The sequence below is a fragment of the Sorex fumeus genome, unplaced genomic scaffold (genome assembly GCF_029834395.1).
Source record: "Sorex fumeus unplaced genomic scaffold, SorFum_2.1 ptg000125l, whole genome shotgun sequence".
In the NCBI taxonomy this organism is placed as follows: Eukaryota; Metazoa; Chordata; class Mammalia; order Eulipotyphla; family Soricidae; genus Sorex; species Sorex fumeus.
The window spans coordinates 1464878-1747158 of record NW_026606182.1 but is presented as its reverse complement, the minus strand read 5'-3'; the positions used below and the strand labels follow the sequence as shown (position 1 = coordinate 1747158).

Sequence of the window (282281 nt, the reverse complement as noted above, 5' to 3'; positions counted from 1 at the left end):
CTGGAACCACGCAGCCGCATTTGCGGCCATGCAACATCTTATTATGACATCTTATTATCTCACTCCTACTTTGGACAAACTGGCAGGCTACTGAATGTAGCCTGCCCACACGGCAGAGTCTGGCAAACTCCCCGTGGCATACCCAATATGCCAAATATCAGTAGCAATGATGGATCTCATTCTCCTAAAGAGCCTTGAATATAATCTCAGGGCTAGGATGAAGGAGACGTTACTGGGGCCTGCTCGAGGCAATCGACGAATAACAGGATGATTTGTGATTGTGATTTATTTTTGCTTTTTGGGTCACACCCGGCGATGCTCAGGGGTTACTCCTGGCTCTGCACTCAGGAATTACTCCTGGTGGTGCTCAGGGACCGTATGGGATGCTGGGAATCGAACCCGACTCAGCCGTGTGCAAGGCAAATGCCCTACTTTCTGGGCTATCTCTCTGTCCCTACTTTACTTTTTATTTTTGCTTTTTTGGGTCACATCCAGCGACGCACAGGGGTTACTCCTGGCTTTGCACTCAGGAATTACTCCTGGCGGTGCTCGGGGGACCATATGGGATGCTGGGAATCAAACCCAGGTCAGCCGCGTGCAAGGCAAACACCGTACCTGCTGTACTATCGCTCCAGCCCCAGAAATTTTGTTTTAAATCAACCTTCTCTCCTCAAACAGCTCATCCCATGGGATTTTGTCCTTCTGGGGATGATCAGGAGTAGTTGGTGACTGGTTGTGGCAGATGTCACCAGGGAGAAGACGTGGTATCAGGTGGGGAGCAGCAGGCAGCCCTCTATGCTGAACAGAGCTGCACAGAACCCTCAGACCACAGCACCAGAAACTGGGCAAACTCTCTGTCGGGACATGTCCTTGAAGGTGGTGGTTCCAATGTGTGGACTGGTCCTCTGTGGACTATGCGTGTTCAAAGACAGTATCTGACAGGGTGAGTGCAGAAGGCAGGACAGTGAATTGACTGGGAGGCTGGAGAGGGCCTCTCCCAGGAGGGGGACATTGGAGCAATGACCTGGAGGCCAGAAGGGAAAAGAACGTGTGTGCAAAGGCCTTGGGGTTGGGTGGGCATTTGAGAAATAGTGAAGCAACCTGATTCCAGATGGGTTCTGCCTGGCACTGCTTGAGAGCCGGGATTTGCGTGCAGGACCTCGTGGCAGAATCACCAGGAAGGTTAACACAAACATGGGGTGGGGGCGGGGGTGGGGGGGGACACCCCAGGGTGCAGGTGGCTTTGAGTTCATCCTCACCAGGTTCTGCCTGGTGTGAGGGGTCACTGGCTGAGGAAGCCCCAAGGGGAGGCTTCTTCTTCCTCTTGTCCCCCACTTCCTTTCGCTGTTGGGGGTCGGAGGGCACACATGGGCTTGTGGTCCTGCAGGAGATGTGAGGCTTTGTGGCTGGATCGGGAACCCCAAACAGACATCCTGTTTGCTTTTTAAGAGTGACACCCCAGGGAGGGGGAGCGTTGGAGGACCATGTGATGTCTGGGGGGTGTCCAGGATGGACAAGCACCAGCCCCAGGCCTCTGGACCCTGCATCCCAACACACACACACACACACACACACACACACACACACACACACACACACACACACAGAGTCCTTCTGACCTAACGCCTGACTTCCGGCCTCCAGCCCAGCTTCCTGGGGGTGAGGGCGGTTCTGTGCCTTTTGCTTAGTAAGCACTTGCAGAAATAGGGGTTGGGTGAATGTCTCAAAGCGGGTTCTAGGCCAGGCCCGGGCTCACTCCGCCCTGCGGCTGTAAATTTAGCCGAGCAGATGCAGAGGGCGGAGCTCTTGTTAAGGCCCCATTCACGATGAAGCACAAACCATCCCCCCACACACACCCCCGTCCCCAGACGCTCTGCGCTCACCCCCACTCCAAACCCCCACCCAGGAGGGCTTTTCTCTGCCTCCGCCTTCTAAATCCTCACTTCTAAAGCCTCTGAGGCTTCCAGAACATTCCTCCTGTTGTGCCTCCAGCTCTCCAGAGGCTGGGGGAGCCCATGGGGGGGGTCACCTATAGTCAGTCCTGCAGGTTAGTACACGGAGGCCCTCCTGAGATGGGGTGGCGGGAAGGGGGGGTCCCAGGCTCCTCTGGAAATACGTGGGACGTCACCAGCCAGAGTTGTGGGAGCACGGTCACCTTCATTTTGGGGTGCTGGCTGGCGGTTTGGAGCTGGGCCCTCCGGGGGGCGCTCAAAACGAGCCTCGAGATGGAACGGGGAAGAATTCAATTGCGCAGAGACCAGGGACCTGGCCATGTGGGGTCTGGTTCAAGCTGACCTTGGCCGTGCCCTTGGCCTCACACTGGCCAAGGACACTCCATGTCCTACCGGCGAAAGTGAAGACCCGAGCGGCCCATTTGCTGGCCTCTTGGCCTCTGACCCAGGAGAAGATGCGAGGGGCTGAGTCGAGCCGGCCCCCTGGTCTGCTCGGTGAGCATGAGCACTGGCCCAGGAGGAGGGGAGGACAGGCGAGGTGAGGGACAGGAGTGCTCCCGGGGTGCAGGGGACCCCACCTGGGCCATGCGAGACTTCCTATGCTAAACCCAAGCCACTCGATCCCTGGATGGTGGTTTCTTGGAGAGGGGGAGCACTCCCAGCCGTGCTCAGGGCTGACTCCTGGCTCTGTGCTCAGGGATCAGTGCTGGCGAGCTCAGGAGACCAGATGGGCTGCCGGGGATCAAACTCGAGTCAGCCAGGTGCAAGGCAAATGCCCCCTTCTTTTTTACCCTTTTTTTATTAGGGGGGCTTCACTCCCTTTATAACCTGGGACATTTCTTAACCCCCTTTGGGCCTGCCTGCTCGGCTCTGATGCCATGAGCCGAGATCACAGGATTATTGTGAGTATCCAGATGCAAATATTGAATCAATTCTCTCAAGCCCTGGCAAGGAGGCAGGCACAGGGTATGCGCCCCCCGTCCCAGGCCCCAGCGAGGTGCCACAGCAAAGGGGAATGAGGGCCCCTTATCTCCAGGGCCCTCCCGGCCCCAAAGCTCCGGCGATAATGCTGGAGACACACTCACTACTCAGCTGTCACACGGACACCGGAACACAGAGAAGGTGCATGGGGATGGGGGGGGCGCAGATTCACTCTGGGGGTGCTGACCGCCCCTCTGGAAGGATGCAGAGTGTCCCTGAGGGGACTGGCTGGAATCACCAGGGAGGAAGGAGGAAGGAGTGGGTTCAGGGGGACGGCCCTGGCAGAGGAGGAAGTGGGGGGCCAGAGGCGGCCTCAGGGCAATCTCGGGGGTCACCAATGGCCTGGTTAGGGTGACTCCCCCAGGGGCGTGGGAAGGGGTGTGGGGGTACAGGGCATAGGGCAGCCTGCAGGACGAGGCATGAAGACGGGCAGAGACTTTGGCCTGACCAGATGAGGGCAGGTAAGAGGATTGTGTGTGTGTGTGTGTGTGTGTGTGTGTGTGTGTGTATGCGCGTGTGCGTGTCAGGGGGTTGGGGGATTGGGACAGACTCATACGGGGTCTCCTGAGAAGAAAAGGAGGCGAGGGGACGAAGGGGACATGGGCCTGACCCTGGCACAAGGGACGAGACCACGCGAAGACAACTCCAGACAAGGTGAAGCGTTTGCCTCGGGGTCTGGGCAGACGCCTCGCATGAGGCACGTGGGTGCTGGTGTGTGTGTGTGTGGCACGTGTGTATGCGTGTGGCGGGCTGTGCGGTGTTAAGTGGGCACGTGTGTGTGTATAGACAGGGTGCCACCCGTGGGGGCTGTCACACAGGCGGTGTGTGGCAGGGGGTGTCCTGGGAGTGGCGTGTGCTATGTGGAGGGGTCCTGTGTGTGCTGTGCTCTATGTAGCAGTGTGCCATGGTTTGTCCTATGGGTGATGTGTGCCATGTCTGTATGACGGCATGTCACACGGGAGTGGGGGAGGGGGCAGGGTGGTCTGTTAGTGATGTCATTGTGGGGGATCATGTGCACCAACGTGTAGAAGGCGCATGGTGTTGGGGCCTTGTGTGTGTGTGTGTGTGTGTGGTGTGTGTGATGTCTCTGTGCAATGGTGTAGCTTGTGTGGGGTGGTGCGTCATGTGTGGGGTGGTGTGTCACGTGTAGTGTCTGTGGGGTGGTTCATGGTGTGGATGGTGCAGATCATGCGGGCGGTACCGTGCTGTGTGGTTTCAGGATGGTGTGTGTGTGTGTGTGTGTGTGTGTGTGTGTGTGTGTGTGTGTGTATGAGGGCGGTGTCGTGTGTCTCTCGAACCCCTCCTGGCGGGGCTGGGGCAGGTGTCAGGTTCGGAAGGGGGCCGAGGGTGCACTGGGCTACCACGGGGCCGTGGGGGCAAATCTGGGCCCCTCCTTCCGCAGGACCCCCTGGATCCCCCCGGAGGGGCGCCGGAAGCCGGGGTGACTGAGACCCAGGGTCCCTGCCCGCGATGAGGCACCCAGAGGACCCCGCAGCCGGGCCGAGCGCTGGCCCCTATTTTGTCCCCTGCTTTCATCCCTGTCCTCGCCCGGGCTAGAGAGCGCTGGTCCCCAGCATGAGGCTTCTGGCCATCGGGATGCGCTCTGCAGACCCAGCACAGGGGCAGCGGCCAGCGCCCGGGAGACCAGGCCTACCCCGAGCGGCCCCTGCGGCCGGCGCGCCTGGCCACCGCGCAGGCCCAGTAGGGCGAGCGCGCTCCCCCCAAGGGGCGGGGCCAGCGGACCCCCGGCCCTCCCCCAGAAGGGCCCGGCCGGCGTGTGGCCAACCAGAAAGCTGCTTTCCAGCACTGCCCACCGCCTCGCCCAGAAACGCTCGCTCCGACGCCGTCGGGGTGGGTGGGCAGTGAAAATGATTGACAGCTTCCCGCAACGATTCGCCGTGCGGAAAAACTTTGAGGAGCAGCTCCAGAGACGAATGGTGTCCCGAGAAGGGCATGCCAGCCACGCCCCCTATTGTCATTGGCCGCTGAGCGCCTTGAAGGTGGGGCTTTTGGTGGCGCTAGCCAATCACGACGAGCGAGGAGGCGGCGGAGGCGGGGCTGTCAGGGTGACGGTGCCCGGGCGGCGCGTCTGGCACCGTGCTTGGGTTTGCGGGGTCTCGGGGTCCCGCTTGCCGATCCTCGCAGCCGGGGCTTGGGCTTCGGGGCTGGACCTGCGGCGGGAGCCGCGCCGCCACGCTTGTACTTCCCCCGGCTGCTTTCGGAGGCGTGGAGCCTGTGCCACGCCACCCCAGCCCCTAGCGCCGCTGCCCACCCCCAGCCCACCCCGGGGGTCCCCGTGCCCATTCCCCCGTCCCAGGCCCCCCGCTCTTAGCGCCCTCGGCAGGCCCGCCGACGCCCCCGGCCGCAGCCCCGGCCCTCTCGGGTCGGCCGGAGTGGCCGGTTACCATGGTGAAGCTGGCAGCCAAATGCATCCTGGCAGGTGAGTCCAAGCACGCGAGCCTGGAGCGTCCAGAGCTGTTTGTTCGCTTGCATTGGCTCCCCGTTCTTTCCCCTTCTTCCCCCTCTGTCACCCCAAAGCCACTTAATGCCCTTCCCGACCACGTCGCTTCGGCTTGGACGGATTCTCTTTCCAAGCCCCTGGGTGATTCTCTCGGCTTCCCGGGCCAGGCTCTGTCTGCGCACTCCCAGCCCCCCGCGCAAGGGAGAGCTGGACCCCGAAGGCGAAGACTCGTGAAAAAGTTCGTCTGAGCATCCCCCGGATGCTTCAGAAACACCAGTGAAGTTTTTACTGAGCAGGAACACACACACACACACACATCCTTTGCAAATGGTCCCACCAGCATGGGTGGGATAGGGAAGGGGTGACTTCGGACAGACTCCCCCCCCCCCCAGGCTGTGAACATGGATTCCCCCTGAGACAGAATCTCTGATCTGTTGCCTGCAACTATCCCCGGTGTCTGGAGCACAGCGGGTATCTTTTGGGGATTACTAGAACGGATAAGCCGAGGTCTCACCCATGTGGGGCTCCTTTAGCGGCTCAGAATAACGTTTGCCTGGACTCTGGTTGGAACCAGGACTCAGGCCACGCCCCCTCTCCCGCTCCTTTTCTTCCTCTTGTTTTGGGGATCACACCTGGTGGTGTTCAGGCTCTATGCTCCTGGCAGTTCTTGCGGGCATAGGCAGTGCTGGAGTTCAAACCAGGCCAGCCACATGCATGGCCACTCCGGCGCGTGTACCGGTAACATAGTATGTCAGCTTCCTCTTCCCGTATTCCCGGGTCCGAGCAGGCGCGTGGGGCGTGGGGACGGGCATGACAAGCCCCGGTGATGACGGTGGCACCCGCAGAGATGACTGAGGACACATGGGCTGATGCCACATTCAGGACCAAGGGACCCAGGGTTGACCTTGCAAGCCGGGAGGAAAGAGGACATGGGGAATGAATGCATGGGGACAGCTCAGACCCTTGGTGATGTGAGCCAGCCAGTGCTCCGAGGCCGCAGGGCCTGGGACATCCTCCTGGAGGGCTCAGACCAGGCTCGGGAGGGCCGTGGGCCCAGGGCCAACATGCACGGTTGTCGGCGGGGCTGACCAGGCTGAGGAGAGCCGCATCACCCCAGGGGCCCCGTTTTGGGAGGGGTGAGAAATAGCCAAGCACGAGGACTGCATGCAGGGCCAGAGGCACAACAGGAAGGCGCTGGCCTTGCACATTGCCAACCTGGGTTCGATCCCCTTCACCCCATACAGTCCCCTGAGCCCGGCCAGGCGTGAGCCCTGAGCGCAGAGCCCCTTAAATACAAAAACCAGAGGCCTCTGGGAAAATGAAGTTGTTTGGGCCGCTCATCCTCAGGCGGGGGCGTGTGACTGTGGACGTGTTCAGGAGGCCGCTTCCCCACGCACTGAACCCTCCCCGGCCGCCAGGGCTCAGCTTGTGCCGTCTGCATTGGCACTTGGCACCGTGAGGCTCCGCGACTGTGTTTATCCCCGAGGATCCCCCTCCCGACGCTCAGCTTCGACTCAGGCGGCTGCTCTGCTCGGGCGCGTGGGGGGCTGCTGGCTGCCCGTCAGAGGAGCGATCCCTGCAGGATGCCAGCCCTGAGCATGGAATCCCCCCCACACGCAGGAGGGAGAAGCAGCTTCCCGCTGGCTGGGCCCCGAAGCTGTGTGAGAGCCTCAAAGAGGGAGGGGTGTTCGCATGCTGGGAGATAAAGGGGTGCCCGGCTACACTCTAACTCGGGGGAAGCTGCGTGATGAAGGGCTTAAAAAAAAAAAACGGGGGCTGGAGTGATAGCACAGCGGGGAGGGCATTTGCCTTAAACGCGGCCAACCCGGGTTCGATTCCCAGCATCCCATATGGTCCCTTGAGCACTGCCAGGAGTAATTTCTGAGTGCAGAGCCAGGAGGAACCCCTGAGCATCACTGGGTGTGACCCAAAAAGAAAAAAAAATTAAAAGACAGTCACAGTGGGGCCGGAGCGATAGTCCAGCGGGGCAGCCGCTTGCCTTGCACGCGGCTGACCTGGGTTTCATCCCCGGCATCCCCCAGGACCCCCGAGCACTGCAGGAGTGATCCCTGAGTGCAGAGCCAGAAGTAGTCAGCCCTGAGCAACCACCGGGTGTGACCCCCAAACCTAAAATAAAATAAAGGTGGTCACAAGTGCCCTCGGGCCTGATGCAGAGAGGAGCTGGTGTTCTGCTCTCGGTCCCGCTTCTTCGTCTCTTCTGTCGGGTGGTCTCTGTGCAGGGGGAGGGAAGGGGCTGAAGCACTGCACCCACCCCCACTTCCGCCCCAAAGCTGGACAGGTGCTGGGTCTCCAGGGGAAGTCACAACTTGGAAAGAGAGAACTAGCTTCCCGCAAGCCATGGCAGCTAGACGGACATGCCTGGTCCCCAGGAGTGGAGGGACCGCCCCGTCGGATGACAGCAGGGCAAGACTCAGATGGACAAGCTGGGCAGTTAAGAGAAGACCCAGAATGGGGTCAGAGCCCTAGTACAGCAGGCTGGGCACTTGCCTTGCACGTGGCTGACCCAGGCTTGATGCCCGGTATCACAGAGGGTCAGATGGTTCTCCGAGCCATGCCAAGAGTGGTGCTTGAGCACAGAGCCAGGAATCAGCTCTGAGCATCTCTGGGTGTGGACCCAACACACACACACACACACACACACACACACACACACAAGGGAGGTGAGGTGGACTAATTAAGCTTAACTCCTTCTGTGTCCAGCAGAACTAACCCTCTGCCCTGTTTTCCTTCAGGATCCCAAAGTCTAGTGTTCCCCCCTCGCCCACATTGGGGATGTTTCTTGCTGGCAGGTCTCTGGGTTCAGGGTTCAGCACCCTCCTGGCTGCACATTGGGGCACAGATACCCTCTCCTGTCAGTGACCCTCCTGCCGTCCCTGCTGGCCGCTCCCTCTACTCTGGAAAAGCATGGACGGTTGGGGGAGGGTGGTGACGGTTGCTCATCACGCTCGGAGGGGATGATGTCGCCCTCCCCGGACCCCACAGGCGACCCCACTGTGGGCAAGACGGCGCTGGCCCAGATGTTCCGCACAGATGGAGCGCTCTTCCAGAAGAACTACACGCTGGTAAGGGGGGCGCCGGTGCCCCGAGGGGGGACATTTTCTTGAGCGACTCAGGTGGATGCTGCGAGGTACAGAGCTGACCATGATGGAGGTCCTGGGCTGTCTTGGGTGTCATGTGAGGCTCGCTCCCGGGTTGGGAGGTGGATGGACAAGCCCCAAGTGAGGCCCCCTAACCCTAGTACCAGTACTTCAACAGGGAGGGGCTGTGCCCCTGGGGTCTGGGCAGGGGCTTCTGTTCCCCACCCCCCCGCCCCAACTCCAGTGTTCCTGTTTCTCCCTGGCAGACCACGGGGGTGGACTTGGTGGTGAAGACAGTGACTGTTCCAGACACGATGGACAGTGTGGTAAGTGATGCCTGAGCCCCCATCCCGTCCCCGGGGCGGCCTGCCCACTGCTACCCTGGTGGGGGACAGCCTGCAGGGACATGGCCTGAGCTTTTGGGAACGGAACGGTCAACCCCGAAAGCAGTTCTGGAAGGTTCTGAACAGAGAAGCAGGAGGACTGTCTACCGGGTGTGATTAGCCAGGTCCTTCTGGGAAGCCCGGTTCTGCTCCCTGAATTGGCATGTTGCATTCATTTCCCCAAGAGAAGGGGTCAGTATGGCCGAATTGGGGGCCGAGAAGATAGCACCAAGGGCTAGAGCATGTGCTTCCCAGCCGTGACCCCCCCAAACTCCATCTGCAGCTACACATGGTTCCCTGAGTGCCGCCGGGGCGGGGGTCGCCTGGCTGGCTCGGCGCTGGGAACCCCAAGCCCAGCATTGCTGAGGCCAAACAACATCAGCTCGCTGAGTATCACCCTGAGAACGGGGCTCCCCCTCTGGACATTGCTTGGGAGAACCACTTTCCCCATGCGTGCATGCATGCATGCACACACACACACACACACACACACACTCACACACACAGAATAAAGAATTACTAGATTCCCAAAGGCTTCCCTGAGCCCAGTCCAGTTCCAAGTACCCCGCTCCGCAAAGCACATTGTAGCTGCACTGGGGGGTCCGGTGGGGAACCAGGCTGGCGCCATCCAGGAGGAAATCTCGGAGACTTTGTGTCCTGCAATGAGACTGGAGCACTCATGGGCTGACTGCCACGGTCACCCCTCGGGCCTCGGGGAGCAGCAGCTCAGCCTGCCCGACTTCCAGCACCTTCCCCAGCCTCTACACTGGCTGCCTATCGGGTGAATCGCTTCCAGGTTCGAGACGGCACGTGGTTAACACAGTGCCCCGGGACCTCTGGCGAGCAGAGCCCACGATGACCGTGTCTGAGCATTTCCGCCAGGCTGGAAGTCAGCCCTATTCCCAGCATTTTGGGGTTGGGGTGGGTGGGCAGACGCCACCCAGAGCAGATGTTCCAACCTCTCGAACCCCACGGTGGGCCCTTACCCGGCCTCCTCCATGGTGAGCCCAGACAGAAACGTGCAGGGGCCTCTCTCCCCGGGGTCTGGGGGGTGAGGGTTCGAGTGACGGTGCCCTCGGCCTGACCTCCTGGGTCCTATTCCTTGGTGATTCTAGGAATTCTTCATTTTCGACTCGGCCGGCAAGGAGCTGTTTTCTGAGATGCTGGATAAATTGGCAAGTGGCATGCAGCCTTGTCCTGACCCCCCAGCCCGTCCCCACCTCCCATCCCCGAGGGCTGGACCCCACTCAAGCTCTGCTCCCACAAAATCCCCCCGGCCGCCAAGAGAAGTCACAGGGGAGATGTTCATGAAGGGGTGTTCTCATGTCGGTGATGGCCCCCTGCCCCACTGCTGGAATGTCCCTGTTGCAAATGGACCCCGCTCCAGCTCTGTGCTCAGCCCTGGGGCGCCCCACTCTGGGACCCTCTCCTCTGAGTCACCCTCTCTGCCTGAAGACGGCATTTCTTCCTGGTGTGTTATGTCCCGGCCCTGAGATTTTAGCAGCCTCTCCTTACTGGTCTTTCCCAACGCTGCCTTATTGGAGGCTCTTTCAGGGTCAGGGGAATGAGACCCGTTATCGTTACTGTTTTTCACTGGGACAAATGGAAACGTTACTGGCAGCCAAATCCATGAACAACAGGATGACAGTGATACAGATGTCAGTGATACAGTGATACAGTGATGTCAGCCCTGACCTGCAGCCTCCCAGGTGCAAATGCTTCCTTGCCCTCTGGGGGGCGCCCGAGAGCCCTATCATGGGCTTCCCCACTTCCAGGCTCGGTCCCTCACCCCCACACCCCTCCCCTTTTGGGCTTGCTCCCGGACCTGCCTGGTGCCTTCCCGGACTCATGTCCCTCTGGCCGGCCTCTTCACATCCAGCGTCCTGTACTTTTCAAGGTAACCGTTCTGCTAATCTGGGCCAGGCAGCTAATTAGAAGAACCCAGCTCTCTGGAGCCGTCCTCTGCCCTTCCAAGAACAGCTACAATTTAACACTCGCTAGTTTCCTCTGCTCCTCCACCAGAAACAGTAGCAAGTAGCATCCGTACCCAGGGCAGCTGCTTCTGCCGGGGCCTGAGCCAGGTCCTCGGGGTGGCCGTGTCTGGGGCCCAAGCCCATCACCTCACCCCATCCCTCCAGCCAGCCCACAGCCCAGGCTCTCCCAGGTCAAACCTGAGTGGCTTTAGTGAGAGCCCGTGAGTTCCTGTGGGGGGTGAAAAAGTGAGAGGCTTGGGCCAGTCCCTGGAGCCGGCGGCATCACGAGGGGCCTGGAAGGCAGCTGACCCCGAGCTGGCTTTCAAGGACAACTGAGCGGCCGAGATTGCTCCTCGCACCCTACGTGCTTCCTGGCACCCCAGAAATAAGCCAGGTTGCGTGGTGCTTTATGCCTAAGGGCCTTGGCCAAGAGTCCCCCCGGCTCCTCTGTGCATGGTCCAGCAGAGCTGTCCTCTGTCCCCACTAACAGGCAGCAGGACACCCCAGCATGCCAACCAAGGACCCCTGCAAGCAGAGCCCCGTGGGGGGATGGTGGAGGAGTTGGCATCATGGCTGGAGAAAGTGCATTATGGGAAGCAGCGCTCCTGAGAGGGACCAAGGGCCAGCAGCTGGGCAAGAGAGTGGACAGTCCCTTAGCCCCCACACAGCAGAAAGGCACTGTGGCTTGGTGCGTGCGCGTGCATGCGTGCGCGGGTGCGCGCGCGTGCGTGTATGCGTGCGTGGGCCCCCAGTAAGTGGAAGATGCATGAATGCATCGGGCTGCCGGAAGCATTTCTGGGGCAAGAAGGTGATGGGGCAAGCCTGTCACCCTCTCCTGCCCTCCTCCTGGGCGCCAGCCCTCGCCCCCTCTCCCTGCCCAGCCCCGCCCTACGCCGAGCTGGCCCTGCCGTGCCCACCTCTGGCCCCGAAGGACACTGTCTCCTCTTCCCCAGCCGCTTTTCTGGAGGGCCGACTTTGTGCCCTCCCCCCTCCTCATGGCCAGGGCCAGCTCACTCTGTCCTTCTGCGCAGTGGGAGGCCCCCAACTTGCTGTGCCTGGTCTACGACGTGACCAACGAGCAGTCCTTCCAGAGCTGCGCCAAGTGGCTGGAGAAGGCGCGGGCGCACAGCCACGGCGTCTCCCTCCCAGGTAAGGACCCCCAGAACCGGACGTTCCCGCAGCTGCCCTGGCCCTCTGCGCCCTCCAGGGCTGCGGGTTCTGGCCCAGGTGTCTGAGCGGGCCCGAGCGCACCAGGGGCGGTGGGCATGGTGGTCTGGGCTGTCCCGGGAGCTCTGGGACCCCCGAGACCCTCTTGAGCCTGTCAGCCGGGTCCTCCCGCCTGGCTCTGTCCCCAGGGAGGCGCGTGTGCGTCTGGGCTGTGATTTCCAGCCAGCCCCAAGAAAACAGCCCAGCCGCCTGGTTTTCTCCTGTCGCTGGGGTGAAAGTAAACATCCCGGCCCCGGTGCCTTTCCTGAATGCCTCCGATCCGTGGATTTCGCATCCTCTCTGAGAGATCAACAAATCCCGCTCATTACGGACCAGGGAAAGCCATTCCCCAGGGACGGGCTCAGAAATTAGCGGCCGTGGATGCAGCCGGGAACACAGCTCGATTGCCTGACTCCCAGCCCGGTTCTCAGATTAGTATTAATGACCGATTTTGAAGTTTGCTCCATGAGCGAGGAACGAGCGCAAAGGCCCCCCGTCATTTGGCCCCAGGAGAGGGACACAGATGTCCTCCGAGGGAGGGGTGCGGGAGGGGCCCAGCCTGCTGGGGGGGGTCATCTGGGAAGCCCCCCTCCCCCCCACTGGCTACCTCTCTCCTGCCTTGCCACCCCTCCTTCAGCATCCTCGCCCTTCCTCTCCTCCCTCCCTGCCTCCCCCCCACCGTTAACTGAATCCTTATCTCTGAGCTCGTTTGTCTCGAGTAGGTGTGCTGGTCGGAAATAAGACAGACCTGACCGGCCGGAGGACCGTGGATGCGGTGGAGGCCCGGACTTGGGCCCTGGGCCAAGGCCTGGAATATTTTGAAACCTCCGTGGTGAGTCCCCTCCCTCGCCCAGCTTGGAGCAGGGGACCCCCCCGCCCCAAGGCCAAGCACCCTGCCACCACCGGATTGGGGAATCTTTCCGGGGCGGTGGGGGGGAAGCGACTTTCCTCCTGGGCTCGAGATCTCGCCCTAGCAGAACCGGAAATGTCCTCCCTCCTTTCCACCGTGCAGGTTCTGTGTCCGGGCCTGAGCCGTCCGGGTTTTGGGGTGTCTGTCGGTGTTGGTGCTCCCGACCTTTGTCTGACCTCACATGGGCTTTGGTGGTGGAACCCACTTTCCCATGGGGGCCGTGAGGCAGGTGTCTGCATTGGGTGTGGGGGAAGTGACTTCCCTGTGGTCACAGTTCCGCAGATGTGTCTGGACGAGCGGCCCTCGCCTCTGACTCCAGTCAGTGACCTGTTTCTGGCCCCTCCCATACACACGCTTCTGCTCTGGACTGTCCGTTGCTGCTGGACCCCTGAGTCCTCCTTGGGAACGTTGAGGTCCCCACCTTCCCGCAACTCCAGGGTCCAGATGTGGAAGTTCCCTGGAGATATCCTCCTGGATGTGGGTAGAGCTCCCCCTGCAGGTGGGCTCGGAACCTCCAGCTCAGAGCCGGAAGGGCCCGGAGGGGCTGATGGTGCTTCCTCTCCGCAGGCCTGGCCCAGCCCCAGACACTCGGGACTACAGCTCGAACCTCATTCCTGGCCCTGTCCACCTGCCTGGCATCGGCTCCCCACAAGTCAGGGGGTCAGTTCATGAGGATCCTGGGGGCCACTTTTTAATTTTCTTTTTGGGTCACACCCAGCAATGCTCATGGGTTACTCCCGGCTCTGCACTCAGGAATTACCCCTGGCCGTGCTCAGGGGACCATATGGGATGCTGGGAATTGAACCCGGGTCGGCTGTGTGCAAGGCAAACGCCCTACCTGCTGTGCTATCGCTCCAGCCCCCTGGGGGCCACTTTCGACCCAGCTCCAAGGCCACAAACCAGTAGCTCTATGGCTGCATCTGGGAAACGATCCGGATTCTGCTGTTGCAGGGCCAGAGCAATAGCACAGCGGCGAGGGCGTTTGCCTTGCACACGGCCGACCCCGGTTCGATCCCCACCATCCCATAGGGTCCCCCGAGCACCGCCAGGAGTAAACCCTGAGCATCGCCAGGTGTGTCCCCTCCCCACTCACCCCTCAAAAATAAGACAGTACAGCCCAGTGCCCGCTGAGAGATAGTCCCCTGGTATCCTGTAACAGGGGAGAGAAACCCAGTCCCGGAACTGCATGCTGGTGAAAGCTGCAGTGAAAGCCCCCCTCCCCGGTGCCCCAGGACCCCTGTGCCTCCCAGCACCCTCCAGGGACCATCCCAGACCAGTGTCTGGGCTCCGTAACTCCCCCCTGCTGCCAACTTCTCTCAATAGAAAAAATTACATCAGTAAAGGCCTGAAAGATAGAACAGGGATCGAGGCGCCGGCCTCACTCACAGCAGCCCGGGTTACAGCAGCCCGGGTTCCATCCCTGGTGCCATGTATGGTTCCCCGAGCCCCTCCAGGAGTGACCCCTGAGCACAGAGCCGGGAGTTGGCCCTGAGCGCCGCCGGGTGTGGCTCCCTCTCAAAGCAAACCCAAACCAAAATAGACTTGTAGAAACCCCCTGCACACACTGGACAGGTGGCAGCGACTGGGGGCTCCGGGGGTCCTGTTGGTGCCCCTCATGATTGAGCCCAACCCCCACCTGCCCCGTCTCAGGGACCCCCGAACTAAGGTGGTCAGTTCTCCCCCTTAGAGCAAAAAAAATCAAGGGCACATCCCAGCTCTTGTCTGAGCTCACCCAGAGACCCTCTGCCCTCAGGCCCCTCCTGCAGCCTGCAGGCCTGGCCATCCCTTCTGAGCGCCCCTAGTGGACCACGGTCCCTGCTGGCTGGAGGCAGCGCCCCCTGCTGTCTGCTCGCGCTCCGGTCTCAGCTGCTCTTCCCTTCGGGTTGTTTGGCTTCCGGACTCTGTGTGGACCAAGCAAGGGTCCTTCTAGCATCCGGTGATCACACCGCTGCAGAGACTGGCCCCAAGCCCAGCGGCACAGGCCGCCCCACGGAGATGTCTAGAACCCCGCCCCGCCCACGCCTTAGCCCCTACGTGCCTGTTTTCCCTGGGAGTGGGGCCAGGTTGGCGCCCCATGTTGGGGGCCACGATGGGGGGAGGCGTGGGTAGCCCCCAGGGGGAGGCTCACGCAGAGTGGGGGCCAGGGCGTCCCGGAGTCCCCCCCTTAACCTTCCCCGTGTCTCCCCGCAGAAGGAGATGGAGAACTTCGAAGCCCCCTTCCGCTGTCTGGCCAAGCAGTTCCTGCACCTGTACCGGGAGAAGGTGGAGGGCATCTGGGCGCTGGTGTGAGCGGCCGGGGACGCCCCCCACGTGGACAGACCCTCTCGAGACGGAATTAAAAGGAGGCGGGTTGGACCCTGCTGCCCTCTGCTCTCATCTGGGGGACTCACTTGTTCTGCTTCTCTCTCTCCCTCGGCCATTTCCCCAGCTGCCTGTCGGGCTGCATTTGGGGGCCCGGTGCCCCGCCTGAGGCTGGAGTGGGGGCTGCTTCGTGACCTCACCCCCCACCTGGCGGTGCCTGCTGGAACCCGGGGGCTGGGCTCTCCGGGAGCAAACCCACAGTGGGGCAGGGAGTGGCTCAGCCTGGGTGAGTCGGGGTGCTGGGTCCGAGGCCTCCGCGCGTCCTTGATGACCTGTGTGCTTCCTCTGGGTGCCCATGTCCAGTGCGCTGACCGCTCCTTGCCTACTCGACAGCGCCCTCTGCTGGCTGCTCTGCAGCTTGTTGGGGGCGCTACCGCCTTCACCCACCGCTCAGCTTCAGGGGCAGAGCCCAGGGGACAGAGGAGGAGGAGGAGGGATGGGAGAAGGGGGAGGAGGGAGGGGGAGAGATTGGGGGAGGGGTGGGGGAGGAAAAGGAAGGGGAGGGGAAGAGGAGGTGGAAGTAGGGGGAGAGGGAGGAGCTGGAGGAGGAAGAGGGGGAGAGGACTGGGGGAGCGGAGGAGAAGGATGGGGAGGAGGGGAGAGGGAGGAGAAGGAAGAGGAAGGGGAGGAGGAAGAAGAGGAGGAGATAGGAGGGAGGGAGGAGAAAGAGGAAGAAGGGGAGGAGCAGGAGAAGGGGAGGAGGGAGGGGAGGGGACCTGGGGAAGAGGAGGATAGGGAGGAGGGGGAGAGAGAGGAGGAGGAGGGAGGAAGAGGAGGAGGGAGAGGAGAAAGAGGAGGAGGGATGTTAGGGAAGGAGGAGGAGGAGGAGGAAGGGCCCACTTGCCTTTAGTGACCCCCTCCCTGAAGCCTGTGGTCCTGTCCCTGGACCCTGCCCTTCCCCTGAGTTTCCCTCCCCCCACGCCCTGCCCACTCTCCAGGTTAGGGGCCTGCGGGGCTCTGCGCCCAGTGCTCCACCTGCGCGCACCCTTCGGGGAACTGAGGAGGAGTCAGAGACTTCCAGCCCCGCGCAGCTTTGCCCGAACCCCGGTTCCTGGGAGCGGCGGGCGAGAGCGGGTCAGTTGCCTGTCCAGCGGGCCCAGCCCACCCCATCTGTGCCCTAAGGGAACTGCTGCCCCGTGCCCTCGGCCCGCTGTTGTCAATGAGGCCCAGAGACGCGCTGCACCGGGCCGTGGGAAGGGAACCAGCCTCCTGGTCTCAGTGCCCCTGGGCCGCTCAGCCCACCCCCAACTCTGCAGAGTCCTGGCGGGGCGGGGGCGGGGCCTGCGGGGATGTGAGCCTGGGAAAAGGAGGGGGGCTCGCAGCCCCTTCCTCTCCCTCTCAGTGAGGTCTCTACCATCCCCTGAGTTATGCCTGTGGGGGCTCAGCTGTTAGGAAGAGAAAACCCGAAGATCTCCGCAGGCAGGGGTGGGGTGGGGGTGTCAGGACCCAGGGGGCTGCCGAGCAGACGCGAGGCCCCGAGTTTGACCTCCAGCATTGCACGGCCAGATGGAGCAGTCAGCCCCGATCAGGCACCACTGGAGTGACCCCCGAATTCCTGAGTCCCCCACCCCCCCAAAAAAACAAGGGGGCCAGAGCAATAGCACAGCGGGGAGGGCGTTTGCCTTGCACACAGGCGACTGGGTTCAATCCCCAGCATCCCGTAGGGTACCGCAAGCACCGCCAGGAGTGATTCCTGAGTGCAGAGCCAGGAAATCCCCTGAGCATCGCTGGGTGTGACCCAAAAAGAAAAACAAAAAAACAAAAAACACCCAACAAGGGGGAGCCAGAGCCAGGGCACAGAAGGGAGACACTTGCTTTGCACTGGCCAACCCGGGTTCGAGCCCTGGCATCCCAACGCATCCCCAGCACTGCCAGGAGTGATGCCTGAGTGCAGAGCCAGGAGGAACCCGGGTTTGGGGTATGGTCCCCAAACAAAACCAGAACAAGGCACCCACAAATCGCATTGGGGGAACCTTTCCAGTTGTGGGGGCAGTTGCTAAGTTGCCCCCTTTCTGAGAAGGTGGCGGGGGCCTTGGGGTGATGCCCGGGGGTGTAGGCAGAGCCAGCCCAGCCCTCTGCCCCCCACTTCCCGCTACTCATAGGAGGCATCGAGCCGTATGTGTGGGTCATGTCTGCCCGCACCCCAGTGCTCCGAGGGCTGAGTGAGGACCCTGCGCCCCCCAGCAGGCTTGGCCTCCAGACAGCTGGGCCAAGAGGTGCACCTATCCCCACGGGACACCCCAAGGCAGAGGACTGCGGGCTTGCGGGGGCCCTGGACCCAGTTCTCAGAGGCTAGAATATGACGGCTTCTGCCTGTTACTCATAGGGGTGGGGTGTGGAGGACCCCCGTGCCCAGACATCCCCACTGCCTGGCCCTCTGAGTCAGTGAACACAGCACTTGTTAAGGACAGTCTCAGCACTGTTCACAATAGCCCAATCTGGAAACAACCCAAGTGGCCTAGAACAGATGATTGGTTAAAGAAGCTTTGGTACATCTATACAATGGAATACTATGCAGCTGTCAGGAGAGATGAAGTCACGAACTTTGCTTATAAATGGATACACATGGAGAGTATCATGCTGAGTGAAATGAGTCAGAAAGAGAGGGACAGACATAGAAGGACTGCACTCATTTGTGGAGTATAAAAGGACAACATAACATGAGGCTGACACCTAAGGATAGTAGATACATGGGACAGGAAGATTGCGCCATAGCTGGAAGCCTGCCTCGTGAGCAAAGGGGAGAAGGCAACTGGAATGGAGAGGGGATCACTAAGAAAATGATGGCTGGAGGAACCGGTCAGGATGGAAGATGTGTGATGAAAGTACATGATAGACCAAACATGATAACCTCTCAGGGTCTGTATTGCAAACCATAATGGCCCAAAGTAGAGACAGAGTATGGGGAATATTATCTGCCATGGAGGCAGGGGGAGGGTGGGAAAGGGGGGTTATAGCGGGATATTGGTGGTGGGGAATGTGCACTGGTGGAGGGATGGGTGTTTGATCATTGTGTGATTGCAACCCAACCATGAAAGCTTGTAACTATCTCACGGTGATTCAATAAAATTAAAAATAAATAAATAAAAAAGGATCAGCTCAGGCTATGGGTGGCAACCCAGGAGCAGGTTGTGGGGTTCCAGAAGCTCCCTGAGAAGTGACATTGGAGTTGAGGTCTGACGGGTGATGCTAGAGGAGGCTGAGCTAGCCGAGGGGCAAGGCCATGCAAAGGCCCTGGGGCACGTGGGTGAGCAGGGACAACTCCACCGTGGAGACGGTGGATTTTCCTGCAAAGAGACCAGGGAGCCAGGGGACCCTCTTGGCTTCCCATTGTGTGTGTGTGTGTGTGTGTGTGTGTGTGTGTGTGTGTGTGGTGGCGGGGAGGCTCGAGACGGGGGGTGATCACTGCCATCCATGGGCATGAACCCCTGTGGACCCCATCTCAAAGAACAGAGCTGCTCACAGGCGGTATCTGTCCACCCCCAGCCTGCTCACTGCCCACACCCCCGTCTCCCACAGAAGCCGGCTGAGCCCTCCTCCCCCTGCATGACCAGTGATGAGGCTGACTCTCCAGGTCAAGGCCAGGGGCACTCCACCACCACCACCCACAGGGGCCCGGGACCCTGCAGCCGTGGCAGCCAGAACACTGAGTCCAACAGGGACTCTGAGCCTCGGGTCACCAAAGCACCAACTGCAGTCCCACTGTGTGTCAGTGAGGGCAGAGAGGACCCACACACACACCCCGATGCCTCCTCTGAGCAGTGGGAAGTGGGGGAGGGGTGGCAGAAGGCTGGGCTGGCTCTGCCTATACCCCCGGGCGTCATCCCAAGACCCCCACCTGGTGTGACCTTCTCAGAAAGGGGCGGCTTAGCAGCTGTTGCCCACATGCACCTGCACCCACCCAAGAGAAGTCAGCAGGTAGTAAAGACCCTCCAGAGATGGGCTGGAGCTATAGCACAGCAGGGAGGGTGCAAACCACCTTTGCGTGGGGGCTAAAAGGCAGGTTGCATGTGGAATGTGAAAAACAGCACATGCCCTGGTCTCCACTGGGATGGCGGCGAACAGCCTCTGCAGGACCCAGGACAGGGACCGAGAAATACCCTAACCTGTGGGGTGGGCCCCCTGCGCACCCCAGTTCTGGGCTGCACCTTCCCCCCTGGGCACCGGGGTGTGGGCTGGCCCCTGAAGAAACTCAGAAAGATCTTGAATGACCTTGCTAGGGAAATGCCTCAGGGTGACCAGAGTAGGGCACTGCAGACTCAGAGATGGCAGGTGCAAAGGCCCTGAGGCATGAAAGGGAAGGGGACTTTCTGGCAGGGGTGGGTGGGTGGGGGGGACTCTGGCGTGATGTGGGGGTGAGGAGAGATGTGGAGAGACTCCAAGGGCAGGGCGTGAAGATTTTCCTACCTAGAGCACAGAAAGGGGCCATACTAAAGGGTTTTGGCCTTCAGGGGGTGGGAGGATGGGGAGTGACTGAGGCAGGGTGGGCGGGGGATGGGGGGACACAAAGCCCCCTGCCAGGGGTCATGGGCCGAAACTCAGGGGAAACACTTTGGACACCCGACCCGGGGTTCTCCCAGCCCGGCTTTCCCTGAGAGCAGCAGTGGATGTGTTCGCAGGTGCTGGGCCGGGCTCTTTCCTTCTCAGAGAAATCCAGGAGGGCTTCTCAGGGCTGCCAAGGGTCCGCGACGGAGCCAGGATGAAGTGCTGGGCCTCGGGCCTCTGCTTTGCGGGTTTGATGTTCCATAGCACAGCGGGTAGGTGTTTGCCTTGCACGTGGCTGACCCGAGTTCGATTCCTCCGCCCCTCTCGGAGAGCCTGCAATCTACTTAGAGTATCTCACCCGAACAACAAAGCCTGGCAAGCTCCCTGTGGTGTATTCGATATGCCAAGGACAGTCACAACAAAGTCTCACAATGGAGGCGTTACTGGGCCCGCTCGAGCAAATGGATGAACACCGGGAGGACAGTGACAGTGACGGTGACATCCCGCCCACCCGCACTCTCTCCACTCTCCCAGGGAGCCCGGATCTCATGTCCAGCCGTCAAAGGCAAGAACACAGATGAGGCTTGTTATGTCAAACCCGCACCTGTTCTTGGGGGCGCAGGGGGTGCATTTGGCCAGAGCTCTGCTGTAAGGGGTCTAGGAGAAGCTGGGGAGGGGGCCTGTTTAGAGCAGTGCTGGGGGTGGGAGACCGGGGGGAGCAAAGACGGTGCTGGTTCCCAGGGGGGCTGCAGTCGCTTCAGATCCTCCTTGCAAGGGCTCTGACAGCACCCCGGTTTGGGGGGCCGAGGGTTCTGGTTTTGTCTCCAAAGAGTGGGATTCCAATTGCTGTGTGTCTTCAGGCAAGGCGCTGACCCTCTCTGGTGGGCAACTTCCTCATTTACCAACTGGAGAGAGAAACAGCATTGCCCTAACCAAGGACTGTGTGTGCGTTAAGATGCATAAGACCTTGCTTGGGGTGGAGGCCTTGGGAGGTGCCAAGGCTGGAACCTAGAAAAAAAAACAACACATTCCCAGTCCCTCAAAGCCCCTTTTTAACAAAAACCCGGGCTATCGTAAAATCTCGACAGCTCAATGTACAGCAGGTGGTTTCCAAATCATTCCTAGAGACGATCGCTTTCTGCATGGAACAGTAATAGATGCTCATTGCAAGTGTGTGTGTGTGGGGGGGGGGGGGAGGAGGGGGCGCCAGAAATTACTGAAAAGGAGAAAGAAGAAAATGAAAATTACTCTGAGCCTGCCGTCCGGAAATAGCCACAGTTAACAGGCTGTGGCTGACGCCGTTCCTTTTTCTCGCGTTGAAAACCACTGACAATTTTTTTTCTTTTTGGGTCACACCCGGCGATGCACAGGGGTCACTCCTGGCTCTGCGCTCAGAAATTACTCCTGGAGGTGCTCGGGGGTACCCTATGGGATGCTGGGAATCGAACCCGGGTTGGCCACCTGCAAGGCAAGTGCCCTACCTGCTGTGCTATCATTCCAGCCCCGACAATTTTTTTTTTGCTTTTGTGGGGGGGTCACACCCGGCGATGCTCAGGGGTTCCTCCTGGCTCCGCACTCAGGAATCACTCCTGGCGGTGTTCGGGGCACCCTATGGGATGCTGGGAATCGAACCCAGGTTGGCAACGTGCAAGGCAAACTCCCTACCCACTGTGCTATCGCTCCAGCCCCTTCCGACAATTTTTTTTTTAAAGGCGAATAAAACGGGCCGGCCCATCCAGAAGCACCGGCATTTTTCTCATCTTTCACTTAGATACTAGATCCAATCCCCAGGTCCCGAAATGCGCTTGCAGATATTCCCTTTGATTTCTCTTTCCATCAGGAGAAATTTTAAGGTTTCCACCCAAACAGAGAGAGCGTCTCCCCTCCGCTCAGGGACCCCAAAGCGCCAGACGCAGAATCAGAGCCAATTTGTCACCATAGATTTGTCCTCCCTCCCGCCCCCCTCGGGCCATCACTGGACTGTCATCACCACTTAAACCCCAGGCTGGCTCTCCTGCCAGGTGTCGCCAACTCGGTCCCTAGGCCAGGGTCACACCTGATCAAATTAACAGTCACTCCTTGGCCACCTCTCACACCAGCCAAGATGCAGATGTCCCCAATTAGCACCCACTGATCACTTAATCACTTTCATTCTTTTTTTTTGGCTTGGGGGCCACACTCTGGAATGTTCAGGGCTTGAACTCCTGGCTCTGTGCTCCAGGGACCACTCCTGGCGGTGCTCAGGGGACCCCTCTGGGATGCCGGGGAACGAACCCCGGTCAGCCATGTGCAGGGCAAACGCCCTCACTCTCTGTTATCTCTCGGGGCCCCCGTGATCATTTGTAAAGACCCCGCGAGTTTTCAGGTTGTCCCTGGTGAAAAGCCCTTTTACACCCAGGTGCCCGCCCTCGATCCCGTGGCCAATTATTTAGTCACCAAATTCCTAGAAGGGGACTTAGCAGTTCAGAGTCTATGCACCTTTTTTAAGAAAAAAAAAATTCAAGGCTTTTAATAGCATTTGACAAATTGTCCTCTAGAGAAATGGTACCAATTTACACTCCACCAGCAGGGCCGGGCACCCTGATGGCCCTGGGTTGTAACAAGGGAGAAAAGGCAGGTGGAGAGAAAAAAAAAGAAAAGAAAAGGAAATGGGGAGAGAGACTGGGGAGGAGAGGCAGGGGTGGGTGGGCACCCCCTTTCCGCTCCTGTCCCCGACCCCCGGGGTGGGGGAGGGGACCAGCCTGCCCGGTCTACGCCGGTCGCTTAAAGTCGCAGATGAAACCCTAAAGCGACGATTCAGCCCAGCCGGGGGAACAAAGCCAGAGCAAAGACTCTTCGATCCATTCTAATTAGGAGCCGTCTTTCCCGAGGAATTAAGAGCCGCCGGCCAGGGGTTGAGAGTAAAAGCAGGAAAGAAGAGGGGGGAAAAATTGCCACAGCCCAGCTGTGCTTCGAACGTGTTAGTTTAACTAAAATCCCACGGACGTGCTCCCGGCACGCTCCGAATCCCCGGGACCCTGTTCTAAGGGGTAGAGGAGTGGGTTGGGGTGGGGGTGGGGTGGGGGGAAGTTCTCCACTCACCCCCAAAGGTCAAAGGAGCTTCTGGTGTTGGCCTTGCTAAGGGCAGGGGAGGAAGGGCCACGCATTTGGGAAAGACCCGCACTTCTGCTACCTTTTTTTTTTTTTTTTTTTTTTTTTTTTGCTTTTTGGTCACACCCGGCAATGCACAGGGGTTACTCCTGGCTCTTCACTCAGCAATTACTCCTGGCGGTGCTCAGGGGACCCTATGGGATGCTGGGGATCAAACCCGGGTCAACAGCATGCAAGGCAAATGCCCTACCCGCTGTGCTATCGCTCCAGCCCGCACTTACGCTACCATTTACAAAGAAAAAAAAGAAAAAAGAAAAGAAAAGAAAATTTTTTTGCTATAGCTAACATTTATTTTTTTTTTAATTTGTATTAGTGAAACACCGTGAGGTACAGTTGTAGACTTACAAATTTTTGTGCTTGGGTTTCAGTTATACAATGATCGAGTACCCATCCCTCCACCAGTGCCCATTCTCCATTATTTACATTCTTAAAAAAAATTTTAGCTAAATTTTTTATGCCAAACACAGTAACAACAAGTCTCACGATGGAGACGTTACTGGGCCCGCTCAAGCAAATCGATGAACAACGGGAGGACTGTGACCGTTTTAGCTAACATTTATTTTAAGAGGATGCACTGTCACTGTCACTGTCACTGTCACTGTCCTCCTGTTGTTCATCGATTTGCTTGAGCGGGCCCAGTAACATCTTTATTGTGACAATTGTTGCTGTGTTTGGCATATCGAATACGTCATGGGTAGCTTGCCAGGCTTTGTTGTTCGGGTGAGATACTCTCGGTAGCTTGCCGGGCTCTCCGAGAGGGGCGGAGGAATTGAACTCGGGTCGACTGCACAGGCCGCGTGCAAGGCAAACGCCCTACCCGCTGTGGTATCACTCCAGAAAGACATTTAAGATGCATTTGCGGTCCCAGCACCTAGATTCTCTCCCCAAGTGGGGTCTGTGGCTATGTCTCCACCTTTCCAGTCCGAAGACCACAGCCTGTAGAGCCTGTAGGCTGGAGAGGCAGCACAGCCGGGAGGGTGTTTGCCTTGCATGCTGCCGACCTGGGTGCAGTCCCCCGAGTACTGCCAGGAGTACTTCCTGAGTGCAGAGCCAGGAGGAAGTCCTGAGCATCACCAAGTATGGCCTATCCCCACTCCCCCCCCAACAAATATTATAGCCATTGGGTGGAGGCGGTCACTTCTACCAACAGTTTTAACTCACGCATGACGACGGGATGAGTCACTGTCACTGTCACTGTCACTGTCCTCCCGTTGTTCATCGATTTGCTCGAGCGGGCCCAGTAACGTCTCCATTGGAGACTTTGTTGTTACTGTGTCTGGCATATCAAATACGTCACGGGGAGCTTGCCAGGCTCTGCCGTGTGGGCGAGATACTCTTGGTAGCTTGCTGGGCTCTCTGAGATGGGCGGAGGAATCGAACTCGGGTCGGCCAGGTTGGCTGCGTGCAAGGCAAACACCCTGAAGAATCATGACACTCCTTATCTTTGTAAAAGGGGCTTCAAATCAAAACACTCCTCCCCCAGACCCAGCTCCCCGGGAATTCTTACAAGTGGGAAGGGAAATCTTCATTGTTTTTAGGTTTTGGTTTGGGAGGACACAACTGATAGCCCTAAGGGTATCCCCAAATAATTAGTCCAGCCCCCAGCCATCTCTGGTACCAACTTACATCTCTCCATCCAAGTTTGCCTCAGCAGCACGGTGTCATGGTCTCCAAGTCAGCCAGAGCAGTCACTGTCTGCATCAACCTCTGTTATGGCCTGCACATCCATCTCTCCAACACACACACACACACACACACACACACACACACACACACACACACACCACACTCTTGATGATGCTTGTTTCAAAATCCTTTCAGGAACAGGAGAGATACCTCAATGGGCTGACCAAAGGCTTTGCATGCAGGAGCCCGGGGTTCAAACCCATTACCACATGGTCTCTGAGCATAGAGCTGGGATCAGCTCCCAAGTACTGCCCGCTGGAGTGATGGTACAGCAGGTAGGGCGACCACCTTGCAGCAGCTGATCTGGGTTTGATCCCCGGCATTTCATTTAGTCCCCCGAGCACCGCCAGGAGTGATCCCTGAGCACAGAGCCAGGAACAAGCCAGGTGTGGGGACTGCCAAGTGTGCTCAAAACAAATGAACAAACAGACAAACAAAACTGGGGTGGTCCCCCGATCAAAAAATTGATACACAAATGAAATTCTCGCTGATCAGCCCAAATTTTTCATCCCCTTCCTCAGTTTTTCCTCTTTTGGGACCACACCCAGCAGAGGTTGAGGGTGTCTAGGTCAGGGTCCGTGTTCTGGTGATGGGTCCACGGGTTCCCATGGGCAGAGTCTGTGCCCCAGCACCTCAGCCCCCTCCCCACTCTCCGGAGTCCTCAGTTTGTCTGTGTGACTCCTCGTTGGCCATGGGATGTGGAGCAGTCTCAAGGCCCTGTCACCAGGGGGCTACAGAAAGGAAGGACACTTCAGAGTCGCAAGAAACATGAATTTGTATCCTAGATGATGCTGCTTATTTGCAATGGCTCCTTCTAGAACATGAACTTTATTATTATTATTATTTGGCTTTTTGGGTCACACCCAGCGATGCACAGGGGTTCCTCCTGGCTCTGCACTCAGGAATTACTCCTGGTGGTGCTCGGGGGACCCTATGGGGTGCTGGGAATCGAACCCGGGTCAGCCGCGTGCAAGGCAAACGCCAAAAGCTGTATTATCGCTTCAGCCCCTAGAACATGAACTTTATTAAGGACCAAACTCTAAGCGAAACATGAAATCTCTTCGTTAAAGCCTGGATGCTTTTTTCAAAACTTAAAGCCCCACCAGTCACCTTGTGGGGCAAATGTTGGAGGGTCTTCAGTTTTTTGTGATTGTGTAGGAAGCATCATTTGGCTGAGTTATTTATTTATTTATTTTTTTCGCATTTTGGGTCACACCTGGCGATACTCAGGGGTTACTCCTGGCTCTGCACTCAGGAATCACTCCTGGTGGTGCCGGGGGGGTCCTAGGGGATGCCTGGGATTGAACCCAGGTCAGCCGCGTGCAAGGCAAACACCCTCCCTGCTGCATTATAGCTCTGGCCCGTTGGCTGAGGTTTTTTAACCTCCGTTGAATTAAAGCAATTAATATGAAAACTTGTGACCTCCTCCCTGAGGAATCGTTTGTCCAAAAGACATGTGTCCGGGAGGGTGATAGATTCAAACTCTCTTTCGGTGTGTTCCAGAGAGTTTTCAAAAGTAGGTTAGAGAACTTAGATTTTTATTAGGACAGAGTCCCATTTATACAGATTAGGAAATGGTATATAGCAGCTATTGAATTATCCACATATACGTTTATTAATCACGATTGTTCTGGCAGTTTGAAAGGTGAACAAATAATTTTATTAGGGAGGAAATTCAATTGCAAATTGAATCAGTATAAACAAAGTTATGGGCTGAGGTTGTGGTTTCGTGGTAAAGTGGCTGTCTCACATGCATGAGACCTGGGTTTGATCCTCAGCACCGCAAAAAGAAAAAGAGGGGAAAAAAAAGAGGTTGGGTCTATGATTCCAAAAATGAATCTAAACCAAGTTACTAGGCAACCTCATCTTGAAAGAAATATGGAATTTGTTCTGCAAAAAAATAGGTATAAACTTCTCAAGATAGTATTTCATAATTTCCTATGAGGATGAATGTATTATTTTGGCTTGGTGAGGCAAGATAGCTTTTATTGAAACTTATAGAAAAAGATGTGAGGGGAGACCATGATCATGATCATCTTGTTGTTTGTTGATTGCCTCGAGCAGGCACCACCAGTAACGTCTCCTTCGTCCTAGCCCTGAGATTTAAAAAGTGCCATATTCAAGGCTCTCTCAGGGTTAGGAGAATGAGACCCATCATTGTTAATGGTATTTGGCATATTGGGTACACCACGGGGAGTTTGCCAGACTCTGCCGTGTGGGCAGTTTTCATTCGGTAGCCTGCCAGGTCGTCCAAAGCAAGAATGAGATAATAAGATGTTGTGCGGCCACAAATAGGGCCGCACGCTTCTGGGAGCTGGGTTTTATAGTCTCTGGGTCTTGGCCGTTGATGGGATTACCTGGCACCAGGGGGCAGTTGGTGGGTGTGACCCCTGCCCACTGGAAGATGGAGGATCTGGGTGGAGGATGCTCAGTCCTGATCCGAGCATGCTCAGATGCTCGAATCGGGGCTGTGAGGGGAGAGAAGGAGAGAAATCTGAGTTTAAGAGAGAACACAGGCTTCCCCAGAGAGGAAATAAGCAAGCAAAGAAACAGAGAGATTAACCAGCAAGGGTGTGTTCCAGGGAGAACACGGACTTGAAGAGTGAGCCACACCGCATGAAGCTCAGGGGTTACTACTCCTGGCTCTGCACCTAGGAATCCTTCCTGGCAGTGTCTAGGGAAGCCATGGGATGCTGGGGATCAAATCCAGGTTGGCTGCATGCAAGGCCAACGCCCGCCCCACTGTCCTATCGCTCCGAGCCCCAGAGATATTTTTATTTTCAATAGAAATTTGTACATTTTTAAAAAGAGAGAGCAGGGGCTGGAGCGATAGCACAGCGGGAAGGGCATTTGCCTTACATGTGACTGACCCAGGTTCGATTCCCAGCATCCCATATGGTCCCCTGAGCACTGTCAGGGGTAATTCCTGAGTGCAGAGCCAGGAGTGACCCCTGTGCATCGCCAGGTGTGACGCAAAAATAAATAAATAAATAAAAAGAGAGCAACAGCACAAAGTCAAGGGGAGGCTCATTTCCTCCCCAACTACATCTCAAAGACTACATTTCCCAGCATCCCTTGGTGGGTCATGTGAGTGGCTCTCCCAGGTGGGCCACGGAAGGAAGTGATGAGCGTCCCTTTGGACCTGGCCCGTGGAAACCTCCCAAGGACTCAACATTCGATCTTAATAGGCCCAAGGGACCTTCGATGGAGGATCCGCAAACGCTTTCTGTTAAGTCCAGACAGGAAATATTTTAAGTGTCGCTGACCGCGAAGGCTCTCTTGCAGCTGGGGTAGAGCTGAGAGCAGTCTTCCACGAGCTGCAGCCCAGTGGGCCCAGCCTGGTCCTCGGAGAACTACATTTACAAAAACAGATCATAGTGTGGCCACATCTGTCCTTGGGTGGACACAGGGCACAGAATGGTGATGTTAAGTGGCCGCCAGCCTGAGCTCAACTGCCAACCGAGACACCCAGAGACAGGACAGAATTTTCAAGGTTTTATTCACACACACACACACACACACACACACACACACACACACACGGGATTCAGTGCTGAGGGTGTGCAAGCTGGGACCACTCCTTGGGCTTGGAACGTTGAGCATTTAGCACGGAGGATTCTCGAGCCTAAGAGACTTGGAACCCAGATTGCCCCGGAAGCAGTTTATAAGCCCTGTACCCTCCTGCCTATGTGCTTGGGTGCCTGCCTGAGAGCCTGGGTGCCCCCGGCAGGTGCATTCTCCTGGCCTTGAGCAAGCAAGCAGAGGTACAGGAGGAGACAAAGCAGTTAACACACCTTCTTACACTGACTTGAATCAACCTTGTTATCTGTGGTCCGTTGTCCGGGCGTTTATGTCCAGGCCCTTGGGGGTCTGGTATGTATTTTTCCTTAAACTGTAGCACTGTCCTCACATTGTTTGCTTGAGCGGGTACCAGTAACGTCTCATCATGAGACTTCTTGTTACTGTTTTTGGCATAAGGAATACGCCATGGGGAGCTTGCCAGGCTCTGCCATGAGAGCGGGATACTCTCGGTCGCTTGCCAGGCTCTCTGAGAGGGGGGGATGAATCAAACCCCAGTTGGCTGCGTGAAAGGCAAACGCCCTACCCACTGTGCTATCACTCCGGCCCATTTTTTTTTTCTTACTAGGTGGTTAAACTCATGACTCTGAGGCAGGAAATGGAGTCTGGCTTTCTAAACTGGAAGAGTTGCAGTGGTTTGGAAACGGAGCTCTGTGGGATGGAGAGAACGGAGCCCCTGAGTGGGCACAGCTCCGCACACCCCCACAGGCATGAAATGGATCGGGCACTTGGCTCCAAGCCAGAACTTGGCTCTTGTTGTGTGTAAGGGCGAAGCTGACGCCATGACAGGAGGCAGAAATGAGAAAAATCAGGTAGGCCTCAGGTTCAGTTCCTGGAACTGAAACAGATTCCGTTTCCCAGCAGTAAAACAATGCGTAACTAGCCAACCTGAACCCACTTGGGAAAGTTCCCGGGCTCAGCAGGTGGGCTCAATGAATCAATTCTCACAATGCCCCAGAAGTTGCTTTTCGTTAACCCTAAAAGAACGAGAAGTCTGTGTAATCATAAAATTGGTACTGCTACTGGACATTATTGTTTAATTGTTGCCTAACCACTGTTGCCCTAAACACTGGCCAAAACACCTTTGTCTGGTAACGAAGTCAAGATTCTTTTTGAAACAATAAGGCATGGACCGCTTATGGAATCAAACCCTAGATGAACTGCCTGCTGCCTGAAGTCGGGGTCGCTATCAAGAGACCACTCTGTGGGTGAGACAGTTGACCCCAGTCTACTGGATTAAAACTCCTTCTCCTTTTGCATTATTGTGTTCGTGTCTCTTTCCATCTTGCCGCTTGGGAGCCCAGAATCCCGGGCTTAACAGTGCAAAGCCAGGGAGGCATTCGTTGGGAGTTGGATCTGTGGAGGGGTCCCCGAGCCAAGGGGAGGGGGGAGACAAGGAAAGTGATCTCCGGGTAAGCTGAGGCCGGTGGTCTTGGGAGGACAGAAGTACATGAACCACCTGCAGGTAGGCTGGAGAAGGTGCTAGAGAGGTGCGTGTATTTGCTTGGGTGCCCTGAAAGGGGATGCCAGGGCTCTGGGGAGTGTCAGCTGGGACTGTGAAGAACAAGGCGAGGAGGTGTGTGGGGGGGGGGGGGGAGCTGCCTCCCCTTCATGGCGCTTTGACTTCTGTTCCCCTTCTGACATCCCGCGATATCCCTGGAATCTTCTTCCTTCTCCCACCTGCTTGCACTTTGTGTGTGTGTGCGTGTGTGTGTGTGTGTGTGTGTGTGTGTGTGTGTGTGTGTTTTGGCTGTGTTGGGAATCCAAACTATGGTCTCCTGTACCCATGTACGTGTGCCTCTCCTGAGTCACATCACCAACCCTTCCACCCACTTACCACTCCCTCCCTCAGGACTTCCTGTCATCCCTGCACTCACACACACACACACACACACACACACACACACACACACACACGCCCGCACGCATCACATAGCAGAGGGCTAACGGTCTCTGCAAGAATGCCAGCCTTGAGGTGTAAATGCTGCGTCAGTCACTCAAGGAAGCGACGGAGAAATGACGCCATTCAGAGGAGCCGGTACTTGGCGTTGTGGAGGACTTTTCTCATTCCCAGTCTATCCACTTGACAAACAATCTTCAAAAGGAGAAATGGTTTCTAGGCTGAGGCAAGAGGCAGAGCTCTGACTGGAGAAGGGAGTTTAAAGATGACTCCAAGGTACACTATTTTTTTTTTTTAAAAAAGCCTTTTGTTGAGACCTCGGAATATAAGCACTTCAGGGGCCCTCTCCAACTGACGTCGGCCTTGGAAGGCTCTTTAAAAGCATACGCTTTCAACAACAGAGCGTTGGAAATCCTTAAAGGCAGCCGCGCCTGAGTCCAAGGTGGAACGTAGAAGCAAAAGCAAAGGAGATTTATGGGTGAGGTTTCTGTCAAACGGAATGAATTACAAATCAACTCGTGAGAAACCCACAAGACGTCTGTCGGAATTGTTTTGGCAGTGAATGAAAAGAATAGCAAATACCTATTTGAAAAGTGTCTTTTAAGAAAAAAATCCATTAGAAGGTTTAATATTAAACAACTGCAACAGGCCAACCAAGCCGACGCAGATACACTGATCTTTGGGATGAAAACTCTAGGGTACCCTTGGAAGGGGGTCCGGCTGAGTCCCTGCCTTGAGGAAGCACCAGGACCTGCACCCAGCAGCTGCCACCACTCCAGCAGGCCAACTGCATGGCCTCATGACTGGATCTCCGCAGAGACGCCAAGCTGATGAAACTCACAGGCACACCAGTTTTCAGGCTGAAAACTCTGGGGTCTTCTTGGAATGGGGATGGGCTACCTCCCCCACCACCTCCGTGTACCACCAGAAGCCCCAGCGGCGACACCCACACCCCATTGCTGCTGCCATCTAACAAAGGTCCAGGCTTCCCAACCTCACGACCAGTCTCAGAAGAGACAGATGCCAAGTCAAGCCCACGTGGGGCTTCAGACTGCAAACTCCGGGGGGTACCCTCAGGAAGGGGGAGGCCGAAAATTGTCACAGTTCTACAGATCCAGGAGCTTTCGGAGTGCACGGCTGCAGGCATGGGGGTGGGGTGGGAAACTGGGGACAAAGGTGGAGGGAAGGTCACGCTGGTGGCAGGATTGGTGCTGGAACATCGAATGCCTGAAACAACTGTATTACAAACAACTTTGTAAATCATGTATTTAAATGAAGTTTAAAGCCCATAAGGAACTTCCATGATGCACTAGGAAGATAACAGATTATCCAATTTTGAAAAACCAGACAATGGAGCTGAATAGACAATTCTCCAAGGGGTTGGGGGGGTGGGAAGGGGGGCGTCTGGACTGCAGGTACGTGAAAAGGTGCTCACAGGTGCTCACAAAGTTATCAAGGCAAAGCAAATACAGACTGAAACACATCACCTAGTGTCCGTTGGCATGGTTTTTATTTAAACAGAAGGGAAAATAAAGAAAACAAGTGTTGGTGAGGATGTGGGGAAACGGGGTGCCTGGCATGGATTGGCAAGGGGTGGGTGCATTGCTATGGATGGAACCTTCTCCAAGTCCTACAAATAGTAGTTATGGGGGCCTAGGTGGTCGTCCAGTGAGGAGGATATTTGCTAGCACGTGGCCGACCCAGGTTGGATCCCTGGCATCCTGTATGGTCTCCCGAGCACCGCCAGGAGTAATTTCTAAGGGCAGAGCTAGGAGGAACCCCTGAGCATCACTGGGTGCAACTCCCCTCTCCCCGCCAAAAAAATAAATAAAACCAGTATCTTAAAAAAAAAGACTATAAATAGGGCTACAGGATTACCCACTCTCACCATCATTTATTTTTAATTAAGTTGTTATTGAAGAGATTGGAGAGAACCACAGTGCAGGGAGGTCACTTGCCTTGTCTGTGACCAACCCAAGTTCAATCCCCAGAACCAGGGAGGGTCTCCCGAGCACTGTACCAGGAGCAATCCCCGAGCACAGAACATAAGCCAGGTGTGTGTTCAAACAAAACCCAAACCAAACACACACACACACACACAAACGCAGAGGAACCAATAATCTTGTTATTGAACTCTCATCATTTATAACACTATTTTTTTAATTAAAGATTTTCTTTCATTATTTTTAAATGTTATTTTAATGTAACTCTTGATAAAATTCTAGTATTGAAATTGAATAGATAGCAAAGCTCCAATATTAAAATCAATAAGTATATAAAAGGTGATGGTATTATTAAGTTTATAAAGTAAGTTTATAAACTACGTATCAGTATATAAAAATAATACAATATCATTGAAGTCATTGGGATTTGGTTTTTTGTTTTTGACTTTTTTGGGTCACATCCGGTGATGCTCAGGGATTATTGCTCCTGGCTCTGCACTCAGGAATTACTCCTGGCGGTACTTGGGGACCATATGATATGCCTGGGATTGAACCCAGGTCAGCTGCGTGCAAGGCAAACACCCTAACCACTAGGCTCTCTTTCTGGCCCTTGAAGTCATTGTTTTTCAGCTGCAATATGAGGACCTGAGCATCATCGTGAGGTGCAGTTTGAGGTTCAGTGCAAGGGCCCACGGGTACTGCCCAGCCCCTGGGGTGTTCAGGAGCCTTGAGGGCTGCACCCGGCAATGCTTAGGGTGCAGAATCAGACCCACGCCTGCAGCCCCATAACTCTCCTGGACCCTGAAATCATCTTTTCTGTGGGATCTTCCCAGGGGTGCTCGGAGCCCTAGACCGCTCCTGGGGATACGTGACTTGGGGGTGCTGGGGATGAGAGGGTCGGGCTCATGGCCTTACACACTCAAGCATCTCTCCAGCCCCGAAACGCTCCAGTGTTCAGCCGCCTCCACCACCTCCATTTCCTTACCCAGGCGAGAGGGTGGCGCCAAGGCTGCCGAGACAGGAAGGGGGTGAAGGCAGACGTTACACACACTCCCCCTCCCCCGAGGGCGGCAGGCACATAGGAGGTGCTTCATCAGTGTCATCCCCGGAGAAGACCAAGGGCCCCCGAGTCGATGACATATGCCTGCTGTCAGCCACTGACCATGGGTGACGGATGGGACAATCAGCCGGGACACCCAACAGCAGATCTGAACATCAGCCTGGGGTGCTGAGTCCGCTCACTTGGGTGAGTCACCCCCCCCCTCCAATATTCTGGCCATGAGAGTCCAGGAGGAGTGGGAGGCATGTTGTCCGCAGGCCAGGATGTCCCTGCACTGTCCCCTGCACAGCAGAGAACCCTGAGGTCAGGGGCTGCCCCCACTCCCAGCGCCTTGACACCACGCGCTCATCTGACTGTTGGGATCGGCAGGAGGACATCTTTCCTGGGCTCAAGACAGAAAGGGGATGGACCCGAGAGATGGGACAGTGGGCAGGGCGTTTGCCTTGCACACAGCCGACCCGGTTCAATCCCTGGCATCCCATAGGGTCCCCCTGAACACCGCCAGGAGTAATTGCTGAGTGCAGAGCCAGGAGGAACCCCTGAGCATCACTGGGTGTGGCCCAAAAAGAAAAAAAAGAAGAGAAGGCCAAGTGTGAATAAGGCATCCTTGAGGGCCTTGGAGGTGGCTCAGTGGTGGAGTGGTGGAGTGTGTGCTGTGTACGTCTGAGGCCCTGGGCTCCATACTGGAACAAGGAAGGAAGGAAGGATGGGAGGAGGGAGGGAGGGAGGAAGGAAGGAAGGAAGGAAGGAAGGAAGGAAGGAAAGAAGGGAGGGAGGGAGGGAGGGAGGGAGGGAGGGAGGAAGGAAGGAAGGAAAGAAGGAAGGAAGGAAGGGAGGGAGGGAGGGATTTAAGGGAGGGAAGAAGGAAGAAAGCATTTGAAGGAAGGGAGGGAGCATGGGAAGTAAAGTATGGAAGAGAGGAAGGGAAGGTGGGAAGGAAGAAAAGAAGGAGGGGGACCAGAGCAATAGTACAGCAAGTAGGGTGTTGGCCTTGCACACGGCCAACTGGGGTTCGATCTCTCAGGAACCCCTGAGCATCGCTGGGTGTGACCCAAAAACCAAAAGACAACAGAAGGGAAGGGAAGGGGGAAGAAAAGAAGGAAGGAAGAAAGGAAGGAAGGAAGGAGGATGAGAGGGAAGAAGGGAGGGAAAGAAAGAAAGAAAGAAAGAAAGAAAGAAAGAAAGAAAGAAAGAAAGAAAGGAAGGAAGGAAGGAAGGAAGGAAATAAAACAGGAGGAGAGAAAGGGAAGAAAGAAAGGACAGAAGGAAGGATGGAAAGAAGGAAGGAAGAAAGGAATGAAGGAAAGAAGGAAAGAACGAAGGAGGGAAGGAAGGAAAGAACGAAGGAGGGAAGGAAGGAAGGAAGGAAGGGAGGGAGGAAGGGAGGAATGAAGGAAGGGAGGGAGAGAAAGAGAAAAAGGAGGGAGGAGGGAGAAGGGAGAAAGAGGAAGGGAGGGGAAGGGAAGTGTGTGGGAGAGGAAGAAGGGGTGTCTGTTCCCTAAGTCTGCCTTCCCAGGGCGTGATGAGTGGGTGTCTGCAGGGGTCCCTGAGAGCACAAGGAGGCAGGTGGCGTGCTCCCGTCTGGCCAGAGGGCCCAGAGGCGCTTGGAGCAGCCAGGGACTGGTCCCGGAGACCCTCTCCCTGGGGTCAGAGCCATTGGTCAGCTCCCTGGAAGGGCCCAAGAGCTCTTGGCTAAGAGCACGGAGCCCGGAGCACAGATGGCGGGAAGACGCCCCACGTGAGGGGCTGCGCCATAGAGGGTCTGAGGGGGTCCTGCTGGCGGGACAGGCTCAGACCTGTGCGTGTCGGGTCAAGGGGGCAGGGGGCTCTCACACACGCTTCTTCCCTCCGGCTGGCTCTGCTCCTGCTCGGAAAACAGGGTGTAAATAAATGATCGAATAAGAGGGCACGGTTCTCTCACCCGACTGCCCACGGCCTTGGGAAGGTCTTGGGAGCGCGTCGCCCCTCTCCTGGCTCGTACCACAGTCGTTTCACCATCTGCCTCAAGCCAACCTGGCACAGGTCACTGCCCATGCTGTCCCGGCCCCCTCCGGCCGGCGCTGGACTCGGAGCCCGGGCCCTGCACTCGGGAGGCTCACGGCCCTGCTGGGACAATGGACAGAGGAGCGAGCCACCTGAGGCAGGCAGCCTAGGGAGAGCATGGCCGGCACTGCGAGACGGGAAGGGGAAATCTCGGAGGGCTTCCAGGAAGAGCAGCGCCTACCTAGGGCTTTGAGGGATGGTCAGGAGTCCCCTCTATTCCCCTAGCAGAGCGGGGGAAGCTCAGGCCAAGGTCCTGGGGCAGGTCAGAGACAAGTGAGGGATTGGGCAGGGGTGGAGTTATGATGTGAGGAGGAGGTTGAATGAGGGTCCCGGGCGGGGGTTCACTTTGTCTTCCGGGGGTGGGGTGGGGGGGTCTCACCCATTCTCCTCCGACACAGCAGGATGTGCTTACACTCACCTGTGCCCAGGTCGGAGCCTCCCAGGAAAGCCCGCAGGGGTTCACCTGAGAGTGTCTGAGTTCTGGGAGTTTCTAGCCCTTGGGGGAACCCCAGGAGTGGGCGCTGCCCCTCGGTTGAGCCAGGAGTTGGATGGTGAACGGCAGCATCGTTCTTCTGGAGAAACACTTACGGGCTTCTAGAAGCTTCTAGAAGTAGGTAGCTTGGAGGCTTCCTACTCTGGGAGACAGGGTCCTGAGCACAGGGGTGGGGGTGGTGAGGGCTGGTGGCGAGGAGGCCACTTCAGGGTGGCTGAGCTGACAGGGCTGGGGACTGGGACCACAGCGGGGAGGGAGTTTGCCTTGCACAAGGCCAACCTGGGTCCCATCCCCTAGGGTCCCCCGAGCACCGCCAGGAGTGATCCCTGAGTGCAGAGCCAGGAGGAAGCCCTGAGCACCAGTGGGTGTGACCCCCAAACCAAACCAACCAAACCAAATCACAACCACAACCACAACAACAAAAAAAGAGGACCAAATTTTAGGTGCTTATCTGACCAGTTCCTATTCCCACTGTTCACACCTCCAGCTTGGGGTGCCCTGTGACACCCCCAAGTGACCCCCCCCAAGTGCCACCCCCCTGGTTGGCAGGCCTGGTTGGCCTATCTGCACACCCACCCTCATGACCTTCCCCCTCTCTCCCTCTCTCTCCGTCTTGCCCTTTCTTGCTCTCTCTCTTCCTCACTATCCCTCACACTCTCACTCTCTCCTTCCTTTCCTCTCTCCCTCCTCCCTCCCTTACTGTCTCTCCTTTTCTCTCTCTCCCTCCCTCTCTGCTTCTTTTCCTTTTCTTTCCCTCCCTCCCCCTCTCTCTCCCTCTCTCCCTTTCTCTCCTTCTTTCTCTCTCCCTCCCTCTTTCTCTCTCTCCCCTATCCTCTCCATCTCTCTCTCTTTCTCTCTCTCCCTCTCTCTGTCTCACTCTCCCTCTCTCCCTCCCTCTCTCTCCCTCCTCCTCTCTCTCTCCCTTTCTCTCTCTCCCTTTCTCTCCCCCCTCTCTCTCCCTCCTCTCTCCCTCTCTCTCTCTCACTCTCCCTCTCTCCCTCCCTCTCTCTCCCTCCTCCTCTCTCTCACTCTCTCCCTTTCTCTCTCCCTTTCTCTCCCCCCTCTCTCTCCCTCCTCTCTCTCTCTCTCTCTCTCTCTCTCTCTCTCTCTCTCTCTCTCTGAGGAACTCCTTCTACAAGGAAGGACAGCCGCTCAGGCGTTTCCTCGGATTACTGCAGGATGACTCCTCTCCCATTCACGGATCCTCCTGGCCCGCAATCAAAGCTTTTTCTTCTTTTTTTTCCCTCTTCGCTCTGCTCCCAGGACTTGAGTTTCCAATTTCACCATTAGCTCATTGAACAGTGGCTTGCGGCCCAGCCTCATTCAGGAAGGCTCCAGCCGCAGAGGGAGATCCCGAGTGGACCTGGGGGGCCGGGCAGCCCTGTGTCTCTCTGCACCCCCGCAGATGCTCGGTGACCCTCTCCTGCAGTGCTCCACAGGATGTGAGGACTTTGCGGGGCTGTGATGGTGCTGCCGGGTGGGTGCCAAGCGTGACTGGCCTCCAGCCTGGCTTGCACCATCTCTCTGGTCCCTCTTATTCTCCTTTCTTTCAACTTGTGGCTTCTGGGGTGATATTTGAAAAATTATTTACATTTTGGCTTTGGGGCCACACCCAGTGTAGTTCAGGGCTTACTCCTGCGTCTGAACTCAGGAATCACTCAAGGTCGTGCTTAGGGGAGGGCCTAGAAGGGGTAAACCCAGGACCCCCGCATACCATCCAAGCTCTGTACCCACTGTATTTCCTTTCTAGCCCCTACAGGGGGTGATTTCTGAAGACCAAGCAATGGTCTGTGTCCCCATCCTGTCAGTGACTGACACTCCCCAGCACCAGCCAAAAGTCAAGTGGGCACACGGGTCCTCGGCCACCTCATCCACCTTCCCACTCTGTCACAGAAAGTGTGGTTGGTGTGAAAACTTCAGGCCAAAGTGGCACGGGCTACCCACTCCCTCTTCAAGACAGAGGCTAAGTTTCACCGACATTTCACCTACAGAAGCTGTTGAACTTGACATTGGCAGCTACTTCGAATAAATGCAAATGCACAGTGAGAAATAGGAAACACAACATGAACTTGATGGGCCTGTTCCTCCCCCCATACCTCTCCACCCTCCCCCCCAACTTTGAGAATCAACTCTGTGGCTGTAGCTTTGACCATTGGGGCGTTTAGGCTAGAGGCAATTTCTGCTTATTGGGGGGGGGGTCATCGATGCCTGGCCCCAGCTTGCCCCTCAATTTTCTGTCTACACTGACTCTTTGAACTCACTAGCCACTTCATTTCTGCGCTTCCAGTCAATTCGGCCTTTTATAAGCCCCATAGATCAATGGGAAAAGTGAATTATCCCTGGTTAGTGACTAATAATAAGGTAATAATGTTATAACCACCTCCCCCAAAAGTGTGTAGGAGCTGGAGGAAATGTGGCAAAGGGCAGAAAAAATTGAATCAAGTTATGCACACACACACACACACACACACACACACACACATACACACACGCACTCACAATAAGTAAGTAAAAGGCGTGCGACTTTGCAAGCCGGCAAAAGAGCAGTTAATTTGGCTTCAGAATTAAATTATTCCTCTGTTATAGATGAATTTAGCCCCGCACAATGGAGGAAAATGTATTTAAATGATCATTGAGCCAATACATCCAGTAAATCGTGGAGTCTTACTGAGATCTTTTTGTTCTCTCTGTTCCCTTTTTGGACCCCGTCGGGCTCATCAAGGTCAGCTGGGCTCAGTTGCCTCATCCCTGTTCTCAGAACTTCAGTCCCACTCACTTCCCTGTTCCTGCCCCAGCCCTTGTGCCCGGCCAGTCCCTTCCTTCCATTCCTTTCTCAGATCTTCATTTCCATCCCAACACCTGCCAATCTCCTCTTTGCTCATCCTTCCTAGAGGGGGCCCCACACCCTCACTCCCCATCCTCCTCCCCCCAACCTCCCCTCTCTCTCTCTCTTTCCTAATCTCATCTCTATGTCCTCAGCTTTCTCTTGGCCATCACTGTGGATCATTGATGAGTTTCATCATTCTTCATGACATATATGCATCACGAACTCCGGACTCATGTAGGGGTCCAGAGTTCAACCACCCCCCACACCAGTCCAGAGCTACACAGAATCTTTGACTTCCCCCTAAAATGTAATGGCAGTGGACCCATGGTATCTTGAGAAGTTTCAAGACCTCAGCCCCAGGTCCAGCCTTTTCCTACCCCAGGAGATCAAAATCTGGGTTACCTGTGTCTCTTACCCTAGCCTGGGTCTTCTGGGGTCACAGATAATCAACAGTGGATGTCAGCTGGAGCGGTGCTGACTGTGGATCTGATGGGGAGTTAAAAATTGACCTATCGGCTGCACGGGAGCCTTGTGGACAGCAGGTTTGAGCCGGGGGGTGGGGGCGGCAGGGACCTCATGGGAAGGGGGGCGTTCTGGGCCGTCCTTCACGCCCGACCGAGGTCACCAGCTGCCCCCCCACGAGCGGCTCTCCAGCACGGCCACGGCTCCGGAAGCACAAGGACTTAGCACAGAAAGCCACCCGCTTGGAGCAGAAAAGCAAATGGACTATGTGTTAAACCGTGCCAGCATGCCTGCCCGGAGGGGAAAGGGTGTTGCCCCATTCGCCCAATCCTCTCTGGAAAGAAAGATGGCGGCCCGCACGGGAGCCTTGTGGACAGCAGGTTTGAGCCGGGGGTGGGGGGCGGCAGGGACCTCATGGGAAGGGGGGGCGTTCTGAGCCGTCCTTCACTCCCGACCGAGGTCACCAGCTGCCCTCCACGAGCGGCTCTCCGGCACAGCCACAACTCCAGAGCACAGAAACCAATCTCTTAACTATCTAACTTTTAATAGAAATAGTTCCAGGGTTAATAAGTAAAATAGCAGAAATCCAAAACTGCGCGGCCGCTATTGTGGCCGCACGACATCATTTTATTCTTAAACCCAGCTGTAGAAAGCAAATCATTTCACAACGCTGTTTCAGCATGTCTGATTGGGGGGGGGGGGGTCGTAAACTCTAAACAATAATTGTGGATCTTCTATCGAAACAACGTATCTAGTCAAAGTAGACAGAGTATTAACTAGAACTCATCTGCCTCACAGGAATTGGGAGGGGTGGGAAGTGGGGTTCTATTGGGGTTCGCGGTTAAAAATAAGTATTGGTAAAGGAAAATGTGATTGATACTTACATGACTGAGACCTAAACCCGAAAGCTCTGTAACTTTTCCCACAGTGATTCAATAAAGAAATAAATTTTAAAAAATTGACCTATAAGTGGTCCCGTGTGACCTCTGCTATTCAAGGTCAGTTGCATGACATTGCAGTAGATGGTACTGCGTTATATTTTGCTCTGTTGCGTTGTCTCGCACTTGGCAGAAGTAGCTCATTGTTACGTGGGATGAAGTAAACGAGAAGAATAAAAACAAACACAGGATGATCTCACTTATCTGTGGGAGGTAGGATAACTGGATAAGGAAATGTATTGAAGTAAGGGGTGGGGGTGTCCAGATCACCCCTGACCCCAGAGTTTAGAGAGGAGAAGAACAGAGGAGGAAAGAAGTCAAGGAGGGAGGGAAGGAGAAGAGAAAGGGAAGTGATGGGTGAACATGGGTCGGGACTTCAGTTCTGGTGATGTGGGAAAGTGGTACAGCCATGCACCCAAAACACAGACTTGACAACAATGAAGACGTGAGATGGTGCTCAGGGCGGACTCCTTGCTCTGTGCTCAGGGATCACTTATGGAGTGATTGTCTGGGGTCACAGACAAACAGGTGGTACTCCAGTGACCACTGACTATAGGGGATGCTGGGCATCGAACCCAGGTTGTCTGCATGCAAGGCCTTACCTCCCGGGCTATCCCTCTGATTCCTTGTCATTGCTCATTGGGGTGCACAGCCGCGGGGTCAGATGAGACCTAGTCCAAGGGACAGAGCTGTGATTTACTTGCTACAATGCTGGGCAAGTTACTGAACCACCTGTGGCCACCTTTCCTCCTCTGGGACAAGAATACCCACCTCATAGCTCTTATGGGGACTGTATTAGGTACACACACATACACACACAAACACACACACACACTCACACACACCCCAATTCGTGGGTTGCAGCTCTAACTCTCAGGGGGATAGGACCATAAGGGACCCCTTTGCTGAGGGAAGAGAACCACATACCCTCTCTGCCCACCAGGAAGGGGTGGGGGGCTCCCAGAAACCAATTTTGCAGGAACTTGATTCCCGGACTCCCCGACTATGAGAAATACGTGTCTCTAGTCAAAGCCGCCAGGCTGTAATGCTTTGTTACACAAGTGTGAGTTAAGATGGGACTATTTTGAGGATTTGATGAATTAATAGAGAGAAAGAAGGCGATTAGAACAATGCCTGAAACATAATAAGTTCTGTATGCATTAAATTTTTTTTATTATGGACTATTGCAAACAGAGACAAAAAGTGGAGAGAAGAGTTTAATATATCCCTATTAAACCCTCCCTGAGTTTCTCTAATTACCAATTCATGGCCATCTTGTCTCATCTACATTCTCATCCATTTCTCCCAATTCCGAGCTTTAGAACCCAATTCCAGACTTGGGTTCATTTTATCTGTAAATATTGTTTCCTTCTCTATCTCTAAAAGGAAGGGGGGGGGGTCTCTTGGAGACATAACCACTCTGTCAGCCTCACACCGAAAATGAGTTTCAGTGTCACGGTCACACCTTAAAGATGGACGTTGGGGGGCTGGAGAGATAGCACAAACAGGTAGGGCGTTTGCCTTGCACTCAGTCAACCCGGGTTCGATTCCAAGCATCCCATATGGTCCCCTGAGCAACACCAGGACTGATTCCTGAGCACAGAGCCAGGAGGAACCCCTGAGCATCGCTGGGTGTGACCCAATAACCAAAACATACATATAGAGAGAGAGTTTAACAGGGTCTTAGTGGGGCTGGAGCCATAGCACAGCGGGGAGGGCGTTTGCCTTGCACTCAGTCAACCCGGGTTCGATTCCCAGCATCCCATATGGTCCCCCGAGCACTGCCAGGAGTGATTCCTGAGTGCAGATCCAGGAGCAACCCCTGAACATCACCGGGTATGACCCAAAAAAGCAAAAAAAAATGATGGACGTTGGTCAGCTTTGATCACCCCGGGACCCCCAGACCTCAGCAACAGCACTTGCCCTGCATGTGCTTGACCAGGGGTCAATCCCGGCATCCCCTGGGCTCCCTTGGTCATCTCCAGGAGTGATTCCTGTGTGCAGAGTCAGGGCCACAGCTGGCTGGTGCTCAGGGTTTATTTCCTGACTCCTGGTGGAACTTGAGAGATCCTCTGGGATGCCGGGGACTGAAGCTGGGTTGGCCTCATGCAAGGTAAGCGTCCTCCCTGCTGTCCTGTCCTGTGAAGAGAAGCCTCGAGAAATAATCTCCAAGTTGCCTCTTCACAGGCAAATGCCGGAGCCCAGCGTGGGCCTGGGGTACATAAGGGAGCAGGACTGTATCACTGTCATCCCGTTGTTCATCGATTTACTCGAGCGGGCGCCAGTAACATCTCCATTCGTCCCAGCCCTGAGATTTTAGCAGCCTCTCCTTACTTGTCTTTCCCAACGCTGCCATATTGGAGGCTCTTTCAGGATCAGGGGAATGAGACCCGTTATTGATACTGTTTTGGGCATATCGAATACGCCACGGGGAGCTTGTCAGAGCCTGGCGAGGGAGCAGGACATGCTTATTAAATGCTACTAAATGCTGCTGTGTTATAGACACCCCCCATCCCTGCACCCACACCTCTGGTCACCCTCAGATACCAGGACTCTAAGAGGTGTCAGATAGAGGGGCCCCAGGATAGGAGGGTGAGGAGGGCTCTTGCCCTGCACTAGGTCAACCTAGGTTTGATCCCCAGCATCCCATAAAGTCCCTTCATCTCCGCCACAAGTGGTCCCTGAGCACAGAGTCAGGAGCCCATCAGGGACAGTGGGCAGGAGAGTGTGAGGGAAGATTCAGCATCGCGGCAGCAAACCGAGCTCAGAAGGTGCCTGTGGTCACAGCCTGATGCAGGGAGGACATGATGGGAAGGACAGGACTGGGCCAGAGCCGGCAGGAGAACCTGGCGCATGGCAGACAGGACCCGCCAACCCGCCAATCCAGCAGGGAGGCTGGCACAGGACTCATTAGATTTATGTTTGTTTCCATTTGGGGGGTCACACCTGGCAGTGCTCAGGACCTCCTCCTAGCTCCGTGCTCAGGGATCACTCCTGGAGGGGCTCAGGAGGACCATGAGGGGTGTGGATCGAACTCAGGTTGGCTACAGGCAAGGCAAGCACCCTACCCACTGTACTATCTCTCTGGCCCTCAAGAGTCAGTTTTGTTAATAAAACATGTTCAAGTGGCCCTCTATTGTAAGAGAATATAAATTTTTTTTTTTGCGGGGGGTGGCACCAAGTGGTCCCTCCCCCGTGAGTCTCATCAACCAACCCTGTGTTTCAAGGCAAGGGCCCGAGAATGTGGAAATTCTAAGCCTGGCCCTGCAGGGCCAGGGATGACCAGGGATGGCATGGGTCATCCCAACAGTGCTCTGGGGTCACATCTTGCAGTATTCAGGGGCTTCCATGGCCACTCTCTGTGCTGCTTGGGGGAACACGTGGTGCTGGGGATAGAACCAGGGTTGGCTGCATGCAGGGGCTTCTCCCTAACCATTGTACCATCTTTCTGGCCCCTAAATCTCATGTTCAATCATAGACATAAATACCAGATCTCATAACCAAGTCATCCTCATCGTCATTCTCTCAGGAGAAAATATAGACAATGACAAGGGGATACAACCCCATATCCTCTTTTCAAACAAAGACATCTTACCACCCCAAATTACTCTGGTGCCAATAGATGGTCACAGGGTCTGTAGGGGAGCAAGAAATCTGAGTTGCAAGACTTACAACACAGATGCAAAATAACAGGCAAGGACTTATAATCATGCCAAGAGCTTCCAGCAACTGACACAAAAGAGATAAGGTGCCCTGAAGGCCTGGATCAGGGAAGAGCCAGCACAATACAAATGATCAACAAGTGCAACAAGTGTACAAAACAGGGCTGGAGAGATGGTGTGGAAGTCAAGGCACTTGCCTTGCATGCAGCTACAGCTGAAACAATGATTGCAATCATGGCACCCCATATAGTCCCCACCCCCTGATTATAGAGCCAAGAGTGGCCCCTGAGCACCAGCAGGTGTGTTCTCCCCCCCCGCAAAAAAAAAACCCTACAAAGATACACAAGCCCAGTCATTGTAAATGAAACAAATTTTTGTTGGCTTGTTTGGGGGCCATATCCAGTGGTACCCAGTACTTTCTCCTGACTCTGTGCCCAGGGTTCACTTTAGGAGAACTCGGGGCACCATATAGGATGCCAAGGATGGAATCCAGGTAGACCGTATGCAAGGCAAATTCCCCACCCACTGTAATATTGCTCCCCCAGTTTGGACATTTAAGTAACTTCGGATTTCACTTGTTTCTATAAGACTGGCAAAAAATCAAAATAACACAAACACCCATTACTCGCATGGATGCGGGGAAACCGTCGACTCATCAGTTATTGTAGAAAATGTGACAGCATTCAGCACTTTTGGAAAACCATCTGGCAACATTGATTGAAATGAAACATATCCTTCAACTGAGCAACCCCACTCCTGGGGAAATCTACTCCCATGGAAATAAGAGTGGCAGTTGGAAGGATTGATGGAATGTTCTAGAATGTTTATCGCAGTATCGTTTACAGCTGGGAGCTGGAGGCGGAGCGAGGGGGAAGGCGAGCAAGACATGAGATGAATGCCTGTGAACAGAGGACCAGAGTAAAGATAAGACATCCTCTCTCCAAACCAGAATGAACAGAACAGAATGAATCGGAATCGTCGTAGCTGACTCAGTGTCCCCTGAGCACTGGGGCCTGAATCCAAAAACAAGAGCCAGAAAACGCACTTCATCGGGTCCCGTTTGGTTAAACAGTTCATGCGCCACCCACGTGAAGGTGCGTGTGGAAGAAGCCGCCGTGAGTTTATGAGCAAATCTTATCTGGACGCCTTGTTGATTTTTCAAAAATGAATATTTGAGTCTAGAGAAACACAGTTGGTTCATGAGGGGGATTAAAAAAAAGTTGAGAGGAAGGAAGTAGGAAGAGGGAAAAGGAGGAAAAATCGAAAGGGAGTGGGTAGGTGGGGCAGGGAAGAGCAGACGCACGGGGGTCTCTGGCCAAAGCACCAGGAGGCAGAGGAAAGGGAAGCATGTGAAGGAAAGTTAGAGAAGGTTCGAGGCACAGGTGACTTCCATTAAGATGGGGGCACATGGAGAGAGAGAGAGAGAAAGAGAGCCCAGGGGTAAGGAGTTGCCTTGTGGGTGGCTGGCCCTGGTTTGATCCCTGGCACTGTATATGGTCTCCCAAGCACTGCCAGGAGTCCCCCCGATCACAGAGTCAAGAGTCAGTCCTGAGCACCACACCTGGCGTGACCCTCCCCGCCAAAGTGACATGGCAGGGAACAGAGTGATCCTTCAGGGATTAAGGGGCCTCCTCGAATGTGACTGACCCCGGTTCAATCCCCAGCATTGCGTACTCTCCCAAGTACCGCTGGGAGCCAACCCTGAGCACAGAGCCAAGAGTAGCCACCCCCCAGCACCGATGGTGTAGCCCAAACCCTCGCCCCCCCCCCCCCCCATAAAACGACACAACAAAGAAATAGACTCCCAGGCTAGAGCAATACCACAGCAGTTAGGGCATTTGCTGGCCTTGCATGCAGCCGACCTAGGTTCGATTCCCAGCATCCCATATGGTCCCCCAAGCACCGCATGAACCAGGAGTAACTCCTGTGTATCGCCCGGTGTGACCCAAAAAGAAAAAAAAAAAGAAGAAATAATAGACTCTGCCCTAGGACCCTGTGCCTCTTTCTCCCGTTTCCCAGAGGAAGGAGTTGCGGTTCCAAGTGTCCCCACAGAATCTTCCCCTCATTCCAGACTCCACAGTTTCCCTGAGGAGTTGGGTCTCTGCTCCTAAGTCTCATCCCTGTGAGGGCGGAGTGAGGGGACAGACCCCCGTGACGAGGGTGAGAGTGCCTGCAGGGCCCTGCAAAGCTGAGTCCTCCAGCCAAAGGGAGAAGGCATAGGGACTGGGGGGGGGGGTGGTATGGCCCATTCCGGGACGCTGCTGACGTGCTGGCCGGGACTCAGAGACAGGCAGAGTGATGTGCAAATCGTGAATCTACCATTGGCCAGCGGTTTGGGCTGGGCATATTCGGGGCCCCAAGCCTCAGTTTCCTCAAGCTTTCAACAGTACATGGTAGGCAAAAACAGGAGACTCGAGGGACCGGAGAGATAGTACGGTGGAGTGGGCGCTGGCCTTGCATGCGGCTGGTCTGGGTTTGATCCCCATTACCCTATAGGGTCCACGGAGCCCTGCCAGGAGTGATCCCTGAGCACAGAGCCAGGACCCCTGAACGCCCCTCAAAAAAAGTGACTCCTCTGATGCCCGCCCTCCCGTCATGGTGATATGGTGGGTGTCCTTGGGGCATCAGGCCTTGCAGAAGAGGAAGTGGTTTTAGGGCAAGAACCTGACAGCCTGCAGAACCAGCAGAGTCCATTAGGGGGCAGTAGACAAGGTCATGGACCCTCCATTCTATTCCTCAGCTGGCCAGGCCCACTGGGGTGCTGGAGTGTTGGTTTGTTGGGGTGCTGGGTGCTGGATGCTAGGGGGTTGGAGTCCTGGGGTGTTGGAAACTTGGATATTGGGGTGCTAGGTGCTGGGATGCTAGGTGCTAGGGTGCTAGGTCCCCCTCGCAGCTGCTCTGACCCTGACTGTTGCCCCACCCACCTTCTCATTGTTTGGACCATTCCTGTCAGAAGCCTGGTGGGCCACGTGGCCTGGCCTGGCAGTGCTCTCAGAAGTTGTCCCTCGTAAGGAAGATGAGCAGGTGCCCAGGAGGGCACTGGACGCCCATTTTACAGATAAGCCAACAGAGGCAAAATGGAGATGGGCTCATCCTGAGTTTTGGTGGCTTGGGGGGAGGACAGGAGTCACTATTCCTAGAGCACAGAGGTCACTGTTGCCCACCCCACCCTCTCTGTTCCTGTCTCGGGGGGCTGTACCTCACTGCAGGCCTCGCCTCATCAGCGACCTCCCAGGCCTTAGAGAAGGAGCTTGGGCAGTTCATGAGGAGGTGCAGCGTGCTAAAGCCCGGCCAGGGCTGCTCTGGGGGGGGGGGTGGGGGGGCTTCTGGAGACCTGCCCCTTGCCCCCAGCACACCTGTCCGCCTCGCTCCATCCAGAATCCACCTTGCCCCCCGCCAGCAGCCATGCGGGCAGCACTCTCTGAGCACTGATGATGCTCCGGGCATCTCCGAGGCCTTCGGGACCCTGCGGGGAACAAGACAGATGTGGTCTAACATCCCCGCGGAGGTGGGAGGGCAGGGAGCGACTTTGGGAGGGGGAAAAAAAAACCCAAGAGAATGTCAAATCGCAACGAGCAGGATGATGGAAGCCGCCCGGGCCGAGGTCTCTGGTGGGGCTGGGAGACGCTGTGCGGCCAGGAAAGGCGAAAAACCTGAGCGGAGAGGTCAGGATTCACAGGTGAGGGAGGAAAAGCACCTGCAGCCAGTACAAGGGGCTCGTGGGGGGCACCGACTGGACCCCCCACTCCTGCTTTCAGATGGCAATCCTGAGGCTCCAGGGGGAAATCGCAGAGAAGCAACTTACTGCCACAAACTCATTTCCTCATTACCAACACTGTCACCCACTCATCTCCCTCTGCGTTGCCTGTCCCTGGGTATGGGCCGCCCAGACCCCCGGGTGGTCCAGAACCACGGGTGGCCTCCTGGACTCCACCCCAGCCTGCTGGTCTTCCCATGGATCCTGCAAACTTTTTGTACTTCCTTCCACGCCGGGGGCTGCAAACCTCCAGGAGGGCCCCAGGGCTGGTCCTTAGCGAGCAAACGCGCCCCCTCCTCCCCTGTCCCTGTCCTCACCTTCCCACCTGGCTTTGGAGGGTGAGCTTGTCACTAAACCCATGCCCCCAAGACTCGATGCTTCCTGCCCTGGGGGCCCCCAGTGAATGTCTTCATTCATTCATTCATTCATTCATTCATCAGAGATGTCCTGTGTATGTGTCCTAGTATGTGTTCAAAATTAAACAGCAACTGCAGAGGCTGAGGAGATAGTTCAGCGGGTGGGGCACCTGCCTTGCACACAGCTGACCCAGAATCTATCTCCAGTGCCTTTATATAAAACCCCTCCCCAGGGCTGGAGCGATAGCACAGCGGGGAGGGCGTCTGCCTTGCACGTGGCCGACCCGGGCTCAATTCCCAGCATCCCATATGGTCCCCTGAGCACCGCCAGAAGTAATTCCTGAGTGCAAAGCCAGAAGTAACCCCTGTGCATTGCCGGGTGTGACCCAAAAAGAAAACAACAACAACAAAACCCTCCCCAGCCATGTCCGGACTGACCCCTAGGCACAGAGCCAGGAGAAAGCCCTGAGTATGGGCCCTAAATCCAAATTAAAGAAACAAACAAGCAAACAGCAAAACTCCAAAGCCCAGAGCTAGAGAGATGCAAGTGGATTCAGCTCTTCCACTAGAGAATATCAAACACCCCCTCCCCACCGTTCCCTTTCCCCACGCTTCCCTCATTTGCTCGACTCCCATTGGCTATTGATCCTGCCAGTCTCCTTGATTGGCATCATTACTCTTCCCAGCACTTCAATACATCTCAGAGCCCAGGGCAGACCTGCTCTGGGGTTTGCATAGGAGTCAGGTGGCTTGGCTTGCTAGCGCACCTACCAGGCTTAGTCTGGTGCTGAGTGTTGGAAACACCACAAGACCCACCATGCCCCGGAGGCCCGCCCACCCCAAGTATCAGCATACCAGGGTTCGAATGTAACTGCACTACCATCCTGAATAACTTGTGGATGTGTTAAGAAGAGTGGCGAGTGACAAGGCAGAGCCTGGAGCAGTAAGGGATCTGGCTTCATTCATTCAGTCATTCATTCATTCAGGCTTCACTCACTCATTCATTCATTCATTCATTCAGGCTTCATTCATTCATTCATCCCAGTTTCCTATAAGCCCTTCCCAAGTCGCCAACTGCAGGGATCCCTCCGACTGATTCCCTAAGAACTTTCATTCTGCAGAATTCCCACTTCCCCCCCGGACTCCGACACACTCATCCCAACATGCTTCTTCCTCACGGGTCCATTTCCGTAGTGGACACTCATCCACTTCCAGTCCTGGCCACAGCTGAGCATGCTTTGGGTCTAGCCAGAGCTGCCTCGTGGCCCCACCATGCCCCTGGGCTTGGCCCTGACTCCCCCTCTCCCATCACCACTCCAGGCTGTTTCTCAGGCGTCACCTCCTTTCAACAGGCTCTGGACGCTTGGCCCCAAACGCTTCTGTCTCTGTCTTCCGGTCAGCCCTGCTTAGCACACGGACCCAAACACTGACCTTCCATTTTCTCTTCCCACCTGTGTGTCCTTCTGAACCTCCATATGTGCTGCCTCCTCTCCCTGCAAGGCTCTCCCTGTGCTCAGCTCCCTGCCATCCAACCGCCCCCATTGGGCCCAGAGGGTCTCTCTTATTCCTTGCTTCTAGAGGAGATGCCTCTACCCCCTGCCCCCAGGTGGGGCTGCATCTCTCTGCTCCCAGCTTCTCCTCCCTGTGGTCCTTCCTTACCTGTCCCCTCCTCTTCCTGGTCTTCACGTGTCGGGACGAAAGGACCACACAGCATGATTTCCCCAGCACGTCATGGGTATGTTCCGATTCCAGAGGCCAAGGCAGGGCTCCATGGAGGGGCCGGAAGCTAGCAGATCTGAAGCCGGGAGAACGGTTCCCATCTCCGAAGTTCTACTTTGACTTCTACTGCTCTACGACCTCCCAGAGGTCTTTGGTTTACTCACCTACTGGATAGAGAGCAAGATGTGTTCGTTACCTGCCAGGTGAGAGAGGGATGTGCATTCACTAGCATGAATGGTTGGAAACGGGAGGGTGAAAATGCCAAACACCTAGAAACTTCTGCCCACCCCCCCACCCCAGCTCTCACTTGGGAACCAGGCAGCAGGGTTGAAGCATAGGCCACGTGGGGGCTGGAGTGATAGTACAGCAGGGAGGGCGTTTGCCTTGCACGCAGCAGACCCGGGTTCGATTCCCAGCATCCCATAGGGTCCCCCTGAGCACCGCCAGGAGTAATTCCTGAGTGCAAAGCCAGGAGTAACCCGTGAGCATCGCTGGGTGTGACCCAAAAAGCAAAATAATAATAATAATAATAATAATAATAATAATAATAAACTAAATAAAGCAAAAGCCACAGAACTGTGAGGCTCCTTCTCCCCAGCTCCACCTCTTACTCCTGGGGCCATCTCCCGCAAGTGCTTAAAGCTTGGCGTGACTCACTTGTCCCCTCTGCAGAATGGGAATGACCGTAGTGGCTACTCTGTCGTCCGGGGAGGGATTTGGATCCCAGCAAGCTGTTGGCATTGCTATTCACATGGACGGACGCTGAGGGCCATGCAGAGGGGTTAAGTGACTCTCCAAGGTCAAACAAGGAGGAAATGGCAGCTTGGTGTTTCCGGACCCCCCCCCCCCTAGGCCCCCACCACCTCGCACCCAAATCCCATGTGACTTCCACTCCATCAAAGAAGGAGCTCAAAATAGGCCCGTGGCATTTCAGCTAATTTCCTCTAAGCCCTTACCAAGTCGCCAACTGCAGGGACACCCGGCTGATTCCCTAAGAACTTTCATTCTGCAGCTGCAAAGTACATTGTCCGAGAGGCTCCTAATGGGGTTTGCACCAAGCCAGCTCTAATCAAGAGCCTGGTCTGGCCTGCAGAGGACAGAGGGGGCCAGGGCTGGAGAAGGGCTGGAGGGAACAGCAAGGGAGGGGGAGGGAGAGAAGCTGGAGACGGGGAGCAGGAACGAGAGGGAAGGCATCAAGTCACCTACTGTGTGCAGGGCACAGGAGTAGAGCCACCATCCCTTGGCCATAGGACCAGGCATCTGCCGTGTGTCCAGCCTGACTTTTGGCCTCAAAGATAAAACGACGACGAGCGAGACACAGCCACTGACCTCTAAGGGCCCCTCCAAGTCATTGGGAGGAAAAGCAGAGACACAGAGGAGCACTAGCCACTGCCTAGAGGAGCAGAGGCAGAGGGAACTGCAGGGAGGGTGAGGAAGCAGTCCCGATACACCCATTAACCGCCCAGCAGGACTGAGGCTGCTGGCAGGCACGCAGGTAGCAAAGTCAAGCTGTGCCCCAGGCCTGTTCTGGCCCCGGAACCCTCTGTTCACTCCCTGCTGGCAACCGAGAAGCCTCTCCCTTCCTCCCCAGCCCCCCTTTCTTTTTTCTCAATGATTCTCCAGCCAGAAGATTAATCAGATGCTGCTAAAGCTGCAGTTCCTGTCAGGGGCAGAGATGTTTGCAGTTCCGCGGACTCACAGAAGCTTGTGAGCCTCGGTTACTGATTCCAGTGGGGGTGCTCTGAAAGGGGTGGGTAGGAGGAGGAGAAGGAGGCTCTCTCTGCAGGAAGGGACTTCTCAGGGCAAAGGCAGCCAAAGGATAAGGGGGCATAAGCAGGACCCTGTCTCTGGCTAGCCCCCTGCTCCTCCCCCACGCCCCTCAAAGACACGGACCTTCTCCAAGGCCTGCCCACTTGCTGTGCGCTTGGTGCTCATGGAAAATCCCCCTCTTGGGGGGCTTCTTGATGACGAGTGGGATCAACAGATCAATCGACCACCCCACCCCTCAAGACAGGGTCCACCTGCAATCTGCCCAGGCTAGAAATAAAAGCGGAGGCATGAACCCTCCCTTTGCAAACGCTCTTAACCCGACACATCTCCGGACAGAGTGATGGCTGGGATGTTGGTTTTAGTCTTCAGACACCAAGACCCTCTCCCCAGGGACTGAGCACTTGGACATCACTCCTCATAGGAGTCCTTCCTCTGGGCGAAGGGGCAGAGAAGGAGGGGAGGGAGCATTAAGCAGATGGGACAAACAGGTAGTTTTGCTACATCGCAGTGAACAAACAAGCTGCACCAGCAGAGCGCCCCTGAGCCAAGAGGAAGGAGTGAAGCAAGGCCAGAAAGAGACCGTTTCGCATCCAATCATCCTTCAGACGGTCTGTAACAGGCACCAGATCACTAGACATTTCCGAGCTGATGATCTTAATAAGGGCAAAAACCAACCAACCAACCAGCAAAAACCCTGGGAGAGGCACACAGGAGTGTGGGGTGAACTGAAGGATGGCGTGGAAATCGAAACCCCTGTGACCCATCAGACTCCTACCTCTCCCTGGGCGCTCCCCCCTCCAATTAACCCGGTACCCCCCCCCAGCATGCTTAGTGTGCTATCACTCACTTAACTAGGGGACCGATCAGACGAAAATAAAATCAGTCGCAGCTGGAATGTGATGGGCTTCTTTCTCTGGGGGTCACATCAAGGAAAAGGCGCCCATATAGGAACGAGGAGTGATGCTGTAATTAACCCAGGATGACGATTCTGCTGAGGAGAGGGGGTGGGGAGGGTTCTGATGTGTGTCTGTGTTCACAGCAGCCGAGAATTTTATCGCCTCCCATCCGGTTTATGAATGACATGGGAAACTTACAAGGACTCACATTCCCCCACTTCCCCTGCAAAGGTGTTTATCCTTGAGCTGCAAATCGGCGCCCAAGCCCGCCACACCAACCCCCTCTTCCCCCCGGTTACTGGTGACTCTCACACAGGCTCCCCTGAATAATCTATTCCAAAATGTCTGCTCGTAGCATCGAGCTTCAGAAGACTACACACACACACACACACACACACACACGTGCACTGCACACCCCGGGCTGGCCAGGACGGGATGCAGTTCATGGGCCTAACAAGTCCCCTCTTGCACGTAGTCCCCAACAGCCAAGTGAACACCATGATTCCCACGGACACGCACACACACACACACACACACACACACACACATACACAGACCCATCTTGTAATTACCCCATCCTGGTCCTATTTCCCCCGCTGCCAGGCAGAGAAAACAGCTGGTTGAAGTTTTGTGCCCGTCTGATTGTGCAGCGAGGGTTGTATTTGGAGCTCTGGGCACGGAGAGATGGAATGAGAAGGAGAAGAAGAAGGCTGAGCTGGAAGAAAGACCAAGGCGGGGTGGGGGGGGGGTGAAGAAGGGAGGGAAGGCAGAGAGAGAGAAGAGGGAGAGAGAAGAGGGAGAGAGGGAGAGAGGGAGAGAGGGCTGAGCTATCATCTCCTGCCTCCTCTGCCGAGCTTCGCCCGCCTCTGAGCTCGGGGTGGGGAGAGCCGGGAGGGCGCTCATTTGGGGCGCTGGGCCGCCCCCCACCCTCCCCACGCCGCCCCCAGCCCCGGAGGCCGCCGGCCGGCGGGCGGGCGGGCGGGCGCAGGCGGGAGCTGTCCAGTTCAGCACCACCCGCTAATGCAGTAAGGTGGGAGCGCGCGCGCGGGGCGGGGGGAGGCCGGCCGGCGGGCGGCCCGCGCTGCAGCAAGAGGCCGGTCCCGCGCCGCCAGGAGCGTTGCGGAGAGGGGGAGGGAACCCCGCCTCGCCCGTCGCGGAGAAACCCCCCTCCCTCCCCCACTTGGCCAACACTCCCCCCCGCCACGAACAACAATACCCGCCGCCGCCGCCGCCGCCGCCGCCGCCGCCGCTGCGCCCGCCGCGCCCGCCGCGCCCGCCGCGCCCGCCCCGCCGCTGCCGCCGGGGCGCCACCATGGAAGGCGGGACCCCCGCGGCCGGGCAGCCGACGCCGAGGGCGCCCCGAGGACGGGTGTGAAGCGCGAGCCGCGAGCCCCCCCGCGCGCCCCCCGCCCCGCAGGACGAGCCGCGGCCAGGCCCCGGCGGTGGATGGCGCGGGCCGCAGCGCCCACGGCCCCGACCCGAGGATGCTCCGCGGCGCTCCCCGGCGCTGAGCGACCGTCTCCGTCCGGACCCCGCGGGATGGTGTGAAGGATGCGGCTGCTCCCCGGCCCACTGATCTGGAAACCATCTCCAAATTAGCCATCACATATGGAAACTGGAGACCAGAATTTTAGGAAAAAAGATTAAGGCATCTCACTTGGGGGGGGTGGGGGGTGTCTTTTTATTTATTTTTTTTTTATTGTTTGCTTTCTCTCGCGCGCTCTCGCTCTCTTTCTTTTTTTTTTTCTCTCCCCCCCTCTTTTTTAAAATCACGCCAACCGGAACAGTTTCTGATCTTGAAAAAGGCAAGCCTCCCTTCCCGTGTGATATATTTCTAATTTACACTCTTTTCCGAGAGCTTTCTTATCCCTCCTCCTTTTTTTTTCTTTTTTAAAAAAATCTCTTTCTCTCTAATCCCACATAGATCTATTCTATGAGTAGTGGAAGTCTTTTTTGATTTTTAATTTTTTTTTTTTTGCCTTTGGTAATCGCACCTTCTCTCTCTCTCTCACACACACACACTCTCCCGAGAAACCAGAAGTCGGTTGGGTGTTTATATAATGAAGAATTATGGGGCTGTTTGATCGAGGTGTTCAAATGCTTTTGACCACCGTTGGTGCTTTTGCTGCCTTCAGTCTTATGACCATCGCTGTTGGGACCGACTATTGGCTCTATTCCAGAGGGGTTTGCAAGACCAAGAGTGTCAGCGAGAATGAAACCAGCAAAAAGAACGAGGAAGTTATGACCCATTCTGGATTATGGAGGACCTGCTGTCTAGAAGGTATTCGATTTCCCATCTCCTCCCCCTCCTCACCCCACCCCTCCCTGCCGCACCCCCCTCCCCCCCTCCTCCAAATAAGTCCCCTTCGCATCCCACCATTTTCTTACTTTGCTCCCGTCCACACCACCGCACATCAAGGTTGCTCGGGTTAGTTCTTCAGAGGAAAGAAAAAAATCAATAAGCCGAAACCATACTCAACTCTCTGCCTTCTGCCTCTCCTCCCCACCCCACCCCCCGCCTCCTCCCTCCCTCTCCCTGATTCTCTCCATCGCAATAATCTGGGAGATGATGAAAACAACGAGATATTGTCTTGAAAAGTCAAATGTGCTCTGCTGCTTTGGAATCATTAGCATTTGCCATTTGGTGTAACGTTACCATCTAGGAGGGCTGGTGGGTGGGTGGTGGGGGGGGGGGAGAGAAATAATTGCCTTTCAATGCCGCTACTCTTTCCGTAATGAAGAATCCAAAAATGCTTTTTCTCGTCTTCCCCACCCGCGACCCTCCCTACAAGTCCCAGATGCACCAGCACCTGCCAATCTTTTGTTATTATTTTTTTTTCCCGAATCTGTTGTCTCGGAGAATCCTGATGTGGTGAATCCTAATGATTCCAGGAGCACCGGCTGAGTTCAAGAACATTTCGTAATGTCTCTGGGCCACACATTTTTGTGTCGAGGCCATGGGCTGCACGTGTGGACATGCGTCTGAACGTTGACAAAGTCTAAAAATACATGCGTCTCTCACGGGAAACGGGCGCGAGTTCTAATAAACAGCCATTCGCTGGCAGGGTAGTCTGGGGACCGGAGTACTTCCAGGCCGAGTGACATGTGTGTTATCCAAAAGCCAGTAGTGTCTCAGCACTGCGGCCAGCAGCCGGCTAGAGGCATTGTGCAGAGGGGCCTTGGAGGGAGGCGAAGGCGTGGAGAAGTGAAGGGGGAGTGGGGAACGGGTCCACAGTGGGGCTGGGGTGTCAGCCGATCGCCTTGATTCTGCAGGACACGCGTGCCTGCCTGTGTGTGTGCAGAGTGCAAAGAAGGCCACACGGTAGCCGGGAGACCGTGGTGGCGTGAAACCCTGACCAAGCCTGGGGGGGGGGGGGGGAGAAACTCCGGCAGGTCATACAACCTGCAGGTATAGACAGACTTTCCGTTGGAGGGACTGCGTTCAGATAGCTCAGTCCATACACGTAGACCCCCCTTGGAAAGACGGGCACAGGGGAACGCATGTTTCTGGCCAGGGGGAAAGGTTCGTGTTCCTCGCCCGGGCCCGTCAACAATATCAGAGGCCCTTTGAGGCCGCGGAGGGCAGCGGGGACTGCGGGATTGTTTGTTGAGCTCAGCATGGGATGGTGAGGTGGGGAGTTGGCGCCTGGAAGAGATGAGGCCAAAAACAGAAAAAAGAAAAAAAAAACGGGAGAGAGGAGGCAGGAGCAGCAATGGCCCGGGGTCTAACCCACATGGAGCAAAGGCTCCTCTTGGAAACGGGGATCTGGGGAAAGAGCACCCATCCCCTGCCCACCCCCCCCCCCCCTCGTCGCCACATTCTTGGTGCAAACGCTTGACTGATGGTTGAACATGTTTTGAATAGCTAAGTGACTTCATTGAGCGATGGTCTATTTGACGCATACTGCATTTGGGGCCCTTCTTCAATCCAAACCACTGCCTTGAACCAAGTCTGCAGAGAAGCTGGATGCTGAATTACTATATGCTCTTTTCCAGCTAGGGAATCAATCTCGGGAAATTAATAGGCACTCTTTTAAGCACACACACACACACACACACACACACACACACACACACAAGAGCCCTCCTTTTAAAAAAAAATGAAGAGACGTTCCTGCAGCTTGTCATTAGCCGTGGAAAGGCTTCCATTTAATTAAACATTTATGGAAGACTCTTATTCCGTAAGAGAAGCCAAACCAAGTGAATGAGGGTTGCTTTAGGGAAATGATCTTAGTAACAATTTGCCTTGCTCGGATTTAAGTCAGATGGATGGCGACAGACAGCCAAGAGATTAGAGGAAAGCCGGGGCATTATTGGGGAGAGACAGGGACCCAGAAATTGGTGAGCGAGCTGGCGGTATACTTCCTTCTTTGGGGGCGGGGGTTGGTCACCGGTGTCTGTGACCGGGATCTTTTGCACATGGCCTCATTCCCAGGAGGAAAGGAGCTATACCGGAGACTTTTCACTGTGTCCATAAGATTTCATCTGTTTTGGGGTCTGCATCCCCCCTGTACTCTCCATCCCTTTCACTTTCACTTCAGGACAGGGGCCTGTGTCCCGCCCCCCCGAATCAACCAATGTTGGAATAGCAACCTTTCCCAAAGGCAGTGAGATGGGCCCCCAAGCCACGGCTCTGGCCCAAGCTCCTGCCCGAGAGCCCTGCCGGCATGTGTGTTTCTGTCCACTTGTGGCCAAGGCCCCCGCAGAAAGCACAAGCGTCTCCAGCTCCCGTTGGGCCCAGCCTTCCATTTCCGAAGCTTCGGGCATTGGAGGACCACCCCGCTCCCTGGGAAAGTGGGTTTTAGCCACTTAGCAATTTGTTAGGAGATTTTAAAGTCACTTCTTTGTGAAGACCCCACGGTTTTCCCCCAGATTATCCATGGACCGGTTTCAGGAGCATGGATGTGTGTGTGTGTCTCTGTGTGTGTATATGTGTGTGTGTTTGCTTTTTCAATTTTTTTCAAAAGCATTCCAAATTAGTCTTCGCCCCAATCAGCATTTCAGGGTCCCTGAGCCTATCATTCTGGTGAGAAAGTGGGCTTCAGGAAGATCCCCCACACAGAGCAGACACCACCTGCTCACCCCTTCTTCGTGGCATTTTCTTGCCCCTACCCAGGAAGGGGTGAATAGGTTTCAAATGATCTCTCCAAGATGCTGCTCACATCTCCGGGTGAAAAAAAAAAAATAACCCTGTTTGCCTCAGCTCTCTGGTTCTCATTAGGACATTTTTTTTTTGCTTCCTAAGATGGCTTTTCTTTTTCATCCACTTCTTGATTAAAACATTAAAAAAATGCTTTGCTTCTAGGGCTGTCTTTCCAATTCTTCTCTCTGTGGAAGATGAAAAAGACACAGGGGCAGCAGAGTAGAGGGGTGGACAGGCAACCAATGACTTCATCGCCGGCCCCTTTTGCAGAGTCGAGAAGAGATGGGTGGTCTCAAGAGCCCGAGGAGGTTGGGGTCCTTCTTGGAGTTCAGGGCGGGTGGGGGATATAGCACTCAGCATATGGATAAGAGGAATCTGGGAAGTTCTTGAACTTTTTAGGAAAGCTGCCTTCAAACCCTCCCAGTGCAGTGCTCAGCGGGAGCTCTCTGAGGAGAGTTCAACAGAATCGACATCAGGGCCCCCGGCCAGTTCCTTCCACCCAAGTTCAAGCATCACTGGGCCATGATGTGATTCGGGATATTCTACCTCCCGCATCACCGATGGCTTCCTGGTCTCCAGAGGGGGCCAGAAACTCACGCTCGGTCTTTCTTTTTCCCTGCTGCCTGTCCCAAGGATTTTAGCTCTGCAGAAGAGCGGCCGGCAGCAGGCTCACCCACCCCCTACCCCATTCTTCCTTTTCTTTCTCCCGTGCTGGCCCCTCTCCTGGTTCCCAGGCAGAGAGGAGAGGGTCTCTGCATTTCTGAGCCCTGCATCCCTCCAGAAGCTGCGGGATCTGCATGGCTTTGCCTTCCGATCTTTTTCCCTGCTCTTTCCCACCAAGACAGGTCTGGGGTTTCTGTATTTTTTTGATTCCTGGATCTTAAAGGCATCACCTCGATCACTGCTCCTGGCCTGGGGTTTCCCCCTCAGGCTTCCGCCGGGTGGGGAGTCTCTTGTTGTGCCCAAGGTTTGATTTCAGGGAGGGCCGCGCCAGGCTGTGGCCCTGGAGTGTGGTTCTGCCGAATAGGGACAGCAGGCGTGGGCCCTCGTGTGGTGGCCCCAAAGGTCTAGGAGCTCCAAGGGGACTGCTTTCCCCTGGAAGTGATTTTGCACAGGGTGAGGAGGCAGAAAAGTGTGTGGCAATGGGTCGATATTAAAATGCTCTAAGTGGGGCTGGAGCGATAGCATAGTGGGGAGGGCGTTTGCCTTGCACGCGGCTGACCCGGGTTCAATTTCCAGCATCCCATAGGGTCCCCTGAGCACCACCAGGGGTAATTCCTGAGAGCAGAGCCAGGAGGAACCCCTGAGCATCGCCGGGTGTGACCCAAAAAAGGGGGGGGGGAATTCTGTGATTGTAATGAGTGCCAATGTCCCAAGGACATGTGACAATAATTAAAGGGGGTTGGAGGTGGGGGTCAGGGTGATCTGTGTGTCCCGCCTGGAACTGCTGCCGAGTGAGTCACAAATTCATTGCTGTAAAAACAGGGGAGATTGGGGCTGGAGAGATAGCACAGCGGGTGGGGCGTTTGCCTTGCACACGGCCAACCTGGGTTGATTCCCAGCATCCCATATGGTCCCCCGCGTACCGTCAGGAGTAACTCCTAAGTGCAGAGCCAGGAGTAACCCCTGTGCATCGCCGGGTGTGACCCAAAAAGCAAAAAAATAAAACCAGGGGGGATTAGAAGGGAGTCTGTTGTCGGGATGCCCTGTGCCTAAGTGGCTAAGGGAAACTGAGGCTCATCCACTTCAGGGAAGGGGAAATAACCAGTAAATGACCGCCACACTTCACTGCTTGGAATATGTACCGAGGTCCAGTCTGATGTGAAGATTCGCCTTTACGGGGGGCTGGAGCGATAGTCCAGTGGGGAGAGTATTTGCCTTGCACGCGGCTGATCCCGCTTGAATCCCCGGCATCCCCTAGGGTCCCCTGAGCACTGCCAGGAGTAATTCCTGAGCACCGCTGGGTGTGGCCCCCAAACAAAAATCAAACAAAAAGGCTCACCCTTGCCAGGGAGCCGGCATTGCTAGCTGAGCCTCATCAACATTTCCAGAAACTTCCATTTTTAAAAAATTTAATTTTGGGGGCTGGAGTGATAGCACAGTGGGTAACGCATTTGCCTTGCACGCGGCCGACCCGGGTTCGATTCCCAGCATCCCATATGTTCCCCCGGGCACCGCCAGGGGTAATTCCTGAGTGCATGAGCCAGGAGGAAACCCTGTGCATTGCCAGGTGTGACCCAAAAAGCAAAAAAAAAAAAAATTTAATTTTAAAAAATGTATGTTTTAAACAATAAACGTTTATTAGTCGAGAGAGGTTTGCCGTGTGTTTCCGGGCCAAACTGATGTGCTCACGGGCTGCTCCCAGCAATGAGGGGTCAACCCAGCAACGCCGGGGTCTGAACCTGGGTTGATCACATGCAAGGCAAGTGCAGGACCCCTGTACTGAATGTCCCAGAACCTTCTCTTCTTTGCCAGCGGTCTCCCCGCAAGGACCCTGACAACCTGTTCCCAGGGCCCGTGTTCTCAGCAGCCTTCCCCCCCGCCCAAGTCCTGCATGCCCAGTTATCCTCACCTAGGAAGGAACCTTGGTCCCCGAACTTCTCACCTGCCTCCCCACGGCCCCTGCCCCAGCCCCCCTTTCCAGGAGGAGACCCTCGAGTGGGCCAGCGCCCACCACCCACTGGGGCCTCGGGGGCAGAGTGGCAGAGCCAGCGCTGGTGTCCGTTCCCCTGGCCAGCACATCAGGGGACAGGGGGCACTCAGACCCCAAACCCAGCCTGTGGTGACCTTGCCCTGCTCTCTGCAAGCGTTGCCTGCAGCCCTGTCCCTCTGCCTAAGGCGCCCAGCCTGGTCTTTCCAGGCTGGGCCCTGCCCCTGGCCCCGGCAGGGTGGGGGATGGGGTGGGGTATTGGGGGGACACACCGCTGTCTTCCAGCCCCTCCAGGCCTAGTTCCCACAGCCCAGGGAAGGCCTCCCGAGCTCATTCTGCTTTGTCGGACCCTTTGCAGTGTGAGAGGTGGCCTCTGTGTCTTGGATTGGAGGAGACAGAGGTTTTCCATTTTAAAAAAACAAAACAAAACAAAACTAGCCGATTTAGGCCCTTTCGAGGCCCCTCCTTCGGGGCAGGGGTGAGGTTTGGGTGAGGTGAGGGGACAGGGGGTGGGTGTCATGGAAGGGATTGTGCACCCATCTAGGCTGTCTTCCAACCCTGCAGCCTGGTGGCGAAAGATGATTATTCAGGGACCGCCTCACCCGCTGCAGCCTCGGTTTCTGAGTCTGTGAAATGGGACTGCAACCCCCTTCTCGCCAGGTGGTCACTGGCTTAGGGGCAGGGAGGACGTCAGCCACCTGCTCCTCACTGACCATCTCGGTAGAAGTTGCCTCCAGCCCCTCCTCCGCTCAGATGTGCGTCTTTCTGTTCCACGTATTTTACAGAGCACCAACCACTTCCTGGTAGACTTGCGCTGTGTGGGTCCACTCGAACCACCCCCTCAAAAAAAAACTTTCAGCTCCCCGGGGTGTGGAGGGGGCGTGTGGGAAGATTGTCCATCTCTGCCCCTTGCTGTGCCCACAGCAGTTGTTATAGGGTGAGACATTGCCCAGGTTTGTGGGCGGGCATGCCCACAGCCACCTGCCACCCGCCGAATGTTGGCATCCCTGGCACTGGGGTCCCTGGCATGACGTCAGGAGGGCACGGAGGGCGCAGTGCTCGGATCCTTGTTTGCTGTCATTGTAATGAACTCAGCACAGAGGGCAGGGAGGGAGGGAGGGGTTCGCTCTAGGAGAAGAAGGAGAAAGATCGTTTCAGAAGGCGCTGGTGAGATCAGAAGGCGGCTCTGGGGGCGGCTTCTCAGCAGACCCTGAAATGTCCTCCCTTGCCATGTCCCCGCTGAGACCCCAGGGAGACCCCCACCCCACCCCCACAGTACAGACCAGACCCCAAGTGTAAAGTCAACGCAGTGAACGGTGCCTTGGAGCCCGGCTGGAGGGGCTCTGGCGGACCCCAGCTCCCCCTGAAACAGGCATTTGAGGGTCCGGGGAGTCCTGAGCCTTCACTCACCTGTTTCCTGGCCACACCCCTGCAGAATGTGGCTTCGGGGCTGGATGTGGGGGTAGTGGGTCAGAAGTTTCTCCCAGTCACTGGACTAGGGGGCATACAGCCCCCGGGGACCAGAATCCTGCCCTTGAGGCTCAGTGCTGGGTTTGCTTGCACCTCTCTATTGTTGCATTCCAGGCATCCGTCCTGGCGGGAGGTGGGGCGCTAGGAGGGAGGTGGCAGGCCCTCTAGAGAGGTGGGGAGCAGCAGAAAGAGAACCTGCAGCTCCCTGCTGGCCTCTTCCCTCCTTCCTGCTTGGGAGGGCTGAACCTGGGGGGCAGGAGGCCTCTAGGGGGCCCGAGGGGGGCAGGTGGTACGGGTGCATGGACTCAGGAGAGAGTGCTCCTTCAGAGGGTGCATGGTGGGGTGTGTGTACACACACTCATACACAGACACACACGCATGCACGCATATGCACACCCCCCATCTCTGTACACAGATTCACACACAGGCACACCACACACACAAGCACACACATGCATGCATGCATATGCACACACACACACACACACACCCTCTTATCTGCACACAGATTCACACACAGGCACACACATGCATACACATGTACTCACATATGTGCACGTACCCCCTCATATCTGTACACAGGTTCACATACAGGCCCACACATACACATACCTGCACACACAGCGTACACCCCCCCACCTCCATACCTACATTCACACACATGTACACACGCACGCCTGTGCACACAAATACAACCTCCTATCTGCATACACATTCACACATACGCACACACACCCCCTCACATCTGTACACACATTCACATGCACACACACGCACACGCACACGCACATGAGCGCACACACACACACTCACACACACACACACATCACAGCTCTCGCTGCGCCCCGGGGACTGTGCATTTGGAACACCGAGCTCTCACCAGGGAAGGTTTTCCTGAGGGGGTAGGTGGGAGGGGGGAGCTGAAGGCTGAGGAGGAGTAAACTGGGTGCAGGGAGGGAGAAAAGAACATTCCAGGTGGGAAGGCATCAAGCGCAGAGATCAGGAGGAAGAGACAAGTGGGGGAGGGGCGGAGGGGGGCGGGAGGGCGCTGGGACAGATGGCAGTCCCCAGCCCCTCAGGGGACACCGGGGAGTGGGAGCGAGGATGGGGGAGGAGCACGGTGCTTCCAGAACCTTCCAGAACCTTCCAGAACCTTCCAGATGACTCCCGGGGTGGGGGGTGCCCTTAAGTGGGGAACCCAGGTGCAGGGTCTGGATGGTGGGATGGAGGGGAGGCGGGGGTCCGGGGAGACAAGACTCTGGGTGGGTCTGGGTATTTGGGGGAGAGAAACCCTGTCACTTCCGGCTTCTGCTGGAATCCGGATGAGTGGGAGCAGGTGGGTGGGTCTCACCTCTAGGCTTCCCGACCTACGGGTGGCTGCTCGCACCCGCCGTGTGGGTCTGGCTCTGCCAGCTGTGCCCAGGTCCTCTTGGGGCACTGTCTTTGGCCCCACCTCTGGGCCCATACAGAACAAGGGGCAAGGGCCACCTCCACTGTACCAAGCAACCTTCCAAAGGCACCGCGGGTCCCTGGATGACGCAGGGCAGGGAGTTCCTGGCTTTCAGGCCCTTCCGATGAGTCCTGGGGGCCCCTGATGCACCGATATCTCCCCGGAGGATTCTGTTTCCTCCCAGACTCTGGCTGGAGGCTGCCCCCTCTTCCCCCCCCCCGCCCCCCAGCTGACACTTCCATTTTGGAACGATCCAGACCGTTGCTTGCAATCGGTTGGGACCCTTGAGGATGTGAGCGGGGTCTGGAGGAGGCTCAGTCAATTCCACCAGACTTTGGAAGCGGGAATGAGAGAGACGGGTGTTCACTGTGACCCCCGAGGGTAAGAAATGCATCTCGGGCTGGAGAGATAGCACAGTGGGGAGGGAGTTTGCCTTGCACGCTGCTGACCCAGGTTCAATTCCCAGCATCTCATAGGGTCTCCTGAGCACCGCCAGGAGTAATTCCTGAATGTATGAGCTAGGAGGAACTCTGTGCATTGCCAAGAGTGACCAAAAAAGAAAAAAAAAAAGAAAGAAAGAAAGAAAAAAGAAAAGCATCTTCTCTTCTCGGTGGCCCTGGGGGGTTGCAGTGGCCTTGCCAGGGCCCTGTACTATCTCCCGGGTAGATGAAGGGCTTGGTTCCCCCCCCCCTCAGCCCCCCCATTATACAGTCCTCCATCCTCAGACTCACCAATTCCGAACCGTGCAGTCCTCAAAGGCTGCACAGCTGTGCTAAAGCCCCCTCTGATTCCAGAAACCCGGAAGTCACAAAGATGCGCCCTAGAAAAATACATTAAAAATAATAATAACCGGGGGGGGGAAGAAATATGTGCCTTAGAATCTGAACTTGAGGGTGTGGATGTGGGTTCTTAGCGGTGAGAAATGCAGGGAGGGTGCGGTGGGTCCCCAGGGAACCCCCCAATATACCACTGGTACCTGCCCTGTGCCTCCGGGGGGGGGGGTAGCGGAGGAGGGAAGGGGTGTGTCTCCCTCCAGCACCTTTCTGGACAAGCCCCTGTTGGCCATCAGCTGGGCTCCCAGCAGGTCTGGGGGTGCAGGGGGAGGGGGAGGGGAGCAAGTCGGAATCTGCTTATCTTCTAGTCTAAGGGAAGAGGCCCGCCTCAACGATGGTGGCATGAAATATCAGGAAGGTGGGAAGAAGTGGGGTGACCTGGGGGGACTGAGGAGGTTCAGGGGGCCCTACAAGGGGCCCGCGGGGGGAGAGGCCCTGGGGACAGCTCTGTGCGGAGAAGTTCCCGTGGGCCAGGCCAGGGTTGCTGAGAGCAGCCACGAGTCTGGGGGAGAAACTGGGAGAGGCCTGCAGAGACCCCCAAATTCAGCACGGAGGGGCAAGTGGAGACAGACTCTGCTCATTCACGGCGGGGGGCGGGGAGGGGAGCTGACTGGACCGGGCGCTTAAAGGCCCTCTGGGGTGGGGTGGGGGATAAGATTAACTGGAAAGGGGGAGTGTGCTGAGGGCGCCCTCACAGGAACCGGGAGACGGGTTGGGCTGGCAGCAGCGAAGGGAGAGTGCAGGGGTGCAGCGGCGGGTCAAGGGGGCATGTGTCCTTGAGACAGACCAGAATCCCTTTCTGGGCGCTCGCTCCTGGGTCAAGCACGTGCTCTGCAGGTGGGAGGCCCCGAGCTGGAGCCCGGCGCTGCCCTGCACGGCCCCTGGTCAGGGACAGCAGCCCCCAGGACCACAGGCGGTTGCCTGCGTGCCAGGCTCGGGGTGGGAGATGCAGAAGACCCCAGGGAGCCTTTCCTTTCAACCCCTGATCCCTTGTTTCTTCCCTTAAACATTTTTAACACGGGCCTTGCTGGTTTCTGTTGGTTTTCTTTCTTTCTTTCTTTCTTTCTTTCTTTCTTTCTTTCTTTCTTTTTCTTTCTTTCTCTTTCTTTCTTTCTTTCTTTCTTTCTTTCTCTCTTTCTTTCCTTCTTTCTTTTTCTTTCTCTTTCTTTCTTTCTTTCTTTCTTTCTTTCTTTCTTTCTTTCTTTCTTTCTGTTTGCTCTTTGGGTCACACCCAGCGGTACACAGGGGTTCCTCCTGGCTCTGCACTCAGGAATTGCTCCTGGCGGTACTCAGGGGACCATATGGGATGCTGGGAATTGAACCCGGGTCAGCCACGTGCAAGGCAAACGCCATCCCAGCTGTGTTATCGCTCCAGCCCCTGGTTTGCTGTGTTATCGCTCCAGCCCCTGGTTTGCTTTCTTGGGGGCTTATTTTCCTCCTTTTTTAATTTACTTTTAGGCCACACCCAGCGGCGCTGAGGGCTCACTCCTGGCGGGGTTCGGGGGCCATAAGGGATGCCAGGGCCTGAACCTGGGTCAGCCACGTGCAAATCAAGTTCCTATCGCTATTCTGTCACTTCAGACCCTGTTGGGTGTTTGGGGCAGTGCTCAGAGGGTGCTCCTGGTTGTGCTGAGCAGTGGGGGGGGGGGACTATGAGTTATGGGTGATCCACTGGGCTCCCCACTGCAGACCTTGAGCCCCAGCACGGACCCACCTGGCTTGGGTCCTCTCTGGTCGCTGCTCTTTCTGCCTCTGAGGCAGGGGCTGTCTCTGGTGGCAGAGGATGCCCTATGCCCCTTGAACCACCACTTAAAGGGGGCGTGGCCTCAAGGAGCACCCCTGGGGGTGTGGGGAGGAGGCGGTGGTCTTGTCACCCAAACCCCAAGCATCGTCTCTGCCAGCTTTTCTCTTCAGCTGAGCCGGACCCCCATTTGGAAGGACACTCAGGGAACTGGAAGGTTGGCCCCTGCACCCTGCAGCCCGGGAGGATCTCCGGGGGCCCCCATCTGGGGCAGAGCTTCAGAAGCTGAAGCCCCATCTTTGGTCCCCATCCAAAGCCTGGTCAGTTACTGCTCGGCTGACCCGGAGCGCCCCTGCCGTCCCGCTGGATACCTTCTGGTTCATTCTGCCCTGAACTCCTTGACCTTCCAGAGCTTTCCAGCTGTAACCAAAATGTTGGGGAGGGGTTGGGGGGAGTGTTCGTGTCTCCTCCTCCTCCTCCTCCTCCTCCTCCTCCTCCTCCTTTTTCTTCTTCTTCATCTTCTTCTTCTTCTTCTTCTTCTTCTTCTTCTTCTTCTTCTTCTTCTTCTTCTTCTTCTTCTTCTTCCATCTTCTCCTCTTCTTCCTCTTCTTCCTCTTCCTCCTCTTCCTCCTCCTCTTCCTCCTCTTCCTCCCTTTCCTCTCCTTCCTCTCCTTCCTCTCTTCCTCCTCCTCCTCCTCCTCCCCCTCCTCTTCCTCTTTTTCTTTCTCTTCCTCTACCTCCACATCCAGCACTGCTCAAGGTTTACTCCTGACTCTGCACTCAAGTATTGCTCCTGATGGTGCTTGGAAGATCATATGGGGTGCCGGGTATCAAACACCCTCCCTGCTGGACTATCGCTCTGACCCCACAATCTTTCCTTTTCTATCCATGTCCCTCACTCCAGCCTGGATCTCTGCCTACTCAACTCTCGTCCTTCTTGAAATTTCCCTCATTCCCTCCCAAGGCGGTTCTGTTTGAGGTACCCTGGTTTATATAATACTGTTGATGAGAGGGGTGTGTGTGTACAACATAAAAACCCACAGCTTCCGCCACTGTCTCGGGGGTCCCCTGCCACCCCCCTACCCCTCGCTCGGGTCCGCTCAGGTCTGTAGAACAGCTCTGGGTTCTGCTGCCTTTGGTCATTGGTTGTTTCCTTACTCAGTTTCTTCATCTCCCACATGGAAGACCGTTTTGTATCTGTCTCTCTCCTACTCACCGACTTCGTCAGCTCCGTCCCCTCCAGCTCCATCCACGTGGTGGCAAACTGCATGATGTTTGTCTTTTCTTATCACTAACTAGTCCTCTGAGTATACGCACCACTGTTCCTTTAGCCACTTAACTGCTCTTGGACACTTGGGTTGTTTCCAGATTTGGGCTATTGTGAATAGCGCTGCAATGAACTCAGGAGTGCAAAATGCCTTTTCAAAATAATGTTTTGAAAAGGGATCCTTGGGGGCATATATCAGGAAGTAGGATTGCCGGGTCATATTCTCAGTGTGTTGAGAAGTGTCTGTACGGTTTTCCAAAGAGACTGAACCAATTGAACATTCCCACCAACAGTGGACAAGGGTCCCCATCCCTGCCAACACTGGCTGTGTTTCTTCTTTTTGATAGGTACCGGTCTCTCTGGTGTGAGGATATCTTATTGTTGGAGAGTTTTTTTCCTTATTGTTGCTTTGATTAGCCTTTTCCTGATGCCAGGTGAACTTCTGATATCTTTTGCAATGGCAACCTGGGAAAAAACCACTTAGGTATCTCTTCCATATGAATAACTAGTAATACTTTAGCACTGCCCCCCCCCCCCCGTTGTTCATCAATTTGCTCGAGTGGGCACCAGTAACGTCTCCATTGTGAGACTTATTACTGTTTTTGCCATGGGGAGCTTGCCAGGCTCTGCCGTGCCGGGTGGGATACTCTCAGTAGCTTGCCGGGCTCTCTGAGAGGGATGGAGGAATCAAACCCAGGTCGGCTGTGTGCAAGGCAAATGCCCTACCCACTGTGCTATCACTCCAGCCCGAATAACTAGTACTAATAGTCATCATGATGATGGTGATGATTGATGATGACTACTCATCCTTGTTCTCCGTGTTCTCCAGACAGGAGTGGGTTCACTTTGCCGGCACATTCAAAGGATCTTGGGTGCCTTCATACCCAAAAACTACACTTGAGGAGGCCCAGAGAAGCTAAGTCACTGGGTTTTAGGTCCCAGAGCTAATGGCAGTGCTGAGATTCTAACCCAAACGCACAGCTTTCTAGTACACTGCATTTTGCTCTCCGTAGGGGTCAACTGAAGTTCCCTTTCCTCACCTCCCTCCCCTGCCCCCAATCCAGGAAGAGGCGTATTTGAGAAGCCAAAAGCAATGCTGAGTAGACACAGCTGTTTGCTCTTCCTTATTGATAAGGTCTTCAAAAGCGAGATGGTACAGCAGGCAGGGTGCTTGCCTGACACATGACTGCCCCATCCAATGCTGGTTTGAGCCCCAATACTGCATCAAGGGTCCCCCCAGCAACACCAAGAATGACCCCTGAGCCCAGAACCAGGAGTGATTCCTCTGTACTGCTGGGTAGGAAAAAGAAAAATAAAACAAGTGTGAAGCTCCATGCATTCCCTTGCTCCAGGATAGAGCATTCGCCTTTCCTGGGACCGAGGAAGTGAGAGGGTTTGGGGAACGCAGTCGGGCCGTGAGATTTTTTCTCCTGGTGTGAAAATGAGGCTGCAGAGTGCCTGGCCAGTCGCTCCGAGCCATCCTCGGAGGAAGAGGGCGTGCCTCTGCTCTCCTTCCTCCTGCCCTCTGCTTGTGGCTTGTTCCCTTCACAGTCCCCCTGTCCGCAGGACTCCCCCAGCACCCCTCACCGCCCACCATGCCCCCACTGGGTTCCACTCCCTGCGTGGACCCTGATGCCCTCCTCCGCCATGCTCCATCTCTGCCCCCGTGGCTAAATGCTTCCCCGTCCATTTCTTCCACCAAAGATGCTCGGTGTCTGCTCCTGCCCGTACCAACTTTGCGCTAGTTCTCCAAGGTGACCAGGTACACGGCCGCTGCCCCCGCCAACAGGCTTTTGCTCTACTGGGTGGGTTCCAGGGATACACCCCAGGTGGAGAGGTTGTTGCAGGAAGAGGGGAGTATATGAGCCATTGGGGGGGGGGTCATGCAGGTTTTTACGGTTGCTGGAGGGAGGATGGGGGCAGGGGCAAACAGCAGGACTAAGAGAGAGGTTGGTGGTGGCCATGCCGTGAAGGGACAGTTGCCGTGTCGGGGAGACACAGAGAATTGTGAAAAGGGGTGACCTAAGGGAAGGTGCATTTTATTTTTTTTTTGTTTTATTCTGGCTTGGGGGCCACACCTGCTGATGCTCAGGGGTTCCTCCTGGCTTTGCACTCAGGGATCACTCCTGGCTGTGCTCGGGGAGACATAGGTGGTGTCAGGAATCGAGCCTGGGTGGGCTGCATGCAAAGCGAGTGTCCTCCCCACTGTACGACTGCTCTGGCCCCATCGGATGGTGCGTTTCAGGAGGGCAACTCAGGAACAGGAAGGAGAGCTGGAAGAAAGAGGGGGTCAAAGCAAGGACTCGAGGGCAGAGATGACTGTGTGGGCCACAAGGTGAAGTGGACAGCTGGCCAGGGCAGGGGACGAGCCCAGGACATCCCCTGGAGCTGGGGACTGTCACTCCTAGGGGGTAGGATGTGACCGCGTCTGAGGCAAACAGATGATGCTGCAGGAGCCTGGGTCATCTTGGAGGAGAGATGTCCTCAGGGCCTGGTACATAATAACTGCTCAGTTAGTGTTTGCAGAATGAATGAATGAATGAATGAGGCAACGGTTTGAAAGCTTCACCGCTGAGGTGATGACTGGGCTTCTTCCCAGCACCGTTGCAGTGAAAGGAAAGGTCGCGTTCTGCTTCAGTCTCCAGGGCTCAAGTCCAAATCCCATGGGATCCCCTAGCAGCTGAATGACCTTGGAAAGGAATTTCACCTTTCAAATCCACGTTCTCACTGTGTGTGTGCGTGTGTGTGTGTGCATGTGGTGTGTGTAGGGGTGTTTGTGGGTGTTTGTGGTATATGTAGGGGTATGTGTCTGGTGTGTTGTAGGGATGTGTGTGTGGTGTATGTAGTGTGTGTAGGGGTGTGTGGTGTGTAGGGGGTGTGGGATGTGTGTAGGGGGGGTGTGTGTGGTGTGTAGGGGTGTATGTGTATGTGGTGCATATAGGGGCGTGTGTGTTGTATGTAGGGGCATTGTTGTGTGTAGGGGTATGTGTGGTGTGTATAGGGCTGTGTGTGTTGTGTAGGGGTATATGTATGTGGTGTATGAAGGTGTGTGTGGTGTGTGTTGGTGTGTGTGATGTGTGCTGGTATGTGTGTGGTGTGTAGGGGTGTGTGTGGTGTGTAGGGTGTGTGTGTGGTGTGTGTGTGGTGTGTAGGGGTGTGTGTGTGGTGTGTGTGGTATCTGTGGTGTGTTGGGATGTGTGTGGTGTGCATGGTGTGTAGGGGTATGTGTTGTGTGTGTGGTGTGTAGAGACATGTGTGTGGTGTGTAGGGGTGTGTGTGGTGTGTAGGGGTGTGTGTGGTGTGTAGGGTGTGTGTGGTGTGTAGGGTGTGTGTGTGGTGTGTAGTGGTGTGTGTGTGGTGTGTGTGGTGTGCGTGGTGTGTAGGGATGTGTGTGGTGTGCATGGTGTGTAGGGGTGTGTAGGGATATGTGTTGTGTGTGTGGTGTGTAGTGTGTGTGTGGTGTGTATGTGTGGTGTGTAGGTGTGTGTGTGTGTGTGGTGTTAGGGGACACTTTCTGGCGCGTTGCTGGTGAGAGTTTGCCTCGCGGCCCCTGTCCGTGACCGGCTGTGCGCTCCCCTTCCTCCTTCTCTCTGCGTCTTGCTGACGCCTGATCCGAGCCGTGCCCCCCCCCCCCCCGTGCCCTGCGGACACCTCATCTCTGACCCCAGTGCTCTGTGAGTCGAGAACTCTCCTAGAAACGTCCCTACGCGGGATGAGGGGTGCCAGGAGGGTGTTGAGGGGGGTTGCTCTCCTCAGAGGCACCGCAGAGTGTGGGAGCCCCGGGCCCTTCCCCTGTGGGGACCCTCAGACGCAGACTGGGGGGTGGTGATGGACAGGCAGCGCCTGGGGCTAGCAGCGCTGAAAGCCTGACCCCCACCAGGCAGGGTGCGTGCCGGGGAGGGGAGTGGACGCCGCTCCACAGTAAATGCACCGTGGCCCATATTCCCCGGCGGGGTGGCTGGGGAGGGGGGGCTGGTGGGCAGCAGACTCGTGTCCACACTATGCAGAGCAGTCCAAGCGCGGGTCGATGGCAGCTTTTAGCGAGAGAGGGCCCAGCTGTGCCCGCCGAGGTTGGCATTTGCTGACCTTGACCCCGGTTCGTGAAGCGCCCCGTGGGGGGCTTTATTCAGTTGCTCCAGGGCAGCTGTTGGGAGCAGGAGGGGGCGCTCTGGGCATGTGTGAGGGGCTGTGGGGTGCGGGGCGCCCCCAGCCTGGTCATTCTCCCTGGACACTGGACATAGAGAGGAGGGGCCGGAGCCATAGGACGGCAGGCAGGGCGCTTGCCTTGCACACGGCAGACCCGGGTTTGATCTCCGGCATCCCATGTGGTCTCCTGAGCCCCATAAGGGGTATTTCCTGAGCACAGAGCTAGGAGTCATCCTGAGCATCATAGCTGGGACCCCAAAACAAAACAAAACAAAACAGATGGTTTGAAGGACACAAGTGGGCCTGAAAGGGCTCAGCTCTGACTACCACAGTCAGCCATGAGCGTTAAGCATAAGTCCGGAGGATGGTGCCCTCAGGGACCCCGCCCCAGCAAGTGTCGCTTGACTGTGTATTTTCATTTTTATTTTGTGGGAAAGGGCATTGAGTCACATGCAGCGGTGCTCGGGGCTGACTCCTGGCTCAGTGCTCAGGAACCCCTCCTGGACTCCTAGTCGTGCTTGCGGGGGCGAGATGCTCTGTGTGGCCAGGGATTGGACTGAGGTCAGCGGAGCGCCAGGCAAGCGCCCTCCCTGCTGTCTAGAACCCTACCTCCTTGATTCTTTTGTCTGTCCCCGATGTCCTGATTCTTGGCCCCTGAGCTAATTTCTCTACACCTGCTTATTTCTCTCCCAGTTGGAATTTCAGTTCTGTAAGACCCGGGTCCTCATCCATCTTACTGACGGTCACAGATTTCGGGACCGAGTGCCACGCTGGGCACGGGGTGGGCGTGAGAGGACGTGCCCTGGGCTGGAGGAGAAGGAGCCGAGAAGGACAGGAATGGGCTGAAACCACGTGGCAGCCAGACGAGAGAGCTACTCTGCTCAGAGAGGTCTGGGAAGGGATCCGAGGAAGGGCGCCCTGCGGAGGGTTTTGCGGGATGAATAGGAGTAGGCAATAGCACAAAGGAGAAAGCAGAGGAAAGGTGTGGCATCCCCAAGACGGCTCCAGGAAGGGTGAGGCCCAGGAGCGTGCAGAACTCAAACGTGTGTGCGGATCTAGTGAGGGGCCAGGTAGGGGCCAGCTCCCCGGGAGAGCTGCTGAGCTGGTCACACAGGGGCAGGCTTGGAGAGTGGCCAGAGGGCGGCCTCCGTGGACGTGGATGCAAAGCCTCCCTCTGCCTCCGCAGGCTGTCCCCGTGTCTCACCTCTGGGATGAGGAGGAGAAGATGCTAGGGGTATGGGGGTGGTGAGGACCCCACCGTCATGACCCTTATCTACCATCTCCCTGTCCTCGGTGCCTGGAACCTTCATTCAAATAGTCCTAGGGGCTGGAGCAGTCGCACAGCGGGGAGGGCGTTTGCCTTGCACGTGGCCAACCCGGGTTCGATTCCCAGCGTCCCATATGGTCCCCTGAGCACCGCCAGGAGTAATTCCTGAGCACAGAGCCAGGAGTAACCCCTATGCATCGCCAGGTGTGACTCAAAAAAGAAAAAAAGAAACAAATAGTCCTAGTGGGACATTTTGAAAGGGGGGAGGTGGGTGGGCGGAGACCTCAGTCACGTACCGTATGTGATATGATTGTGGTTCCTTTCTTCCTGCGTCCTACCTGGCGATTCACCTCCGAGCTCTTCTACCATTTTTGCACCCACCTTCTGGAGGAGGCAGGAGGACTGTTTTGGAGAAACAGCTGCTCAGGGAGAAATAAAAGCCATTCCGTGCGGTGAAAATATGTATCAATCACTATTTCTAAATCAATATTTATCGCCGAGCCCCTACAGGACCAGGCATGCCGGGTGTTAAATAGCAGAGTCACTTTTTCACGGACCAGCAGGAAATTTCTGCAGCCCGGCGCTGGTTCTGGGCCAGAGGCTGAAAATGACAGCATTCAGCTTTATGGACGGCACGGATGGGAAGAGGCTTCTTGAGGGCCAGAAAGTAGCGCGGGGGGCCGGGGGGGGGGGGGGGACTGGAGCAATAGCACAGCGGGTAGGGCGTCTGCCTTGCACGCGGCCAACCCGGGTTCGATTCCCAGCATCCCATAGGGTCCCCTGAGCACCGCCAGGGGTGATTCCTGAGTGCAGAGCCAGGAGTAACCCCTGTGCATTGCCAGGTGTGACCCAAAAAGCAAAAAAAAAAAAAAAAGAAAAGAAAAGAAAGTAGCGCGGGGGGTAAGGCTCTAGCCTTGAGTGCAGTTGAGCACTGCGTATGGTCCTCTGAGCACTGTGTATGGTCCTCTGAGCACTGCATATGGTCCTCTGAGCACTGCATATGGTCCTCCAAGCACTTCCAGCGATCACTCCTCAACACAGATCCCAGGAAGAGTTCTGAAGTGACGAATGAATGAATGAATGAATGATGCAAAGGAGCTGGAGAGATCGTGCTCACCTTGCAAGGGGCTAAACTCGGTTCCATCCCAGCACCGTGTATGGTTCCCCCAGTGATCCCCGAGCTCAGAGGCAGGAGGAGTCAGTCCTGTGCCATGCTGGCCCCCAAACCCAACACACAAGCAGCGTCTGCACGGTGGGGTCGTACCGGCCTCTGCCTGTGCTCCCCAGGGTTCGGAGGCCTCCCACTTTGTTCCTTCCTGAGCACAGTCTCCAGCTTTTATGGTTACCTTGGGCCCAAGGGGTGACAAAGGACGGGGAGGGGACCGTGATTCTCCTGGAGCCTTGGCTCTGCTGGGGGCGTCCAGAGGGGGTGACCGTGTCCTACTTCTCTGCGTCTCCTTCTTCCCCCAGCTCCCTGTCGCAGGCGTCACCCCTGCATTCTCAGCTTGCCAGAAGAGAGTGAGGGAGGCACTGTACTTGTGTGTGTGGTTGCTACCACAGAGGGTCATAAAGATGATGACCTGAAATAGCACAGACCTGGGGTTTCCGTGTTATTCTGGGGGGGGTCTCTCGGGGATGCCAGTGTCCAGACCTTTCCTGGTGTCCAGAGCCTGGTGCAAGCTCTGGCCCTGTGAACCTTTTATTTGTCCTCAAAGCCAGTGGAGTCCGGTGACCCTCACACTGTTCCCTCTCACCTGTCTGTCCCCCCATCTCCAGAAGGGCCTCCTGGATTGTCCAGTAGCTCCCGCCTACCTTCAACTAGACTTAAGTCCCCCCCCATGGCCTTCATTTCCCCATTGCCAGGTGAGGTACCCGGTTCGGAGGTTACAGGAACTGGGGTGTGGACCCCTTGGGCTGTGCTGTGGTCGCACAGGGAGCGATTGCTTGGCGTACCCTTGAGTGGATGTGCTCTGCCAGAGAGCTCCTGTCAGAAAGGGCTCGGTTGGATGACAGAACACAGAAAAAAAATAACATTAATGCTGCTTTCACTAGGATGCAAAGCATATGCAAACCAGGCGAGCCAGGCTGGGGACATGATGTTCAAGTCCAGCCCGGAGGCTCCACAAATGAGCTCTGCAGCCTCCCACACCCCCCAGTTCCTCCATCCCAGCGATGGAAGCCTCTGACTTTATTAGGCTGGCATGGCTGCCAGAGCACCAGCCCTTACCTCCACCTTCCAGACCCCGAGGTGGAGGAGAATTCAAAGCAACCCGGGTCAAGAGAACCCAACACCTGGCTCTTGGTGGTGGTAGGGGGTGGGGTGGGGGGAGGTCCTAAAAGACACTAGTCAACTTTTTTGCCTCGGCCACAGGGGTCCAGACATTTATCACCTGGTCATACACCATATGGAAATCTGAGAGTTTCAAATTTTCAGGGAACCACAGATCTGGGGGCAGGGGAGTTTCTATTGCTCCAGGAACAAGAAAGCTGGAAGGTGGTGAGTGATGTCTCCGGGGGTCCCATTGAGACCCTCCTCACCTTATCACTGAAGAACTGAGACCCAGAGAGGGGTGCCTGGGCCCTGGCACCGGCCTCCAAGTGGCCCCAGACAGGCCCGCCTGCAGCCCTGAGCCTCAGGCACGGGCACGGAGCTGGGCATCAGTGAGGACTCAGTGATGACTGTGGCATGGGAGGGCCTTGCCAGCCCATCAGACACCCACCCAGGCCTGCCCACCCTTCCCCACCTCTCCAGGGAGCGTGGACCCCACCTTGGGGGGGCGGGACCCCTCACTCTCCTGCATCTGCATTTCCCTTTCCTGCCTGCTTCTCTGCCCTGATTGCACCCTTGGGTGTGGCCTGCTTCCCTGTCCCCACAAAGTTGTGTGAAAGGGAACAGGATTTGAGCAAAGAAAGTTCTAGAATAGCCCCTGAGACATAGACTTCCGCCTCCTCCAGACTTGCCCAGGATGAGTCTCTCCTGTTCAGACATGGGATATTCTACCTGCACGGCTCGTGACAAGAAACTTTTCCTTTGGTGAGGGAGTGTTTGGACCCGCCCCCCCCCCCCCCCACACACACACCGTCCGTGTTCAGGGCTTATTCCTCACTCTGTGCTCAGGGATCACTCCTGATTGGGGCTCAGGGGACCCTGTGGGGTGCCAGAAATTTAACAATTTAACCAGAGCTGACCACGTGCATGGCAAGAACCTTACCCTTTATGCTATTTCTCCAACCCGAAATTTCTTTTTTTCTTTTCTTTCTGTTTGTTTTTGAGTCACACCCAGTGATTCTGAAGGGTTACTCCTGGCTCTTCACTCAGGAATTACTCCTGGTGGTACTTGGGGGAACCATATGGGATGCCGGGGATCGAACCCGGATGAGCCGCATACAAGGCAAAAAAAAAAAAAAAAGCCCTACCCGCTGTTCTATCACTCCAGCCCGGAATTTCTTTCTATTCGCTGGGCATCGGCATCGGCAGCGTTAGGTAGGGAAGGAGTGGGAGGGGAGTCATCAAAGCAGAAGTCATAGGTCACGCTTCCCTCTGGCCCCCGGCAGCTGCCAAACTTGCAGGAGCCCCTCGGAGAGGGCGCTGACTGCCCAACATCTCACATCTTGGCAAAGTCCCCGTTTGCAAGTCTCTGATCCTTCCACCCAGACCTTAGCAGGCAGCTGGGGTCAGATTTGCCTCTGCCCAGCAGCCCGGCCCCAGTCTGGGTGCTTTTGACGAGTGACAGTGAGATGCACTGGTGGGTAGAAACACAATTGCTGACACCAGGTCTGTGGGCAGCATGCTTTCATGACGGAAGGGAGAAAAGGTGGAGGAAAGGTGGGATGGCGGGGCGGGGCAATGCAGGGGGGGGTAGACGCGATCAGTCTGAGCTGCAGTGTCTGGAGAACCCAGCAGTGCGGCCAGCAGGATGCCCACCCCACCTTGACCTGCATTCACGGGAGGACTGGAGAAAGTTCCCCTTCAAAGCGCCTTCCCACCCGCCTCGGGACACGGTGTCCAGGCGCTTCCCAGGGAGCTGCGGTTCCTGACAAAGAGCAACCAGGACAGGCCCGTGGCAGGAGGGTGGGGGTGGGGGGCTGCGCAAAGGAACCCTCCCACACACACACATGCACACACACACACACACACACACACACACAAGCACACCCACATACCACTTGCACGTTTAAGTGGGAGACTTTTCGCCCGTGCTTGAGGGTTGGTATATTGAGGTTTGCAGGGGGGAGGAAGGAGACGAGAGAGTATGGGGGGGCAGAAGTGGAGAAAGGGGAGGTCCTCTGGGAGCCGATGGAGCCCAGGAGCTACAGGGGGAGTCGTGGAACAGCTGAGAGCCACCAGGAGAAGCAGCAAGAGGCAGGGAGGGGGAGGACCGGACATTTGCCTTGCATGTGGTTGATCCCCGGCATCCCATGGGGTCCCCCCAGCCTGCCAGGAGTGATCCCTGAGCTCAGAGCCAGGAGTAAGCCTGAACACTTCTGGGGGTGCCCCCTCAAAAAAAGGAATGAGGGTCTGCTCCAGTCTGGGAAATTAAGAGAAGCCAGACAATGAGTCCAAAGGAGGGGGTGACTCCCGGTCTCCCACCCCAAAGCCCAGGATCGCCTCTGTTCAGAGCCCCCAGCCAGGACTCAGGATGACGTGCAGGGATAAGGGCAGCCCTCAGGAAGGATCTGGACCCCGGGTGTTCCCTAGAATTCAGCCAGAGGGTTCTTCTGTGCGATCACCCCCAGTGAGGTCAGCCACAGTCTGGTTTGGGGGCGTCGGCAGTGCTTGGGTTGAAACCCCCCCCCCCAACAGCCTTGCCCCCTCAGGTGGGAGCTGGGAGCAGGTTGGTTCTCCATTTCACAGGCCCGATGTTGGGAAGGCCGCATGCTAGGAGGTTTCAAGCCAGCCTGTGATGGGTTTGCCCCAAATAGGGTCTCAGCAGAGCATTCCTGGTGGACATAAGCCAAGGTGTGCCCCCTCCGTCTTCTGTCCTCCGGGAAGCATCTTCCTCTTCGGTGCCATGTCCCGGCCCCACCCACAGAGCTGTTAGCCCCAGGCTTCTCTTCCAATGCACCCCATCCTCACCACTCCCTCAGCGCTGACATTTGAGGGTGTCACAGGTTGGCCGCACCCACTTAAAACCTTAAGGCATGTGAGAAACGCTCGGCTCCAGTGGGCCAGAAAGGCCTAAAGCACATAAATTCGTCATTGGCACCTCCATGGGGGCCCCCCTCCTCTCTGCCAAAATAAAAAGGCCCGTTCTGGCCAATAAAGGACCTGCAGGGCTTGGAAGAGCCGTGAAGGCGCGGCTGCCTCCCCATCACTCACCGGCGCTGTCCTCCCCGGGATCAAGCGGGCAGTGGGCTTGCGAGTGGAGGGCGGGCAGAGGGCAAGGAGCAGGAATCGCCGCACTCCAAGGCTTGGCCACGGCCTCCCCACTTGCCCTCGGCGCTCAGTTATGATTTGACCCCGTCTACCTTCTAGAAAGAGCGTGGTGAGGGCTGCTGTTCAGGGAACTGGGAAAGGGGAGCGGGAGGCAGATTCCTCCTCTCTCTCTCTCTCTCTCTCTTTCTCCTCTCTCTCCTCTTCTCTCCTCTCCTCTCTCTCTCCTCTCTCTGTCTCTCTCCTCTCTCTCTCCTCTCTCTGACTCTCTCTCCTCTTTCTGTCTCTCTCTCCTCTCTCCTCTCTCTTCTCTCTCTCCTCTTCTCTGTCCCTCTCTCTGTCCCTCTCCTCTCTCTCTCCTCTCTCTCCTCTCTCTGTCTCTCTCTCCTCTCTCCTCTCCTCTCTCTCTCCTCTCTCTCTGTCTCTCTTCTCTCTCTGTCTCTGTCTCTCTCTCTTCTCTCTCTCCTCTCCTCTCTCTCCTCTTCTATCTCCCTCTCTCTGTCCCTCTCCTCTCTCTCCCTCTCTCTCCTCTCTCTGTCTCTCTCTCCTCTCTCCTCTCTCCTCTCTCCTCTCCTCTCTCCTCTCTGTGTCTCTCTTCTCTCTGTGTCTCTCTTCTCTCTGTGTCTCTGTCTCTGTCTGTCTGTCTCTCTCTCTCTCTCTCTCTCTCTCTCTCTCTCTCTCTGACATCCTGGTTTGAGTCGGAGGATTTTCTGTTTTCCTCCCAGGCTCATCATCAGAGATGCATCTTCCAAGGAACACCAGGACTGGAGGAAGCACGGCCTTACCCCCAACCTAAATACCTCCCCAAGTGAAAGAACACCCCCGTGCATTCTGGAACATTCCATTCCAGTCAGTATAGAATGTACCCCAGGGTACAGCGGTTAGGTTGTCTCTCAGCATCCACGGTTTCCTAGGAAGGAGATGCGTTAGCCCACGGGGATAGTAATGAGGCTAGACAGACAGCACAGTGGGTAAGGCACTTGCCTTGCATGTGGCCAACCCCAGTTTGATCCCTGTCACCAGATATGGTCCCCTGAGCTCTGCTCAGGAATCAGTCCTGAGCAGAGAGCTAGAAGTAGCCCCTGAGCACCCCCAAGTGTGGCCAACCTCATCCTTTAAAAAAAGGAATATTTGAGGGGCTGGAGCGATAGCACAGCAGGTAGGGCGTTTGCCTTGTATGCAGCCAACCTGGGTTCGATTCCCAGCCTCCCATATGGTCCCCCAAGTACTGCCAGGAGTAACTGCTGAGTGCAGAGCCAGGAGTAAGCACTAAGCATTGCTGGGTGTGACCCAAAAGAAAAAGAAAGAAAGAAAGAAAGAAAGAAAGAAAGAAAGAAAGAAAGTAAGTTTGCACTTGAGCAATAATTCAATGGGGAAGGCATTTATTTGTCTTGCACGTGGCTGACCCGGGTTTGATTCCCAGCATCCATATGGTCCCCTGAGCACCGCCAGGAGTGATTCCTGAGTGCAGAGCCGGAGTAGCCACTAAGCATCTCTGGGTATGACAAAGAAAGAAAGAAAGAAAGAAAGAAAGAAAGAAAGAAAGAAAGAAAGAAAGAAAGAAGGAAAGAAAGAAAGAAGAAAATTTGAACTGGAACAATAGTACAATGGGGAAGGTACTTATTTGTCTTGCATGCAGCCAACCCAGGTTCGATCCCCAGCATCCTATATGGTCCCCTGAGCACCACCAGGAGTAATTCCTGATTGCAGAGCCAGGAGGAATCCCTGAGCGTCACCGGGTGTGACTGCCCCCACCCCCCAGGAGAAAAAAAAACAAGACTAGTAATGAATGTCTCACATGACAGTAATGCCAGAAAGGATTGGGGGGGGGGGCGGGGAGGAAGGATTTGGACCCATGAGACATTACGCCCAGGAATCCCAAGGGTCAGGAATGGAGGCGGTGCGGGCTGAGGAGAGGGACCCCAGGCTTTCCCGCTCTCCCGTCTGCGATGAGTCCATCACCTCTCACGCTGGACTCTGCCTCCTGGCCCTGGACACTCTGGACCCCCCCACCCCTAGCAGGTTGCTCTCGAAGATCTGCCACTGTCTCGTTAGAGCCGGACCGCTGAGAAGGGCCCACGATTCCTTCGCCAGTTGAATAAATCAACACGTTATTACAGATATAAACTAATTTCAGCGCACTCATCTGGGGCTTTAGAAATGAATCAGAATTTCCGTGGTCAGGAACAGAGAGGCGAGGGGAGTGAAGTGGGGTGAAGGTGGGGGTGGGGTGTCCCAGGGGGAGCTGGCAGGGGCCTGGGGGGAGGGGCAGGAGGATGCTAAGCCTCTAAAGCGAGCCGGCTCCAAGAGCCCCCTTTGGTGTGGCGGGCGTGCGGGAAGGAAGAGTTCTCGCAATGAAGCTGATGGGATTTTAATAGCCAGACAGATGGCCTGAGAAAAAGGGAAGATATTTTTCAAATGAGGAAAAACACAGGGCAGGCTTCCCCCTCAGAGCCAAGTGTGAGCCCTCCCTGATGGGAAGATTTATCACCGTGATTAGGATTGTCAGTGTGGAGGCCTTCGTTTTAATAACGGCGTGATTGAGCATCAATAGCCAACGAGGGGAGCAGTTTCCAAACAAATTAGAGGGTGGAAGTAGCCCCTGACATTCGGCGCAATTATTATTGTTATTATTATTATTATTTGGGCTCCGTCTGATTTCATGCTTTCACAATGATCCCAAATGATGGTGCCGGGGTGGGGGCAAATCAGACCTTCATCATTTCTGGGATTTTCCTCGGGCCAGCCTTCCTCCCGAGGCAAGTTCCCATCCAAGCCCTGCCTGAACAATCCCGGGTTTCTCAAAACTCCGAATGCCAAATTCTGGGCAGCAAAGAAATGGAAAATCGGGGGTTGGAGTGATAGCACAGTGGGGAGGGCGTTCGCCTTGCACGCGGCTGACCTGGGTTCGATTCCCAGCATCCCATAGGGTCCCCCAAGCACTGCTAGGAGCAATGCCTGAGTGCAAAGCCAGGAGTAACCCCTGTGCATCGCCGAGTGTGACCCAAAAAGCAAAGAAAAAAAAAAGAAAGAAAAGAAAACAAGAAAGAAGTGGAAAATCAAGAGAGAAGGGCGGGGAAAGAAGGATCAGCTCAGGAGCCACTGTGTGTGGACCAAAGACTCTCACTGACTCCGAACTACCTGCGGAATCTGTTTTAGGAGCTGCGGGTGGCAGGTAGGAGACAGGTGCTAAGTCAAACCACTGTAAGTCGACTCACACAGCTGCCAGATGCAAAATGGGGATCAAATTCAAGACTCCGTCTTTGTTCCATGGAGAGTGACTCAAGCCATGACTGGCTTCCACCCCCTCCCCAACACGTGCCACCAGCAATATCTCTAGGGATGGTACACCCCCTCCGGCCCCCAGCACTGCCAGGCAACTGCCCTGATCCCCCCTCTTCCCTCCACCGCAGGTCCTGTGGACCCCAGGGCTCCTTCTCTTGAAGTATCGGCCTCGTAATGGGAACCATTCTTGTGTGGGGTTGTGTTCCCTGGGGAAGCCAAGGCGTGGCACCATCACAGAACTTCCTGCCTGACTGTCGCAGCTGCAATAAGCTGTAGCAGCTTCCTCGGGCCCCTCATTCAATGCTCAGTGTCTCCGGAGGGCTGAGATGTGTCAAGATCACTGGTTCCTATGAGCATAAGTTTCACAAATTCTTTTTTTTATTATTTTTTTTGGTTTTTTGCTTTTTGGGTCACACCTGGCGATGCACAGGGGTTACTCCTGGCTCAGGCACTCAGGAACTACTCCGAGCGGTGCTTGGGGAACCCTATGGGATGCTGGGAATCAAACTTGGGTTGGCCACGTGCAAGGCAAATGCCCTACCCGCTGTGCTATTGCTCCAGCCCCAGTTCCACAAGTTCTCTGACTGCAACAGAAGAGGGCGTGGAAATGTAGTTTTTCCTTTAAAAAAAAAAAAAGGCAGGTCCTAGTCACACCTCTGTCTGTCCTGGGAGGAATTCTTTGGGGAGCAATGAGACAAATCTTTTTTTTTTCCCCCTTTATTTTATTTTATTTTATTTTATTTAAAGTTGTAGATTTACAATTTTTTGTGCTTTGGTTTCAATTATACAATGATCAGATACCCATCCCTCCACCAGTGCCCATTTTCCACCACCATGGATAATATCCCTCCCACCCCCATCCCCCCATCCCCCCGTCTCTGTGGCAGGGCAATCCCCTGTGTTCTCTCTCTCCTTTTGGGTGTTGTGGTCTGCAAAAGAGGCATTGAGTGGCAAACATGTTCAGTCCATAGTCTACTTTCGACATGCATCTCCCCTCCTGGGAGGATCCTCCAAACATCCTTTATTTGGTGCTCCCTTCTCTATCTGAATAGCCCTTTCCTCTAGGATACCCGTCTGGCCTCTAAGTTATGGAGTAATCCTCCTGGTGCTGATCTCAGCTATTCTTGGGTATTAATCTCATACTTTGTTACTTTATATCCCCCAGATGAATGCAATCTTTCTATGTCTATCCCTCTCTTTCTGACTCATTTCGCTTAGCATGATACTTTCCATATTGTACCCACTGGCCGAGCAAGTGAAAACAGAGATAGATAAATGGGACTATCTTAAACTAAGAAGCTTCTGCACCTCCAAAGAAACAGTGACCAAAATACAAAGACAGTCTACAGAATGGGAAAGGATATTCACCGAATACACATCTGACAAGGGGTTGATATCCAGGATATACAGAATACTGGTTAAACTCCACAAGAAGAAAACATCCAACCCCATCCAAAAATGGGGCAATGAAATGAACAGAAACTTTCTCAAAGAAGAAATCCGAATGGCAAAAAAGCACATGAGAAAATGCTCTACATCATTAATCATCAGGGAGATGCAGATCAAAACCACAATGAGATACCATCTCACACCTCAGAGACTGGCCCACATCCAAAAGAACAAAAGCAACCGATGCTGGCGTGGATGTGGCGAGAAAGGGACACTCCTTCACTGTTGGTGGGAATGTCCACAGGTTCAGCCCTTCTGGAAAACAGTATGGACGATTCTCAAAAAATTAGAAATTGAGCTCCCATTTGACCCAGCAATACCACTCCTGGGAATATATCCCAGAGAGGCAAAAATGTATAGTCGAAGTGACATCTGCACTTGTTTGTTCATTGCAGCGCTCTTTACAATAGCCAGAAACTGGAAGAAACCTGAATGCCCAAGAACAGATGACTGGTTAAAGAAACTTTGGTACATCTACACAATGGAGTACTATGTAGCTCTTAGAAAAGATGAAGTCATGAAATTTACATACAAGTGGTACAATATGGAAAGTATCATGCTAAGCAATGAGACAAATCTTATCACATCCCCTTTCTTGCAGTGTGTCCCCAAAGGAGCTGATTCCCGAGGTCATCAGAGCTCAAGTTCAGGTTAGTCACAGAGAGAATTGGGGCTTAAGCTTTTGTCCACCCAAAGGAGTCCAAGCACTAATGGTCTTATTCATGTCCATGTGGAGTTTGATAAAAGATGAGCAGACAGAAGACGAGACATGAGGCAAGAGCTGGAGAGGAAAGGGGTGCTCTAGGGGATGGTAGATTTCATTTCGTTCACAGAGGCAGATATTCCAGCAAGTGGTCCCTGGGGGATGGTGACGCTGAGGGTATCGAGGGACTCAGGTGCCAGGTGTCCACCAAAGGAATGTGTCGGCTGACTCTTCCTTCCTAGAAGACTCTGAGTAAAGAGATAGACTCTGCTTGCCACAAAGAGAGAAAATGATTCGGTTGCTGTTTGTCACGCTAATTCCAAATGGCATCAATCTGGACCCTCTTTTAGGGGACTTGGACATGTTCTCTCTAAAGTGCTGTATCAGTCAGTGTTAGACTTTAATCGAAAAGACGAGTGTTAGGGGGTGTGGTTGGATAAAGGAAAGGAAAAAAGAAAAGAGGTATAGAAATATATTCCTGAATGGGGGGAGGGAGGGAAGGAAGGATGGATGGATGGATGGATGGATGGATGGGAGGATGGATGAATTGATGGATGGATTGATGGATGGGTGGGTGAGTGGAAGGATGGACATACAGATACCTAGAGACATGGAGACAAATCTTGAGTCTGTAACTTAATTGTGAAGAAAACCTAAAAATTCTCAGAATAATAAAATATCAGGAGTAATTTTTGACTTTCTATTTTACTTCTTTATACAAGATCCATGCAGAAATAAAGGGATAAGCAGGAGAAGAAAAGAATTGAAGGGGCCAAGAAAAGGACCAGAGTTTCTCCGATGTGGCGACAAGATAATGGGGGAGGAGATGGTGAAGATTTGGGGGTGTGATCATGTAGGTGATCGGACCATGATGAAATGGTTTCTGGTGGGTCTGGTAAAGGTGGTGGTGATGGTGAGAGATGACAATGATGATGGTGGTGGCGATGCTGAAAATGGTAGTGGTGGTGGTGGTGATGACTAGGCAGTAGTCGTGAAGAGGCAGTGGTGGAGGTGATGAACTAGCCATGATGAAGGTGTTGGTACTGATGCTGGTGGTAAAGAGGCAATCACCAAGATGGCTGCGGTGGTGGTGGCAATGGTGACTAAGGAGGCAGTTATGGTGATGGTGGCAATGGTGGTGAGGAAGCCGTCAAAGATGACAGTGGTGGTGGTGAGGAAGTCATGAAGAAGGTGTTGGTACTGATGCTGGTGGTAAGGAGGCAATCACCAAGATGGTGGCAATGGTGACCGGGAGGCAGTTACAGCGATGGTTGATGGTGGTGATGGTAAGGCAGCCAAAGATGGCGGTGGCGGTGGTGACTAATGACTGATGATAACAGGAATTGTCATCATAATCACTAACATCTGGAACTTTCTTCACAACATCCAAAGTCCGTCACTTACCTTATTTCATTTTAGAAAAAAAAGAATTCTGTTCACAACCATGTGTGGAAATTCCCAGAACAACTTAGACTTAATCCCAGTTCTGCCCTCACGGTCACCCTATAGCAGCCACATTCAGAGAAACAGGGTGACTGTGGAGGGTCGGGGGGAAGAATGGGCAGTCACAGACCCGGGGTGAGGGGACAGAGTCTCCCGTCCTCCCTCTGCCAAGCCCCACCCCAGACTTCTGCACCCGAGTCAGTGCCACAGATGGATGGATGGTCCTCACCGCCTTTGTTACCTGACCCCTGTTTAGCAGCCTTGAAATCAAATGCATAAATGCTGGTGATCTGGTTCCTGGCAGATGCAGAAAAATCATTTGTGATCACTGAACCATGCTTACTTTTTAATTAGGGAGCAGCTGAGAGTGAGGGTCCATAGAGACCTAGATCCTCTAACCCCTGAAGTGCGGGGTGGGGGGCTTGCTCCTGACACAGCCCAGAGTGTGTGTGGGGGGGAGGGGGCACAGTGTCCCCCCCCCCCCACTTCACTCTTCATCACATTTTCCTCTCAAGGACTTTAGCCCCTGACTGTCAGCCTGTCACACTCCAGTGGAATTAATCATACATTTTTTTTTAAAAGAAAATTTTAAATGCTGATGGATCAGCTGCCAATGAAAGGGTTCCATTAAGGGAGAAATTTTAAAAAAGCTCATCACGGGCTCAGGTGAAGTCCCCTCCCCCCCACACTCCTCCACCCCCTGCCGCAGCTGTGACACTTGGGCCATGGCAGGTGCCACGGTCACAATGCTGAGTTTCGAACTTGGACTGGGGAGTCAGGCTGTGTGTCCTTGGGAAGGGGCGAGCGCGTTGGGGGGGGGGGGGCGGCGAGGGATGAACCCAGTGGACCGAAGCCGGTGGGAGGAGCGGACGAACCAGGTCAAGCCCCCGGGAGAGGGGGTTGTTGCGGGCAGGGAGCTGTGTCTTCTTCGGTCCCGTGCCCGAAGGAGAAGGTGACTGTTCTGGCTCGCGGGCAGCTGGGCGGGGGGGCCGGGGGAACAGGTGTGATCGAGAGACATGCAGGTGGAAAGGAGGTCAGGTAGGGACAGTGAAGAGCTGCGGGGGGGTGGGAGGGGGGAATGTTATCGCATGTTCAGGGGGAAGGACGGACACAAATTGGGTCACGTCTTTGTGGAAATGAGGAGAGAATTGGGTCAGAACTGTGGGGGAGAAGGCTCGTGAAGTGGGTCGAGGCTGTGCATGGAAGGGGGAATTGGGTCAAATGTGGACGTGTGTGGAACGAGGGGAGGAGAAGGTGACGGTGAGAATGGGCTGGTGCCCGCCAAGCAGAGCGGAGAGGAGCGTTGGCTTGGACCGACACGGGGCCGGAACACAGAGTGGCCGAGTTACGGGTCCGCGCCGCCCCCACGCCATGGAACCCTCAGCTGCCCCATGGGATTCAGCCCAAGGGTCCTAGTTTGTGGATCTTAACTTGGTGCCAGGACACGGTGGGAGTCATGCTTCAGTTCTTTGCTAGCTGACCCAGAGGGACATGGGGTTGGAGATGGTCATGATTCTGAGGACTGTCCTCCCGGGACAGTCCTCTCTGGTGGTTGTCTCAAAACTCCGTCCAACATTGTCTCTTTCTTGTCTGACCACGGGAGCCCCAGAACACACTGAGTTAAGGGGCTGGAGCGATAGCACAGGGGGTAGAGCGTTTGTTTTGCACGCAGTCGACCTGGGTTCGATTCCCAGCATCCCCTAGGGTACCCTCAGCACTGGCAGGAGTAATTCCTGAGTGCAGAGCCAGGAGTAACCCCTGTGTAACACTGGGTGTGATCCAAAAAGGAAAAAAAATAGAAAAGAAAAAAGAACTCGCTGAGTTAAGCACAAGCTTGGGCCATTCCAGGCAGCACCGGGGCTTTGTTCAAATCCATCTGATCCCCCAGGCCACAGAACCACTGTGTGGTGCTTCAAAGGGACGCGCTGGTATTAATGAGCTGAGCTCTGACTAGTGGCTTGGTGGGGGGAATCTCTTCCCCCAGACAAACCAGACACTCCAGTCATAAGTCAGGCTGCTGGGACCCTCTACAGAAAGCACGACATAATCCACAAAAACGCATGAAGTTTGAGCGGAGCCAGAGGGCAGGGGCCTGGCAGTGTCTGTTTCTGTGGTCACTTTAGCTTCATGGGTGCCCAGGGTTGGTGGGGTGGGTGAGACTGTCATCTCAGAGGAAGCTTCTGAGGCCCCCAGCACCTGCTGAGTCCTCGGGAAACCTCTGTGGGAAGTGATGCCAAGTCTGTTTGGAGACATTCTGGTCCATTAAAGCTGTGTCTCAGGGCTGGAGCAATAGCACAGTGGGTAGGGTGTTTGCCTTGCACGCGGCCGACCCGGGTTCGATTCCCAACATCCCACATGGTCCCTCGAGCACTGCCAGGAGTAATTCCTGAGTGCATGAGCCAGGAATAACACCTGAGCATCGCCAGGTGTGACCCAAAAAGAAAAATAAAAGTTGTGTCTCAGCTTCTATGGAGATTTCCTTCTGACTTCCACGGGGCTCAGAGATTTCATGGATGGCACACATTGGTCTTGGGCTTCGTAGCAGAGGGGAAACGGCCCGATCTGTCCCGGAGAGAGCGGGGTGCCCACGGAGGCCACGGCTGTGGTTTCTGTGTGGCAGGGAAACCGCACCACTCCTGGGAGGTCTCCCAGCAATCCCAGTACTCATTAGTGGACTCTTGGGGTGGGGGTGAATAACTAGTTGGCAGACGCTTTTAAGATGAGAAGATTTGACTCTGGTTTTCCTGGACTTTTGGAGTCTCTGAAGGTTAGAGAGATCTCACAGGTTCTGGAAGCCTGCACCAGGAAATGGGGAGAGAGAGAGAGACAGACAGACAGACAGACAGATAGACAGAGAGGAAGAGAGCGAGAAGAGACAGACAGAGACAGAGACACAGAGAGAGAGAAAGAGGGAGAGAAAGAGAGACAGAAACAGAGAGGAAGAGAGAGAAAGAGACAGAGACAGAGACACAGAGAGAGAAAGAGAGGGAGAGAAAGAAAGACAGACAGAGACAGAGACAAAAACAAAGACAGAGACAGAGAGAAAGAAAGAGAGATAAGCAGAGACAGAGAGGAAGAGAGAGAAGAGATAGAGACAGACAAAAACAGAGACAGACAGAGACACAGAGACACACACAGAGAGAGAGAGAGAGAGAGAGAGAGGTGCTATTCCCTCAGCATCTCAAAAGCCAACCCTTCATGTTCTCCGGCAGTTATTTTAAGTCATTCATTATGATTTATCCTCCTAAGCGGAGGCTGTTTGCGCCTGTAAGACGCCTCACCCCAAAGAGAGGAGAGCGGACACTGAAGTATTATTCTTGCAGCAACTTCAGATGCATCTGGCGCTGACAAAAGGTTTTTAAAATACACGCGCACGCACACCCACTTCATATTACCAGAAGCAGGAAGGGAGATGAGTCTTTCCCCAGGCAGCTGTGGGAAAGGGGGCTCCCTGCCGTGTTTCCAGGGCGCTGGTGGAGCCTAGCCCCCTCTCCACGATGTTCCCAGAGAGCGGGGTAGAGGAAATCACTCTGATGTTCAGGCTGAGCATCTGGACAAGCTGCAGGCTAGCTTTGCTGCCCTCGGACCTTGCTCCGGGCTCTGCACCTCTGCACGATTCCTTGTTCCCTACAAAGCAGGAGCTTCACACCCTTGCCTTGTGGTACCCTGACCTGCTCGCAAAGGTCCTTCTGGTGCGGCCCCTGGGTCAGGTTCAATGGTAGCTCCTTGAAGAGGAGTGTAATGGTGCTGTCTCTGAGGCTGAGTTAGGGTGGGTGGGGAGTCACGTGACTCCAAAGTGGGGGTGCAGAACAATAGTACAGTGGGGAGGGCACTTGCCTTGTCCGTGGCCAATGGCGTTTGATCCCCGGCATCCCAGAGGGTCCCCTGAGCCCCACCAGGAGTGATCCTTGAGTGCAGAGCCAGAAGGAAGCCCTGAGCACTGTTGGGTGTGCCCCCCGCCAAAAGATGAAAAGACAAGAAATGTGGGGTGGGGTGGGGAGAAGCCTAGTGATCTAGAATGAATGCCTGGCATGTGGACGCCCTGAGTTTGGTTCTCAGACCCCACGTGTCCCTCCCCCTGCGGCACCATGGGGTGTGGTCCTGGTGGCCCCAGCACCACTGGGCTAGAACAGCACCCCATGGCTGGACGAAGCACCAAACGTCCAGCCCAGGTGGCTGTGAGTGGCCCCATATTCCCTAAGCACTGCTTAGGGACTTAGACCCCTACATACACCCCAAATTCAAAATAAAATCGGAGCCTTCTGGGGGCCTCCCAGGCCTCCTCTTTCTCCTGAACAGATGCAGTCACTGTTCTGACGGGGCCCTGACCTAAGCCTGGAGATGCCCCGGTGGCAGGAGTGACTGTGAGCAATAGGGCCAAAGAGAGGGGGGTTGGGTGGAGAGACAGGACAGGAGGTCAAGGCCTGTGACCAACCCAGGTACAACCCCCAACCTTGTGTAGAGTCCCCCAAGCCACACCACGTGTGACCCTGAGCGCAGAGCCAGGAGTAAGCCCTGGGCACCTTCAGGTGTCGCCCCAAATACAATACAATGGGACTAAGGGGGTCCTAGTGCCAGGCGTGCTCACGCGCCATCACTGAACTTGTGACTGTTGGTCCTAGGGACCTGCTGGTGAAGCAGCAGCTGGGAGAGGGACGGCAGCAGCTGTCCCCCTGCCAGGGCCTCCTGAGTACTGCTCAGAGCTGGCCTGAGCCCTCCCACCCACTCAGCCCTGGCTCCAGCAGCCACAAGTGCTGTGGCCGAACCATCGCCAGCTGCCACCAGCCTTCCCGAGTGGCCACGTCCCCACCAGGGCTGGCAGGGCCCAGCGGGGTCATCGGGAGGCAGCTTGACCGTGAGCAGCCACCCGCTGCCCCGAGCCCCCTGACCCCCAACAATAGCGGCAGCCCCGGCCAAGACCCCTTAGCAGTGAGCTGGGCGCCCTCCCACTCCGCCCCTGCACCCCGCTACTTCCTACGCAGTAAGTGAAGACTCAGTGCTTTGCAGGGTGTGGGGTGCACACAGCTGTGAGGCCGGGACCTCGGAACAGACCCCCTCCACAGTTGTCTGGATCAGAACTCACCCTGAACCCCACACTTCCTAGGGCACACCAGACCAAGCTTCCTTCTTGCTTCTTTTTCTTTCTACTTTCTCTTTTTTTTAATGGCTTTTTAGGCCACACCCGGTGATGCACAGGGGTTCCTCTGTACTCAGAAATTACTCCTAGTGGTGCTTGGGGGACCATATGGGATGCTGGGAATTGAACCCGAATCTGCCACGTGCAAGGCAAACGCCCTCCCCACTGTACTATGGTTCTGACCCTTCTTCTCCTTCTTCTTTTCCTTCTCCTTCTCCTTCCCCTTCCCCTTCTCCTTCCCCTTCTCCTTCTCCTTCTCCTTCTCCTTCCCCTTCCCCTTCTCCTTCTCCTTCTCCTTCTCCTTCTCCTTCTCCTTCTCCTTCTCCTTCTCCTCCTTCTCCTTCTTCTCCTTCTCCTTCTCCTTCTCCTTCTCCTCTTCCTCCTCCCCTCCTTCTCTTCCCCTCCTCCTCCTCCTTCTCGTCTCTTCTTCCTCCTCCTCCTCCTCTTCCTCTTCCTCCTCTTCTTCTTCTTCTTCTTTTCTTCTTCTCCTTCTCCTCCTCCTTCTCCTCCCCTCCTCCTCCTCCTTCTCCTTCCTTCCTCCTTCTCCTCTTCCTCTTCTTCTCCTCCTCCTTCTTCTCCTCCCCTCCTCCTCCTCCTTCTCCTCTATTCTTCCTCCTTCCCTTCCTCCTCCTCCTCCTCCTCCTCCTCCTCTTCTTCTTCTTCTTCTTCTTCTTCTTCTTCTTCTTCTCCTCCTCCTCCTCCTTCTCCTCCCCTCCTCCTCCTCCTTCTCCTCTATTCTTCCTCCTTCCCTTCCTCCTCCTCCTCCTCCTCCTCCTCTTCTTCTTCTTCTTCTTCTTCTTCTTCTCCTCCTCCTCCTCCTCCTTCTCCTCCCCTTCTCCTCCTCCTCTTCCTCCTCCTCCTCCTTCTTCTTCTATTGAGTCACCATGAGATACAGAGTTACAAAGCTCATCAAGAGCAGGTTTCAATCATACAGAGTTCCAACACCTGTCCCTCCACCAATGTATGTTTTCCACCACCAATGTCCTCAGTTTTCCCTCCTGTCCCCCCACCTCCAGCCTATCTCTATGGCAGGAACTCTCCCGCTCTCTGTTTTTGTCTCTCTGTTTCTCACACACCCCCTTTGAGGCAAATGAGCAAACATGATAACCTCTCAGGTATTGCAAACCTTCCTGGCATCTTGTCCAGGCTCTCCAGCCACTCCATGGCCCGGCCAGTGCTCTCTGGGCTTCCTCCCTCTGCTTGGGGGTCCCATGCCTGAAGCATGTCAGGGTTCCCCCGCCGTTGCCCTTGTGGGAGCCCCGAGGTGTGGCTTGTCCCTGGCATTGACTATCCACAGGAAAGTTTTCCCCAGAATGACCCGTGGACTTTCTAGCTTCCCCTGAGCTGGTCGCCTCTCTGATGGAAGGGTCACCTTCCTCTCCTTTCTTGGGACTCCCTCCCAGCCTGTCTCCCTCTGGGGTCTTGGCTTCTGCAGTCATGCTTCATGCAGGCAGCACATGTCACTTATCGCTGCATTGGGGGGGGGCAGGGCCTCAGAGAGTGTCATTGGGTGGACATCGTGCTTTGTCCTCAAAACTTATCAACCCTGGGGCCAGAGAGAGAGAGGACAGTGGATAAGGTGATTCGTTTTGCATGTGGTTGACCAGGGCCCCCTAAGCCTACCAGGAGTAATTCCTGAGCACAGAAACAGGAATAAGCCCTGAGCACTGACAGGTGGGTTCAGGAAAACAAAAAAAAAAAAGGAAGTCTGGTGGGGGATGGAGCTATAGTGCAGTGGGTAGGGCGTTTGTCTTGCATGCGGCTGACCCGGGTTCGATTCCCAGCATCCCATATGGTCCCCCAAACACCTCCAGGAGTAATTCCAGAGTGCAGAACCAGGCGTAAACCCCCTGTGCATCACCAGGTGTGATCCAAAAAGAAAAAAAAAAGGAAGTCTGGGACTGCAAAGACTTTGGGAAGGCATGTGAGCTGGGTCACCCTCCAAAAGTTTGTGTGACCTCTTCTGTGCTTTCCCAAAATGTGGGCTGAAGATGCAGGGGGGAGGGGCTGGTGCGGGACTGCTCTCTGGAACGCTCCAGCCCCTGGTAGCCTGTCAGTCATGGCCCCATCAAGCCAGCGGTCTCCCGGAAGGGAATGAATTATTTAAACCCATCAGCTGTCAATGAGCAGAACGATGATGGGGGTCGCAGCCAAGGGGACTGAGAAGGGTATTTTTTAGCCCGCTTACGGGTTGTCAGATTAATTTTCACTTACTTATTTCTGACCTTATAGAAAATGGATTACCCCAAGGTCAAACCCTCTTTCTTTCTCAAATCTCAGAGCTGTGAATGTCCAGAGACAGACGCAGGGAGTCGAGAATAGAACCCAGAGGAGACAGCACGGAGGTGAGGGGCCAGGACAGTCATACATCTGGCCTGGGTTCACATCCTGACACCGCGTGGTCCCCGACATCACCAGGGGCAGCCCTGGAGGCCCCAAGCACCGCAGAGTTGAGTCAGGAAACCCCGGGCACCACAGGGCTGAGCAGAACCACGTCCTCGGGCCCTTGCCTTGAACCACTGGTCTGGGTGGTCAAGAACCCCCAGCAGAGCCCCCATCAAAATACAAATAGAGCTGGGACCAGGTATCACACTTACGACTGCCCTGCAGGCAGATGATCTACACCCACTGGGCCTCAGTTTTCCCTTCTGAGAAATAGGTATGAATGAAGCTTCTAGGCTCATTCTTTTACGGAAGACCCAACAAGATTGCCAGAGTTAAAAATAGATCCCCCCCAGGGCTAGAGTGATAGTATACAGGGCATGGTGCTGACTGTGCATGCTGATGAGATGACCCAGGTTCAATCCTTGGCACCACCTAGGTCCCCCCAGCCTGCCAGAAGGGGTCTCTGAGCACAGAGACAGGAGTAATCCCTGAGCACCACCAGGTGTGAGCCAAAACCAAAATAATAAAGACATTAAAAATTGGAGCCTTCTAATCCATATGGCAACATTGGTTGGAAATGATCACTCTGGACAAGAACTGAGTATTGAAAGTAGGTAAAGGGATATGTATGATAACCTTTTAGCACCTGTGTTGCAAACCATAATACCCAGAGAGAGAGAGAGAGAGAGAGAGAGAGAGAGAGAGAGAGAGAGAGAGAGAGGTACCTGCCAGAGAGGCAAGCTGGGTGGGCGGTAGTTTGAGGGGATGGAAGGGAAACTGGGACATTGGTGCTGGGAAATTACACCAATAGAGGGATGGGTGTTGGAACATTGTATGACTGAAACCCAATCATGAACAGCTTTGCAATGCTCTATCTCAGGGTGATTCAATAGCACTGCACTGTAGCCCTGTCCTCCCATTGTTCATTGACTTGCTCGAGTGTGCACCAGTAATGTCTTCATTGTGAGTCTTGTTTTTACTGTTTTTGGCATAGCAAATACGCCACAGGGATCTTACCAGGCTCTGCCATGTGGGCAGGATACTCTCAATAGCTTCCTGGACTCTCCGAGAGGGATGGAGGAATCGAACCTGGGTCGGCCGCATGCACGGCAAACGCCCTACCTGCTGTGCTGTCGCTCCAGTCCAACAGTGATTCAATACAATAAGAAATTAATATTAAAAAATTAGAGCCCTTGAAACAAGTCGACTCAACAAACAATGTTGCACTGCCACCTATATTTCTTTTTGAGATAGCACAGGGCTGGAGAGATAGCACAGCGGTAGGGTGTTCGCCTTACAAGCGGCCAACAAGGCCGACCCAGGTTCAATTCCTCCGCCCCTCTCGGAGAGCCCGGCAAGCTACCGAGAGTATTGGATATGCCAGACACAGTAACAACCAAGTCTCCAATGGAGACGTTACTGGGTCCGCTCGAGCAAATCGACGATCAACGGGAGGGCCTTTACTTTACTTTACTTTACTTATCAAAGTGCAGTAATTTACAAAGCTGTCCATTGTTGAGTTTTAGGTACACAAATATCGTGGCACCAATCCCACCAGCAGTGTCAACTTTCCTCCACCAGTGCAAACTTGGCCCCATAGTATTGGGAGGAAAAGGAAAGAAAGAGTGGAGGGAAGGGAGGGAGAAGAGACAGATGAGAAGCACTGGGGTGGGGATGGGAGGGACCGATCAGGGGAGTCGGGTACAAAGAGGGTGTTGAGGAATGATAGAGCCGGATATCCAAACCACAGAATCAACAACACTAAAATCAAGAGACCCAAACTTGAATAACCTAACAGCCCCCCAGAGGGCAGGCTGGAGAGGGGAGAGGTATATGGAAGGGAACCCGAGGACACTGTTGGAGGGAGAGAGCCTGTATTTCTGTCATACTTCTAGGCCATCTGCAACTGGCGGAGAGATTTTGTATGTTAGATCCTAAAGGTGGGATTGGGGAGCTCGGGGACGCCAAAGATGAAGTGGGGGTGATCTGTTGCCTTCTGCCCACCTCCCCATGATTCCTCCCTCCACAGTTGCCTTTTCATCCAGTCACTCAGGGCGGAAGCCGGCACCCGAGGCCAGTCACATTAGCTGGTGTGCTCAATCGATGTTTGCGGTTGAATTTTGCTGGACCGAGTGAGGTCCCAAAGGAGACTCGGAGATCAGGGCTCTGTCGGGCCTGAGAGGCTAGAAGCAGGGAGAATGAGAGAGAGTCTACTCCTGTGTTCAAATGATTTATCTTCTAAGAGAGGAGGGAGGGAGGGCCCAAGAGATTATAAAGGGTTTAACGCACTTTCCTTGCATGTGGCCTTGGTCAACTCCAGTTGGATCCCTGGCCCTGTGTGAGTCCTGAGCACAAAGCCAGGAGCAAGGCTTGACCAGTCAAACCAAAAATAGATACATGAAAGTGGGGGGAGGTTGACGGGAGGGAGGGGAGAGGTCACACAAGCATGCATGCCCCCATGCCTCATGCCTACACAACCTCCAGACAGCCAAACTTCATTAGGAAGTTGACTGGGAATGCTGGAGCAACAGCACAGCAGGTAGGGCATTTGTCTTGCACGTGGCCGACCCGGGTTCAATTCCCAGCATCCCATAGGGTCCCCTGAGCATCACCAGGAGTAATTCCTGAGTGCATAGTCAGGAGTAACCCCTGAGCATCGCCGGGTGTGACCCAAAAAGCAAATAAATAAATAAATAAATAAATAAATAAATAAAAGAAGTTGGCTAGGACTCTGAGTTCCAGGAGAACTTTCTGGGAGGTTGGAGACCAGAGCTAGGCCTCAGCGAATGCCTGGGGGTGGAGTTGGGCTTTCCGGGGTGAGCAGGTAGGAGCCCTGGAGAAGCAGAGAACCCCGAATTAATGAGGAGGAGCGAGGAAGGAGCGTGGGGAGCAGGAGACCGTAACGAGGAAGAGAGGCTGCGAAGGTCACAGGAGCGGTGAAGCCCAGTCCCCGCCCTGGAAAGGGCTCAGAGTATCCCCCAGCTCCTGAAAGGTGCCCGAATTGGAGGAGCCTCCCCCGGGGCCATGTGGCAAGAACAGGCAGGAGGAGCTGGCACGCCTGGCGGGCGGTGGCCGCGGTGAGTCCCACTCCTGCCGATCCTGAGAAGTCCTGCCGTGGATGAACTGTTTTAGGAAGCCAAGCCTGGCAAAGCAAAAAAAAAAAAAAAAAAAAAAAAAAACGCCCAAGATAATTACCAGATATTTAGGCCAGAAGAGAAGTGATTAGCATAGCTCTGTAAGACACACTTAACAACACCCAGTGACCTAATTTCTCAGAGGAGAAAGGCGAACCCTCGCTTTATTCCTCCCTGTTCAGAGGCGACACAGAGGCAGGAGGCAGCGTCCCCTCCTCCCTGCTCCTTGCACCCCACCTCAGGCTGTTCGTCTCCCAGGGGTGCGCACCTGGGAGAGGAACAAGCCCGCCTTTCAAGGTGCCCCTGGGCTTTGCCTGTCCCCAGGGCCCCGTGTGTGCCCACTTCATCACCACACCTGGCCATGGATGGGTTCCCTTCCTGTCTGTTCCTGCTCCTGTCTCAGTTGGCTGCTTCCAGGGTGACTGCCTGAGGCCTGGGGCGGGCCTGAGCAGGCTGAGAATCCAGAATCCAGAGGGCAAGGAACCAAGGACCTAGTGGGGCAGGGGGAAAGGTCACAAGAAGGGCTCAGAGCAATGAAATCATGAGACAGGACGAAATGCAGAGAGGGGTCAGCAAGGACAGAATAGAGGATTCCAGGTTGGACAAAGATCAGAAAGAGGGCTGGAGCAATAGCACAGCGGGTAGAGCGTTTGCCTTGCAAGCTGCCCACCCAGGTTTGATTCCCAATATCTCATAGGGTCCCCTGAGCACTGCCAAGTGTAATTCCTGAGTGCAGAAGCAGGAGTAACCCGTGTGCATTGCCAGGTGTGACCCCCCCCCCCCACACACACACACAAAAGAAAGAAAAAGAAAAGAAATCAGAAAAGGATTCCTGGGCTGGGCTGAGTCCTCACGGGGGTCCCAGTGGGGCATAAAAGCCACATGGAGGGAGGGAGGTTGCAGTCAGAAGGAGGGAGGCACAGAGAGCTCGCCCCGCCCCCGGCCATCCAAAGCTTTCAAGGCTAGGCATGGAGGCATGGGCTCTCCTCCAAGGAATCTCCTCACTGGGGCTGCATGCAGGTCCTCATGCAGGACAGCGCCCTCTTACTGAGTACCCAGGTGGCCGCTAAGTTTCAGGTGGGGTTCTAGGTCTCTGCCCCTATTGCTCTTCGCCTCATCAAGGCCACTGGCCCCGGTCACTCCAACCCTTGCTCAGTGTCAGTGTAGTGGCCACGGGTACCGCAGTGGGTGTTCACAGAGCCACACCCAAGAGTGAGGCTCACTGAGCCAACCCCAAGAGCGGGCCACACCACAGTGGCACGAGCCAGTGTCAATGTGTTAAGGAAGAAGGTGGTTGACCAGCAAGGCTCAGTGACCAGCTCCCTGGTCACATAGCACATGCAGGAGCACATGAAGGCCATGCCCAGGACGCTGTTAGAGCAGGCCGGAGCCTCATGGAGCCTCATAGACAGGCGGTAGAGACTTCCAACAGCTCATCAAATCTTTCCAAACACATAACTCACCTTGGACAGCTCCTCCCTGGAACCAGGTCTCTCCTCTTCCTGGGGGTCCTTCCTGGGGATGTCCCCCTCCCTCTGCTGCTCCCTCGGGGAGCACTGTGGCCCCAGACTTCCTGACACCAGCCCTTCCCTCTTCAGAACTGAACAGGCAAATCTGAAAACGCTTCCTCTGGCTCTGTTCTCCACGAGTTGACCTAGAACAGGAGGCTCTGCTCTCGGGAAAGGCCTCACTGGATGCTGCTTTTTCCTTCTCTAAGCATGAGGGGAGATGTCTGGGAAAACAAACAAACAAACAAACAAAAAACCCTGTTCATTCCCGGGCAGTGCTGCCAGCATCGTCCAGTCAAACGATGCCTGCACCACGCACGGCTCAGCTGCGCTCCCTGCCCTCTGCACTGTGAGCACGGAGTTGAAAAGCAAGAGGCTGGAGTCTGGGATTGGACTCCAGGGTCGGGTCTTGGAGGAGCTGAATGCATGCATGCACCCATGAATGAATGAAGTCGAAACATACTCTCTGTTTCCACGTGTGCGTGCGCGTGTATGTGCACGTATGCTTGTGTGTGCGCTTGCATCAGTGCATGTGTGTGCAAGTGTGTGCGTTGGGCCTGAGTGTGCTCCCATGCATGTCCATGTGTGTGTGTGACCCTCACAAGACTGTCTTGGTTCTTACACCCTTTTTTTTTTCTTGTGTAGTTGTGTTCTTTTATTTTTATTTTAATGAATCACCGTGAGATACAGTTACAGACTTACAAACTTTGATGATTAAGCTTCAGTCATACAGTGATCGAGCACCCATCCCTCCACCAGTGCCCATTCTCTACCATCAGTGTTCCCAGGATCGCTCCAACCACCCCCACCCCTTCCTACCCCCTGCCTCTGTGGCAGGCACATTTCCTCTCTCTCTCTCTCTCTCTCTCTCTCTCTCTCTCTCTCTCTCTCTCTCTCTCTCTCCACTCCCCCCCCCCATTTTGGGTGTTGTAGTTTGCAATACAGGTACTAAATGGCCACCATGTTTGGTCCATAATCTACTTTCAGCATGCATCTTCCATCTCAAGCGAGCCCTCCAAGCATCATTTACTTAGTGGTCCCTTCTCCATCCCAGCTGCCTTTTCCCCAGCTCATCTTATCCCTTTCTGTTCCGCCACTCTCTCCTGCAGCTGTCCTGAAGGCTTGGCATCCTCCGTGGAATTAGGTATGCCTGACAGGAAGTTATAGAATTGGAGTGGGGGTGGGCAGAAGGGAGCAAAGCACAGTCCTTGGAAAGCAGGGAGGCTGGGGAGGAACATTGAACAGGCAGGGGAGGGGGGAGCCGGGCCTGCCGCGCTGGGGTGCTGGGCCTTGAGGGCGCCCCTGAAGAAAGGCGGGGATGACCTCTCTCAGGCGCTGCCACCCGCTGCCCCTCCCTGCACCTCTTTGGGCTTCGGTGCCCTTGGTGAGAAGCCGATCCATGTGACCTAGGCCGGTGTCCTGGATTCCCCTGGTCTGGCTGTCCCTCCGTCCCCGACTCCCCCCAGATGGGAGCGGGCTAGGGTTGCCTTGTTCTCACCCAGGACACAGCGGGTTCCCGTGACGCGGACAGGGCGAGCCTCTGAACAGTACCAGGCTGTCATCAGAGGCGCCCGGGGAGGCCAGGCTGGGCGAGCCAGGCACTCTCTGGCCGTGTGCTGCTCCCCACAGCGTGCGGGAGAGACCCCCCCCCCCCCCCCGAGACGCATTAATAAAGATCAAAGGCCGCTCCTGTCGCTGTGATCCTCGCAGTGTCAAAGGGAAAGCGTCGCTTTCCGCTCTCCCTCTCTCTCTCTCTCTCCAGCATTTATTAATATGACAGGGTTTGGCTCTGCAGAGGAAGTGACGGTACTGGGGGGAGTTGGGTGCGCCGAGCACTGCTGCTTACTGTGGCTTTGCCAGCTCGCTTCCTGCTGGGGGGTGGGGTGCTCACTCCACTGCTCTGGGGGGCCAGGGAGGCAGGACTCTTCCTGCAGAGACCCCTGAGCATGAGCTTTTCTCGCGTTGGATTGAAGGGCTAGCTCTGAGCCAAGGCCTCGCCACCCCCACCCCAGTAGCAGTGTGTCGCGCCCTCCCCTCCCCAGGCTCTGGATTCTCATGAGAATTTGTCCTAAACCCAGAGGATGCAGACCTGGGAGTGTCTTTGTACTCAGGATTCACTCAGCACCTATGGTTTGAATCCCGATGGGGCCACGGGCTTGGGAAAACTGAGGTAAAGCAGCCAGGCTGGGAAGAAGGACAACGGAGCCAACTTCCCCAGGAAGCATCTACCTGAGTTCAAATTCTGGCTTCTTGACCATAAATGGAGAAAAGAACGAATGGGTCAAAGAGCTGGAAGGGCACAAAGAGGGGCTGGGGTACAGAGGAGGAGCACAGTGGCCAGGAAGTGTGGGGTAAGATGGTCCCATTATTATCAGGTTAATGGTGCCTATCTAGGTAGGAGCGGCAGCCGGAAGGCTTCCTGGAGGAGGAGGATTCTGAGCTGAGTCTTGCAGGACACCCATGATGCAGTCAGACAGAGTTGAGGAGAGAGCTGTCTGGGGTGGAAGGTTCTTAAAGGCAGAGAAGCTGAGGGCTCCCACATTCAGTTGGGTTTTGTGTTAGGATTGCTGATGGACAGTGCACCTGGGAAGATTGGAGCACCAGGGCAAGGGGTCTCACAGAACAGCCATGGGCCCAGCTCTCTGAGACTTGCTTGAGTTCTGAGAACAGAACATCTGTCCAGTGGAACCCAGAGCTCACTGCGCAGTGAGTACTGTGGAGTTCTAACCAGCTCCCAACCCACACAACTGCCTCCATGTTCCAGATGAGGAAACAGAGGGCAGAGTCAACCAGCAAGAGAATGGTGATTGCAGCACTGTTCACAATAGCCAGAATCTGGAAACAATCCGAGTGCCCAAGAACAGGCGACTGGTTCTAGAAACTTTGGCACATCTACACAATGGAATACTATGCAGCTATTAGGAAAGATGAAGCCGTGAAATTTGCTAATGAGTAAATGGTCATGGAGACTATCATATTAAGTGAAATGAGTCAGAAAGAGAGGGACAGCCATAGAATGACTGCATTCGTTTGTGGAATATAAAATAACATAATATGAGACAGACACCCAAGGACAGTAGAAACAGGGCCAGGAAGATTGCTCCATAGTTGGAAGTCTACCTCATGAGCTGGGAGAGAAGGCAGTTGGGATAGAGAAAGGGTCACTAAGTCAATGATGATTGGAGGAATAGTTTAGGATGGGAGATGTGTGTTGAAAGTAGATAAAGGACAATCGTGATAGCCTCTCAATATCTATATTGCAAACCATAATGCCCAAAAGTAGAGAGAGAGTATGGGGGAAATTGTCTGCCATACAGGCAGGGGGAAGGGTGGGATGGGGAAGGTTACTGGAGAAATTCGTGGTAGAAAATGTGCACTGGTGGAGGGATGGGTGTTTGATCATTGTATGACTGAAACTCAAACATGAAAGCTTTGCAACTGTAGCTCAGGTTGACTCAATTAAGAGAGAGAGAGAGAGAGAGAGAGAGAGCAATGATAGTCCAGAGGGTAGGGCACTGACCTTGTACACAGCCAGCCTGGGTTCCATCCCCGGCACCCCATAGGGTCCCCTGAACCTCATAGAAGTGACCCCTGAGCACAGAACCAGGAGTCAGCCCTGGGAACCGCAGGTTTTAGCCCCCAGACAAAACATGTGCAAACACATGCAAAGATTAGAAAGGCTGGTCTGCATAGAAAGCCACGGAGGTGGGGAGTGAGAAGGGGCCTGGCTCCAGTGATGGTCCAGGTTTCTCCAACTGAGCCACCCCCCTTCTTTGTCCCTCTCACCATCACCACCCCGGCCCCCACCCCGGGGGTGGCCTTGGAGCCCGGCAGGCAGTCCTGGGCTCTCACACCAGTTGGGTGCCCTCTCGCCTGGGCAAGGCTGGCAGAGGGCAAGGGTCAGCCCTGGTGCTGAAGAGTGAGTGGCAGCAGCCCTGGCTGTGCGGGGAGCCCAGCCCCACGTGTTCCGAGCTGCCGGAATCACGCTGGCAGACAGTCCAGGAGCAGCGCGGCATTTCCTTGTGATTTTCCAAGACAGAAAGTGAGAACGGGCTGGAATAAAACCAGTCATCGAGAGCACCTGCCGGAAGACAATGCCCAGGTGCGGTGTAGGCAGCACAGCTCCTCAGAAGGCTGCCATGAGCACTGCCCGGGCCCGGACGCCCAGTCCTGGTTATGCACAGGGACACAGGCTCCCCGGGGCCAAGGCCAGGAGATTTCACGGTCCATTCAGAAAGGACAGCAACCAATATCCGCCAAGCTGCCTGGGCGCTGTCTTGGGCCAAAGCCTGTGGACGAGCATGACTCACACCTCCCAGTGACACATTCACTGTCCAGTGTCATGCCACCAAGTGGCACAGGGCCAGGCTGGACTCACTGGGGAGGCTGAGGCCTCTGTGGAAAGCAGGGAGTGGGGTCATGATGGATGGTCCCTGTCTGTTCTCCAGAGGGTGCTGGGCAGTCACGCAAGCTGGGAGGTTTGGGGCCACTGGGCCACTGTCCTCCCCACAGCTCCCAGGGCAGGCAGCCAAGGCCAGTGAGTCAGGCTCGGCTGGAAAACTTGCTTGCTTGGGCGGGTGGAGAGGGCGTGGCCCAGGGAAGTTGGGATGTCCAGGCGCTCCTCCTACTGGCTAGATGCCGGGGGCAGCTGCAGGGGGGACTGCAGCCCAGGTCTGCCTGACCGTGAAAACAAAGTTCACACCATAACCCCGAGTCCCTCTGTCCCCACAGTGCCCGTGCTATTAATTCCATCGTCATGACCACCCCACAACCCACCAGGTCCTACTGTTTGGTCTGTCCACCCCCTTTTCCTTGGTCCAGCTCACAAAAGAGTCCTTGAGGAGCTGGAGTGATAATACAGTGGGGAGAACACTTGTCTTGCAGGTGGCCAATCCCGGTTCAATCTCTGGCACGCATTAGGCCCCCTGAGCAACACCTGGTGTGCTCCCCCCCCACCTCAAGAAAAAATCATAAAGAGGCCCTGGGTTTTAACATCAGGATTCGGGCACATCCGTACATCTTTCCGGATGAGGGAGCTTAGACAAGTTCCTTGTCCCCTCTGAGCCTCCATTTGTATGATGGAAATTGGGAGCTTTCACCACAACATCCTGCAGACAAGTCCTGTGACCAGTTCTGCTGCAGGGGGTGGGGGATAAGGGGATGAAGATGCCACCAGAATATCCATGGTGGGATGGGCATCCGCCAGGCGTGCCCCCTGCCCCTCCTCTATCACGGGATCTGTCCCAGGTGCTGCTTGCCCCGTGAGGTGGGAGCTGCATGCTGGGAAGATAGGATGAGACAAGGGGTATGCTTGAGCAGAGAGCGCCCTCCACTTGCCTCCCAGAATCTCTCTGCTACACCCCCAGATACTGCAGCACCTCCTACCCCCACCTTCTGTCCCCTCCACTTCCAAAGGCTTCGTGCTTCCTACCCATGGTTTGGAAGGGTTTCCTCCCTCAATGGTGAGTAGTGTGTTCCAGAGACTCCCCTTCATCGCCTGCTCACCCCATGGTGCCTCTGCAGCCTGGCAGACCCCGCCCAGGTCCTGTGTGGCAGCCAGTCCCCTCCCTCCTTCCCTCCCTGCCAGCAGCATCCACCCTGCTGTGCTCTCCCGAGGAGATCCTAAGTCTCCGTGGGAAACAGACTGCAGAGATTCCCACCTCCAGGCTTCCCCCCATCACACCTTCCGGGTGCCCTGAACCCGTGATGATTCCAGCACTTTGTCAGTCAGAGAGCGAGAACTTCCCTGCTTCCACTACGGGAGGGGAAATGGGAAACAGGTGTCTGGGCCACGGCACACGATGGGAACTGGGAACAAGTGTGTGAAGGGCAGGAGGGGGCTCCAGAGACTGGAGGAAGGAAGGAAGGAAGGAAGGAAGGAAGGAAGGAAGGAAGGAAGGGAGAAAATAAAAGAAAAAGCGGCATCCCAGGTTTTAAAACTTCAGGACAGGAGAGATAGCACAGTGGGTAGGGTGTTTGCCTTGCATGCAGCCAACCCAGGTACTATCCTCAGAATCCCATGATTCCCTGAACCCTAGCAGGAGCGATTCCTGAGTGTGGAACCAGGAGTAAGCTCTGAGCACTGCCAGCTACGTCCCAAAAACCAAAGACATAAAAATAAAATAAAATCTATATAGATCTGAAAAAAATTTACAGGCAGAGACTACACACCCAGGGCTCAAATGCAAAGAATGTGGGAAATGAAATTTTAGAACCATGAGCACCCCCTGTAGTCACATCAACCATGGGGGGGGGGGGGGGCATGGAGTCCCGGGGACTGGAAGGAACCACAGAGGCCTGGTCGAATCCTGGAGCAGCCTCAGCCAGGCCAGGCCTCTGTGTCCCTGACGGTGAGCTCGGAGGGGGGCAGGGCATCCTCCAGAGCTGTGGAGAATGAGTTTTCTACCCATCCCAAGTTTTACCACTAAACCTCACCCCCCTCTGATTTCTCTATGGGACAATTAGGTTCCCTTGGGTTCAGCCATGCCTTCCGCCCAGACCTACCTAAAGAAGTGGAGAGGAAGCTTCTCCCCGCCAGCTAAGTCACTCATTCACCCACATCCACAGTCATCTCTGGCCTGTGTCAGCGGATGCCACGAACCGAGTCACAAGCCACAGGGAGGAGACCACCCAGCCCCCGGAGGGGTCCTCTGCATCCTTCCCACAAACGCTGCTGAGTGCAACAGGACCCACCAGGAAACCCACCTGCATGAACAAACCAAAGTCTACCCCACAGGGGACCATGTCCAGCGGGGGGAGTGGGGGGGACAGTAAAGACATAGACAAGGTCTATCAAAGCTGATGATGGAGTGGAATGTAGGAGAAAGGGCAGGCTGGGGGTTTGGGGTGGGCACCTTGGGAGGAGGAGCTGGGAGAAACAGGGCTGGAGGCCATTGTCCCAGGGACGGGGGAGGCCAGGGAGGTTTAGGCTGTGACTGTGTTTTGTTCTGAGTGTGATGTCACTGGGGGGGTGCGGAGCAAGGCCAGTGGGGATCTGAGGGGTACCTAGGGGCAGGGACAGCCAAGAAAGAATCTAATGTAGTGCCTGAGTCAGGGTGTGGCCAGCATGGGGGGGGGGGGCAGGTGGAAACGAACCCTGTCATGGTCACGTTCTGGCTCAGGGGGAGCCAGGGTCAACTCGTGCTGGAGTCACTGTGGGCAGATGTGTTGTGGGTAGATGCCTTGAGGAGTCTGTCTGGATCTTAGCGCCGCCGCTTCCTCTCCCCGAATCCTTCCTAAGAAAGATGACCCTAATCTCCCAGGCCTGTTTCTTGTGCTGGGCCACCTCCTGACTGAAATCAGCTCCCCAAAGTAATCCATCAGTCTGCGTACCTGACGCCCGTAGCCCAGGCTGCCCCGAGGGTTTCGGGAGCACTTGGCATGAACCAAGTTAAAGGATTTGAGTGTTAAGTAAATTACACCCATGGTCGGCCTCATCCGTTTGTTCAATAAATGCTTACCGAGTGCTGGCATGTGCCAGCCACAGGCTGCAGCTCCACAGAGCAGGAAGCTCTCTCTCGTCCTGACTGTTGAGCCTTATGACCAGGGGAGATAAACACGGAAACTGACCCATTGCTCTGAAAGGATGGGGCGGTCGGGGTGAATACTAGAACAGAACCGTCAGCAAAATGAGGACATTGAGAAATTAGCCAGATGTAGGCGCCAGAGTGATAGTATAGCAGGTAGGATGTTTGCCTTGCATGCAGCTGACCCAAATTCTTTTAAATTTGAGGCGGGGGTCACACTCAGCGGTGCTCAGAGCTTACTCCTGGCTCTGCATTAGTCCTGGCAGTGCTCAGGGTACCTTATGGGTTGCTGGAGATTGAACCCCAGTCGGTCACGTGCAAGGCAAACATCCTCCCCGCTGTACAGTTACTCCTCCGACCCCAACAGCTCACCCAGGTTTGATCCTCAGCATCCACAGGGTGCCCCCAAGCACCTCCAGGAGCAATTCCTGAGTGCAGAGCCAGGAGTTATCCCTGAGCTTCACCAGGTGGGACCCCAAAATTAAAAAAAAAATTTTTAAAGAATTTAGCAGATGCTGGTGGAACTAAGGCAGCTTTCCCTGGTTTGCGTTCGTTACTGAGTCCCACACTTCACCGAGAGCCAAGAGTTTCCTTCCAGCAGCTGTTTCCCATCAAGTCCAGTAGCTGCGACATCTATGACCCTTGCAAATCATGCTGCTACATGTGCCTGGGCTCCGGGAATTCTCATGTGAAGAAGCAAGCCAAGGGTCATTGCTCTGGTGTGGGGATGTGGGGGGCTGGAGGGGCAGGAGCAGGTGCTTGGCCATTCCCTGGGATGATCGGGAGCTACTTCCAAGTCTGTGCTCTGGAATTATATGCAGTGCTGCTGAGGCAAAGCAGAGGCAGCCTTACCTTTAAAGAGTGACTGAAAGGAATTCCAGTCTCCTATTCACCATCCCTAAAGGATATTAAAAAGATCATGGGGGGGGGGCACTGGAGCGATAGCACAGCAGGTAAGGGGTTTGCCTTGCACGCAACCGACCTGGGTTTGATTCCCAGCATCCCATATGGTCCCCTGAGCACCGTCAGGAGTAACTCCTGCGTGTAAAGCCAGAAGTAACCCCTGTGCATCGCCCGGTCTGGCCCCCTCAAAAACAAATAAACAAACATTGGGTCAAAGAGATAGCACAATTGGCAAGGTGCTTGCCTTGCACAAAGCCATCCCCAGCATCCCATATGGTCCCCAAAACCTTGCCAAAAGTGATCCCTGAGCACTGATCCGGGAGTAAGCCCTGTGGGTTTGGCACAAAAACAAAAGCAGAAGACCCATTTCATAAGCTCTGGAATGTGGCTTGCTCCTGCCACTTCCTCTTTCATGGAGATAAACTCGAGGTTCTCACCACCTGCATCCTTCTTTCTCTTCTTTCTGTCGTCTTCTCTGGATGCTGCACCTAGTTTGGCAAGAAAACCTCTGCGGGGGCGGGAGAGAGAGTACACGCAACATGAAGGGCATTTGCCTCTCACGCAACCGACCTAGGTTCAATCCCCGGCACTCCAGAGGGCTCCCTGAGTCCCGCTAAGAGTGACCCCTGAGAACCAGGGTCAGGAGTAAGCTCTGAGGTCCCTGAGCCCTGCTAGGAGTGACCCCTAAGCACAGGGTGAGGATAAACTCTGGGTGCAGTGGGGTGCGACCCCATCCCCTCAAAAGAAAATCTGTTGGTGTAGGACAGAGCAGGACTGTCCATGTGCCATTGTAAGAAGCCTGAGCCCACCCCACCTCCAGCTGGTTTGAACCCAAGGGGGAACTCAGTCACCCCCTGAGAGCCCAGGGCTGCTTCCGAAATTCCCGACAATGAATATCATCCTGGCTCACTAGCAAGTCCCAGTTCCACGGGACCCTGGTCCCAGACATCCGCCCCATTGCCTCCTCATAGACTCTTCCATTTGGCCTCTGACTTTTGACTCCCGAAGGACACAGCTCGCCACGGGCTCTCCACATCTCTGTGTAACCAAGAGCCGTAGCACGACCGGTTTATTGGAAGAGTGAGATTTAGGACTCCGAGAAGAAAAGGGAAAGGAGACCGGAAGCCGGCCTGCGTTTCCTCAGTGCCCACAGGCCGGGAGGAAATGAAAACCATTTATTTCTCAAGGAGAGAGGACGCCTCTCTTTGGGGGAACATCATCCAGAGGAGGCAGGTGTGTGGGGGGCCGGGCGTTTCTGGGAGGAAGACGCTGCATCCCTTTATTGTCCGGGAGCAAATTAAGCCTGACTCTGAACAGCACCTCCCTCCAGCTCACTCCCACCCCCTCTCCCTCACCCTCTCCCAACCCCCTCTTTCTATTCCTCCCCCTCTCTTCTCTCCCTCTCCCCTCCCCCTCTCTCTTCCTCTTTCTCCTTCCCTCTCTCTCCCTCTCTCTTCCCCCCCTCTCTTTTTCTCCCTCCCTCTCTACCCCCCGCCCTCCTTCCCGTCCTCTCCTCCTCTTGTGGGGGCAGAACTACCCACCAAAAAAAATTGGCATCTCTTGTGTTTTTAACAGAGTGCCATGTACACTCTCCTTAAAGCATGTAGATTGGGGATCGGGGTGGGGCACACCTGGCTGTGCTCAGGGCTTACTCCTGTCTCTGATCTGGGATCTACCCTGGCATACCCTGGGGCCCATATGTGGTGCTGGGCATTGTTGAACCAGGATCAGCCAGGTGCAAGGCAAGTGCCTTAACCCTGTACTATCTCTCTGATTTCCTAAGGCCACATGCAAGAGGGATCTTCAAGAAAGGCCTTGTAGTCATTAGGCTGTCTCCCATCTGTGCCCTCCTAGCCAATAAGTGGGTGGCTTGGACAACCTTGAACAGAGGGGACTGTCCCAGGCCAGCAGCCCGTGTCAGGAGCCTTTGGTGGTTTTTTTGGAGGGTCACACCCTGGCTTTGAAGGGTTACTCCTGGCTCTGCGCTTGGGGATTACTCCTGGCAGTGCTCGAGGGACCCTATAGGATGCCAGGAATCAAACCTGGGTCAGTCACGTGCAAGGCAAACACCCTCCCCGCTGTGCTATTGCTCTGGCCCCATCGTGTCAGGAGCCTTTGGAGGAGGTAGATGCCTCTTGCCCATGCGGGATGCATCTCCTGGACCCCTAAGCCAGCTCTGTGGTCACCATGAGCTAAGGTTGGAAGCCTCAGCACCCCGTGCCTGAGAACCAAGCAGAGCCTGTGGCCAGTAGCCGAGCACGGGGTGGTCCCAGGCAGCTCTGTCCAGCTACCGCACTGCAGCCCTGAGGTTTCGATGTCTCCAAATCCAACCAATATTTAGGTGAGACCGCCCAATATTTTCCATGTTGGCAGCTCTCTGAATTTAAAACTTTGCCCATCATGTAGGCCAGCTCTGCTCTGGCCAGAGGAAACAGCTTGGCTCAAAACCTAGGCTCTCTCCAGCCCGGGGCGACTTTGCATCCGGTCACCTCCATGGGGCAGGGGGGGGGGGGCGGGGGGGGGCCGGGGGAGGTGGAGATCCGACCTAAATCCCGCCCTCAATCAGGCAGCCTGTTATGCACCAGAGAAACAGGATAGAACTTCTTGTATTCCTGGGATGGGGTTGCAGGGGAGTCTCACGATACTAAGATCTCATGGGCTGGTCCTTGGGTCCTTGCCCCTCTGACCTCAGGGCCCGGTGCAGAATAAATAGATGGATCAGAACAGATTCCCATGGCAGCTCCGACTGCCCTGAATTCGAAGAGGGAGAGGTCGAGTTCCAGAGTTTAAAGAAAGAGCTGAGATCTGAGAGTGAGCAAGAATGAGAAGGAGTGAAAGTTTGGGGAACAGAAGGGTTTGCATGCAACCAACGAAACGTATTTGTGGGAGCCCGAGTGAGCAGAGAGGAGGTGGGGGAGGCAGGAAGGGGGTGATGGGCAGGGCCTGGAGGTCCTGGGAAGGGCCAGGCTCCCGGGACAGAAGATGGTCTCCATGGGAACAGTTGGATGGGAGCCTCACGGACCATTTAGGCAGCATGGTACTGGGTCAGCTGGTCCAGATAAAAGGAAAGGGCAAGTGTAGACTGGAGGCAACCAGAAAGCACAAAGCAGATGGAACACGAAGATGGGTCCCACTGCTCGGCAATTCCAGCTCTGCCATTCAAGGTCAAGGGCCACTTGATACTATCCATTCCCTGCTTTGCTTCTCTCTGTGCCACAGGTGAGGCCCCTGGTATCTGTTCTCCTTCAGATTCCTTTCACATAACCTGATACCCCCAGTTCAGTCTAAAATGCAGTGAACTAGGGCCAGAACGATAGTCCAGTGGGGAGGGCATTTGCCTTGCATGCAGTTGAACCAAGTTCGATCCCAAGCCTCCCATATGATCCCCCGAGCACCACCAGGAGTATTTCCTGAGTGCAGAGCCAGGAATAACCCCGGAGCATCGCCGGGTGTGACTCAAAAAGCAAATAAAATAAAATAAAATGCAGTGAACTGCATGATTTCTCTCCTGCAACTGGATAACATTCCATTCTGTTTGTAGAGTGTAACCTCTTTACCCATTTATCTGCCATTAGACAGTTGGGGTTGTGTTTGCTTTAGCTCTTTTGTTTGTTTGTTTGTCTGTTTGTTTGTTTGTTTGTGGCCACACCTGGCTGTGAGCAGGGCTTACTTGTGGCTCCGCACTCAGGGATCATTCCTCATGGGCTCAGGGGACCATGGAGGGTGTCAGGATCAAACTTGAGTCTGCTGGGGGCAAGGCCAGCTCCCTACCCGCTGTGCCATCTCTCCAGTCTCTGCCGTGGGTCATCCCCATACCCTCCTGGACTTAGCTCTGCAATGAACATGGGCACGTATTCATGCTTCCAAGCTACTGTTACTGTCTTCTTCGCGGTAAATGTCAAAAAAAAGACATTTTTGTATAGAATTTCTATTCTCAAAATTTTTTGAGAAGTCTCCATACTGCTTTCCAGAGAGACTGAACTAGACCACGTTCCCAGGAACAGTGAGCAAAACTTCCCTTCCCCTAACCCTCACACCCCCAACACTGATTCTTTACAGCCTTCTTGATCTGGGCCACACTCACTGGTGTGAGATGATTTCTCCTATCATTCTAATTTGCATTTCCCAGATTCCTTCTTTCCCCTCCCCAAGTCGCTCTCATACTCGACTGTGGTACTCACTGGACTTAGAATCCGTTAATGGCAGTGCTAGCACACGGGCTGGCCAGAGGTCACGCTCCTTGCTTTCCTGTGGTGTTCGAGCACATTCTGCTGGTTTTCATGTTGGGGTGGGGGACGTCGTGGTGAAGGGGGGAGACTTGGGCTATGGGGTTCACACTATGAGAATCAAACTGGAAATAGGACACGTGACCTCATGCTTGCGTGTCAGCTACAGAGATGTTTCCTGGCACCTGCAGTGTCTCTTGTTTTCAATTGAAATGTATACTATATATTAAGATGCAGAGTACCAAGTCATATGCAAGTCCATAGGAGACACTGTGTGTGTGTTCACATGTGTGTGTGTGAGAGACTGTGAGATGATGCCCTCACAAAGTCATGTACATGGGCTGCAGAGACTAATCTTCAAGACTAATAATAAACATGGGTCAGTGTTTTGATGTTGGTGGGGTTGTGGGGGTCAGGGGGAAGGGAATCTTTGTTCACTGTTGCTGGGAGTGTGGTCTAGTTGGGTCTCTGTGGAAAGTAGTATGGAGACCACTTCCCAAAAAATGAGAATAGAGTTTCTTTATAATTCAGCAATTCCTTTTCTTCTTGACATTTACCCCTGCACAGAGTGGATTGGGAAGGTCCCATTTTAAGAACACCTGAAGGCCAGAAAGGATGAACTCATAACCAGGGGGAAATGAGCACTGGGGAAAGGGGTCCTGGGGAGAAGAGGCAGCCGGTGCAAAAGGCCTGGCGCTGATCAGTGGGACAGTGAGAATGACAGTGTGCCTTGGGCAGAGTGGGCAGGAGGTCAGTGCTGCCTGAATGGAGCGGGAAGGAGGGCATTGTGAGTTTGCATGCTGCTGACCTGTTTCAATCTCCGGCACTGCCATGAGTGACCCCTGAACACACAGCTGGGGAGAGCCCCAGGAACCACTGTGTGTGGCCCTCCACTGGATCTGGGCAGAGTGGGCCGGAGGGCAGTGTGGTCTGGCTGGAGGCGAAGCCAAGGAAGAGATTATCTGAGACAAGACTTGCTGCTGGAAGGGTTGTGACAAGCACGGAGAGAAAAGGAAGGACCGCGGGTGATTCCCAGGGAAGCCCATCTGCCGAGCTACCAAAGGGAAAGTAAGAACATCACAATAAATGTTGGTGGGTTGAGTGTGGCTTGGTCAGGGAGATGCTACATGCATGTTCACCCAGGGGTCTTGGAGACAGAGGCACAGAGAAGAGAGGGAAAGGGGGGAGAGTTTGGGCCATAGGGAACCCTGTGTCCCCCTATGAGCACTTGTAAATGGGGCAAAGAAGTGCTCTAAGGAAGTTAACTGGAATCTTCAATACCAACAGGGCGGAAGGTACTTAAATCCTGTTCCCAAGAGCAATGGGCACCATTAAGGACTGTCCATATAGGACTCCTGGGTTACTAATATCACTGACAAATAATGGTAATTCATGGGTCGGACAGATAGTCCATCAGGTAAGGCACCTGCCTTGCAGGCAACTGACCCGGCTCAATCCCCAGCACTGCATGGTTACCTGAGCACCACCATGAGTGACCCCTGAGCACAGAGCTGGTAAGAGTCTCAAGCACCGCTGGGGGTGGCTCAAACCATCAAGACCCCCTCACCCCCCAAGAAAGAGAATGCTCAGTAGACAATAGTTACTGGCTGCATGGTGTTCCTTATCTCCTACCGTTTGGTTTCCAAAACATGTGCTCTTTTAACTGCATTTCATTAGAGCTCTAACAGGATGGCACATCTCAGGAGGGTTGGCCATGTGCTGTGGTTTTCTCCATTCTCCGCTGGCCCTCGGCTATTGTCTGAGCTGGTCCATGTGGTTCCTCCTGGTGCTCACCTGTTCATGGAAGAGATTTTGAGCCTCTCCACTTCTGCTCTGGCCCTAGCTTTCTTCAACAAAGAGCTTGTTTTTCACCCCCAGAGTTCTCTGTGTATTCATTCATTTAGCAGAACTGTTTAAATCCCTTCTTGGTACAAGAGGAACCTAAATTCTGGGAATAGAGCAAAACAAAACACACACAAAAAAAATTAGACCCAATCCCTGCTCTGATATGATTTATACACTTATACACATTCACACACACACACACACACACAGGCAAACACACACGCACAGGCACACACATGCACGCACAGGCACACTTTCACTCATACATACACATAAAACACACACACACACGCACACTATGTCGTCTTTGTGAAAGAAAGGCACAGGGAGTTAGGAAAAGGTACGACCTTGGGTAGGGAAAGTTTTAAGGGACTGTGTGATACCTAGGGAAAGAAAAGAGTGTTTGTGGAGACAACAATAGCATGTGTCAAGGCCCTGGGGCAGGAGTCAAAAAAGGAGAAGAGGCTGCATCAGGAAAGAAGGCAGAGAGACTGGAGCAGAGAGGAAAGCAAGATTGGTAGAAAGTGGAACCTAGACAGATGTTTTCTTTTTCTCCTTCAAGCTAGAGGAATCCCCAAAGGATCTAGAGAGCCCCAGGAAAGGATGTGTGAGACTTGCATCTTCAATGATCTCTCAGGTTGCAGCTGCCGTACAGATGAATGGATGAGAAGGTGCAGGGGAGGCAGAGGGCAGGAGAAAGGGGTGAGGAGCACCCCTACCACCGACCCAGAGAGGAGAGGAGGTGGCTTCGAGAAGCTGGGTGAGCAGAGACAGGAAGTGGGAGGTTTTGAGAGGCGAATCGATAGAACCACACGCAGCTAAAGTAAGTGGCGGCTTCCATGAGAATTAAAGAATGAACAGAGGCCAGAATCGTTGGGCTTATTGATCATTTGCAATACGGCGATCCCACTCACAGCAAAAGTCATTGCCGCTTAGCGGGGTGGGCTTACAATATCAGGGAGGAGGGATCTTGATTGAGCAGCCTCATGACTTGGAGCTGGTCCCCTGCCGTCACTCAGACCACCACCCAAATAGAAAATAAGGGTCTCCACCCAATACAGTCATAGCCAGCCCATTCATTCATTCTCTCTTTTCTTAGTTTATTATTCTTGGGAGAACCTGATTCCATTTTGCCAGGCTATGAGGGTTCAAAGGGCCCATTCTCTGCAGCTGGGAAGTTTTTTTGGGGGGTGAGGAGGGAGAGCGGGAGGCTGGAAGAACACCCCGGGCGGAATCAAAGAGCATCAAACTAGGAAACCTCGGAGGTGCGTGGTCCGGGGCTCCTAGTCGGAGCTCGAACTACTCACGGGGGAATAAGAACATGGTTGCTATTACAGGTATGGATTTTACATTCTACTCACATTTGCTCCATTTACAGATGAAAATAGGCTTCTTCGATTTTTATGAGATTTTTAAAAAAAACAAATATAACTGATTGCACATCCATTTGGGCCAAGGCGGGAGATGAAAGCCGGCTGCCGAGGAGCTAATCACGGCGATGATGACTTCTGATCTGATTCCGATCCCGTCTGATCAGCTCTTCTCTTCTCCCTCCGGGAAGTGCCACATTTTCCTCCCTGGGAACGCCTTTGGCTGTTTCCTTTTTTGCTTTATTCCCCACCCAGTCTGCCAGGATGTCATTATCTCAAACATGAGTGAGGAAAAAAGAGATTAAACATGAAAGTGGAACGTTTCAGCTATTAGGGATCAACCAGATCTTTTTTAAAAAAAAAAAAAAAGATAGTTCCCCTATAAAATAGGAGAAATTAGGGAAGGAAGATGAAAGAATTATAAAGATAAGCACAAAGAGATAAGCTTATTTATGAGTCATTTCACACCTTATTTATTTATTTATTCACAAAGTCAAGCCAAAATTTTTGATAGCTTTTTTTGTGGGGGTGAAGAAGGAGAAGGGAGACTACACTGGGCTGTGCTCAGGGCTTACTCCTGGCTCTGTGCTCAGGCATCTCTCTTGGCAGTGATCAGGGGACCATAAGTGGAGCGAGGAATTGAACTGGGATATGTCACATGCAAGCACCTTACCCACAGTCCTGAAACAGGACTCCAGCACCCGTTTTTGATGACTTTTCAAGTGGGAGAGGCCAACGCATCATTTTGATTGTCGGAGTTTGTGTCTATCCTTCACTCCCTTTTATTCTGCCTCAAATGTTTATTCTCACCTAATCTTCCCCCAAACTCTAGCATAAATTAGTAGGAGGAAAAATCTGATTGGGGTAGGGGGACAGCGGATATCTCCAAGAGGTGGACCACATGACTTGAATGTACATGTTCCCCCCCCCCCCAGCTACACCAGGGTGACCTGGGTGTTTCTCTCAACACCATCCCACACACACACAGAACCATCCATCCCCCACCCCAGACCAAATATCTCCAGGAGGGACCACTGGTCCCCAGCACTTCTGGAGATAATATCTCCCCCACATCAAATCTGATTCCTCGCAGGAAATTTTCTATAGGAATAATGCCTGGAGGGTGGGGTTCGTGTTTGGCTTCGCATGGCTGTTTCTTATCATTTATTTTTGCATTTGGTTGAGAAATATAAAAAGAAAACAAACAAACAAACAAAAACCTGACATCCAGATGACATGAACTCCACATCAGGAAGAGTTGATGAGGAGGAAGGTGCAAAAGTGAACAGAGAACTGTTCTGCACGCATTTCTCATAATGAAATCCCCGTAGCCCTAGAGATAAGACGTCTCCATAAAGCGATTTAACCTCCATAAATGCCAATTTACAGCGCCTTCTCCACTGCCATCCAGGAAACAAAATATTCTCCCTCTTCCCCTGCCCAATAAGTAAACTTTGAAAACAATTACAAGCACACATAATGAAAAGACAGTGACTTGAATTTCTATAGCAACTTTCACCAAAGGATTTCTCGGTGCTTTGCAAACAGTGATTAATTAGACCCCCCAAACATCCCCGTGAGGGAGCCAAGAGTTGTGGGAGGCATGGAACAATCCCCAACATGTACTTGCCTTCACCTCTGGAGCGAGAGAACAGCTGCCGCTTCAAAAACGGTTGCACAAACAGAAGTCAATGTGAAAAAAAAATAAATAAAAATGATTGGACCCTGGCAAGCTCCCCGTGACGTACTCAATATGCCAAACACAGTAACAACAAGTCTCATGATGGAGACGTTACTGGGCCCGCTCAAGCAAATCGATGAACAACGGGAGGACCGTGATCCGTGATTGGACTTAGTATTCCAGGATGCAGTAGGAAACTGGGTTTGGAGGCGGCGTTTTTGCAGTTGTGAATGTGAGAGAATCCTGAGAGTAAGATCAAGCTTTCCATGTCTGTTACTGCATCCCCTAAGGCTAGATGGCCTAAGGTAGTTCCACCAGGATTACCAGGCTCAGAGATGAGCGCTTGGCCATGTGGCCTCACTTGACTGGGGGCCACACCTGGAGGTGCTCAGAGCTTACTCCTGGCTCTGTACTCTGGAATCGCTCCTGGTGGTATTCAGGGGAGTTATACTGGGGATTCAGTCACAGGCAAGACAGTCACAGCAGCCTTCTCTGCTGTACTCTCTTCCTGGACACAGTTTTTTTAAATAATCACTAATGGGAGAGGGTTGGAGCGATAGCACAGTGAATAGGGCATTTGCTTTGCAAGTGGCCAACCCCGGTTCGATTCCCAGCATCCCACATGATACCCCCAACATCATCAGGAGTAGTTCCTGAGTGCAAAGGCAGGAGTAACCCCTGTGCATGGCCGGGTGTGACCCAAAAAGCCAAAAACGAAATGAAACAAAACAAAAAACACAGACAGGGGACTTACTCTTTGCCAGGCATGGCTCTCGGTGCTGAGTAACTTCATCCACACAGCAACTCGGTGTGGCTGGTGGTAATAATAGTCGTCATAATAGTGATAATGGTGCCATTAGCACTAGTATGGCCATTTCACAAGTGAGAACCTTGAAGCATGAGACACTTAAGAAAAATGCTCCGTTTCTCTCTGCCGGCAAATAGTGGTGCCAGCGACATTTAGTTCCAGTCCGAGCCGGAATCTTTACCCCGCGCTACCTCTCATGGCTTCTGCCATGACTTGTAAACAAACGTGAGCGCATCCCTGCCGGCACATTTTCTCAGCTTGAGAAGACAGGTTGTCTCCTTTGAGGATGTGCGAGCACACTTAGGTGTTACCAGGCGTAGTGACTCAGAGGCAAGAAGTGGCTTCAAAATGAAGGCGGTGTGTGGGGCGGGGGGGGGGAATCAGTGTGACTTACTTCAGCACCTTGCAGAGTGTCTTCTACCTCCTCTTGGTCCCTGAACACAGCTCCATCAAAATGAGCAAGAGAAATGGCTGAAGTGAGGCTCCCGGGATGGTTTTGTACTCCCACCCCCTTCTCCTGAGCCCCCGTCTTCATGACAACATGAAATGGGTTCGAGATTGTCGGACCAAGTCAGCCCAGGGATCCCAAGCCCTACAGAATGGTTTCCTTCCTTCCTTCCTTCCTTCCTTCCTTCCTTCCTTCTTTCCTTCCTTCCTTCCTACTTTCCTCACTCCCTCCTTTCCTTCCATCCTTCCTCACTCCCTCCCTTCCTTCCTCCCTTTATCCCTTCCTCCCTTCCTTCCTTCCTTCCTTCCTTCCTTCCTCCCTCCCTCCCTCCCTCCCTTCCTTCCTTCCTTCCTTCCTTCCTTCTTTTATTCCTTCTTACTTTCCTCACTCCCTCCTTTCCTTCCATCCTTCCTCACTCCATCCCTTCCTTCCTCCCTTTATCCCTTTCTTCCTCCCTCCCTTCCTTCCTTCCTTCCTTCCTTCCTTCCTTCCTACCTTCCTTCCTTCCTACTTTCCTCACTCCCTCCTTTCCTTCCATCCTTCCTCCCTCTTTCCCTCCCTTCCTCCCTCTTTCCCTCCCTCCCTCCCTCTTCCCTCCCTCCCTCCCTCCCTCTCTTCCTTCCTTCCTTCCTTCCTTCTTTCCTTCCTTCCTTCCTTCCTTCCTTCCTTCCTTCCTTCCTTCCTTCCTTCCTTCTTTCTTGATGCTGAGCATTTACTCCTGGTTCTGCATTCAATGATTATTCCTGGTAGATTTTGGGGACCATATTGGGTTCCAGGAATGGAACCCAGGTCAGGCTCAAGCAAGAAAAGTACTTTGCCTGCTGCTATGCTTTCTCTCTGGCCGCATGATTTTCCCATCCTTGTCCTGGTCCCAAAGACTGAAGAATTTCATGCTGAACATAAAACTTATCCTCCACAGAGAGCTGTACCTCACTCTAATCCACTGTCACCCTCCACCCCAATCCCTCACAGGAGACTAACTCCCAGGGCAACTGGGTGTTTGCATAAGGATCGTTGTTATACTTTTTAATTTTTTGCCCTTGCCCTTCATAAGGGCTGGAGCGATAGCACAGCAGGTAGGGCATTTGCCTTGCACGCGGCCAACCTGGCTGACCCCGGTTCGATTCCTCCATCCCTCTCGGAGAGCCCGGCAAGCTACCGAGAGTATCTCACCCACACAGCAAAGCCTGGCAAGCTCCCTGTGACGTATTCGATATGCCGAACACAGTAACAACAAGTCTCACGATGGAGATGTTACTGGGCCCGCTCGAGCAAATCGATGAACAACGGGAGGACAGTGCTACAGTGCTACAGTGCCCTTCAGAAGAGCCCATGAAGAACATAACTAAGAGCACAGACTACCCCTACCACCACCAAAGAAAGCGTAGATGTGGGGCTGGGGCAATGGCTTGGTAGCAGGGGGTACATCTTTGCATGTGCTGGAAACTGAGCTCAAATGCTGGCACTTCCTGGCCCCAAGGCATGGCCAGGGATTACTCTGAAGAACCCTAGAACTTTAGCTGTGGCCCTGGAGACCCCCCCAGGCCAGAGCTCTGCCAGGGCATCTCTGGTGGTCCCTGATGCCTCAGGGTCCAAACAACTCTTTATCCTCATGTCCCATCATTGAACCATCCAACTTAGTTGGCTGATTATCACCAGGAATAATCCCCAGACCCTCTGAGCACTGTTTGAGAGCCCCCCAAAATCCACAAAATTTAAAAATAAATACAAGAGAGTACATTTTGGGGGTATCACGCCCGGCAATGCACAAGGATTACTGCTAGGCTTTGCACTCAGCAATTACTCCTGGCAGTGCTCAGGGAACCATATGGGATGCTGGGGATCAAGCCGGGGTTGGCCGCATGCAGGGCAAATGCCCTCCCCGCTGTACTATCACTCCAGCCTGAGAGTAAATTTTTTTCTTTTTTTTTTTTTTTGTTTTTGGGTCACACCCGGCAATGCACAGGGATTTCTCCTGGCTCTGTACTCAGAAATTACTCCTGGCAGTGCTCGGGGTACCATATGGGATGTTGGGAATCGAACCCTGGTTGACCGCATGCAAGGCAAATGCCCTACCCGTTGTGCTATCACTCCAGTCCCTAAAATTTTTTTAAAGAGCACCATTTCTGAATTTATAGTGCCTGAAAATTCATCTGGCCCCGCCCCTTTCCAGACACAACCTTGGACAAGGTCATTAACTTTTTTTTATTCATTTTTTGGCTTTTTTGGGTCACACCCAGCAATGCACAGGGGTTACTCCTGGCTTGGCACTCAGAAATTACTCCTGGTGGTACTTGGCGAATCTGGGTCAGCCTCATGCAAGGCAAACACCCTACCCACTGTACTATCATTCCAGGCCCAAGGTCATTAATGTTTTAAAGCCCTATTTGTGGATGGGGAAACTGGGGGTAACTGTGTGATGATATTTTACTATCAAAGGGCAGGTTTTGTTAAGAAGAGAAGTAGGAAAAGGAACGACAGTTCCTTCAGAACAATGACTCATGCTTCTTTTTCTCTTTTTTTTTCCAGGGCTGGGGGCGGGGACATTGGGCTACACTAAACTGTATTCAGGACTTACTCCTGACTCTGTGCTCAGGGATCACTCCCGGTGATGCCAGGGATAGAACTAGGTCGACAGCATGGAAGCCAGCGCCTTATTCCCTACACCAGCTCTTCCTGCTTTCCCTGTCTGCTTTGGCCATCAGGAAGCTCTGGGCCAAGGTTCTCACTAACATTAGAAGCAATTTGCTGGGACTTTGTGGGACTGCATCTCTGTCCCTAGCACTCCCTCCCCTTCTGGTGGGCATATTTTTTGTTGTGTTTTCTAAAGTCAATTTTTTTTCTTTTTGGGTCACACCCAACAATGCACAGGGGTTCCTCCTGGCTCTGCACTCAGAAATTACTCCTGGCGGTGTTTGGGCATCCATATGGGATGCTGGGAATCGAACCTGAGCCGGCCCCGTGCAAGGCAAGCGCCCTACCCTCTGTGCTATTACTCCAGCCCCTAAAGTCAATTTTTAACAATAAAGTTTCGCCTCACTTTTTTTTTTCAATTACAGTTTGGGTGACAACATTGTTCAAGTGCCAGTCATTGGTGCACAAAGATACGGCTCACCCCCACCACCAGAGTGCCCATGACCCTCGCCCACCTCTGAGTCACCCGGGTCCAACGTTCCTTCCCTCCCACCCCTGCCCCCATCCGTAGTTTATTTTTTCCTAATGTTTATTTAAACATCATGATTTACAAAGTTGTTCACAATATGATTGTTTCGGGTATTCAATATTCCAACACCAGTCCCACCAACCAGTGCCCTTCCCACAACCGAGGTCCCCAATTTCCCATCCACCCCGCAAGCCGGATGGATCCCTTAGCAGGCACAAAATAACGGACTTTATGTAGCAGCGGGTAGGGCGTTCGCCTTACAAGCGGCCAACATGGCCAACCCGAGTTCGATTCCTCTGCCCCTCTCGGAGAGCCGGGCAAGCTACCGAGAGTATTCGATATGCCAGACACAGTAACAACAAAGTCTCCAATGGAGACGTTACTGGGCCCGCTCGAGCAAATCGACGATCAACGGGAGGGCCTTTACCTTTACCTATGTAGCTTATTTCTACATATATCTCGTAATAGTGTTGCTCAAGTCACGGTGTGAGGATTTACTGGTCTGTGAGGTATGCGCTGGGCCGTCTGTATTACCGTTTTCGCTCATGGAACTTCGTACGCTTCTGCTCATTGTTCCCATCGAATGTTCTTGCTTCTCCTGGGCTGTCGGCTCTGTGAAGTTTGGAGGTGCTGCGCGGCCACATGTGCGGCTGCTTGCTTCAGGGGCTTTGGTGCTGGGGGGATCAGCTGCAGGGGTCTCTCTGGCTTCTCTGAGATCGTCCTGAAGCTGGGCTGATTCTCTAGTAGAGGCAGGAGGTAAATGTGGGTAGGTGGAGAGCTGGGGATTTGGAAGGGGTGGGGAGTTGGGGGGTGGGAAACTCGGTCTGCCTCCATCCTGAGTAGGGTCCAGAGACCTGAGCCTGTTGGTGGCTGGGTCTTTCTGTGATATCTCAGCTTCCGGTGTCTCTCTGAGATCAGCCCTGCAGCTGGGCCATTTCTGTCTATTATTTATTGATTGACATTCACAGCTTGGGTGCCTATTGTTACTCCCCTCCCCACCTCGACTCCGTCCATGTGCTCAAGACCTCCCCGTTATGATCCCAGGTTCCTTCCTGGCAGCCCATTCACTCTTCTCCCTCCCCTCTAACCCAGAACTCCAGGGTCTGTTTTTCCATCTCTGGAGCTTATTATCTATTGACCTTGTTCATACCCTCGATCTGTTTCTCTACCGATCCCAGAGGACCGAGGTTATCCTGTACTTATCCTTCTGCCTCTGGCTTATGATCAACAAGACACCCGTCCAACCCATCTGACTTGGCATATTTCTTGATCCTGATTCTTTTTTGTGATTCTTTGACGATTTGGTGTCATTTCGGGTCATTGCTGGATAAATGGGTGTGGGTGGGTAGAATATGAGCCCCAAGAGATCGAAGAGTACCCCCTGGGGACTTTTTGTTGTTGCTGCTGTTATTGTGGTTGTTATTGGTTGTTGTTCTCTTCTTCACCTCCCTACTCGCCCCCATCGAAGCCTAGGACCGTTCCAAAGCAATCATATCTGTCCCCAAACTCATGCTTAAACTAATCCCTGAGTTGGATTTACTACCACCGCTAACCCAATCGCTCGGCAGCGGTGCGGGCTTAGCTGCCGGCTACGACTTCTCATTATCTCTCATTCCACAAGCCCTTGCCAGACATGCCTCTGCGGGAGATGTTTGGGGATGATGTGGCTGGCGGTGCTGTCTTTCCCATCGCTAAGAACAAAAAAAAAAAAAAAAGGAGGAATCGGAGAGGATGCTGGTTAAGGGAAAATCCCCTGTATTGAGACCACACGCTGGAAGTGTGGTCACCTGGCACAGGTTCCCCCCCCACCCCCCGCCTCTTAAAAAAAAAAAACAGATTTTTACCAGTGCCACAGAAACAAGGGTAGTAAAATTCGTAGCAGGAAAAACATTCTTTTCCCTGACTCAGAGACTCAGCTTGTGGGAGGAGCCATGGCGGGTCTCTGCAGGGGAGATTCCCCTGGGAAGGGCTGACTCTTTCACTGGGACACAAAGGATCCTGGCTGCCACTCTTGGTGACAGATTGCTGGCGATAGGAATGTCCCTGGCTGGGGGATGGGGGGGAGGTTGGGGAGAAGTGACTTAGTGGATGGCTAGAGAGATAGTACAGCAGGTAGGGTACTTCCCTTGCACGTAGCCAACCTAGGTTATATCCTTGGCACCCCCTAGGATCCCCTGAGCCCAGGAGCAATCCCTGAGGACAGAGCCAGGAGTCCACCCTGAGCACTGCTGGGTGTGTAGAATCTTGGGAGAGTCCATTCAGAGCAACAATCATGACTTGTCTATTGAATGAGTCCTGAATTAGGGGCTTAGTAACTAACGTGTCCTCCAAGACCAACCCAGCGGAATTTAATTCTGATGCAACTTAAGTTTCAGAATATTGTGTCCGGGGACTTAGAACCTTACAGCTAGTTTGCAGGTGCTTCATTTTTAAGACAACTGGGAAGGAAAAAAGAGAGGGAGGGTGGGAGGGAGAGAGAGAGAGAGAGAGAGAGAGAGAGAGAGAGAGAGAGAGGTGTGTGTGTGTGTGTGTGTGTGTGTGTGTGTGTGTGTGTGTGTGTGCACTTCCCATTCTCTTCCCTCCACTCAGCCTCCCTCTGCCTGTCATCCTTGGTCTTAAAGATTCTTCACACAACCACAAGATTCCTCACGCCCAGGTTGGATTCCTCTTCTCTTCCGACTTTTGGGAAGAAATCCAATTTACCCTCTTCTCTCTCGCAGCAGGCAGAGTATTCCCAGCAAGCCCCAGCAGGCGGGAAAGTCCTTCCTTTCTCCCCCTCCAGGAAACAGTCCAGATTGGCTCTTGTTCGATGAATCTTGCCTTTGAAGTCTCCCTGGGACTCAATCCCCACTACCCTTCCTCCCTTCCTCTCCTCCCCCACCCCCACCTCCATTTTGATAACTGGCCAGGCTGACATCCAGGAGATTTAAAAAAAAAAAAAAAGCATTTTTGGAGACACGCGCTGCCAACAGCTAGGTGATTTTCCATGGTGATCTGGACACTTTGGGGGGAAATGTAGAGGTTCTCTCAAACGGCGGCCAGGTGTGTGTGGTCGGCCGGCCCGGACTCATTCAATAGACAAGGCATCCTAAGATACCACATCTGAATTCTGTTCGTATGATTAGAAGGAAAAGGATAATGCAATTCAATCGCCTGGAGAGCCCGTCCTCCTTGTACACACAGACATAAACAGAGCTGGCCAGAGGCAAAATTGCTTAGCAAATGAAGTTTGTCTATGGGGCCCCTGGCTGAGCCTCCTTTGCCCTTCCAACTCAGAGCTCCATTGTACAAGAGTCCCAGGTGAATTGAAATCAACCTGCCGCCCCTCCCAAGGGGGCTAGCTTCTTAAAGGTTCTCTCCGGTAGGATAACGAGGGCCTTGAAAATGTTGATCCACCACCCACTATGAAATAGGCACATTATTTCCCCAAGTGATGTTAGTCCTGGTTGCCAACTCCGTAGCGTTCATTTAAACCACAACAAAAATAGAGACCATCTCCACCCAGCCAGGCATGGTACCTGGTACCAGAAACTCAGCCTGAGATCAAAAAGCCAGACCTGGAGTTACAGTGATAGCACAGTGGGAGGATGTTAGCCTTGCCCATGGCACCTCCGGGTTAGATGCCCTGGTATCCCCTATGGTCTCCTGAGCAGTGCTAAGAGTGCAGAGGCAGGAGTAACCCCTGAGCATTGCTGGATGGGGTCCAACCCCCCCTTACCGCCCCCCCTCAAAAAAAAGGTAGACCCTCCCACCATGGGCGCGGGTACTTAATGAGTGGGAGGAAATGAGTGGTAAAATCAAAGTCATAAAGTCTTTGCGGGTGGGAAGCATTGCTACCAGGAAAATAAAGCAGGGTCAGGGGACAGCGAGGGACAGAGAGGGAAATGTTATGTAAGAGAGGGAGGCCGTGGCAACGCTGCCAGGAGAAGGGACAGTTGGTCAGGGCACCGCCCCCACCCCTAAGGAATGAATGGGCAAGCTGGAGGAAGTGCATTCCAGGTCAGGGACCAGCAAGCAGGGAGTAGGAAGGGCCTGGCAGTGAGCCAAGCATTCCCGGGAGGCAGCAGGCGGGGGCAGCGGGGAGGAAAGCGGGGTGAATGGGGCAGGAACAGCGAGTGACCGGAAGTCGAAGCCAAACCAACCGGAAGTGCTTGTAGGCGGTGGTGGTCGCTGAAGTCATTGGAAGGTCTTGGGAAAGGAGTGTCCGGTGTGGACAGGGATTTTCTGCCTGGGGACCAGTTTGCAGGGGGACTGGCGTGGACACAGAGATCCTTTAGAAAACCTGTGATGACCAGGTGGGAAGTGAAGGTGTCAAGGGCAGGAGGAATAGTCAAAGTCTCCTCTGGGAGCTGGAGTGATAGTACAGCGGGTAGGGCGTTTGCCTTGCACGTGATCAACCCAGGTTCAATTCCCAGCATCCCAAATGGTCCCCCGAGTACCGCCAGGAGTAATTCCTGAGTGCAAAGTCAAGAGTAACTTCTGGGAGCAGGAGCGATAGCACAACCGGTAGGGCATTTGCCTTGCACGCGGCCAACCCGGATTTGATCCCTGTCATTCCATATGGTCCCCCGAGCCCGCCAGGAGCAATTCCTGAGTGCAGAGTTAGGAGTAACCCCTGTGCATTGCCAGGTGTGACCCAAAAAGAGAAAAAAAAGTCTTCTCTGACATGGCCCCTTCCTGTGGGTGAGGAAACTGAGGCACTCAGGGCTCCTAATTCCCCACGGCCAGCGGTTGAATCGCTGGACTACAGAGGCTGGTCACTCGCCTCTCCTGTGACCTTCTGTGTTACCATAAACTGAGAGGCAGCTTCTGTGCCCAGAAGAGGGAGTGGAGGAAGGAGGGTTTGAAGAACCAGGGATTTTTCTGGGCCTTCATGGGCAAGTTTCTCAGCCTTGCTCTGAAGGGGTTCCATGGAGAGTGAATATATTACGAGTTCACGCTATCCAGTTTTCCTCAGGACCGTGTTCTAGTGCTTTCCACTTGACAGAACAAGCTCTTCTCCACAGCAGCCCCCATGAGGGACAGGGAGTGACTGAAGTTTTTAGTCCCATTTTACAGGGCTGGACACTGAGGCTGAGGCCTGTGCACTGGGCTGAGGGGGCAGAGTTGGGACAGGAGGCGCCCGTCCTGGTTCCCACTGACCCTGCTCTTGAGCACTGACAGTGTTTTCCCCATGAGGAACAACTTTCTTCTCAGTGGCTTTGTGCAGAGCCAGAGGCCTGGAGATTGAGGTCTGCATGAACGGTTCACATTTAGACAGACCCCCCCTACCCCCTACCACAGCCAGGGGACAAGGGTCTTGGAGAGAGACCCTGAGAGGGAGAGCAATCCCTCCACACAAGCTGTGAGGAGCTCCCCGGCCAGAGTGGGAGTCCAGTGAGGGGCCTTGGGGTCACTGTCCAGCTCTGGGGTGGCCATGATCCCCTCCCTAGTCGTGGGGTACACACCTCCCAGGTGGTGGGAGAGAAGACAAGAGGCATCATTTTTTTCACCCAGATGCCCTCTGCCAGGGTGGAGGGAGGGAGAGGAGACAGAGCTGGGACAAGGCTGGTTCCAAACCACCTCAGACCCTCCCCCAAGAGATCCTCTCTGCTCTCACCCCTCACTCAGCCCAGAAAGCTAAGCCCCCCCCCCTCACCTACCTTCCCTCAAGGGCACTCCCGCATCTCTAAGAAGCACCCTGAGCCTCCCCCACTTCCCGGAGAGTGGACCTCAGCCCTTTCACCCCACTTACTCAGGAATCAACCGTTTCAACCCGTCATAAGCGCCTCCCCCTCCCGGGATCTGCTGCCGTGTTCTTTATTTGGACGTGCTTAGCTAACTCCATTGCAGAGGTGAGGTCACTCACCCAAGGTCATCCAACTGGGTGTCCAGAGGAGGAGCCGAGACACAGACCCAGGAGAAGCCTTACAGTCCCCTGCAAATTTCCACCTCTCCAGTCTCCCACTGGGCCACTAGATTCAGACCCCTGCTCACACCCCGTTTGGCCTCCTGAGTCCCACAGTACTGGATCCATAAGGCTGGGAAGGAGGTCCATGACTTAAGACCATGGAAACCAAGGTCCGGTTGACCAGCTTCTGCCAACATGGGCACAACCACACTTTTGGAGACCGGTTAACTCACTCAACACACACGTGTGTGTGTGTGTGTGTGTGTGTGTGTGTGTGTGTGTGTGTGTGTTAGGGGCATTTTCCAAACGACTAACTTCAGGGGCTGGAGCTATAGTACAGTGGGTAGGGCATTAGCCTTGCACACGGCCAACACTGGTTCAATTTCCAGCATCCCATACGGTCCCCTGAGCACCACCAAAAGTGATTCCTGAGTGCAGAGCCAGGAGGAACGCTTGTGCATCTCTGTGTGTGACCTGAAAAGCCAACCAAAAAAAAATGTACTCCAAATGATTAATCTCAGTGGCATTGTACAGAGTGGCAGAATTCTATGGGGCTGAAGTGACAGTACTCCGGGTCTTGCATGTAGCTGACCTTAGTTCGGTCCCCGGCATCCCAGAAGGTACCAAGCCCACCAGGAGTGATTCCTAAAAGGAGAATCCAGAGTAACCCTGTGAGCGTCCTTGTGTGTGTGGCCCCAAAACAAACAAACAAAAAAAGGGTGAAGAAAGAATTCCTCCCCGTGGTTCCAGACCAGAGAGACAAGCCAGCAGCAAACTCAAAGCCCGCCTGTCACATCCCTGGTCTCATCACTTCCGTGGTGACTCAATGACCAGGCCCTGGGTCCCCCGAGGAACAAAGCTTCCGTCATGCTCCCCATTGTTTTCCTGAGATGCCCAGGACACCCGTCCATTCCTCGGCCCTAGAGAAAGTTGTCCAATGCCTGACAGCCGCTATTGAGCACAAGCTAAGTGCGGCCCGGAGGGCCACCCACGCTGCCACCCAAGACAGAAGTCTGGCCGGCAAATGTGGCGTCCGGCGTCAGCTTCATTCCACAGCTGTTGCTGCCTTGGCCTTGGCCGCGTTGGGGGTGTGGGGGGGGGGGGGAAGAGGGGCCTGGCTTCTGGCCAGCAAGACCCTCTCTCTCTCTCTCTCTCTCTCTCTCTCTCTCTCTCTCTGGTTTCATTACACAGGTCTCTAGGGGTTGCTGGAGGAGGGTTGTGGGGGAAACCCCAGGTTCCGGCTCCAGCTCTGATCACTCTGCATCATAGCTGGGCATTTCCACGATGGGAATGCCAGCACCGCCCCTTCATGGCAAGCGAGACTCAGAAACATCTCACCCTGGAAAATTATACTCAGTGGCAGGAGACCCCCCCTCCCCCGCACCAAATACGAAAGGGCTCTCCCGATAGTCCCCAGGGGCAGGGGGCAGGGGGAGTGTGTGATCCGTAAATGGTCAGCACCACACAGAGCCAGTCACACCGTCGGTATTTATGGCATAAAAACAAGCAGAGATTCTTCCTGTGTGTTGGAACTAGGGGCCATGGTTACCTAAGGGTTAAAGATCCAGGTTGGAGTGATAGAACAGAGGGCAGAGCGCTTGCCTTGCATGCCATCAACCCTGGTTCAATCCCCGGCACTGCATATGGCCTTTATTTTTTTTATTTTTTAAATTTTTTTATTTTATAAGGTAGTTTACAATATTTGATTACATTTATATTCAAGCACCAATCCCACCACCATGACACCCTCCCACCACCAAATTTGGGATGTTTCCATCCCAAGTCCCAAGCCCTGTCCCAAAGCATAACCAAAATAATATATTTTGTATTGTCTGTTATGAAGAACCACTGAAAATGCCTATAAAAATGTATTCATATAGGAAACAGTGTGAAGATTGTTCTATTTTGGCAGGGACCATTAGGACATTCTTTAGGATATCACTAACATGTTGTTAGAGGTTGAATGATGTGAGCTTTCATATATATATATATATATATGTATATATGTATATATATATCACACACATGTATACATATATACATGTATATATATATACATATATGCACTGTAGCACTGTCCTCCCATTGTTCATTGATTTGCTTGAGTGAGCACCAGTAACATCTCCATTGTGAGACTTGTTACTGTTTTTGGCATATCGAATACACCAACAGTGAGCTTACCAGGCTCTGCTGTGCGGGTGGGATACTCTCGGTAGCTTGCCGGGCTCTCCTAGAGGGACAGAGGAATCAAACCTGGGTAGGCCACATGTAAGATAAACACCCTACCCACTGTGCTATCACTCCAGTCCATATATATATATATATATATGAAAAATATGTATCACGATCACAGTCCCCCCATTGTTCATCAGTTTGCTTGAGCTGGCCCAGTAATGTCTCCATCGTGAGACTTGTTGTTACTGTGTTTGGCATATTGAATATGTCATGGGTAGCTTGTCAGGCTTTGCCGTGCGGGCGAGACACTCTTGGTAGCTTGCTGGGCTCTCCTAGAGGGGCGGAGGAATTGAACCCGGCTCAGTTGGGTGGGCTGCGTGCAAGGCAAACGCCCTACCACCATGCTATCATATATCATATATATATATATATCCCTCTATGATTTGTTGCCTACTGTCTGAACCCCATCAAATGTGGTGTGGTACTTATGGAGAATAGGTAGGGAGTGTCTTATGATGTGTCGTGTGGCTGCAAATGTGACCGCGCAGATCACAAATATGTTCACTAATGCGTGAGGCTAAGCTTGAGCATGTGCGGAGCGGCCTTGAGCGTGCGCATAGGGCCTTTAGAGTACTGCCAGGACCTGGAATAAAGGCCTAGCCCCCCAAAAAAAATAATAAATAAAAAATAAAAGAGGGAAAACAGAAGAAGCTGGTCCCCAAGGAAACTGAGTCTAAAGTAGGAACCTGCAGTTCTGCTGAGATGATCAGGTCTGGAGTCAGGCAGGAAATAAGGCTGTGAGGCGCATGTAGGCTGGGGAGACAGTCCAGGTAATGAGGTCTTGGGTGGGCCAGGAGAAGGTACTGATCTAGCAGCTTGATGGAATGTGACTCAGTGGCAGAGCACATGCTTCCATGGGGGATGAGACCATGGGTTTGATCCCTGGTACTAGAAATTATATATATATATATATATATATATATATATATATATATATATGCAGTTGAAAGTCATTGAAGGGTTAGGGGGTGAGAAAGAGCATGACCTGTAGAGATGGGGCTGGTGGCATCCAGGCTTCTCAGAGAAAGGTAATCCTAGGAGCCAAAGTCCAGACGAATAACGTGGCAGCCCAGGCTGAAGAAGTGAGCACAGACTCGTGACCATAGAGATGAGAGATTCAACCCTTCAGGGATTCCTAAGACCCAGTGGGGTGGAGAGTGGGGAGAGGGAGAAGGAGGGCCCAAGAAGGAGCCCCCTGAAATGAGTCTCCCCTAGGGGGTGTTCCCATAGGGGCCTCGGGAGGGCTGGAGCGGGGCGTGAGTGCTGACGCCAGGTTTGGGGACGCAGAGTTTGAGACATCTTCCAAACTGCCAGATGGCCAGACTCACGTAGGCTGGGAGCAGTGGGGGCGGAATGTGCAGAGTTAAAAGTCACCCCTATGGGCAGCATCTTAGGTGGGCAGTCATTTAAGGAGTGGGCATGGCCAGGAGGCTCGAAGGACACAAACCCTAGTGGAACAGGCAGGGGCGGCTTTACGGGCCATCTGGGTGGCATGGCTGTTCTGATCTACTGGACACAACAGATGTCCCGGGGACAGGCGTTCTTGTCCATGTGGACGGTTTTGTCTAGATTCTAGGTCCCCCTCCCAAATAACATGCCCCAAGGGGTCAACTGAGCATCTAAAATGAGACTTTCTCTGGAGACTGTTCTCAACGGCTACCCTAGCCATCCATTGTTCACGTCTAATCTCTGGGTGACTTACTCAGTCTTCTTCACGAACCCCACACAAGGGGTCTTCTGCCTTGGTTTTCGAGGGGCACAGCCAAGAGACACGCCCTATCTCCTTCCTCCCCCTCATCCCATCACCCCAGGCCAGGACCTGGGTTGGAGATTAGTGGAGGAGAGCAAAGGCGTCACAGGCCTGAGAACCTGAGTTTGATCTGTGGGAAGAAAAAATAAATAACAGAGGCCTGGCCTACTTATTTATTATACATAAGTATAGATCCTAAATATACATGTATTTGTGTATATATATGTATACATATATATATATATGGTGGGTGTGACCCCCGCCTACTGGAATTTGGAGGATCTGGGTGGAAGATGCTCGACTCCAATTTGAGTAGGCTTGGAGGTCTCGGCCCCGGAACCCGCGTGGCTTTGTCCCTCTGCCAGTACCTTCAGGTGTGCGGAGAGTGGTCTCACCATGGTGGTGGCTGGTCCTGGAGGTCTTCGGCTGCCGTAGCCCTGGTCGGGGCGGGGAGGAAAGCTCAACCCGCTCCCCTCCAAGGGACTCTGGGAAGGAACACCCAGGCGCGGGGGCAGAGACTCAGGGCCTGGCCCCCTGGCGCCGTGTAATCCCATCAGCGGCCAAGACTCAGAGACTATAAAATCCAGATCCCGGACGAGAACAGTGCAGTCTCTGCCCCCGCGCCTGGGTGTTCCTTCCCGGAGTCCCTTGGAGGGGAGCGGGTTGAGCTTTCCTCCCCGCCCCGACCAGGGCTACGGCAGCCGAAGACCTCCAGGACCAGCCACCACCATGGTGAGACCACTCTCCGCACACATGAAGGTACTGGCAGAGGGACAAAGCCACGCGGGTTCCGGGGCCGAGACCTCCAAGCCTACTCGAATTGAAGTCGAGCATCTTCCACCCAGATCCTCCAAATTCCAGTAGGCGGGGGTCACACCCACCACCTGGCCCCCTGGCGCCGTGTAATCCCATCAGCGGCCAAGACTCAGAGACTATAAAATCCAGATCCCGGAACCATCTTAACAGAACTTTTTTTTATGACATCTTATTGTCTTATTTCTACTTTGGACAAACTTGCAGGCTATCGAATATAGCCTGCCCACAGGGCAGAGTCTGGCAAACTCCCCGTGGCGTACCAAATATGCCAAATACCAGTAACAATGATGGGTCTCACTCTCCTAAATAGCCTTGAATATAATCTCAGGGCTAGGATGAAAGAGACGTTACTGGGGCCTGCTCAAGGCAATCGATGAATAACAGGATGATGAAATGAAATGAAATGAAATATATATATGATAATTGTCTTCACACTGTAAGTACTTGGAAAGAGAACTGGGATTATGTTTTATATTTCTTGATAATCCTTCAGGATCCAGTCAAACCCTCGCAGGAAATGACTAATATAGATTAATGAGGCAAGATGATGAGAAAAAAACATATAGAGGGAGGTCAGAATGATAGTACATGAACTGAGGCTCCTGTCTTGCATGCCGCTGTGGCTGTGATGGTGGTTTGACCCCCAGAACTCCATGCAATCTCCCAGGACCACCAGATGTGGTCCCTGAGCACAGAGCCAGGAGTGGCCCCTGAATATCACCAGTCAGGACCCTAAAACAAAACAAATTAATATATGGGGAACAGAGAGATAGTTCATTGGTTCAGGAGTCCCTAGAAAACCCCCTGGGTACTGCCAGGAATGATTCCCGGGCACAGCCTGCAGTGGACCCCCAAAAATCTTAATATCTATAAGTCCCCTGCTTTGTACAAAAAGTCCACTCACATAGTCCAATTCATCCTTCCAAAACATAGCTGCCCCCATATTATAGAGGTGATTGGGGTCATAGTATCCAAAACATAGCTATCCCCAAATTATAGAGGTAATTGGGGTAATAGTATCAGACATAACATCAAACTTAGACACATACACACACCCCAGGTTCCAGTGGGTGTCAGACAAAAGTTTCTTTCTCAGCCACATTTGTTTCCCACCCACTGAAAGTCCAAAACAGGCTGTTCTGCCCCCGACACTGACTGGGTGACATATGCCTTTCTGTCTTGGGGTTCCACCAAGCTTCGGCACTTGAGGCCCGTGGACAGCAAGCAGCTCGGCCCCGGGAACGGAAGGGGTGAGCACAGGACAGATGGTGTTTGAGTCGTGCCGGCAGGCGAGGCTGCAGAGTACCAAACATCTTGTCCACTGCGTTCCTGCAGGGCGAGCTCTGGCGGGGGGTCAGTCTTCCCGGCGGGGGTCAGGGGGGCTGGGAAGAGAAGCGGAGCCAGGGACTGGACCTCAGGAGAAACAGGTCTGTGTGGTTCCTGTCCGTCTCTGGCATGTGAGAGTGGAAAACCACGCCCCAGGATGAACGGTAACTGGTCTCTCGCCCATGCCACAGCAGAGCAAAGCAACACAGCCCAGCCCGTTTGGCTCCAACGCCCGGGCTTCCTCCCCGCCATCGCCTGAGTGACAGCAGTCCCTTGGGTGCTGCCCTGCTGGGCCCTCTGAAATGCATCCATTTGGATCACCTTGGCAATTGTTTAATTTCCCATGTAACCCAACCTGGGAGTGACAGATGCGTGTGAAAAAACCAAGTTGCCCGCTGGAGGAGTTTTGCAGAGGCTTCCTCCGTTTCTTCCCAGTCCGTTCCCGGTGCACTCCTTGGACAAGTCAATCAACTCCCTGACATGCCCTCACATTAGGGGAGGTGCAGATTCCGGCTTGAGAGTCTCTGCCTCGTAAACTTGACATATTCAGATGCTGCGGCTTTTCGCGTGAGTAAATTAAAGCTCTTAAAATGTCAGAATGTTTTTGTTTCGTTTGACATTCTCACCATAGGTCAAACCACCTCCCAGACAGACATGTCTAAATGGCTGTCTAACCAGATCGCTCCAGAAGGCCTTTTAGGAAGACGAGGGCACCCCAGCGCGTGTGTATCTCCGAGGGCCCGGCGCAGCATTAATTCCATTTGGATCTGTTCCCAGGGATGGGTGTGATTCACCAAGTCTCCCCCAGCGCCACAGATTCTGAGCTTGAACACCTAAACGGGGTCTTGGGAGATCCTTGATGAGGTGTTTGGGAGGGGAGGGGTCCTTGAGATCCTCTTGCTTGGCACCCATGAACGACAGGAGCTAAAAACTGTGATTCAGTAATGATGTTGGTCATAACAGCAGGCACCTTTGATGAGTGCGTTCACCTAAAAGAAATATGTAGGGTGCGCTTTGCATCAAAGAGCACTATAGAAGACATATAATCATGTGGAAGATAAATTTAAAAAAATGATAAAAAACCTTGCCTTGGGGAAGCATGCACTCTCGCGTAGGTCAGGGATGCATCTGGGAGGCACTGAGTGGTGCTAAGTGGTATAGAGAGAGACGAGGGAATTAGACTGATGGGGTTGGTTTACTAGGTTATGTCGGGAGCCCCGGGGAGGGGGCACTTTTCTGCAACGGTGCTATTTGATCAAAGACCTGAAAAGTGAGTCTGTGAGAGAGGATCTGAACAGAGACGCTAGTGAGAGGCTTGGGGGGGGGGGGGGGGAGGAGGAGAATGGATGAGGGGCCAGGTGTTTGGACTCAGGGGTGAGTCTGCCGGAGGAGAGCTTTGAGAATTGAGTCCTGGGGACACTCCATTACCGGGAGGGGGAAGGTCAGGGACATGCTGTGGATAAAGCCGGGAAGGAGAAGATGGGGAGGGGGAGAGCTCAGTGAGGGGGGTGCCCGAGGCAAGGAAAGACAGATCAAGGAGGGAGTGATCAACCAGAACAAATAAGATGAAGACAAAGAACAGACCATCAGATCTGACAAGAGGAGGCTAGCGGTGGAAGTCTGAGGGAGAAGTGGAGAAAGAAGAGATTCTCTCTCTCCTCCCCGCCCCACCCCTACTGCCCCCAATACTATTTTTCTGTTCCCGTGCAGGCTTTTAATGAGTTTCCCAATTTAATTCACAGGACCCTGGGACCGGGAGGGTGGAGTGGGTGGGAACGTAGTTCTGTTTTCTCCAGGGTACAACTGAGGCTCTGGTGTGAAAGCCAGACTGATGCTTAGAAGGTGCCAGACCCCCCAAGCTCCCAAACCCCTTGGTCAGGGCAAGTCAGCATCGCTTGGAGGTCATCTGGGGCAACCAGCATAAAATGATTTCCCATTTAAAAACGAAAAAAAAAAATCTCAGAAAATAGGTCACTCAGCTTCCCTTTGAACAGAGTCTGAATCATTCTAATGATTAGCATCTTTCCTTTAGGTTTTTAATTAAAGAGGCTCCATCATGCACCCCTGTACGGTACCACTTCGCAGTGTGTGCTCTTGAAAGAGGTTCTTCCTCTCATTACTCCACTTCCTTCCTCGTTCTGAAAAATAAAGAAAAGAAAAAAAGGCTTTGGATATTTGGGTAGGAAAACAATTGGCGAGCCAGCAGAGTTCTTTTGCCATCTCAGTCCCTGCCTAGTGAGAAAGCCGTGACCTGTCTTGGATATACCACTAGCTCTCGTCTCTGATTCCACACTTTGAGATATAAGAAAGACAAAAAGCAACTCGAACTGGAAAAGAGTTGCTCACATAACTGGGCATCTCCAGCCTGTGTGCCTTGGTTTCTCATCGTCCTCAGAGTGATGGCAAGACAGCCACCATACTTTGGGGCTCTACATCCTCTGAGGACAACACCCCAAGGGACAGCGAGGGTCACTTCCTGGTGTTTTGGGGTGAAAGCAAGAAATTGATTTCCCAGAAGCCTCCAGGAATCCTTGCCTTCTGTTTCATCGGCTCCAGTTGGTCACATGACGTTTTTCAGAGACTGATCATTGACCAGCCGTGGGCCTGGCCATCAGGGCCCTTCCAGGAGTTGGGGGAAATGTCAGCTTTCTCTACCCTCTAAGGACTCATACTTCTGGGAAGGGACAGGGTGATAAAGGTGCAAACAAGGATTCACTTCAAATCAGTCTAGGGCAGTTCCTCACCCCTTCACCCTTCCCCATACTCTGTGCTGTGTGACTGTGGATGGAAACACCATTCATGAGTGTAGGGAACTCAGAACTAAGACTTTACTCTCTCCCTCAGCTTACTCGTATTATGAGTCACTCTATCCTTGCATCTTCCAACCACTGAAAAGCTTAAAAGGAGCGATAGTACAGTGGGTAGGGCAGGATAGGGCACTTCCTTTGCATGCAGCTGACCCAGCTTTGATCCCCAGATGGTCCTCCAAACCTGTCAGGAGCGATTCCAAAATGCAAAGCCAGGACTAATCTCTAGCACAGCCGGGTGTGGCCCAATAAGCAAACTAACTAGCTTAAAAATCTGCCAACTTCTACCCATTCTACTTTATTCCAGGCTATCACCTGCTCTGCATGGATTATTATAACAGCTGGGCTCTCTGCTTCCCACCACTTCCTTCTAAACAAAAAAAAACGCACTAGTTCATCTCTCTTGAGAAAAATCTAATTATGTGTTCTCCTTTTGTAAAGACCCTCATTGGTAGTGACAGGCTCCAGAGTTGTCTTTCTCACCTGGTCGATAGACTCCTTCAGGATCCCTGACCATTCCTCCTGCCACCGTCCATTTAGCACTGCTCTGTAGCACTGTCCTCCCATTATTCATCGATTTGCTCAAGCGGGCACCAGTAATGTCTCCGTTGTGAGACTTGTTGTTACTGTTTTTGGATATCGAATATGTCACAGGTAGCTTTCCAGGCTTTGCTGTGCGGGTGAGATACTCTCGGTAGCTTGCCAGGCTCCCCAAGAGGGGCGGAAGAATCGAACCCAGGTTGGCAGGGTCGGCCGCATGCAAGGCAAACGCTCTACCCGCTAGGCTATCGCTCCAGCCGATCCATTTACCCTTTTTATAATATTATCTCTTACCATTTTAAGGTTCCCCCCCCACACACACACACCAAATGCTTGCTCTCCCCCAAGTGGAAACAAAATTAAACATTGTCTTCCCCATCTACCTGATGTTCAAGCAAATGTTCTAGTAGTAATTCTTGTTTCCTCTCTTTCATCACATCTCCTCTCTACATGACTAATGTTGAGTTTACCTTAAGAAATATAATAAAAGGTCATCCTCAGTTTGTTTCTGGTGTGGTTACCACAATCCAGAACATCACAGCTTTCTAGTAGGTGGAGTTCTGACTAACTGGTCTACCAACAGAGTTGGCCAACTGGTCTACCTGCACAGTCCAGCTCTTTTAAAAAAAAATCCTAGAATTATAATAAAAGCATGGTCTTTGCTTAAGCTTCTGACTACATTGCCCATTTCCACCACGCCCTCCCTTACTCACTGCCCTTCCTTTTGACCCTTAAAAACACCAAGCTTGTTCCCACCTAAATGTTCTTCAACTTGTTCTTCTCTCCATCTGTAATGTTCTTTCTATGACTCAGTATGCAATCTCGAAGTTCATATCATCAGAGAGATGACCTTCTCTGGTCATCTTTATGTCCACCAAGTCCTTCAATCACATTATACTTCCTTATATTCTTGGCAACAAGCCACTCTTCAGAAATGCCACCAATCTTGAGTGTCCCCCCCAGCATAGCAATTCTCTGAAGATAGGGACATTCTATTTTCTTGGGGCCTCTTCCCCCAACACAGTTCTTGGGGCAGTGTCCAAAGCACTGTCATCCCGTTGTTCATTGATTTGCTCAAGCAGGAACCAGAAACGTCTCCATTGTGAGACTTGTTACAGTTTTTGGCATATCGAATATGCCAACAGGGAGCTTGCCAGGCTCTGCTGTGCAGGCGGGATACTCTTGATAAATGGCCGGACTCTCTGAGAGGGACAGAGGAATCAAACCCGGGTTGGCGGTGTGCAAGGCAAATGCCCTACCCGCTGTGCTATTGCTCCAGCCCAGTGCCCCAGTGGAAGCTCAATATATGTGTTGAAAGAATAAATGAACAAATGACTACTCTGCTTATCAGGCCTGTCTGCTTCTTATCACCAGCCCCTTTACCTGCCTGTCCTTCTAACTTAATTCTTCCAGTTGCCAACACTCTCTTGCTTTGCTCAGTTGCCAACATTCTCTCACAGTCTTTCTCTCTGTCTCTCTTTCTTTTCTCTCTCTCTCTCTCTCTCTCTCTCTCTCTCTCATGCACACACTTGTTATCACTCTACCTCCAACCATAGCCACCAGCCCTTACCTTTGTCACCCCCTGCTTCTGTGGCTTCTCCAACCCATGCTTGGGACTCCCAAGGGAAGATCTTGTCTTCCCATTCCGCAACTCCATCACCCAGCTCACAGCCTGCTCAGAGAAGGCCTTCAGTGACTGCCTCGTACATGAATGAATGAATGAATGAATGAATATATTCTTCTCTTGTCATTCAGGCATCAGTTACTCCTTCAGAGGTAAAACTCGACCTGTGCTCCCCATTTCTCTCAGTCAGTCTCCAGAGCAGGGTTTGGAGCCACCCTCCATCTCCTCCTATTGCCCCCATGAGTCTTTACTCTCGCTGTAACAGGCTAACACTTCTGTGAATTATTTGGAAGCTGGTACTTCCCTCAGTGTTGTATTTCTGAGTGGTTTCTATTTGTTCTGACAGTTGTCAGATTTTTTTTTATTTATACCACGCTCTCTCTAGAGTTTCGCTTACTGGATCCTCTCAATCTAACACCTAGAAAGAAGAGAAAATGACTTACCTATAAATCTTTTTTATTGGAGGTGTACATAAAGCAGACTTTCTTTCACATCTCCGCTCTCCCCTGAGATTTAAGGAGTCTGGGCTTTTATTGTTGTCGTTACCACTCATTTTGAAAGGACAGGGCTTGGGAGGCGGAAAAGGCTAAGCTGTTCCCCGGGAGGGGAGGGGGGAAGGGGGAGCTGGATACCCCGTCCCTGATGGTGGGCCCAAACAGAAGCAGCTTCCAAAGGAGTTGACAGTTTCCTGCCAGAAACACACAATGAGCTGAGGAAATTTACTACCTGACAAACATTCAGAGACCTGAAATATTTCCTCCTGGTCTCCGCCGTGTGATTTTTAGAGATGTACATGGGTAAAATTACCATTTTCCACCAGGAAAGAACACAAACTATAAATTGGGGCTTCTGGGGCTCCTACAAAGACAAACTTTCTTTTGCCTACCTTTTATTATTATTTTGTTGCATTTGTTGAGACTGCTCTTGTTGCAGTCTTAGAGACAGCTTGGTAATGTGGGTCAGTGCTAGGAGTCAAACTCAGGGCCTCAAGTCTAAGCCACATCCCCTGGGCTCTCTCCTATTCATTTTTTAAATTTTCTTTATTTTTAAGTTTTATTTTCCTAAGGTTGTTCACATTAATTGTTTACATTCATTATTTCAAACCAATCCCACCACCATTACACCTTCCCACCACCATTATTTTGAATTTCCCCACACCCCTGCCTGCCACCGGGGTATTCTAGATAATTTTTTTTTTTTGCTTTTTGGGTCACACCTGACGATGCACAGGAGTTACTCCTGGTTCATGTACTCAGGAATTACTCCTGGCGGTGCTCGGGGGACCATATGGGATGCTGGGAATTGAACCCAGGTCTGCCGCGTGCAAGGCAAACGCCCTACCCGCTGTGCTATCGCTCCAGCCCCTAGATAATTTATTTTCTATTGCTTATTACGAATATCATGAGAGGTGGTGCGGCTGCTTTTGTGGCCGCATGCTCCTGAAATTCTAAATATGTAAATTATTGGGGTCCAGAGACAACTCTACAGGGAGCTAATCCATTTTGAGATTCATTTGTGAGACTCTGGATCAAGGTTGGTGGCACGCTTAAACATGGCCTGAAGGCAGTTCAGGGGTGTGACAGTCACGAAGGTGAGGGTGGGCAGATGGGAAGGAACAAACTGTCTCCGTCACCATGTGACCTAGCGTCTTCAGATCCTGTTCCCATGTATCTGAATTTTTCTTCTGAAAGTTTGGGGCCACTGGGGGTTCATCTGGAGTGGGCAGAGAGGGGGCACCCACTCCATCTGAGGAGCTCTGGTGAAATCGGCTCGGCATGAGGTCCAGAGAGATCCCCGGCCAGCTTGCTGTCTTCTGGGATTTATTGCTGCGTCTCTCCCCTATTTATTTTAACTGGGGTTTCCATGCAAGAGAAATGGGGCCGAGTTGAGGCATTTTCTGGAAATGAAAATGTCAGGACGGAAATGAACATGCCTCGTTCCAGTCCCTCCCACCCTCTTTCCAACATCCACTGGGCTTAGAGTCAATAGGAACTTGCATAAGACTCAGTCTCGTTCCCCCAAATGCCCTATCTTCTACGTGCTTGAAAATGTGTCTTTGATGGGCCTGATCCTCCCTTTGTGGGCTGCAAAATTCAGCAGGGGCCAAATGACCTTCTGGAGTGACGATCTGACCGCCCCAAGTGCTGAGGGCAGCAATTCAAAAATCTCTTCCTCCTGGTAACTGCTTGGGGGCGGTCTCCATAGTGACTTACACATAAGAGTGGGGTGAATCTGAGGTAGCACAACCTGGCCCAAGGAGAACCGAGTGAGTCAAGCCTCTCTTTCTGCTACGCGATCACGGGCTGCCGTTTCCACCTCTGATTATTTCTTTCTGTCACCGCCAGAACTTGGGAGCCTGAACACGCCTGTCTCTGGGAATCTGAACGGAATGCTATTTTTTTCACTTTGGGAGCAAATCGCACTCAGCCCTCCTACCTGTCCAGGGACAGCCTCCTCCCCCATCAGGCCTCTCTCTTTCTCGCTCCCTCCCACCCAGGCTTGTGGTGGGAGGTGGGGGGGACTCACCCCATCCCCAGGCACATCCTGCCTGGCTGTCATCCACTCATCTCCAGCCTGCTGCCAGGAAGCACCATGGCTCAGCAGAAAGGCATTGCTCAGCAGAAAGGGGCTGAGTTTTGATGGAGAAGGCGTTGACGTCAGAAACGCTGTCACTTCCTGTCTTCGTGGCCCTGGCCAGATCAGATTGTCTCTCCAAATCCTGGTTTCCTCATCTGTAAAGGGAAGCTAAGCAGAGAATCTGCAGGGATGCCCCATGATGGCAGGTCATCTCCAACAGTATTCAATGCATTCGTCCTGGCTGTCATTGGGGCCATTTACCTGCAAATCCTTGGTCCTTCCTCTGGCCAACACCCGTGAGAGTTTCTGAGCTACACTACCGACTCTTAATCTGTTGGAACTTTTCTGCTTGGACAAAAGGGAGCATTTTCACTTTGGTGCCAAGGATCCCTCCCAAAGGGCTGGGGATCTGGTTTCAGATGCAAAACAATCACTAGACAAGCCCCAAAACATGGCTCGGAGCTTTAAGAACATTTGCTCCTGGTCGATGGGGCTTCTCAGCATGCAGCCCACAAAGATCTCCTGTCAATATTGTCTTCCTTGTTAAAGAAGGAAACAGACCGAGGAAACCCTGACAGTTTCTCATTCTAAATTCTTCATCCAATTAAAAGGGAAAAGAGGAGGGGGAGGGGGGGAGAAAGAGGAAGGAAGGAGAGAAGAGGCTCAAAATGGGTAAGGCTGATAGGAATCAGATCATTCTTTACAAAGAGAGGAGGGAGGGAGGGAGGGTGGGAGCGGGGAGGGAGGAAGGAAGGAAGGGAGGGAGGGAGGGAGGGAGGGAGGGAGTGAGGGAGGGAGGGAGGGAGGGAGGGGAAGGAAAGAAGGAAGGAAGGAAGGAAGGAAGGAAGGGAGGGAGGAAAGGAGGGAGGGAGGGGAGGAAGGAAGGAAGGAAGGAAGGAAGGAAGGAAGGAAGGAAGGGAGGGAGGGAGGGAGGGAGGAAGAAAGAAAGGGAGGGAGGGAGGGAGGAAGAAAGAAAGGGAGGGAGGGAGGGAGGGAGGGAGGGAGGAAGAAAGAAAGGGAGGGAGGGAGGGAGGGAGGGAGGGAGGGAGGGAGGGAGGGAGGGAGGAAGAAAGAAAGGGAGGGAGGGAAGGAGGAGGGAGGGAGGGAGGAAGGGAGGGAGGGAGGGGAGGAAGGGAAGGAGGGAAGGAGGAGGGAAGGAGGGAGGAGGGAGGGAGGAGGGGAGGGAGGGAGGAAGGGAGGGAGGAAGAAAGAGGTTTCAGAGAAGCAAGAAGGACCCATCATTTAAGTGAAATCATTCAGAGGTTAAAATAAGTCCATATACCTGAAATTGGATGGAATTTGGAGCTTTTCATCATTCTGTAGCTGCCACTAATTCACTAATTCAAAAGATGTCAGTGCAGATTTATAGGCAGGTTTTCAGGCAGCTGGCCTTTTTTGCTGAATTGCTCTTGCTTGTGTCTTTAAATTGTTGAGCAATTTTGACTTTTACTGTGTAGTACTTTCTTCTTCTTCTTCTTCTTCTTCTTCTTCTTCTTCTTCTTCTTCTTCTTCTTCTTCCTCTTCCTCTTCTTCTTCCTCTTCCTCCTGCTCCTTCACTTCCTCCTCCTTCACTTCCTCTTCCTTCACTTCCTCCTCCCCCTCCTCCTTCTCCTCCTCCTCCTCCTCCTCCTCCTCCTCTTTCTTCTTGATCTTTTTCCAGAAAATGAACTAGAGGCTGACAAAAAATCATATAGTCAATTACTTTCAGGTTGTACTAGAAAAAAATTTTTAAATTTTTTTTTAAATTTTTATTAGTGAGACACCATGAGGTACAGTTGTAGACTTACGTATTTTGTGCTTGGGTTTCAATTATACAATGATCAAATACCCATCCCTCCACCAGTGCCCATTTTCCACCACCAAGGATCCGAGTATCCCTCCCACCCCCTCCCACCCCCCATCCTCCCCATCCCACCCTGCCTCTGTGGCAGGGCATTCCCTTTTGTTCTTTCTCTCCTTTTGGGTGTTGTGGTTTGCAAAAGAGGCACTGAATGGCAATCATGTTTGGTCTATAGTCTACTTTCAGCATGCTTCTCCCACCCTGGGAGGATCCTCCCAACACCCTTTAATTGGTGCTCCCTTCTCTATCTGAGCTCCCTTTTCCCCTAGCATGTGTGGCTGGCCTCTAAGCCATGGAGCAAACTTCCTGGTACTAATCTCGGCCATTCTTGGGTGTTAGTCTCCTATTTTGTTTCTTTATGTTGCCCAGATGAATGCAATCTTTCTATGTCTATCCCTCTCTTTCTGACTCATTTCGCTTAACATGATACTTTCCATGTAGTACCACTTGTATGTAAATTTCATGACTTCATCTAAAAAAGATTTTTTTAGCTGTAGCTCAAGATAAACGTGATTTCTCTGAAGCTGAGCTATTTTATCAAGCCAGAAAAAAAAATCTCCTCCCAACAGTTTTCTTCTCCAGAACCCAGATTAGCTGCTGTCCTTGGTGAAGATCAGGGCTGGAATCTGTTCCATTTGCAGAGCGGACTGGCCTTCGAGGTCCTGAGAGCACTGAGCACCCCTTGGGAAGTATTCCCACAATGTTCTGGAAAGGTTCTGTCCATACCCTGAGGAGTCCATGCTAATGATGGGGCTCCCAACACCCATCCTAAAAGCCCCCTGCACCAGTCTGAGGCAGCCCCAGACTGCAAAAAGAGGAGATCAGCTCATCCAACCTGGGGAAGGGTTGGGACTGGTTCCTGGGCACCTCCGGGGACAGTGGAGGAGCCTGTCTGAGACTCATCTCTGACTCCCTCCTCTGAACAGAGAACAGACATTTTTCCAGACATGCCTAGGAGGGAGCATCTGGCATCCCGCAGCTCTCAGGGTCTATGTCTGAGATGCAGAAGGATCAGGATCTCCGTCTTAAAGAGATGACGGGCTGGAGTGATGGTACAGTGGCTAGGGCACTTGCCTGGCATGCGGTTCATCCCAAGTTCGATTTCTGGCACTCAGAGGGTCCCCTGAGCCTACTAGAAGTTATCCCTGTGTGAGGAACCAGAAGTAAGGCCTGAGCACTGCCAGGCGTGACAAATAAATAAATAAGCAAATAAATAAAAAATCAACCAAAGAGATAGACAGTAGTGTCTGGAAGAATGGGGAATGGGGGTGTCAATGGAGTGACAGACTGAAAGCATTGAGTGATAAGGGAAGGGGAGAGAGAGGGAGAGAGGGGGGGAAAGGGAGGGAGAGAGGGAGGGAGGGAGGAAAATAGAAAAAACATTTTTCTTAATTTTTTATGGGTTTGTGTGTGTGTGTGTGTGTGTGTGTGTGTGTGTGTGTGTGTTAGGGATTGAACCCAGCCATTAAACTCACCACACATCCCCAGTCATTAAAAAAAAAAAATCTTCTTTTAGAATATAAAGCACTCCATGGGCATTGAGGTAGAATTCATTTCGTTCTTCTGATTTCCCCAGTTTCAAAATTGAGCTGGACAGCCGTACAATGTTTATCTGAGTCATTCAACCAGGCCAGGCTTAAAGCAAAATCACACATCATCTCGGCCCCCCCAATTGCTCCCGTTCCCTAAGAAGCGATGTTTGTGACAGTGAGCACCAGCTGGCTTCCCATCCTTGGGGACCACGTCTGAGATTTGCACACAGACCCCCGGGACGCCTGGCTTGCTGGAGTTCTAGCATTTCATTTCACAGCTCGTGTAGGTCTATCTGCAGGCGGCAACGGCCGAAAAGACAGGGAAATCCGCGTCGTCGGGAGAGTGTTGGGAGCCAAATCCTGCTTGTTGTTCACGGTCTCACCGCTGGCCTCTGGTGGCCCCTCTGAGCTCATTTGTCCTTGCTAATCGCCTGTCCAGGGCACGGCCACCTGCTGACTTGACTCTCTGGTTATTAGTCGCCAGTGTCTGACCGGTGGCCCGTGGTCCCCCTCACACCTCGTTGTCTCGCTGCTTCCCCGTGTGTTTGCAATGTCAGCTTGTCCCGCTGAATGCGTGTACTGTCTGTCCCTCGTCTGCGGAACTGAATCCTTTTCTCTTTGCACACAGTTGACACCGGCTGCTGAGCCTGTAGTGTCCCATGAGTGCCTAGGTTTGTATGTATATGCCCTAAGCCCGCCCTTAGCTATTTCTGCTCTCTGATTGGCCACACCCCCATGGACCGAGATTTAAAATGACCAATGGGACCGCCTCAATCACCTGCCTTCCACTCTCACTCCCTACTTAACAGTGAGATTCCTAAAGAGAAACTCTCAGACCAGGCAACCAGGCTGGAGCTAGGGAGCAAAGCCAGTTATCTGGGGAGGTTGGGGGCAGGGATCGGGGAGAAAACTCTAGGTTTCTGGATGTGGGGAAGGCTTCCCAGGGGAGCACAGCCCAAGTTGACCTTCCGGGAGGGTGAGAACTTGAATAGTCATGAGCCCTTCTTTGTAGAGATCGTACTGGCCTCTGGCCAGATACAAAACGGAAGATGTGGGGTGGAGAGATAGGAGAGTGGATGGGGCATTTGCCTTACACATGGCTAACCCAGGTTCAACTCTGGCACTGTATCCATCCCCCAAGCACCACAAACATCCCCGGGCATAGAGTCAGGAGTAAGGCGCAAGCACTGTGCACTGCTGGATGTAGTTCCAAACACACACACAACACACACACACACACACACACACACACACACTCAAATGATGGACACCCCCCTCATCCATCTGGACTCTGCCACGCTCACCTGTAGCCTTAGAACCAAGAAATGCACAGGGGAGCCAAAAAGACACGTCTTGGGTAGCGATTGTTTACTCAAAGGAAAGCGAAACACCAGCAAGCATCCCTTTTCTCCCTGTGCGTCTGTGGGAGCCCCGTTCTGCCCACGCTGGGAAGTGTGGGCTTTGCACTCACTTTGTAGAGGGTCCTTCAATTGTCTCGCAGAGAATGGCTCGCCTTAAGTCCCCACTGAGAAGGCAGCAGCTTCTCTAAGCCACTTGCCCTCTGCAAACAGATCTGGGAGATGCGTGTTGAAAGGGGAGTATCCAATTACTTCCCTCTGCTGCCTGATCTGAGCAAAGTCTCTGCAGGGAAGGCAAGATTTCCTGGAGGGAACTTCTTCCTAGACTCACAGGCATTGAGTGTGTGTGTGTGTGTGTGTGTGTGTGCGCGCGCGCGCGCGCACGGGTGCCCGTGCGAATGCATGCAGTCGTGCCTGGACAGCCTCCTCTGTGTTTTCCAGTTGATGATAATCTTCGAAAATCCACTTAAGCATAACTGGCTTAGAAGGCCTAGTGGAGGCCCAGGCGCTCTGCAGGGTAAGGCTGGAGCTGGTCTTTGTGCTTGTACAAAACGGTAACCTCTGCCCTCGGAGGGGCCTCTCTGCCCCCAGCCAGCCATAACAGCACTTAACTTTGAACAGGTTAATTAACATGTCCAGCTGCCACTGAAATGGCACCCTGGTCATGTTTACCTGGTCCAATTAAACCAGTGACAACCCTCCGATGAAACCTTTGATGTGATAAAGACCAAGTGGTGGGAGAGTGTGTTTATGGAAGAACGTTGTCACTCCTGGAGTGATGGGATACAGTGAACCTGGGATTGGACATCACGCTGGGCAGATGGGCTGGGCAGGAAATGTGCTGCCTAATGCCGTAGGTGAACGAGAGAACACCAGCCAAAGCAGGTGGCCAGCTCCTGCCTCCCAAATGATGGGATGGTGGTCTCAAAGGAGGAGGGGCTTGAGATAGTTCATTGACAGCATGGGGAGGCAGAAAGGGGCCCCATGGCACAGAGTAGCCAAAGTCTCCTGGACTCAGAAGAGACTCCAGTGACACTGGCTCCGTTCTGGCCTGAAGTCAACGCTGGGCCTTTGAATTCCAGGAGAGATTCGGGCCCTTCTCTTCCTTTTTTGCAATTATATGTGGGGTTTTGTGGTGGAACCTGTGCCTGGGTACCTAGTAGGATGTTTAGACATTGTAAACATCTGCCCAGTGCAGATTCCATTGCTCAGGAGCGCCAAGACACTCAAGAGTCATTCCAGGGGTTGGAGTCATAGCACAGCATGTAGGGCATTTGCCTTGCCTGCAGCCAACACGTGGTTCGATTCCCAGCATCCCATATGGTTCCCTGAGCACCATCAGGAGTAATTCCTGAGTGCATGAGCCAGGAGGAACCCCTGTGCATCGCTGGGTGTGACCCAAATCACAATCACAATCACAACCATCCTGTTATTCGTCGATTGCCTCAAGCAGGCTCCAGCATCCTAGCCCTGAGATTTAAAAAACAAAAAAGTGCCATATTCAAGGCTCTTTCAGAGTTAGGAGAATGAGACCCTTCATTGTTACTGGTATTTGGCATATTGGGTACGCCACGGGGAGTTTGCCAGACTCTGCCGTGTGGGCAGGTTACATTCGGTAGCCTGCCAGTTTGTCCAAAGTAGGAATGAGATGATAAGATGATAAGAGAAACAGCGCAGAGTCTCCTGCCCCCGCGCCTGGCTGTCATCGCCGGGGCCCCTTGGAGGGGAGCAGGTTGAGTTTTCCTCCCCGCCCCGACCAGGGCTCCGGCAGCCGAAGACCTCCAGAACCAGCCACCACCATGCTGAGACCACTCTCCACACGCATGAAGGTACCGGCAGAGGAACAAAGGCATGCGGGTCCCGGGGCTGAGATCTCCAAGCCTACTCGGATTTGGGGCGAACATCCTCCACCCAGATCCTCCAAATTCCAGTAGGCGGGGGTCACACCCACCAACTGGCCCCTTGGCGCCGTGTAATCCCATCAACGGCCAAGACTCAGAAACTATAAAACCCAGCTCCCGTGACCCAAAAAGAAAAAAAAAAAAAGAGTCATTCCACCCTCCTCCACCTTGGCTCCAGCCTTAGAACCCAACTCTGTTGTAGGCAAATGAGCATAGCCTTGGAGGGGTGGGGGGAGTCTACTAATTTGGACTCTTGCCCCTGTCATCGCTATGTGACCTTGAGCACAAGTCAATACCTGGGTACACCTGGAAGTCCCCATCTGGACAGCAGTAAGAACTTGGGGATTGCGGGGGGAGACTGAGACTTGAGGAAACTCTTTGGTGGAAATAGCAGTCAAGGTGAATCTCCCTGTGTGCTTCTGCTCAGGGCTGTAGGCCAAGGCCTTGCTTTTCCAGGCTTTTCCTTCTTTCAAAAGCGGAGCACAGGGACCAGCTTGATAGAGAGCCCAGCAGGAAGGGTGCTTGCCTTGCATGCAGCCAACCCAGGTTCATTCCCTGGCGCCTCATCAGGCCCCTGACCACCCGGAAGTGACCGCTGAGCACAGAGCCAGCAGTAAGCCCTGAGCACTCCAGGGAGTGGGCCCCCAAAATAAAAACAAACAAGCAAGCAAAAAAAAAAAAAACTTAGCATGTGGAGGTCCCAGGCTGCAGCCAGGGCCCACTGCCAGCCGCATTGCTGGCTGGATCACGGCCCTCTTGGTCGTTCTTGGTTTGTCAGGACCAAGCTAGCCCTGGCGGGCAGCAGGAAGGCAGAGAGATGGGGCATGGGACAGCAGGCATTGTGTTCAGCTGCCCCTGTCTTCTCAGGAAGGGGAAAGCTGGCCACTCCGATTGGAGGGTTGGAGCGTTTTGGGGGAGGGGGGTGCTGAATGCAGACCTGGCAGAGAGACGGGGCCGGCTGGGGAGTGCGAGGAACAGCTCCCTCTGCAGGCGCACTTGGCTTCCTTCCTCTGGGTGCCATCAGGGTTCCAGCCCAGCTGAAGACAGGGCCATATGGCCGCGGGCTCCTCTTGGAGGGGGGGGTGGCGGGGGGAGGCTGGTGGAGCCATCCAAGACCCAGGGGAAGCGAGCCTCGGAGGAGAGGCTGACAGCATCCCTCCGTGGAGTCCTGGAGGCCATCGAGAAGCTTCCAGGCGTCACGGGCTCACGAGTCAGAGCCCCCCCCCCCACCCCCCCATTGGCCCCAGCATCTTACAGGCGAGATCCCAGTTTATCCTGTCAGTCCCCTGGCCAGGAGACCCCACACAGCTCTCCCGCCCGCACAAGAAGGGCTTCAAGGATGCAGGTGGGTGGCGCCCAGCTCCCAGGCCTGGGAATGTGGCAGATGTTTGATATCAATCATCCTGGCTCCGCTCGGGAATCCTCAAAAGCAGGCACCATCAGCTCCCCTGCCGGTGACCCGCAGGCTCTGGGAACAGGCTGAGTGCTGGGTTCTGGTCCCAGACATTTGAGGTCTCCAGTGCGACACTGAGGCGCCGCTCTAGGCCGCCTTTGGGATTCGAGAGTGAGAAGAGAGTTTTCTGGGGATTTGGATTTTGTTTGTTTATTTGGGTTTTTTTTTTTTTGGTTGGGCTGCTTGTTTGTTCGGGGACCACACCAGTAGTGTTCAGGACTTACTCCTGGCTCTGCACTCAGGGATCACTCCTGATGGGGCTGTGGGGTGTTGGGAATCCAACCTGAGTTCCTGCATGCAAGGCAAGCACCCCATCTGCTGTATTATTGCTCTAGCTAATGCTTTATGTTTTATTCAACATCTACTAGGTGCCAGGGAGGGACATCTATCTCCTCCTCCTCCTTCTTCTCCTCCTCCTCTTCCTCCTTCTCCTTCTACTCCTTCCCCCTTCTCCTTCCTCTTCCTCTTCCTCTTCCTCTTCTTCTTCTTCTCTCTCTTCTTCTTCCTCCTCCTCCTCCTTCTCCTTTTTTCTTTTGCTTCTGGTGATGCTCAGGGCTTACTTCTAGCTCTCTGCTCAAGAATTACTCCTGGCGGTGCTCACAGAACCATATGGGTTGCCTGGGATCAAACCCAGGTCCGCCATATGCAAGGCAAACTCCCTCCCTGCTGTACAACGGCTCCAGCCTCCTGTCACCTTCATCTTCTTAATAGTGGTCTCTGAGGGAGCTCGGATTGAACATCTTCTTCCAGCCCACCATGGTGCGTGGGGACTCAGATGGATTGGGCAATTGACTCACTAGGAGATGGTGGGTAACTGTTCGCCCCAGGTCTGTCGGCTGGCAAAAGCCCTTGTATTTTCCAAACCCGGGGCCCTCCCCCGAGCAGCTGGCCAGATTATAGTGGTTTCAACATGACCAGATGGCAGTAATTCCACCTACTATTAACTCACTTACCTTGAGCACTGACTTCGCTTCCAGCACTGCCCAAGGACCATCCTGCCTGCTCAACCAGACTTCCAATAGGAAGGCAGAGAACTTGACCCACCCATGCTCACGAGGGCTGGATAGGATGTGTCAGCCTCTGCCGCCATCCTGTCCTCTGCTTCCACTCCAATTACTCAGCAGGGACTGCACTGAACACACAGGCTAGCTAATACCTGGAGAGACAGCCTGAGAGTCCCAGAAATTCTCCTCCCAACACCCAACCGAGGCCCAATTCCTTTGCCGACTGAAACCCCATAAAACAGAGAACTGCTTTCTTAACCTGAAAGGTCAGAGATTTGTTTGTTTGTTTGTTTGGGGAACACACTTGGTGTGAGGACGATGCTTAAGGGTTACTCCCAGTTATAAACAAGGGACCACCTAGGGTGCTGGGGATGGAGCCCAGGCCTGCTCTCAGCCCTGTGAATCATCCCCCTCGCCCAGAAAATTTTTTTGTCTTTTTTTATTATTAATTTTTATTAGTGAAACACCATGAGGTGCAGTTGTAGACTTACAAATTTTTGTGCTTGGGTTTCAGTTATACAATGGTCAAGTACCCATCCCTCCACCAGTGCCCATTTCCCACCATCACGGATCCCAGTATCCCTCCCACCCCCCATTCCCCCATCCCCCCCATCCCACCCTGCCTCTGTGGCAGGGCATTCCCTTTTGTTCTCTCTCTCCTTTTGGGTGTTGTGGTCTGCAAAAGAGGCATTGAGTGGCAATCCTGTTCGGTCCATAGTCTACTTTCAACATGCATCTCCCATCCTGGGAGGATCCTCCCAGCACCCTTTATTTGGGGCTCCCTTCTCTATCTGAGCTGCCTGTCTTTTCCATTCTCTTCCCTCTCCTGCTGCCATTCCCGAGACCAGGGGGCACACACATACTTGGTTGTAGACCTCACACACTCTGTTTTCGGTTGTGTTGCTGGCAGGGAGCTGTGAATCTACATGTGGTGCTCAACACACAGACCTGCAGGATTCATTGTGGCACCCACTGATGTGCTCACTGGGGGACCAGACTCCTAGCTCCAGTGCTCACCCACCAAGGCAATCCTGGTGTTCATATAGGAGGTGGTGCCATTTGAGTTGCATTTCTTGCACCCACCCGGCCACGGGGCCAACAGCCGGAAATCTCTGGCAGCCCCCTACCAGGAATCTCAGTGAGCAGAGCTGCTAGAATCCCACTCAGGACCTCATACCTGCCAAGCACTGGGTCACACCCAGTGATGCTCAGGGGTAACTCCTGGTTTTGCACTCAGGAATTACTCCTGGTCGTGCTCAGGGGACCATATGAGATGCCGGGGATCGAACCTGGATCAGCCGCATGCAAGGCAAATGCCCTACCTGTTGGAGCAATCTCTGAGCCCACCTAGAACTCCTTTGTTTAGCTGCTACCTACGGCGGCATCCTCTCCTTAGAAAGACGAGACCTGGCTCGCCCTTCAAACCCCTGTTCTCCCTTGAACACACATCTTGCTTGCTGGCCTCTGCATCTCTTTACTTGTGGCTTTTTCCACTGTGGAGAAATCCATGTTCTCCCATGGCCGTGGACTTCCTCTCTTTCTTGCCCCTCACATCTTTCGAAGTAAATTTGTTCAACGACAGGGGCTGGAGAGATAGCACCGCTGGTAGGGCGTTTGCCTTGCACGCAGCCGACCTGGGTTTGATTCACAGCATCTCATATGGTCCCCTGAGCACTGTGAGGAGTAACTCCTGAGTGCAGAGCCAGGAGTAACCCCTCTGCATCGCAGGGTGTGACCCAAAAAGCAAAAACAGCAACGACAACAACAACAGCAAAAACTATCTTGCTTTACTTAAGAAAAGAAGTAAAAATGGAGGAAGGAAGCAGAAAGTTGGGGTTAGGGCTGGAGCTCAGGGCTAGTGTGCATAAGATCTGAGGTTCAATCCCTTGCACGTTCACATACACACACACGCATGCACGCACACACACACACACACAAGCACGCACACACACACACAAGCAGGAGGCTAACTCAGAGAAAGGACCACTTGTGAGTTCACTTGAGCACCTGCAGCTTATCGGGCCCCAATGATGTCTGGGGGCTCACGAGCTCTTCCATTCCAGTGGCTCGTCCATTCTCTTGAGGATGAGCAAACACAGGAGCCCCTAAGACATCCCACAGGACCCCAGCTAGAGAGCAGGTGATCAGATGAGAAATCAATCCAAGTAGGGGACAGAGGAGGCCGGGGAGACGATCGGGTAGGTGACTTTGGGAGGGGAAGAGTGGGCCACAGCTGTTGACGCTCAGGGGTTATTCCTGCCTCTGCACTCAGGGATCACTCCTGACAGTGCTCAGGGAACCATATGTGGAGACAGGGACCGAGCCCAGGTCAGCTGTGTGCAAGGCAAGTGCCTTAACCCCTCCACTCTCTCTCCCCTACCCATCAAATAAGTTTTGTTCCGAGAAGGACGAATGAAGTGGAAGGGACAGCTTTGCCCAGGGAGGGGCAGAGCACTGAGACCAGGAGCCTCATTCATGGGTGTGGCTGATGTATTTCAGGACCAACAAGGAAGTCAGTGTGGCTGGGGCAGACAGAACGGGAGCAGCCTGGATTGTCACAGCCCTGTAGTCATGGCAACGATGATCACCCCCCCCCGCCCCCCACAGACACACAGACACACACACACACACACACACACACACACACACACGTATACATGGGCGGCAATTCCTAGTCACCACGGATGAGACCAATCGCCAGGAGCCTTGCGCGCACACTGATCCCTCCCAGCCAATCAGATGAGTCCTTCTATGCGCCCGCGGGCATTTGGCTCCCAGCATCCCTTCCAGGCGCTCATTCCTCCCGGACGGGTCAAGGAGCCCCGGTGTAAGCTGCAAGCTGCGGTCCTTTGCTTCGCAGGAGGGCGGAGCTCATGAATAAAACATAGATCGTCCCTGCTCCCACCCCACCCAGGGCCTCCTCTAGCCAGGGGGGACGGGAGGGAAATAGAGTCACCGCGCCTGGCTGTCAGCCTGGCACGGGCACAGCGAGAGGAGGAACCGAGCTTCCTCCCTCCTGCGCTGCAGGTCCAGGCCGTTGTGACAGCGCTGCCAGCTCCCATCACGGCTGACAACGAGCACATGAATCACAGCGAACCGCGGAAAAGCCCAGATCCTCACTGCAGTTAACAACTACTGCCTGTCTCCCGGGGCACGAGCCATCAGAGCGCCACTTGCCTTGCACGCCGCTGACCCGGGTTCGATCCCCGGCACCCCAGAGGGTCCCCTGAGAGCCGCCAAGAGTGATCTCTGAGTGCAGAGGCAGGAGGAAGCCCTGAGCATCGCCGGGTGTGACCCCCCCCCCTAAAAACACTCCCTCCCCAAAAACGATTGCCATCTCAATCCCTCCACCCCTGCTCTCCCGCAGAGTAGACAGAAGCGGGGTGTCTCCACGTGGCATGGGAATAAATGGGGTACCTACCCGGGACCTGCAGGGAAGAGAAGTGAGTTAGGACATTCTTTAGTTAGGGGTGATGTGGGCAACAGGAAGCAATCCAGGAAGGCTTCCAGGAGGAAACAATGGGCCGCCCGGAGAGGGGAAGAGCCTTGGGGATACTCAAAGCCTTGGAGGGGCGGTCAAGGAAGGCAGCCCAGGAGGCTGGGGGACGGAGAAAGGAAGAGTGAGCCATGGATCCGGCCGGCCAGACTGCTCAGGGAGCCTGCAGGACTCATTTCTGATGCGTGACTAGGCAGCACCTGAGAGCCTAGAGGCAGGGTCAAGGCGTGGAAGGTCTCTGAAGAGAGACTTTAACTTCCTGTCAACCCCAGGGGCAGAACGCCAAGAGTGGAGACAGGCTGGAAGTGGACGAGAGGGAAGGTGGACGCGACTTGCATGAGATTCTGACCCCGCAGGGGGCGACCTAGTGGAGATCTGGGCTCAGGCGTGATGCTGAAAGAATTGATAACGGAGAGGGATAGGAAGTGAGGGGGCCACGGCAGGGGGCACCAGGCTTTGCAGCTTAGGGTACTTGCTGGAGGTAGCCATGGGTCGCGGAGAATGTCGAGGAAGGAGGTCGCTGGATGAACTAGACGCTAACTGAGTCTGTGATATCCCCAGGGCAGGGAAAAGGCAGGTAGGGAAGAATCCTGAGGTCATGGCTAAGGCGACAGAAAAAGCCCCCAGTCAATGTTAAAGAAACTTTGGTACATCTACACAATGGAGTACTATGTAGCTGTTAGAAAAGATCACGGTCACGGTCCTCCCGTTGTTCATCGATTTGCTCGAGTGGGCCCAGTAACGTCTCCATCATGAGACTTGTTACTGTGTTTGGCATATCGAGTACATCACAGGTAGCTTGCCAGGGCAATGTTAGAAAAGATGAAGTCATGACATTTACATACAAGTGGTACTACATAGAAAGTATCATGCTAAGCGAAATGAGTCAGAAATAGGGGGACAGACATAGAAAGATTGCATTCATCTGGGGAACATACACAGTCCTCCCGTTGTTCATCGATTTGCTCAAGCGGGCCCAGTAACTTCTCCATTGTGAGATTTGTTGTTACTGTATTTGGCATATTGAATATATCCAGGTAGCTTGCCAGGCTTTGCCGTGCGGGCGAGATATTCTCGGTAGCTTGCCGGGATCTCCGAGAGGGGCAAAGGAATTGAACTCGGGCATGTAAAGTAACAAAATAGGAGTCTAAAACCCAAGAATAGCTGAGATAAGTCCCAGGAGGTTTACTCCGTGGCTTGGAGGCCAGCCACACACGCTAGGCGAAAAGGCAGCTCAGATAGAGAAGGGAGCACCAAATAAAGGGTGCTGGGAGGATCCTCCCAGGATAAGAGATGCATGCTGAAAGTAGACTACAGATCGAACAAGATTGCCACTCAATGCCTCTTTTGCAAACCACAGCACCCAAAAGGAGAGAGAGAACAAAAGGGAATGCCCTGCCACAGAGGCAGGGTGGGATGGGGGGATGGGGGGTGGGAGGGATACTGAGATCAGTGGTGGTGGGAAATGGGCACTGGTGGAGGGATGGGCGTTTGATCATTGTATAACTGAAACCCAAGCACAAAAATTTGTAAGTCTACAACTGTACCTTATGGTGTTTCACTAATAAAAAAATTTTTTAAAAGCTTTTCCATAAAAAAAAAAAAGCCCCCAGTCGAGATTCTATGAGAAACAAGCTGAGTGGACCGATCAGAGGGTCGAGGGAAGTGCTTCCAGCACCCCAGGGCCCCGACTACATCACCCAAGGAAGGGGGGGTGTGTAAAGGAGAATGAGCAGCAGTGGGTGACAGTGTCCCTGGCCCTAGGGGGACATCAGGAGAACTGGCTGAGCTGGGTCAAAGGATGGCACTAGGGCAGCGCAGAGGTCAGCGCGGGCGGTGGGGCCTCTGGAATGCCTCCCACGCTAGCATTCAAGGAGCGGAAGTGAGGGAAAACCTAGACGACGCCACCACCCTCTGCACTCCGCGCCAGCGCGGGTGTGAAATCCCAGACTCATTTAGTGCAGCGTTTCCCAAAGGAAGAATCACAGAACCTAGTCCCAGGAGACACACACACACACACACAGGCACAATTACACACTCTCACATCCACTCGCACACACATACTCACACTCAGACACCACCACACACTCGTACTACTCACACACACTCATAAACTCACATAAACACATTCACACGCAGGCTCACGTCTCACGTCTACTCCCACCCTCATACACACACTCTCACACTCACACAAACTCACACACACATACGTTCACTCACAGTGAATGTGCGCGATAATAGTGCCACTTGCCTTGCACGCCGCAGGTTCAAACACACTCACATATTCCCACATTCGCACAACCACTCTCACACTCACACACACTCACACACACACTCAGGCTCACATACACTCACTCCTACAGTCATATATATGTTCTTACATCATATTCATACACACATTCATATCCTCACACTTGTACACACAACCTCACACAAGCATTCACTCACATACACTCTCACTCACATACACTCTCACACTCACATATACTTTCACACTCACATACACTCATACACACACTCATGTACTCACATACTCATACACACAACCTCACACAAGCATTCATTCACACACTCACATATACTTACTCACATACACTCCTACACACACATTCACTCAGGTTCCCATACAGTTACATACCCTTACACTCATATACATGCTCTCAAACTCACACTCATACACACACTCATATACTCACACATTCATACACACAATCTCATACAAACATTCACTCACATACACTCTCACACTCACATCCACTCATACACACACTCATATACTCACACGCTCGTACACACAATCTCACAGATATTCACACACACACATCCACTCATACACACACTCATATACTCACATGCTTCTACACACAATCTCACAAATATTCACACGCTCACATACACTCACACACATCCACTTCACACTCACATATACTCACCTACACGCATTCACTCACAAACTCAGATCATCCTCCACACTTACACTCTCACACACTCGTTCACATGCGCACACTCACACTCATGTGCTCACATACACTATCACACACTCACACACATACACACATTCACACACTCATGTACACAAATACACGACATTCATATGCTTCCCTGCAATCTGCAGTGTCTGGAAAGCCCATGGCCTGCGTCCCTACATCCCTTCTGACAATGTCGGCAGCGTGGCTAGAGTTTGGTGAGTCCCATCGCCTTCTCGCCCCCACCAACCGGCACTTCCTTCCCCATCTGACTTGACAACGGAGCCTCACGAAGGCGGGTCCCCCCATGAGCGTTTCTGGGACTGACAACGGCAAGCCCCACCTTGGAGGTCACGTTGTGAGTGGGAAGGGTCTACTGGCCCTGAAATCTCTGCAGTTCCTCCCCGGGCCACCAAGATAGCTCAGGGTACGGAAACTTCTTAAGCCCAGGAGTCATTTTCATCCATCGATTTTGCATTTGGAGATGTCCAGGAAGTGGTGGCATGGGATGGCGTGGTGTTGGTAACAGGAATCAAGGCTGGAGGAGAGCTGGGGAGAGCCTTGTTGGGGTCTGTCCTGGGGGGCACAGATTGGCCTGTGGGAGGGAGGAGCAGTGCCTTGCTTTGAGCAGCTTCACTTCCTTGGAGAAATCCTGAGGTTGGGGCCCTAAAGTTAGAGGGGAAGCCGTGGAGTAAAAAGGCAATGAGGGACATTGGTTTAAGGAACAAATAAAAAAAAAAGTTCTCAGGGACCAGAGTGATAGTACAGTGGGTAGGGGGCTTATCCAGCATGCTATCAACCAGGGTTCAATCCTTGGTACCCCAAATGGTCCCCTGAGCACCGCCGGAAGTAATTCCTGAATACAGAGCCAAGAGTAAGTCCTGAGCACCATTGGGTGTGGCCCAAACAAACAAAAAGCATTCTCAAGGGGCTTGGAGATGCTACCAGCTCCAGGGCATTGTATCTGACCCTTTACATCACTGTCACTGTCACTGTCCTCCCGTTGTTCATCGATTTGCCTGAGCGGGCCCAGTAACGTCTCCATTGTGACAATTGTTACTGTGTTTGGCATATCGAATACATCATGGGTAGCTTGCCAGGCTTTGCCGTGCGGGCGAGATACTCTTGGTAGCTTGCTGGGCTCTCTGTGAGGGGTGGAGGAATCGAACTCGGGTCAGCTGCGTTGGCCGCATGCAAGGCAAACGCCCTACCCACTGTGCTATCGCTCCAGCCCAACCCTTTACATAATGGCAATAATACAGTCTCAATGAATCCATTCAACTCCACTCCTGCCCCTGATACTCTTCTTTTCTCTTCTTTTTTTTTTTAATTGAGTCACCATGAGCTACAGTTACAAAGCTTTCATGTTTGAGTTTCAGTCATACAATGATCAAACACCCATCCCTCTACCAATGCATATTTTCCACCACCAATGTCCCCAGTATCCCCCACAACCCATCCCAACCCTTCCCCTGCCTCTATGGCAGACAATTTCCCTCTTATTCTCTCTTTACTTTTGAACATTATGGTTTGCAATATAGATACTGAGAGGCCATCACATTTGGTCCTTTATCTACTTTGAGCACACATCTCCCATGCCGAAAGATACTCTTCTAAGACTATTAACTCAGCTGTCTTTCCAATCACCCCGTACACATGTGCAATCCCAGTGGCCAGAGGTGAGGAGGAAACGGAGACACCACAAAGTGGCATTTCTTGGCCAGGGTGCCAGGGAAGGGCTTGGAAGCAGTCGGCTTCAGATATGTACAGCATCCCAACTTTCCACTCTTATCCCCTTTCCAACACCCCACTGCTGCTTGAATCCAGTTGCTGAACTGAATCTCAAGTGCTAACCATTAATCCCCAGAACCACCCACACTATTTATGTTCTTCGATCTCCACAACAACGTTTGAGTGTGGGTGTTATTAACCCCATTTACAGAGGCGCCGGGTGAGAATGCTCTGTGGTGAGAATGCTCTGTGGTGAGAATGCTCTGTGTCACCTGAGCTCAGGCTCGCGGAGTTTGCGGGGAGAAAGCGTTGTCTGAGTCTGAACCCCAGACGCTGAGACTCACCAGCCCTGGTCGCCCAGGTGCCTATCACGTTTAAATGCTGGGACCGGGGCGGGGCGGGGGAATCAGAGCCAGCACGGATCCCACCAGCCTGGGGTTCGGGTCACAGGGGACGGGTGCTGTCCAAAGTGCTGAAAGAACCAAGTCTGGCTCCAGCTTGGTTGTGAGTTTTCTCCCTTTCCAGGAAAAGAAATTCATTGCTCTGAGCCCCCCTCCCCACACACACACACACCACACAGAATCAAGCCCGAACAGAAAGCACCCCAATTGCATCTCAGCTACACCCACCTCCAGTATCTCCCACTTTAGGAAACACCTGCTGTCATTTCTTAGGGGTGGAGGTGGAATTGGGGGTGTCTTGGAGATCCTGGAGGAGAGACTGGCATATCCAGGACGATGGAAAGAAGGGTTCATTGGCAGTGCTCACAGATCCACAATGACGGTCAATGCAGCCACATTTGATAGATTCCTGGGGGCATGGCCGCCACGGCTGGGAACAAAAATGAGTTTTTCAACTGCTGACCAGTCTCTCATGGCCTTGATTTTTTTTTTGAAGTAAAAAACAGATTTTATTTGGAGGCTTTTATGAAGGGCTGGAGCGATAGCACAGCGGTAGGGTGTTTGCCTTGCAAGCAGCAAAAATGGCCGACCCAAGTTCGATTCCTTCGCCCCTCTTGGAGAGCGCGGCAAGCTACCGAGAGTATCTTGCCTGCACGGCAAAGCCTGGCAAGCTACCCATGACATATACAATATGCCAAACACAGTAACAACAAGTCTCACAATGGGGACGTTACTGGGCCCGCTCGAGCAAATCAATGAACAACGGGAGGACCGTGACCGTGACCGTGACTTATGAAGGGGAAGGTGGGAGAGAGAGTAGGAGAGAGTGAAGAGTAGCATGCTCAAGAGAGACCCCAGGTTTCCCCAACGGCAGAGCCCCCACACACATCCCAGCATTGCATAAGAAAGTACACACCTCAAGAAAGGAACACAGGGCTGGACTGATAGCACAGCGGGGAGGGCGTTTGCCTTGCACGCAGACGACCCGGTTCGATTCCCAGCATCCCACGTGGTCCCCTGAGCACCGCCAGGAGTAATTCCTGAGTGCAGAGCCAGGAGTAAAACCCTGAGCATCACCAGGGGTAACCCAAAAAAAAAAAGAGGGGAGATGCAGATGACACATGTGCTCAGGTGCCACATGTGCTCGGCCACGTGGGCATTAGCACACGTGGGCTCAGGCAGCATAGGTGTCTGTCCTTGATCTTTAATACTTGAATACCCGATCTTTAGTTCTGGACTCAGAGCCCAGTGAGCCCAAGGACAGTCTCCCCTGTCTAATGCCACCTCTGCCGGGGAGCCTTCCAGCTCTGCAGTCATGACCTAGAACCTCAGATTGATCTGATTTAGTTGCACCATTCCGTGGTCACCTGCTTACAGCCCTGACCCAAGCAAGCGCAGATTTCCAATCACAGACAGGTAGAACTTTCCATCACCTCCCACCCACGCTGCCAAAGACTGTGCCCTCTGAGCCTGAAAGGGTAACAGGAAGGCTTCAGGGTGGGGAGGGACCACCCCTGTGCCTGGCAGCCCCCTGGATGGGGAGCCCCCCTGTCACAGGCCCCTGCAGGAGCTCCAAGCTGCAGGCCGCTGGGGCCATCCGTGCTGGCTCTGATTCGGGCCCGACAGCCTATCAGACAAGATCCTTTCATTCCACATTGATCTGCAGATGCCAGCCTGGCCCCACGCCACGGTGTTTTTAAGTGACAGAAGCGTCAGAGGCGTTTGCCTTCTCAACAGCAAGAGAAGCAGCGCGCTGAGCTCTTAGCAGCCGGCTGCAGCCTGGGCCCACCCAGAGGCTGCTCTTCCTCACTCCAATTCACGGTCCAGCCAGCCGCGCCTCCCTTCCCCGCCACGGGAGGAGAAGCTAAGGCTTCCCGCTGTGACCGTCCTCCTTTCCCACCGGAGACAGTGGTAGAGAGAGTCACACAGCCACCTGACTCTCTCCCCGGCTGGCTCTCCCTGGTCAGTGGACAGCGGCCAGCACCGTAGGCAGCCGGGCCCCTCTCGTCAGGTGCACAGACCTCCCACACGCAGCAGCCTCACCGCCAACAGCTGTTCCTCTGTGCCCCAACCCCGCCTGAGCCCACCTGCAGAACCCACTGTCATCTCCCCAATGATGGCATGAAGTAGATCTGTCTTGGGGTACAGCTCTAACATCTGGACTATGGGCGGGGGCAGGGGAGTAGGAGAACAGAGTTGAGAAGCTGTTGGGAGAATTTTTGAAGTTCAGAAGCCAAATCCTTGTGAGTTCTTAGGACTGGCACATATCAACCCACCAGCCAGGGAGAGACTCACTCCCCGCACCCCTCAGAAACCCCCACCAGATTGGGGACCTCACCCCCATTCCCACAGCGTCCCCACAATCCCTAAAGGGTGCGTGGGATTCGCTTCTCATCAGTAGGCCTCACTCATTCTCCCCATCTTTCTGCTGTTCCATCTTCTCTCGCTTTGCCCTGACTGTAGCCCTCCGGTCACATATGTTCTCAGTAACACACACACACACACACACACACACACACACACACACACCTTTTTGCTTCTGCACAGCCCAACCACAGCTGGCACCGAAGAGTGCCAAAGTTTATACTGAATAAATGACTGTCAGGAACAAAGCGACACCTTTCAATTCATTCAACCCTTCCAGGGCTCTCTGGCGCTGTAGTAAACACCCACAATAGGCCAAGGACTGAGGGTTCAGCAACTGGCCTTCTTAAAAATGTGTCTCATAGGGGCTGGAGTGATAGCACAGTGGGGAGGGCGTTTGCCTTGCACGCGGCCAACCCGAGTTCGATTCCCAGCATCCCATAGGATCCCCTGAGCACCGCCAGGAGTAATTCCTGACTGCATGAGCCAGGAGTAACCTCTGTGTATCACCAGGTGTGACCCAAAATACAACAAAAACAACAAAAATGTGTGTCATATTAAAGAGTATTGCCTCCTGCCTTTTTCCAAAAAAATTATCATAGCTCAAGTCTAAATGACACTTTCCACATGCATGGTTGTGTTCATTGGAACTAGATTTAGCTGCCAGTTTTTGTATAGAATGAAAAGAATAGTTTCTTTCTCTATGGCACAACTCTGAAGATGTCCAGGCGGGCATAGTTCCATAGTGGCCCAGATTTATCACGCAGCTCTCTACTGGCCAGGTTGTTTCATGGTCCAAGACAGCAATGCCTTGGCCATCACGGTCACGGTCACGGTCCTCCCGTTATTCATCGATTTGCTCGAGTGGGCCCAGTAACATCTCCATCGTGAGACTTGTTGTTACTGTGTTTGGCACATCGAATACTTCACGGGTAGCTTGCCAGGCTCTGCCATGCGAGCGAGATACTCTTGGTAGCTTGCCGGGCTCTCTGAGAGGGGCAGAGGAATCGAACTCGGATCGGCCATATTGGCCGCTTGCAAGGCAAACGCCTTACCCACTGTGCTATCACTCCAGCCCTGCCTCGGCCATATTCTATATCAAAGGAAAGGGTGGTAAAGAGGAAGTGCCATCTCCTGAAGGACATTTCCAGGAAGTGCTTCTATCACTTCCACTCCCATCCCATGACTGTCACTGTCACTGTTACTGTCATACTGTTGTTTGTCGATTTGCTCGAGCGGGCTCCAGTAATGTCTCCATTCATCCCATCCCTGAGATTTTAGCAGCCTCTCCTCTCATCCTTCCCAACTGCCATACGGGGGGCTCCTTCAGGGTCAGGGGGATGAGACCCACCATTGTTACTGTTACTATTTTTGGCATATCAAATATGCCACGGGTAGCTTGCCAGGCTCTGCTGTGGGGGCGGAATACTCTTGGTAGCTTGCTGGACTCTCCTAGAGGGTATATATGTATATACCTACATCTGTCTTTCTAAACATTGCTTCTTTTTCTTTTTTTGCTTTTTGGGTCACACCCGGCGATGCTCAGGGGTTACTCCTGGCTCTGCATTCAGGAATGACTCCTGGCGGTGCCCGGGGGACCATATGGGATGCTGGGAATCGAACCTGTGTCGGTCATGTTGGCTGCGTGCAAGGCAAACGCCCTACCCGCTGTGCTATCGCTCCAGCCCTAAACATTCCTCCTTTTTAAATTATTTTTTTGTAGGAAGAAAAAAAGAGTCCTAAAATATAGATATTCCAGTGTTCGCCCATACTTTACATTCAATTAATCTTACCATTAAGAATGTTTTTCACTTACAATTTACGCATTTTTAAAAACTAAATCCCCCAGGGAGCACGCAAGATTTTAACAAAATCTCCATCATCTACTATCCCAATACTTAGACCTTCATCATAATCTTCAAATTCACCACATACAACTTCATCAGACTTGCTGCAGGTATCTTCAAATGACATTGGTCAGAACTTAGTGGCTTTCATTTTATTGGTCAGAATTCAATCACTTTCATCCCATTGGTTTGGGATGTAAGTCATTATTTTCCTATTGGTCAGAACTTAGTCACATGGCCACCTCTCACTAAAAAATGATGAAGGAAACTCAAGTCTACAGTTTGCAAAGTCTCATGTTCAGGCACACGGTGGAAAGGCAGAGAGAATGGGATACTCCCTCTCCTTCCTGCCACTGTGAAGAAGAGGGAATAACAGTGAGGGGTCACCTGTGTCTTCACACCAGCTTCAGAAAAGGAGCACCCCAATACACCACATCAAAGTTCTGACCTTCTCCCTTCTGGTCAACACCTTCTTGACCAGAAAGTGTTTTGTCGTTACTTCGCTTGACTTTATAATTTCACCACCTGCATATGTATTGTGAAAGAACCCTAGTCTAGCTGGATAAGTTCTACCTTCGTGAAAATGGAATCATCCTATATGTCTTCTTTCTCCGCCTCTTGATTTCTTTTACTTCAGCATTATTTTTGTGGCATTCACCTCTGTTGATGTGTGTGGTTTTAATCCACTCACTTGCACTACTGCACCATATCCCTTTATATTAATATATTCCAAGGTGTTATCGCTCTTCTGACAGCAGAGATGTGAGTTATTCTCCGTGTTTTGCTGTCACCAGCAGTGCTGTTAGAAAGTCTCATATACAACAAATCGCTTGTATCTGCAAAAGCTTCTTCAAGAAAAATGTCTTAGACAAACTTTGGCTTGGTTATAGACACACGATTTGATGTATGAGAGCAAATATTTTTAAATATTGACAAATATGCTTTTAATAAGAGAAGTGCGGTGGATTCTGGTGCCCAGGGAGTTTAGTTGTTGGCATAATGTTAAGCTGCTTCAGCGTGTGGTTGTATGTAATGCCCTCCCGTACACACACACACACACACACACACACACACACACACACACTCACACACTGACTCATTCATTAATGTGTCCATTTGCTCAATAAACATTTGTCATGTGGTCATTAGCACTAATTAGAAAGACACGCCATCAATGTAATAATGATTTTTCAGGAGAAAAGAGACACACGGCTGTAAATGAACCCATCAATTATAAGACACGTCCCAATTTCAGAAACATTGAAATGTGTCAGGAAGCATCTTAGAAGCAAAGGCATCAGGGTGTTCAGAGACTCTGTAGAGGAAATTCTGCTGGAATTCTAGAACAAATCCTATCTCTTTGTGAATGACGACACCAGAACACAGACCATCACCCAAGCAAGTGCAAAGTACTTGCTCAAAAGCCTCACCAACCAACTCCAAGTGTCTCCACCAGTGACTCAGTATCATTAATATCACCCTGAGAGCCTGGATGAAATGCAGAGTCATGGGGACCACCCCAGATGGGCTTGGCATGGTCCCTGGGAGGTTGAAAATCCAAGAAGAACAGTGTCAGAGCATCTTTCCAGCTGAGGATATCCAGAAAAAACTTTCTTCAGATAGACCAACGGAATAGAATTGAGAACCCAGAGACAGACCCTCAAGTATGTGGTCACCCAATCTTTGACCAAGGAACTAAGAGTATGTAGTGGAGCGAGGGAAGTCTCTTCAGCAAATGGTACTAGGAAAATTAGCCAGTCACATGTAAAGGTAAAAAGGTAAAGGCCCTCCCGTTGATCGTCGATTTGCTCGAGCGGGCCCAGTAACGTCTCCATTGGAGACTTTGTTGTTACTGTGTCTGGCATATCGAATACTCTCGGTAGCTTGCCGGGCTCTCCGAGAGGGGCGGAGGAATCGAACTCGGGTCGACCATGTTGGCTGCATGAAAGGCAAACGCCCTACCCGCTGTGCTATCGCTCCAGCCCCAGTCACATGTAAAAAATAATAAAATAACTCAGACCTCTGTCTCATACCATACACAAAAGTCAGTTCAGGGCCAAAGTGACAGCACAGCAGTAAGGAGACTTGCCTTACCTGAAGCTGACCCAGGTTTGATCCCCGGCACCCCAGGTGGTCCCCTGAGCCTGTCAGGAGTGATCCATGATCCACAGAGTCAAAAGTTAGCCCTGAGCATCACCAGGTGTGACCCAAAAACCAAAAGTCAATTCAAACTGGATTAAAGACCTCAATATCAGACCTGACTCCACAAATCATATTGAAGAAAACATAGGCAGAACCCTTTGTGACACTGACTCTAAAGGTATCTTCATTGATTCAATGTCCTTGGCCAGGAAAACGGAAGCAAAGGCCAACAAATGGTGCTACATCAAATTGCAAAGCGTTGGCACCACAAAAAAAAAAAATGATGACCAGAATAAAAAGACACCCACAGCCTGGGAAAGAATATTTCCCCACTCCTCTGACCAAAGGTCAATATCTAAGCTATAGAAAGTATTTGTAAAACTTAAATGAAAAAAAAAAAAACTCCATCAAAAAAAGGAGACAAGAGATCAACAGAAACTTCCTCAAAGAAGAATACAGATGGCCAAGAAGTGTATGAAAAACTGTTTTGCATCACTTATCATGAGGGAAATGCAAATCAAAACAATGAGCTATCACCTCACACCAGAGAGACTGGCGCTCATCAAAAAGAACAAAAACAACCAGTGTTGGCAGGGACGTGGGGGGTGGGAAGAACCCTCATCTTTTGCTGGTGAGAATGTCAACTGGCTCCATCTCTTTGGAAAACAATACAGACGCCTCTCAAATAACTGGGGATGGCCCTCCCATATGACCCAGCAATTCTACTTCTTAGCATCTATCTGCCCCAGGGACCCCAAAGCACTATTCACAAAAGGCATTTGCACTCCTAGAGTCATTGCAACACTATTCAGAATTGTCAAAATCTGCAAACAACCCAAGTGTGCAGAGGCAGATGAATGGCTACAGAAATTATGGTGTATATACTCAGCTACAGGAAAAGTCGGAATCATACAATTTAGCGTGACTTGGATGGAACTGGAGGGCATTGTGTTGACTGACGTTTGAGCGGGTGAGACACGGATCTCTCTCATAGGTGGGATATAAAGAAATATGGTAAGGGACGAACAAATGACCAAGGGCAACAGACCGGATGTTCCGGTCTACAGAACTGAATTTACTTCGGCATGAAAATGGTGGGGGGCCGGGAGAGGAGACTTCAAGGGGAGACCCTGAGATAAATGTCGGGGGTCGGGGGAAGCATTGCCTTTGGTGGAGGGCGTGGCGTTGGAACCTTGTATGTAAAGACAGTACCATGAACAGTACAGTAAACCAAGGTGACTGATGTAAAAATTAAAAGGAAAGAAAGGCTCCCTGGAAGAGGCATCATTTGAAGAAGGAGAATGACCTTCATTCACTGAGACCTGCCAGGGGTCAAGAACCAAATTCTAGCGGGAGGGCATTTGCCTCCTATCTGACGACCTGAGTTCGATCCCCGGCATCCCATAGGGTCCCCTGAGCCCCACCAGGAGTGATTCCTGAGTGCAGAGACCAGAGTAAGCCCTGAGCATCACTAGGTGTGGCCCCAAAGCAAAACAAAACCAAAAAGAACCAGAGGTTGCCTGTCTGTTATCTCTTGGAGTTCAGACCGGCCCCTGAGGCAAGGATCAGTTTCCCTCTTTTACAGCTAAGGGAACTGAGGCAGAGAGGAGGCACAAACTTTCTCCAAGCTCTTTCTGAGCCAGGGTTGCCGCTGCCCCGCCCCCACCACCAGGAAGGAACCGAGAAAGCCACTGGGGAGAACAGAGTCGGGCAGTTCCCGCTGACTCACGGGCTCCAGGCACCGGCCTTGCCCCTGGGGCTGTGAGTTCCACACCCCATCTCCTCCGCAGGGACCCAACACAGCCCTCCCCACTGCTGCTAACAGATGGGCATGTGGGAACCCCACACTGCCCCCTTCCCCCCTGGGAACACTCCCACCAGAAGGCTCCTGCGTGTCACAGCCAAAGGAGCATGGCCCGTGGCAGGCACGTGCGTGAGCTGCACAAATAAAGGGTTCCAATCCCCCAGTGAGCACCACAAGCAAGTATGGGAGCACCACTGTGAAGCACGTGCCACCCCCAGTCTTACAACTATAGCAGTCACAAACACACACACATACAGACACACACACACACATACAGACACACACACACACAAAAGCGTGCGCACGCGCGCGCACGTGAGCGCGCACAAGCAAAACGAAAGATCAGGGGAAAGGAAATCAAGAAAAGACAAAGGGGGGGTGGAGACATAGTACAGTGGGTGGGGCGTAGGCACGTGGCAGATCCGAGTTCGATTCCCAGCATCCCATAGGGTCCCCCGAGCACCGCCAGGAGTAATTCCTGAGTGCAGAGCCAGGAGTAACCCCTGTGCATCACCAGGTATGACACAAAAAGCAAAAAAAAAAAAAAAAGGAAGGAAGGAAGGAAGAAAGAAAGAAAGAAAGAAAGAAAGAAAGAAAGAAAGAAAGAAAGAAAGAAAGAAAGAAAAGACAGGGCAAAAAGACCGCCGGAAGTTCTACAAGCCAGGGTCATTGCTGGCCACTGCTGAGGACTTCAGGGAGGACTTCAGGGAGGAATCAGCAAAGAAAGGAGGGCAGGCAGCTAGGAAAGACTTCTTAGCCCCTTCTAACCCTACCCGATGCCAGCACAGAACCTGCCGCGTGCCAATCCATCCCCGGAATGAATGAGGAACAGACGAATAAAGGAACCAGCAAATGAGCAAATGAGCAAACTCAGACACAACCACAGCAAAGCTGTTCGTTACACACACACACACACACACACACACACACACACACACACCCGTGCCTGCTGGAGCCAGCGCTGTGCAGGGGGTCCGGGGGGTTCCAGGAGGCACCAGCCAAGCCTGGCCCAGCCCAGCACAGGTTCCCCGGACCCCTGCCAGGGGGGGCTGGCCCCGCAGTGCTACGGAAAGAGCCTGGAGCAGGGAAGGTTTCTGAAGCACAGAAAGCAAGTCCTCCAAACCCTTTCATTTGCTTCACTTAAAAAATTACTTCGCCGACCTCCTCCCCAGAGGCTGAGGCTGCTCAATCCCCACTCCCCCCCCCCCACGCCTCCCCATCCTTCCTGGCTGCTGCCCTGTTCTTCCAGCTCCTCATGAATATGTGGAAAAATAAAACAGCGTCTGTTCAGCCCCTAATGACCAGGTTTATGAAGAGCTTATTGTAGCGCAAAGAAACGAGACAGCAGTTGGTGCGGTGAGATATTCATGCGCTTGCCGGCGCGTGCTGAAGCCGCCTTTTAAACTATTTAATGCCTGCAAGGTGAAATTGCCCCATCTGAGACGGAACCTGCCAGAAGCCGGGCAGCTAACAAGCCCCCTGCCCTCGGCCTCCCCTCCAGGCACCGCCTGGAGTCCTGGGGGGTGGGCAGGGCCCCCTTGCACTGCTAGAGGGGTGCATTGGAGGGGGAGTCGCAGTGGTGATTTCATGGTCCGTGACCCCCTGGGTAGGCTCATTCTCTGGGTTCACGGGCACTGTAGGGGTTGGTGGCTAGGCCACAGATGGCCCAAGAGTGTTGGCAGAATTCAGAACTCTGTCCCACTTCCTACTCTCTTGCTCACTGACCCTCTAAGGGAGCCCAACCATTTTGTAAGTTGGTTGACGATTGATTGATTGATGATTGATTGATGATTGATTGATGGATTGATTGATAGGGGGCTCCTGCCAAACCAGGGGCTGCTCTCAGCTCCATGCTCATGGGATTGTGCGGGCTAAAGGCGGCGGTCCCATGCTCGGGCTCTCCCAAACGTCTCTGGGGTCCACCCTTGTAAAGTTCCCGTCCCATAGGGCCACCCTCTCTGCTGCAGCCCCTCACCCCGCCCTGCCCTCCTTCTGATCCTGCTGTGTAGCGGAAACCTTGACACTTCAGTCCCCTGGGCCCAGAGAGGGCACCTTGGTTCTTGGAATGTGCTGATTCCCACGGTACCAAGACTCCCAGGGGCCGTTTTGCAGCTCCTGATGTTGAGTTCGGGAAAGACACCCATGGGCTCCTGAAGCCACCATGCCTAGCGCAGCACTGTTCTGGTGACCCAACTCTGCTCCGAGGGACCTTCTCTGTGCCCCCTGTGTCAGCATATCCTAGAAAAATCCCTTCTCGGGGATTGGAGCGATAGCACAGCGGGAAGGGCGTTTGCCTTGCACGTGGCCGACCTGGGTTTGAGTCCCAGGATCCCATATGGTCCCCCGAGCACCACCAGGAGTAATTTTTGAGTGCATGAGCCAGGAGTAACCCCTGTGCATCACCAAAAAAAAAAAATAAAACTTCTCAGTCCTCCCCCCTCACCCCTCCCCGGGTGCCCCAATGCACGGACACTCCCTCCCATGACCACCTTCACCCAGCTGACTCCTTCTCCACCCTCCATGCGACCATTATCAGCACCACACACCTCTGGGTCCCCACCCCCACCCCGCCATGGGATGAGATCCCAGACACGCTTTGCTTTGTCACAACACACTTATCTGCTACCCCCCAACAGCTGCTCGTCTCCCCTCCCACCATAGTCTGTTCCATGGGATCCAGAGGCAGCAAAGGCGGTGGGGGCGGGGGGGGGGGGCGGGGAGGTTTTTCTCTATGTCATCGGCAAGTGGCACCAGGGAGGCATGGTAGACATAAATGTCAGGTGCAGGACTGTGCTCAAGGAAGGCCAGGCCCATCCTTCCAGTAGAGTAGGTGAGACATTGCATCCAAGTGAATATGATGTTCTCTGGCCCTCTGGGTGGACCAGAAGAACTGGGCATGGACGGGGCTCAGCTTAAATCTCTCTCCTCCCATTACCCCAGGCCTGGCACCATCATCTCAGCCAACAGTCTTGACCTTGAAGAGAGAACTGGGGCCGGAGCGATAGCACCGCGGGGAGGGCGTTTGACTTGCACACAGCCAACCCGGGTTCAATCCCCAGCATCCCATATGGTCCCATAAGCACCGCCAGAAGGAATTCCTGAGCGCAGAGCCAGGAGTAAGTGCTGAGCACCACTGGGTGTGACCCAAACACTGAACAAACAAACACTGTCCTCCCGCTGTTCATCGATTTGCTCGAGCGGGCCCAGTAACGTCTCCATTTTTTGAGACTTGTTGTTACTGTGTTTGGCATATCGAATACATCTTGGGTAGCAGGCTTTGCCGTGCAGGCAAGATACTCTCGGTAGCTTGCCAGGCTCTCTGAGAGGGGCAGAGGAATCGAATTCGGCTAGGCTGGGCTGGCTGCGTGCAAGGCAAACGCCCTACCGCTGTGCTATCGTCCCAGCCCCCAAAAAAAGAAAAAAAAATAAAGAGGAGAGAGGCCAAGAATGAAGCCCACAGAGTAGGAAATCGGAAAACAGTGCGTGTGAGCCCAGACTGCTGAGCACCTGGACCCAACCACACCTGAAGCAGCTCCACCCCTGGTGTAATGAGTATTGAAAAATGAGATCACCTGGCTCCTGGCTTCTCCGAACACCCGTTCCCAGGAGGCAGCTGGTCCCCTTCTCCCTGACTTCACTGCACATGAGGCCATCTGTGTGCAGGAGCCCCTGGGTGCTTCCGGCCACACTGGACAGTCGCATCAGAGACCCATCGGCGTCTGAGACAGGGCCCCTCATCCCCGCCTCACAACAGGTCACCTTCCCGGCTCTGTTCGCCCCCTAATCTTACCTCCTCTCCATCCTCCCAAGTCACCCAGTCCTGGCTCCGGGCCCCCCTGGAATCCTGGCAGATGTGACAGTCCTAGCCCTGCCTGACAGCCCAGTCCCCCGCCGGACCCACCGAGGGCAAAGCAGGCAGGGGGAAGGGAGGCTCTGTGGCTGGGTCCCCCACTTCTCCCCCTGCTAGGATGAGTTGTGAGGAGAGCACTGCGCCTCAGTCCTACCAGTCTGTTCCTGTACCCTCCCCCTCCCCTGCACTCCCTCTGAGGTGTCTGGGTTGTTTGGTCTGGTTTGGAGGCACACCCAGCAGTGCTCGGGGATTACTCCGGGTTCTGTGCTCATGAGTCACTCCTGTGGTGCTCAGGGGACCACATGGGATCAAACCTGGGTCAACTGGGCCACGGCAAGGCCCTCCCCATTGTGCTGTCTCCTCTCTCTCTCTCCCTCTCTCACTCTCTCTCTGTCTCTTTCTCTCCCCCTCTCTCTGTGTCTCTGTCTCTGTCTCTGTCTCTTTCTCTCCCCCTCTCTCTGTGTCTCTGTCTCTGTCTCTGTCTCTTTCTCTCTCCCTCTCTCTGTCTCTCTGTCTCTGTCTCTGTCTCTGTCTCTCTGTCTCTGTCTCTTTCTCTCTCCCTCTCTCTGTCTCTCTGTCTCTGTCTCTCTCTCCCTCTCTCTCGCTCCCTCTCTCTGTCTGTCTCTCTCTCTCTCCCTCTCTCTCGCTCCCTCTCTCTGTCTCTGTCTCTCTCTCATTTCTACCCCCTTCCCCTTCCCTCCACCCCCACCTCCCACCCCAGCAAGTACCACTGCAGCCTCCAAGGGCCAGGGAGAGGGGGAGGGGCACTTTTCCTAAAAGACATTCTCCAGGGATGTCTTTGTGCGGAGGCAATCCTGTGCTCCCGGAGAGGAGCTGACCCCAACTCTAACAGGGGCATGACGGCGCGTGGGGTGGGAGCGTGGTCCAGACCGGGCATGGTGGGGAGGTTGTGGGAGCCTCATCACGGGAAGTTCACCGCTGATTTCTCACCGCCAGCCCCAGCAGCTCCGGGCAGGATCATTTGATGAATCACGGGCTCTGCAGCTTCTCCCTCAGTAAGCACTTTCGGGGCATAGACGTGATGGATATAGGAAATAAAAGAGAGCGCGCACTTCTGTCTTCCAGTTTAATTTGTGAGATCGCTGGGGTTGCTGCGAACTTGGAATCTCCTTCCTCATTTGCAACCTTTTTATTACGATTATTATTATTTGGGGCTTGTGGTGGTCAGGGCTCACTCCTGGCTCTGTGCTCCAGAAACCACATAGGGTGCTGGGAATTAAACCTGGTGGGGCTGGAGCGATAGTACAGTGGGGAGGGCATTTGCCTTGCACGTGACTGACCCGGGTTCAATTTCCGGCATCCCATAGGGTCCCCCGAGCACCACCAGGAGTAATTCCTGAGCGCAGAGCCAGGAGGAACCCCTGAGCATCACCGGTGTGAACAAAAAAGATTTTAAAAAATTAATTTAAAGGGGCTGGAGCAATAGTACAGCAGGTAGGGTATTTGCCTTGCACACGGCCGACCCGGGTTCAATTCCCAGCATCCCATAGGGTCCCCTGAGCACCGCCAGAAGTAATTCCTGAGTGCAAATCCAGGAGTAACCCTCATGCATTGCCGGGTGTGACCGAAAAAGCAAAAAATGAATTTAAAATTTTTTTAAAAAGGTAAAAAAAAAAAAAGGTAAAAGGCCCTCCCGTTGATCGTCGATTTGCTCGAGCAGGCCCAGTAACGTCTCCATTGGAGACTTTGTTGTTACTGTGTCTGGCATATCGAATACTCTCGGTAGCTTGCCGGGCTCTCCGAGAGGGGTGGAGGAATCGAACTCGGGTCGGCCATGTTGGCCGCTTGTAAGGCAAACACCCTACCGCTGTGCTATCACTCCAGCCTAAAAAAAAAAAAAAAAAAAAAAAAAAAAAAAAAAGGTAAAGGCCCTCCCGTTGATCGTCGATTTGCTCGAGCGGGCCCAGTAACGTCTCCATTGGAGACCTTGTTGTTACTGTGTCTGGCATATCGAATACTCTCGGTAGCTTGCCGGGCTCTCCGAGAGGGGCGGAGGAATCGAACTCGGGTCGGCCATGTTGGCCGCTTGTAAGGCGAACGAAATTTTAAAAAATACCTGGGTGGGCTGCCCGTGTGGCAAGCACCTTGCCCACAGTCCAATCTTTTCAGTCGCTCCATTTTGTAGCCTTGATCTGGACGAGTCTTCCTGCCCTGCCCTTCCCGCTCACTCCCGTAACCCCCCTGCCCTCTCCTCCGCTGCTCTCCAAATTCTTTAATCCCCACCCGAGGCTCCCATTACATCATTCCATCCCTTGGCTTAACATTCCAGGCATCAGATAATCATCCTCACACTCCCCCTCCCCCACACTCCAAGCCCCCAGCGAGCTGGGCCCGGAGATGCCCAGATGGAAGCAAAATGAGCTGCAGAAGATCTTCCAGAAAGACACAGTTCCCCTTCACTCTGGTGAAGAGAGCTCTCTCTCCCCGCCTCTCTCCCAAGACCTGCAGCCCTGCCTTCTAGCTCAGTGAGCTGTAGCACGTGCTCTGCATGCAGGAAGCCAGGGTTCCCTCGTCAACACTGCACAGTGCCCCAACCACTGCACAGTTGTGGCCTCAAGACAGAAAAAGAAAAAAAAGACTGTTCTAGGCCTCCATTTACCATCACTCATGCCCTAACATCTGTCCCCAGTGCAACTGTCCGGGGACAGTACACACCATCTTGGCACCTTGCAAGGGGATCAAGGCTGTTGAACCAAAGATGAGGGTGAGGTATTTCCAGCAGCCAGGCTGGCATGTGCAAAGGTCCTGTGGTAGCATGGTACGTGAGAGGAAGAGGGCGGGGCTGCTGTGTGCTTTAGAGGAAGGTGTAGGTGGTGGGACCAGACAGTAGTTGGAGCTGGGCTAGAGGCATGGGAAGCTACTACGGTATGCAGCAGGGGGGAGGCCTGCTCAGATGCTCATCTGCAAAGGATGGTGTTGATTCCATGGTGATTTCTGTGTGCAGAGGGATGAGAGTCGGTGGGGAAGACAGCACAGGGACCCGGGAGGGGCGTGAGGGCTGAGGGTGAGAAATGGACCCGTTTGAAAGCTATGGGGAGCAGGAAGCCATGAGGGGACAGACTCTGGAGTGAGGAAGATGGGGGTATCAGGGCTAATGACCAGGCTTGGGCTTGCCGGGGGACATCGCTGAGTTGGCTGGAGGGCAGAGTCAGGAGCCAAGCTCGGAGCATTCAGGGCAAATGGCTCCTTTTAAGCACCCGCCGCTGGGACTGGAGGGACAGCACAGTGCAGAGGGTGTTTGTCTAGCCTGCAGCCAACACGGGTTCAGTCTTCAGCACCCCATCCGAGCATCGCCAGGAGTGAGCCCCAAGCGCAGAGCCTGGAGTAAGCCCTGAACATCACTGAGTGGGGCTCAAAAAATGGTAATGCAGGGGCTGGAGCGATTTGCACAGCAGGTAGAGCATTTGCCTTGCATGCGGCCGACCCAGGTTCGATTCCCAGCATCCCATAGGGTCCCCTGAGCACTGCCAGGGGTAATTCCTGAGTGCAGAGCCAGGAGGAACTCCTGTGCATAGCCGAGTATGACCCAAAAAGAAAAAAAAATTTAATTTAAATAATTATTGAATGTGATCAGTGTAGAGAGAGAGTAATGTGGAAATCATCTGCCCCACAGGTAGGGGAAGGGTGTGGGATGGGGGTATACTGGGATTTTTGGTGGTGGAGAATGGGCACTGGTGAAGGTACGGGTGTTTCATTGTATAACCGAGACTTAAACCCGAAAGCTTTGTAACTGCTCTCACGGTGATTCAATAAATAAAATTGTAAAAAGTGAAAAAAACAAGTAAGGTGGAGTTCATGCCCAATTCAATCAGCTAATCAGTTGGCTGAATAAATAACAGTACTCCTACATAAAAAAAATTTTAAATAGTAATAATAATAATAAATGAATAAGCAAAACGCCACCATGAGTGGGAGAGATAATACAGTAATACAGCAGGCGAGGTGCTTGCCTCGCATGTGGCTGGTCCGAGTAAGATCCCCGGCACTGCCTGGCATGATCCCTGAGCACAGAGCCAAGAGTAAACCCAAACACCACCAGGTAGAGCCCAAATCTCTCCCCACCTCCCCCACACCCACACACACAAAAAAATCCCACCAGGAACAGGTTAGACGCCAGGTCTGGGACAACAGGGCTCAGGCTGCTGAGGATTTCAGGGACGTCTGAGGGGCTCCAGGTATGACGGGACCCAGAGTACCAGGAGCACTGGCACTGAGGAGTACCACGCTCCCCCAGCCTGAAGCCCGGGGTCCCTGGGAAGGAAGGTGCAGAGACACCCCCTGAAAGCCCTTGGTTGGGGTTCGAGCTGTGTCCCCAAATGTCACCTCGCTTCCCTCCCCACCCCACCCCCGTCCCTGTCCCCGCCTCCTGCATGGTTTCTCGGAAAGGCTTCGAGTGGGCGCTGACGAAATATTTGTCAGGCTGAACGGGGAGAAGAAAACGATCGTGCTCGGGAAAAGGGCTGTTCAAATACTCCGATTTGTAATTTGAACAATCGGGCGGATATTTTATCCACTTAGCAGCTGGTGCGAAGGCTCTTCACGGGCCGGAAGGGCGCATGGGGAGAAGGGGGCCATACCGCGGGCAGAAGAGGGAAGGGAACACGCACCCCCAGTTCCTGCCAGCCTCCCCCATGGATGCCTAGATTCCAAGGGGCACTGGAGGAGCAGGAGGCTGCAGGTTGGGGGTGGGGAGTGAGAAGGGGGGTTACTGCACCGGGTCCCCGGAGGAGTCTGGGCCCCCGTGGAAACAGTTTCAGGGGCGATGCTTTGCTCTTGAACCCTGACCAAAGATTTGAGACGTTCAGACTCTGAGAAACTGTATTCCTTATGGAAGTCTGGAAAGGAACTGTGAGTGGACGGGAAGGGGGATGATCAGACACCTCTGGAGTAGGTAGCACTGTCTTCCCATTGTTCATCGAGTTGCTCAAGCAGGCACCAGTACCGTCTCCGTTGTGAGACTTGTTGTTACTGTTTGGGGCATACCAACACGCCACGGGGAGCTTGCCAGGATCTGGCATGCTCTGGGCGGGATACTCTCGGTAGGAGCTCCGAGAGGGATGGAGGAATTGAACCCGGGTCGGCCGCGTGCAAGGCAAACGCCCTACCCGCTGTGCTGTCGTTCCAGCCCCTGGAGTAGATGATCCATGACAATAGCTGGCGATACCCGGAACCCTAATCGTCACGGGAGCCCACCTGTGACCTGCGCGTTCAGGGACCTGCGGGTCTGTGGAATAGCTTCACGGTCCCTAAAGACCCTCTTGGTACCTAAGACAGCGCCTGGGGACTGTGGCAGCTCACTTTCTAGAAGAAAAGGAGCAGCTCACATGTGCTCAGGACCGTATTAACAGGGTGATAGCAGAAGCGATCCCGGCCAATCCCCAAAGAAATGTGACAGCAGTTGGGGGGGCGGAGCAAACTGCTGTGTTCCGGTCCCCCTCCCCCCCACCCCGCCTGGACACAGGGACTCAAATCACTCCTGTCTCAGCCCCAATATGTGCCTGTGCTGTCCAGCCCGCGGCCCGTGGAGAACGCCTAAGTCTCCACTTTCAGAGGAGGAGACCCAGGCGGGGGTGCGTTTGTCCAGAGGAAGGGGCAGTGGGCGGAACAAACAGGCCCAGAGTCTCGGTGAGGGTGGGGCGAACTTTGGGGCCCTGGATTCTGCCCTCGGCTCTGATGTGGAGCGAGTCGGATGCTTGGTGGTAGGGCTTCTCTCTCTTTCTCCTCTTTCTGCCTCTCTCTGTCTTTCTCTTCCTTTCTCTTTTTCTTTTTTTTTCTTTTTGGGTCACCCCTGGTGACGCTCAGGGGTTCCTCCTGGCTCTGCACTCAGGAATTACTCCTGGTGGTGCTCGGGGGACCCTATGCGATGCTGGGAATCAAACCCGGGTCGGCCGCGTGCAAGGCAAACACCCTCCCCGCTGTGCTATCACTCCAGCCCCATCTCTCTCCCTCTTTTTTTCGCTCTTGTTTTTGATTTTTGGGCCACACCAGGAGATGCTCAGGGATTACTCCTGGCTCTGTGGAGGACCATACGCGGTGCTGGGGATTGAACCCGGGTGTGCCACATGCAAGGCAAGTGCATTACTCACTGTACTGTTGCTCCAGGCCCACTTTTTTCCTCTTTCTTCTTCTCTGTTCTTTTTTTCTCTCTCTTTCTTTCTTCCTTCCTGTTTTTTTTCTGTTTCTCTTCCTTTCTTTTTTACTTTTTTACTTCCTCTCTTTTTTCTTTCTTCCTTTTTCTTTCTCTGTTTTTCAATTCTTTCTTTTGCCCTCTCTCCTCTCTTTTCTTTCTTTCATCCTTCCTTTCTTTCTCTCTTTCTTCCTTCCTCTCTTTTGTTTTTGGACCACACCCAGCAGGGCTCAGGGCTTACTCCTGACTCTGTGCTCACGGATCATTCCTGGTGGGGCTCAGAGACCATATGTGATGCCAGGGACCAAACCCAAGTTGGTCGTATACAAGACAAGGGTCTTAACACCTGTACTATCTCTCTGGCCCAATTTCGGTTTGGAAGTGGGCTGGGGGCAGGTGACTCCCAAGCAGTGCTCAGGAAGACCAGGAGTCCCTGCCAGCAACTCTGGGCCACTAGGGTGTATAGATCAATGAAAGAGCCCACACATGGGGTGCTGCTCAGGCCCTGCAGTGCTGGGGAGGCCCAGGTCCCCAGTAGTGCTGGGGGCCTCCAGTGCTCCACCCAGAAATGCTTGGGAATTGTGTATTGCCAGGAATCGAACCCAGGCCCAGTGCACGCTAGAAACACACCATAACTGCTGAACTGACTCCAGGCCTCTGGACAAGGCACCAAAGCTAGCCCGACCTTCTCAGCCAGCAAGAATATCAAACCAAATGGCTTTTCTTTGGGGGCCAGATTTATAGTTCAATGGGTAGGGCACTTTCTTGACTTGCACCCAGTTAACACAGGTTTGATCCCCGGCACCCCATATGGTCCCCCAAGCCCCACCAGGAATGATCCCTGAGCACTGTAAGAACAAAAAAAAAACCCACTCCCCTAAAAAACAAAGCACTGTAGCACTGTCCTCCCATTGCTCATCGATTTGCTCTCAGTAACGTCTCCATTGTGAAACTTGTTGTTACTGTGTTTGGCATATCGAATACGTCACGGGGTGCTTGCCAGGCTCTGCCGTGCGGGCGAGATACTCTCGGTAGCTTGCCGGGCTCTCTGAGAGGGGCAGAGGAATCGAACCCGAGTCAGCCGTGCCGGCCCCTGCAAGGCAAATGCCCTACCGCTGTGTGATAGCACAGCGGATAAGGCGTTTGCCTTGCACGCAGCCGACACGGCCGACCTGGGTTTAATTCTTCCGCCCCACTCAGAGAGTCCGCCAAGCTACCCCCAAAACAAAACAAACAAAAAAGGCTTTTGCTTAGTGCCCTGATTCCTTCCTGTGGGAATAACACATGCTTCTTCCTTCATGCGCCTCAGTTTCTCTAGCTGTGCAATGGGGGTGGTGCGGTCCCTCTTGCAGGCCAAAAGGAGTCGAGTTCAAGGGTCTGGCTGAGGCTTCAGCCCCGAGGGGGCTCTCGGAGCACTGGAGGACTGGGGAGCAGGAAGGGAGCGTTTTCACCAGCTCCCCCACCGGTTTGGGGGCTTGTCTGCCCCTTTCACTCCGGGCTCAGCCTTCTCTGGACTGTGATTGAATTCCTCGCCTGAGTAAGGCGCAAGCTGACCCCCAGCTGGTCAGGCTGGGGGACCCAGAGGTGGGCCGGGCACCCTGACCGTATTCTGCAGCCCTCTGGGTGCAGTCCAGCTCGGAGCCTGACCTCGGTTCTACCTGCCATATCTGAGCCTCCGGAACAGGGGGGACGAAAGACAGGGGGGGTGGTGACAGGGGGTATTTGACGCCCAAAGCCTCCGTTCAGGGGCCGTTTTCGGACTCACCAGGCAGGTGTCCGACAGCCAAGACCTGCAGGGTGTCGGGAGCCCTGGGCACAAACTGGTGGGCACCGAGCTCCCCGGGAAACCACCGCGCCTGACTGTTCGCTTTTCCTTTGCTTTTCAGGGAACTTCAAAGGTCTGTGCAAGCAAATCGATCATTTCCCAGAGGACGCAGACTACGAAGCTGACACGGCAGAATATTTCCTCCGTGAGTGCCCGCGAATTCTGCTCGTTCTCCCTCTCTGGGTGGGCCAGGCCTTTGCCATCTTCGGCTCCCCGAGGGGCCAAGACTATCTCGTGGTCTCTGCACAGCGGAGGGCGGGGTCAGGCTGAGACAGCCACCTTGCCACCTGTCTGGAGGTCAAACCTTCCCGGGTGCCGCTCCCGGGTGTTCCCCGGCAACACCCTTTCCTCCGCTGCCACCGCCAAATCCCACCAAAAACATCACCACCTCCAGGAAGCCCTCTGAGCTCAGAGCACATTGTGACCCTGCTCTGGACAGACACCAGCCCCTGGCAGTCCTGCCGGCTCTGCTAGGTCAAGGTCTCTCTTTATGCATCATTCTCTTCCCAGCCCCATCCATGTTAAGGGCTTAACTGAAATTGTAAATGGGACTTCCCCACCCCCTTGCCCCACAAGTTGAAGTTAAATCCTGATGTAATAGCTGCAGCCTTAAATCCACCTGAGACACAGTATCAAGAGAAAGCGCTCTGAGGCCCCCAAGAACATTGCTCAAGCGTCAGCAAAAACTAACAGGGTAAAATGTTCCCTGAGAGGAAAAGGGATTTCCAGGAGAGGAGCAAAGGGTCCTTGACTCTTGGGATAGCAAAGCCAGTACATCAAAAAGTACAGAAGGCCCTGGTCCACTCTCTCTCTCTCTCTCTCTCTCTCTCTCTCTCTCTCTCTCTCTCTCTCTCTCTCTCTCTCTCTCCTCTCTCTCTCTCTCTTTCCCCTGTCCTCCCCCTCGCCCTCTGCTCCAAGACCTCCCCCACCCCAGCATCCCACCCTCACCCTTTGCCCCACCTTCCAAGCTGCCCAGTGCGAGCCCCCCCACCCCCACCCCACCCCCAGCTGGCCGGGGCCCCAGCCGTGGCCTCCATGCAGCTTTTCATGGGAAAAGCAGGAGGCGCCCTCTGCTATATGGTTCACCCTGTCTCTTTCCATAATTACTCCTCACATCAAACCCAGCGCTCTGGTCAGCCTGGAATCTGGGTTTCCTTGAAAAAAAAAAAAAAGCCCCGGGAACATGAAGTCAGCCCCGGCGGCTGGGAAGAGAAAGGAAAGGAACAAGATGCAATTTATAGATGTTTCTTTTAAAGGGGGGAAAAATATCTCGCCGCGCACATCATCTCCTTTGATGAATTCCCGCAAGATGCAGCTGTGAAGTGGAATTCCTACCGGGCCATTCTTGCTGCGTTCCCCCATCCCCGTTGCCTGTGTTGGGGGCTCATGGGACAGGCTGGTTTCAGTGCAGAGCCTTTTGTGTGCCAGAGCTCGGGCTCAGGAAGGGGGAGACCAAGATGGGGAGGGAGAGTCGGTCCATGGCCCCAGGGAGAGCCCAGCTCACAGGGAGGACCCCACAGGGCAGAGGCACCGTCTGGAGGTGAGGGAGCAAGCAGAGAGCCAGGCTGAGCCCATCCCCACGGTGGGGTGCATCCCTGGCTGAGCCCAGAGAGGCAGAAATACTCTGTCCCTGCCTCAGGCAGGAGCTTGGTCTAATTCAGCAGCGCCCAAAGCAGCCCCAGGAACCCAGCCGGTGCTCATAAAAACGGTCCACCGAGTGAAGGAAAGACGGGGGAGCTCTTCCGGGGCGAGTCCCACCAGATCTGCCTCTCCCTCCTCCTTAGATTGGAAATTGAAATGCAATTGACAGACGGTTGTGGTGCTCTCAGTAGGTGTCGGACAGAATGATGGGATGTCTGCAGGTACCGAAAGAAAGTCACCTGCTCACAGCACCCCTGGCGACCCCCAACTTTTTCTTGTGATGAGAGCTTGTAAAATGGGCTGATCTCTCCGTTTCCTTCCCTTGGCCGTTGCAGTGACTGGGGAGTGGGGGTAGGGGGGGGTCATACATTTGATTGCAGTACTTGTTTGCACACTTGGTCGCCGAGCGTATGGGGGAGGGGGGAGGAAGGAGGGTGTGGTGTTGGGAATCAGAAAGAGAAGAGAGCACTTGGTGTGTGAGGAGTTGTGGGGATCAAACTTAAGGCCTCCATGCCCTCAAGACATGTACTGCAGCACAAAGGCATCCCTGGGTCCCCAATTCCTTTTTTTATTTATTTTTACTTTATTTTACTTTATTGGGGGGGGGCTGGCCTTGCACGCAGAAGACCCGGGTTCGATTCCTCCATCCCTTTCAGAGAGCCCGGCAAGCTACTGAGAGTATCCCGCCCACATGGCAGAGCCTGGCAAGCTCCCCGTGGCGCGTTTGATATGCCAAACACAGTAACAACAAGTCTTACGATGGAGACGTTACTGGTGCCCGCTCGAGCAAATCCATGAACAACGGGAGGACAGTGCAGTACGGTGCTATTTTTTTTTGCAGGGGGGGACAACTGGCAGTGCTCAAGGACCACCCAGCTCAGCGCTTGGGGGTTCCTCCTGGCAATTCTCAGAGAACCATACAATGTTGGGAGTTAAACCTGGTCCTTCCACATGCCAGGCATGCCCTCAGCCCATTGAGCTCTCTACCTGGCCTTTCTTTCTTTCTTTTTTTTTTTTTTTTTGCTTTTTGGGTCACACCCGGCGATGCTCAGGGGTTACTCCTGGCTCTGCACTCAGGAGTTACTCCTGGCGGTGCTCAGGAGACCATATGGGATGCTGGGAACCGAACCCGGGTTGGCCGCGTGCAAGACAAACGCCCTCCCCGCTGTGCTATCTCTCCAGCCCCTCCTTTCTTATTTTTAAAAGAGAAAAGGGACGGGATGTTTTGTTCATTTGGGTGATGTGGACAAAAGACTTGAACTTGTATTAATAGTACAGGATTCCGAGAGTCCGATTTGAATTCATTTAACCCAACACTATTTTTAAGCATCTGTAAGAACCATCAGCAGGACAGGGGTGGGGGGAGGTGGGGTACCAGATCAAAAGGCTGAAGACCATGCATGTGAGAGGCTTGGTTTCTGCCCAGCCAAGATACTCAGCCTGGAATAGTCCCTGAACAGGATATGGTTCCCCTTCACTCCCAACCCCAGAACCAAAAAAAAAAAAAAAAAAGTCCATTCTGTGAAGGGGCAGCTAGTCTATATATTTTAGGTTTGTGGGTCACCCTATCTCTGTCCATCCACCTTGGAGCAGTCATGAGGCAGGAAGCTGGTGACCGATGGGACACAATGAAACTGACGTCCTGGACCAAAGGAGGCAGCTTGGGGGCACAGTGGTGGTACAGTGGGTAGGGCACTGGCCTCTCACACAGTCAATCCAGGTTCCATCCCCCACACCCCACACGGTCCCCCAAACCCTGCCAGGAGTGACCCCTGAGTGCAGAGGCAGGAGTCAGCCCTGAGAACCATGGGTGTGACCCTGAAACAAACAAAATCAAGCTGCAGATTGTCTTTGATGTTGTCTACTGAGTCCCAATCTAGAACATATTCATTGAGGGTGACAGGTGATCTGTTTGGGGCTGGAGCGATAGCACAGCGGGTAGGCGTTTGCCTTGCGCACGGCGGACCCCGGTTCGATTCCCAGCATCCCATACGGTCCCCCAAGCACCGCCAGGAATAATTCCTGAGTGCAGAGCCCGGAATAACCCCTGTGCATCGCAGAGTGTGACCCAAAAAGCAAAAAAAAGAAAAAAAAATCTGTACAAGTTGAAAGATGTGAACTTGGGGCGGGGCAGAGAGACAACAGGGCCATGACACATTCCGGGGTTGGAATGGGAGTTTGTGAAGCGGGACCATCTCTGGCAGCATAAGAAATCACCTTTAGGGGCTAGAGTGATAGTACAGCGAGTAGGGTATTTGCCTTGCACACATCCGACCCGGGTTTGATTCCCAGCATCCCATATGGTCCCCATGAGCATCACCAGGAGTAATTCTTGAGTGCAGAGCCAGGAGTAACTCCTGTGCATCGCCAGGTGTGACCCAAAAATAAAAAAGCACCTTTACCTGGTTACTTCAGTTGGAAAACTCCTGCATTTTAAATAATAATATTAAATAATAATAAAAATAATTATAGAAAAAAATGGAAGGGAAAAAAGAATCATAAAGTCCTATTGTTCTCTATTAAGCTCTGATTTGGTTGGCTACAGAAGTTAGACAGTAGATAATCATTCTAAAGTCAGGTGCCCACAGGGTGGGCGTGGCTAATGCCGGATATGGGCGGGGCATAGTGGGGGCGTGGTTGTTCATGGGAGTGGGCGTGGCCCGCATCCTGTCTCAGTTGGGTCCTGCCAGGTTCCCTGTAGAGGGGTTGGGGAGTGCTCAGTGCCTGCAAGTTTGCTGAGAGAGGCATGGGAGCTCCCTGGCGCCCAGGGTTCCAGCCACCAGCGCCCATGACGGGAAGGTCTTGTAAGGGTTCAGGAGAAGGTGGCAGGGAAGCTGATCCCAAAGGAGCTGAGGAGCAAACAGCCAGAGCAAAGCCCTGTTGGGCAGGAAGAAGGTGGTTTGGTGGCAGTTCAGAGGGGAGGCTGGTGGTTGAGGCCAGTGTTGTGAACGCTGGTGTTCAAGCCCAGGAGTTTGCGGGAGCGACAGAGAGCCAGAGTGCAGCGGGGCGGGTGTTGCCTTGCATGCGGCTGACCTGGATTCTACCTCCTAATGTTCCCCACGCCCACCAAGAGTGAACAAGGAGAGACGCTGGAGCAGGGTCCCGGGACCACCACCACCTCTGGCTTCATTGTCCACGCTCGGACTCTGTCAGGCTGTAGGGCAAGAGCCACCAGGAGGTCTCGCTGTCACCAAGGCCGGCCTTCAGGTCCCACTCCTCAGGACCCAGCCCCGAGCTGGACAGAGACCTGGGCACACAGAGCGGGGGCCGGGCACTGTCTAGAGAGACTCCTAGGCTTCTTGTCCTTGTCCTCAGCTCTTTGAGGCCCGAAGCCCCAGAGTACTCAGAGGCAAAAGAGATCTGAGCCTTCTTTTCAGGGCACATCACCCACCAAGTAGTGTCCTGCTGCAGAAAAGGGAGACGCTGAGGCCCAAGGGGTGTTGCAGGGACAGAGACGCCCCATCTTTCCACTCCTGTCCTGGCCATCCCCCTTCTCTCAGCCTTGGGATTTCAAAGTCACAAGAGCACAAGGAAGCAGATGATACAAAAAAATATCCAGATACTGAGGGCCGGAGCTAGGGCTGGAGCAATAGTACAATGGGTAGGGCATTTACCTTGCATGAAGTTTGATCCATAGCATCCCATACGGTCTCCCGAGCAATACCAGGAGTAATTTCTGAGTGCAGAGCCAGGAGGAACCCTTGAGCATCACTGGGTAGCACCGCACTGTCCTCCTGTTGTTCATCGATTTGCTCGAGCGGGCCCAGTAACGTCTCCATCGTGAGACTTCTTGTTACTGTGTTTGGCATATCAAATACGTCACAGGTAGCTTGCCAGGCTTTGCCGTGCGGGTGAGATACTCTCGATAGCTTGCAGGCTCTCTGAAAGGGGCGGAGGAATCGAGCCCAGGTCGGCCGGGTTGGTCGCATGCAAGGCAAATGCCCTACCCGCTGTGCTATCGCTCCAGCCCCATCACTGGGTGTGAATCAAAAAAAAAAAAAGTATCCAGACACATAAATTACACTTAAGTGTCATCTGTTTAGGTATTTGCAACTGAGGCCACAGGACACCTCTAAGATCTGTGTGTCTCTGTGTATTTACACCCCTGGGAATTGGTTCGACACCTAATTATTTATCGGGCCTGAACTCCGCGCGGGGTACTGAGGGCGGGAGTGTCAGCCAAACGGGCCACATCTGCACGCTCGTGCAAGGAGGCAGACACCACCCAGACAAACAAGCCATGCGAAAGAAAGCGTCTTCTGCAGTGTGAAGTGTTTGGTGAGAAGCAGCAGAACAGAGGGAGAGTGAGGAGAGTATGTTGGAGACGGATCTTTCTCTGTGGGACAGATGGGGAGGGCTTCTCAGAGGAGGTGACGTGCAGGGCATGGTGGGTGCACCCTCCCACCCCAGCCACCCCCCCGCCCAAGCTCAGATTCAAGGGACAGGTGAGAGATGGAGGAAGGATCCCAAAGCCCCTCGCTTAGCTGTTCTCTCTCTCCAAGTCCTGGGTCCCAGGGAATTCGATGCAGAAGCACTTGCTAGGAAGTCCTGGACCAGTTCCCACCTTCCCAGAAGGCTCCCGAAGGGTTCCTGAGCTCTCTCTTCCCAGCAATGCAGGGGTGTGAGCTGCGGGAGGTCCTGTCTATCCCTGGCTCTGTCATTACGGGTCTCTGGGGTATTCCTGAAGCCAAGGCCGTTCTATCATGAAGTGCGGCTGGAAATAGCTAAGCTGTGCCTGGCCCTCGCCTCCCCCCAACCCCAGCTCCCTTAAATGTCCATGGGAGTCACGGGGGTCCCTGATACCAGGCCTAGTTACTTCTTCCTTCTCCGGGAGATGGTCCCTGGGTCTTTCTGCAGCTTCTCCCGTCTGCTTCCTCGGTCCTTCCACTGGCCACCGAGGACTCGCCATGAGGGCTCAAAGCTGCATCTTTTTTGTTGCTGTTGTTATGTTAAAGTTGGTTTATTTAATTTTTAAATTTTAGACACCATGTCACTGTCACTGTCCTCCCGTTGTTCATCGATTTGCTTGAGCGGGCACCAGTAATATCACCCTTGTGAGACTTGTTGTTATGGTTTTTGGCATATCGGATACATCACAGGAAGCTTGCCAGGCTCTGCCGTACGGGCGGAAAAGTCTCAGTAGCTGGCCGGGCTCTCCAAGAGGGGTGGAGGAATCGAACCTGGGTCGGCCGCGTGCAAGGCAAACGCCTACCGGCTGTGCTATCGCTCTAGCCCCAAATTATTTTTTTTTAAGAAGCAAAATAGTTTTGTTATGTTAGACACCATGCACTGTGCACTGTCCTCCCGTTGTTCATTGATTTACTCGAGCGGGCCCAGTAACATCTCCATCGTGAGACTTGTTGTTACTGTGTTTGGCATATTGAATACATCACGGGTAGCTTGCCAGGCTTTGTCATGCGGGCAAGAGAATCTCAGTAGCTTGCCGGGCTCTCCAAGAGGGGCCGAGGAATCGAACCCTGCTTGGCCCGGCCGGCTGCGCACAAGGCAAACGCCCTACCACTGTGCTATCGCTCCTAGCTTACAAAATTGTTAATGGTAGTATTCCATGCATAAAACATTCCAGCTCAGGGCTGGACCGATAGTACAGCGGGCAGGGCATTTGCCTTACACATGGCCGACCCGGGGTCGGTTCCCAGCACCCCATAAGGTCCCCTGAGCACTGCCAGGCGTAATTCCTGAGTGCAGAGCCGGGAATAACCCCTGAGCATCGCCGGGTGTGACCCAAAAAGCAAAATAAGAAAACAAAACAAAAACACTACAGCTCAACAGCGCCCACCATGTGTTTACCCCTCCTATGCAATTTTACCACCCCCTTCCCTAAGCTTCAAATGCTCCCTACTGAAGAACCGTTCTCCATTTCTGCTATTATTTGCCTGTTTCTGCAGAATCTGCACGGAAGAGAGATTATGCTATATCTGCCCCTTTTCTTCTTTTATTTTTCAAATTTTATTTTTTTATTGGTATAAAGTTGTTCACAGTAATTCATTACATTTCATATCCAAACACCAACCCCACCCCCATGCACCATCCCACCACCATAAGAGGAAAGTGTGTGAAGATTGTTGTGTTTTCATCCTGGACCCATTCACTGTCACTGTCACTGTCCTCCCGCTGTTTATCGATTTGCTCCAGCGGGTCCAGTAACATTGTGAGTCTTGTTACTGTGTTTGGCCTATCGAATACGTCATGGGGAGCTTGTCAGGCTTTGCCGTGAGGGCGAGATACTCTCGGTAGCTTGCCAGGCTCTCAGAGAGGGGCAGAGGAATCGAACTCGGGTCAGCCCTGGACCCATTAAGCTTATGAAGAAGAGATTACAAACATGTATGTTAAACCCAAACAAATGTGTGCTACTTTTGGTACGTCAGTGGGGTAGAGAATGACAGGTCGCACGGCTGCTGCCTCACAGCAGAATCTAGCCAGAGATAGAAAGGACAGTTTCCTGTGGTCACTGGTTCCACTGTAAAAAAGTGATTTGTGGGGAGGAGGCCCTTAAGGGTATTTGTCTTGCACGCAGCTGACCCGGGTTCGATCCCTGACATCCCATAGGGTCCCCTGAGCACCTCGGGGAATGATTCTTGGGTGCAGAGTCAGGAGTTACCCCCGGGGATCTCTGGGTGTGGCACACACACAAAAATAAGTGATGGGGACCCTCCCTGTGACCTTACACCCCAAGAGTGAACAATAAAATTAACTCAGGAATTTTTTTTTCTTTTGGTCTGGAGACAGTAATGACATGTACAGTGTAAGTTTTCTTTCTTTCCTTCTTTCTTTCTTTCTTTCTTTCTTTCTTTTTTTTTTTTTTGGCTTTTTGGGTTACACCCAGCGATGCACAGGGTTACTCCTGGCTCTGCACTCAGGAATTACTCCTGGCGGTGATTGGGATGCTGGGAGTCGAACCCAGGTCGACTGTGTGCAAAGCAAACACCCTACCTGCTGTGCTATCGCTCCAGCCCCAGTGTAGGATTTCAAACTGGAGATTTTCCATAACAGCACAAAATGTTACAGATACAAATCCAAAGTTGTTTACCAACTTATTTCATTTAATTAATTAATTTATTTATTTATTTTTGAGGGGAGGGGGATTGTTTGTTGGTTTAGCTTTAAAGGGTCACAGCTGGAGATGCTCAGGGGTTCCTCCTGGCTCTGAACTCAGGAATTATTCCTGACAGTGCTCAGGGGACCACATGGGATGCCAGGAATGGAACCCAGGTCAGCCGCCTGCAAGGCAAGTTCCCTACCCAGTGTACTATCGTTCTGGCCCACCAACATATTTTTGTTGAAAGTGTGATTTTTTTTATCTGTTCTCAACCTCTCTTTTTGTTTGTTTTTGAGCCAATGGTGCTTAGGGCTTACTCTGGCTCTGTGCTCCAGGAGCACTCCTATTGGGACTAGGGATGACCATACAGAGCACTGGGGATCGAACCCTGGTCTGCAGTATGCAAAGCAAGCATAAGTGCGCTACCCATTGCACTATCATTCCAACCCTTTTCTTCTCAACCTCTTACCTAGAAAGAAAAAAACCTGGGTTTCTGCTAATGAATTGAGCAGAAACCTAATATTTTATATGCCTTTTGAGCTGTGTGACTTAATGGTTGGATACTTGATAATTTGTTTCATTCTGTAATTGATAAAATGGTGATGTGTATTAATGTTAGTTCAACCATGTATTTATACTGTCTGGGAATGAATGTGTGGTTGTAACTCTGTGGGAGAATTGTCAGTGTTCACCAGCTTGTAAAAATCTAGTGCGAGAGTTTAAACATCTAAATAAATAATGGATGCGGAAGCAAAAATGTGAGATAGTATAGTGGGTAGGGTGCTTGCCTTGCAAGCGACTGAGCCAGGTTCAATCCCCGGCATTTCATATGGTCCCCTGAGCACTGCCAGGAGTAATTCCTGAGTGCAGAGCTGGGAGAAATCCCTGAGCATCACCAGGTGTGGCAAAAAAAAAAAAAAAAGATAAAAAGCCTAGAGGGTTAGCACAAGGGTTAAAGTGTTTGCCTTGGGGCTGGAGCGATAGCACTGCGGGTAGGGCGTTTGCCTTGCACTCAGCCAACATGGCCGACACAGGTTCGATTCCCAGCATCCCATATGGTCCCCCGAGCACCGCCAGGAGCAGTTCCTGAGTGCATGAGCCAGGAGTAACCCCTGAGCATCGCCGGGTGTGACCCAAAAGGCAAAAATAAATAAATAAAAAGTAAAAAAAATAAAGTGTTTGCCTTGCATAGGCTGACTCCATAGGTTGATCCCTGGCATAGGGTTCCTTGAGCCCAGAAGCCCTGAGCATTGCTGGGGATGGCCCAAAACTGGAAATACCTCTGAACCATGAGGGATGTGACCCAAATAAATGTGAGATGGACACACTGGATGGGATGTAAAGTAGAAGGCAACCAATCTGGATTAAGAAAATATTAACACAGGAAACTTAACCTGTAACATTTTTAGTAATCCCTTCTACAAGGGCTTAATGGCTCCAGGGTGAGATACGACAATCTTCACACACTTTCTTCGAAGGAAATCTTTTTTGATCATCTTTAGCGAATTATTCATAACAAGCAATATAAAATAAATTATTTAGGGCCTGCTACTGGGGCAGGCTTGGGTGGTGGTTGGGAAAATTGGAAATAATGGTGGTGGAAAGATGTAATGGTGGTGGGATTGGTGTTGGAATATTGAATGTGATAAATCATCATGAACAACTTTATAAAAATAAAATTAAATTTCTTTTAAATATGAGGTGGGATGGAGACATATCCCAGTGGGTAGGGCATTTGCCTTGCACAGGCCAACCTGAGTTCAATCCGAGGCAACATATAGGCTCCCCTGAGCACTGCTAGGAGTGATTCTTATTTTTTTTTATTAAATCATAGTGAGAAATACAGTTACAAAGTTGTTCATGATTGCATTATAGAACGTTCCAACACCCACCCCTTCACCACTGTGCATTTCCCACCACTAGTGACCCCAGTTTCCCTCCCACCCTCCACGCCCCCCACCCAACCCCACCTGAACCCTCACCTGCCTCTGTGTTAGGCACCTTCCTTCTTTCTAGGAGAGATTCTTGAGCTCAGAACCTGGAGCAAGCCCTGAGCACCACCAGGTAGGACCCCAAAGCAAACAACAAGAACCCAGCGAACAAAGCTACTCCTCCTCTTTGGAGTTACCCGGCCTGGGCCTCAGTTTCCCTTCCTGCTAGTAGTTTGGGCGGAGGATTAAGCTGGCCCGTTCCTGACAGCTCAGCACTTAGGAAGACCGGGCTGGGTATCACTGTTCTTGTGTATTAACCAGTGAGGAATACAAAGGTTCCACGTTGAGGGGCTGGAGCAATAGCACAGCGGGTAGGGCGTTGACCTTGCACGCAGTCGACCTGGGTTCGATTCCCAGCATCCCATAGGGTCCCCCGAGCACCACCAGGAGTAATTCCTGAGGGCATGAGCCAGGAGGAACCCCTGAGCATCGCCAGGTGTGACCCAAAAAGCAAACAAAGGTTCCAGGTTGAGCGGGGGGGAGTGGTTGGGGGGAGACAGAGAGAGAGACAGATAGCGTGAGAGAAAGCACACAGCACAGGGTCAGTGTTCCATGAATGGTTGGATCTCCCTCACCAGGGAGGAAGGGAGGGAGCATACCTGAGCCCACAGAGAGGCTGGAAGGGCATCCCAGCAGAGGGAATCAGCCAGTGCAGTGTCTGCAGCCAGCAGGCTCGGGAACAGCCAGGAAGGCTCACAGGGACCAGAACTTGGGGGCAGAGGGGAGGGAAACTCAGTTTCAGTCTGAAGGAAGTTTACAGGACGTTCTGGGTGGAGAAAGCAGGGGTGCTGGGGGGCTGATTAGGGTCTGGGCGGGAGCAGGGAGATGAAGAGGAGGTGAGAGCCACCAACCAGATCAGAACTGCAGGTGCTGGGGCTGGAGCGATAGCACAGCGGGTAGAGCGTTGGCCTTGCACACGGCCGACCCGGGTTTGATTCCCAGCATCCCATAGGGTCTGCCAAGCACTGCCAGGAGTAATTCTTGAGGGAACAGCCGGGAGTAACCCCTGTGCATCGCCGGGTGTGTTCCAAAAAGAAAAAAAAAAAGAAGAACTGCAGGTGCTTCCGGGGTTGGCGTGATAGCACAGCAAGGAGGGCATTTGTCTTGCACACGGCTAAACTGTGTACGATCCCGGGTACCCCATATGGTCCCTTGAGCACCACCAGGAGTGATCCCTGAGTGCAGAGCCAGGAGCAAGCCCTGAGCACCGCGGGGTTTGGCCCCCAAGTCCAAAATAAACACGCAGCGCTTGCCCATGGAAGTGGGGGTGGGTGGACACTGCTTGCATGTGATCGACGCGAGAGTACCTGAAGGCAGTGCCCCAGGAGTCTGGGATAGCCAGCAGCGGGGATCAAGAGAAAGAGGGAAGGCAAGGCTGCCGGCACGCGGGAGAGGGGCTCGTCCTGGCTGGAGCCGGGCTGTGGAAAGACTGGGGGTCCAGGACGACCCCTCTTTTCCGAGAACAGCGTGCAGGGAGTTCCAGCTCAACTCTTCTTCCCTGCTGGGCTGGGAGCAGCTGGAGGCCCTGGAGAGCAAGGCAGCATGTAGAGAACTGGCTGGCCCAGAGCACTGTGGGCTGAGCCACTGAGCCAGGCACTTCCAGCCGCAGACAGGGGTGGGGGGTTGGCTGGGTCAAGCCCACAGCAGACTCCAAGAGCACTTCTCCATCCAGGGCACCAGCAGGCTCAAGGGGTTCCTGCCTACCCTGGCGCGCAAGGGGCAGGGGAGGTGGGGACACTCTGAACTTGAGACCGGTCACCACAGGGCCCTGGCCTGCCATCAGCAGAAGCCTCTGCTCAGTGCTCTGGGGCACATCCCCTGATATGGCTGAGCCTATGACTCCCAGGGGGTCTCTGAGGGTGCGGGGAGACAAAGGTTCCGGCTCCCCAGTCACCCCAGAGGACCCCAAGAGGGAAGAAGGTTGCCAGCCTCCTTTTGCCATGCTTGAATTCCCCCCACTGCACTTCCCACCCATTTTACAGATAAGGGAAACAGAGGCCACACCAGGGAGAATGACTTCTCCCAGCCCCGTGCACTCCCCGGGTCCGAGCGGCGCTGTCCCTGGACCTGTCCCCAACCTCTCCAAGGGAAACTCAGGATGCTCAGTGGCATCCGGGCTGAACTGCCGGCGACCGGTGCCCTGCGCTGGGCACGCAACGGTGCAAGGCGGCTCCGAGCCCCGGGCGCGGCCGCCCCCACCCCCACCCCCACCCTCCCCGCGTCGCGGCCCATTGACTGGGAGGTGGGTGCCGCCACGTGACCCGGTGAGTCACCCGCGGGCGGCGCTCGGGAGAGCAGCAGCAGGTGAGCAGCCCGGGCGCGCGCAGCGCCACCTGTCGGCGACCGCGCGCACGGCCCCCCGGCGGCCCCGAGGACGCGGCGCCGCCCGCCGCAGCGCGAGCCAGGCCGGGCCCGAGGCAGGGGGTCGCACCCCGCAGGGCGCAAGCGGCCCCCCACCCAGAGGACGCTCACTGAGCCTCGGCAATTCTCCCGCGGAACCCTGGGCCCAGCTCCTTTCTACAGGAGCTCAGTTTGTCTGCGCAGGGGTCTCAGCGGGCGGGGTCCGCGGTGCCTGTTACAGAGAAGGGCGAGCCAAGAGGCTGCACCCGGCTAAGGGGGGCTCCAGGAAGCCCCGTCTGGGCCCCAAGTCTCCAAGCGAAGTAGCTGCCCCCTCACCCTCCATCTTTTCTCCACCCCTACTCTGGGTCTCCCTCTCCATCTCTCCTCTCCCTTTCCCTCTCTCTCCCTCTCCATCTCTCTCTCCCTTTCTCTCTCTCTTTCCCTCTCTCCATCTCTCCCTCTCTCCTCTCTCTTCACCTTTTCCTCTCTCTCCCTCTCCATCTCTCCCTCTCCATTTCTCCCTCTCTCCATCTCTCCCTCTCTCCTCTCTCTTCACCTTTTCCTCTCTCTCCCTCTCCATCTCTCCCTCCCCATTTCTCCCTCTCTCCATCTCTCCCTCTCTCTCCCTCTCTCTCTTCACCTTTTCCTCTCTCTCCCTCTCAGCTTCTTTCTCTCCCTCTCGCCCTCTTTCTCTCTCCCTCCCTCCCTCTCTCCCTCTTTCTCTCACTCTCACCCTCTGATTCCATATCATTGACACAGTCACTTTCCCTAGCTCTCAGCCACCGTCACCCTCTGTCACTTTCCCTCGCTCTCGCACACTCCCATGCATCACACACAGGCTCTCACATTCACACGCTCAGACTCAACGCTCCCATGCGCTGACTCCTGCACGCACCACCCCTCACACACATGCATATGCCCACCTGCTGCCACATGCACAGGCTCACACGCACATGCTCTCACATGCATATACACATGCACAAACTTACATGCATGCATGCTCATGTACACGCATGCTCACCCTCACCTACACACATGCACAAGCACATGTATGCATGCTCACATACGCACATGTTCACCCACGCACATGTACAAACTCACACGTGTGCATGCCCCCATACACACATGCTTACCCTCATACACTCGCCCACAAACACGTACAAATTCACATACAGACGTGGGTCCCAGTAGGATGGCCAGTTCAATAAGTCCCCGATGATCTAGCCACAGGAAATGGGGCCCAGGAACCCAGAAGATAGGACAGTGGGTCAGGCACTTGCCTTGCCTGTGGCCAACCTGGGTTCAATCCCTGGCACCACAGGTGGTCCCCCAAGTACCCCCAGGAGTGATCCCTGAGTACAGAGCCAGGAGTAAGCCCCAAGTACAGGAAGGAAGGAAGGAAGGAAGGAAGGAAGGAGGGAGGGAGGGAGGGAGGGAGGGAGGGAGGGAGGGAGGGAGGAAGGAAGGAAGGAAGGAAGGAAGGAGAAAGGAAAGAAGGAAGGAAGGAAGGAAGGAAGGAAGGAAGGAAGGAGGGAGGGAGGGAGGGAGGGAGGAAGGAAGGAAGGAAGGAAGGAAGGAAGGAGAAAGGAAAGAAGGAAGGAAGGAAGGAAGGAAGGAAGGAGGAAGGAAGGAAGGAGAAAGGAAGGAAAGGAAAGGGATGGCAAGAGAGGATGGAAGGAAGGAAGGAAGGAAAGAAGGAAGGAAGGAAGGAAGGAGTAAGGAAGGAAGGAAGGAAGGAAGGAAGGAAGGAAGGAAGGAGTAAGGAAGGAAAGGAAAGGGATGGCAAGAGAGGAAGGAAGGAAGGAAGGAAGGAAGGAAGGAAGGAGTGAGTGAGTGAGTAAGGAAGGAAGGAAGGAAGGAGAAAGGAAGGAAAGGAAAGGGACAGGAAGGGAGGAAGGAAGGAAGGAAGGAAGGAAGGAAGGAAGGAAGGAGAAAGGAAGGAAAGGAAAGGGACAGGAAGGGAGGAAGGAAGGAAGGAAGGAAGGAAGGAAGGAAGGAAGGAAGGAAGGAGAAAGGAAGGAAAGGAAAGGGACAGGAAAGGAGGAAGGAAGGAAGGAAGGAAGGAAGGAAGGAAGGAAGGAAGGAAGGAAGGAGGGAGGGAGGGAAGGAGGGAAGGAAGGACCGAGAGAGAACAAGAGCTGCAGGGCACAGCCCCCCCCCCCCCCCAAATGACACACTCGCCATCAGTTCCTGCCACCGCCTGGGAAAGCAGCAGCTCCGTGGCCGCGGCTGGCACTCAGCCCCGCCACAGACACGCACTCCTCCCTGGGCCCTGGGCTCAGTCACCGTCACCCAGCAGGGGGGCGCAAAGAGAGTTCTCGCCCCATTCCCAGGCACCCGGGGGTGCCCAGGGTCTTCCAAGCCTGTGCCCATATGGGGAGCCCAAGGGGAGCACTGTGCTCACCGGCAGCCGGGTTCCTGTGTCCATGCCCCGCAATCAGCTGCACCCCACCTGCGCCTCCTCCAAGCACCCCAGACTCAGGGTGGCCCCAACAAATCTCACTCTCCCCCCCCAGAGCTGCAGCACTCCCGGAGGTGCCGGCAGCCAGCGGCGGAGTACCCGGAGTTACCCCAAAACCACCCTGCCCCCAGCCACCACAGTCAGCCAGACCCCCTGCTTCCCCGGTCCCAGCACCTGCTCCCCCTGCCTGCTCAGGGGTCCCTGTAGCTCCTGCGACCCCCTTCTTCCTCCACCTTCTCCCCCAGAGTGTGTGGTGGCCCTTCCAGCTGTGCTCATAGAAGCTCAGCTCTTGGAAGGAAAGAGCTTCCTTCCTTCCCTTCTCCTTCCTTTCTTCCTTCCTTCCTTCCTTCCTTCCTTCCTTCCTTCCTTCCTTCCTTCCTTCCTTTCTTCCCTCCCTCCTGTGACCCTCAAACTCACTCATTCTGGGCCCAGTTCTTCCCCAACCCCCAGTGCCCTTCAGCTGCCAGAGCCAGCACCACTCCTCCAGGAAGCCCGCCCTGATTTCCTCAGAGCACTGCACAGCAGGAGGTGCAGAAGGAGACACAAAACACAAATTAAGCACTCAGAGCCTGCAAGAAGGGGGGCGGGGATGGAGGAAGACAGTTCCCCACTGCGGACCCCCTCGCAGCCCCGGTCCAGCGCACAGGCAGCTCGCAGCCAGACTCCGGCCCAGGCCCACCGGCTCTGGTGCAAAACTGCGTTTGGCCGGGACACAGCTGGGATGCCTTGTCACAGTCTGTGACACGATCTTCCCTGGCTCCCGCGGCCAAGCCAGGCCTGGCCCTTTCCCAACCCTTTCCCTTTCCCTGAAGCTATTCTTTCCTTCGGCCTTTTGTCTTCTCTCTTTCTTGCCTGATCCTGGAGGGCGTTCTGTTTTGCACTTTCTCTTTTCTTGCCAGTAGGTCCTCTTCTTCCTCTCTCTGGACCTCACATTGAGTCACTTTGAAAACTGGTACCGAGGGGCTGGAGCGATAGCACAGCGGGTAGGGCGTTTGCCTTGCACGCAGCCTACCCGGGTTCGATTCCCAGCCTCCCCATAGGGTCCCCCGAGCACCACCAGGAGTGATTCCTGAATGCATGAGCCAGGAGTAAGCCCTGAGCATCACCAGGTGTGACCCAAAAAGAAAAAAAAGAAAAGAAAAAAGAAAACTGGTACCGAGGGGCAGTGGGGACCATGTCTTTGATACTCAAGTATGTAGTAGAACCAAGAGGATAAACAAAAAAGGAAAACAAGAAAAAGGAAAGAAAACAAGAATCCTGGCCTTCAAGGGATCCCATGCCTTGGGGTGAGGCATATATAAATAATCATATATATCACTGTCACTGTCCTCCCGTTCATTGATTTGCTCAAGCGGGCCCAGTAACGTCTCCATTGGAGACTTTGTTGTTACTGTGTCTGGCATATCGAATACGTCACGGGGAGCTTGCCAGGCTCTGCCGTGCGGGCGAGATACTCTCGGTAGCTTGCCGGGCTCTCCGAGAGGGGCGGAGGAATCGAACTCGGGTCGGCCATGTTGGCTGCGTGCAAGGCAAACGCCCTACCGCTGTGCTATCACTCCAGCCCGATCATATATAAACAAATATATACTTGGAGGGCCAGACAGATAGTGCAGTGGGCAGAGCACTTGCTCTGACTGTGGCCAACCTAGATTCAGTTGACCCCGGTTCATTCCCCGGCATCCCATTTGTTCCCCAAGCACCTTCAGGAGGAATACCTGGGTGCAGAGCCAGGAGTAACCCCTGAGCTCCACCGGATGTGGCCTCAAAATAAAACAAAACCAAAAAAAAAAACATTTACTTGATGACTGTTGTTTATCCAACAATCAAGATGAGATGTGTATTTCCCACAATGCCCTCAGAGACTCAGTTAAGTGCCTCATCACCTTTGAATCCTCACAGCAACCCTGGAAGGCAGACACTAGTATCCTCTTCAGTTTTCAGAAGAGGGAAACAGAGGCACAAAGGTGGTGTTCCCCGCACGTATGCAGTGTATAAACGCCAGGTTCAAATCCAGGCCACGATGGCTCCCGAACGCGGCTTCTCCGTGCACCTCCACAACTCCCCACCACCCCAGGATGCAGCAGATGGAGGGTATCTTGCCTAAAGAAATCAGGGAAGGCTCCCCAGAGGAAGGGACTTTGAGTTGGGTTTTGAAGGATGCATAGGAGTCTTCTGAGTAAAACAGAGTGGGAAAGCCTTGGGAATGAGAATACTCAGCGTGCCCAAAGTCAGAAGCAGGCAGTGACACATCACAGGGAGTCTGGGGGACCTGGAGGTATGAGACTGGAGTAGGGAGGATGAGGCAGAGGGAAGTCCTCCCTGCGCAGCAAGCCCACATCCTCTCTAGCCCAGCGACTGGGGGCTGCCCCCTCACCTCTCTCTCTCTCTCTCTCTCTCTCTCTCTCTCTCTCTCTCTCTCTCTCTCTCTCGCCTCCCGCTCACGCCTGCCTTCTTCTCTCCCCGCCCTCGTGTTCTGCAGGGGCCGTGAGAGCCTCGAGCATTTTCCCCATCCTGAGTGTGATCCTGCTTTTCATGGGCGGGCTCTGCATCGCAGCCAGCGAGTTCTACAAGACTCGACACAACATCATCCTGAGCGCTGGCATCTTCTTCGTGTCTGCAGGTAACAGCCGTGCTGGGAGGCGCGGTGGGGGGCGGAGGGAGGGCGCAGAGGGCACTCAGGGACTGGGAGGATGTGGCAGGGGAGGAGGAGGGAACGAGACCCCCACAGGGAGTACGAGGACATCAAGAGCACCCAGGGCACCCATCCTGGTTATCCTTCTCCCTCCCACCTCTCGGAGAAGGCCCAAGTATCGCATCTCCCTCTGGGCACTGGACCTCTCCCTGCCTATAATCTCCCCTCCCTGTCCCCCCCCCCAATGGCAGCAGGCAGACTCCTACCCCTGGTACTCCCCCAAATCACTGTGTGCGAGTCACAATTGCTTCCGAGACCAGGAAAGCAAGAGAGATGCAGTATGGACCACTTAGCACACTCCCCCAAGAAGCCGAAAGGATAGTACAGTAGGGAAGGTAACTCGCAGAGTTCAATCCCCATCACCCCCACATGGTCCCCAAGCATCCCCAGGAAGGATCCCTGAGCACAGAGCCAGGAGTCAGCCCGGAGCATCACCAGGTGTGGCCACAAAAATATATATATAGGGGCTGGAGTGATAGCACAGCAGATAGGGCATTTGCCTTGCATGCGGTTCAATTCCCAGCATCCCATATGGTTCCCTGAGCACCACCAGAGATAATTCCTGAGTGCAGAGCCAGATATGACCCAAAAAGGAAAAAAAAAAATATATATATATATATGTATATATGGAGTCCCCCAGGAGTAAGGTTTCCCTACTGGAAATCCAGGCCAAGGTCATCTTGCCAAAGAAGGTTCTCGGAGCCAGTCTAAAGCCCCTGAATCCCTGTGCAGCCCGGAGGCAGTTACTTTGTCTCTCTGTTCTCGTTCTTCCATAACAGTATCCAGATCCCTTGAAAATCACTTAGCAATGAAGGCGGGGAGAACCCACTTCCTTGATGATACTGTTATTGGGGCGGCAGGTCCAGTGAAATAGTACTGCAGGGAAGCCTTGCACATGGCTGACCCTGTTTGGATTCCCAGCACTCTCTGAGCCCTGCCAAGAAGCATCTGTGAGCACAGAGCCAGGAGTAAGACCTGAGCACTGACGGGTGTGTCCCTTCTGCCGCCCCGCCAATCTCTATATTACTTTTTTTTTAATTTGAAGAATTTATTTATTTATTTATTTATTTGCTTTTTGGGTCACACCCAGCGATGCACAGGGGTTCCTCCTGGCTCTGCACTCAGGAATTACTCCCCGTGGTGCTCAGGGGACCCTATGGGATGCTGGGAATTGAACTCAGGTCCCCCGCATGCAAGGCAAACGCCCACCCGCTGTGCTATCGCTCCAGCCCCCCAATCTCTATTATTATTGAGGGCCTGAGAAATAGTCCCAGAATTAAGGCGTTTGCCCTGCATATGACTGAGATAGCTTGATCCCTAGCATCGGGGGTCCCCGGGGCACTGCCAGGAGCGATCCCTCCCAGGGGTGCAACCCCAACACCCCTTCCAAACACAAAGCCCCACATCTGTGAAAAAGACTTTGTCGTGGCTCAAGGCTGTTGGAGAGTATCACGCTCCCGCTGCAGAGGGGAGGGTGATGCATTAAGGGGTCGGCGTGGGGGGGAGGGGCGCCCCTCTGTCCTGGGCCTGCCCCACCCACCTTCTCTCCTGTCCCGCACCCCCCCACCCCCACCCCCCGTGCCCGCAGGTCTGAGCAACATCATCGGCATCATAGTGTACATATCGGCCAATGCCGGAGACCCCTCCAAGAGCGACTCCAAGAAGAACAGCTACTCGTACGGCTGGTCCTTCTACTTCGGGGCCCTGTCCTTCATCATCGCCGAGATGGTCGGGGTGCTGGCCGTGCACATGTTTATCGACCGGCACAAACAGCTGCGGGCCACGGCCCGCGCCACGGACTACCTCCAGGCCTCGGCCATCACCCGCATCCCCAGCTACCGCTACCGCTACCAGCGCCGCAGCCGCTCCAGCTCCCGCTCCACCGAGCCCTCACACTCCAGGGACGCCTCCCCCGTGGGCATCAAGGGCTTCAACACCCTGCCGTCCACCGAGATCTCCATGTACACGCTCAGCAGGGACCCCCTGAAGGCCGCCACCACGCCCACCGCCACCTACAACTCGGACAGAGACAACAGCTTCCTCCAAGTCCACAACTGTATCCAGAAGGAGAACAAAGACTCCCTGCACTCCAACACCGCCAACCGCAGGACCACCCCCGTCTAGGCCCCGCCCCCGCCACGCCCCCGGGGCGGAGCCAGCGGGGAGGCGTGGCCCAAGGGGCGGGGCGGGGCGGGGCGGGGCGGGCCCGGGAGGGACCCTCCCCCACACACACACCCCGCCGGAGGGGGTGGAAAACCTTCCAAAAGCAAAAAACTAAAACGAAAACGAGAAACAAGACAAACAAAAACAACAACAACAAAAACCACACACACACAAAAAAAAAAAACCCACACAGAAAAGAGGAGAAAAAAAACAAAAAAAAGAGAAAAATATAATAAGTAAATTCAAAAAAAAACACATAAGAGGAACAAAGAAGTCAAACAACAGGGAATGTGATAAAAAAACCCTAAGGAGGGAAGAAGGACAAATTTAACACACACACACAAGCGAGAGAGGATTTAAAAAATTTAAAAATAGACAATAAATCTAAAAGAAAATGCATGATTTCCCATGTACCATTATTTTAACATTTAATAAAAACCAATTTAAATGAAAAAAAAATAAACAAAAGGGAACCAAGATAACATTAAAGCAAAAGAGAGAAGGTGCAGAAAGGAGGGGGGGAATTCGCTTTGCATTTATCAAGGGTTCCGGTTACTTTTCTTCTTTTTCAAGCGGGAATGTTACTTTTCTGTTCCCTTTAACCCCAAGCTGGCTCTGCCTCCCCGGGTGAGTTTGGGGGGGGGTGGAGACTAAGGGGCTTGAGGCCAGGGGGGCCCTCAAGGTCACTGCCGGGTTCCCCAGAGCCTCTGCCCCAGCCCCCCACTGGACCGCTGGGGAGACGGCAGGGATGGGGGCTCATGAGCCCGCCTCAGCACTGCTGGGAATGGGGGCGGCAAGGCCAGGCCTCCAGCTGACCCACGTATTCGGCCCCTCCTGACCCCAAAAGGTGGCAGGAGGGGGGTGCCCTGGGGGCTTGCCTGACCCTCAGGCTCTCAGTCCTTAATGGTCCTTAACCCACTGTGATGACTTCCTAGGCCTTGAGGGAAGGGAAGGAGAGGGCGTGGTGACCGGCACCGGGGGAGCCCTGCCCCCCAACCCTCCGTGGGAGCCTCTTGGGGTCCCTTCCTCCAAGCTCCTGCTCTCACTGCAGGAGACGCCCACCCTCCCCCGGGCATACAATGCAGCTCTCCATCCTCACCCCTGACCTCCAGGGCACTAACGGCCCTGGGTGATGGGGGACCCCCTTAGCCCATAGGCCCCCAGCTCCCTGGACAGGGCACTCTCTTGTCCCTCTGGAGGGGGTCCTCGGACCCGCGGCTGCCCTCTGGGAGCCCGGCGGGTCCAATCATGTCACTGCAAAAAGGTTTTTCTTTTTACAAAAGAAAAAAGGACACACAAGTGGTGATTTTTTTTTAATAAAAAAAACCACAGACTATACATACGTGTAAATAGATAATAAGTGGATTTACTTGCAAGAAAATCAGATAGTATTTTTCTTTTCCTTCTTTTTCCAGCTTTAAACTGTGAAAACAAACAAACAAACAAACGAAACAACTGGGGTGGGGTGGGGGACTTATACAATTTAGCAGGGAACGAAATGGGGAAATAAATTCATTTCCAATTCCGATCCATTCCAAACCCCCGGGTGAGAGCTGGGTGCTGGCCAGGGAAGGAGAGAGATGGAGAGCCTGACGGGGGGCGGAAGGGGGATTCTGGGCTCCAAATTCCTTCCTTAAGGACCGGAAGGTGCTGCTGATGGGGAAGGCAGAGACGCTCCCCGGCAGAGGGTGGGGGAGACGGCAGACCCACTCCTCCACACGCACCCACACCCACACAAGCACTGCTGCCTGCCCATCTTCCACAGGGACACTCACGCTCGGGGCAGCCGGGGCCCCCCCCGACAGCCCGAGGCAGGAGCTCCGACTCTTGTCTTCCAAAGCCATCACCCACCAACGCTCCACAGCGGCCCCCTAATTTCTCCCGCCCTGAGTGAGCTCATGTGGTCCTGCCTCGTACACACATGCCCTAAAGTGAGCAGGCACGAAGCCCCTCCTCCCCACACCTAGAACCCTGCTCGAGACCCTGGAGTCCCTTGCTCGTGTGGCCTCTTGGGGTCGCCCAATGCTCCGCTGCCATGTAAGCATGTGGATGGACCCGGACAGCTCCCAAGGCCGCTTTAGACGCTGGTGTCCAAGACTCTGCAGATGCGCCCCGTGGCTGGAGGCTGGAGGAAGATGCCCGGAGGTGATCATCCAGCCCCCAGACATTGAGAACATTCCTGAAACACCAGTCCCCCCCCACCCAGACATACACACACACACATACACACACACACACACGCACACGCGCACACACGCATGCTCGCATGCACATGCGCACACAAGTACACACACACACACACACACACACACACACACACCATATACCTCCTCACTGTGCTCCCAACACCCTTCCCTCCCATGCAATGTCAAAGCAAAAACACACACCTGTGAGCAAACGCGTTTGCCAGAGAAGGAGAAGGTGCCCGAGGTCCCCAAAGCCACTTTGCACGTCTCGTCCTTCTCTCTTTCATGCCATGCCTGTCATGGGGGGCGGGGGTGAAGGAGGGTCCTCACGAGAGGTGCTCGGACGCCAGGCTCCTCTCTCTCTCTCTCTCTCTCTCTCTCTCTCTCTCTCTCTCTCTCTCTCGGCATGCATGCTCCGAGGTTCCCCGGGAGGGTTTGGTCGATTGATCGATCAGGTGGAGGAAAGTGTTTGAGCCAAGCGGCGCGGCCCAGGTTTAAAACCAAGCCCTAAAGTGATGCTTCGACCACGGGTTGGTCAGTGGCTTCTCTGGTCTCCCCAGGAAAACGGGAGTCGGGGAGGGCAAGATGCAATTCATTGAGCCTGGAAAACCCACTTGGTTTCCAGCTGGATTTCTGCTCGGCTTGCAAGCCCCCTGCTGAAGCTGAGGGTCTCTGCCGCCCCCTCCCCCCAACCTTCTGCAGCCCCTCTTAGGCGCTGGCATTTCCGAGTGGAGCAACTCCGGGCTGAGTTGGGGGAAGTGGCCCGAAGACTATCTATCTCTCTCCCTCCCTCCCCCACCACTGCCCTTCCCCACCGCTGAGAGTCTGGGAAAAGCAAGTCCCATGATCCCCCGGCCAGAGCCACCCCTGGGGCTGTGTGTTCACTCAAGGAAGCCGTGTGGGGGTCAGGGCCAAGTCCTGAGAGGCAGCCGGGAGTAAGGGCATCCCATATCCTGTCTGAGCAGGGATCACCCACTCACCCCATTGGCCCACTGCCCACCCGGTTCAAGCCTGGGAGAAAAGGGACCACCCTTCCCCGTGCCCCCCCCGCAAAAGAACATAAAGCATCAGTCTCTCATCCAAAGAGGACAAACGGCTCCAAGCCTCCGAGTCCTGCCCGTGACCGGGAAGGTGTCCACGCTTCCGTCCGGCTCTGAGGCCTGGGGTCTCTGCCTTGGGGGGCTGGGAGGAGCTAGCCCAGGGCTGGGGACCTGAAGAAAGTAGGGCGATTGCTCATACCCAGCTCCTACCAATCCCCGTTTTCTTTTCTTGGTGGGTCCTTTTTTGTTTTGTTTTGTTTTGTTTTTTTATTTTGTTTTGTTTTGTTTTCAGACTGTTAACAGAAAACAATTTTTCAAAAGCCGAAAACTAAAAAAAAAAAAAAAAAAAAAAAAGAAAGAAAAAGAAAAAAATCCTGGTACATGAAATAAAGATTTTTTTTTATAGCTTGGTCCTCGTGTGGTTCTCAGTTCCTGGGGATGTCGGTGTGGTACCCCTCCCCGCCCCCCCCCCCATACCACATCCCTGTGAAAGCACGACAGAGCCAGTGATCCTCAGAGGCAGAGCAAGCGAGACGGAGGGCCCGGAAGCAGAGGGACCCTCTGCCCAGGTAAGCCTCTCGGAGGGACCCCTGCATGCCTGCGGCGGCAGAGATGACTGAGTTGGGTCTCACGCCTCCGCGCATTGAAGTTCTGGAACATTCCACAGGGGCCCCCACGCCGTGGAGCTAAACCCCCAGAGTCTTTAACCACAGTGGCCACCAGGAGCCCATGTTCTCAGTCCCAGGGGCCAGGTAGAGAGGACAGAGGTTAGGGTACAGGGCGTGCTTGGGCTGACCGGGGTTTGATCCCAGCCCACATCTCTCCCCCTCCCACCTCCAGCTATAGTCCTGATGCCCCCCCCCCCACCCAAAGCGCTGTTAGGGTGGTCCCAGGCCCTGACCTCATCTGTGGGCCCCTTCCAGGATGGTCTTGTGAGACAAGAATTACCAGGAGGGCCCTACCCCTCAGCCCCCTGCATCCCCTGAGCATCGCCTGGAAGACCCCTCCCCATAAATAGCACTGTAGCACTGTCCTCCCCTTGTCCATTGATTTGCTTGAGCGGGCACCAGTAACGTCTCACAACAAATTGTGAGGCTTGTTGTTACTGTGTTTGGCATATCAAATACGTCATGGAGAGCATGCCAAGCTTGGCCGTGCGGGAGAGATGCTCTCGGTAGCTCGCCGGGCTCCCCAAGAGGGGTGGAGGACTCGAATCTGGGTCGGCTGCATACAAGGCAAATGCCCTACCCGCTGTGCTACCGCTCCAGTGACCCCATAAATAAATAATAAGGAAATACTTTTTAGAGGCCAGAAAGACAGTACAGGGGAAAAGGCACATTCTTTGCATGTGGTTCCCCAAGCACTCCCAGGAGTGATCCCTGAGCGCCACCAGATGCGGCCCCAAAACCGAAAAAAAAAAAAAAAGAAAAAGAAAAAGAAAAAGTGTTTAATAACGCAAAGAAACTCTTTTCTCCACATCCCTGGAGATGCAAGATTTGCAAGGTATTCATTTTCTCAGAAAGTGCACAGCCCTCATGGAACACAGAGAATCCCCCATGCTTCCCTAGATCCCCCCCACCACCAACACACACACACACACACACACACACAACCTTGGCCTTTGGAGAGAGGCCATGATGGAGAGAAAATTGGGAAGGGTCGGCCAGGGGCCCTGGGCCCTCTAAACTCAGAGAAGGGAGAAGCTGTGTCTGCAAAAAAATAACAAAACAGGGACTAGAGCAATAGCACAGCGGGCAGAACATTTGCCTTGCATGCGGCCGATCTGGGTTCGATCCCCAGCATCCCATATAGTCCTCTGAGCACTGCCAGGAGTAATTCCTGAGTGCATGAGCCAGGAGTAACGCCTGTGCATCACCAGGTGTGACCCAAAAAGCAAAAAAATATAAAAATAAAAAAAAATAACAAAACACCCTCGAGGGGCCTCACAGACAGACACTGGGACCTCGGCATTCCGGGAACAGAAAAGCCAAGGTCACGGGCAGGGCAACTCTCTCTGTAGCTCCCACAGGCAGGGCAGAGAGAAGGAGGCGACCAGGGGACTCTGATCTGTTTTCCTTCCTCTTCTTTTTTTTTTCTTTTTTATCTTTTGGGGTCACATCCAGTGATGCTCAGGGATCACTCCTGCTGTGCTCGGGGGACCATATGGGATACCAGGGATCCAACCCCGTCAGTGGTGTGCCAGGCAAACGCCCTCCCCACTCTCCTATTGGTCTGGCAATCTTCTTCCCCTTCTTAAAATTTTTTTTTTTGCTTTTTGGGTCACTTGATCACTTGATCACTTGACGTCCCGTTACTCATCGATTTGCTCGAGCGGGTGCCAGTAACATCTCCATTCGTCCCTGTGGCATGCTAATGTAGCCCAGTGGCATCTGCTCGTTCTAGGAACACGAAGAGCCTCAAACCGATCATTCAGGGTCTTGACGAAGAAGTCTGACCATCTCGTAGGTGGGTGGCCATGCAATCTTTTGACGTCCCATGCATGGAATCCAGTCGGTAATGGCTCTAGTCCAGCGGTAATCTCCAAATCTCATTACGTGTCCAGCCCATCTGATTTTCAACGCCTTGGCAAACGAGACAGCGGCCCTGATTCTTGAGTGTCGACGTCAATTCTTCTTGACTGCTTTTTGGGTCACATCTGGCAGTACACAGGGGTTCCCCCTGGCTCTGCACTCAGGAATTACTCCTGGCAGTGCTCGGGGGACCCTATGGGATGCTGGGAATCGAACCCAGGTCAGCCGTGTGCAAGGCAAATTCCCTACCCACTGTGCTATTGCTCCAGCCCCCAGTTTTCATTCCCTTTTTACAAAGGGCACATCCCGTGCCAGGGAACTTCTCACCCTCACCTCATCCCTACCCAAGCCCCCACCTCCACCATAGGGGACCCTATGGGATGCTGGGGATTGAACCTGGGTCGGCTGCGTGCAAGGCAAACTCCCTACCTGCTGTGCTATCGCTCCAGCCCCAAATATTTTAAATTTTAAAGAAGAGCTTTTCATAAGAAAGAAAGAAGAAGAAAGAAAGAAAGAAAGAAAGAAAGAAAGAAAGAAAGAAAGAAAGAAAGAAAGAAAGAGCAGAAGTGCTGGTGCATGTGCTCTGGGTGGGCACGGGCGGGTGGGACTTCCTAGTTTGACCCCCCAGAGCTGGAGCACAGCCCATATTTGGAAAAAGCTAAAAAGTTCACCCACTGATGCCCAGCCCTGCTTGGCCTGAACTGCCTCGAGGGCATGCCCTTTGAAAGAGGGCTTAAGGACTTTAATTTTTTTAATTTTGTTTTTGGGGTCACACCGGGCGATGCCCAGGGGTTAATCCTGGCTCTGCACTCAGGAATTACTGCTGGAGGTGCTCGGGGGACCCTATGGGATGCTGGGGATTGAACCTGGGTCGGCTGCATGCAAGGCAAACGCCCTACCTGCTGTGCTATCGCTCCAGCCCCCAAATATTTCAAATTTTTAAAGAAGTGCTTTTCATAAGAAAGAAAGAAAGAAAGAAAGAAAGAAAGAAAGAAAGAAAGAAAGAAAGAAAGAGATCTACTCTATTTGTGGTCAGAGCAATAGTACAGCAGGTAAGGTGCTTGCCTTTCACACAGCCAGCCGGGGTTGGATCCTTAGTACCCTCTGTGAACCCCCCCCTCAGTCCCTCTGGGAGTGATCCCCAAGTGCAGAGTCAAGAGTTAGTCCTGGGTATGCTTCCCCACCAAAAAAAAAAAAACTTATATTGAGGGAGAGGTTGGGGAAGATGTTTCTAAGGACTGGAGCTCAGCCTTTGCATGCAAGAGTCCTGGATTTGGTCCCCAACACCACATGATCCTCCAGGCCCACCTGAGTGACTCTTCAAAATCAAGGGAGGTTGGGGGCCAGAGGGATGGTACAGTGGGAAGAACAGTTTGCCTTGCACGCAGCCAAGCTGCCTTCGAGCCCCGGCATCCCCAGAGTACCACCAGGATTAATTCCTGAGTGCAGAGCCAGGTGTAACCCTCAAGCATCACCAGCTGTGGTCCCCAAACCAAACCCAAACACCAAAGTCAATGGAAGCGTAAGAAGCAAAGAAGGGGGGCTGGAGAGATGGCACAGTAGGTAGGGCATTTGGCTTGCACTCGGCCGACTCGGGTTCGATTCCCAGCATCCCATTATGGTCCCCTGATCACCGCCAGGAGTAACTCCTGAGTGCAGAGCCAGGAGTAACCCCCTGTGCATCGCCGGGGTGTGACCCAAAAAGAAAAAAAAAGCAACAAAGGAGTCAGGGTAATAGTACATTGGATAGGCGTTTGCCTTGCACGCGGCCGACCTGGGTTTGATCCCCAACATCCCATATGGTCCCCCCAAGCACCGCCAGGAGTAAATTCTGAGTGCAGAGCCAGGAGTAACCCCTGAGCATGTCTAGGTGTGACCCAAAAAGCAAAAAAATAAAAAAGAGAGAAGAAGAGGAAGAAGAAGAAGAAGAAGAAGAAGAAGAAGAAGAAGAAGAAGAAGAAGAAGAAGAAGAAGAAGAAGAAGAAGAAGAAGAAGAAGAAGAGGAGGAGGAGGAGGAGGAGGAGGAGGAAGAGGAGGAGGAGGAGGAGGAGGAGGAGGAAGAGGAGGAGGAGGAGGAGGAGGAGGAAGAAGAGGAGGAGGAGGAGGAGGAAGAGGAAGAAGAGGAGGAGGAGGAGGAGGAGGAGGAGGAGGAGGAGGAGGAGCAGAGGGCACCCGTGCCCTGGCAGCAGTGAGGAAAAGGAGCAGAACCCCCAGCACCAATATAACCCCCCCACCCTGAGCACAGCTGGGGCTCATTCCCGAGCACAGAGCCGGGCTCGCCATGAACAACTTTGAGTGTTCCCCCTTCAATAAAAGAACGCTCCATTTCCTCCGAGCTCCATGCCTAGGCCCTTCTCCCTGGCTCTTGACCTACAGTCCTACCCCCTTCCCTGGCCCCCCTCTCTCTCCCTCAGCATGGGCAAGTTCTCTCCCACATAGGGGTCCCCATCCCAGACTGCACCCCCAAATTCCAGCGTCTTCAAACAGCTGCTTCTCCTTGTCCCCGTCCCAGACTGGCCGAACCCCTGGACAGCCAGCAGTCAACCCCGAGATGGCTCTCAACCCTGGAGCAGGAAAGCCAGCTCGGATTAGAAGAGGGGAGTGGCCTCGGGGAGACCCCCCTCTCTGGCCTTCAAACTCTCCGTGCCCAGGTGGCAAGGGTCACGGTTGGGCCCCCAAGCCACCACCCCCACCCTGGCCTCCTGCCTCTGTCCCTCAGGTGTGCGGATGTGGGTTTCAGCACTCCAGGCTCAGACTGTTGGTTCTGTTCCCAGATGGTTAATTGGAGACACACACACATACACACACACACACACACACACACACACACACACACACACCTGCTGAGGTCAGAAGCCCAGATCACAGGGGACTAAAGGACCACCCCTGCAGAAGAGAGGGCAAACCAGGGGGCTGGAGTCACATAGCGATTGTTTTGTTGTTGTTGTTGTTGTTTTAATTTTTATTAGTGAAACACCATGAGGTACAGTTGTAGACTTACACATTTTTGTGCTTGGGTTTCAGTTATACAGTGATCGAGTACCCATCCCTCCACCAGTGCCCAGTCTCCACCACCAAAGATCCCAGTATCCCCCCCCCATCCCCCCATCCCACCCCACCTTTGTAGCAGGGCATTCCCTTTTGTTCTCTCCTTTTGGGAGCTGTTGTTTTGGGGGGTTTTTTTGGTTTTTTTTGTTTTGTTTTGATTTTTATTTATTTATTTATTTTGCTTTTTTGGGTCACACTGTCACCCGGCAATGCACAGGAGTTACTCCCGGCGCTTCGCTCAGGAATTACCCCTGGCGGTGCTCAGGGGACCATATGGGATGCTGGGAATTGAACCCGGGTCTGCTGCGTGCAAGGCAAACTCCCTACCCGCTGTGCTATTTATTGCTCCAGCCCCATTGTTTTTAATTTTTTTAGCGATTGGTTTTAAGCGGATTCCTGACTCATGGACCACGACCAGAAACCCCTTCCCACAGAGGCTGGGCGCTGCCCTCGCCACTCCCGCCCCAAGACTCCCGGGTCCCTGCTGGCCCAGTGCTGACCTCACCACATCAGGGGCGCACTGGGAGTCTCCAGGCGGCCAGGGCGGGCAGCTGTCACCTGGGCGTCTAGACCTGTCTAACGAGCAGCATCCCTTTGCGCTGGCTTCCAAGCCGCAGCGGAGAAAGTTGGCAGGGGACCAGCAACCGCAGCCTCCTCTGGCTCAGGGAAGGAACCTTTCCAATTGGGGTCGCTCCCCGCGCACACGCGCTGCCCACCTGCCCCCGCCAGATCAGGGGCCAAACTCCTGCTCTGCGGCCAGGGACCCCTCGGCCGACTCCTCCCTGCACTACCACAAGCTTGAGAGCCACATTTGTGCCACAGAAACAGGCGAATGTTGGGGCCCGAGCGACAGGACAGCGGGGAGGGCGTTTGCCTTGCAGGCGGCCGACCCAGGTTCGATCCCCGGCATCCCATAGGGTCCCCTGAGCTCTGCCAGGAGTAATTCCTGAGTGCATGAGCCAGGAGTAACCCTGAGCATTGCCAGGTGTGACCCAGAAGGAAAAGAATAAAAGAAATGGGCGACTGTAAGTCTGGTATTTTTCCCCCGTTCTTTACATGCTGGGGATGGAACACAAGCTTCACACAGACCAGGATGAGCTGGACCACTGAATCACACCCCCAAACACCCAGGCCATTTGTGTTTTCTTTCGTCTTAATAAAGTCCCCTTGAGGGCAGGAGCAATAGTACGGCGGGTAGGACACTTGCTTTGCAAACTGCTGACCTGGGTTCAATAATTACCTCCTTAGGGATTGGGGCGATAGTACAGAGGGTAGGGTGTTTGCCTTGCAGGCGACCGACCGGAGTTCAATCCCCAGCATCCCATAGCGTCCCCCGAGCACCGCCAGGAGTAATTTCTGAGTGCAGAGCCAGGAGGAACCCCTGAGCATTGCTGGGTGTGACTCAAAAAAGAAAAAAACTTCCTAGACTGCCCTCACCCCGAGACCCACCAGGAGTGCTCCCTGAGCACAGAGCCAGGAGTAAGTCCTGAACACTGCTGAATGTAGCCCCCCAAAAATTTAAAGTTAGGACAGCGGGGAGGGCCTGCACACAGCCGATTAGGGTTCAATCCTCGTCACCTCATATGGGGCCCTGAGTCCCTCCAGGAGCCAGCCCTGAGCACAGAGCCAGGAACAAGCCCCGAGACCACCAGGGGTGGCTCCAATTCTACAACCCTACCCCCCCCCCAAGGAAAGAAAGGGGCAGGACGAGCACCAAGGCCAGAAGGTGAAGAACTAGGGAAGGTAAAACACACTGAAGGCCCTTGGGGGAGACCCACGCACCCACAATTGCTTCTCCCACCCCTAGTCACACACAGGCCAAGCCGCCTGAGGCTCTCCACGCAGTGGTCAGCGGCCAGGTGTGTCTGCTCTGCTGCGATGCATCTTTCAGGGCCAAGGGCCCAGATGTGTATAAATGCGTCATATTAGCAGCATCTGGCCAGTCGCTGGGCCACGTCTCCTCGCCCCGCCCCCTCAGCCCTGCCAACCCAGAACCCCGCCCCCTGGGCCCCGCCCCCTGGGTCCTGGCTCAGAACCAGTAAGGCATGAGGACAAAGAAAGATATTCCCAGGGCCCAGGGCCCATTTGCTGGTCACCTGGAGCACCCGGCCCTTCTCTCCCTCTCTCATTCTCTCTCACTCTCTCTCTGTCTCTCTCTGTCTCTGTCTCTGTCTCTCTGTCTCTCTCTGTCTGTCCCCCCCCCACCTCCCTCCTCTCTGCCACAGGAAAGGAATCAGGAAATGGAAACGGGGACCACGCTACGATCCCTGCTCCATCACTAGACAGCCCCTAAACCTGGGGTGCCTGTGAGGAGGGGTGGGAGAGGACCCCTTCCCGTCAGATTCATTTGGGGCCATCTGGGGTGCCCTGGGGTGGGGAATAACTCATCAGGATGTAATCATCAGAGGGTGTAGTTAGTCAACTGTCAGAGGCAGAAAGTCAGAGGAGAAGGAGGAATAGGAGGGGTAGAGTCCAGCCTAAGCTCACGCTGTCACTTCCTGGGGCTCCCTCACCCTCCCGAGGCGCCCCAGTGCCCTCATAATACAGCCTGCAAAGCTCAAGTCGTCTCTGGCCAGGCCCCAATGTGTATCTTGGCCATGGCCAGTTGGGATGGATGGAGTGCCCGCAGAATGCCAGGATATTCTCATGGCCCCATGAAGCAACGGGCACGGCATTGCCCCATCCAGTTATGGAAACTGAGGCTCAGTCGAGCAGGGGGGTGGTGGTGAAGAGCTTCTGGGTCACCATGCCCAGGAGCTGGCCTAGCTCCAGCCACCAACCCAGGTGACCTGCCAAACGCCCGCTTGCTCGCTGGTGAAGGGAAGAAAGAAGGACTGCCCTTAGCTTCCTCCTTGTGTGACTGGGCAGGGAACAGAGAGGACTGTGTGTGCCTGGACACCCCAACGGTTCTACGATGCCTCCTTCACAGTGAACATTCGAGAACAGGGCCACGACCCCAACCTCCTCAGATGGTGGCCGAGCTGGCGTCCGAAGGTCTCCCGTCTCTGAGTCCAGTCGCTACTCTGTCCTGCCTCAGTTGCCAACACGCCCCCCAGTTTCCCAGGAGGAGAACAAGAGCTCTCCTTTGAGGGAGGAGCATCATGCATGGGATTTGGAGGCAGGGGTGCAGACACGGGCTCACACCCCCTTTACACACAGATTCTGAAATCTGAAATCTGAAGAGCGGGGTGGGGAAGTCCAGGAACAGGGATCCACAAGTTCAGTCTTCCCCGGAAGTGCCAATCTCCTTGGCTTGAGGCCTGAAAGAGGAAGGGGGATGGGGAGGCTGAGGGGATTCAGAGAGATAATACAGGGGTTAAGGCACTCGCCTTGCACACATAGGACCCAGGTTCTTGTCCCCTACATCATGTCTGGTCTCTGAACACCACCAGGGGACACTCCTGAGCAGAGAGCCAGGAATATCCCCCGAGTACCAGAAGATGAGGTCTTTCCCCCAAAAAAAATTGAGAAAAAAAATCGTCACTGAGGGGGCCAGAGAGATAGCACAGTGGGTAGGGCAGTTGCTTTGCATGCAGTCAACCTGGGTTTGATCCTCAGCATCCCATAGGATCCCCCGAGGACCAAGAGAGATTCTTGAAATCCTGAGCAACACCCAGTGTGGCCCAAAAATGACAGAGAGAGAGAGAGAGAAAGAGAGAGAGAGAGAGAGAGAGAGAGAGAGAGAGAGAGAGAAATCACCACTGGGGTTCCATGCAGCAGTCATGAGTCCAAGGCTGAACAAAGCAAGAGAAGGTGGCGGGTATGAGTGAGGCCGGTTTCTCCCCAAACTCACTGTGATTTTTAATTTGGTTGGTTGGTTTTTCTCCTTTTATTTGGGGGTGGGAGCAGGTGGTTGGTTTGGGGGAGGTCACACCCACTGTACTCAGATAATGCTCTGGGAACCTTCTCATGCCAGGGACCAAACCCAGGTTGGCCACGTGCAAGGCTAGTGCCCTACCCACTGCGTGCCAGCCCCTCCAAATGCATCGTCTAATTTGAATTATTCCCTTGCAATTCTGCAAATGGCCCTCCTCCATTCAGCCGACCTCTATTTATAAAGCTCCTTCTATGAGCAGAGGAACTTACAGTAAAAGACACATAAATTACAAGGGTTCTAGAGGGAGGATACCAAAACCTGGGAAAGGAGACAAACAAAGCAAGATGCTCAAAAGGACCAGCTTCCTGGCAAGTGAGACCAAAGGGGAGACATCATAAATCCTGCACTCCCGTCATCCAAGGGAAGCGCTTCAGTGGTCCCTGGGAAGAAGAATTGGGCTGGGAAGGTCAGTTCTCGATCATCCGCTTTGCATGTGGGGACTCCAGGTTCCAACCCAGACCTGCAGCGAACCCTTTAACTCTGCCTGTCCAGGCCCTCCTGACAACTCAGGATGCAGAAGATTGGGCCAGTGTGATGGCTCAAGGGGTGAGAGCACAGGCTTTGCAGGTGGAAGGTCAGATTCCATCCCCAGCGCCGTGCAGTCTCCTCCTCAGGAAGTGACCTAAGCACTGCTATAGGTGCCCCAAAACAAAAGCAAAGAAAAGGTAGGGGGTCAGCCATGGGAAGAGGCAGGACAGAGGGGTGCATGAAGGAATATGGGAAGCCCAGCTCGCCCTCCACCATCTGTGGACTGAGCAAGACAACTCCTCCCTGAGCCTTCAGCTCCTCATCTGTAAAATGGGTTAAGGATTCATGTAGGGAACTGGCAACAGGGAATGTTCCAGAAACACTAGCTCCTGGATCTGAAGCCTGGTTGCAGCGGCACTCACTGAAGGCGGCATCAACCAGAGCTGGACTCTACTCAGTTGGCCCTACTTAAGCGCCAGTCATGAAGACCAGCACTTTCCATGTGAACACTCAATCTAGAGCCAGCCTGTTTTGAACTCTGCTGTACGAAAAGGAAAACCAAGGCTCAGTGGGCCTGAGCTCTGAGTTCAAGGTCACACAGCAGGAGTATGGCAAAATGAAGAGCAATTGGCCAAGCAATCTATTGACTCCAGAGCACCTATCTCCAATGCTAACCCACACTGTCAGCTTGACCCCTTCTATTTACACACACACACACACACACACACACACAACACACACACACCCTATTGGTCCTAATCAGGGCACTCACCGAGGAATGTAAACGCTTCCAAATTCCCTGTTCTGTTTGGCTCGACCACACCTTCTTCCCATCCATTTCTCTCCACTTCATCTTAACTCTATCCTATAGGCTTTGTGGAAAACAAACAAAAACTGTATGGCACAGGACAGTTCTTTAGACACAAAGGTTTCTGCTGAAGGAACTTGACAGGGAGCTCAGAGGCAGGGCTGAGAGCTGGCTGTGAAGAAGGAGGAGTCATCTCTGACCACCCTCCCCGCCACCCGAGCCTCTCATGGCAGAGGACGGGCTCACAAAGAATTTATCTGGCACATGGATAACTAGACCTGGTTATCTAGGGAATGATGCGGATGAATTAAACTAATGGCACTGAACTGAGTTGAGGTGAGCTGAACTAAAATGAGTTGAACGGAATTGAATTGAGTTGAGTTGAGTTGAAATGAGATGAGCTGAGTTGAATTGAGTTGGGTTGAGTTGGGTTGAGGTGGGTTGGGTTGGGTTGAGTGGGGTTGAATTGGCTTGGGTTGGGTTGAGTTGGGTTGAGTTGGCTTGGATTGGGTTGAGTTGGGTTGAGTTGGGTTGGGTTGGGTTGGGTTGGGTTGAGTTGGCTTGGGTTGGGTTGAGTTGGGTTGGGTTGGGTTGGGTTGAGTTGGCTTGGGTTGGGTTGAGTTGGGTTGGGTTGGGTTGGGTTGAGTTGGCTTGGGTTGGGTTGGGTTGAGTTGGCTTGGGTTGGGTTGGGTTGAGTTGGCTTGGGTTGGGTTGAGTTGGGTAGAGTTGGGTTGCGTTGGGTTGCATTGGATTGGGTTGGGTACAACTGAGCCGAGTTGGGTTGGGTTGGGTTGAGTTAATAGGTTGATTCCATGGAGAATGGATTGATGCATGAGTGATTGGACTCAGGATGGAAAAGAGAAGAAAAGTAGAAAAGGAGGAAGAAGGGGAAGATCCAGTACCCAGAGCTAGTAGGGAAAGCTCCTAGGTAACTGAAGGCTGAAGTGAACGTGTCCAATGTGTGTTTGGAAAACACTGACTCTGTCTATGCGGCCAAGGCAGCGGGCCCACAAGGTGAAGCAGGCAGCCCCAACGTTCTCCCTCCTCTGGGTCACTGGAGAGGGTGCTGGACAGCTCTGTGCTCGGTGGCTGCTGGGGAGGGAGGAGTTAATACAGGAAGGCTCCCTGGCCAGGGTGACACTGACAGATTACAGCGTGTCCTCGGCACTAATAACACTGCGGCGCCCTCCCCCTGCCGCTCCCCGCCCGCTCCGGTGCCAGCAGATCAATACCAAAAGGCTCACACGAAACATCCGCGCCAGCTCTGAGCCTGGCTGCTCCCAAGCACAGAACCAGCCGCAGCGAGACGGACCTTGGGGATGAGTCTGTCCATTCCCGGGACCGGGCAGTCTTGGGGGCCAGGGATGGCATCCCGTTCACCTTGGGCTCTTTGTCTCTCTCACGCACCCTGGATGAAGACGGCCAGAAGTCAGGCTGCATGAATGCAAGACCCTCCTGACCCACGCAGGGTCTTCACAGAAAGCCTCTCTGCAGCACGTGAATCCTCAGCTTGGAGTTGATTACCTCCGCGCACGGAAAACTCACTACCTTCCTTCCTTTCCCAAACTCCCACAACCATTTTGCTTGTTTCTCATTTTTTCATTTGTTGGGACAAATCTCATGATTGGGTCACCTTCCTGACTGGGAGACAACCTCCCCACCACCCTGCCCCGCTATCTCTCCAGAACCTTCTATTTCCAAATATCTTCCTCTCCCCCTAATCACCTGTCTTCTCTCACAAACCATACCATCACCCCCTACTCATCATCTCCTGGAGTGTTGAAGCCAGAGTCTGAGAAGGGGGGAGTGGAGGGAAGAACGTCCCTCCTTTGAGAATCTGCTCCAAAAGAGGTGATAAATGTGTCTTGTCACCCTCCTGCATATCCTGTCCGCGGGGTGGGGGTGGGGGGCGCCCTGACATTCAGAGAAGGTTAATTACGGGGTGGTGTGGAAATGCGGGGTGATGGTGCTTGAGTGTGGCTGACACTGCTTTGATTCTCTACGCTGTGGGTCCCCTGAGCACTGGAAAGTGTGAACCCTGAGCAGCGAGCCAGGAGTGAGCCCTGAGCACTGCCCGGTGTGGCCCCCAAATAAAAACAAATGGAAAGAACGTGTCAACGTGTCAGAGTGACTCAGCCAGCAAGGAACTGCGGCTCAGACAGTCCCAGGCGCACAGCACAGTGCCCGGGCTTCTTGTTCTTGGACTCCAAGGTCCCTCTGACCCCACCCTGGGGTCTCACTGGTCCAGGTTGCCTGAACTAAGGGGGCTTGCCCATTTCCGCCCCCCCCTCTATCGTCCCCGGCAGATGCTACTTTTATCCTTCCATCTCCCCAGCTGGCACTGCGGCCTCTAACCAGCATTTCTCGGAGAAGGGACCCGCCTCTGAGCAGTGGCCGCTTCCAGGTCTTGGGAAGCTACAGCAAAGGCTGGAACATTCTGTCCTTCCTGATGCAGAAAGCCAGCGCCCTGGGAACTGGCCTCCAAGCTCAGCACCTGAGTCGCAAGGCAGCTGCGGGTCAGAGATGAAGCCCATCAGAAGGGCAGCAGAGAGGGCACCTGAGGGCTGGCGGCCAGGCGACCCGCGTCCCCCGTTCCCAGCACCGAAATAACACGCATGAGAAATCATTATTAACATTATTGTAAATCACAAGCATCTCGATCAATTAAAAAATTAGGGGAAAAAAAAAACAGGGCCAGAGCAATAGCACAAAAGGGAGGGCGTTTGCCTTGCACGCAGCCGACCCGGGTTCAATCTTTGGCATCACATGTGGTCCCCCAGACACCACCTGGAGTAATTCCTGAGTGCAGAACCAGGAGGAAGCCCTGAGCATCACCAGGTGTTACCTAAAACCCCCCTGCTCCCCCCCACCCGCCAAAAAAAAGGGGGGTGGGAAGTGGGAACCCAAAGACAGATTCCAGATGATGCGGCATTTTGTATCACTGGCTGGACCAGCACAGTTGGTCACTTATATGCAGTGGACACCTGAACAAGCCACGAGTTGGAGACTGCCCCCCACCCACCCATCCCACATACTCGGAGATGTGCATCTAAACTCGACTCCCCCAAACTTAACTACTAACCGCCCACTATTGACAGGGCGGCAGCATCAACAGGTGATGAATGTGTGGTTGGTGGATTTGGGGGTGAGGGATGGGTTGGGGCCACCGTCAGGTGCTCAGGAGCTGCTCCTGGCGGTGTCGGGGGTCCAAACTGAGCCCCCAGCCCATCGAGTCATCTCTCTGGCCCTGACCACATGTCTTGAGTATGTTTTATGGAACTGCATCCTTACCGGAAATCAGTCTAGAGATGAGAAAAGGGCCTGAAAATGATCCCCCGGAAAGGGAAACTGTACTAGGGCCCGGTTTAATGAGGTGGAGCCCAATTCCCCGGTCCCTGGAGAACTTCCACGGACGTGGAGCCTTCAAGGACAAACCCTCCTTGTCCCAAGGTGAACACTCTCTACATCTCCGTGGCCACCTCTGTCCACACTGCAGAATCTCCACTGTGCCCAGTAGCCCCTGCTACTGCATTCAGTGGGGGATACCACCCCACCTCCCCCAGCCCAGCACCAGGGACCAGCTCTGCACTTGGGTCTGAGTGCATGTGTGTGTATGTGTGTGCATGAGTGTGTGCAGGTACGTGAGGGGCAGGAAGGGGTGGCAAATCTCCCGGGAGTCAGCAGAGGTTCAAGCTAGGGGACCCTGACACCCCCTTCCAGTACCCCCAGTTGTTGCAGGCAGCTGCCTCAAGCGGCAACCCTCCCAACCGCCCCCTCACCCCCACTCTGTCCCCAACAATCCCCACGCCTTCCCCTTCCCCACAACACACACACACCTCCCGCCAGCCCCCACCCCACCCCCCCACTCTTTGCTCCAACTGCATCTGAGTGGAAACGTCCTTCAAGCTCCTCAGTTAGAAGCCCCCAGACCCAAGCCGCTCCCCAACCCCATCCTTGTGGTCATAACCCCCAGCCCAGTTTCTCCCACCCATGCTTGAGTCTGGAGAGATTCTCAATGCAGGCTCAGGAGGCCACCGGGAAAAGTGGGGCCTCCGGGGTGGGGAGAGGAGATAGGGAGGCGGGGGGGATTTGGGGAGAACAGCTTCCTAGGCACCGCTTGAACGTGTGTGCTCACGGGTGGGGAAAATCCAGATAATATGAATGATGTGACTTCCGGGGAAGGAGACAAATCAGGGAGTAGGTGTGGGGCTCAGAGGGAGAGCATGTAGCTGTGTGCGTGTGTGTGTGTGTGTGTGTGTGTGTGTGTGTGTGTGTGGCCTGGGGGTTCAAGCCTGGAGCCAGAGAGTTAAAACTAAAAATTTGGGGGGCTGGAGCAATAGCACAGTAGGTAGGGCGTTTGCCTTGCACTCGGCCAACCTGGGTTCGATTCCCAGCATCCCATATGGTCCCCTGAGTACCACCAGGGGTGATTCCTGAGTGCAGAGCCAGGAGTAACCTAAAAAGTGACCTAAAAAGCAAAAAAAAAAAAAAACCAAAAATCTGGGGCTGGAGCAATAGCACAGCGGGTAGGGCGTTAACCTTGCGCGCAACTGACCCAGGTTCGGTTCCCAGCAACCCATAGGGTCCCCCGAGCACTGCCAGGAGTAATTTCTGAGTGCAGAGCCAGGAGTAACCCCTGAGCATCACCGGATGTGACCAAAAAAAAGCAAAATAAATAAATAAATAAAACTAGGAATCTTCCCCCCCAAAAAAATAATAAATAAAGGAAGAACCGGAGAAACTGCCTAGTGGGCAAGGTGCTAGGTGCTCTAACAGCTGGCTCAGGTTTGCTTCCAGAAACTCATGGTCAGTCGGTGGTCAGAAAACTCTGGAAACAGGTGGCCGTCCTCTCCTTGTTCTCCTCTGTGCTATTCAGATCCTGTTCCCCAGAACTGAGGTTGGGGCGTCTTTGGGGAGAGGTTGAGCAGTGGACACTGTTCAATACTTGGTATGAGAGTCACAAACAGGGGGACTAGAGCGACAGTCCAGTGGGATGGTGTTTGCCTTGCATGTGGCCAACCCAGGTTCAATCCCCAGCATCCCATAGGGTCCCCTGAGCCCCACCAGGAGTAATTCCTGAGTGCAGATCTAGGAGTAACCCCTGAGCATCGCTAGGTGTGACTCAATAAGCGAGAGAGACAGAGACAGAGAGAGAGACAGAGAGAGAGACAGAGAGAGAGAGAGAGAGAGAGAGAGAGAGAGAGAGAGAGAGAGAGAGAGAGAGAGAAGGTCAGGATTGGGGCTGGAGCAATAATCCAGAGGGGAGGGCGTTTTTCTTGCACAGGCTAACCCAGGTTCCATCCCCTGCATCTCATAGGGTCCCCTGACCCCTGCCAGGAGTAATTCCTGAGTGCAGAGCCAGGAGTAACCCCTTTCCATCGCTGGGTGTGACTCAGTAAGCAAGAGAGAGAGAGAGAGAGAGAGATCAGGATTGGGGCTAGATCAATAGTCCAGAGGGGAGGGTGTTTGCCTTTCACAGGCTGACCCGGGTTTGATCCCATACGGTCCCCTGAGCACCGCCGGGAGTAATTCCTGCATGCAGAGCCAGGAATGTGGACAAAAAGCAAAAACAAAACCCCACAAACATCAAGAGTGTGAAGACTCCCGAGGTTTCCACTGTCTTGTCAACATCCCCCCACACTGAGTAACCCCTGCGTCCAGTCTCAGACCTCGGAGCTCAGCCCAGCTCCTGGCAGGAGGACGAGGGGACATTTGAAAAACCTGCCCTGAGCTCCCAGGGGACACAGTTCACCACTGACCCTGGGGAGAGATCCGAGGTCATCCTGGGTGCTCTCACCCATCTCTTGGCAGATGCTCCTGCACCACTCCTACTCCCGTTAATCCGCAGCCTCGGCTTATCCTTGGAGACCCAGAGGCCAGGGCTGCCCTCTCTGTGTCTCCTGGCTTGGCCCCTCCCCCACTGTGCCCCTCCCCCCCCCCACGCGCCCCCCACTCAGAGCTCTTAGTCCAGACTTGGGAGCCACCCGGACTTAGCTGTTGTCAGCTGCCTCTGAGCCCTGAAGGCCCCCCCCCCCCAGGAACTGCATCCTTCATGCCCCCTTCACCCTCGTCCACACACTGCACGAGTGCGGAGGAAGCGTTTGTTGAATGAATACAGGAATGAATGAAGGAATGAATCACTGCTGGCCGCCCCGCCACCTGGCAGCCCTCACATTCTGGTGAGTCACTCCGGGCCCGGCCTCGCGGGGGGAGCCTCGACCTCTCTGCGGCTGGACGCTGCCACCAGCTCCAGGCCAGAGGCTGCGGCTCTCAGCCTGAGTGCACGCGCGCGCGCGCGCACACACACAGAGCCTCCGAGAGCTGGGCTGGAGGACGCAGAGGCTCCAGGGCACTGCAGCTCTGGGGAGCGTGAATGACTACCAGGGGAGCCCCTCTCCTCACCCTCCAACACAGAGCACTGAGGCAGCCCCCTCCCCGCCCTCCCCCACTAGGCGCTGAGCCTGGGGATAGAAAGGCAGGTCATAGCTTCTAGGGAGAGACAACTGGTCTACCCCATTCAAAACACACACACACACACACACACACACACAAACACACACGTGACCCATTAAGAATTGACCCCTAGTTGGGCCTGGAGTGATAGTATAGCGGTTAGGGCATTTGCCTTGCATGTGGCCAACCTGGGTTCGATTCCCAGCATCCCATATGGTCCCCCAAGCACCGCCAGGAGTAATACCTGAGTGCGTGAACCAGGAGTAACTCCTGTGCATAGCCGGGTGTGACCCCCCCCAAAAAAATAACTGACCCCTAGCCCCCTACTCTGCACGTTAACTCAAGTCCTTTCCCCTCTCCATGCCTCCATATTTCCTCCTCAAGTGGAAAGGAGGTAGAAAGACCCACCCCATCTTTTTTTTAATTTTTATGTATTTTTAAATTTTTTTAATGAAACACCGTGAGATAGAATTATAGACTTACACACTTTCTTGATTTTGTTTCAGTCATACAATGATCGAGTACCCATCCCTCCACCAGTGCCCATTCTCTACCACTAATGTTCTCCGTATCCCTCCCGTCACCCCCACCCCATCCCCCCGCCTCTGTGGCAGGGACATTCCCTCTTACTCTCTCTCTCTCTCCTTTTGGGTGTTATGGTTTGCAATACAGGCAGTAAGTGGCCATCATGTTCAGTCTATATAGGCAATAAGCGGCCATTCATGTTTCAGCACTCATCTCCCATCCCAAGCGAGGCCTCCAAGCATCCTTCGCTTGGTGGTCCCTTCTCTATCTCAGCTGCTATTTCCCACAGCATGTGGCCCACCCCATCTTCTGTCAAGAATTGCTTTGCAAATGAAATGAGATTTGTCCACTATGACAACCCAGACCGGTGTCGTTATTGCTGGTGTTTCTGTCAGGATATCATCAATGAGTCACTGAAGCCCTCCCCTCCGTGGACACCAGGTGTGCACATAGTAGGAGTTTAATGGGTAAGGAAATTAATTGATAAAGAGTTTAATTGATGCTGTTCCTGATACTAGCCATGACATTACACGACTTGAGCAGCAGCGCCACCCTGTGGCCAGAACTTAGAAGACACAAATTATTATTATTATTTTTTTTTCTGGAGAACAGGGGTCCTCAAGTGCTCGGAAAAGCCTGTTGAAGCCACAGAAACGGGAGAAATTTATCTGTCCCCAGGAAGTGGCCCGGGTATGAGGAGAGTTAGAAGTCACGCTCTGAATGATGTCTCCAGGAAGGGGTCACGGGTGAGCCCAGGGGGTCTATCTGGCCTGGCCCTATGCACAGTGTTGCTCTTTTTTTTTTGTCTAAGAAAACTGAACTTGGTTCAGCTATTCTCGAACTGCATGACCTTGAGCAGAGCGCCCTGCCCTGGCCGGTCTTCTCTACAAGGAGGGCCGGGGGGCTAGGCCCTGTACACGACCCCCACTCCCTCACCCCCAAGTTAAAGTGCCTGTCTCGTCTCGTGGAGAGAAGAAAAGCACAACCTCGTTGTAGGGGGTACAAACAGGATGTTCGGTCACTCGGACTCTTTCGAACGAGCCTAATAAGTGGCACTTCCTGGCTTTCTCGCTGCGCTGAACCATATGATCTCATTTAATTCCCACAAACTAAACCGCTACTTAGAAGCAGCCCATTTTGCAAATGAGGACATTGAGGTTCAGGGAAGTGTGAAATTTTCCCCCAAAGACATGCTCAATGAATAGGAGAGAAAGCCAAGCCCCGAGTCCAGGACCACAGCTCCCAGCCCCCACAATGCCCCGCCAAGGGCGGGACAGCCCACCCCACTTCTCCCTGGCCCTGACGCTTCCAACTACTGGAAGAGAATTATCAAGAATTCCCTGAGGGGTCTGGGAGGAAAGAAAAGATTCGTTGACATCTTCCTCTTGTTTCCCCCCAGGAAAAGCATGCTTCCTTACTTCCTCCTAAGCCCCCCACTTAAAGCAGCGTCTTTGACTTGGAAACTTCTGGAAGAAAGGGCATGCCTGGGCTCTTTGACAGTCAAGGTCAGAGGATCCCTAAGCAGCCCCTCCCTGAGCCCAGCTGGGAGGAGGCCACGGGCGCTCCCACGGGGGGACGATGGAAGGCAGGTGGGGGACAGGTCCCCTCCAAGGTCGCTGTGGACCAGATGGGATCCAATCTCCTGGGAGCAGCGGCCGCTTTCTCGACCCTCAGCAGGACCCTTCCCTGTCTAGAGAGTGGCCTCCTGAACATGATCCGGAAGTGCTCCCTCTTTGGTCACACTTCCTCCCCAGCTCGCCCCTGTGAGGTCAGAACCCTTCATCCCCGCTTTGCAGAGGATGAAACAGAGAAGCAAGGACCCAGGGGGCCTTGATCGGGGCAGTGGCCGAGATGGCCATCAAGTTCAAAATCCTGGAGGGCAAACCCAGCTGAGTCCCCACCACTGTTCTCAGGCGGGCAGGCCTCGTTCTGGCTCGGTGACCGTGGAGGAGGCCAGAAGCCGGGTGCATGGCCCAGAGCCCGCCCGCTGTGCCTCCGTGACCTCTGGGCTCCGTCCTTGGGCCGCGTCCGTCCCCGGGGTGGGGGTGGGGGGGTTGCTGCAGCTGGGACTTGGCCTCCCTTGGGAAGTGGCTCCTGACTGCCCTGGGGCTGAGTTATGGCTCTTTCTCCTCCTGCATCGCTGCGTAGCTCTGCAGGTCCTGGGAGAGCCGGGCAGCCAACCCAGGCAAGGGCAAGCAGGAGACGATAGGGAGAAACGAACGGGGAGTGTGGAAAAGTAAGGGGAGGTCAGCTCGGTACTGCTAGGACTTAACACAAGCCCCCCAATCTGGACGCTTTCATATGAAATTGGCTTTTCCTTGGGGCCAGGAAAATGGTACCGTGGGGAGGGCATTTGCCTCATAGGCGGCCAACCCGGATTTGCTCCCCGGCATTCCCACAGGGTCCCCTGAGCGCTGCCAGGAATAACTCCTGAGTGCAGAGCCAGGAGTAATCCCTGAGCATCACTGGGTAGCACAGTAGCACTGTCCTCCCGTTGTTCATCGATTTGCTCGCGCAGGCACCAGTAATGTCTCCATTGTGAGACTTGTTACTGGTTTTGGCAGATCAAATACACCACGGGGAGATTGCCAGGCTCTGCCGTGTGGGCGGTATACTCTCGGTAGCTTGCCGGGCTCTCTGAGAGGGGCGGAGGAATTGAACCTGGATCGGCTGCGTGCATCACCGGGTATGAATCAAAAAGTGAAGAAAAAAAAGAGAGAAAGAAAGAGAGAAAGAGAGAAGAAAGAAAGAAAGAACGAAAGAAAGAAAGAAAGAAAGAAAGAAAGAAGAGAGAAGAGAGAAAGAAAGAAAGAAAGAAAGAAAGAAAGAAAGAAAGAAAGGAGAGAGAGGGGAAGGAAGGAAGGAAGGAAGGAAGGAAGGAAGGAAGGAAGGAAGAAAAGAAATAAAGAAAGAGAGAAAGAGGAAGGAAGGAAGGAAGGAAGAAAGAAAGAAAGAAAGAAAGAAAGGAGAGAGAGGGGAAGGAAGGAAGGAAGGAAGGAAGGAAGGAAGAAAAGAAATAAAGAAAGAGAGAAAGAGGAAGGAAGGAAGGAAGGAAGGAAGAAAGAAAGAAAGAAAGAAAGAAAGAAAGAAAGAAAGAAAGACATTTGTTTTTCTATGTGTTTATTCCAGGTTCCTCTCTCTGGGCACCGTGGGTATGGCAACCTCTGGACTGGCCCTAGGCAGTTTCCCCTTCGACTCTGTCTACTAAGCAAAGCTGGTCTCTTAGAGCCCTGGGTTCAATGACCTGCAGTTGTCCTTGGAATCATCCTTCCTGGTGACAAGCCCCACCCCAGCCCCTTACCACCCTGAGGTTTCTGTAACCTGCAGGCACCTGTTCATCACACAGTACATAAGACCCTACTCTTCAACCTACAGTCCAGACCGATGCTGAAAAAAAGCATCCCCCAGTCCGGCAGCGGATCTGTGATTCAGCTGCCCCTTCCTCCCGAGGACATTAATTGCGTGGCAGCCGGTCTAGGAAACGTTTCTCCTCTTCACTCTGGTTCACGGGTGTTTTAAAAAAGGTGCAAGAACGTTTGATTCCAGGGGACTGGAGCGATAGCACAGTGGGTAGGGTGTTTGCCTTGCATGCAGCCGACCCAGGTTTGATTCCCAGCATTCCATATGGTCCCCTGAGCACCGCCAGGGGTGATTCTTGAGTGCAGAGCCAGGAGGAACCCCTGCGCATTGCTGGTGTGACCCAAAAAGCCAACAAAACAAAACCAAAAAAAAAAAAACGCTTGATTTCAGAACCAGAGTGATAGTACAGCAGACAGTGCACTTGCCTTGCATACAGCTGACCCGGGTTCGATCTCTGACACCCCTGTATGATCCCTGAAGACAACCAGGAATGGTCATTGAGCACAGAGCCAGGAACAAGCCCCGAGTACCTCTGAGTGTGGCTCAAAATCAAAAAGGAAAAAGAAAAAGACCGAAGGTTTCCTTGACCCTCGCCGCATACAGATGCGGGTTCTGCCCTTTTTACAGAGGAGAACATCGAGGCACTGACAAGCGCACGACTTCCCCAAAGCAAGGGAGTGTGCAGTAACTCAAAGGTTCAGTCCCAAGCAGGTTGCCTCCACCGATGCCTACTGGCGTGGTCAAGACAACCTATGGTCCCCAGAAGACCCCTTAAAAGATCACCTGTGGGGGCTGGAGTGATAGCACAGCGGGGAGGGCGTTTGCCTTGCACGTAGCCGACCCGAGTTCGATTCCCAGCATCCCATATGGTCCCCTGAGCACCGCCAGGAGTAATTCCTGAGTGCATAAGTCAGGAGTAACCCCTGTGCATCGCTGGGTGTGACCTGTCACTGTCACTGTCCTCCTGTTGTTCATCGATTTGCGCAAGTGGGCCCAGTAATGTCTCCATTTTGTTGTGTTTGGCATTTTGCATACGTCACGGGTAGCTTCCCAGGCTCTGCTGTGTGGGCGAGATACTCTCGGTAGCTTCCCGGGCTCTTCGAGAGGGGTGGAGGAATCGAACCCGGCTGGGCTGGGCTGGCTGCGTGCAAGGCAAACGCCCTACTGCTGTGCTATCACTCCTAAAAAACGAATATATATATATATATATCACCTGCCTCCTGGAGTTCTCCTTGAACGGTGCTCCTACCTGTGAGTTAGTGGGTCCCAGATACACAGCACAGAGAGAGGAAAGAAAAAAGTGTATGAGCTACAGAAAGGAACCCAGGGGTCCAGAGAGGGCCACCACCGAGCCCACCACTGCACAGCCAGATCCAGACAAGGGGGGTGAGGGGCTCAAACCCTCGCGGTTCTCCTTGGTGCCCAGACCCTACCCCCTGCAGCCTATGGAAGATCCAGGAAGGGCCACAGGAGGGACCCGGGGCACAGCATGGCCCCAGTCCAGCCGTCCCAGACCATCCTCCACGGCTCCCAAGGACAAGGGGATCTATTTTGTCTCGTCTCCGGGCTGCGGAGTCCGGATCTATCTCGGGCCCCGGCAGAGAAGTGGGTGGCTCAGCACTTGGCCCGTGGCCCGCGGCAGGCAGGAAGTGGGGTGGAGGGTGCCACAGGTCCCTCTATTCTGAGAACGGATCCGGTGGTGGTGGCAGCGGCTGTGCGTGCATCCATCCAGCTGGTGGCACGGGACACCAGCACAGGATGACAGCAGCACTTGGCGCACCTCCCCTTTGTTTCCGGGCCCCCCTCGGAGCCTTCCATGGGGTCTTCGCTCTTTCCAGATTGTCTATTTTTACGCATCTGCTGCGGGAGTGGGCAGCTGACTCAAAGGCGTCCCTTCCTACCAGCGTGTGCTGCAAACGGATGAGAAAGGCGCCCCCTGCGAGACTGCCACGCTGCCCAAGTGAATCCTGGACCTCAGTCTTCCTCATCTGGAAAATGGGAGGAAGAAGCTCTGCATTGCCAAGACCCCCCCCCAAACCAGGAACTACCCTCCGGGGCCTCATTAACCGAATTCTTTGGGTTTCAGAAAGCGTTCCGGGTGGATCTAGCTGAAATTACATAATACTAGTCCCAGGCAGCTCAAGGGCTATGTTTTCTCAAACTTTTCATTTCTCCACAACAAATTTTTTTTCCTTTTCTTTTTGGGTCACACCCAGCAATGCACAGGGGTTACTCCTGGCTCTGAATTCAGGAATTACTCCTGGCAGTGCTTGGGGAACTCTAAGGGATGCCAGGGATCGAACCCAGGTTGGCCGTGTGCAAGACAAATGCCCTCCCCTCTGTACTATCCACTCTGGTCCAAAATATATTCTTATTACCTGGGATAAAGCGGAGACTGAAAATCAGGTCAGAGGGATTATACAGTGAGGTGGCCGTTTGCCTGGCATCTACCCGAGTTCGATCCCCAGCATCCCAGATAGGTCCGCCTCCCCCCAACGCTGCCAGGAATGATCCCTGAGTGCAGAGCCAGGAGTAACCTCTGAGCATTTCCAAGTGGGGTCCCAAAATAAAAACAAACACTGTAGCACTGTAGTACTATCCTCCTGTTGTTCATCGATTTGCTCGAGTTGGCACCAGTAACATCTCACAACAAATTGTGAGACTTGTTGTTACTGTTTTTGACATATTGAATACGTCACAGGTAGCTTGCCAGGCTTTGCCGTGCGGGCGAGATACTCTCAGTAGCTTTCCAGGCTCTTTGAGAGGGGGCAGAGGCATCGAACCCGGGTGGGCCGCGCGCAAGGCAAATGCCCTACCGCTGTGCTATTGTGCAAGCAAAAAAACAAAAGAGCCAAGACTGAAAATATTGTGCCTTGTTCTAAGCTTGGACGGGGCGGGGGGGGGGGGGGGGCATGGTGTCTCTATGGGGGATTTGGAGACGTGTGAGGGCCAGCTTGGGGGCCAATCAGGCGTCCCTGTGTTTGCATCCCAGTGACCTTGGGCATGACCTTTCCCCTCCCTGAGCCTCAGTCTTCTCTGGACAAGGCATCTGTGAACCTGTGGGTGGGCTAAGAAGTCCTGTCAGGGGGTGAAGCCAGCTGAGTGAACCTGACATGGGGGAGGTCCCTTGAACCAAGCTCATCAGCCTGACCCATACTCAGAAACTCCTTCAATCAATATGCGAGAACTACCACATCCAGCAGGCCAGAATGCCACTGACCAGCCCCTCTCCCTGAAGGACAGTTCATGAGGTTCAAGGTCTCGGAGACAGATCCTTGACAGGGGCAGGGCAAACAGCATCAGCTGGGAGAAGAGTTGGAGGCGTCAGAGATAGCTCAGAGGGCTGGAGAGAACATTGGGCGTAAAGGAAGCCCAGATTCATTCCCTGGAATTGCTCCCGAGCACCACTGGGCTTGGCCCGAAAAGATTTGTTTATTTGTTTGGCTTTTTGGGTCACACCCGGCGATGCTCAGGGGTTCCTCCTGGCTCTGCACTCAGGAATTACTCCTGGCGGTGCTCAGGGGACCCTATGGGATGCCGGGATCCAACCTCAGTGGGCTGTGTGCAAGGCAAACACCCTCCCCAGTGTACTATCACTCTCCCTCAAAAAGACAATTTTTAGAAAATATAACAAACAACTCTGGGGCTGGGGATAAGGTTCAAAGTGTTGGAGCTGACGATAGCACAGCGGCTAGGGCATTTGCCTTGCACGCGGCCGACCAGGATTCGATACCCAGCATCCCATATGGTCTCCCAAGCACTGCCAGGAGTAATTTCTGAATGAATGAGCCAGGAGTAACCCCTGTGCATCGCCGGTGTGACCCAAAAAGCAAAAAAAAATGTGTGCTTTGTACACTGGTTCCCCGGGTTTGATCCTTGGCATCACATGCCCTGCCCCCATGCCTTGAAGCCAGAGCTGGGAGTAACCCCCAGAACTACCTGTTTCCCTCCCTACATCCCCCCATGCTCCCCAAAAATTTGAAGGAGAAGGAGCACTTATCCATGAGGCTGGGCCGAGGCTCAGAGGATGGGAGCATAGGCTTGGCATGCAATTGCCCCAGGGTTGATGCAAGTGCCTTATTTTCCTCCAAGTACCACCAGGAAGGGGCCCCTGAGCACTGTCAAGTGTGCACCCCCACACACCACCCCCACCCCCACCCCAAATAATACTGAAGTGGAAATTTGGAGCAGGACCCCTGAGTGACTCATTCTCGGAGCGGAACAAAAGATGAATCAATGGTCAATCAGGAAGTTGCGAGAACAGAGCGAATGGACAAGTCTGGTCAGGACTCGGGGGCAGGAAGTGGGCGGTGGAGACAAGAAGTGCCCATATGTGTGGCCCTTGAAACAAGTTGTTTGAATCACTGATTGCAGCAGCCATTGTATATGTCAGCTGCCACTCTCTGTGTTAAAGGGAAAACGCCAGCCCACCCCCTTCCCCAAAGCAACGGAGCTGTGACTAATGTAGACAAACTCACAACGGGCCTGGAATGATAGCACAGTGGGGAGGGCATTTGCCTTGCACGCGGCCGACCCGGGTTCGATTCCCAGCATCCCATATGCTCCCCCGAGCACCGCCAGGAGTAATTCCTGAGTGCAGAGCCAGGAGGAACCCCTGTGCATCACCCAACGGCCAGGAGCCTGCCGCCAAACTAAATGGGGCCTCCCCCAATTTCTGCAGAAACACCAGTTTCTTGGCCACATTTCTGTGCTATGGGCTGGAGCGATAGCACAGCGGAAAGGGCACGTGCGTGGCCCGTGGACAACCTGGGTTCGATCCCTGGCGCCCCATCGAGTCCCCTGAGCCTGCCAGGAGCATCACTGGGTGTGGTACAAAAAGCAAAAACAGCTTTCTATAATAATACAAAGAAGGGAAAAAGAAATACTAAGGTGGACAGCGGGACAAGGGCCTTGCCTAGGAATGGGGATGACGAAGTCCCCGCTCACAAATCCAGGTTCTCTGACTTCCAGGCTCCCCTTCTGCTCTGCACTTCCATGCCTGCTCCCCAGATAAACCTGGATTCACCCCAGCCAGACCCCATCAGACATTGGCAGTCTGGCGTATGTCCCAGCCGGCAACTCTCACAAAACGCCACCTGAAGAGATGTCAGGCTTTTGATTCCCCAAAGGGCCACAGCTCTCCACTCTTCTGGGACTTGCTGGTCCTCGCCAGAAGGGCTGGACACAAGGCTGCTCCCCATTCACTGTGGGGGACATGCCGGGGCTGCTGAGCACGGGGACCGGGTGGGCAGCACAGGCCAGGGCGGGCGCTGGACTGGCCCCAGGCCAGGGTCTCGCGCGGACTCTGTGTCCACTACCAGGCCCGCCGTCCGCCCCGGCGGGAGGGATCGGAGGTCGAGTCCTGCAAACCGTGAGCTGCTCAGAGCAAGGGTCGGGACCCGAGCAGCTTAGCAATACGTATCTCGGGGCCCCAGGGTGCCGCCGGCCGCTGCCCAACACTCCAGCGATCCAGCCCCAAGTCCTATGCCTTGCACTAGTGCAGACCCTTCCATGCATCATTTGATTCTCACACCCTCCGCTACCACCCCCTCGGGGGGGACCCTTGTTTCCTCCCGCTTTTAGGAAGCACAGAAGAGCACCCTAGCAAAGGTGGGGTTTCTAGCTCAAAGCAGACCCCTCCTGCTCCGGCACACCCCATTCATGTCCCCCTTAAGTGCCCAACTTTGATCTCTGTAGAAAATGACCTTGTTTGGGGCTGGAGCGATAACACAGTGAGTAGAGCATTTGCCTGGCACGTGACCAACCCAGGTTCAATTCCCAGCATTCCACAGGGTCCCCTGAACACCATCAGGAGTAATTCCTGAGTGCAAAGCCAGGAGTGACCCCTGAGCATCACTGGGTGTGACCCAAAAAAGAAAAACAAAATGAACTTGTTTGGGCCAGAGTGCTCCCTGAGCACAGAACCAGGAGGAAGCCCTGAGCATCATCAAAATCATTCCCAAAAGGAGGCCACTCATGCAAGGCCACACAGCAGTTCTCAAGGGACTCTACAGTAATGGGGGATCAAATCGGGGTCTCAAGCATGACAAGCCTATGCTCCAGCCTAGAGCCAGCTTCCTGGCTCCTGACGGAAGTGCTTTGGAGGACACACCTGGGAGATGGGTTGAGAGGCCGCAAGGCATCCCAGGGAGAGTGTGGCCAGAGAAAAGCTAGTACAGAGAAGTCTGGACTTGCTCATGGTCATCCTGGATTTGACCCCCAGCACCCCAAGTGTTCCTCTGAGCCGCACCAGGAGTGAGCCCATGTGCAGGGCCAGGAATAAGCTTCCATCACAGCCAGATCTAGCACCCCTCGCCACCGAAAGAAAGAAAAGAAAGAAAGAAAGAAAGAAAGAAAGAAAGAAAGAAAGAAAGAGGGCTGGAGAGATGGTACAGTGGGGAGGGCTCTTGCTTTGCACATAGCTGACAGAAACGATCTCTGAGCACCGAGCCAAGAGTAAGCCCTGAGCAATGATGGGTGTGTCCAAAAAACAGAAAGAAATGAAGAAAGAAAAAAGGAAGATAAATTCTTATAACCATGTGAAGTGACAGCTGTTATTATGATCATTTTGCAAGGTACACAAATATTGACTCATTATGTTGTACCCCTGAAACTAATCTAATGTCATGTGTCAGTGATACCTGTTTTTTTTTTTAAATTAGGAAAACTGGAAGATGAACAGATTGAGAATTTATAGAGACAGATGATGCTATTAACATTTTCATTTAACAGATGAGTAAGCAGGTTTAAAGCAATCAAATAGCCATTCCAAGTTCATCCGACTGGTAAGAGGACTTTTCACACATACTTATTTCCGCTTTCCCAGTACCCACAACTTATCATCTCCAATTTACAGGTGGGGAAACTGAGGCCCAGAGATGGGCAGGCTTTCCAGCTGAAAGTAGCAGAGCAAAAAGTAGATATTAGAGCAGATACATTTTCACCTGTGAGGGAGATTGATATTAGAAACCCAGAACAGGCAGAAAAGGAGGAATGTGAAAGAAAGGTGAGAGGGTTTATGCCTAGCTGGATTCACGGTGTGCACACAGCACAGCCCTGGTGGCCCCAGACCATCAATGCTGGAGACCCCTGGAACTGTCTCTAATGTAGGCAGGTAGATAGGGAAAGGCTCTCTGCAATGAAACAAAGTCTCATAGAAGAATTCTAGGACCAACCCACCCTGTGGAGACAGAGAATAAGGACTTGATAAGACCATCCCCAGACCCTGAAGATATGGGCCTCCTCCCCATGAAATTCCTCCTTTCCGAGAACCCCCCTTTCAATCCGGTTGACTCCAGTGACCCAGCCCCAAGGAGATTCCAGGACATTCCAAGTCAGATGATTCTCGAACCCCCTTTCAATCCGGTTGACTCCAGCGATCCAGCCCCAAGGAGATTCCAGAACATTCTGAGTCATAAGGATCTATAAGAACCAGCTCGAGAGGCCACTTGGCGCTCTCTCCACCCTCGGAGAAGCCCGCGTTCCCTCTGGACGCGTTTCTCTCTCTCTCTCTCTCTCTCTCTCTCTCTCTCTCTCTCTCTCTCTCTCTTACTGTCCATTCCCCCCGCTTATCTGCTTATCCCTTTCTCTCCCTCTCCAAAAGCCTCCAAATAAAACCTGTTACTTCACTGCTCGTCTACTCCTGAAATTCTTTTCTGCGAGCGAGACAAGAACCCCAGAAACCTCGGGTAAGGCTTGGGACTGGTCTCTCCTTTCCTGTAAAGAGCAAATTCTCGCCCCAGCTTGAGTCCGTGGCTCCCCCGAGCAATCGGGTGGCGGGGATTAACTCCCGAGCCGAGAAGATCAAGCGGACTTCAGGTGTGGCTTGACGGCCACCTTGTGGGGCTGGTGGGGCTTAGGCCGAGCAGGTGCTCACTGCAGACTTTACCAGTCCTAGCCTACCCAGGGTTCCAGGTGGCAGAGGTGGGTGGGGAGAAAGTGGCCGTCTTTCTCCTCCCCACTTCACGTAAGTCACCCGTGGGGCCCACCGACATCATCTCCACCCCCCACCACCCTCACCCCCACTTCATCCTCCCCTCCCAAAACAAATTCTCAGATTCCTTCAATAGTTTAAATTTTTCTAATAAGATCCCAAGACAACTCCGTGGGCCGAGAGTCCTAGAATAATCTTGCCCAGGGAACGGAAGTGCCTCCAGAGTCACCACTTCCGAATCACAATTGCTACTTAAAATTCAGAACCCCTGGGCTCTGGCTTGGCACCCACCACGAATAACAACCACCCGGGGGGCACAGGACCCGCAGTGCCCATTCTGCAAGGCAGAGCTCTGAAACCCTGGCCGGGCGATCAAGTTTGGAACTGTGCAAGTGCGCCGAGGAGCCTGGCGCCACCCGCTAAACGACACCTAGGGTCCTCAGTTTCCAAAATTGTAAAAAAAACGAGGTGACAAGAGGGTAAAAAACCCGCGACCCCGCCCCTTGCGGAGCCGCCAACCACGTGAGAAATTTTAAAAAAAGAGGCCGCGGTGCATTGTGGGATACAGAGGGGCCGAAGCGTCCGCGGTGCATTGTGGGATACAGAGGGGCCCGGAGCGTCCCGCGAGACATTATGGGATAACAGAGGGGCCGGGTACGGCGGGTCGCCACGTCTCATTAACCCCGGAAGCCTTCTCTGATCGACGCCGGATACGCCCGTGACGTCAGCGTGACCGCCTGCGCCTGGACTCCTCCGAGGCGCCGGAGAATACGGCGCGCAGAGCAATGACGCACTTCCGGGCGCTGCCTTCGCTTTACGGCTGGCGCGTCCTGCCACCCAACCCAGGGGAAATAGGAGCGCGGTTTACGACAGCGCCGGCCGCGTTTTGCGGCGCCGGCCGATGCGCGCGCATCCCTGCCCGCTCCTTTTTTTTTTTTCCTCCCCCTTACCCGGCTCGTCGCCTTACTGTGGAGTGTCGCGCTCTTTGCCCGGGACCATCTGTCGCCATCCGGGCCCGCGGTGGCCACTACAGGTGAGCGGGCGTGTTCCGCAAGGTCCCGCGGGCCTCCGGAGCCGGTTCGTACGGAGCCCGGCCTCCGGGGGCTGCCCGGAAGAGACCTGGCCCGTCCCCTCCCGGCCGCGCTGTCCCCTCCGCAGGGCGCGGCGGGAGACCGCCCTGCAGCCCGGGTGTTGGGCAGCGGCCGGCGGCACCCTGGGGCCCCGAGATACGTATTGCTAAGCTGCTCGGGTCCCGACCCTTGCTCTGAGCAGCTCATGGTTTGCAGGACTCGACCTCCGATCCCTCCCGCCGGGGCGGACGGCGGGCCTGGTAGTGGACACAGAGTCCGCGCGAGACCCTGGCCTGGGGCCAGTCCAGCGCCCGCCCTGGCCCGTGCTGCCCACCCGTTCCCCGTGCTCAGCAGCCCCGGCATGACCCCCACAGTGAATGGGTCGGTGTCCTCGACCGCCACTGCCCTGCCGACTCTCGCCCCCTGGACAGCTGCCTCGAGGGGGCTCTGCCCTCCCAACCTGATGGACGGAGGTTTCTTAAACCGCGCGTTGAGAAACTCACCCTGCGTAACGCGGGGTGGAGGGTCTGCAATTTCTGATCCCTCTAATATGATGGAAAGAATGGTGGATATAGTGGCAGGTGACACTGCGAGCCCTCTCGGATTTTCTTTTAGAAAAAAAAATAAGTAATTAGTAGACACATTGCTCCGCTTGGCAGGGCTACGAATTTCGGGCTTGAGGATTTGACTGTCGGGGTGTTGGCTGGCCCACCTGGGTCCCATCCCCACTGCCTGGCATGTTGGTCCTTCAAAGCCCAGCCCCAAGTAAGCCCTGAGCAATTGCTGGAGGTGACCAAACCCCAAGAAGAGGGAGGGAACTTATAAAATAAGGGGGGGGGAGGGGGGAATACCTTGGTGTTAAGTGACCTGCTGTTGTGGAATGTGGGGACCCCCTCCCCCCTCGCTAAGCCCCGTTTCCAATGCTAAGCAGACTCCTGGACTCATCCTGGAGTGGGGGTATTCTGCTGGAACTCCGGAGCATTTTCTGAGGATTCCAGCAGATGCCAGTGGGCAGGCTCTTGATAGGAGCCCCTGATGGGTGTTGCCCTCCTGGGTCAGGCTCCCTGCCTTGCTGCTCTGGGCAGTATCTGGAGAGTGGTGGTGATGGCAACCCTGGCTTCTGGAGGGTTGGAAGCGGGTGATGAGTTGATGGATGGGAAGCTCTGTGGATAAGGCTTCATTTGTGTGTTGAAGAATATTTGATGTTTGGGGGGGCCTCTTACCCAGCAATGGCCTGGATGGTTCAGTACTCAAGGGCCATGCCCCGTGGTGTGAGGTTAGGGGTCGAGTGTATGGGCCAGGAAGGGAGCTTGGGTCTCCCCCCGCCCAGACAGTGGTTCTCTGGACCGAAGCAAAAACACAGCAGGTAGGGCATTTGCCTGGCACACAGCTGACCCGGATTCAATCCCTGGCATCCCATATGGTCCCCCAAGCACCGCCAGGAGTAATTCCCGAGTGCAAAACCAGGAGCATAACCCTGAGCATCGCTGGATGTGACCCAAAAAAACAGACAGTGGTTCTCCCCTGGTCACAGAGCCATTTTCCCTGGCCCTGCACCCACTTGCGTGAGCTCGGATGCTTCTGGCAGGCCACTGATTTGTCCACCGGCTCTTTGCAAAGGATTTTTACAGATAATTGGAAGAATCTAAAGGGAAAGTCAATTTTCAGAAAATAACATGTAGTACCAACTCGTTCAGGGTAAATGTATTTTTTCCCACACCTGTTAGTTTTTCCTGGCTCTGCACTCAGGAATTGCTCCTGGCAGTGCTCAGGGGGCCGTATGAGATGCCAGGGATTGAACCCCAGGTCCACCAAGGCAAGTATCCTACCCGCTATGCTGTTGTTCCGGCCCAGGCTAAATGTATTTCTGCAGAGCTTGGCGGTAACTGGGCCTTTTACAATGAGTATTTTTATGGTTTTCGCAGTGTACTCCTGAAATGAGTGAGGTGAGAATCTTGTTTATTTTCTTTTTTTTTTTCTTTTGGGTCATACCCAGCAGTGCACAGGAGTTACTCCTGGCTTTGCACTCAGGAATTACTCCTGGCGGTGCTCAGGGGACCATATGGGATGCTGGGAATTGAACCCAGGTCGGCCGTGCAAGGCAAATGATCTACCCGCTGTACTATCGCTCCAGCCTCTCTTGTTCATTTTATAAGCTGACCGAGACAAGGAAAGTGAAGTGTTGTGTGCCTTAGTAAAGGTTTCTAAGGAGGGGGAATGGTTATTGCACTTGCCAAAAAGGTTACTATGTTTTCGGCAAGTCTCTAAATCACTTGTGAAATGCAACAACAATGAATTGGTTAGTGAGATGGTGGTGAGGTCTGGGCGATGTAAGTGTTAGTCTGAATTAGTTACACACAACTTGGAAGCCTCCTGTTCTGTGAGGTGCTTTTGGGATTTGATCATGATCGTCTTTACTCCCCTCGGGCGATGCCTTTCCCTGAGCAGCCCCTTGACTCCTTTCCCTTTCAAAGGTTGTAGAAGATGGCCAAGTTCATGACCCCCGTGATCCAGGACAACCCCTCGGGCTGGGGCCCCTGTGCGGTCCCCGAGCAGTTCCGGGACATGCCCTACCAGCCCTTCAGCAAAGGAGACCGCCTGGGAAAGGTAGGTGGTGCCCTTCGGGAGTCACTCGCCATCCGCTGTGCTCGGAGCCCCTGTCACCTGCGCTCTCCTACGCTCGTGTCCTGTGTTTCTTCTGGGGACACCAGCTGGGGGAGGTGACGGCCTCTGGGCCCTTCCAGCTATGACTGGGGGGCTGGCGCTGCTCTTCCCGCCGCGGCCTTGCGTTCTGGGATGGCTGGGCCCGCAGAACCGTTCCTGGCTCACCCGTGCACACTGTCTTCCCTCCCTGCTCTTCCAGGTGGCCGACTGGACGGGGGCCACCTACCAGGACAAGAGGTACACAAGTAAGTGTCCTGCGTCCAGCTGGGCAGCCTGAGTCTGGGGTTGTCGCTCATTCAGACTACTGTGGGGGAGCTTGGGGTGGCGCGGGGGGAGTGGCGTGAACCCACTGATGTGGTTAATTGGACAGAGTCTGGATGGTGGACACAGACCCCGGTGATTTTGTTTTGGGGGTTTGGGCCTGTGCCCAGTGGTGCTCGGGCTACTCCCACGACGAGGTTCAAGAGTGTTGCCAGCGGTGCTTAGAGCACTGGGCAATGCCAGGGCCCCGGTGTTCAAAGCACGTGCCCTGCACCAGCCCTTTCTGAGTGGTTTTTGTTTGGTTTGGCTTTGGTTTTTTGTTTGGTTTGCTTTTTGGGTCACACCCAATGATGCTCAGGGGTTACTCCTGGTTCATACACTCAGGAATCGCTCCTGGTGGTGCTTGGGGGACCCTATGAGATGCTGGGAGTCGAACCCGAGTCAGCTGAGTGCAAGGCAAACGCCCTACCCCCTGCCCTTAAGAAGAGTTGTACTGCGAGGGGGTCCCGTTGAACATACACGGCACCCCCACGCCATGCTCCATCCGTGGGAATTGACTGACTCCCCAGTCAAACCTAAGACTCTGGGTTTTAAGATCTGATACTGTGGGCTGAAACGATTGCACAGCGGGTAGGGCATTTGCTTTGCACACGACTGACCCGGGTTTGATTCCTCCGTCCCTCTCAGAGAGCCCAGCAAGCTGCCGAGAGTATCCTGCCCACACGGCAGAGTCTGGCAAGCTCCCCCTGGTATATTCAGTATGCCAAAAACAGTAACAAGTGTCACAATGGAGACGTTACTGGTGTCCGCTCGAGTAACGATGAACAAATCAATGAACAACAGGACCACAGTGATACTGTGGAGGAAACTTTCCTTCTTCCGGTTGATGTCGTTGGGCCGTAAGTTAAACTGGCCATGGCTGAGCTCAGAAAGAGGCCTGTGAGCTGTCCCAGGGGCCAGGCTGCCTAGGGCGCCCAGTGCTGGCCACGAGGCATGGTAGGCCCTGGCTGGGTTCAGTCACCAGGCGAGCTTGTCAGCGCCAGCCCTGATTGAGTGTCTGGGCTGAGTTGGTCCGTCTGCCTGTATATTAGAAGCTCAGGGCCCGCGCTCAGGGTTCTAAGACACACATCAGCCCCGCGTGCATTTGCGTGATCCGTGGGTGGTCCTTGTTCCAACCCGCTGTCCCCTCTGTCCAGATAAGTACTCATCTCAGTTTGGTGGTGGGAGCCAGTACGCCTATTTCCACGAGGAAGATGAGACGAGCTTCCAGCTGGTGGACACGGCACGCACCCAGAAGACAGCCTACCAGAGGAACCGCATGCGCTTTGCCCAGGTCAGTCCCAGTTGCCCCCTGCAGAGGCCTGGCAGCTCATGTCACTTGCTGCCGGTTCCAGAGGTGCCTTTAAATGGCCCCCGTTCCTCCTGACCAGTGTTTGGGGCCCCACACTCGGGCTGAGAAGGTCTGCACTGGGTGAGATGGCACATTTGTGCCTGCTACCTCTTTTTTTTTTTTTTTTTTTTTTTGCTTTTGCGTTTGCTTTTGCTTTTGCTTTTTGGGTCACACCTGGCGATGCACAGGGGTTCCTCCTGGCTCTGCACTCAGGAATTACTCCTGGCGGTGCTCAGGGGACCATATGGGATGCTGGGAATCGAACTCCGGTCGGCCGGGTGCAAGGCAAATGCCCTACCCGCTGTGCTATCTCTTCAGCCCCGCTACCTCTTTTTTTGATGTTGGGAGGTGGGGGTGACGTCCAGCGATGCTCGGGGTTTCCTCCTGGCTCTGCACTCAAGAATTACTCCTGGCGGTGCCTAGTGGGATGCCAGGGATCGAACCCGGGTCGGTTGCATGCAGGGCAAACACCCTCCTCGCTGTACTGTCACTCCGGCCCCCCTGTTACCTCCTTTGATGGCTGCGTGGGTGCTGGTTTTATGAAGTAGCTGGTCCAGTTGAGCCGCCTCGGACTAATAAGAGACAAACTCTGCGACTCTGGCGAGAGCTGGTCAGCTCACGTGAGCAGGACGGCTGATGGGTGTACGGCCCTGTGCTGTGTCCCGGTGCTCACGCCACTCACAGCCCATACGTGGTGCCGCTCATTGTGCGTTCTCGACCCTGCAGCCTGAACGCGCCCCAGAGTTTCCTGCCAAGCACCGCCGGTGCTCCGGCAGCCCGCCCCGCCCCTAACCTGGGTGCTTTTCTCCCAACCCCCAGAGGAACCTCCGTAGGGACAAAGACCGCCGCAATATGTTGCAGTTCAATCTGCAGACCCTGCCGAAGAGCGCCAAGCAGAAGGAGAGGTGAGGTGGGGGGCAGCAGGGGCTCCGCCCAGTTCTGTGTCAGTGAGGGTGCCAGTTGGGGAGGGGGGCTGCGGCATCGAACAAACCCTGCCCAGACCCACTGAGTCTGAGGGGACCGGTCCCGGGCACAAGGCACTGAGGTTCCTGCCGTGGCAAAGAGCAGCTGGGCGCCTCCTTGGCTGCAACTTTGGTCCCAGTTCATTGTCCGTGGCCAGTAGCTGGCAGTCAGTGTGGGCAGGAAGCAGTGGATAGTCACATTAAAAGGAAACAGGCAGACAAGGTGATCTCTCCCATGACCCCCAATTCCCTGAGCATTGCTGGGGAGGGTTGAGGCCCAAAACCCCCCACCCCAATCCCCCAATAAAAGGAAGATGCTCTACGGCTCCTAGAGGCTCAGTATTGCTGCTGTACAGCCTCTGCCTGGTCGGTACTGGGTGACAATCCGCTTCTAGTAGCAGGGCCCAGGGTCCACCCATCTGGTTGGTTTGTGCCAACACCTGTTCTCCGTTGTTCAGAGAAGCCCACTATGATGATGATGATGATGATATTAGAAAAGGGGCAGCTTTGGGCACGGGCTTCAGGTCTGCCCTGGATGCATGCTTTCTTCCTTTCCAGAGAGCGCATCCGGCTGCAGAAGAAATTCCAGAAGCAATTTGGCGTGAGGCAGAAATGGGACCAGAAGTCACAGGTACCAGCTGCGTCTGTCGGGGGATTGGTTTGGTTCTGCTGGGTTGGTTTTCCTGATTGGTTTTCTGAGCGGATGCTTTGCTCACTGTCTAGTTTGCCCATTTAAAGTGTGGTCAGCATTACACGGCCGTGACCACGGACTCTGAGCTTCACGTCACCCCTGACCCTCGGCTCCCTGTCATCTGTTCTATCCCTGGCTTCGCCTGTTCTAGACTTTTCCTGTGTGTGGAGTCACGGGCATCTTGTGATCGTTTGTCCCGCCTTCAGGGCATGCAGGGTTGAAGTGGGAGGGAGGGGAGTGCCCATCCGTGTGGGATCAGGGATCACTGCTACATTCTGCTCCGGCGGACTGCGGAACTGCGGACCCCATGGAGTGTCTGGGCCGAGATCTCTCCTCTGCTCCCAGTGACCGGGGACTTGTTGGCAGGAGATGGTGTGGCTGTAGGGAGGGCACATTGTGGGGGCTCAGTTGAGCTCCCAGAGAAGCAGCTGAGAGAATGAGGGGCTCTGGCGGGGGGCGAGGGGGTGGGGCTGCTTCAGAGTCGGGGCCTGGCTTGGAAACCACCTGCACTCAGGCAGCATCCGGCACCAGTGACCGCTCTTCCCACGGGTTCTGCCTCCACTGGGTGGCTGCCACCCACTTTCTGCCTCCGCTGGGTGACCGCCGCCCTCTTTCTCTCCGCCCCAGAAACCCCGGGACTCTTCGGTGGAAGTCCGCAGTGACTGGGAGGTGAAGGAGGAGATGGACTTCCCGCAGCTGATGAAGATGCGCTACCTGGAGGTGTCCGAGCCACAGGACATGTGAGTGGCCCCGGCCCCGTGCAGGGCTGCCCACCTGGGGCGTGGTCTTACCACAGCCCGTGGGTTTCCAAGAAGAACCCGGGGCCTCTCGGTCAGAACACTGAGCATAAGATTTAGTCATGTTAGAAAGTCTTGGCCCAGGGGCTGGAGCGATAGCACAGCGGGTAGGGCGTTTGCCTTGCACGCAGTGGACCCAGGTTCGATTCCCGGCATCCCATATGGTCTGCTTAGCACTTCCAGGAGTAATTCCTGAGTGTAAAGCCAGGAGTAACCCTGTGTGTCGCTGGGTGTGACCCAAAAAGCCAAAAGAAAGTCAAGGCCCAGAGAGAAAGCAGTGGCCTGCTGGGAGCAAAGTTAGACTTCTCCGACTGCCTAGCCCCGCCAGCCACAAAGGGAATTTAGTTCCACCATCTGTGGTCTAAAGCGGGAAAAGAGCAAAAGGAAATTTGCTGATAGGAAATCTCCGGTTTCCTTTGGCTTCCTTGAGTCTGAGACTCAGAAGCTTCAGTTCGGTGACGCTCCTGCAGAAAGGGACCGAGGACAGCATTGGATTGGGAGCAGCAGGGCTTTCCACACTGTCCCCAACACTTCAGGGCACATGGAAATGACTTCTACGGGAACCGGAAGTCAGCCCATAGGGCGCCTTCGGGAGGGGGGTGGCCACTGGGCTCCTGCTACTTTGTCTCGCTGCTGGGAGCCGGGGGTGGGGGGACCCGTCGGCAGGAGGCAGTGATGCGCCTTTTTCCCACCCGCCCCAGCGAGTGCTGCGGGGCCCTGGAGTACTACGACAAGGCCTTCGACCGCATCACCACGCGGAGTGAGAAGCCGCTGCGTAGCATTAAGCGCATCTTCCACACGGTCACCACCACGGACGACCCCGTCATCCGCAAGGTGCGCCCCGGGGCCGCCCGGTGAACTATGAGCAACGGGTCCCGGGGTGGGGGCGAATGGCCTCACCCTCTCCTGTCTCGCAGCTGGCCAAGACGCAGGGGAACGTGTTCGCCACGGACGCCATCCTGGCCACGCTGATGAGCTGCACCCGCTCCGTGTACTCGTGGGACATCGTGGTGCAGAGGGTCGGCTCCAAGCTCTTCTTTGACAAGCGGGACAACTCAGACTTCGGTGAGAGAAGCCGTGGCGCCCCCCACTGGCCCACGGGGGGCTCCCTGGACTGTTGCAACTTCTGTTTCTCTCTCCAACCTTGATTTCCTCTTCCTGCCGTTTTCCTTTCCACTTCGGCATGTGGGTGAAGGGGAAACAGGCGGGTGTCTCCCTCGGTGTGTCCTTACGCACAGGAGCAGCTGTGGAGAATGTGCGAGACTGGCCTTGCACGCTGCCGACCCTGCTCCGACCCTCGGCACACAGGGTCCCGCTGAGCAGTGAGGGGCTGGCCTAGGTCATCTTCAGCCCCATGGGCTGGAGGGTGCTCACACTGGCTCACAGTTACTAGGAAGGAGCCCCTTCGCGGCCCCCCCCCCCATCACAACATGTGAGCAGCCCCACCCACACCCTCAAAAGTACCAGTGAAAGCGGAACAACATGAGGTTCTTGTCTGGGGGTTTTTCCTTCCAGTCTAACAGAACGGAACATGTCTTAAATCCACCGGGGCGGGGGTGGGGGGGGGGGTGGCTGGAGCAGTAGCACAGCAGGTAGGGCGTTTGCCTTGCACGTAGCCGACCTAGGACCCAGGTTCGATTTGCAGCATCCCATATGGTCCCGTGAGCACCGCCAGGGAACCCCTGTGCATCGGCAGGTGTGACACAAAAAGCACACACACAAAAAAAGTTAAAAATCCACATGGGGAAGGGCAGCTTTCTCGCCAGGGTGGTCAGATCTAAAGGAAGAGGCGTGGGGGCCCGAGCGATAGTGCAGCGGGGACAGCGTCTGCCTTGCGTGTGTCCGACCCAGCTTCAGTCCACAGCATCCCATACGGTCCTTACAGAGCCAGGAGTAATTGCCAGGTGTGACCCAAACACACACACAAGCAGGAGAGACTTGGGCATTTTGGGGGAGCTCCCTGGTATCCGCTGAAACAGTGGCTAACGTGCCACCATGCTGCCCCTTTTGCAGACCTCCTGACCGTCAGTGAGACGGCCAACGAGCCCCCGCAGGACGAAGGGAATTCCTTCAACTCGCCCCGCAACCTGGCCATGGAGGCCACCTACATCAACCACAACTTCTCCCAGCAGTGCTTGCGGATGGTAAGGCGGGGGTGTTGCCGCTTGGACCCAGCCAGGTGGCACCACAAGCATGTCTGGAGGGTGACAGTGGGTGCAGGAAGGGTCCATCGTAGACAGAGGTGAAGATCGCTTCCTCCTGACAGAAACACAAGCAGCTGGGCCGGGGTCGTGAGCCGAATCTCACTCCTGCCCTCGCAGGCCAGGTCCCAGACTGGGGCAGGGTGGGGAGTCGGCCTCTGCCGGAGGGGTGACACTAAGTGGGGCACACCAGGGCGGGAGGCGAGGTGCCCGTGGCTTCTCACTACCGTGAGATGTTCGAGAAGCGTAGCTCGTGTTTCTGGGGTGCTGGCAACCCGGCGGGAAGCAGAGCTGTGCATCTGGTGACAGGCTGGTCCTTTGTCCTTTTTCAGGGGAAGGAAAGGTACAACTTCCCCAACCCAAACCCGTTTGTGGAGGATGACATGGACAAGAACGAAATCGCTTCGGTCGCCTACCGGTGCGTCCCCACCGCCGCCTGCCTGCGCTGTCTCCCAGGCGTCCGGCCACCGTGCCCGGAGTCCGGGGTGGCGGCTGACGGGCGTCTCTCTGCTCCCCCAGGTATCGCAGGTGGAAGCTGGGCGACGACATTGACCTGATCGTGCGCTGCGAGCACGACGGCGTCATGACCGGGGCCAACGGGGAGGTGTCCTTCATCAACATCAAGACCCTCAACGAGTGGGACTCCAGGGTAGGTGCCCGGGACCCCCAAGGGCCCTGCAGATGGTCGCTTGCGCTGGGTTTCCGGTAAAGCCACACTTTTTTGTGCAGATGCCCCCCGCCTCCCGTCAGGCCTGCCCCTGACCTGTGCTCCCCTCCTCTCCCCTCCCTCCCTCCCTAACTCAGCCATGCGAGATCCTGCAGGCTGGGCTGTCTGTGTGCTTCACCCGCTTGCTCTTCGCTTCTGGTTCTCCTCTGCGTGTACCAGGCTGACTCCCCCTCCAGTGCTCCTTTTCTCTGGAGGTGACTCCTCAGGGAAAGCCGAGCCTAGGTGGACCCTGGGCCACACAGGAGGCTGGTACGGAGTTGGAGGGGTCACTGCACCCCATCTTTCTGAGAGCCAGGTCTCACCCAGCCCTGGCACCCGTCCTCCTTGCACTTATGTCCTCTGACCTCTGCTGTGCCTGGGTTTGTGAGGCCATCGTGCGGCCTGGGTCAGGGCCTGGATCCCACCTGGAAAGGCCCCTACCTGAAGGGTCTGCAGTCACTGCCCCTTCCACAGGGGCGAGGGGGTGAGGGTTACCCTACCTAGGGTCCTGTCTTCCCTGAGTTCTTGGGTGCCAGGAACAGGCCCCAAGACTTCTGTGCCTCGTGGAGTCCCAGCCCTCCCCGCCCAACTGCATCCGGAGACACCCCCCCCCCCCCCCACCCACCACCCCTCCCCCCCGTTACTTCCCGTCTCCCACACGTGGTGTTGTCCAGGGCAGACTGTCCAGCAGCGTGGGTTTGGGGGCCCTGGGGCGGGCTGGTGTTGAAAGGAAGCACAGAAGTGCTCAGCACAGTCCTGAGTGCTGGATCCTTTTCCAGGGCAGGCTGGGCCCCCGGCCCTCTGCCTCCCCTCCTCCTTGGCAGCCCACGGTGCTCCCCGGGGGCCCCACGCTCCTCAGGCCCGGGTCTGCCCAGAGATCACCTGCGGGGGAGTGCCTTCTCCAGAGAGAAGGTGCCAGGACCCCTGGCGCCCTCCCTAGCCCCCAGTGATGCATCCTGCTGTCACACGCCTACGCGCCCCTGACCTCCCTTTCTCCCTCCAGCACTGCAACGGCGTTGACTGGCGCCAGAAGCTGGACTCACAGCGCGGCGCCGTCATCGCCACCGAGCTGAAGAACAACAGCTACAAGCTGGCGCGGTGGACGTGCTGCGCGCTGCTGGCCGGCTCCGAGTACCTCAAGCTGGGGTGAGTGTCACCCCCTCCCCCCGGGAAAGCCTGCGGGGATGGGACCTCCCCCCCCCCCCCCCACACACACACACACACACACACCCGCTCACCGCCCTCCCCGGCACCCAGGTACGTGTCCCGCTACCACGTGAAGGACTCCTCGCGCCACGTCATCCTGGGCACGCAGCAGTTCAAGCCCAACGAGTTCGCCAGCCAGATCAACCTGAGCGTGGAGAACGCCTGGGGCATCCTGCGCTGCGTCATCGACATCTGCATGAAGCTGGATGAGGGCAAGTACCTCATCCTCAAGGACCCCAACAAGCAGGTCATCCGCGTCTACAGCCTGCCCGACGGCACCTTCAGCTCCGACGAGGACGACGACGAGGAGGAGGAAGAGGAGGAGGAGGAGGAAGGTGCGTGGCCCGTTTCTCGGACGGGGGTGGATGGGTGGATGTAGGCTCGGGGACCGCGTGGCCCTGGGGGGGCGGGAACCTGAGGGTTCCCCGAGCCGGTTGCCGGGGATCAGGGCAGGGTGGAGGCGAGGCTGGCGCAGGGAGAAGCGTCCAGGAGGGTCCCCAGTGGCCCTGCTACACCAGCCACGTGACAAGAAGCACCCGCCGCCCCGGGTGGGGTGGGGAAGCCCCGAGCACCCCCCCATTCAGGATCCCAGGAGAGTGGAGGAAGTAACTCGACTCTGAACTCTTGTGTCTTGCAGAGGAAGAGGCGTAAAGCGGGTGACGAGTGGAGCCGCCATCTGTCACTCCACCCGGTCGGCCCGGTGGGGTAACTGGTCTGATTCTTGCTCTCCGGAGCTGAGCAGAAGAATAAAGAGAGTCTATTTAGCCTCTTCCGGTGAATGGTGTCCGTCTGGCGCCTGGAGGTGGAAAGGCAGCGTTCTCTCTCGAGTTCCCCCTGACCTCCCAGCACTAACCCCTGAGCACGGTGACTTTTACATTCCCGTGTCCTAGATTTGGGGAACCCACGGGAGGGCCCCCCAAGAAGTCCCATTTCCACCTACACGTGTGCACGCTGCTAGCTGCACAAACAGATCCTGGAAAGAGACACCACCGGCCACCCAGTCATCGGCGTGGGGGTGGGTGGCCACTCACAAGACGCTCCCCAGATTCCAGCGGGGTTTTCACTGGGCAACCTTTGTGGTTGTGAGTTGTTTGCAGGCTTCACCCAGGCGTGTCCCTCAGAGCTGGGACACGCAAAGCAAAGGTTACATGAGCGCTACTGGTGCGCGTAAGGATAGTGTGTGGGGCCAGAACCGGAGTACAGCAGGGAGGGCACTTGCCTTGCATGTGGCTAATTAGGTTTGATTCCTAGCACCTCACATGGTTCCACAAACTACCAGGACTGATCCCTGAGCACACAGCCAAGAGTAAGTCCTGAGAACCGCAGGATATGGCCCAAATACCAAAAATAAAAAGAGATGGTACAAGGGTTAAGGTCCTTGCCTTGTATGTGGTTGACCTAGGTTCCATCCCTCACACTGCATATGGTCCCTTGTACACTGGTGGTATGGTCAGGACTGAACCCCCCAAAATAATGGGGCGGCATGCTATTCTTGCTGCCAAGTATAATTACCCTGCCAGCTACTGTTCTTTCTGTAAACAACCTGTCAAATGCTAATGGGAGTGAGGCCTTCCTATAGAGGGGACAAGGCCCAACTCGGAACACTGCTGTAAATTAACCTCAAATGGTTGAAATGAAAATGTCAAAGCAACCGAACCCCAGGAAGAAGCAGAAGCTTAATGGGTTTTGTCTGAGGCAAAAGCATCAGTCAAGGCTTGAGTTTCTAGCGGGCCAGAAAGACAGTACAGGAGGTGGGGTCTTGCCTTGTGTCCCACCAAGCCGGGTTCAGACCCCTAGCAAGACCAGGAAGTGTGGCCGATTGGAAAGAAGGTGCAGGTGAAGATACTCAAGGCATCCAGCAGAGGGCTGCAGTGATAGCACAGTGGGTAGGGCATTTGCCTTGCACGTGGCCAACCCAGGTTCGATTCCCAGCATCCCCAGAAGTAATTCCTGACTGCAGGATCCGGAAGTAACCCCTGAGCATGGCCAGGTGTGACCCAAAAAGAAAAAAAGACAACCAGCAGGATCCTGGGCACTGTGGGCGTTGCATCCAATGCTCTCAGCCATGCAGCAGCTCCCCCTGGCTTCATTCCTGGCTCCCCAGCACCTTCTTGCTTTTGGCCTTGGAGTTGCAGCACACGGTTCTGGCTCAGCCCACGCTCAGGGCCCCAGCATCCAGAACTCACGCTAAGTGAAAGTCATTGAGTGACTTGCCCGCCGCCTGGCTTGTTTTTTCCATAGTCACTGCCAGCTTAGGTTTTGATTGTCCTGCCCAGCCGGTCTGGTTCATGGTTACACATTGAGGATCCAGAACCAATCAGACGGTTTCTGCTCTGCTAGATTCTCTCCGAGGCTGACCAAGGCGCCAAAGAAAATATTAGGCAGCACCCTCCGTGCATACTGAGCCGAGCCTCAGGGCTCAGGAAGACAGGACCGTTCCAGGGACAGTTTCTGAGAAAAGGTCATTGTGGGATGCTGAAAGGAAGATCGCTCTTTCTTATTTTGGGAGCACACTCGGCAGTGCTCATGGGTTACTTCTGGCTCTACACCCAGGAGTTACTCCTGGCAGTGCTTGGGGGACCCTATGGGATGCCGGGGATCCAACCCGTGTCAGCCACAGGCAAGGCAAACACCCTACCTGCTGGAATATCGCTCCAGCCCTGGAAGATCATTCTTTCCAGGCAATGTCACAGGCCTGGACAGGCCTGTCCTTCCATCAGAGCCCTCGGTCACACCTCACTGGGGCCCATGATGTCTCTAGAAGGGGCTGCGCCTGTCTGTCCTGACAAATCAGCTTCCATCCAGACCATAGGGAGGGCAGTTTAGAATCCAACAGTCCTTGTCACTGCTTCAATCTCAGGTCAATTCACACCTTTATGCCAGCCTTTCAGGGGCCACTTGGTTTGCTTCACTCAGCCCTTCTGTTTAAATACCTGTCCCGGGTATAAAACAATGTTTTCAAAGAGTTTATAACTTGGAGTAAAAAGGGGTGGGGTTATTCCAGCTTCTTATTAATTTACTGAAGGCAACCTTGGCAGTTCCTGGGGGCTCATGAAGTGTCAGAAGTGGAAACCCCAAAACAGACATAGAAAGATTGCACTCATCTGTGGAATATAAAGTAACAGAATAGGAGACCCAAGAATAGTAGAGATAAGGACCAGGAGATTTGCCGTATGGCTTGGAAGCCACCCTCACATGCTGGAGGAAAAGGCAGCTCAGACAGAAAGGAACACCGAATAAAGGGTGCTGGGAGAAGCTCTCGGGTTGGGAGCTGCCGAAAATAGGCTATAGACTGAACACTCAATACCACGGCCACTCAATATCTCTATTGCAAACCACAATACCCAAAAGGAAAGAGACAACAAAAGGGAATGCCCTGCCACAGAGGCGGGGTGGGGAGGGGGAGGAGGTGGGAGGGTGGGAGGGATACTGTGATCATTTGTGGTGGAGAATGGGCACTGGTGGAGGGATGCGTAACCGATCACTGTATGACTGAAATGCAAACATAAACGTTTGTAAGTAGGTAACAGTACCTCACGGTGAATCACTAATTAAAAAAAAAAAAGCGGAACCCCAAAATCCCACAGGGAAAGCCCGTGCACAGCAGCTCTAACTTTTGTTGTTTTCGTTTTGGGGCTGCACAGTGGTGGGGGGAGCTGTTCCCACCTCCAGGCTCAGGGGCCAGCCTCTGCGGCAATCTGGGCATCATACACAGTGCCCTCAAGAAAACCTGCCGTTTGCAAGGCAAGGAGCTTAACCCTCTTTCTAGCTCTCTAGCCCTGCTACCACTTAGCAACGTTAGCAAATCATCCCATCAGCCGCCTTTGCTCTGTCAACCACAGAATGTGGGTAACCTGCCTACCTCTGCGGATGGATCGGTGAAGTATGTATATTACTAAACACTTCATCTCTGCTCACTGGCTTCCGGCCCCGATTCCGGCAAACTAGGCAGCTCCCAGCTGCTATTAATGTAATGTAATACCAGCATTACACCGTTATTGGAGACGGGCATCTCCCCGGTCTCTCCTATGGGCGCAGAGGCACAGCGCTCAAAGAGGTGCCGCACGCCCCAGCTCAGCTCTGCCAGCCCGGCTTAAGCATCCCGGGCAGGCACGTGCGCGCCTCTCACGCGCCGCCAGCGTCCCGCCTGCTCCCGCGTCCCGGCGTGCCCCGCGCCCACTGCCATTGGCCGAGCGGCTGGGAAAGGGGCGGGGCCAGATGACAGTGAAAGGGGTGGAGCCGGCGCAGGAGCGGAGCCGGGCAGCAGGGGGCGGAGCCTAGAAGCAGGGGCGGAGCCTGGCAGCAGGGGGCGGAGCCGGGCGGCAAGGGGAGCGGAGCCGGCGGCAGGGGCGGGGCCTGGTGGCAGGGGCGGGGCCGGAGGCAGGGGGCGGGGCCGCACGGCGCGAGCCAGTTGAGCGCCGCGGCCTTTGCACTGGCGGCCCCCTCGGGATCCCCTGGACGCCGGATCCCCGAGCAGGGACCGGCCGACAGGCGGGCGAGGGCTCCGCTCACGCGAGGGGAGCGGCTCCCGGAGGACGCGCGCGGGCAGGACGGCGGCCAGACCCACGCACGCAGCGGCGGCAGCTGCAGCTGCAGCAGCAGCAGAGAGCAGGTGTGCTGGGGGGCATCCTGGTCACGTGCCCGCAGAGACCCCAGCACTTGGGGGTCGGGGGTGGGGCGGTACCCGTGCAGGCCAAGTGGGGCATCTCCAGTGGCTAAAGAGATTCACCCCGAGGAGGGGGGCTTAGTGTCTAGCCTGGGGGAGTGAGTACCCTGCAGAGGGGATGGGCGGGTACCCTGCAGTGGGTACCCTGCAAGGGGGGGGGGGGGGCCTTGGTGTCTAGTCAGGGGGAGTGGATACCCTGCAGAAGGGACGGTACTCGGGAAACACCCTCATTTCTTAAGGGAGCTGCCTCCGTGCTGGGAGGATCGAGGCCCGGCGGGAGATGGAAGAGGATCAGAGTCCCGATTCTGAACTTGCAAGGATGGAAGCAGGACCCTGAGCCCAGAGGCGTCCCGGGCCAGGGGTGCTGCGGACCACCGCCTGCAAAGCTGCTTTCTTGTCTCCGCGGGCACCTCTCCCGGGTCCCCAAGCATCCCCGTCTGCGGGGCCTCAGGATGGGCCTCTCGGCCTCAGCCCCGCTCTGGGGGCCCCCGGGGTTGCTCCTGACCGTCGCCTTGCACCCGGCGCTGTCCCCGCGCCCCAGCGAGGCCTCGGCCTCCCCTCCCCGGGACTACTGCGTGCTGGGCGCGGGGCCGGCGGGCCTGCAGATGGCCTATTTCCTGCAGCGGGCCGGCAGGGACTACGCGGTGTTCGAGCGCGCCTCGCGCCCGGGCAGCTTCTTCACGCGGTACCCGCGCCACCGCAAGCTCATCAGCATCAACAAGCGCTACACGGGCAAGGCCAACGCCGAGTTCAACCTGCGCCACGACTGGAACTCGCTGCTCAGCCACGACCCCGCGCTGCTCTTCCGCCGCTACTCCGACGCCTACTTCCCCGACGCCCGCGACATGCTGCGCTACCTGGACGACTTCGCGCGCCGCCTGCGCCTCCGCGTCCTCTTCGACACCGACATCGCCCACGTCACGCTGGACAAGGATCGGGCGGCCTGGAATGGCCACTACTTCGTCCTCACTGACCGGAAGGGCCAGGCACACCGGTGCAGGTAAAGGACCAGGAGCAGGGCCGGATAGTAGGACGGCGGGCAGGGTGTTTGCCTTGCATGTGGCCGACCCCAGTTAGATCCCGGCATCCCATAGGGACCCCCCCACCCCGACCCCCAGCACTACCAGGAGTAATTCCTAAGCGCAGAGCCAGGAGTAAGCCCTGAGCATCGCCAGGTGTGACCCAAAAAGCAGGGCTGGGGGCTGGAGGATAGCACAGCAGGTAGGGCGTTTGCCTTGCATGTGGCCAACCCAAGTTCGATCCCAGCATCCCATAGGGAACCCCCTGACCCTCAGCACCACCAGGAGTAATTCCTAAGCGCAGAGCCAGGAGTAACCCCTGAGCATCGCCAGGTGTGACCCAAAAAGCAGGGCTGGGGGCTGGAGTGATAGCACAGCAGGTAGGGCGTTTGCCTTGCATGTGGCCAACCCAAGTTCGATCCCAGCATCCCATAGGGAACCCCCTAACCCCCAGCACCACCAGGAGTAATTCCTAAGCGCAGAGCCAGGAGTAACCCCTGAGCATCGCCAGGTGTGACCCAGAAAGCAGGGCTGGGGGCTGGAGCAATAGCACAGCGGGCAGTGCAGGGCGTTTGCCTTGCACGCGGCTGACCCGGGTTTGATTCCCAGCATCCCATATGGTTCCCTGAGCACCACCAGCGGTAATTCCTGAGTGCAGAGCCAGGAGTAACCCCCGTGCATCTCCAGGTGTGACCCAAAAAGAAAAAAGAGAAAAAAAACAGGGCTGAAGCTCACCCGGGAAAGGCTAGTGACAGGTAACGGGGGGAGGGGATGGTTATGCGGGTACAGTTGGACGTGGGTAGAAGTGGAGAAAAAAGAGCGGTTATATCTTTTGGTTTGGGCCTCCCACCCGCACCCCACCCCAGGACTGCTCAGGGCTTACTCCTGGCTCTGTGCTCAGGAATCCCCACTCGTGGTGGGATCTGGGATCCTTTGGGATACCGGGTAGTCAAACCCTGGTCGGCAGTGTGCAAGGCAAGTGCCCTATCCGCTGTACTGTCACTCCTACCCCTCAGGGATTACCCTTGGTGGGGCTCAGAACCATATGGGGTGCGCAAATGAAACCCATATCTGTGGAGTGCAGGACAAGTTCCCTACCCATTGCATTATCTCCTGAGCCTCATTTTGTGGGGGTGGAAAGGGGTTGGTCTCAGGGTTCACACCTGCTCAGGGGACCATGCAGTGGCAGGGATGAAACCCGGGCTCCCACATGCCCTTCGAGCTCCGTGACTCCGCGGTCCTGGTTTCCTTCAGGACTCGGCAGCCTGGACAGGGTGGCAGGTCCCAGAGCACCAGCCCCTGCCCCCTGCTCCGGGCGACTCAGCCCCTTCCCTCTGTCACCCCCCCCCATACACAGGGTCCTGTTTGTCGCCACTGGTTTGTCTGTCCCCAATCTGGTCGACTTCCCCGGCTCCGAACACGCAGAGGGGTACGAGTCTGTATCCGTGGACCCTAAGGATTTTGTGGGGCAGAACGTGCTGATCCTGGGCCGCGGGAACTCGGCCTTTGAGACGGCCGAGAGCATCCTGGGAGTCACCAACTTCATCCACATGCTGGGCCGCTCGCGCGTGCGTCTCTCCTGGGCCACGCATTACGTGGGTGACCTCAGGTAAGCTCCCCGCTCCACCCCCACCCCCCCATTGAGTGGGTCCGGACCCCCACGGGGCCGCCTGTGCCCGAGCGGCTGGGACATAGACCTCTCCCTCTCCCGGGACACAGGGCCATCAACAACGGCCTGCTGGACACCTACCAGCTGAAGTCCCTGGACGGCCTCCTGGAGTCAGACCTGAGGGACCTAGCCCTGGTCAAAGACCGCGATGGCAAGCTCCACGTCACACTGCGCTTCTTCCTGGAGGGGGCCAACCAGAGCGCCGAGGCCATCCCCCTCCCCCAGGACGACAGCGACAACTTCGCCCTGCGCGTCGCCTACGACCGTGTCATCCGCTGCCTCGGCTGGAACTTCGACTTCTCCATTTTCAATCAGTGAGTTGGACGGGGCCGCCAGGGGCCTGGAGCAGGGTCTCAGAGCCAACCCTGCCTGATGCCTCCTCCGGGAGCGGGGGGGAACTGAGGCACTTCCCAGGCGCCGGTTCAGGAGTGCTCCCTCTCGTGTCGGGGGCCTCCTGGCTTCTGACACCCTCCAGCCGGAAGAGCTGGGTCCAACCAAACAGGATGCGTTTGCAGAGAACTCGTAACTGAGCCCTCAAGGCCCACTTTGCGGCTCAGATGGGGGTCCTGGTTTTGGGGGGTTGGTTTGTTTTGGAGTTTGGACATATCTGGTGATTCCTCTCCCGAATCCTGTTGGCTCTATGCTCAGGGGTCGCTCCTGGCAGGGCTCAGGGGATCACCGTCAGGTATCTGGGAATCTGGGGTGCCTGGCATCAAATCAGAGTTGGCTGCATGCAAGGTAAATGCCGAACCCTTGTACTATTTTGGCTGCTCGGCATTTTCTCATGTTTGTATTTTGGGGTGAGAAGTCAAACCTGATGGTGCTCAGTGCTTACTCCTCACCCTGTTCTCAAGAATCACTCCTGAGGGCTGGAGCGATAGCATAACAGGGAGGGCATTTGCCTTGCACGCGACCAACCCGGGTTCAATTCCCAGCATCCTGTATGGTCCCCCCAAGCATCACCAGGAGTAGTTCCTGAGTGCATGAGCCAGAAGTAACCTCTGTGCATCACTGGGTGTGACTGGAAAAAAAAAAGAATCATTCCTGGTGGGGTTCAGGGGACTATCTCCTGTGCCAAGAATCAAACCCAAGCAAGCAAGCGCCCAGCTCTCTGGCCCATCACATGCATTGTTGGGGGCTGGGGACCTGGCTTTTTTTTGGGGGGGAGGTCACACCCAGCAATGCTCAGGGGTTCCTCCTGGCGCTGCACTGAGGAATCACTCCTGGCAGTGCTCAGGGGACCCTATGGGATGCTGGGAATTGAACCTGCGTCAGCCATATGCAAGGCAAATGCCCTCCCCGCTGTGCTATCACTCCAGCCCATACCTGGCTTTATGCTTAAGAACTATCTAAGTTCCAGATAGTTCGGGGCCAGAGAGATAATAGTAGGTGGGGAGAGCGTTTGCCTTGCACGGAGCTGACCCAGGTTCAAGCCCCAGCACCCCTCTGGGCCCCCAATCCCTGCAAGGAGTGATCCCTGAGCAAAGAGCCAGGAGTAAGCCCTAAACTCAGAAGGAAGGAAGAAGGAAGAAAGGGAGGGCAGGTTTTACCCTGTGGGTCACCATCTCTAGATATTACTGCCCCAGGACCTTTGCCAAACAGACTCTGCCAGCACCGCCCTGCCTCATTCACCCCAGTCTACCACCCCCGTGTGCCGTGGCCCTGTTGAGCCCAGGGGATGAGAGTGGTGCCTGCAGCGGGTTCTCTCTGCCCCTCTCCACCCCCAGGTCCCTCCGCCTCTCTTCCGAGGGTGAGCTCAGTAAGAAGTACCCCCTCGTCAGAGCCAGCTACGAGTCCCGAGGAACCCGGGGCCTCTTTGTACTGGGCACGGCCAGCCACTCGGTGGATTACAGGAAGTCGGCCGGCGGTTTCATCCACGGCTTCCGATACACAGGTGAGTGGAGGGAGACCCCATCCCTGGGAATGTCGTGGAGGGCACCACAGCCAGCAGCACCCCCAAATGCAGAGGCACATCTCTTCATCCATCTGCCCACAAGACCCCAGCACTTTTCCTCTCCTCTCGGGATTCATCCCACCCTTCCCGGCTGCCTGCGCGTCGAGAGGTGACGCTGAGCAGGGTGGACCAAATCGGGGACAGAGTGTGGCGTGTTGCCAACCGCATTGCCCACGGGGTCTGTGGGCAGCCTTGGCTGTGTATTCCAAGAAATAAATACGAAACCCACGGCTCTCTCTCGCCGCCTGCGTTCGGTGGTCTCGGGCCACTTCCCCCACCCCGGGGCGGCCGATGGCAACGGGCAGACAAAGGAGGAAATGAAGGCCAAGATGGTTGGTCTCAATTGCAGTTTATTCCAATCTCATCTCTGTTCTCTCCTGATTCTCCTTCCCCTCCCCACCATGCCCCTCCATCCTTCCTCTTTTTTTTTTTAAAGGAAGTGGAGGAGGCAAGAGTTTTATTTGGGCTGGAGCGATAGCACAGCGGTAGGGTATTTGCCTTGCACGCAGCCAACATGGTCAACCTGAGTTCGATTCCTCCGCCCCCTCGGAGAGCCCTGCAAGCTACCAAGAGTATCTCGCCCGCACGGCAGAGCCTGGCAAGCTCCCCGTGACATATTCGATATGCCAAACACAGTAACAACAAAGTCTCCAATGGAGACGTTACTGGGCCCTCTCGAGCAAATTGATGATCAACGGGAGGGTCTTTACCTTTTAGGGCTGGAGCGATAGCACAGCAGGTAGGGCGTCTGCCTTACAAGCGGCCAACATGGCCAACCTGAGTTCGATTCCTCCGCCCCACTTGGAGAGCCCGGCAAGCTACCGAGAGTATTCGATATGCCAGACACAGTAACAACAAAGTCTCCAATGGAGACGTTACTGGGCCCGCTCGAGCAAATTTTTTGCTTTTTGGGTCACACCCGGCGATGCACAGGGGTGACTCTGGCTCTGCACTCAGGAATTACTCCTGGCGGTGCTCAGGGGACCATATGGGATGCCGGGAACTGAACCCCGGTGGACTGCATGCAAGGCAAACGCCCTCCCCGCTGTGCTATTGCTCAAGCCCCACTATCCTTCCTCTTGGATTCTGTTCCCTCATCCTTCTTCTGGATCGCCCTTGATTCCCAACCTTAGTTATCTCTCCAATCCATGAGGGGGTTGGGTTTGCAATCACACGTAGGTGTCATCATACAATCATTGGATGTAAGGTCCCTCCCTCAGGAGAAGCTTCCTCCAGGACAAACTCTCATCCAGCAAGAAGACCCACCTGAGGGCGAAATACCATCTATGGGTGCATTTCTCCTATTCTTAGTCCAACAACCATTTAAACATTCATCTTAGTTCTACTCCTTAGTAATGTTAGTCATTTTGTATGGACATAATAAGAGATACATTAAGCTTATAGGGTGACTCTCCTGGGGACATCTTGCTATTGATCTCAGGCTACAGTGCTCCGGCCAGATTACTCTTTCCGAACCCTAGTAGGGTCCTGATCCAGTTGTTACTCTTTGGGTCATGACAGAATTTATCCATGACTGTACTCTTAGAGTTAAGTAGTATGGCACTTGAGCTGACCCATTTTGATGCCAAGGTAGCCCACAGCTTGCCCTGGGTCCATCCAGTCCCTTGTCAGGACCCTACTTTTGGGGTGCTAGGAACTAAGGGCAACTGAGGCTTAAGTCCAGAAAACAAATGCACAAAAGTGAATATTATTCGGAGTCAGTTAAATCCCAAGTCACAAAAGCATAGCATGAACTGTCTTCCTGTGTCTATACAAAAAGGACATTGCTCTGAAGTCACTATGCAAAGGATCTAAGGAGAAGAGAAGAGCAATATTTCACTTTACAAGTCATAGATACTGCTTGGGTTGGAGCGATAGCACAGTGGTAGGGCATTTGCCTTGCACGCAGCCAACATAGCCGATTCAAGTTCGATTCCTCCGCCCCTCTTGGAGAGCGCAGCAAGCTACCGAGAGTATCTCACTCGCATGGCAAAGCCCGGCAAGCTACCCGTGACGTATTCGATACGCCAAACACAGTAACAAGTCTCGCAATGTTACTAGGCCCACTCGAGCAAATCGATGAACAACGGGAGGACAGTGACAGTGACAGGTACTGCTTAGGGGGAAATGGTGATCGACCGGTTGGGGAAGCAAAGCACAGAGAAGGGAGTCACAGATAAACACAGAGGACTGTGAGTGCCTCAGGAGCACTGTGATAAACCTTTGTTCCCCGTGGCAAGGGGGACAGGACTTACCAATGTTATCCTACACTTGGCCGCGAACATTCCATCAGTGGCGCTGATTTCCAGAAAGCGCTGGGTGCTCCGGGTCCCAGCATGCAGGTGCCAGCCCCACCCCACCCCCGCCTCCCTCTTCCCAGCTCGCGCCGTGCACCGGCTCCTGGAACATCGCCACCATGGCCTGGCCTGGCCGGCCACCCAGCTCCCCATCACCCAGCTCTGCAGTGCCATCCTGCGGCGTGTGAATGAGGCATCGGGGCTGTACCAGATGTTCGGGGTGCTGGCCGACATCGTCCTGCTCCAGGAGTGAGTAGTCCGTCCTGCCTCACCTGCCCCTCCTGGTCCAGGTGTGGGAGAACTCACCGTTCCCCCTGGGAGGAGCCCCTGGGGGAGGGCAGGGAACCTCGGGAGAGAGCACTGGAGTCCAAGCACCTGCTCTGCAGGGGCCCTGGCGTGGTCTGGGTTCCGCTTTCCCACAAATCCCCCCCCCATGTGATGTTGGGCCTTCAGCTGGCCTCTCTGGGTCGTGCTCAGGCTGACCCTGCCCTGCAGGCTGTAGGAGGGGACACTGGTCACCCTGGGGAGCACTGGGAGACAAGTAGTGAGGCCCGGAGTGGTGGGCATGGCTGGAACATTCTCCCGGCAGGACCTCGTGGGCTTTTTTTTTTTTTTGCTTTTTCGGGTCACACCCAGCGATGCTCAGGGGTTCCTCCTGGCTCATGCACTCAGGAATTACTCCTAGTGGTGCTCATGGGACCATATGGGATGCTGGAAATCGAACCCGGGTCGGCCGTGTGCAAGGCAAATACCCTCCCCGCTGTGCTATCTCTCCAGCCCACCTTTTGGGCTTCTGGCCAGTCAGGTGGGCTGTGGGTGGCTCCCCTGGGAGCTCTTGTGCCCCCCTGGCCCCCCACCCCCCTCCCCATCTATCTGCATGCCCTTTGCACCAGGAATGCCACCACATTCGAGTACCTGGAGGAGTTCCCCGTGCAGATGCTGGCCCAGCTGGAGTCGCTCACGGGCCGGCGGGCCCCACACGGGCTCCTGGTCATCGTCATGGAGTACGGCCGCAACTTCTCAGGCCCCGACAAGGATGTCTTCTTCCCCGACCGCTCCGTGGGGCACACGCAGGATGCCTGGCAGTCCAACTTCCTCCACCCTGTCATCTACTACTACCGGCAACTACCCACTGGTGAGCCGGTGGCCCTGGCACCCGCTTTCGGCACACTGGGCACTGTTCAACCCCCCATGTGACACTCAGCCAACATCTGGGCCCAAAGGAAGAAGGGGTGCGGGGATGGGGAGGGGGTTCCACTCTGCCCACTGACCACATGGGGCAGCCGGTCTGAGAGTAGTGAGGTCCCCTAGGGTCTGAGGCCGGCCTCACCTAGGCCAGCTACATCGGAAAAGCTGCAGTATCTTGGCCTATTGGAAGGTGCATGGGAAGGGTCCCGTCAGAGGAATGGTCAGCAGGGAGACAGGGCTCCTTCCCTAACCATGCAACCTGTCTCCAAGCCTCCACGTCCTCCTGTCCAGGGCTGCTGAGAGCAGGAGCCTCCGTCATGGACCGGGTCGGCAGGGCCAAGGAAGGGACCCCAACTTGGGTGTGTGTGAGGGTCAGGTGCAAGCCAGTGGCCAGGCTCTGGACGGAGCCCAGGGCCACCATCTGAGTTGCCCAGGAGGGCGATGGTGTCTCACTGGGACCCCTGAAGAGGGCATCCATGCCTGGGGGTTCGAATGCGCACCCCGGAACTCTCCAGAATGACCAGCTTGGAGGCAGCCGTGACTAAGCTCAGGAGTCTTGGCACAGCACACACCCAGGGTCCTCCACCAAGCAGAGGGAGGGAGATTGGCGATCTTTTCCCATGTGGGCTGAGCCTGGCTGCTCCCTGGTGCCCGGCGTCAGACTTCCTGGTTTTGGGACCAAGACAGCCATGCAGGGGTGTGGGGAGGAGGGAGGCATGGAAACAGAGCCCCGCTGGGAAGCGCCACCTCCCGGGCCTGACTCGGCTCCGTGTGGGTCCCCCAGAGCAGGAGGTGAGGTTCCGGCCTGCACAGTGGCCGCTGCCCCGGCCCGCAGCCATCCACCACATCGTGGAGGACTTCCTGACAGACTGGACTGCCCCTGTGGGCCACATCTTGCCTCTGAGGCGCTTCCTGGAGAACTGCCTGGACACAGATCTGCGAAGCTTCTATGCAGGTGACCCACCTTCCCGGGGACACAGGCTGGGGGCTGCAGGAAGACCAGGTGGCCTGGCCCCGTGGGCTTGTCTTGATGTCCAGCCATGCGTTAGATCTGGGAACCAGGTTTCTCCTGCAGGTTGACCAGTTGTTCCCAGAAACACTGAAATGCCCTTTTTAACTTATTTTCAAGTCATCTTCTGTTTTTATTTATTTTGGTTTGGGGGCCACACCCGGCAATGCTCAGCCAATCCCTGGCTCTGCACTCAAGGATCACTCCTGGCAATGCTGGGGGACCATATGGGGAGCTGGGGATCAAATCCAGGTCGGCCACTTGTCAAGCAAGCATCCCATCTGCTCTACTTGGCTTATAGTCATTGTTTCCCTCACACCATGTCCCCAAGAGGAAGGACAGCCCTGGAGTGGTTTCATTTCTCCCCTGAGTACCCACAGCTGCCCTCTGACTGATCAGCCATGCCCTGAGTTCCTGCTCTGGCATTTATCAGCTCTGACCAACAGCTCCATAATTTTTTTTTTTTTTGCCTTTTGGGTCACACCCAGTGATGCTCAGGGGTTACTCCTGGCCTTGCACTCAGGAATTACTTCTGGCGGTGCTCGGGGGACCCTATGGGATGCTGGGAATCGAACTCGGGTCAGTCACGTGCAAGGCCAACGCCCTACCCGCTGTGCTATTGCTCCAGCCCCCAATTTTTTTTGGCTTTTTTTTGGGGGGTCACACCCGGCAATGCACAGGGTTTACACCTGGCTCTGCACTCAGGAATTACTCCTGGCGGTGCTCAGGGGACCACATGGGATGCTGGGAATCGAACCCGGGTCAGCCACGTGCAAGGCAAACGCCCTACCTGCTGTGCTATCACTCCAGCCCCCAAAATTATTTTTTTAAGAAGCAAAATAGTTTTTTTCTGTTATTGAATCCCTGTGAATTCCAAAGTTACTAAATTCATTGTTACTGAGTTTCATCACCTGTGTTGACCCACTTTCCTCCACCAGCAAGACAGGTTTTATTTATTTTGTTTATTAGTTGTTTTTTGTTTTTTTTGGGGGGGAGGGGCTATACCTGGCACTGCTCAGGGCTTGCTCCCAGCTCTGTACTCAGAGATCACTCACTCCTGGCAGTGCTCAGGGGACCCTATGGGGTGCCAGGAGTGAACTGCGTGGGCTGCATGCAAAGCAAATGCCCTCCCTGCTCCCCAAATAGATTTTTTTTTGTTTCTGTGTTTGATTTTTGTCCTTGGGCCACACCCAGCTGAGCTCAGGTATCACCTCCGGCAGGACCATAGGTGCTGGGGATCAAACCCAGGTCGGCCATGTGCTTGGCCAGGGTCCTACCTCTGTCCTGTGGCTCCAGACTCTGCTTTTTTTTTTTGGGCTTTTTGGGTCACACCCGGCGATGCTCAGGGGTTCCTCCTGACTCTGCACTCAGGAATTACCCCTGGCAGTGCCCGGAGGGCCATACGGGATGCTGGGAATCGAACTTGGGTCAGCCGCGTGCAAGGCAAACGCCCTCCCCACAGTGCTATTGCTCCAGCCCTCCAGACTGCTTTTCTGGTTGGTTTTTACCCTGAGGACTTGCCTTAAAGTCATCATTCCCTGCGCACCGCATCCCCAGAAGGACAGCCGGCCCGGGGGTGGGGGTTTCATTTCTACCCTGAGTACCCACAGCTGCCACCTGACTGATCAGCCGTACCCTGATTCCTGCTGTAGCATCCATCAGCCTCTGCCTGATTTCAGTGGCGGTGGTGGGTCCACACCCAGCAGTGCGTAGGGGCCAGGCCCGCTCCTGGGGCTGCCCAGGAGACTGGTCGGTGCCAAGGGTCAAACCCAAGGCTTCAGCCTGAGGGCCTGCCCTCTCCCGTGGAACCCCCCTGTCCGGCCTGGGTTTGCCCGTTTTCTCTCCAATTCCCCCATCTTTGCAGCCGGCTAGGTGGCTGTGTGCAGGTGGACGGCAAGAACCACCAACCCGGGGACTGGGAACTTTCTGCCCTTGACTGGAATCAGGACGGGGGGCTGTGGAGGGTAGTGGGCAAAGTTCTGGGTTCTGAGGCTGGAACGATAGCAAAGCGGGTAGGGCGTTGGTCTTGCATGTGGCCAACCCAGGTTCGATTCCCAGCATCCCATAGGGTCCCCCAAGCACCGCCAGGAGTAATTACTGAGTGCAGAGCCAGGAGTAACCCCTGTGCATCGCTGGGTGAGACGCAAAAAAGAAAGAAAGAAAGAAAGAAAGAAAGAAAGAAAGAAAGAAAGAAAGAAAGGAAGGAAGGAAGGAAGGAAGGAAGGAAGGAAGAAATGCTCCGGGTTCCAACGCCAGCTGCGCCCATTCACTGTTCTCCTTTGCTTGCCCTAGATTCCTGTTTCGTCTTCGCCCTCACCCAGCGGAGGCTGCCGCCCTTCTGCCAGCAGGGATACCTCCGGGCACGGGGGCTCGTGGGCACGGAAAGCCTCCAGCAACGCCGAGCAGACAGCGGGCTCCTGGGGAAAGCCAGGTGGTGGCCGGGCCGCCGTGGGCCGGCTCAACGGACCCCGGGGGCTGCCACCACCCCTGAATTCCCCCGCAAGAGCCACAAGGAGGAACTGTAGCAGATGGGCTGCCCCCTCACACACTCGGGCCTGGCTGTGACCACACCCGTGCCAGCCCAGCGTGGTGCCCAGCGTGCCCGACAGCTGGGCGCAGCTTCTGGGGAAGAGCTGTGCTAATCGGGAGTCACTTCTTCTACCTCGCCCGAGACGTAGCTGGGCACTACCAGGCAGCCTCCGTTCCGGGGGCAGCTGCCCAGGACTCCAAGCCCCCTTCTCCAGAGAGGCCAGAGTCATGGGACTGGAGCGATACCACAGCGGGTAGGGGGTTTGCCTTGCATGTGGTCGACCCGGGTTCAATTCCCAGCATCCCATATGGTATCCCCTGAGCACCGCCAGGGGTAATTCCTGAGCGCAGAGCCAGGAGTAACGCCTGGGCATCACTGGGTGTGACCCAAAACCAAACAAAACCCATAAAAAAAACCCAGAGAGTTCAGAGTCCTAGGGGTCCTGCCTGGCTGCCCACCTTGGAGCATCTTCCTCGGTATCAGAGGGGGAGGGACACCTGTATCCTTCCGGTGGCTGCCCCCAACCCCAAGGGAAGCTCAGCGAGGTAAAGGGTCCCCAGGCCCCGAGGTGCTCTCCAGCTCCTGCTCATGCCCAGAGCCCAGGCCTGCCCAGCTTCCCCCTGCTGGACCCAGACAGCCACCTCCTCTCACCCCATCTGTGTAGTTCCCCTGCTCACCACAGGTTTTCTGTGCTTTTTTCTCCTGTACCCCTATCCCGGCCCCCTCTCAGCTGGTGTCCAGCATGGACAGTGGCCCCCTGCACTGTTATCCAGGGGGGTGGGCTCTTGTACCAACTCTGCCCAGCCAGGTCTCATCACCACGTGTCGCTCATTTATCTCATGGGAATGGGGGTCACGGGGGTGAGGGGGGTACACGCTGATGCTTGGGGTGCTTGGATGCCCCTGCAGTTCCAGGGAGAAGCCCAGAGCTCCTTTCCTCCCACAGGCCATGTGCTCCAGCCCCTCAAGCCAACTCTGGGCACCAACCATCGGGCACTTTGTGTTGTTTGGGGACCACACCCAGCAGCGCTCAGGACTCACCCCGGGCTCTGCACTCAGGGATCACTCCTGGCGGTGCCTGAAGGACTCTTTGGGATGCCGAGGATCGAACCTGGGTCAACCGTGTACAAGGCAAGTGCCTTCCACGTTGGACCATTACTCCAGCTCTGCCCAGCCCCCATCTTCAACCCAGGATGAGCGAGGGGTGGCAGAGCCTTAGACGGAAACGCACCCAACCCATTCCCAGCCAATTTCACTGGGGCACCCCAGATGGATCAAGTGTAGTCTCCCCGCCCACTCCAGATGGAATCCCAGCGACCAAGAGCTTCTACAAGTAAGACCCAGGTATGCGGATTCCAGGACTAAGTCTCCAGGCCACACGACGGCAGAAGAGTCAGTCTGTCCCTCCCCAGGTCCCCATCCACTCGACACCCTGGCTCTCACGCCCACAATCTCCCTCTGGGTGCCATCCTAGCGCACCAACAGCCCTGGTCCAGAGACTCCCAATCGCTTCCCAGAATGAATCAGTGCCCTCTAGAGATGTCTCTGGAACCCAACCATTTATAATCTTAGAATTCCAGAAGCTTGCGGCTGCTTTTGTGGCCATGCGACCTCTCATGATATTCAAAATCAGCAACAGGAAATAAATTATCTAGCATCTGCCTCTGGCAGGCAGGCTTGAATGGTGGTGGGGAAATTCAAGCAAAATATAATGCCCAAAAGTAAAGACAAAGTATTGGGGAAATTGTCTGCCATAGAGGCAGGGTGAGGACTAGGATGGGGAGAATAATGGGACATTGGTGGTGGAAAATATGCACTGGTGGAGGGATGGATGGGTGGTCCATCATTTGTATGACTGCATCTCAAACATGAAAGCTTTGGAACTGAATCTCACGGTGATTCAATAAAAAAAAAAAAATGAAATGCATCTAATTCTGGCACCGCCTTCTCTCTGGTGCTCGTGCCCGCTCAGAATTCGAGGAGTCCCACTCCCACAGCCCTTCTCTGGCCCTGTCTGAAGTCCCAGAGGCGAGTGTCCCCAAGTCCAGGGGCCTGGCTGGGCTCAGCGTTTCAAGCGCTCAAAGCCCGGCGACGTCATTTTCAGCCTTCCCCGGCCTTTGTCAACAAGAAAGTCCTGATCATCGGGTCTGGGTCCACACAGCCACATGAGGCCCATCCAAGCCTCAGCACCAGTTCCCGAGGCAAGAAAGGCCACAGCTGCCGGGAACAGGGGTGCCTGGGCCCAGGATGACCACTGATGTCCAAGTAGTGTCAGAGGACACACTCCTGTTTATCTGTGCTGTGCCAGCCGCCGACAGAGCAAAATAGCCTTTCCTCCAGCCAAGATTGCAGCCACTTAGGGCTGGAGCGATAGCACAGCAGGTAAGGCATTGGCCTTGCACATAGCCGACCCAGGTTCGATTCCCAGCATCCCATACGGTCCAGGTTCGATTCCCAGCATCCTATACGGTCCCCCGAGCACCGCCATGAGTAATTCCTGAGTGCATGAGCCAGGAGTAACTGCTGTGCATCACTGAGTGTGACTCAAAAAAAAAAGCAAAAAAAAAAAAAAAAAAAAGACTGTGGCCGCTTTATCATGAGGCCCGGATCCCTGGACTTCCCTCCTCACAGGCCCCATTTGCAGAATCCGGATGCCCAGAGTCTGCTGTCTTCTGCTAGCTGTCTTTCTGTCATTTTTGTTGTTGTTGTTTGGTTGATTGGTTGTTGTGTGTGTGTGTGTGTGTGTGTGTGTGTGTCACACCCAGCGATGCTCTGGGGTTACTCCTGGCTCTGCACTCAGGAATTACTCCTGGCAGTGCTCGGGGACCATATGGGATGCTGGGAATTGAACCCAGCTTGGCCATGTGCAAGGCAAACGCCCTACCCGCTGGGCTATCACTCCAACCCCTTTCTGCCGTTTTTCGCTTGGTTACCTTGCTGCCTGCTTTGGAGCCCTTTGGCCCATCTCTTCTTCTTGCTGGACAGACCCAGTTCCCCTTCTCGCCCAGGCCGAATTTCCTTCGTGCCCTCTAAGTTACTGGGGCAGAAGGGCCGAGGGCGGGTGTGTTGAAGAGGAAGGTCTGCAGGAAAGATGAGGCAGGACCCCGTTGCTGGCCAGCGTTGGATGGGGGTTAGCGGTTTGAAAATGGAAATAAATCTCCTGTTTAGACTATTTCCTCCTACACAATTCAAATTTTGTTTTGCTTTGTTTTGGTTCGGAGCCACACCTGGAGACACTTAGAGCTTATACTCCTGAATTGCACTCAGGAATAGCTCTTAATGCTACTCAGAGGACCGTGGGCCATATGGGATGCCCTGAACCAACTGGGTGAACCACATGTCATGCAAATGCGTAACCTGCAGTGCTATCCTTCAGGCCCTTAAATACATTTTTACAGGAGGGAGGGGAAATAGATCAACCATGGAGCATTCGCCTTGCAGACAATGCAAACATTTGCTGAAAATCCTTTATTGTATTTTTATTTTATTTTATTTCATTGCTTTTTGGGTCACACCTGGCTCTGCATTCAGGAGTTACTCCTGTCGGTGCTCAGGGGACCATATGGGATGCTGGGAATCGAACCCGGGTTGGCCGCATGCAAGGCAAACGCCCTACCCGCTGTGCTATCTCTCCAGCCCCGCTAAAAATTCTTTAGAGGAGCCAGAGTAATAATACTGCAGGGGAGGCATTTGCCTTGAACCCCAACAAATCAGGTTTGCTCCCTGGAGCCCATATGATCCCCCTGAGCTCCGTCAGGAATGATCCCTGAGCACAGAGCCAGGAGTTAGCCCCTAAGCACATCCGGGAGGAGAGCAGCTGAAGTTGGGGAACTTCCACAGGAAGCCAGTGGAAAAGTTGTCCCCCCCAAGCTGTCATTTCATCCAGGGGGTCCCATCGAGAGAGCAGCCAGCATGCCCCCTTCCTCAGTCTCCATCATGGGAGCCCCAGGTCATGGTGACTTGGAGCTCACACAGGTCTGTATCACTGTAGCACTATCATCCTGTTGTTCATCGATTTTTCTCGAGCTGGTGATGCCAGTAATGTTTCCATTCGTCCTAGTCCTGAGATTTTTAGCAGCCTCTCTTTACTCGTCCTGCCCAATGGTGACCCTTTCAGGGTCAGGGGAATGAGACCCGTTATCGTTACTGTTTTTGGCATATCAAATATACCATGGGGAGTTTGCCAGGCTCTGCCATGCAGGCAGGATACTCTCGGTAGCTTGCCGGGTTCTCGGAGAGGGAGAACTAGACTATAAGAGGGCACACAGCAGCAAATGTGGTCACGCTTCTGGGAGCTTTGTTTTATAGTCTCTGGATCTTGGCCGTTGATGGGATTGCATGGTGCCGGGGGCAGTTTGTGGGTGTAACTGCCAAGCTACTGGAAGATGGGGGATCTGGGTGGAGGAGGCCCAGTCCAGATCCGAGCAGGCTTGGAGATCTCAGCCCCGGGTCCTGCATACCTGGGTTCCTCTGCTGGTTCCTTCATGCGTGAGGCTCATCAGAGCGTGTGGAGAGTGGTCTTAAGCATGGCTGTGGCTGGGTTCCAGAGGTCTTCGGCTGCCGGGGCTCTGCTTGGAGCGGGGAGGGAAACTCAACCTCCCTACCCGTCCCCCTTTGAGGGGCCCCGGTGAAGACAGCCTGGCGTGGGGGCAGGAGACTCTGCCTCTTCACACAGGTCTGAAACCTCAGATACAGAAGTGCGGATGGTTCCAGAAGGGACTAGAGAAGATCGACAGCATCACCCACAGGCACCTCAGAAAGGGGCTCACATCAGTACCAGGAGGATTACTCCATGGCTTAGAGGCCAGCCGGGCACTCTAGGGGAAAGGGCAGCTCAGATAGAGAAGGGAGCACCAAATAAAGGGTGTTTGGAGGATCCTCCAAGGAGGGGAGATACATGTTGAAAGTAGACTTTGGACTGAACATGTTTGCCACTCAATGCCTCTTTTGCGGACCACAACACCTAAAAGGAGAGAGAGAACAAAAGGGAATGCCCTGCCACAGAGGCAGGGTGGGATGGGGGGATGGGTGTGGGAGGGATACTGGGATCCATGGTGGTGGAAAATGGGCACTGATGGAGGGATGGGTACTTGATCATTGTATAATCGAAACCCAAGCACAAAAATTTGTAAATCTAAAACTGTACTTCATGGTGTTTCAATAATAAAAATTTTTAAAAAATTAAAAAAATCCTCATGCTGTGGTTTGAATATTTAGTATTAATTTTATAGCTAAAGGTAAAGGTAAAGGTAAAGGCCCTCCCGTTGATCGTCGATTTTGCTCGAGCGGGCCCAGTAACGTCTCCATTGGAGACTTTGTTGTTACTGTGTCTGGCATATCGAATACTCTCGGTAGCTTGCCGGGCTCTCCGAGAGGGGTGGAGGAATCGAACTCGGGTCGGCCATGTTGGCCGCTTGTAAGGCAAACGCCCTACCGCTATGCTATCGCTCCAGCCCCTAATTTTATAGCTATGATCATGTAATTTTAATATTCTCCAAGAAGGATTTCCTCACAAATTTTGTCACTGCAATCTTTACTAAATTGATATGCAACTTCTATAAAAAAAAAAAAAAAAGAAGAAAGGGACTCACGGCACCCAGCCCTCAGCCCTGGGCCGGCTTTTGCAGGATGCAAGGCGGGAAGGAAGCTGGAGCACTTGCCTCTGAGCCCCACCAAGCACAGGCCTTCCCCATAATCCTCAGAAAGAGACGGGGCTATCTCCTGTCCTGGCAGAAGCTTATTTGCTCCTGGATGGGTGGGGCGCAGGGCACCATAGAAGGTGCTGAAAACAGAACCTAGGTTGGCTGTGTGCAAGGCAAGAGCCTTCCTAGTTCTACCATGCCTCTAGCCCCAGAAGCTTCTTTTTAAAATCCTGAAAAAGGGGCCAGAGCAATAGTACAGTGGGTAGCGGCCGCGCGACATCTTATTATGACATCTTATTATCTCATTCCTACTCTGGCAAACTCCCCGTGGCATACCCAATATGCCAAATACCAGTAACAATGATGGTCTCATTCTCCTAAAGAGCCTTGAATACAATCTCAGGGCTAGGATGAAGGAGATGTTACTGGGGCCTGCTCGAGGCAATCGATGAATAACAGGATGGTCGTGATCGTCGTGATCGTCGTGACCACGGTTCGATCCCCAACACCCCATATGGTCCCCTGAGCCCAGAGCCATGACTAAGCCCTCAGTACCACCAAGTATGACCAAAATAAAGCAGACAGATGCAAAGTTGAAAAGGGACAGAGAGATGTGACAGGAACTAAAACTCTTTCTTGGCGTCTGGTTGACCTTGTTTTGATCCCTCAGTGTCCTGGGCTTGTGACATGTGGTGTTGATGTCGGTGGGCCCCACGGGTGGCTCATGTGAAGCGGGGAGGAGAAAGACAGTCACTTTCTCCCAATCCGCCTCTGCCGCCTGGGACACCGGGTCACTAGTGTCTCGCCTCGCAGAAAGGAATTTCAGGAGTAGACAAGCAGTGAAAATTACACAGTTTTTGTTTCAAGGTTTTGGAAGGGAAAGAGGAAGAGAAAGTGAGAGAGAGTGGAGACTGTCATGCTCAAGAGAGAGAACCCGGGCTTCTCCAGGGGCGGAGAGAACCCCTACACACATCCCAGCATTAGGCAGGAAAGCATGAAAGTCCACATCTCAAGAGGGGAGACGCGGGCGACACGTGTGCTCACACACCACATGTGCTCGGCCACATGGACACGAGCAGCACATGGACTCGGGCAGCATACATGCGCCCTTCCTTTGTTCACGGTGGCCTTTATAGGGTTTCTCCAACCTGCCCCCATGTGGGGCTCTTACCTAGGTAAGAGTTCGTTGCTAAGGAGTTGTCAAGGGGGTAGAGTTGGGAGTGGTGATGGTTTTCTTTGAAATTTCTTTCCTGGGGGGGCTAGAGCAATAGTACAGCAGGTAGGGCATTCGCCTTGCATGTGGCCGACCCGAGTTCAATTCCCGGCATCCCACATAGTCTCCCAGCCACCACCAGGAGTAATTCCTGAGTGCAGAGCTAGGACTAACCTCTGAGCATTGCTGCGTGTGACTCAAAGAGCAAAAAAAAAGAAAGAAATTTCTTTCCTTCCTGACCTTTTGTTCCTGATGGAGCTTCTGTGTGTGTGTGGGGGGGGGCGTGGGGGGAAATCCAGCCTCCTCAGGGTCTGACCAAGTGGCACCAGTTATCCATGAGGTGAAGGCTGTTGACTTCCCAGGAGATTTACTGCCATTGCCTTGGGAGGGGGCCTTCTCTATCTGCCTGCCTGCCTATATCAGTGTCAAGGGGTTGAACCACAGCCACCTGCATACAAATTCACGTTATTTTAAATTTTTTTTTCTTTCCGGGTCCCACCCAGAGATGCTCAGGGGTTCCTCTTGGCTCTGCACTCAGGAATCACTCCTGGCAGTGCTCGGGGGGTACCCTATGGGATGCCGGGGATCGAACTCACGTTGGCTGTGCGGCCTCTTTATTTAAAAAGTTTTTATTGTTACCGTCTCATCCCACCTCCTGACGGGTTGCCTCATCCATCCACCTTTCCCCAGAGCACCCAAGAACTGCTCCACAGTGGGGGTGCCGGGCTCGCCCCGCACTCACTCAGCCCGGTGAAGACCTGGTTTCAGTTCTGGGTCCAGTGCTCATTTCTCCACCCCCCAGCTGCCCAAGGATGAGGGTGCCCAAGAGATTTGGGGAAGAGAAAGCCTTGGTTTCCCTTCAACCTCAGCAGCTGCAGGCTCTGCCCCGCCCAGCAGCATCTGTGCTGCCCTGGTGCCCCCCAAGCACACCAATCCCCTAGCCCCTGGACGGGCAAGCGAGAGCCAGCTCCTGCCCCCTCTGTCCAAGCCCAGCTCACAGCCAGCACATCCCAAATTTGTGCTCCCAAGAGGAAGAATTGTCCTGTATATTAATGAGGAGTAGCACTGTAGCAATGTCCTCCTCCCGTTGTTCATCGATTTGCTCGTGCGGGCACCAGTAACGTCTCCATTGTGAGACTTATTGGTACTGGTTTTGGCATATCGAATACATGCAGGCGAGATACTCTCGGTAGCTTGTCGGGCTCTCTGAGAGGTGCAGAGGAATCAAAACCGGGTCGGCTGTGTGCAAGGCAAACACCCTACCCACTGTGCTTTCACTCCAGCCCTAATGAGGAGTAAGTGGCAAGGGGAAAAGGTTCCCACCCAGGGTCAAACCTTTCTGTTCTTTTTTTGTTTTGTTTTGCTTTTTGGGTCACACCCAGCAATGCTCAGGGGTTACTCCTGGCTTTGCACTCAGGAATTACTCCTGGCAGTGCTTGTGGGACCATATGGGATACCAGGGATCGAACGTGGGTCGACTGCTTGATCACTTGACTTCCCGTTAATCGTTGATTTGCTCGAACGGGCACCAGTAATGTCTCCATTTGTCCCTGTCGTGTGCTAGTGTAGCCCAATGACATCTGTTTGCTCTAGGAACATGAAGAGCCTCAAACCGATCGTTCATGATCTTGATGAAGAAGTCTGACCATCTGGTAGGTGGGTGGCCACGCGGTCTTTTGACATCCCATGGAATCCAGTCAGTAACAGCTCTAGTCCAGCGGTCGTCTTTAAATCTCATTACATGACCAGTCCATCTGATTTTTGACACCTTGGCAAATGAGACAGCGTCCCTGATTCTTGATCGTCGACGGATGTCAGAACTCCGGATTCTTTCTCTCGGTCGACTGCATGCAAGGCAAACACCCTACCCTCTGTACTATCGATCCAGCCCCCACTGCTCTTTTTTTCTTTTTTTTTAGCTTTTTGGGTCATACCCGGAGATGCTCAGGGGTTATTCTTGGCTTTGCACTCAGGAATTACTCCTGGTGGTGTTCGGGGGACCCTATGGGATGCTGGGAATCGAACCCCGGTCGGCCACGTGCAAGGCAAATGCCCTCTCCCCTGTACTATCGCTCCAGCCCCAAACCTTTCCGTTCTGAAAGGGCTCAAGGGCTGAGCGGAAGTTTTGCAGGATCTTCTGAGCACTGCTCTCCAGCCCTCTAGCCTCTCCCCTTCCCCCCCCCCCAAAAAGAAGCAGGAAACAGAAGAAATAGAGAGGGAGTCTGTGTAATTGCTGACGGCAACACAGAATGTGAATCCTAACACCATGCCACCTCTGCGGATTGCAAAACCCAAGGCATAGTTTCAATTGTTCTTCGATGTTAGAAAAACGTCCAGCATCATACACGAAATTAAAAAAAAATGACCAATGAGGCTGAGACTGGAAACTAAGGTACCCTGGGTGGAACCCACAATCACTTTAGACTGTGGCGCGCGCTCTCTCTCTCTCTCTCTCTCTCTCTTTTCTCTCTCTCTCTCTCTCCCCCCCACCCCCGCACTCAGGGTACATACTGGCGGGGACTGGGGACCATATATGGAGCTGCAGATCCAATCCAGGCCGACTGCTTGCAAAGGCAAGCGCCTTCCCCCTCTGTCCTTTCTGCCTCTGGCCCCACTGGCCGTTTATTTGTTGAACTGCAATACTGGGAACAACGGAAGGAACCCAGGGCCTCGCACAGGCAAAGCCAGCTCTCTCCAGCCGAGCTCCCGCCCAGACTCACCCGACCCACCCTTCATTCTTGGGGCGCCTCCCTCTAGCCCCGTCCCCTGCAGAGATCGCTTCTGTAGACAAGAAGGAGCCTGAGCCCCAAGGTGAAGCTCAGTTTCCGCGGGAACCACATTGCCACCTGGTGGACGCTTATGCATATAGCCGCAGCTCAGATTCCTGCTACCTGCCTACCCCTTTCAAGAAGGGGTTTTGCCCCTCCAGGTGCCTAGATTCACTGACTGGTCTCTCCGGGAAGCAGCACTTTAGAGTCAAGCCAGGGAGGGGGGGGGCGGAGCGATAGTACAGCGGGTAGGGCGTTTGCCTTGCATGCGGCTAACTTGGGTTCGATCCCCGGCATCCCATATGGTCCCCCAAGCATCAGCAGGATGCTGAGTGCAAAACCAGGAGTTACCCCTGATCATCGCTGGGTGTGACCCAGAAAGCAAATAAATAAATAAATAAATAAATAGAGTCAAGCCAGATCTGTGCGAAAGGCAAAATAACCCTGGAGGGCCTGGAGAAATAGCACAGCGGGTAGGGCGTTTGCCTTGCATGCTGCCGACCTGGGTTCGATTCCCAGCATCCCATATGGTCCCCTGAGCACCGCCAGGAGTAACTCCTGAGTGCAGAGCCAGAAGTAATGCCTGTGCATCGCCGGGTGTGACCCAAAAGGAAAAAATATAACCCTGGAGCATCCACCTCCTGCTGTCTGGGTGGCCTCGGGTGAACTGCTTAACCTCTCGTGCCTCAGTTTCCCCATCTGTAATGAGACCGACCTCACAGGCTTGTAGGATGATGGGAGGAGTGAATACATGGAAGATGCTCAGAACAGCACCAGGGGCTCGTACTTCTTCAAAAGAAAGGGGTCACTTTCACACCCTTCAACCAGGACCCACAGTAACACACTCAGTGCAGAGCTGTAGCAATAGTATAGTGGGGGAGGGTGTTTGCCTTGCATGCAGCAGACCCAGGTTAGATCCCTGGTTTCTCCAAGCCCACTGGAAGTGACCTCTGAGATTATTTTTGGGCAGGTGGCAATAATAATTCCACCATTTCTCAGATTACCAGCCCCTGAATAAATCCATTTTCTTTCTTTCAGTGGTGCTTGGGTGCTGCTCCCAACCAGTTACTGGGGACTCATTCCTGGCAGTGCTCAGGGGACCATGAAGTGCAGGATTGAACCTAAGGCTCCTGCATGCAAAACATACGGCTCTAGGCATGTTTTCCTCACACTAACCCTCATCTCTCAGGTACTGGCTTTCTGGCTGCAGACACCTGGATGTCAGATTCAGGAACAATTCTAAGGAACAGAAGAGAAGCATTTCAAAGAGGAACTGATGGGTACAGCCGCAGAGCTGAAAAGCTATAAGGGGTCATAATGGCAGACCTAGGGTTCAGGGTAGTCAACCGGTGGCTGACACCAGCCTGAGACACGCAAGCATCCAGACTCTTCCCGTCCACGACAGAGACGGTGGGAAAGGAAGGTCAGGGCCAAGCAGGTAAAGCTTTACCTGGAGCCTCAAGGGCCACACCCCCAGGTATCATCAGGAGAACATGGCTGGTGTGGCTGGCGGTGGGGAAGGGGGTTTGGGGGCGTTCAGCTCCCCAGCAACTCCAAGGAGACAAGAGTGATGGTTCCATGAGCACAGTCTCAGCTGTCCAGCTGTCACTCTCACATATTGGGGAAGTTGAAGTTCCCTGCGGAAGGACCACAGAGGTGTGCTTTTTTTTTTTTGCCACGCCCAGTGATACTCAGTGTTTACTCCTGGCTCTGCACTCAGGGATCACTCCTGGCGGTGGTGCTAATATGCAATGCAGGAGATTGAACCCAGGTCGGCAAACGCCCTATCCGCTGTACCATCTCCAGCCCCAGCATCACACCTTTGAAGAGCTCAGCTTCCTTATTCCAACAAAGCAGCAACTCTAGGAGGCTTCAGAGACCGGGAGAGCCCGGGGCGAGCGGAGGAGGCTGACCTACAAAGCCACCGGCGCGTGCAAATTGCAAAGCCCCGCCTCCCCTCATCTCCCGCCTCCTTCCCGCTCCACTTCCGGTGCCATCTCGGGGGCCCGCCCTTCTTGCAGTCCCGCCTCCCAGAGAAAGCCCAATGAACGCGTCTCTCCGCCCGGGGGCCCGCCCTCTCTTCCGGTTCCTCAGGGAAGCCCCGCCCCTTTCGCGGGTTTCTCTCAGCCTTCCCATTGGCGGAAGATCCTCCCCGCCCCCTGAAGGGGCGGGGCGACGCATCCCAGGTTGCCAATGGCTGGATGGGACACTAAGACCCGCCCCCAGGAAGTGACGCCATGAGTGCCCTTGACGGGCCGGGAGGGCCGGGCTCTGCATCGCTCGCTCGCGCGGCCGGGAGGTAAGGCGTCCGCGGGCATCGCTCGGGCTGGTGTCGAGACTGGCGGCGGGCAGGCGCCTTCCTACCTGGCCTGCGACCGGCCAGCGGCGGGGGGTGCCGGGCGGGGCGGGGGCGACCTGCCTCTCGGGGTCCCGGGGTCCCAGGTGGCCGCGGTGCCCCCCCCCCCGGTCCTCCCGCACTCCCGCCCCCTCTCGTCGAGTTCCCCCCGCACTCCTGCCCACCCCCGTGCCTCTGGTTTCCCCCTGGGATGGTTGACAGCTTGCATTTCCCCGGAACAAACTCTTTAGGAAGAGGGGGCCGTCGCGCGATTTTGCAGGCGGCCCGGGGTGCCCACGTGACTGACTCGCTCCTGGCTTGGGGTGTGTCACAACTTAGCGGGCCGGCCAGCAGTGGCAGAGAAACGGGACTGGTCTGGCGGGACCAAAGGCCCTGTCTCTTGAGCCCTTAGCCCTGCCAAGTAAGCCTCAGGGCCGCCCCCTGGATCCTCATTGCCTGTCGGTTGTCAGCCTAGTTTTCCAGTCCGTCGGGCTGCTTCCCTCTCCCCTCTGATCTCTTTCCTCCCTCATCGCCAAAACTCTCCTTGCATATTTCTGCCAACTTTGAGTCTTGGAGTCTTCATCTGTCTTTTGCTCCCAAGTTGCATACTTGTTCTGCTGTGCTAACTTCTTTCGTTCCCTCCCTCCCTCCCTTCCTCCTTCCTTCCTTCCCTCCCTCCCTCCCTTCCTTCTTTCCTCCCTTCCTTCCCTCCTTCCTCTTCTTTCGTTCCTTTCTTCCTCTCCTCCTTCCCTTTTCCCTCCCTTTCCTTCCTTTCTCCTCTCCATCCTCCCTCTCTCCTTCCCTCCCTCCCTCCTTTCTTCCCTACCTTCTTTTCTTCCTTCCCTTTTTTGGGCCACACTGGCAGTGTCCTAAAAGGGTTCATTCCTGGCTCTGGCCTCAGGGATCACTCCTAGGTAGGCACAGGTATCATGTGGGGTGCCGGGGATTGAACCCCAGTCAGCCGCAAGCAAGGCAAGTCCCCTACCCCCATACTGTCTCTTGGCCCTCCCCCTTGATCTTTCTGCCTCTGCCCCCCACAGATGGCTCAGCGGCTGCTGCTACGGAGGTGCCTGGCCTCCCTCCTCTCCCCGAAGCCCTCTCATGGCCGCTTAGCACCCCTCGCTCCCAGGGCCTCGCAGGCCTCCCGGCACCTCCCCGACAGCCTGGCAGTGGGGCCCAGCCCCGCCCGGTCCATAGCCACCACCCGAGCCTGCTGGACAACCTTCAACATCCAGGATGGACCTGACTTTCAGGACCGCGTGGTCAACAGTGAGACCCCCGTGGTGGTCGATTTCCATGCACAGTGAGTCTTGGGGGTTGGAGGAAACCTGGGGCGTCTCCTGTTCAGCTGTTGCTATGTGATGGGGGAGACCAAGACGGATGACACTCTCAGAGATCGGGTGTGGGGATGGAGGAGATAGCACAGCCCTCGGGTCACTTGCCAACCCCCTTTCTCATATGCTCTCCGAGCACTGCCAGGAGTAAGCCCTGAGCACCACTGAGCATGGCCTGTCTAGGAACTTTTGGGGAGTAACCACACTGGGTCTGTGTCTCCTCACCCGATTGGCCCAGAAGCATCTTCACTTCCAGTGGGATTTGCATCTCTCCACCCGACTGGCTCAGAGGCATCTTCATTTCCAGTGGGATTTGCATCTCTCCAGCCGATTGGCCCAGTGGCATCTTCACTTCCAGTGGGATTTGCATCTCTCCACCCGATTGGCCCAGAGGCATCTTGAGCTTGGTCCCAAGCAGCTCCTGTCTTATTAGCATCTTTATTTAGTAGCATCTGGCTTTTGATGCCTGCTGCTTCCAGGCCCTGCAGATAAGCTCATTTCATTTTAACATCTTGCCGGCAAGACTGGGCTAGGCTGGTGGGCGGTTATCAGCGCACCCCACTGGTGGTGCCCCAGCTGGCAGAGGGAGCTGTTTGTCTTGACTCCAGTACCTGTGGCTTTCATCTGCCCGGCCTGCAGCCTTTGGAGCCTGGCTGTCAAGCCGCTGGACAGAGCCCTAAGAAGTCAGTGAGGAAGGAGGGTGTGCAGTGAGTTTGGGGTAAGGCCAATCAAACAGCACTATCTGTCCTTCCTGTCCAGAGGCCTTTGGCAGACCTGGGCTACCTTTTTTGTCAGGCATAGGATTTTTTTTTTAATGTAGGAGTATTGATATTTATTCAGCCATTGATTGAATGAATTGATTGAATTGTGCATGAACTCCACCTTACTTTTTTTTCCCTTTTTATAAATTTATTTATTGAATCACCGTGAGAGCAGTTACAAAGCTTTCGGGTCTAAATCTCGGTCATACAATGATGAAACACCCATCCCTTCACCAGTGCCCATTCTCTACCACCAAAACCCCCAGTATACCCCCATCCCACACCCTCCCCCTACCTGTGGGGCAGTGATTTCCACATTATTCTCTCTCTCTACTTTGATTACATTCAATACTTTGACACCAGACCCACCGTTATTATTTAGGATTTTACCCCAGCACTCAGATATGCCGAAAAGGTAACCATAGACAACTTATTTTCTGTTGCTGATTATGAATAACCTGATGTCGCGTGGCCGCAGTAGTGGCCACATGATTTTGGAATTCTGAAATTTTAACAATTTTAAATCCGGAAGGTTTTCTGCCAAAACTTGCTGGGTTCCGAGATTTGTTCCTGAGTCTCTCGGATTATGGCTGGTAAGCAGCTTGATCAGGGGCCAGAGAGGCTGTTCGTGGGCGGCCACTCATTGGTCTTATTGGGACGGGGAGGAAAGGACCAGACATAGGATCTTAACCCAGTGAGTTCCAGGGTGTTTAGGAACCTCCGAATGGTGGCCGAGGATAGGATAGCGGGTGGAGTACTGGCCTTGCAGAAGACTGAGCTGGGCTCTATCCCAGCACCCCATAGGGTCCCCAGAGGACTGCCAGGAGTGATCCCCGAGCATCTGCAAATGTAGTACGCGCGCGGGAAATCTCTGAACGGGGAAGGGAAGAAAAGGCCAAGTGTGATAGTAGCTGTGTCTTTCCTGCCTCATCTGGGACAGGGAATACTCCGGAGTGTCCAGCAGGTGGGGAGCAGCTGCAAAGCTGGGTATGAGCTAGCCAGCCACTGCACTGGGTGCCTCCTGCCTGAGATGACCCCCTGCCCCAAGGGTTGCACCTGCCCTCACGCAGTGACCATGCTGGGCGCAGGGTGAAGAGGACATCTGGAGAAGCTCCCTCTGTGCTGCTATAAGTTCCAGAACCTGGGGCTGGAGCACAGCGGGTAGGACGTTTGACTTGCAAGCAGCTGATCCGGGTTCAATCCCCAGCATCCCATATGGTCCCCCAAGCACTGCCAGGAGTAATTCCTGAGTGCAGAGCCAGGAGCATTGCCGGGTGTGACCCAGAAAGCCAAAAATAAAAAAAAAAATTGGACCTCACCTGACCAAATCCGGTTTTTTGTTTGTTTGTTTGATTGGTTTCTGTGCCACATTTGGCAGTGCTCAGGACATAACTCCTGGCTCTGTGCTCGGGGATGGGGGACACTATGGGTTGTCAGGGATCGAGCACGCAAGGCAGGTGCAGAACCCCTGTTCTATTTCTTTGGCCCCCTGAATGGATTTTGGGGGTGTATTCCCAAGCAGATCAGGGGCCCTGGGGTGCCTCGGTGACGCTCAGCCGGGAACCTCTGAGGCAACACAGACGTGCAGGGACCCATGTGCTTCTGGGGATCAAGCCAAGGACATGTGCCATAGCCTTGACCCCTGTGCTGTCCCCAAACTAAAGCTTACCAACACCCTTCGGAGTTTTTGGGGGTTTTGTTTTGTTTTTAAATTTGAGGCCACACCCAGTGGTGCTCAGGAATCACTCCTGACGGGACTCGGGGGACCATATCAGATGCCGGCGATCGAACCCTGGATGGCCACATTCGAGGCCGCTGTGCTGTCAGTCCAGCCCGTGACCCACGTTTGTAAAGTCCAGGGCCCGTGGTGACCCTGGTTGCAGAGTCATTGCATCCAGCACGTCCACAAGGCGGGTTAATATTCAAACACGGGACACAGAGATAATGGGCAAAGGGGCCCTCTGGGAGGGGGTCACGAGAAGGCGCCTGGGACGGGGCCGGAGCAGTGAGCACTCGAGTGACTGGACATACCCATTCCCCCCCCCCCCAGGTGGTGTGGCCCCTGTAAGATCCTGGGCCCGCGACTGGAGAAGATGGTGGCCAAGCAACATGGGAAAGTGGTGATGGCCAAGGTGGACATTGATGATCACACGGACCTCGCCCTGGAGTATGAGGTACAGCTGGCCATCTTGGGGACACCCCCTCTTCCCCATAGCCTGCGGGGAGTGTCTTGGCTTTCCCGAGAGCTCTCGGGGCGTAGCACCCTTGGCAGCCAAGCCACCATCTGTCTGTCTGTCTGTCTGTCTGTCTGACCCCCTCTTGGGGGGAGGGTAGAGGCCTCTGCTGTCTTCCTGCCAGATGGTTCTCTGAGACTTGTCATTTATGTACCCCCAAATGCAGGTGCCACTGGGGCCCCCCCCCCCACCTTCCTCCCCCCTCCCCATGCCAGGCATTCCTGATAGGGTTGAGCAGGGCCAGCTTCTCGCCCTGAGTCTGGGGGGATGGAGCTTTTGGGTGGGACAAACAGGTATCACCTGCTGAGGGAAAGTCACTGCTGATGGGGGCGAGGGGGGGCACGCATATGACCCCTGGACCCCAGGGCTTCTGTGAAACCCTGTGCTCTTCTTTTTTTTTTTTTTTTTTTTTTTTTTTTTGCTTTTTGGGTCACACCCGGTGATGCTCAGGACTAACTCCTGGCTCTGCACTCAGGAATTACTCCTGGCGGTGCTCGGGGGACCATATGGGATGCCAGGGATTGAACCCGGGTCGATCTCATGCAAGGCAAACGTCCTCCCCGCTGTGCTATCGCTCCAGCCCCCGAAATCCTGTGCTTTGGCCCCGGGGTGGGGTGGATAAAGATGCTTCCCGGCCACCCGTGTTGTCCAGCCTCTGAGTGGCCTTCTCATGTCCAGGCTGTGGCCTGTGGCAGAAACGACGGGCCTCCCTGCCGGTGCTTTGGAGGGTGGGTATAGTGAGCACATGTGCTCGGGCCTCAGTGTCCTGCAAGAGCCCCAGAAAGGCCAGGGGCCATCCTGGACACCGCGGACAGGGCCACAACCAAAACGGGCAGATTCCCACCTTCCACCCTTTGTGCTCAGGGCCTGAGGAGATGTTTTCACGAGGGCGCCTGGTGAATGGGGGAGCCTGGTAGGGCCAGATCCAGGGGTGCTTCTGCAGCCATGCTCAGCGGTGAGCAGAGGTGTGGCCCCTGTGTCGAAAAAACTTTATCGACAGCCAGGCAGCAGCAGGGGCGGGCATCAGCATGGCGGGTGAGGGCAGGCTGGGGTGGAGTCCGGGAGCCACCCAGGGGGTCTCCGAGCCAAGTGACTCCTGGGGCCAATCTAGCCACTGGGACATTTGTTCAGTCTGTGAAGTATTTGTGCTAAAAGCTGAACCTTGGGGCCAGAGAGAAAGGGCAGCGGGGAGGGCGGAGGGCGTTTGCCTTGCACACGGCTGATCCGGGTTCAGTTCCCGGCGCCCCATATGGTCCCCCAATCCCTGCCACACGTGATCCCTGTGCGTTGCTGGGTGTGTCCCTGCACCCCCAAATAAATAAATAGATAAAAAACGGGGACCAGAGCGATAGTACGGCGGGTAGGGCATTTGCCTTGCACCTGGCCAACCCAGGTTCGATCCCGGGCATCCCATAGGGTCACCCACACACCACCAGGAGTAATTCCTGAGTGCAGAGCCAGGAGGAACCCCTGAGCATCGCCGGGTGTGACCCTAAAAGCTATAAATAGATAAGTAGGGCCGAGTTTGGTCCTGGCACCACATGCCCCCTCCCCAGAGCACCCCAGGGTGGCCCCTGAACATTGACCCATCAGGCCGTCACTGCTGGCCCAAGGATCGTCAGGGGTGGCCCCTAATCAAGAACTGAAGCGGGGCCGGAGTGAGTGTTGGAGGCGCCGAGCACGGGCTTTGATGCAGGACCTCCATCCCGGCACCCCCTGAGATGGGCGCGGCCCCCAAACCACAGATCAGTCCCAAGGAACCCACAGCAGATGCTGATGTTTCTGACTATTTCCGGGCCAGAGGGCAGTGCAAGGTTTGGGGAACTGGCCTTGCAGGTGGCCGACCCTGCTTTAAATCCCAGAATCTCAGAGGAGTGATCCCAAGTGCAGAGCCAGGAGAGACCCCTGACTGAGCACTGCTGGGTGTGCCCCCTCCCCCCATTTTCTTTTGTTTTGTTTTTTTGGTCACACCTGGCAATGCTCAGGGGTTCCTCCTGACTGCACTCAGGAATCACTCCTGGCGGTGCTCGGGGGACCCTGTGGGATGCTGGGAACCGAACCCGGGTCAGCTGCATACAAGGCAAATGCCCTCCCGCTGTGCTACTTCTCCATCCAGCTTCCTGTTATTCGTCGATTGCCTCGAGCAGGCCCCAGTAACGTCTCCTTCTTCCTAGCCCTGAGATTTTTTTAAAAGTGCCATATTCAAGTCTCTTTCAGGGTTAGGAGAATGAGACCCATCATTGTTACTGGTATTTGGCATATTGGGTACGCCACGGGGACTTTGCCAGACTCTGCCATGTGGGCAGGTTACATTCGGTAGCCTGCCAGGTTGTCCAAAGTAGGAATGAAGTGATAAGTCCCTAACTTTTTTTTTTGCTTTCTGGGTCACACCCAGCAATGCTCAGAAACTACTCCTGGCTCTGCACTCAGGAATTACTCCCAGCAGTGCTTGGGGGACCATATGCGATGCCGGGGATTGAACCTGGGTCAGCTGCATGCAAGACAAACACCCTACCCACTGTACTATCACTCCAGCCCCAAGTCCCTAACTCTTCGAGGATAAACTACTCTGCATTAGTCAGAGAGTCAGAGCTAACCACTGGCTCTGCCCACAGTCTTCAGCTTTGGCCTGCCCCCTCGCAGGTGCCTGACAAAACCCTCAGCACCCAGCAGACACCATCTCCTTTGTTAGTTTCATAACAACTTGTGTAAATGGTTGGCAGAGGATGTGAAAATGACCATCCAAAGTGCTATCCTGAGAATACATTCTGGACTCCTTCTACTTCACAGTTAAAATAATGCCGCATTTGAGCACATCAACTATAATTTTGTACTAGAAAATACCAGCTTCCTATTTTTTTTTAAATAAAGAAAACTCAGTTTCCTAGGAAAGCCCTGCCCTCTGGGTCTTTTCCCCCCCTATCGTGGGTGCAGGGGTGCTGGTAGGCCCGTGGCGGGGTGCAGAGCGAGACTGCCATGGCACGTGGGCACCAGGGATGGGTGGTGCCGTGGGTCAGTCCCGCAGCCCTCAGCCAAGGACATTCCAGTTTGTCTGACCCTGGGAGGCCCCCAGCTTCCCTTTGCGTCCACCCGCCCAGGAGGGCGGGCACAACTGGCCACTGCCAAGCCCCAGCGGCTCCGGCGGACACATCCCCGTGCCCGCCCTGTGCCGGGAACCGGCTGGCGGCCGCAGATGCCAGGAGTGGCCTGTTCCTGCCGGGCCCACCCCACCCACACCCCCGGGAGCTGTGGCGTGGGAGCCTTGTCAGACCTGGCTCCTGGACGTGGAGGTCCCGCTTAACTCCCCCCGCTCCCCAGCCCCTCCCCAACCACTGGCACCAGGTGCATGCCCGCCTGCCTTTCCCACGCCTGTTCTGGGGTCCAGGGAAGGGGGCGCCCTGTCCCCTGGGGCGGCCCCCCAGGACCCGGGGCTTTTCCATCTAGTGGGGGACTTGCCGTTCAGGGCCCAGGAGAGGGGCTTTGCGACAAGAGTCCTGGGCTCCTTCCTGGGTGTCACCCCAATACTTGGGATACAAAAAAAAAAATCCCAGTCGGGGAGTTAAGTCCAGTGGCAACAGCAACCCTTCTGCACCTCCACCTCCCAGCATCCCTGAAGGTGGGCCTCAGGGGCTGGAGCGAGATAGCACAGTGGGGGAGGGCATCTGCCTTGTACACGGTCAACCCGGGTTCGATTCCCAGCATCCCATAGGGTCCTCTGAACACCGCCAGGAGGAACCCCTGTGCATCGCCGGGTGTGACCCAAAAAGATAGATAAATAAATAAATAAATAAAGGTGAGCCTCTGTCCCACACGTTCATGTCTCCTGAGGCAGAGGGCAGGGTGTCCTGGAATCTCCTCTGTCTCCCCCAGACTTGCTGGGCATGGGGGCTCCCCAAGTTACCAGGCATTTCCTGTCCCGCAGGCCTTGCAGGGACCTTTGAACCGGGTGGTTTCCTTGGGGGCTCTTGCCCTCCTCTGGGGAGGTCGTCCTGACGCCCACGTCACATTCTCATTGTCAGGACACGGGAACCCTTTGCAAAGTCAGAGGAAGCCGCCTGGCCATCAGGGGTGACCTGGGGATGGCTCATTAGGGGGGATGGGGGTGTTGGGGGGAGTGGACCACATCTCTCAGTGCTCAGGGCTAACTCCTGCCTCTGCTCAGGGATCATGCCTGGTTGGGCTCAGGGGACCCTATGGGGTGCCAAGAATTGAACCCAGGTTGGCTGAGTACAAGACAGACACCCTGCCCACTGGACCATCTCCCCCCCCCCCTTTTTTTTTTTTTGCTCTTTGGGTCACACCCGGTGATGCTCAGGGCTTCCTCCTGGCTCTGCACTCAGGAATTACTCCAGGTGGTGCTCGGGGGACCCTTTGGGATGCTGGGGATCGAACCCGGGTCAGCTGCGTGCAAGGCAAATGCCCTCCCCTATCAATTCACCCCCCCATTTCCCCTTTTGAACACTCTGCAGCTCCTCAGCCAGGTCGCTCGGGGCCTCCCAGCTGGAATGGCCCAGCTCTGCCGTGTCCCCTCTGGAAACATTTTGCCATCTCTGACGTGACCCTGGCGGGGCACCGTGGGACTAAGCAGGTCCCGGTCCTGCGGGGCTGCGTCAGCTTCTCGCCTCTCACCGTATAGCCCAACGTCCCCTGGCCCACTGCAGGGAGGGGCACCCAGACCAAGGGGCTGGAAGCTTCTTAGGGACTGTGGCTCATCCAGTGACCACGAGCAGGGAATGGTGCCGCGTGGAGCGGTCCCTGGGGAGAGGGCGGCTGACTCAAGGCCCCTCAGTCGTCACAATGGGTGACATTGGGGTGCACCAGGAGGGCACTGGGTGGGGACATTGAGCTCAGCGGCAGTAGGCAGGCTGCAGGCTACTGGGCAGGCACCCCCCACACACACATGCACACACACCTGGGCCCAGAGCTCAGATGAGGAGGGGCTCCCTCCACACACACCCCAGGCACCCCTTCCTGCCCCTCAGGGCTGCCAGGATTGAGGAAAGCATGTGGCTGTGTGTGCAGGAGGGGTACGGTGAACCCAGGGGGTGTGTGTGTGTGTGTGTGTGTGTGTGTGTGTGTGTGTGTGTGTGTCTCTGTATCTCTGTGTTTCTGTGTGTTTGAACTCAGGGTGTGTGTGTGTATGAGTGTGTATCTGTGTGTGTGAACCCAGGTGTGTGTGTGTGTGTGTGTGTGAACCCAGGGTTGTGTCTGTGTGTGAACCCAGAGGTGTGTGTGTCTGTGTATATCTGTGTGTGTGAACCCAGGGGTGTGTGTGTGTGTGTGTGTGTGTGTGTGAACCCAGGGTTGTGTCTGTGTGTCTGTGTGTGAACCCAGAGGTATGTGTGTATGTGTGAACCCAGGGGTATGCGTGTGTGTCTGTGTGTGTCTGTGTGTGTGAACCCAGGGGTGTGTGTGTGTGTATGTGTGTGTGTGTGTGTGAACCCAGGGGTGTGTCTGTGTGTGAACCCAGAGGTGTGTGTGTCTGTGTGTATGTGTGAACCCAGGGGTATGTGTGTGTTTCTGTGTGTATCTGTGTGTGTGAACCCAGGGGTGTGTGTGTGTGTGTGTGTGTGTGTGTGTGTGTGTGTGTGTACCCAGGGTTGTATCTCTGTGTGTCTATGTGTGAACCCAGAGGTGTGTGTGTCTGTATGTGTGAACCCAGGGGTATGTGTTTGTGTGTCTTGGCGGGTGTGCACGTGTAGGGTTGGTGTGGGGATTGAGACAGCCATGCCCTCCCCTCAGAGCCCGGAGCCCTTTGGGCGCATGTGCAGGCAGACCCAGAGGCCCCAGGGCAAGCCCAGAACTCAGGACTGCTCTGTCCCTGTGCGTGCTGTCAGTGTAGGCCACTAGGGGGCGCCAGAGAACCGTGCTCCCTTTCTCCCCCTACCTTGGAGCCGCAGCAGGCTTCAGGCTTCCTGGGTCCCTTGGGACCTCCTGCCTCTGCTGGTGTCAAAAGCGAGAGTAACAAGGACAGGCCAGTTGTAGGAGCTGGGGAGGTGACACTCATGGTCGGCCCACCTGTGTGGCTAAGATAGTGGGGTCTTTGTGGCCTGACCCCACGGCCCCTTGGGACAGGGGTACTGGCCCACCCCGGGGCCCTTGAGTGGACGTGGCTCTGTCCGTGGGTGAGGTTGCCTGGGCTGGCCTGTGGGTCTCTGCATTTTGCCCCTGCTGAGTGAGGTCCTGGCATCCCAGGGATCCCAGCTGATCTGCAGAAGGACAGGGCACGCGTGGACCCCTCCTGTGTCCATCTCCACCCGCTCCAGTGTCTGTTTCTGGTGCCCACGGAGCTGGGCAGGGCGCCCAGGCAGCAGCCGGGGCATGGTGCCAGGGCGGCCTCGGCCTCTGTGCCCGCCCATCAGCTCGCCCCCAGGGAGCCTGCACGTGGTCCCTGCCCAGAAGACAGATGTCGGTCAGGGGAGCAGCGGCCCTGCTCGTGCTGGCCCTCCCCGACATGGCCTCTGGCCAGCCCTTGAACATCCCCTGCACCCGGCCAGCACTCCTTCGTGGTCTCAGCATCAGGACCTGAGTGACAGTGTCGGCGGGGGCCCAAGTCGGGGGCAGCCCAGCTCTGCGGGTTATTTTGGTCTTGGGGGCCACACCCAGCGGTCTCTGCGCTCAGGGGGTCCCTCTGGGAGGAGCTTGGAGGACCCTGCGTGCTGCTGGGGTCAAACTGTTGTGGCCCCTGCAATGCAAACGCCTGCGGCCCTGAGCTGGGCTTTATGTAGGGAACCCTAAAACCCCGCCCGGAACCCGCAGGACAGACCAGTGTCCCACTGAGGCAGAGGACACCGCGGCTGCAAAGTTGGCAGTGCCAGTGTACAGGTCCCGGGCATTCATGTGTCTGGGGGATTCGTCTGCTTCCCCCCACCCCCGTCCCCTCCATCCCCCACCCGCTGCCCGGCCTGCAGTACAGCCCCACGGGCTAATTTCATCTCCATCATTCCAGTCTAACCACGGGCCAGTGAGTCAGCCCGTGCGGTCAGGGGGAGGGACAGGACACGGCCAGGAGCCCACAATGGAAAGTTTCCCGAGGGGCTGGCGCGGCCCTACAGGCTTGGCCAGAGCGGGGGTGGGGGTAGGGGGGAAGGTCCCACCTCTCTGAGTGAGCGGCCTCCTCTGTCTCTCACTCCCACCCAGGTGTCCGCCGTGCCCACCGTGCTGGCCATCAAGAACGGAGACGTGGTGGACAAGTTTGTGGGCATCAAAGACGAGGACCAGCTGGAGGTCTTCCTGAAGAAGCTCATCGACTGACAGGCTGGGGAGCCCCCGGACTGTCATGCTGCGCCCCCATGAGGGGTGGGAGAGGGGCCTGGCAGCCCACCGGCCTCGTCCCCCATCCGGTGACCTAGGTGACCTAGAGCCTTCCAGCCGGCCCGGCTCGGTGCTGCCACTGGCCCTGGGGCTATGTCTTCCAGCCACTCTGTGCCCCAGCGCCTGGCGCCTTCTCCCGGCTGATCAGCCGTGCAACCCCCACGTTTCCCCTGGAAACCCCCCACCCCGGGCCGGCTCAGAGACCTCTTGCTAGTCTTCTTTTTCCTGCTGCTGTTTTGTAAAAAAACAAAAATCCAAAACAAAAACACCCCAGCCAGCAAGAGGAATAGACGACTCTCTCCTTTTCTGTAGATCTGTAATAAAGAACTTTCTGTGACTCCCACCCACCCACTTCTTCTACCTTCTGCAGACTCGGGGCACCCACACTCATTGACCTGTAGCTCCCCCCCACCCCACGTCTCCCAGGCCTCAAACACCTGGGGGAGGGGGACAGATTCCTGCTGGTCCGGCCCCGCCCCACACCACGCCGATTGGCTGGTTCAGGAAGCAGGAGGCGGAGCTGTGATCCGCGCTGACCAATAAACGGGGTTTGCACTGGCTGCAGCTTCTGTTCTGTGTCACCTCCCCTCCATCCACCCTCCGGTGCCAGCCCCGGGGGCACACCTGGCTGGATTTTTCCCCAGGTCCCCAGGTCTGAAGCCCTCTTGACTGGTGGGCACGTGGCCTCTTCCGTGAGTCACCGGGGGAGCTCAGCATCCTCCCTCCGTGCATCCCTGAACCCCTCATCAACAGGGGTTCCGCTGTTCCTTTGTTTTTGGACTGCACCTGGCACCTGGCCATGCTCAAGCATCACCCCTGGCAGTGCTCAGGGCTCACCCCTGGCCCTCTGCTCAGCGCTCACTCCTGTCGGTGCTTGGGGGAACCAAGGATCCAATCCAGGTCAGCCCCAACTCTCCCACATTATTATTATTTTTTTTTTTTGCTTTTTGGGCCACACCTGGCAATGCATAGGGGTTACTCCTGGCTCATGCATTCAGGAATTACTCCTGGCGGTGCTCGGGGGACCTTATGGGATACTGGGAATTGAACTGGGGTTGTCTGCATGCAAGGCAAACGCCCTCCCCGCCGTGCTATTGCTCCAGCCCCCAACTCTCCCACTTGTTTGCAGCTCCTCTGCATCCAGGGACGTGCCAGGCTGTTGGAGCTGTCTTCCAGCTCCCTTCTGGGTGCCAGGGCCTTCATTGCTGGGTGTCTTGGGCTCCGCCCTCGCAGTTTAGCCCTGGGGTCCCAGGCATCCTGCTGTGTGGCTTTCCTGTCCTGTGGGGGGTCTCCTGAGCCTATTCTGTGTGTCTTCGAAGGCTCCTTTCCCGGTGGGGGAAGGACCAGGGACTCCCGATGGGCGTGTGAAAAGGAAACCAGCCCGCTGTCCACACCGGGCAGGAAAGCTGGGTGCTGGCAGCCTCGCCAGTCCCTTGGCCATGAGACCCCTGGGGCGGGCTCTGGATCTTGTCTAGGATCACCAGGCCAGTGGTCAGCTGGGCTGGCATTCAAGGCCAGGCTGACCAGGCTGCTGTCATCTCCTCAAACAAGGTGCCTGATCTTACTCCACGGGCAGCAGCCAGCCAGGCCAAGAGTGGCAGCTCACCTGCGGGGGCGGGGAACTTCCAAAGGCACCCGGCCTCCGAGGCCAGGTCCTCTCTCTGCCCGGCCCACTCCTTAAAAGGTGCCCTCTGCCAGGGCCTTTCTCTGCCCATGACCTCATGTAATTCCTCCCGTGTGAGGTAAGGCGCCTTGCCACGCGCCAAGGAGCCGGCCCAGGGGCACGAGCTAGCCCAAGGGGACGTGGGAGAGAGGGTGCCAGGGTGAAGCAGGTGAGGGGCTGGCAGGAGGCCCCGAGCCCCAGGGCAGGGCCCAGTGCAAGCGTCTGACCAGCCTTAAAAGGTGCTCCAGGTCCCCGGAGAATGGTGACCGCCGTGTGCCAGCCTGGCCCTGTGCCATGCAGCTGCTCAAGGCCTGAGTCACTGTGAGCTCAGAATCCTTAGGGGATCCCCTGGGCCTGATCCCACACCCTGACCTCCCCGGGGACATGCTGGGTCTGTGTCCTTCGCCCCTGGCTCTGTCTGGGTTGCCTCCTTGAGCCCCCAGCCTGGGGAAGAGGGGCTGGTAGGGACCCCTTCTCCCCCGCCCCCTGAGACTCACACACAGGCAGAAAGCGAGGAAAGGGGTTCACCTT

At 54.6% G+C, this 282281-nt stretch overlaps 5 protein-coding genes across 5 annotated transcripts; all 5 read left to right on the top strand.

Annotated features, from left to right (window-relative positions):
* Window positions 1–5234: 5234 nt before the first annotated feature.
* On the top strand, window positions 5235–15290 carry IFT27 (intraflagellar transport 27). Its single transcript, XM_056137507.1, has 7 exons — window positions 5235–5373; window positions 8398–8477; window positions 8759–8818; window positions 9991–10050; window positions 11880–11997; window positions 12777–12886; window positions 15155–15290. Exons 1-7 carry the CDS (start codon window positions 5340–5342, stop codon window positions 15251–15253), a joined length of 561 nt encoding a protein of 186 aa, XP_055993482.1. The 5' UTR covers window positions 5235–5339; the 3' UTR covers window positions 15254–15290.
* A 38718-nt stretch (window positions 15291–54008) lies between these two features.
* Window positions 54009–195984, top strand: CACNG2 (calcium voltage-gated channel auxiliary subunit gamma 2). Its single transcript, XM_056137506.1, has 4 exons — window positions 54009–54332; window positions 175695–175778; window positions 193603–193743; window positions 195404–195984. Exons 1-4 carry the CDS (start codon window positions 54122–54124, stop codon window positions 195937–195939), a joined length of 972 nt encoding a protein of 323 aa, XP_055993481.1. The 5' UTR covers window positions 54009–54121; the 3' UTR covers window positions 195940–195984.
* A 33155-nt stretch (window positions 195985–229139) lies between these two features.
* Window positions 229140–240919, top strand: EIF3D (eukaryotic translation initiation factor 3 subunit D). The gene is made up of 15 exons (XM_056137502.1): window positions 229140–229240; window positions 231752–231884; window positions 232141–232186; window positions 233399–233535; window positions 234412–234497; window positions 235113–235185; window positions 235873–235985; window positions 236744–236876; window positions 236960–237107; window positions 238056–238186; window positions 238576–238661; window positions 238763–238892; window positions 239953–240095; window positions 240207–240490; window positions 240793–240919. The coding sequence occupies exons 2-15, from the start codon at window positions 231762–231764 to the stop codon at window positions 240804–240806; spliced, it is 1647 nt and encodes a 548-aa protein (XP_055993477.1). The 5' UTR covers window positions 229140–229240; window positions 231752–231761; the 3' UTR covers window positions 240807–240919.
* Window positions 240920–245273: 4354 nt separating this feature from the next.
* FOXRED2 (FAD dependent oxidoreductase domain containing 2) lies at window positions 245274–256490 on the top strand. The gene is made up of 8 exons (XM_056137518.1): window positions 245274–245821; window positions 247198–247449; window positions 247560–247823; window positions 249237–249403; window positions 251844–252009; window positions 252654–252895; window positions 253733–253903; window positions 256250–256490. Exons 1-8 carry the CDS (start codon window positions 245274–245276, stop codon window positions 256480–256482), a joined length of 2043 nt encoding a protein of 680 aa, XP_055993493.1. The 3' UTR covers window positions 256483–256490.
* Window positions 256491–268328: 11838 nt separating this feature from the next.
* TXN2 (thioredoxin 2) lies at window positions 268329–280430 on the top strand. The gene is made up of 4 exons (XM_056137526.1): window positions 268329–268408; window positions 269485–269747; window positions 272590–272713; window positions 279914–280430. Exons 2-4 carry the CDS (start codon window positions 269485–269487, stop codon window positions 280025–280027), a joined length of 501 nt encoding a protein of 166 aa, XP_055993501.1. The 5' UTR covers window positions 268329–268408; the 3' UTR covers window positions 280028–280430.
* The last annotated feature ends 1851 nt before the right edge of the window (window positions 280431–282281 follow it).

Coding starts and splice junctions, on each gene's coding strand:
- IFT27 (XM_056137507.1), top strand. CDS start 5,340: ATGGTGAAGCTGGCAGCCAAATGCATCCTGGCAG. Junction 8,478..8,758: donor TCCAGAAGAACTACACGCTG/GTAAGGGGGGCG, acceptor TCTCCCTGGCAG/ACCACGGGGGTGGACTTGGT. Junction 10,051..11,879: donor CTGAGATGCTGGATAAATTG/GCAAGTGGCATG, acceptor CCTTCTGCGCAG/TGGGAGGCCCCCAACTTGCT.
- CACNG2 (XM_056137506.1), top strand. CDS start 54,122: ATGGGGCTGTTTGATCGAGGTGTTCAAATGCTTTTGACCACCGTTGGT. Junction 54,333..175,694: donor GAGGACCTGCTGTCTAGAAG/GTATTCGATTTC, acceptor TTTGCTTTTCAG/GGAACTTCAAAGGTCTGTGC. Junction 175,779..193,602: donor CACGGCAGAATATTTCCTCC/GTGAGTGCCCGC, acceptor CGTGTTCTGCAG/GGGCCGTGAGAGCCTCGAGC.
- EIF3D (XM_056137502.1), top strand. CDS start 231,762: ATGGCCAAGTTCATGACCCCCGTGATCCAGGACAACCCCTCGGGCTGG. Junction 233,536..234,411: donor ACCGCATGCGCTTTGCCCAG/GTCAGTCCCAGT, acceptor CCCAACCCCCAG/AGGAACCTCCGTAGGGACAA. Junction 238,893..239,952: donor TCAACGAGTGGGACTCCAGG/GTAGGTGCCCGG, acceptor TTCTCCCTCCAG/CACTGCAACGGCGTTGACTG.
- FOXRED2 (XM_056137518.1), top strand. CDS start 245,274: ATGGGCCTCTCGGCCTCAGCCCCGCTCTGGGGGCCCCCGGGGTTGCTC. Junction 247,450..247,559: donor CATTACGTGGGTGACCTCAG/GTAAGCTCCCCG, acceptor CCCGGGACACAG/GGCCATCAACAACGGCCTGC. Junction 253,904..256,249: donor TCTGCGAAGCTTCTATGCAG/GTGACCCACCTT, acceptor TGCTTGCCCTAG/ATTCCTGTTTCGTCTTCGCC.
- TXN2 (XM_056137526.1), top strand. CDS start 269,485: ATGGCTCAGCGGCTGCTGCTACGGAGGTGCCTGGCCTCCCTCCTCTCC. Junction 269,748..272,589: donor GTGGTCGATTTCCATGCACA/GTGAGTCTTGGG, acceptor CCCCCCCCCCAG/GTGGTGTGGCCCCTGTAAGA. Junction 272,714..279,913: donor ACCTCGCCCTGGAGTATGAG/GTACAGCTGGCC, acceptor ACTCCCACCCAG/GTGTCCGCCGTGCCCACCGT.